The sequence below is a fragment of the Natrix helvetica genome, assembly GCF_964273705.1.
Source record: "Natrix helvetica genome assembly, chromosome: 2".
NCBI lineage: Eukaryota > Metazoa > Chordata > Lepidosauria > Squamata > Natricidae > Natrix > Natrix helvetica.
In genome coordinates, this window is record NC_138552.1 from 205,763,409 (window position 1) to 205,979,335 (window position 215,927).

General features: G+C 39.7%; 1 protein-coding gene and 2 long non-coding RNA genes across 4 annotated transcripts; 1 reads left to right on the forward strand and 2 right to left on the reverse strand.

Annotated features, from left to right (window-relative positions):
• Nucleotides 1-10,476: 10,476 nt before the first annotated feature.
• On the forward strand, nucleotides 10,477-171,969 carry SASH1 (SAM and SH3 domain containing 1). 2 transcript variants are annotated; one of them, XM_081945640.1, is made up of 20 exons: nucleotides 10,477-11,715; nucleotides 41,536-41,664; nucleotides 84,394-84,444; nucleotides 84,550-84,599; nucleotides 106,230-106,270; nucleotides 107,367-107,453; nucleotides 109,174-109,286; nucleotides 110,215-110,316; nucleotides 127,512-127,644; nucleotides 134,566-135,404; nucleotides 139,946-140,017; nucleotides 145,457-145,603; nucleotides 151,376-151,511; nucleotides 152,531-152,700; nucleotides 153,795-154,004; nucleotides 162,498-162,648; nucleotides 163,401-163,514; nucleotides 164,799-165,883; nucleotides 167,127-167,258; nucleotides 168,515-171,969. In XM_081945640.1, the coding sequence occupies exons 1-20, from the start codon at nucleotides 11,605-11,607 to the stop codon at nucleotides 168,764-168,766; spliced, it is 4,125 nt and encodes a 1,374-aa protein (XP_081801766.1). In that variant the 5' UTR covers nucleotides 10,477-11,604; the 3' UTR covers nucleotides 168,767-171,969. The 2 variants fall into 2 exon arrangements, with proteins under 2 accessions (XP_081801766.1, XP_081801767.1); XM_081945641.1 differs by having other exon boundaries at nucleotides 10,715-11,715; nucleotides 134,566-134,909.
• Nucleotides 149,797-164,759, reverse strand: LOC309388411. Its single transcript, XR_014174776.1, has 3 exons — nucleotides 164,333-164,759; nucleotides 162,545-162,632; nucleotides 149,797-150,057 (listed from the first exon to the last, which is right to left on the reverse strand). It is a non-coding gene; the product is annotated as an uncharacterized lncRNA (long non-coding RNA).
• On the reverse strand, nucleotides 165,389-202,601 carry LOC309388409. Its single transcript, XR_014174774.1, has 3 exons — nucleotides 202,501-202,601; nucleotides 165,622-165,792; nucleotides 165,389-165,521 (listed from the first exon to the last, which is right to left on the reverse strand). It is a non-coding gene; the product is annotated as an uncharacterized lncRNA (long non-coding RNA).
• Nucleotides 202,602-215,927: the final 13,326 nt, after the last annotated feature.

Here is a 215,927-nt window from a genome sequence, read left to right on the forward strand (position 1 = left end):
CCAAAGATCACGGGTTCTGATCTTGGGGGGGGGGGTTTACATCCCTGTAACCCTTTGCTTCAGGGTGTGGCAACTGGATGGAGCTGAGTATTTACTGTCTGGATGCCCTTCCTGATACCTACGTGGTGTTCACAGCATATATTTTCTCTTTGGACCCTGATAGAGAAATATCTGTTGCTACCTAGGATTGAATTCTCAACCTTCCAAGTGGGAGGTGAATGTCTTCACCTCTAGGCCACTGCCCAGCTCATTTGGGAAATATTTACAAGTAAATCAATTCAAGCAGAAGTAACAGGCACTAGGGAGAGATGAAAAAAGATAGCATAATGAAGGATGTCAGTATAAACACCTTGCCAGTAGATTTTATGACTTTGATTCACTCATAACTACTTCATATTTGTCAGTAACAATGTGATCGTCATGGGGCTGCCTTTGTAGCGCATCAGAAGCTTGAGCAGGTACAAAATGCATGGGTTGTAAATAGTGTCAGCTTTTTGACACATGTAACACCACTCCTATGGAGGACTGCATTGGTTACCAGTATGTTTCCTGGTACAATTCAGAGTGCTGGTTGTTACCTTTAAAACCTTTCATGGCTTAGGACAGGTTACCCAAGAGATCATCTGCTTCCAGTTATTTCTCCTGCCAGGCAGAATGGTCATATTCTAGTCCCATCAGCCAAGGAACAGCAGCTGGTGGGGAACAGGAAGCATGTCTTTTCTTTTATAATACGTGCCCTCTGGAATACCATCACTCCTGAGATTAGGATGGTCCTGACCCTTCTGGCTTTTCAAAAGGCCTTGAAAATCTGCACCAGCAGTCTTGAGTGTTGGAAGGGCCCCGTTTCCTAGTTAAATTGACACTGACAGATGGTAATACATATCTCTTGACTACTATTTTTATTTAATTTATTTTTGTAAGGAACTTTAACTATTTTTATGATTGTTCACCACCCATTGGTTTGAAACGGATGGCTATACAAGTTGGTTGGTTGATTGGATGGATGGATGATAGAAAGATAGATAGATAATGGATGGACAGACAGACAGATGATAGAACAACTGTGAGCACATGAATGTTCCCATGTTATGCCAACATCTACTTGACCAATCTAAAACAATACTTTCTCAGATCTTACCTGCTAGAAACCCTTTCTTCACTTGAAATTCATTGATTATATTTTCATCATAATTGGGGGAAAATGGCAGCTGGCGGTCAGTAGAAGTAAAAACAAGAAGCTATCCAAATTCTTAGGAACAAAATAATCATCATAATTGTTGGAGTTATCTTTATCAGTTGACAGTTCACATTCTGTTGAGCCTTAACAGCTTTTATTCCACATTTAACCTAGTTTCAACCCAACTATAGAACAAGTTCATTTCCTTTATATTACAGTGATATAACTCAATAGACACATAAACACTATGTTCTTCAGAAAATTAACAGTAGAGTCAAATCAGTTCCTTTAAAAACAGAACATCAAATTAGAGCAACAGAACACCACTGTTTATCCCATACACCTAACAACTCAAGCTATTCAATCACATTATTAATTAGCTACAAGCTATAGTGTATAATGAGTAGCAGGACTACATTTGCACATGGACAACCATCCAATCTAAAGCAGATTCTCACCACCACTAGAGACAACAGAAGAGTGATGCATTGAATCCTAATTTATATTCCAGAGGGCCACTAGACCTAAAAATAATCCAGATTTATTTGCTCCCACATATACACTAGCAGCAGTATCACAGCTCCCAGCAACATCATTTAGAAAATTAGAGGCACCTTCAGATATTGTTTCTCTAATGTGATATATGGTGTCATCTGACAGCAATGGTCTGCTGTAGGATAAGTAGGACAGACTTTGCACAAAAGAATTAATGGGCCCAAGCTTGACATCAGAACTCAAAACAAGGATGAAGTAATTTTAACATAGCATTTTAACTTCCCAGGATGCTCCATTACGGATCTCAAAGAAGCTGCTTTGGAACAAAGAAATTTTATCAGCATAACAGAGAAAGAGACTGCTGAATTTCTATTAAAAGAGTCAGAGTCAGTGATGGTGAACATTTTTGGCATCGAGTGCCCAAACAGAAATACACATGCATGTGCATGCACATGCCGGAGCCCAGGAAACCCGAAGACCAGCTGGCCGGTGCAATTATGCACGCTGGCCAACTGGTCTTTGGGTTTCTGGCACATTCATGCGCGCCAGCCAGCTGGTTTTCACATGTGCCAGAACACTGAAACTCAAAGACCAGCTGGCTGGTGCACTCGTGCCTGTTGTTTGGCTGGTTTTGGGCCCTTATAGGGCTGTTTTCAGGCCGTTGTGGGGGGAATTTTCAGGCTGTTTTCCAAAAAACGGCCTGTTTTTTTGGCCCATTTTCAGGTTGTTTTTGGTTTGGAAAATGCGCGCTGGAAACCAGAAGAGCAGCTGGCGACTGCACATGCCCACAGAAAGGGCTTTGCATGCCACCTCTGGCATGCGTGCCATAGGGTCACCCTCATGGTTCTAAGCCATCTCAGAATGATTCAACACATGATTTTTAACACACTAAATTGTTAATTGATATGGTCCATGTCGTCTCTCTCATTTATAACCTGCATCTGTATAAGTACCCTTCGTTTGATCTACTCACTTTATCCTATTTTTAATTCTACATCAATTTAAGTAATCCAAGCTCCAGATGAAGTGAGCTGTAGCTCAATAGAACTTATACTGCAACTTAACATTTTTACTCTTACTGTGATTTTTACTTCTAGGTCTACCATTCCATTGTAAATAGTTTTCTTTTTGTCTCCATTATATTTACTTTTAGGCTTAACAAGGCTATGTGTAAATTCCTTATCCTTCACATGTTAGTACTGACAGTTCCGGAGATTTGTTAAGTTTAAGCATTTGCTGGATATTATCCTACAAATTATGCGAAAATGTACTGAGAAAGATAGAAAACAGTTTTATATGTGATTAGGAAATATTTTTCAAGATTTTGGCTTATTTTATTAAGAAGGAATAAAATATGCACAAGTGGCAAAGTCATTATAGCTCTGGTCCTCTGAGATTACATTTAATTATGGCTCTAGATACTGGAAATAAACACTTCAGGTATTTGGTTCATAAAATTGCCGAATAATAATAGGAAAGGTTTATAAATGTCGCTGCAGCATAATTAAGGTATTCTCAGAACTGCACAGGACATGATGCTATTGCTGGGAACACTGGTGAAAAGTGAAAAGGATATGAGCTTTTCCTTTTCCGTTTGACTCAGGAAAAATAATAATACAGGGCTAAAAATCTATGCTTTAAAAAAGAATACCCCCCTCCCTTAAGTTGGGTTTGACTCCCGGTACCCTAAACTGTGTAATTTTTCAGGATATAATATAGACTTCATTTTTACTTCTCAGTCTACCATACAGCCTTGATATTCCATGGAGAAATCCCATTCAAGTATTAACTGGACTTGACTCTGTTCAACAATCTGCACAGACAAGGTCAACCAGGTGCCAACAGCTGCTGAATCAGAAATCTAGATTTAAAATTGGCTACAATCACTAAGATGACTATATCTTTCCTCTGTGTGTTCAGATTTGGCACACTTACATTTTCCTTTCTGAAGGTGGGGGATGCTGGTTTTTCATCCATGTGAAAAAAGAGAGTTAATTTCTTTCAGTACAACTGCATTAATGATTCTTGATAAACCTTTCTATTTCTTTATTGATTTTTCTAGATCAGGGGTGTCACTTGCGGCTCGCAGGGTGGATGCATCATGCAGGGGCCACACCCATGCCCAGTTTAGTGAAGGGGGGGAATTCTCGCTACATCATGTGACGCCGCCATAATGACATGTGTTTGACACCCCTGTTCTAAATTTTGAGTTGGTGTTGAAGGTTTACCAAAAGAGGCATATTACAGAATTACAGAGTAAGTAGCTCACTTATGTCGATAAAGTCTACATAGTGTTTTTTTTTAATGGAAACAAAAAGCAGATCCTAGTTTCATAATTGTTTACATGAATATTAGTTTAATACTGTAGCGTCCACAGAATGGTAGGGCTCCCTGGCATTGCCTCAAGAAGTAGGCAGATGAAAATGGAATGGGTAATACCAACCTGAAACAGTCGTATTTGTCCCTGTTTATCTCGACCTATTGTTAGATGCAAGTGAAATGGGAAATGACTCTGATCGGACTAAGCAGATACAAATTCAATAAAATAAATAAGGGCAGCAAAATACTCTGGAGAACTATGTGTCAATCTTAATCTCTGAGGAGCCTTTCAAATTGGCCAGTTGCAGGTAAAGGGCAGCTGCCTGGCCCCACTTAATCCTGCTGATTGATAGGACTGGGACCTGAGCACCATTGATATTCTCTCTGCATAGCATCCTACATCAGCTACATACCTTTTGTGTAAGTAACTGTGTTAATAATTAATACATCCCAAACAGTTAAGAATTTTGTGGCCCTTTAAAATATAATGCATTATGCCATAAGCTTTTCTACTACATTCCACTTCGTCAGATGCATAAGTGCAATCTCGCGGGAACAAGGTCAGGAGAAATGAAATGTAGAAAGAGAATGACCACAGAACACACCTTGGATGGTTGAGAGTCTTAACATTACTACTTTGAGAATCTGATTAACTTAAGTAGTATGATAAGAATAGATTGTTTCTATCTAATTCACAAGATAATAGAATTCAGCTAATTGATGAATTCTACCTCAGCTATTGCCTTGTGTTGTGTTTTTTGAAATGAAATCAGCCTTTGTAATAGTTCTCCTCAACTGGGCACCTTAAACTCATTCACAGGCTTAAGAGTTCTCTTAGTTTGGGGAGAGGTGACATCTCAGATTTGTGGCCATTTGTTCTTTTTCATTGAGGCTTGCCTTAAGAAAAGTAAAATGGGGCATTGCTCAACAGGGAAAAGCAATGGAGTAATAGAATAACAGAGTTGAAAGGGTCCTTAGAGGTCTGCTAGTCCAACCCCCTGTTCAAGCAGGAAATCCTATCCATTTCAGACAAATGGTTGCCCAATCTCTTCTTAAAAACCTCCAGCGTTAGAGCACTTACCACCTCTGGAGGCAAATCGTTCCACTCATCAATTGTTTTAACTGTCGGGAAATTTCTCCTTAATTCTAGGCATGTATGAAGTCTTGCTACGTTTCATTTTTTTGACATCATCATAGTTTCTCTTAATTATCAAAATGTCACTTTGCACTCATCTGGGCTCTATGAATTTTGTCTATAAAGATCAAAATAATCTTCCATCAATTTCGAAACGTATTTCAAACAGAAACCGAATACACACACACAAACACACACACACACGTTGTATACATTGTATACATTCCAAAATTATAAACTTTTCATATTGTTCTGTTTTAAATACGCCGATGAAGATTATAATGCATTTGTACGTTTTAATAGTACTATTTTAAAACCTGTATTAATCATACTGAAATCCTCAATTATATTATTTATCCTATGGAATAAATGAATGTAAAACTAATAATGGATACCATATTTCTGAATTAAATACAATTAAAGGAGGATATGTTTATCCTATATTAACAGAGATACAGTATGTTATTTAGGTTTAATATCATTTCTTTGTGTTCCTTGTTCCTGACAGTAAATATTTTTATAACATGTAGATGACATTACATTCTTTTTTTTATTTGTAAAAATCAGTGCTTGAATGCACAAAATATAGGTCTAATTGGAGGCACTTCCTTTTATATAGTTATTTAACATTATTTGCCTCAAAATTATAAGACTGGGCAGCTTGGAACAGTAAAAGATGTCTTCAAAAACCCCAACTGTAAAGTTCTAGCAATATCATTAACTATTGTTAACTAATATATTAATACCACTTTATAATGCCTTGGTAAGGCCTCACTTGGAATACTGCATTCAGTTCTGGTCGCCACGATGTAAAAAAGATGTGGAGACTCTAGAAAGAGTGCAGAGAAGAGCAACAAAGATGATTAGGGGACTGGAGACTAAAACATATGAAGAACGGTTGCAGGAACTGGGTATGTTTAGCTTAAGAGAAAGAAGGACTAGGGGAGACATGATAGCATTGTTCCAATATCTCAGGGGTTGCCACAAAGAAGAGGGAGTCAAATTATTTTCCAAGGCACCTGAGGGTAGAACAAGAAGCAATGGGTGGAAATTAATCAAGGAGAAAAGCAACTTAGAACTGAGGAGAAACTTCCTGACAGTTAGAACAATTAATCAGTGGAACAGCTTGCCTCCAGAAGTTGTGAATGCCCCAACACTGGAAGTCTTTAAGAAGATGTTGGATAGCTATTTGTCTGAAACGGTATTGGGTTTCCTGCCTAGGCAGGGGGTTGGACTAGAAGACCTCCAAGGTCCCTTCCAACTCTACTATTGTATTGTATTAATAATTGCCTCCACAACTCAAAATATATTTTTGTGAGCTTGTGAAATAACTGTGTAAGCCTGAGAAAAGGCTTTAAAAAAACAACTGACAAGTAGGAAAGTGTGCCCATACCTCTGTCCACTTTGGACCCAGTTATTACCCACTTCTAATGACCAGCACATAGAATTTTACCTTCGGATGACCAGTGTATCTCGTGCAAGATAACCATGAGTTCACTGAACTAGGTATGACCAGATAGCAGTTGGGCCCCTGGATTGTGAATTAGTTGGAGTTTCTGAGAAGTCTTCGAAGACAACCCAAAAAAATCAGTAATCCAGTTGTGAAATGATGGTAGCACAAGTTATAGTTATGAGAACTTCTTATTCTGTGCACCAGTTGCTGTCCTGTCAATGACCTCCGTCCACTATTTTAGCAGTATCTGAGTGCAAGGGAACTCCGAGATTCCTGCTCTACTGAGGAAATGCAATCCGACAAGAAGTAGAGGTGGAATTATACTGGATTCAGGGGACATGAAAGATAAGCAGCCTGTATCATCCCATCAAAAGCCTAACATTCATCAGGTACCAGATCAAGTTCCTTAAGGATTTTTCAGTTTAATAGCAATGGCAATAGCACTTAGAGTTATATACTGCTTCACAATGCTTTACAGCCCTCTCTAAGAGGTTTATAGAACCAGCATATTGGCCCCCACCCCAACAATCTGGGTCCTCATTTTACCCACTTCCGAAGAATGGAAGGCTGAGTCAAGCTTCAGCCAATGAGATTCGAACTGCCAAACCTCTGGCAGCCAGCAGTCAGCAGAAGTAGCCTGCAGTACTGCGTTCTAACCACTGCGCCACCACGGTTCTATTAATACTCCAGTATGAATTTTAAAATTGTGGATAGAAGTTAAGCTAGAGTTCATTACATATCAGTCATTATCATAGCTGGAAAGTCTGTCCTCCTCCCCCTCTTTTAATTTTTAAACTTGCATATCTCCCTTGCAATTGTCCCCCCGATGTTTTCCTCCTATTGCCCTAGGTTAATTCATTACAACTCTTTCAACCAGGAAGAAGCGATAATTTTTCCAATAGATTTGGGCAAGATGGGAAATCTTTCTTTTAATGACTGTTCATGATAGTTTACAGTTGTTGGGGGTTTTCTTTCTCTACTTCTTCTTCTGGGCATTATGAACATGGAGAAATTGGGAATATTTTACTTCAGTTTTAATTAATGTTCCTTAACTAGGAGGTACTGTAAGAGGAGAACCATGCTGGGATGAACAGTATAAAGTTCCTTGTGGTGTTTTGTATGGGACTGACATGCTTCGGCATGTGGTTGTAGAGTCTTGTGTGATATTTGTCATGTAAGTTGCCAAGTTTGAATGATGTGTGAACTTTGTTGAATTAGCTTGGAAATTGGCCATGGTCATGACCAGATGTGCTGAATTTCAACTGGAAAAAATCAGATTGGGGAAGGCTGATTAAGAAAGCACTGATATAATGGAGACCTCGTATGACCCTATAACCTTCTGCCAGTGGTAAATCATGCTGAATATTGTGTTGTGCAGTTGCATAAGTGCAGCGTTACTGCCTCACCAGATTAGAAGTAGTCTGCACTGGGATAAGGTGCAGTGCAAAAATGCTTTGACTCATACTAATTACTGCATTATTAATGCTTGTTATTTCTTCTGCCTCTGATCTCTCCTTTTCCGCCTCCTGAGCTCACCCCGACAACAGCTTGATTAGTGTATGTTTTTGTGTATAAAATACTCCTTTCTCAAAGCATTGCATTTAATGAAGTGAACTCTGATCTTGTAAAGATTTTATACAGTATAGTAGTAAAATGTTTAGATTTTAACATGCTCCTCCCTCCCCAGAGTGTTTATTGTCTCAGTAACACATTGCGAATTAAGCCATAATTCTAGAACATGATTCTTTAGACATGGTCCTTAGATACTTAGGATTTTTGTGAGAGACATGTAAAATTGGGCTTTTATGCGTCGGCAGTTGGAAATCCTTAATCCTTAAATAGGGATGCTGCCCTTTAATGAAGCAATGGCTAGATTTAATGCTTGTGCTCAGTCAGTGAATAATTGTTGACTTCTCCCTGATGTCTATAATATCATTTATGAATGGCACTACCATGAATATTTATTTATTCTTGCCTTCATGATGTAAGAAATGGATTTCCAAAGCAGCTTCCTTCTAACCAGATGCCTTTCTCGGTTGACATGGCCAATGGGTTATGAAGGCCAATAACTTGATAGGGCATGAATGTGGAAGAAGCTGGTGGAAAATACAGGTAGTCCTCACCTTCGAACCACAATTGAGCCCAAAATTTATGTTGCAAAGTGAAATCTTTGTTAAGTGAATTTTGCCCCATTTTATAACTTTTCTTGCCACATTTGTTAAGTGAATCACTGCAGTTGTTAAATTAGTAACATGCTTGTTAAGTGAATATGGTGTCACCATTGACTTTGCTTCTCAGAAGGTTGCAAAACGGGATCACATGACCCTGGGACACTGCAATTGTCATAAATGTGAGTCAGTTGCCAAGCATCTGAATTTTGATCACGTGACCACGGGCATGCTGTAACAGCCATATATAGGAAAAATGGTCTTAAATCAATTTATTCAGTGCTGTTGTAACTTCAAACGGTCACTAAGTGAACAGTTATAAGTCGAGGACAGCCTGTACTTCATAACCCACATTTTGGCCACAGCAGGACAGCCTTTACAGAAAAGACAGCTGAAGTTCATTGTATTTCTATGCACTTCACTGTATAATTGAAACAGAGAGTTTTGGGTAGCACAACTTTCTAATTCAAGTATGTTTCTTTCAGATTGTTTGTTGGTGGCCTAGTAATTTAAATGTAAATGGCAGCAGTTTAAATAAACACTCATATGTTTTGAATTCTCTTAGGTGAGATTTAAGAGGGGAAGAAGGAACTGTTTGCACCGTTACAGTTTTTTTCCTAAGACATTTAAACATTTAAACAAATTATAACTTCCCTTTTCAAAATAGTATGAGTATTTTTACTTCGTTAAGAAAAATAGTTTTCATAAGCACTGGGGGTTTTGTTTCTATTTGAACTTACCCCTTTCTACTAAAAATCAAAACAAAAAAGTTTGCTACTGTATTAGGTTGCAATTTTATAACTAATTCTTGGCAGTGGCAAATAAACATAGCTAGGATGGTGATATATAACGCTTTTGATTCAATTGCACCATTTCTAAAGGATTTTGTGTGAAGAAGCTATGTTTGGCAAAAGTATTTTTCCCTTCCTTTGAACATTGCGCTGGTGCTTTGTTTATAACTTTTGTCTAGGAAAACAAGGCATCATTGAATTCTTTAGGCACAATGCCCTTGCTGATTATGTTAGGCTGCTCACAAAAGTCCTCTGTAAGTTTTTTAAAATCTTCTTTGAGGTTGTGATCATATGTCCACATGAATTCACCAGCACTTTCTATATTCCCAGGGATAGCCATGGGGAATCTGAATGTGAGGATATCAATCCAGGTAGTAAATACCAGATGGAACAACTAAGATGAGGAAAACTTAGGGCGAAATACATGAGTGCTGTGTTATGGACTATTTCAGAAGCTAGTTTTAGACTTTTTGGATATGGGGAATGTGTCATGGAGGAAAGGTGTGGAGTCTGGATCATCATCTTGGCTGATTCATCTCCTCAACTTATTGAATGATGATAAATTGAATGTGCACAGGGATGTCTTCATGTGCCACCATTCACATATGTGGCCCAGCACAAAAAATTCAGGTATCCCGAGTGTGGTTCTGATCAAATGCCACATATAAAATTGTAAACATACCTGCTGTGTTTTAAGTGTATTAAGATATTCCTGCTGAATCCCTACATAGTTGTGCATGAGAATGCAAGAAATAAGGCATCAGGTCTATTCTGCAGTTTGGAAGCAGCTGAGTTTTTTATTTTATTTTATTTATTTTGTCAAGCATCTATTAGATAACATATATAAGAATAAACATGATTTTGAAATGGATACAAATAAAAAGGAACACTAGGACAGGTTGGTGCGCTTATTCCTTTATTATTTCTTTATTTATTTCCTTATTCCTTTAACAGTACAGGAAACTTGCATTTTGTCTGTGCTCGGTGCAAATGGATTCTTTCCAAAGCGTCAAAGGTTTCCTAAGCAGGAGCAAGGCTCTCCTGCCAGCTGTGCTCTGATGCTGAAACGTGAAAGAGCCCAGAGACATCCTGTGCCAGTGCTGAAGAGAGGGGAACATAGACAAAAGTGTCAAGGCTGGAAGTTTCTAAAGCTTGCATTCACAGACGAGAAAGCAGCCTAGGCAAACTTAGATAAGAAGCTTCCTGGAAAGCAAAGCGAAGGGTGTGTGTGTGCGTGTGTGCACGTCTGAAACTTTGGGAGGTTGGCTTGGCTTCCTAACCATTTAGCGCTCTGAGCGGCGATGGATAAGTCAAGTTGGCGATAACGCGTTTGGAAACTCGGACAATCGGAGCCTTCAGCGGCTCTGCGCTTTCCCCAGGATATTTGTTCGTCTGTCTGGGGCTCATTGCCATGCAAAGGGGCTGACATCAGAGCACCTTTTGTTGCTTAAAAGCTTTCTCCCGGAGAGCGAGAGCGAGCCCGGACTAGGAGTCATGTGGAGTTGGGAGAGTCCATGTGGGGAAAAGGGCAGAGAACCAGAGTTACTTCACCGACAAGTTGAAACCTAACGCCCAGCCGCTTCCCAGTTTCAGCTGGCAGATCCTGGCTACGTTTGTTTCGTCCAGGCTTCTTTTGTGCTCGCCGAAAGAAGGGAAGGCAACCCCGGGGGTGGTGGTTTTCTCCTGAACGCTGGAGCAGAGTTTTCACTCGACACCCCCCCTCCACAGAAAGAAGGTGGTTCGCGCCACGCTCGGCTCTGCCATCCTGTTGCTTGGCCGCGGCAAGTAGGCAAAGTTCGTGCGGGACATGGAGGCGCTCTGGCGCGCCAAGGAGAACTGAGCCCGAGCCCGGCGGCTTCCCACCTTCCCTTGCCCCGCGCTGAGGGAGAGCCAGGCAAGGGACGCGGCGGCATGCTGGAGAGGCTGCCCAGAAAGATACCGGCTAGGGAGGCTGGAGCAGCAGCCAGGCGCGAGGTTTGAGGCTGCGGGGCTCGCCCTCGGCCGGCGCCAGGCTCCCCTCTGCGGGGCTCGCGTGTTGAGCCGCCCTGGCTGAGAGGCAGCGGGCGATGGAGGAGGAAGAGGAGCAAGCCTCGGCTGTCGAGTCCCAGGGGGGCGCCAGCAGCAGCAGCGTCCCCGAAAGTTTCTCCAGGCTTTGGACGGATGTCATGGGCATCTTGGTGAGCGGCTGCTCTACGGAGACGGGAAAGGTGACCGGGATGGTGCGCTGGGGGTGGGGGGTGGACTTGGGCATCCTCTTTCGAAAGGGGACTTTTAGGAACAAAATCTGCCAGTCCCAAGAGTCGCCTTGCTGGCGGAGAAGGGGGGGGGGGTGTTCTAGATCGGGCGCACTGGGATGGATAGGGGGAGGGAAACGTTTGACCAGAAGCGGCACCTCTTGCTTTGCAAGCCGATGTTGCTTCTTGGCCATCCTAAATCCCGCTTGGCTTGCGCAACCCGCTCAGGAAGGTGTCGGGCGGGGTAGGAAATCCTGGCGGTTTTGTTTTGTTTTGTTTGGGGTTCCCGAATTCCCCCCTTTTCTTGTGCTGCAGCGGAAGGGTGGGTGGGTGGGTTTCCAATGTATGGGCTGAATGCGCACACGTTTCAACTTTGCGCCAGCGTTAAAAGGAAAAGTGTGTGTTGGGATTGGTGGTGGTGGGGTTGTTCATAGAGTGATTCATCGGGTCTTCGTAATGCTCTGGATTACGGAGTACGAGGGAAGCTCAACATGTTGCTTTCATGTTGCCGATCTCTTCCTCCCTCCCCTGAGGTTCAATAATTCAATAGCTGCGGTGGATCTGAAATGTTCAGCTACACTATGCATGCCCTGAATTTAATTAGTTTAAGCATTATAGCCACACCAGTTGCAAAGTAGGGGGAGAGCTGACTGATGGAATACTTAACTCTTCAACTTCTAACCACTGAATGGCAAGCTAAGATCAGAGAATGGGGTTGTTGACTTTTGAACACAAATGATATATTTTTGTTCTAAAGCACAGTCAGGTGCTCTGTTCTATGCAGTGCCCATTGTTTATTTTTGTGACCCACCCCCCCTAATGATTGGAGGCAACCAACCCTCAGTTTATTTATTTCAAGATTAACTCAATGCAACAATCAGGAGTCAAGTCTGATGTGAGAGCATCTGATGTATAAGTTTTGAAATAAATTGTTCTAAAGAACCCCAAGCCATTTCTTTTCCTTGCTTTTCTTTTTCTATATTTCTTTGGGGAAATTAAGAAAAAATCAGCAAATTTTAGTATATTAGAATCTGGCAATGTAATTTTTCTTTTAAAATATGTTGTTTGATATGTTTAAATATGCCTATGGCAAGGAAGGGAGCAAGAGATGTAATAGCCTACAGGCTTATCACTTAAACTATGTGATGTTTGTCTAGAAATATCAATTAGTTGCACAGTTATTAATAGCTTTAAGAGCTAATTTCAAAAAGCAATATGTATTAATTGTGTTCTTCTCTCCCCTATGCTGAGTGTCAGTTTAATAGAACTTTTGCTAACACGCATATTTCCTTATCATTTGATACTAGGAAAAGTAGAAAGTGAAAGAAGGAAACCTTTTAATATTAACATCTTTTCAACATTAATTAATATAATGAGCTATGTGCACTAGATTGGAATTTGCTTGCTCCCCCTCCCTTTTAAAAAAAAATTGAAGTAGAGTTTGCTAAGGGCTTCCTTCGAATACAGTATTTTTGGCACATTTCAATAATGTGCAGGATGAGTTAAACTGGGTGAGACAAACTTTAAATTAGGTATCTGAAGAAGGTTATTGTATCAAAAGTCTGCCAACTTTGTAGTACAGTTGCTAAAGTGAGATTGCGACCTATAGCTGGGAATTCAGATTGTAGAATCAATGGTGTGGATAGTACTAGAGTCATAATGAAGGAATAACTGAGTATGCAGGCTGAAATGTTTTAAACTTGAGAAACAAATGGATGCAGTAGTCTTTATGATCCACATCTGTAAGAGCTTCTAGGCTGACAAAAAGAATGCAACAGCAGTCACTCAGTTGCTCTCCCCACTGATGTTACAGATGATTACATCTCTGTCTTCAGAGATATGAGAGTTGGCGAATAACCATGCAGGATGGATTACCTCAGAGCCATGATGGCAAACCTATGGCATGCGTGCCAGAAGTGGCACACAAAGCTATCTCTTCAGGCATGTGAGCCATCACCTGTTGCTCTTCTAGGTTCTGGTGCGACGGCCAGCTGGTGTTCACGCATGTGGGAGCACTAGAAAGCGGAAGAGCACCACCCATTGCACATGCGCGTGCCAGAAAGATGATCTTCCAGTTTCTGGTGCACAGATGCACACTGACCAGCTGGTCTTCACACATACATGCATGCCAGAAACGAAAAGATCAGGTGGCCGGTGTGCATTCATGCACTGGAATCTGGAATATCATCTTCCCAGCATGCGCACTGGGTGGCTGTGCTTCCGGTATACACACGCTCATGCTCCCATTTTGACACTCGGTGCCGAAAAAGTTTGCCAACACTGCCCCAGGGGATAATATGGACTAGGCTGTAGTTGGGAGTGCACACTTTTTCTCAGATTGAGGACTCTGCCAGACGTTGTATGGCATAGCAAGGCTATCCTTCAAAATTGAGAGAACCAACATTCAATTTTGGGAGGAGGCATTAAGGCAGGGGTGTCAAACTCAAGGCCCGTGGGCTGGATCCGGCCTTTGGGATGTTTAAATCTGCCCTGGGGGCCAGTCTGGAATTAACAAAGGACGGTGTCAGTCAAAACGGAGCACCGGCAAAGTGCTGGAGGAGGTGTCCATCTTGTCTTCCCCAACTCCCCCCCACCCCAAGCCTGCCCGCAGAGAACTACAGTGCTGATCCGGCCCTCAAAGAAATTCAGTTTGACTCTCCTGCGTTAAAAGATTAAATGAGCCTTCAGCTCTACAAGGTTGAAGGCAATCATTTTGCCACCCAAAGACCCCAAACCCCTGAAAAAGCGAACGAAAAGGATGTTGCTCAGAGCCCACAAAAGTGGGTGCTTGTGTGTCACATGTATTCCTGCAGTCATGACATCTAGTCTTATGTACCATTAATATCTAGAAACCAAAATTTTCCTTAATATAAACAAGTCAATTGTTGGTGGTAGAATGTTGGCATTATTTGAGCAAATCAGTGTTTCAGACATCAAAAATAATCATTTATTTCATAGGTAGACTGGATTTTTGAAAAACAAAGATACACTATATTGCCAAAAGTATTCACTCTCAACTGCTTCTGATTATCTGGATGGGTGAGTGAATACTTTTGGCAATATAGTGTAGTTTTCAATAGACTTGTATATATTTAATTATGTTTGAAAAACTTCAGAAACAGCCAAAGCTGGGATAGTGTTAACATTAAATTGTTATACTCTTATTGATACTGTCATTTTCTACTTCAGGAATTTTGAGACTGTAAATTTATATGTAGATTCTGATACATATATTACATGAATATGAAAAGGTTTTTTTTTGAAGATATAACATTTGAAAATAAAATGTTGGGGTTTTTTTTATTGACAATTTGACCTGTTCAGCTTCCTTGCAAGACAGAAGTCAAAGTAAACTGCACATATACTCTGGAGTAATGGAATGAGAATCTTAATTGTAAGGCTTGTGATATTAGATAATCAGATTCTTGAAGCCATGCGTTAAAAAAATATCTTATCTCTACAGGAAATCACTGCCAGTAAACAAAAATGGGTTGGGGATATTTCAGAAATCAGAGTTGGAGGAAAAATAAAGTTATACTATTGTTTTTTTTTTTTAGGAAATGATCTCATGCTCTTACTTCAATCTGAATAATGTGTTCCTGCCTTGAAATATTTATTATCAGAATAATTCACTGTCCATATACTTTATTTACTAGTTTCCTTAGAATTTCATAAGAGTAAATTTGTCTCGTGACTTGTTCCACAAGCTTTTTTTATTTAAATAAAATCCTACTAAACTGGATTGTTAGTGGGTCAGATTCTGCCACAACTGGCTTTTCTTCTTTCTAATAATTCTTTTTATTGTGTAATGATAGTAATTGGTCAATTATTCCATTGTGCTGATGAAAGGAGAACCGTATCCAACTCAGACCATAGTTATGATGTGCACTTATCAGAGCTTGATTGAAAAATTTGCTCTGATGCCACTCCTACCACAACTAACAAATACTTCAGGAAATAATTGTATTTGCTGAACTGGAAATGACTATCCTGCCATGTTACTTGTTCTTTCTAATTAACCTCAGGAAACATTTCTACACTATTCACTGCACTACAATATTAGCATGTAAGAGTGGCTTTCCCAGTTCTTAATTAAGGCAACAGTATTCATTGGGTTCAAAACTCCTTTCTCCATAGTGTTACATATGTTCACATGAGTACAACATAAAGTAGGTAGGTACTTTGTTTTATAATACTGTAACTGTTTAGCACTGTTGAAGAAAATTTTATTTTGTCCACAATCTCAGAAGTGTACATTTTAAAGAAGTATTTAGAAGAACACTGTTATGTTAAATGAAGTATTCCAAATAATAAATAATTCAGCAAACCTATCAATTATATCTCATACTCATTGTGCCAAAATGAGTACACATTCCATTCATATACTTCAGTCTAATATTATAATTGAAAACCTTCACTTTTTTCAACATTTGCAATTATAAATGAAATGATACACTATAGAAAAAATTATAGAAAAATAATGTCTGGTTTATTTAAAAATATTAAACACGTAATTTTTAAAAATGAACTATTACATAATATAACAGAATTCAATAAAATGTGGAGGTTCATATACTATTTTGTCACTTTTGGTTATTTGAAAGAAGTTTAGTAATTTTAGGAGGGAACAATATATTTTAACTTTCTTTTTTTATTATTTTCTTGAGGGGAAAATCCCTTTTGATTAAAAACTGGAACAGGATCAAACTATATAGAAGTACTAGACAAAACAAAAATCCCTTTAGCTGTTAAATATTTATAAGCTTACTCAAAATTTATTATAAAAATATATTTAAAATAAAATATTTAGATTTGAACATCTGAAAATACATAATTTTAAAATAATCTGCAAATTTTATATTTTTCCAAATTTTATTTTAAAATTTAAATTCTGTATTGGGGAATGAGGTGTTTGGATATATTATTTTTGTTGTGAATATATTAACCAATTAAAAGTACATTTAAATACATGTTGATGATTGCTAACAATATTTAACCCCAGTTCATCAGTGTAAAGATAAATGACATCATTTTAATGTTTCATTCAAAAGTTTAATCTTGCTAATCAAATTGCCTATTTCAATTAGCAGAATATTTCAGTAATAGAAAGTTAAACATGCAGGTATATCTCAGAGATATTGAGGTTCTGTTCAGACTATCACAATAAAGGAAATATCACAATAAAGCTAGTTATGAATGTTTCAGTTATGTTTGTAACTATACTGTAGTCTCTTTAAGTATGAAAAAGTATTATGTCTAAAAAACAATGTATGTACCTCGATTAAAATACTTTATTGCTAAAAATGCAATTCATCTTCTGAGCATGCAGTGAGTGCTGGTGAAGGATCTTGTAAAAAATGTAATAACTGTGAAGTGCAATAAAGCACAGTATGCCTGTACATTTTTCTTCACATACTGTATGAATGTGTATTTAGTATTTAAGTGCACTTGTTTACAGAATCAAAATAAGAATCAAGTGAGTACAGCAGGTGCAAATATTTGAATGCTCAGTCAGCACTTTGCAATATTTCCTTTGTCAGAAATAACAGCTCCAACTGGTTCCTAGAGTTGGCCAAGACTTTATTTTATTTTGGGAATGTTCACTGTCTTCCTTGCAAAAACATCTTCAGCTTCTGTAGGTTGGAGTTCTCTCCACCAATTTTCAATAATAAACATGTCCGAGGAATGTGAAGGCCATTCCAAAATATTTCCTTTCTGTAGTTCTTCATGCCTGATTTCAAAGTACACTTCTAATCATTGTCATGTTGAAAAATATCAGCCATTCTTCAGCATCAGTTTTTTTCTGATGATATTAGTTTGTAGTAGATGTTAATTGAAACTGGCTGGTTTGCTTGTAGGGTCGTTTTTAGTCCTCCGGAGGCTTCAGGGAAGCCTCCTGAAGGTCCCTAAAGCCTCAGGGGGGGCTGTTTTCGCCCTCCCCAGGCTCCTATAAAGCCTCTGGGCCATTTTTTGCTCATTTGTGGCCCCACCCCCACCCCCAGGAGCACTCTACAAGCCTCCTAAAGGCTATTCATGCCCTTTAAAAAAAAAACGGGCCCATTTTTGTGAAAAATGGGCCGTTTTGGGGAGGTCTGCAGAGTGCAAAAACTTTTATTTTAAATTTGCCTCTTTAAAATCTTGATGCGTCTTAAACTCCGAAAAATACGGTAAGTAATATAGTTAAGTGAATCTGGCTTCCCCATTGATTTTGGTTGCCAGAAGGTCACAAAAGGTGATCCCGGGCCACTTCAACTATCACGAATATGACTCAGTTTTGCTAAGTGTCTGAATTTAGATCACATGCCTACGGGGATGATGCAACAGTTGCAAATGTGAAAAACGGTCATAAGTCATTTTCTTTAGTGTAACTTTGAAGGTCACTAAATGAAACATTGTAACTCAAAGACTACCTTTATTCTTCTAGATATTGACTTGATTTCAGCGGGTGCAGTTATGTCTCTTTCTTAACAATCTTTCCCAAAGTTGAAAGTACTAGTTGGAAATCTAGTTGGAAGTATTTAGATATTTGTAGTTGTCATTTTAAACAACTTTCCCTGCTTTGCAAAAGTAAATTATCTTTATTTTGTAATGTTCAGATAGCTGCTTAGAGGAGGCAGTGGCTATTGAAAGTATTGTTGAATCATAGCTTGAGATGTTAGAGGACACAAATTCAACTGTGGGACTGTCTCCTAATTAATTACAAACCTAATTAGACACTTGTCCTTTTTATGCATTATTAACAACTTTGCAGTAAAAAAAGGTAACACTGAATCCATTGAAATTAATAGTGAAACACCCACATAAAGAGCACATTCAACTTTGTAGAAAGATGTTGTAGTTTATTCACTACTGTTTATTTTGACAATTGATCACAGTTGCCTACATTTTTGCAGGCTACTGTACACATTATAGGAATTGTAAGCGAGGCAGCATTTAGTTAATTGGAACTGCAAAGAAAATTAAATAATTAAGTATGTGCACAAATATATATATATACCTTTGATATATATGAACCTGAGACAGCATTATTGGTATAAATAAAATGGCGCATATATCTTTTCATAATTTTTAAGAAAAAGATTGACTTTTTTAAAATAATGAATTGATGTCAGAATCAACTTCTTTATGGATGTTAACGTAAGATCCTGGAAAATATTTGAATGGTGAAGTTTAAAAAAAAAACCAATAGCATGACCATATTCTCAGAAGAATTAATATTTGTATCAATTAAGCTACCATTTCTTTACCCTTGAATCCAAGACTGAATGCTTTGGAGTAAAAATAAAAGTCACAAACCTTACTAACCATTACTTTGGTGTACTTGAACAGTAAGTAAACAATAGGCCACAAGGGAAAGTAATTTGATTGGAAAGCTTTATGTTTGTGAACATTAAAGCTGCCAAGGCCAGAAACAAAAAACAAGAGACCAGATAGGAGTATTCTCAAAATATGATACAGGTGCCCCTCTTATCCAAGTCTGATAAAGGTCTAGCAAGAAGTTGGTAACCACATAAAAGTGGGAGTAAGAAACGGAGAGGCCAAACTTTGGGGCTGTTGCATTAGAGAAGGTTGGATTGCAAGATTCTTCCGTTACTGATAGTTGACATTATTTGAGCTACTTGTATCTGTTACAAAAACAAATTGTCTATCTACGCCTTTCCTTGATTTACCTGCTGCTAGCTCCCGAGTGCTGGTTGAGTTTGGGGTTTATTGTCTTATATCTTTCAATTAGATTGTAAGTGCAAAATCATCTTTTTTGTAATTAGTGTGTGGTTTTTAGTAGGGAAAATTAACATAAATATTTTGGCATCCAAAGGGTTGTGCTTGGCATTCTATACATACAGGTATAGAAGCTCCTTTTATTCCTAAGAGGTCATTCTTGAAGGCCAGGGATGAGGGGTCTGGATGGGTTTCACCTGTTTTTCCTTCACTTTAGAGCACGGGCGTCAAATTTATGTCGTCACATTGTGATCACATGACGTATCACAACTTTCCCCCCTTTGCTAAAACGGGGGTGGACGTGATGCATCTGGCTGGCCTGCGGGCAGCAAGTTTGACACCCCTACTTTAGAGCTTACAGCATTTGCACTTGTGTTTCTTAGTGTTGTATAAAGATTGCATCTACTTCTGTTCATCCAGTTTTACATTTAGATGCTTGGCTGATCGTCTAAGGCAGGGGTGTCCAAACTTGGGAACTTTAAGACTTGTGGACTTCAACTCCCAGAATTCCCCAGCCAGCCATGCTGGCTGGGGAATTCTGGGAGTTGAAGTCCACAAGTCTTAAAGATCCCAAGTTTGGACACCCCTGGTCTAAGGTGAACCTAACAAGGCTTTCAGGTACAGAAGGGAATGTTTGGTCAGTGAGCACCAAAAATACATTTTATAAAACAAACAAAATTATCTCCTGACATTATTAACTGTTGGCAACAGTTATGCAGATAAGGCATACACACAATGTAGCAAAACTTTGCTGCTTTCAGAGAAATAAATTGCCAACAGTTATTCTGTGGGTCTTGGCATATAGTCATGCCAACCACATGACTACAGAAGCATCTTCAGACAACATTGACTTCCTCTGCTAAGAAACAGAGATGAGCACTGCCCCAGAGCCAGACACATGTGGACGGGGGAATCCTTTGTCCTTTTTTTAATTATTGCTCAGAGGATAATTTATTTTTGTTTGTTTTAAAGAATGTATGTCGTATTGGTCAATGATCAAAATGAAATTTCAGTTCTGGTCAGCCTTGCAGGTGCTTGTATTATTGCCATGTAAACTTTTTTCATTTAAGTTTTCAAAAACTGAAGCTAAAAAGGAGAGAGAGGAGAGAGAAGCATTTTTATGACCTCCTCTGTAACACTTATTTTATGACCTCAAGGCTCTACTAATCTCTTTATAGAAGTAGGCAGCAGAATGAGGTAACTTTTGTACACAGAGGTTTCCTTTAGAGTCATCTTGCATAATAAAAATGCCTTCATCAAATACCTCTCTTGTCACTTAGGCTTAACAATCTCAATCTTTGATAATAGTCTGTTTTATGTTTTCCAATTGCCCCCTTCCCCCAAAAGCTGACTCTGGAATGGGCTATGTACTTAACTGCGTTTTTTTTTTAAAAAAGAACAAAATAGTTGCTTCAAATTGGTTCTAGTTTGGCTGTTAAAAAGAATCACTCTATGGAGAACATAGTTTTATGTATGGCTTAAAATATTTTTCACATATAAATGTTAGAAAAATAATCTGGTTGCTATAAATTTTATGGAAAAAATAAAATTCCAGGTATTAAAAAGTAACATGAAATATAAAGGTTTATTATTTGATAATTCTACAGAATGGTAAAATTCTGTCAGGGGATGGCCAAAAAATTAGCTTCTTTGTGCAACAGTACCAACAGAAAGCTAACACATTTGCAAAGGCGCGCAACTACTCTGCTTTTACTTGTGTAAACTGTTCTAGCATTATCCAGCAACACTGTTGAAACTTTACTAATTTCTCTTTCTTTTTTCTATGTTGATGATCTTACCTATGTAGAAACCTGCTGCCAGAATAATTAAGCTGCATTGCTACCCACTGTTATCACATCCAGCTATTTTCAATTTCTTTTGTACTGAACAGCTTGAAAGCAGAAAGTGCCACTTGAAATTAAGTTGATATCTGGTAGCAACAAATGTCTCCAAAAAAGCAGAATTACATAGTCTTTCTCTGCTAAGCTCTTTCCACTATATCTTCTTTCAACTCAATATATCAAGCACCAAATGCATTCAGATCCCCTTCGTTTTATTATGCTGCAGCCTAATTCTACAGTTATTGACATTCATTTTTTTACCAATAATCTACACTCAGTACCCAATAATGACAAAATGAAAACAGAATTTTAGAAATGTCTGCAAATTTATTAAAAAGAAAAAAAATCTGAGATGTTATATTGGCATAAATATCCAGACCCTTTGCAACTATACTTGAAATTTAGCTCAGATTATTGCTGTTAGGTTTCCACACCTTGATTGTAGTCCACCTTGGTAAATTAAACTGGACGTGATTTGAAAAGGCATTTTATTTTTAATTTTTTAATTTAATTTAATGCTTCTAGACCGCCCCCTCTCCCGAAAGGGACTCGGGGCGGTGTACAGTTCATACAAAATATATCAGATACAATAAAATTAAGTATGTACAATTGACAGTTGACATGGAGGAGGTAAGAATGACATTAAAAGAACTGTACAAAGCAGATTAAAATAAGTTCAAACCCCTAAAAACAAATACAGTGAATTAAAAAACCCCTAAAATAACCAGATATAGTGCGTTTGCCAGGAGGGACAGTTGAATTATGCCAGGCCTGCTAATCGGAACAGGTGGGTCTTCAGTTTTTGCCGGAAGGAGCGGAGGTCAGAAGTGGTTCTAATGTCGGGGGGGAGGTCATTCCAGAGGGTTGGGCCCATCACAGAGAAGGCCCTACTCCTCGGTGTCGCCCGCCGGCATTGTCCAGTGGATGGCACCAGGAGAAGTCCCTCCCTGTGTGAGCGTATTGGCCGCAGGGATGTATGTGGGAGGATGCGATCCCGCAAGTAACTAGGTCCCGTGCCATGGAGCGCTTTAAAGATGGTAATCAGCACCTTGAAACGCACCCGGAAAACCACAGGTAGCCAATGCAGCTCGCGCAGGAGAGGTGTTACGTGGGAGTACCTCGTACTCCCCATCACAGCCCGCGCGGCTGCATTCTGAACTAACTGCAGTCTCCGGGCGCGTCCCAAGGGCAGCCCCATGTAGAGAGCGTTGCAGTAATCCAGGCGGGACGTCACCAGCGCATGAGTGACCGTGCGTAGGGCATCCCGGTCCAGTAGGGGGCGCAATTGGCGCACCAGGCGAACCTGGTGGAACGCCCCCCTTGCCACGGCCGCCACATGGTCATCCATTGACAGCCGGGCATCAAGGAGGACGCCCAAATTGCGCGCCCGTTCCACAGGGGGCAACTGCTCGCCCCCTATGGCCAGCGATGGAATCAGCTGGCTGAATCGAGGTGCCGGTAGCCACAGCCACTCAGTCTTGGAGGGGTTGAGTTTAAGTCTGTTGTCCTCCATCCAGACCCCGACGGCCTCCAAACACCGGGACATTACTTCGACAGCCTCGTTGGGGTGGTTTGGAGTTGAAATATACAGCTGAGTATCATCAGCGTAGAGGTGATACTCAACCCCAAAACCACGGATGATCTCACCCAGCGGCTTTACATATGTGTTGAACAGGAGAGGCGAGAGGACCGACCCCTGTGGCACCCCACAAGTGAGTGGCCTCGGGGTCGACCTCTGTCCCCCTGTCAACACACATTGCCTCCGGTCGGAGAGGTAGGAGCCGAACCACCGCAAAACGGTACCTCCGACTCCCATCCCCTCCAACCGGCGCAATAGGATACCATGGTCGATGGTATCAAAAGCCGCCGAGAGGTCTAATAGGACCAGGATAGAGGAGCAACCTCTATCTCTGGCCCTCCAGAGATCATCAACCAACGCGACCAAGGCTGTCTCTGTGCTGTGCCCAGGTCGGAAGCCGGACTGGCGTGAGTCTAGATACTCGGATTCGTCAAGGTGTCGTGGAAACTGCTGGGCCACCACATTCTCAACAACCTTCGCTAGAAACGGAAGGTTGGAGACTGGACGATAGTTAGCTAGCTCCATTGGGTCGAGTGAGGGCCTCTTAAGTAAGGGCCTCACCACCGCCTCTTTCAAGGCGGTTGGTAAGGATCCCTCACCCAATGAGGCATTCACCAGGCCCAGAAGCCAGCCTCGTGTCACCTCCCAAGATGCCAGTACCAACCAGGAGGGACACGGGTCCATTAAACATGTGGTGGGTCGCAGCCGTCCACGCAACCTATCTAAATCCTCGGGGGCAACAGAATCAAACTCCTCCCAGGATGGTCTCACAAGACTCGCTGTTGGCGGCTCGTCTGGTCCACTGAGTGGGGCCCATCCGCTCCGGATCTGAGCGACTTTGTCCTGCAGATATTCCCCAAATTCCTCTGCTCTGCCCTGTAAAGGTGCCCCCCGCGTCCCCTGTGACAAGAGGGAGCGGGTCACCCTAAACAGGGCAGCAGGGCGGTTATCCGCGGACGCAATAAGGGTGGCACAATATCTACGTTTGGCCGCCCTTAATGCCACCAGGTAGGTCCGCAAGTAGGATCTTACCTGTGTTCGATCAGATTCGGAGCGTGAGGACCTCCACCTGCTCTCTAGACGTCTCCTGTGACGCTTCATCACCCTCAGCTCCTCGGTATACCAAGGAGCCCGGGTGGGTCGCTGCCGCAGGAGAGGTCGCAAAGGCGCAATCCGGTCCAAGGCCCCAGCCGCCGCCCTATTCCAGGCGGCCGCTAGGTCCTCCGACCGAGCGCGGGTCAGGGCTACAGGTAATGGCCCAAGCTCCGTCTGGAACCTATCCGGCTCCATCAGGCGCTTGGGGCGGTACCAGCGTGGACCGTCTGGTCCCGCCTCCTCGCGGTGGGGGGTAGCGCCAGGGAAGTTAAGCCGGAGACATGAGTGATCTGACCATGACAGGGGTGTAACAGTAAAATCCCCTCTACCCAGATCACTCGTCCACTGCTCAGATACAAAGACAAGGTCCAATGTGTGGCCTCCTTCGTGTGTGGGGCCCTGAATTAACTGGGTCAGGCCCATGGCTGTCATGGAAGCCATGAACTCCCGAGCTACCTCAGATGCTGCTCCCGTCGACGGCAGGTTGAAATCTCCCATGACCATGAGCCTGGGGATCTCAACCGCCGTCTCCGAGATCAGCTCGAGGAGCTCGGGCAGGGCTGCTGATGTATAGCGAGGAGCCAAGTATACAATCAGCAAACCCAACTGCCTCCGTGGGCCCCATTTCACACCAAGGGACTCACACCCGGATATCTGAGGAACAGTGAACTCCCTCGGCTCTAGACCTTCCCGTATAACTACCGCCACCCCACCACCCTTACCCAGGGCCCGAGGCTGATGGAATGCACGGAAACCTGGTGGGCACATTTCCACGAGGGGTAAACCACCCTCGTGGCCCAACCAGGTTTCCGTTATCCCTGCAAGGTCTAGCTCCCCCTCAGAGATCAACTCATTAATGAGGGGGGCCTTGTTGGTTACGGACCTTGCATTGCAAAGCATCAGCCGTAGGCCCGGGCTCTGTAGTTCCTGGCCACCTAGGTTGCGGGGGTTGGTGCAGACGACCGGGCATAGCCAACAACCACGGTCTCCCAACCGACCTTGTGATCTTCTCTTGTCCTCGCATCCCCCCCTCCCCGCGACCGTTGTAATCAAACAACCCTCTATTGGAATCTCTTGTTCCCTCTCCCCCCCCGCTCCGCTCACTTCCTTCCCGGACTCACCTGTCCGTCCAGCACTGGCACTGGCGCCTCTCCCGGCCTGGTTATCACACACCCCCTCCCTGGAACCCCTTAATAACAATAAAAAACTTTTGGATAAAAAGCCCCTCAGCCTCCGTTTCTTCCACCTCTCGGGGTTCACAAACCCGTCATCAAGGCAGGCCCTTGAGAGAGCCAAGGGCCATACCTGCGAGAGCGGGGCCTCCCGCAGGCGGAGCAGGTCTAGCCTTGAGTAAATTGATGAAGTATTAAAACCCAATTGGGTAAGGGTGCAGATGGTAAAAATTAATAGTTAATAGCCGGAGGCTGAGATGTTACTGGGGAGCTGGAGGGGAAAATGTTCCAAATATTTCCGGGACGTGAAGGTGAAGCAGGTGGAGATATCATAAAATGAGGTGACAGTCCAAGGTGGATTGAAAATAAATGTAGTACAGATGTGGGTTCCTTAGTAAATGAGGGGTGGCCTTCTAAGCCCAGCTGTTTTTGGTCTTAGTCTGGGCAGTCAGTTGGGCTCATCCATGGCCCTAACACGGGTCTTCAGTGACCTCTAAGGTTCCAGGTCATCCCCAACCATTATTTAGGTCTTCTTCTTTCTACTGGTTCCCCAACATCCTCACCTTGACCCCCCCATCCGGCGTCTCAGTTCTCAGTTCTCTTAACATTTGCAGCAATTTGGGAAAAGCTTCCAAAATTATCAGGATTCTCAAGACACCAGAGCAAGTTCCTAGGAGCATGGGGGCAGCCAGGATATGGCCAGCTGTTATGGGGGAGTCCCTGGCATACACCTCTCTATAGTACCCCACACAGCTGACGATGCATACTGTATCAGAAAAAAAGCCATGAGGTCACAAGAACTGCCCGCTGAGCCCAGAAACAGGATTATTGCAAGGCACAGATCTGGAAAAGGATACAATAAAATTTCTGCTGCACTGGAATGGAACACAGTGGCCTCCATAATTCTCAAATGGAAAAGGTTTGACACAGACAGAATTCTTCCAAGACGTGGTTGCCCACTCAAACTGACCAATCAGGGATGAGGGGCCTTGGTACAAGAAGTGACCAAGAACCTGATGGTCACTCTGACTCAGCTCCAGAGATCCTGTATAGAGATGGACAGAGTTCCAAAAGGACAACCATCACTGCAGCTCTCCACCAATCTGGGCTTTATGGCAGAGTGGCTAGACAGAAACCTTTCCTCAGTGCAAAACACATGAAAGCCTACTTGGAGTTGCAAAAAAGCACCTGAAGGACTCTCAGACTGTGAGCAGCAAGATTCTCTGTACTGATGAAACCAAGATTGAACAATTTGGCCTCAATTCTAAATGTTATGTGTGAAGGAAACAAGGCCCCACTCATCACCTGTCCAATATCATCTCAATAGTGAAGCATGGAGGTGGCAGCATTATGCTGTGAAGCTGTTTTTCATCAGCAGGGACTGGGAGACTGGTCAGGATTGTGGGAGAGCTGAATGGAGCAAAATAAAGGGATATCCTTAATGAAAACCTGTTCCACAGCACTCAGGACCTCAGACTGGGCTGAAGATTCATTTTCCAACATGGCAATAATCCTAAACACAGCCAAGACAATACAGCAGTGGCTTAGGGACAACTCTGTGAATGTCTAGAATGGCCCAGCCAGAGCCCTGATTTGAACCCTACTGAACATCTCTGAAGGGACCTGAAAATGGCTGTCCACTTATGGTCGCCATCCAACTTTACTGGTCCTGAGAGGATTTGTGTTTTCACTTTGCCATTACAGGATACTGAATGTAGATTAAGGAGGAAAAAATGAATTTCAACAAGTGTAGAATCAAGCTGCAGCATAGCAAAATTGACAGAAATGAAGGGGGTCTGAATATTTTCTGAATGCACTGTAGCTTTTATCAGTAATTATGTTTCATATTCAGTAGTATCCAGGTGAAACTCGAAAAATTAGAATATCGTGCAAAAGTTCATTTATTTCAGTAATGCAACTTAAAAGGTGAAACTAATATATGAGATAGACTCATTACATGCAAAGCAAGATAGTTCAAATCGTGATTTGTCATAATTGTGATGATTATGGCTTACAGCTCATGAAAACCCCAAATCCACAATCTCAGAAAATTAGAATATTACATGCAATCAATAAAACAAGGATTGTACATAGAACAATATCGGACCTCTGAAACGTATAAGCATGCATATGTAGTCAGTACTTGGCTGGGGCTCCTTTTGCAGCAATTATGCCTCAATGCGGTGTGGCATGGAAGCTATCAGCCTATGGCACTGCTGAGGTGTTATGGAAGACTAGGATGCTTCAATAGCAGCCTTCAGCTCTTCTGAATTGTTCAGTCTCATGTCTCTCATCTTTCTCTTGGCAATGCCCCATAGATTGTCTATGGGGTTCAGGTCAGGCAAGTTTGCTGGCCAATCAAGCACAGTAATCCCACGGTCATTGAGCCAGGTTTTGGTGCTTTTGGCAGTGTGGGCAGGTGCCAAGTCCTGCTGGAAAATGAAGTCAGCATCCCCATAAAGCTCATCTGCGGAAGGAAGCATGAAGTGCTCCAAAATCTCCTGGTAGACAGCTGTGTTGACCCTGGACTTAATGAAGCACAGTGGGCCAACACCAGCAGGTGACATGGCTCTCCAAATCAACACAGACTGTGGAAACTTCACACTGGACTTCAAGCATCTTGCAGTATGTGCCTCTCCATTCTTCCTCCATACTCTGGATCCTTGGTTTCCAAATGAGATGCAAAAGTTGCTCTCTTCAGAAAAGAGGACTTTGGACCACTGAACAACAGACCAGGTCTGTTTTTCTTTAGCCCAGGTAAGACTCTTCTGATGTTGTTTGTTGTTCAAGAGCGGCTTGACAAGAGGAATACGACATTTGAAGCCCATGTCCAGGATCCGTCTGTGTGTGGTAGCTCTTGATGCACTGAGTCCAGCCTCAGTCCACTCCTTGTAAAAGTCTCCAACACTTTTGAATGGCCTTTTCCTGACAATCCTCTCCAGGCTGCAGTCATCCCTGCTGCTTGTGCACCTTTTTCTTACACACTTTTCCCTTCCACATAACTTTCCATTAATGTGCTTTGATACAGCACTTTGGGAACATCCAACTTCTTTTGCAATTACCTTTTGAGGCTTTCCCTCCTTATGGAGGGTGTCAATGATGGTTTTCTGCACAAATGTCAGGTCAGCAGTCTTTTCCATGTTTGTGATTCCTACTGAATCAGACTGAGAGGCTCATGAACCCTTTGCAGGTGTTATGGCTTAATTAGCTGATTAGAGTGGGATACTTTGAGCCTAGAATATGGCACCTTTTCACAATATTCTAATTTTCTGAGATTGTGGATTTGGGATTTTCATGAGCTGTAAGCCATAATCATCACAATTATGACAAATCATGGCTTGAACTACCTTGCTTTGCATGTAATGAGTCTATCTCATATATTAGTTTCACCTTTTAAGTTGCATTACTGAAATAAATGAACTTTTCCACAATATTCTAATTTTTAGAGTTTCACCTGTATATCTCTGAATAGTAGGAGCTGATAATATCTTTATGCCATTTTCTTTATGCTTTTCTAGAAGTTACTTGGTGCTTGTGGCAATTGTAAATTACTATACAGTAAAGAGCAAAACATGACCGAAAGAGTGTACAATGATTATAGCTTTTTTTTTTACAATACAATACAATAGCAACATTGGAAGGGACCTTGGAGGTCTTCTAGTCCAGTGTTTTTCAACCTTGGCAACTTGAAGATGTCTGGACTTCAACTCCCAGAATTCCCCAGCCAGCGAATGCATTCGCTGGCTGGGGAATTCTGGGAGTTGAAGTCCAGACATCTTCAAGTTGCCAAGGTTGAAAAACACTGTTCTAGTCCAACCCCCTGCCTAGGCAGGAAACCCTATACCATTTCAGACAAATAGCTATCCAACATCTTAAAAACTTCCAGTGTTGGGGCATTCACAACTTCTGGAGGCAAGGCGTTCCACTGATTACTTGTTCTAACTGATTTAAAGACCAGTTGTCTTATGGAGAGCCATTTGAGATTGCCTGTATAAAAAGGAGTACTGGCTATTTAAGTCTCCTTCATTATGCCATCTTTCCTCATGTTTCCCTACCTGTTAATTCTGCTTGAATTGATTTACTTGTAAATATTTCCCAAATGAGCTGGGCAGTGGCCTAGAGGTGAAGTCGCTCACCTCCCACTTGGGAGGTTGAGCGTTCAATCCTAGGCAATGACAGATATTTCTCTATCAGAGTCCAAAGAGAAAATATCTGCTGGGAGCACAGCAGCCAGTAAATGCTCAGCTCCATCCAGTTGCCCCACCCAGAAGCAAAGGTTACAAGGATATAAAAAGTTTCCCCCTCCCCCCCCCAAGATCAGGACCTGTGATCTTTCCTAGCTCTATTACCATCCTCAAGTTCCTTTGCTTATTAATTTATATAGGAGTAGAAAGCTAGAAACATTATAGATGTGAAGCAAAACTTTTGTAATTTTCCAGTTTAAATCTAGAAAAAATCAATCTAAGAAATGTTGGGGGAAAGAAAGCAAAACCAATGTAGTACAATTGAGTACTAAGAATATTTTTAATTCTATTGTGTGCAGCATAGATTACTATGCATGGTGCGGATTGGATTTCTTAGCGTATGTAAACTTATTACTGTACAGACATGAAATGTATCATACGTTCATTCATAACTATATAACATTTATGAAATTTTAATTATACTCATATCTTAATTTAAATTAAAAATGCAAATATACTCAGAATTAATCATAGGTACTTTACACTACTGTTTCTCAATCTCAGTTCTGGGAGTTGAAGTCCTCACATCTTAAAGTTGCTGAGGTTGAAATAGACTAAAGACTAATCAGTTTAGAGACTGAAGTACTTGAGAGTTATTTCCTTGTAAGTAAAACAGGAAAAATGTTTATTCACACTAGTCAACTAATTTGATCTGGGCTAAAGTATAAATCTCAGAATTTATTTATTTTTTCCTTAGAAACAAGTTTGCGGGGTGGGGTAGGGTAAACCCAATCCCTGTAGTAAAACTGAAGTTAGATTCAGATCTTCAAACTTTAAAATATTTAATAAGAGTTTCAGCAAATAAGAGAGTATAGGGAAGGCCACTTATGAAAAAGAGTGTGCTTAACTAAAGAACAAAGAATAACGTTTGTTTCTTGTTGGAGAGATGGGATTTAGTATAACAGTGGAGTAAAGAGGACACAGCTGATTAATTTATTCATGCTAAAGAAAGGATACTAAGAATTGCATGTACAGTATGTGTGTGTGTATATATATACATATATGTATTTGTGTTACAACCCCTGGTATGCCTAAATATGGGAGGAAGGTCACTACTCCCTCTTTCTGTCCTTCGGCTTATCACAGAAGAACATGCAGGCAGAAAACCATATTTTTATTTTTAAAGTTGGCTTTTTTATATTTGTGTTGTATTTGTACTGATAAATAAATAAAGGGAGACTATATATATATATATATATATATATATATATATATATATATATATATATATATATATATATATATATATATATATATATATACACACACACACACACACATACATACATACATACATACATACATGGAAAAGGAGAAACGTGTGAAAAATTGTATGCATACAGCAGAAGGTGGAAAAGTATGGCTATACAATTATTAATTAAATTGTGGCAGATATTACTAAGGTTTGTGAAGAATAAAAATGTCTTTAGTGATGTAATGTATTTTATAAAGGTTGTAATAAACCTAATGTTCCACTGGACAAATATATCAATGCATTCTTGCAGACATCAGAACAAGCTCAATAGTTATATGTGATTGCTGTGCTTTCTGATAAAGGAATTGGAAATTCAAGATTTTCTTTAGTTCTCCTTGGACACGGGGTTTAATATTTCCTGAGAAGTCAGGAAATATAAAGTTGGTAAAAGGGGGCAAATATGTGAATATCAGAGAGAATTGTGGGACGAAGCATGGACATGCTTTAATAAAAGAATGGCTAGAAAGTATGTGGCTCTTGTAGCTGTCGAACGTGGTTAATATATCTTAATTAAGAGAAAGAGTGCTTAGTGATCCTAAAATGGATTGAGCAGTTTTTGTCCTTCTGAAGGCTCATCAATTCCTGAATAGGGTAAAGTCTATGAAATTTTTGAGGATGGGATCAAGAAGAAGAGACACACAAAAAAAGGAAATACAGTTTTGGATCTATCACTGCAGAAGGCATGGAGGTATGCCAGAAGACTGATGAAACAAAGATCAAAGCTTTACTTGTCAAAGAATAAACAGATATCAAAGATCCAGGCCAGCATCTAATCTTTATGACAAGGAGATAGAAAATGTGTCACTAAGTTATTTAAATCCTGTTCTTAAATCTAGATAGGATTAGTTCTAATATTTAGCAAAAAAAGAAGGGGATGCACATAGGTTGGGTACACATGTATGTTAGCTTGATTGGCTAAGATATGTTCAGAACTCACTTGCTCTGAGGCTTCAGGTCAGAGAGCAGAAAAATGCTTGCTTAGATCACGCTATCAGGAATGAGAAATGTTCACAAAAGAATGCAAAACAGTAAGACTTGAAGCTGGTAAAGTGATACTGCTTGACTTTCTTAACAAAGCTTGGCTGAAATTGTTTCTTGTTGTCTTTTAAGTGAGTTAAAAAGTAAGAAAAACTGGAAAACTCTGTGACTGTTTCAATCAAATCTCATGCATGTACCTCATCACAAACAATCACTGTTGGGAAGAAGAAGATCTGAGGAAGGTTACTGCAAGTCAGAGTGTTTCTGAGATTCATGTGCCTTAATTTAATTGTTTGTCTGAATACTCTAAAAACAACTAGGTGTAAGATTTTAACAAGCCAGAATGACAGAAATGGCTAATGAAAGGAAAGAATGATCTTTAAAAAATACATTTCAGATCCTCTCAATAATGAAAAAAAAAATCAAGAATGTCAAAAATATAATAAAACATATTTCACTTTGAACAAATTAGCTTTTAAACATTTGTACTGTAAAGCTAAATATTTTTAGTACAGTCAGGAGCATGAACAATATTTCCAGAATATCATGCTTGGTCCAGATGTGAGTTTATATCTATTTGGGTTAATTTCTTGGATTTGGAGTAGCTATCTTTCTTTTGCTCTGATAGGACTGTTGAATAAACTTGGATATTTGTTGTACGCTTTAATAGATTAAGCATTCTATTTTCATTGTAGGCATACAGTGGCCTTATAAATATCTCAAAACAAATGTTAAGAGTGGGTACCATTAGAAAACAGGACACTTGAATTTTGCTTTGCTACAAACCTTGAAAGATTAAGTATGCAGAACAATTCTAGGAGTCATATTTATATGAATGTACTCATAGTCCAGATTCCAAGCTCTTGAATATAGTTCAAAATGCTGGGTCTGAAATATCATCCCTTTGACATAAATGTAATTGTCCATGTCTGCATTCCAAAAATGAGCCCATATTTGAAATCCTTGCGTTTGTGATAATCTCTTCCGCAGATTGAAGAATTAGTTGCATAAATAAACAATACAGATGTAATTGTAATAAGCATAATAAAAGAATCCACAGTAGGTCCCTCAGCTGTGCTGCAAGTTTCTTTTTTGCCTGCCTTTGCAGTTTGAATGACAGATGTACATACCAGGGCACTAGATTACTGTTTCAGCTGTCAGCCTGACCCTTTTATTGAGGTTCAAAGCCGGCTTCCTGCTTTTACATTGACAATAAAAATCTTTTAACCATCTGCAGCCATCTTTCAGAGTATATTCAACTAGGATCACTATGAAATTGTACAGAACTATTTTAGAAAGGGTTTAGAGAAGAATATTAGCTAACACCAGAATCAGCTAACTTTTAAGAATAAAAGTAGTTTGCATTAAGCCCAATTGAATACTTCCAAAATAGGAATTTTTCTTTTAATTTATTTTAAAAAACCTTCTGTATTATCCTTGAATATCCTTATTTTCAGGCTGGTTGATATATAAGAAACAGAATACAATCAAAATATTAATAGCACTAATTACAGGCAGCATTATAATAAACCTTTTTTTAAAAGGCTGGTGAATCTTCTTGCAAGGTACTAAAAGTAAAAACAATTTCCCAGTTGCTACCTACTTTGCCACAGTGAAAAGAATGAACAGAAGATGCCATCAGCTTCTGACCAACCTGTGATTTCATTTTAAATCTATTTGCAACCCACTATAATTACATATATTCTTTGTAACTGATTGCACTAAGGAGTAGTGTGGTTTATTTGATTTCAGCCTAGTACTGTCTGAACATAACCATTGTGTCTTTTAAACCATGATGTATGGCTTCATATTATTCTGAATCAAGCCAAGTTCAACAACTCATACTTAAATCATGGATTAGTTTGATGCATAATTTAAGAACAGTGGACGTTTATGTATATTTTGCATATGGCCTCTGAATCAAATGGAGGTCTTTATAGTTGCACAGTGTGAAGTTGATCTATTTGATCTAAATATCTGTTTTATATTTTTGTGATGTTTCTTTTAAAAAACATCTTTAAAATTGAAGATGGGTATGTGCTTACAATACAGTCCAAAATATATGAATGCATATCTATTTACAGCTACCCATATACCTTATTCACATCCCCTTTGAAGACCTGTCCAGTGAGCAGTGGTCTCACTGCTTTCTCTTTTCACCCCATGTCTAGTGCCAGATACTGCTGGTGTTCTGCTGCCACTGGCTATGAGAAGTTAGCTTTCTATTATGGTCACAGACCAGAATAAAAATTAAAACATTAAAGTAAAAGAAAGCAGAACGGAACAATGGTGTATTACAATTAATGATGAGATCATTGATGGGTGTGCAAAGCCTGCCTAATTTTACAGACAGTACAGAGGTGGTATTCAACAGCTTCTGACCAGTTCTGGAGAACCGGTAGCGGAAAATTTGAGTAGTTCAGAGAAACGGTAAATACCACCTCTGGCTGGCCCCGCCCCAATCTATTCTCTGCATCCAGAATCCCAGCTGTTCGGGAGGGAATGGAAATTTTGCAGTAACTTTCCCTAGAGTGGGGAGGGAATGGAGATTTTACAGTATCCTTCCCCTGCCATGCCTACCCACCCACGCCCACCAAGCCATTCCACACTCAACAAGCCATGCCCACAGAACCAGTAGTAAAATTTTTTGAATCCCACCTCTGAAACAGTAGCTGTTATTAACAGAATAACAGAGTTGGAAGGGACCTTAGAGGTTTTCTAATTCAACCCCCTGCTGTATTTAGCCACGTTTAAAGAAACCGTATTATACTGATCCAATAGTAACAGCAGTATATAAAAGAAATCAGAATTTCCAAGATATTTTATAAGGTAAGAAATTATAAAACCAGTCGGTGAAATCTTCTAGAGGGTACAATGTTAAGGACATGAGCTGTTGTTTCAATGACCCCTTGTCAACATGCTATGGGAAAATCAGTTACTGATAGGTTTGCGAGAGGGCAGGCCTATTTATCAACAAACTAGATTGTTGAATTCCCTTTGCTATTTCCAGCAATATATTTATGGTCCATTGCAGATATGTACTTAGCAAAGTTTTCAAAAAGAGCTGCTCTGAAGATTGATGTTAAGCTGAGGGTGACCAATGGCATCCAACAGCCTTTTCAAACCCGGTACTTGCTACATGTATTGAGTATTTCCATTGGCTGCAGATGATGAAACTTTAATAGTCACACACATCTAGAGCAGTACCGATTTGTTCGTACTCACTCCCACGCACAATGCTTCTGAACATGCGCAGAAGCTTCTGTACATGCGCAGAAGTGTCCGGGAAGGTGGGCGGAGCCTCTCAACGCCGCCACTACCGGTTCAGCCAAACAGGCAGCAACCCACCTCTGATCTAGAGGTTTCTGAAAGTTGGAAGAGTGGAATAGAATTTGAGTAGGAAGATTGGGATAAAGACCGCCATGTTGCTGGTTTGGGTGATCAGGAAAGATACAGAGCTCTATCATCCGAGGGCTCATAAATGTATTTGTGTGCTTGTCTATCACTTTGTTGACCACAGCAATCCATTTAAAACTTTTAAGTGAGTTAGGGTCACTGTGTAGCATGTTTTTTAGAACCAGCCATTATAACATGGCTTTCAGTTGGCAAGTAGAGTGAGATGTTAAATTCTATTTATTTGAGGAAGCAGACTGTTTTGCTTCATCAAGGAATATTTTGGCACCAATGAGGCAATATGGACATAAACATAGCGCATCCAATAGTTTAAAGACTTGTAATACTGGCAAGAGATAAAGCTTTTGTTAACAGGCTGGTACCCGTAATTGATAAAAACATGAAGCTGTGTGAAGTCCCCAGTACTTAGAAGATGTACATCTATATAATATCTAAATGGGTATGCACAGTTTAAAGCCCACAGGAGTGTGATTGGACTTGGTTTAATTAAATGGACTTGAACATCCTGGTAACTATTACAGTTCAGAATAAAATAGTTATTGTGTGCCTGGCTGAGACAGTGAAAAGCTAATTCCCAGTACTATGGTGATTACATGTGGGGAGTTTCTTGATTCAAGTTAGTTTGTCTTGCTATGAAATGAATGGATGGATGAATAAAAGAATGAAAGAAAGAAAAACCAGATTACAAATGTATAAAAACTCTACAGTGTTCTTGAAATAAGACATAATGCAAGATAGTACAATTGATACTAACATAAGGCCCAGGCAGAAACATACAGTATTGCTTTTCTCTATTTGTACAGCTTCACATCCTCAATTCATCCACCATCTACCAAAACAGTGGGGTATTTGTTTGCCTGAAGGCCTTGCCTTTCATTTTGGGATTATATGTATAACCCCACGTACACCCATACACTATAGGCATAATTCATGATGTGGCATTTCTGCAAAGGCTTAGTTTGCAGACTATTTATAGTGTGATTTTATGCAAATTAAGTGTGCATTTGACTGTCATAAGAGCAATTATGCCAATGTGTGCTCACAAGCCTATATATACTTATGAATTGAACATTTGTGGGTAAATGAACATCTGTCAACTTTTTACTGTCAGAGCTGAAGAAGCTTCTTGGATGAGAAGCGAAACATCTTCAAAGAAAAACCAGAAAGACCAGTTGCCTCTTGAAAAAGGACCTTTGGGTTGGAGAAAATATCCAATGAAAATATTCATCTTCACTTGTAATAAAGCTGTGGCAAAAATCACTGCTCTGAGATTGGGTTCTTGTTGAACCTTGTTGGCCCATAAATTTTACATGTCTAATTATCTTCAAAATCCCTTGGAGGGCCAACTGAAGGTGGCATTTATTAGGGAAGAAGTCTTTAATTGGTTAATTTACCAATCATAACTAATATTTTGAATAATAATTCATGTGTTTGAGATGTTGGGCATATAAATGTAATAAATAAATAAAATACTAATTATATTAAAGTGTTCCTGTCTGGAAACCAGTAATATATTTTTGTATCATACTTAACTCCATTTCCCATAAATATACATATACGCCTATAGAATCTGACTAGAATTTGACTATTATTGTAAAGTTGCCAAAATGTTTATTGAATCACAGTATGAATAAATTGCTGTCGCAATGGGATCAAAGAAAAAAAAATGTAGAAAGAAGTAATTTCCATTCCTAGTCTGATAAGAGTTCTTTCAAACTTGGCTTATTTTAAAATGTTTGTAGCATAGTTTGTGCAGAGTGTATGAAAAAACAATGTCCCTTTGTGTAAGCATCTGCCAATTCATTTGCTATGTAATGAGAACATTCATGCTTCTCTAATTGCTACCATTTTGGCTTGTTTGTTATTTTTTAAGATAGCTTTTCTGACATTATTGACCAGGACTTTGAAAGTGACATTTGAAAGTCTTTGATGCGGTACACAACCAAGAATTAAAAGAAAAAAAAATGTGCTTCAGTGCTTATAGACATGGTTAAAATAATAAAATAATCACAGTATACCTAAAGCCATACTCAGTCTTGCTTAATATTATAGAGACAATTTTTCCATGTAGTTGAAGGCCAGGTTATTAGCAAAACCAGTGAACCTTGAAACTAGAAAAATAAAAATCAAGAGGTACACTGAAGTCATAAAATGAGATATCCTGTAAACATATGAGCATCCTGCACTTTCTGTAATTGGATTTTTTATTTTATGACTTTTTTGTTATTGTTATATGGAAGCTTCACCAAAGTCACATACCACAGAATGAATATGAAGTAAAATTTCAGCCGTAATGAAATGGCTAGTCCACTGGCTGCTTTGTCACGTCCTACAGCAAAGTAAGTAAAGCTTTTTACTTGAGAGTGCATGAGAGTTCAGGCATGGAGAAGCCATTGAATCAATATAAATGATACAAAATAAACTATAAAAGGAAGAGGAACATTTTTCCAACATTTAAACCAGGAAGGGCTGGGTGAAGAGGTTGCCTCGTGGCGAGATGGGTGGCAAACTAATTTAAGAAAACTTATTATTAAATTACCAGTAATTTAATTAATAAATAAATAAAATTCCTTAACAGTTGCAGTGATTCACTTAACTGTGACAAGAAATATAATAAAATGGAGCAAAACTTACTTAACAAATGTCTCGCTTAGCAACTGAAATTTTGGGCTCAATTGTGGCCAAACATCGAGGGCTACTTGTACTTCTTTTTGGTGATCAGAGGAAGTTAGAAAAGTGACAAAATTCTTCATCCTCAACCAGGATTCCTGTTTGCCCCTACTGCATGCACCCTTGAGCAGGAAATATCTAAGGGGCAAGAGATTGGGGAGAGGGTGGGAAAGTCTTATATTCTGAACATCAGATTACTTCAGAAAAATGATGGCAAGTTGGAGGGTTACAGGAATCATTGCCAAGTGAACCTGATTGCTTAGAAAGAACAAGTGAAAAGTGATTACTAAAAAAAGGCAGATGCTTTAAATAGGTAATTCTGTCCTTTGGTCATTTGGCAATCTCCCATGCCAGATGAAAAACTGCTTGAATTTTTAGACAGTCAGCAATATTGGCTAAAAAACCTGGTAGCAGTAATCCTGGCATGACCGGTAAGTGCCAAATTGGAGGAAAAGTAGACCATTATATACCTTTAAGTATATCAGTTATGTTGGACATTATGTTTCTGTTATGACCTGTGATCAAGGGAAAGTGTTTCTGATGATCAACTAATCTCTGCAGCTCTTTAGTAACATGAAGCTTGTGGAATAATTTTGCTGAAGCCAACAGCTATGTCCTTTGTCCTAGCCACGGCACCCAAATAAAATATGTTACATGTTGCATTACTGCATAGTTCTTCATGGCTGCCTCTTCTAATTACATTGAAGTTCTGTAGACAAACTGTTGATGCTTGCAACGGCTTTTCACACAGTAACTCTTATGTCTCAATTAGTAATAGAAATGCCTGTCTTTCTATATTTATCTAGAAATAGTCAGAGCTAAATACGTGAAATATTTCATATACTCAACAATGTCTTTATTTTCTGGGTAGTCTTTTGAAGGACAGGCTTTTTAAATCTACATTTTATTTTCTTTACCTGCTGAAATTTAGGAGGTTAGTGTTTTTATTCTCTTAGTCCAAGCAACAATTGAACTACTGAGGAAATGCTTATAATTAAATTTCCTACAGTGTTATTCATCAGATTGTTGGTAAATTAGAAGAACTGAATTCTGATTGCAAAGTCAGGTTACCACCATTCTGAAGTTCTGAAGTTAATTCTAGAGACACCTGTTAGAAAAGGAAACATCCAGTTCTATAGGCCATTGAGTATTTTTTTGATTGTGGCAAGATAGAAATATGTTTAATAAATAAAAGTCCCCAATAATAGTAGAGTGAGTATTTCTAGGTAGGCTTGGGGGGGGAAATAGAGGATTCTATTACCAATTAGAAAAGAAAAAAAATATCCTCCCCTATAATAGTGTGCAAGATTCAGAATAATGGGTTTAAATTACAGAATATAAATTTTTAAAAAAACTTCCAGAAAGTGAGTGCCATTGGGCAATAAAATTAATTAGCAAGGAATGTTGCAAACTGCACTTTAATAAATGTTTTCAAACAAAAGTCAGACAGATATTTGTCAGAAATAATATAATTTGGATTTCCACTCTGCACATAGGATTCAGTAGTGGGATTGACTTATCTTTGCTACCAGTTTGCAAATGTGAGCACACGCGCCACCTTCTGCACATATGAACTCCCTTCTGCGCATGACTAGAAGGCCGTGCATTACATTGGGGTGGGTGGGCGGAGCCTCCAGCAGCAGCCGCTACTGTTCATGTGAACTGGTAAAAACTGAAAACCACCTCTGATATGAGTGGACTTGGTGGCCTTATTATAGTCCTTTCTGTCCCCAATTCTGAATTCTGGAAAGTTTTTTGCAATCAGGAGAAATATTGTTGCATTTTACCCCTAATGTTTTTTATTTTATTTTATTTTATGCACTTGAAGGGATATCAACAGAGATATTTATATCCATGGAAGAGTAGTATTTTTCTCTTGTTTATTTTAGCTCAATTATCCAAAACCAGGTGTCTTCCAAGTCTGTTGAAAGAATCTTGTTACCATTCTGGATGTAGATTCTGTGTCTGAAATCTCAACACATCTAAAGCACACCAATTTCCTATAGGCTGCCATAGCTCAGCAAAACAATAACACTAGAATTATAAGTATTACTTCAGGCTGATGGTTACCAAAACATATAACGTAGGCAGACTTATCTTCACAAAACAGGAAAGTTAATCTTTGGATGAACATATGTCAGTGAACACTTCAAGGAGGAAATCTTAACAACATAAATTACCTGTCTTCTATTTTAAAAAAAGCTTTCTTATTTCATAAAGCCTTCCCTCTAATTTTACTTTCTTTGCCCCATACCTCTTTCTCCCACAAAAATTACCAGCTATCTTACAATATCAATATTATTTTTGATGTATGTATTGCTTGCTGCTCTCATTCTGTTAAACCTTATTTACTCCATACTAGAATGACAAAACTTTTATAAAACATTATCTGATTCAAAAGCCAGGCTGACTTTGGATGCTGACATAGTAAAAAAAAAGAAAGTTATGTAAATGAACTTAAAACTACAATATTTTGAGCAGAATACCTTTTTTACATAAGGCTTGCATCATTTATTTAATTCAAAGCATTTAACGAATAGTTATTCTATGTTATTATTAACATCAGTTAAAAATAATGCAGCATATTCATCATACTAATGTGCAATAACTAATAAATCTAGCATGGTAACCATTAGATTATTATAATTTGTGTTATTCATTTCATTCACATGAATCATGATGGATGTTTCTGATATTTACACATCATCAGACTTATTCTGTAGGAATTTCATACCAATTTATCATTTAGAGCATGTGTAATTATTTCACCAAAATTTCTGATATATATATATATACTCCACATAAATGGAGTATTCCAGTGCATGAGCCAATCTCATAAAAAATATTGGACAAGTATTGTCCTAAAATGTTATAGATAGTTTACTTTTAATAAATGTTCCATTCTCCCCCTCTTAAAATGTTAGGTTTTTTCTTTATGATTTATTTCCTCTCTGAAGCCAGAAAAAAACACGCTGTGAAAAAGTGTGTAGGAGCTGATAACTTAATGTTAAAGTTTCTTTTATTAGACAATAACTTACTTGGATCAAATGAAATATAACCTATTATTTCTGGAACAGGTCTTTCCCAGTGAAATAACATGAGTGGAATTGCAAGGCAGAGTCTGTTTGCAACCATTTTGAAATTAAGAATATGAATAATGGTAGAAACATATTATTTTGTGAATCCTGTTGACAGTTCCTAAACCACAAACTAAGTCTTATGTACACTTACAAAGTACAATATTTAATATATTGCATTTTATTCCAATTTAGATTTTTCACTTGGCTGAATCATGTTAGTTTAATTAGAAATAAAATTTGGTATATCAATAAGGAGTGATGGTTTTGGTTTTTTTGTATACATGGGATTAACCACAAAAGAAATTCTAATCGTCTTTCAAATTGACATTATTTCGAATGTTTAGAATTGTGTAACCCAAGTGAGCAAGAAAAAAAAAGATTACAAATTGGCAAGAGCATCCTTGATTGTATTAAGTTGCTCCTTGAACAGTTCTGGGAGAGAAGACCAAGCTGCTTTAAGGTGCTGTGTTTCTGTCTCCTGTATGCTCCAAAAATGCTTTTGGAGGCTGAATCTAAAGCATTGCACAGCCTCATTATCTAATAATGTCTTGATAATGTATCTTTTTGACGTTTATAGGAATTTCTTGTATCCTCGCTGCTTTTTGAGCTCTATAGATATTGAAGTGCTGTCTTCATTCTATAACTACATTAATGTCTTTAAATTTGCTGAGAATTATTGAATCCTTACACTCTGTTCCTTCTGTATTTTTCTGCAGGATGGGTCACTGGGCAACATTGATGATCTGGCTCAACAGTATGCAGATTACTATAATACCTGTTTTACCGATGTATGTGAAAGGATGGAAGAACTGCGTAAACGAAGGGTATCTCAAGACCTTGATATGGTAAGATGATGAGGAAGACTACTCATTTGCAAACTAAGAACCATTTTAGGTTTTCAGGAATGTCCCCACAACAACAACCCTATGAGGTGGATTGGGCTGAAAGAGAGTAACTGGCTCAAAGTCACCCAGCCAGTCACGACTAAGACAAGACCAGAAATTATTGAGTTCTAGTCATCTGTTGCAGAGGTCTCTCCTGTATCTAGTAATCTCCCTAAGATAGAGAGGTCATCCTCAATCATCTATAGGCATAGAACACATTCGGTTAGAGCAGGGGTGTCAAACTCAAGGCCCATGGGCCAAATCAGCCCACAGGGGGCTTGGATTTGGCCTGCGGGGCCACCCTGGAAACAGCATCTGAGATAGAAGGTAACATTTCTGCTTGCCAAGATATTATCATAAATAGGCATAGTCTTTGCCCAAAAGAATTCTACATCATCCAGCCAGACATTATCGCTGTGCAGCTACTTGCAACCTTCATTGCTAGGATGAATTTAGTCATTCATCCGGACCAGGAACTAATTCTGCCACCATTCTGCCCCAGACCCTAATCTATATTAGAAAAGGATTGATATAATCTGAACAATAAACTACTGGAATTAAACAGAGGAATTCACAATCTTGGACAGTCTCCTAGTTTCTTTTGGCAGCTCACACTGATATCCAGGCAAATCAAGACTTGTATCAAGCTATCCTTTGAAACTTGAAACAAATCAATCTACAGGGGATTGAAGGTCAGTACACTAGAAATGCTGCTATCTCAGCTTCCCCCCCTCCCCCAACATTAACATCTTCCTATAAAGCTACCATATAGTCCTCCATGCCCTTCTTATATCTCAGTTAGAGGTGTAAGTTAGCTGGAGAAAAGTTCTCAATAAAGTCTAGGTCTCTCTAGGCAAGAATTCTACCTCAGGGATAGCTATAAATATGTCCCACTTAAAAAGGGCCTGGCTCAGAAGATTAAAATTAAATGAAGGCTCCTTTTCTACAGTGGAGATAGGACAGGCCTCTCAAACTGGCAGCCCACCAGCCGGATACGAGCCACACCCACCCCAGCAAAGGCAAAAAACATCCCAATACGGAGCACAATACAATCGGGTTTGACACCCCTGAGATAGGACATCCAGCCCACCAAGGTATTATCAGAAAAAATAATTGGGAACCATGTCAGTATTTGCAATCTATAAACCAGGGTGAAATTCAGCAGGTTCTGGAGAACCGGTAGCGGAATTTTTGACTAATTCGGTGACCCAGCAAATGCCACCTCTAGCTGGCCCCAGAGTCGGATGGGAATGGAGATTTTGCAATATTCTTCCCCCAGGAGCAGGGAGGGAATGGGGATTTTGCAGTATCCTTCCCATGCCACATCCACCAAGCCACGCCCACAGAACCGGTAGTAAAAAAAATTTGAATTTCGCCACTGCTATAAACATATCTCTGCTGCCCTCCCACATTTTCAAAAGTTGTTGTTTCTTTGAGTGATCTGTCTACTTGTCATTCTCAACCATGGGGAAGAGTACTTTTCCCTCTCAGGGCAGTCATCATAAGAATATTTTCTATCCTAGCCTCCAGAATGACCACTTCAGAATGTTCAGCCCTGATATAGAAAAAGGATTTTGGGATAAGTCCATTCTCTAGTCCAGGTGTGGCAGAAAAAATAATAAATTTTGAAGCTTAATTTCGAGTCCATACACAAGTTGAGTGGTACAATTTCAATAGTGATTGTAAGAGCAGAGCAAAGAAGCATCACTAATCAAAACAATAGTAGATCAAGATTGTATGTGTGTGCCTCTATGTTTTCAATTGCTCTCTCAAATAAAGTGCATAGTCTAACTTAATTCTCCTGAATTGAGCAGCTTATTTATTTTGTTGCTCTGAAAGAGAGTGCAGCATTGTTGTGAAACACCATCCGTGTGACAGGCCTTTAACTGTTGCTTGAATGATAGCCTTATTTCTTGTTGGCTTGCTTATACAAATTCACTTTTAGAAATGGACGCTATATGAGATGCAAGATCTGAGCAAGCCTGGCTGGTCTTAGCCATTTTTTTTTTACTTCCAGGGCAAATAGCATTCTTTGTCATCTCCCACAGAACTGAGAAATGGTGCCTATTCTTTTAGGAAGATGCAAAACTAATCTACACATGAAATCTATAGCAAGTTACGGCTCCGATTTCCAGTGATAAAAAACAAAAAGAATATAAGGGACTAAGCCAGAACCCATTATTAAAACAATAACTTTGTATATTTGCACACTAAACTAATATGCTCTTTTAAAAATAGCTCTGAATTAGTTAAAGGGATTTTTTCCTCCATGAAGACAATTCATTTACTTTCTCCAGAGGTAAAGAAAGTCCCAAATTCTCTTGGTAGAGCCATAATTTATACCAAAGCCCTAATTTGTTGAGATCAACAAATAAACAAAAGGCTGACTCTTTCCATTAAAAGAATGTAATTAAAAGCCTACTCACTGGCAGGCTGTTATGTTGTCTAAATAACTAGTTGTAGCATGCAGGGAGACTCCGTCACTATTACAAAATCACTGTAAACCTCACATTAGGGAAACTCCCCTACCCCCAAAGCTTCAGCTCAAAGGTTTATTGATTTTAGTGCAGCAAGCCCCAACTTGGGTGACCCCAAATATGCCAGGGAGAATTGGTAGACTTTCTAGCCAGGGTGGTCAGTTTTGACAGTGGTAGTCCAAACTTTTGAAGAATTCTAGTTTGGGATAAATTGATCTAATTCAGAGATGAAAGACCTCTTTCTGAATCCAGCAGATACAGCAGTTCTATCTTATCTTCCCAACCTGCCACGCAATGGCCACTTTAGATAACACCTCTTACTGATGATGTTATTTGCCTCCTAGGCATGTAAGGCATGTCCTTGCAATTTCTTTGGTGTTAATGTAGCCTATTTTATGGATAGAGAACTCCCTTCAATTTAGCCAGATGGGTTTAATTTGCTTCAGATCATTGTTCAGCTGAGCAGGTGGGAAAAACCTTGTGAGTTGAATTAGTGGACATCAAAGATGGAAAGCAATTAGATCTTTGGACCTTAACAAAGGCAAGCGGGAATGATTGAGAGCTCTTCTTTGCACGGGGAAAGAGTGATTAGAAGAAAAAGATAGCAGGTGCTGGTATACCCACAGTATATTATGTGTCAAGTATTTCAAGCAGTCATTCAACCAGGCTATCATCCCTTCCGGGGTCAGAACAAAATCTGCATAACTCAAAAGTAATATCTTCACTGTTATTTTTATCAGCTTTCCTGAACTTGATTATCTGTGTTTGCTCTACCTAGTCTTGCAGCATGAGGTGGGTGAAACTTTAGCCCCAGTGAAGAAACTTTTCTTCATCATTCTATCTCTCCTGGAGCATGTCCCAGTCTTCTCCCTTACTCTGTATGTATGGATTTAGTACAGAGGTCTCAAACTGGCATCCCGCAGGCCGGATGTATCACATGCAGGCCACGCCCACCCCAGCTCAGCAGAAAAACGTAATATGTCACATGATGGCAACGTGATGCTATGAGTTTGACACTCGTGGTTTAGTACATTTGCATGTGGCCAATTATATTCATTTAATGAAACCCATTTCTTACCTCGACTATTAGATTATCATTGCACAAGAGACATGGTAGCTGGTATGATTCTCCAGTCTGGTCTCTGGGATTTATATTGTGGGTTCTATACCCACGCAGCATCTTGTCCCTAATATCCTAAAGAAAGTTCTTTGGTAATAACTCTGTCTTCCTTCCCCACGTGCATTGTCTAAACATAGGCAGCTTCCAATTTTCTTCACTTCTCTTCTAAAGACTGCAGAAGTAACATTGTTAGGCTTCTTTTGGAGATTATCTTATTGTGACATCTCAGACTTTCTTTGCTTTATTTATTTTATTTATTTATTTTATCAGACTTATTAGTCGCCCCCTCTCCCCACAGGGACTTTGGGGGTTTAGAGACTCATGTGTTGGGTGTGATCATTGAACTGAATGGCCCCAAGAGCCGTATTTGAAAAACAACAACATTGCATAAATTTCCTTTTACCGTCAGACAGCAGTCTCTGTGTTTGATTTGTTTGGGAAAAGAAGGTGGTACAACTCTGCCCCAGTGCCAATGTTTATTAAGCAAGCCTGTTGTAGCAGAGCCACCCATTTTTTTAGCACTTCTGTAAAAGCAATTTCTCAGCTGACTTGCAGCTAAATGAGTACCAAACGTTATTTTATAGTGCTCCATTTGCAAATCCCTAGGTTCCAGTCATACAGAGCCAAGGTACTCATCCATAGCAAAACTTATTTGCAGAGGGAACCAAACTAACACTAATCAAGCTAGTTGATCAGTGTCAAATTTCAAACATATGGTATCCTTTTAGGTTTTGTACAACTGACAATAAAAAGCATTTTTCCTAGTTGCTTTCCTCATCCATTACCTGGCAAGGCTTAGACCACCTGAGCACAACAACTTAAACCTCTTCTGAGAATGTGGGTGCGTGTCAGAGGTGGTATTCAGCAGGTTCTGACCACTTCTGGAGAAACGATAGCAGAATTTTTGAGTAGTTCAAAGAACTGGTAAATCCCACCTCTGACTGGCCCCGCCCCATCTATTCTCTACCTCCCGAGTCCCAGCTGATTGGGAGGAAATGGAGATTTTACAGTATCCTTCCCCTGCCACGCCCACCAAGCCACGCCACGCCCACCAATCCATGCCCACAGAACCGGTACAAAAAATTTTTGAATCCCATCACTGGTGGGTGTATCAGTATGTCATCATAGTTAAAATGTGGAGTGCTACTAAAGAGACACTGGTTCTAGTCCAATCTCAACCACTGAGAACCTTTGGGCCAATCGTTCTCTCTCAATTCAAACTGCCTTGTGTTGTTGCTGTTGTGGGAAAGAAATAGAGAAAGTGCTACCTACACTATTCCTGGAGAAAAGTTGGGGTATGAATCCAGTAAAAAGGTAAGTAAGCAATACATTGCTGCTGTTGCTTCTTTGTTATGAAATGGGGTTGACTTCTGTGAGACTGACTAGCATAACTACCTGCAGAGATAGAGTAGAGTACAGTAGAATAGAATAGAATAGAATAGAATAGAATAGAATAGAATAGAATAGAATTCTTTATTGGCCAAGTGTGATTGAATGCACAAGGAATTTGTCTTCGGTGCATAAGCTCTCAGTGTACATAAAAGATATAATTCATAAATCAGATGGATATGGTATACATTGTGACCCAGGGTCTTCAGTGTTAATTGTTGTTAGATACTTGCCCTAACTACAGTGGTTTCCACCAAGGTCCTCTGTTCCGGTGGGAACAGAGGTTTAATCCTATTGGTCGAAGGGTTTGACAGCTCCCTATAAAAAGGGCTGCTGTCAAACTCAACCTTCGCTGGATTGTTCTCTCTTGTTATACTTAATAAAGAGCTGTTGTTATCGTTAAGCCTGTGTGTGCCTATCCATTACCCAATCTAACAATTGTTTTATCCTTGGGCATTGAGGGTTGTATGTCGAGGTTGTGTGTTACAATTTTGTGCTTTTTTAAACCCTTATTCACTGCCAGAGCATGTGATGGGCAGCCATATAAACCAAATAAATCAAGAAAGCAAGTTTGGCATCATGGAGAGTTCTGCTTTATTTTTGTGTCACTTTCTAATGTTTCTAAACATCAAGCAATCTTAGCAGCAATTCAACACTATCTCTGTCGAATCAAGAAGCATATGAGGGATGAGTAGAGGGTAACAATTTGAAGGGTTAAACATGATTCACAAAGGGTTCACATTTTTCCTCCATACTTAGAGCACCATTGCCCCTTCCTGTTCTTTCCATTGGATGATGAAGAGATATGTGTGGAATATTCTTGAAACCCACTGAGGCTATTCTTTAAATGGCTGATGAACTAAACAGTGAACAGTAACAAAGTTGGAAGGTCCCTTGGAGGTCATCTAGTCCAACCCCATGCTCACACAGGAAACCTGTACTAGGGATTCGAACCGCTGAACTGCCAACCTTTCTGATCAACAAGCTTAGTGACTTAGCCACTGAACCACCTGAAACATTTCAGAACAGTGTACTTAAAACAATGTCAAAGTACTTGCAGCCTCAAAGAGTGCAGGCTGAAGTCCTACAGATACTTGCTCAAACTAAGTTTCACTCAACTCATTTTTAGTTCAGGGGGTTCATTTCCATCTCTTTCTATACCAAGGGTCGGCAAACTTAAACACTCAAAGAGCCATTTGGACCCGTTTCCCACAGAAAAGAAAACACCCGGAGCCACAGAGGTCCTAACCGGAAGCCCCCTGTTCAATTCTGGAGCTGACCGGAAGTTCATTTCCCCCACCATAGAGTCTCCTCCTAGCACGCCATACCTTTTTCTCTACCTGTCATAACCGAAAGCCCTGTCAATTGTGGAGACAACTGGAAAACCCTCCCCTTGCCATAGAGTCTTCTCCTGGCGCACTGTGCTTCTCTCCCCCACTCCACCGGAAGCTCCTCTCAAAATTGTGGCGCCGACTGGTGACGAAGCCACAGCAGAGGGAGGAAAGAGCCACATGCGGCTCCAGAGCTGCAGTTTTCCGACCCCTGTTCTAGACTATACATTGGTCATATGAGTAAAATTTTCTTAATTTTATGGCTGTTCACACAGCAGAAATAGATCAAGGGCCTGTGGAGATCATCAGAATTTACAGTGGGGTGTGCCCCTCTGGATTGGCCCTGGTCTTGCATTTTCAGCGTCTCCAATTTAGTTGATACTCAGAAGTGCTTACCAATAAAGCAGAATATTTGTAGCTCAAGATTGAAATGAGTGGTCCTTGGTGCTTTCTGAGCTTGGTTGTTTTCTTGCAGACACTTCATTACCCAAACTAGATAACACCATCAGTTTGGGTAAGGAAACATCTGCAAGAAAATAACCAAACTCAGAGAGCATCAAGGATCCCTCAGAAGTGTTTACATTTGAAACCATTCATTCATTCATTTAGTTTCAGATTGTCCTGAAATGCTGCCTAGTCTATCCCCCTAGTGTTATCTTCGGTTGATAACTGAAGTTGTTGTGATAAGATTTAAAATAGTTGTATGCAAAAATGGCTTAGCTTCGTCATAGCTTTGTTTATGTGATTTTTATCTACTCTTACATGCTTGCTCATATTTGCTTAATGCAATATATTGTATGTGTTCTATTTTGTAGGAAATTGCAATATTCAGATTTATCTCGCTTCTAAATTTCTAAACAGTCTACATAAATTCCAATTTTAATATTATGCCTGGCCACAAATGCTTAAGATGTGTTATAGCAGCATTGGTCTAAATTTGTGAGGCTGTTCCTTTTGAAAGTAGAATCATATCAGCATTGTTTTAAGTGTATGATACCATTCTTTTAAACATATCTTTAACCTTGTATATCAATGAATGATATCTGTGTTACCGCTGTTTTATGTCTGCTGCTCCATCAATTCAATAGGCCTCATTTCTGAATAGATAAGATTGCTCTTTCAATGTATTGAGCCTCAGATTGTCTTCCAGAGATCAAAGGTTTGGGCTTATTTTCCAGCATAGTTTTACATGGATGTTACCAAATGACACTTCAGCGTTTTCTGTATGTTAAATCTTTGGAATTCTGCAGTCAGTTTATTAGTTAGCTTACTTCACATACATTGCAATAAATGTCTTCTTCCAGATAGAATAGAATAGAATAGAATAGAATAGAATAGAATTCTTTATTGGCCAAGTGTGATTGGACACATAAGGAATTTGTCTTTGGTGCATATACTCTCAGTGTACATAAAGAAAAATAAAATAGAATGCATTCATCAAGAATCATAAGATACAACATGAATTGTATTTAAAATTCAAGTCACCCCCCTTTCCTCTGGTCTTCCTTTTTTGAGATGTTGTTTAATGGAGAGAGGAAATGAATCAAATTTATAATTGATATTTTTTATGCTAGAAGTCAGAGTCAAAATGCCATCTACAGCACTACTTAACATGGACAGGACATGTTTTCAGTTGTAGCTGCATATAATTACATAGATATTTCTGAGTTATATTTCCCATTCTTTTAAAATATAACCAAAACAATAGAAATCCTTTATCTGGTTTGTCCCATTCATGTTGTAATGATATGAATTCTAGAAAAGTGTAATTCACAGTTCTACCTCTCAACAAAAGTAAATAGATGCTGCATAGAATTGTCTTTGTTATACCCTCCTTAAATAAAAAAAAACAGACTAAAGCATCTAGATGCATGGTACATGCATTTTTACTTCAGACTGACTTGAGCTGGGAAATTCTTTTTTTAAAGATGAAGCGTAAATCTACACATTATCAACGTTAGTTTTTGCATAACATGCCACTGAAAATTTGCACTACACTAAGCACAAAGGCAGCACTTCCCCTGAGACCAAGAGTGCATCTGCATGCCAGGAGCAGCTTCCAGACCTTGCAAACGTTGTTGATGCTTTCATTGTTGAAAGAGAGGGCCTCCATTGTGTTCTTGCAAGGTGTGAAGCTCCTTGCCCTGGAATTATCGGGAAAGGGTACATCTGTTTGCAAAACACTGCAGGGTAAGAACAGATGTGCATTCCTGCCATTTCTAGTGAGCAGGGGAAAGCATCCCTCTATATGAAGACAGAGGGTCAGAGAAGGCCTGTCTTAACATACTTACTGCACAATAGGGGGTAAAGAACACATCTCCAGTTTCTATAATGGAATCCCTTTCAATATATACATTTAAAGAAAACTCTGAGAATCTAGCTTTCCTGATTGCAAATGCCAGTAGAAGCTTGGCATATCTCCTTGGAAGGCTTTGCATAGACTTAACCTTAGTCATCATAATGTATATGGATCAAAGAATGCATTCTCTGCCAAAATGTGTAAGTAATCTTGTGGGGCAGACTGTTGTTTTTCAAATTTGGCAAGTTTAAGATGGGTGGACTTCAGCGTCAAGCACATTGGCTGTTGAATTCTGGTTAAAAAAATATATCTTGAGGTTGAAAAAAAACACTGGTTTAGTCTAATGTACTTGACTCCATTCTTCAGCCTCTATTGAATAGGCATATGAATGGGGAGATAGGAGCAATTGATTAAGAAAAGGCACGAAGATCACTGGAAGATCTATGGAAGAACTTGTTTACTTGTACACATCTTCACTTGTCTGTCATAGGCACCTGCACCAAACCAAAATTGCATCAGAGTAACATCACACATGCCATGATATCATGATGCAAATTCCGGCTGTGCATCTGTGAATCCTGGCTGGTGACACAGCCTTATACTTCTTAGGGTTTGCATCATGATGTCATGGCATGTGGGTCACTTGTTCCTTGGCCCCTTTGCTGGCATGTAGGTCACTTGTCCCAGCCCTTTGCTGTCCACCAATAGACATCTGTGGTTTCCACATAACTCATCATCTGACAGAGAAAGAAACAATATATTTTCCTGCCAGAACTGTCACATGAGATATGCTGGTAATATTTCCAATGTGGACATAAGAAAAAAGACTATGGGATACTAGCAGTTATGTAATGTGTCTCTTAATACTATACTGTAATATAATAACCAACAAAATAGCTGCGAGGAACTATTTTATTTTCACTCTTTACTGAAGAAAAAATTGGTATTTTATTTAATTACAATTTATCTATAGGCACAAGCCAAAAAAAACAGTTGTCATTGGATTAGATTAAACCAATGCAGCTTGCCTTGAAATATTATCCTATTTTGTTTTATCAGTATTTCATTTCTCTATTTTTAAATTTCTGCCTTTATGTGTAAATCATTTCATTCATCCATAATGAATACGGATGCTTTGCTTTTTAAACTTACGATAGAAGGGGAATGCGTGCTACTTTTTACATCAATTTTATTAGAAACATATTTTGCTTCTTAGACTGTTGTTTTGACCTATTTTATTTTACCATGGCTCAGAGGGCAAAGCTGTCAAATTCTGATCTGATTTCTTGGCTTTATTGGCAGCATGAAAGAATGCTAGCCAGTGCAACTGGCTGGGAAGATAACTGAGCTTATGACATACAGCCTGCATTTCCTCTTACTTTGCCAGATTAATGGAACCATTTTGAAGCTTATCTTTTGCTACATGGTGGTGTTTTGCTGGCAGCACGTAAAATTTTGACAGCCTCTTGCTTTACCTACAGATAATTCTGCACTGGATTTGGGTCTCTCATAGTAAATGTTGCAGTGATATTTTTATATAAATGGTATCTAGTAATATACATAGAATAGAATTGTTGGAAGGGACCTTGGAGGTCTTCTAGTCCAACCCCCCCGAGCAAGAAAGCCTATACCATTTCAGACAAATGATTGTCCAATCTCTTCTTAAAGACTTCCAGTGTTGGAGCACCCACAACTTCTGGAGGCAAGTTGTTCCACTGATTAATTGTTCATTATATGTTTTAGCCTTCAGTCCAGAGGTAGGTTCCTACCGGTTCGTACTGGTTCAGTTTAACCACTGGTGGTAATTCTGCCTGAGTGGCAGAAACGGCAGTGACCCAGGCTGGTCACACCCACGAACTGGTTCCCCGGTTGCTGCTGCTGTTTACTTTTTACTTTTTTTACCAGATGTGCCTGTGTGCACAGTTCAATGTAAATTGTTCTGCGCATGTGCAAAGCGCGCACAAAGCGAACTGGTAACAATGCCAGTAGGATCCCACCCCTGCTCCAGTCCCCTAATCATCTGTGTTGATGTTCTCTGCACTCTTTTTAGAGTCTCAACATCTTTTTTATATTGTGGCGACTAAAACTGGATACAATATTCCACATGTGGCCTTACCAAGACATTATAAAGGGTACTAACACTTCATATGATCTTGATTCTATCCTTCTGTTAATGCAGCCTACGATTGTGTTGGCCTTTTTTGCAACTGCAGCATACTAATGGTTCACATTTAAGTCATTGTCCATTAGGACTCTAAGATTCTTCTCACAGTTACTACTATTGAGACAGGTACCACCTTTTCTATTCCTGTGCATTTGTTTTTTCTTGCCAATTTTGTTATAACATATAACAGTACGCCTTCATAAATTAAAAAGACCAATAATATTATATAATTATCCTCCCCCCCCATCAAACTCCTTCACGCTTTCTTTTCTGTTTGCTGCTATCTCATGTAACTAATCTTTCTTTACAGACTGAAAGATGTTGAATATATATCAGAATTATCCTTTTAGACATATTTCACTTCATGAGGCTGCACAAAAAGAAATGTCCAGATATGACTGCTTCTAACAGCACATGGATATATTGCTTTAATTTTCAATAGTTTGAATCCAGTGTAAATTCCAATGAGATCTATGGGAGAAGAAGCAAGTCATGACTAAGTTGCTTTTTAGTTGATTCAAACAACACTAGTTTGATGTCTTGGTTAAGGCACTGGGTTAGAAAGCAGGAGGCTGAATTCTAGTCCTACTTTGACATGAAGGCAGCTGGGTGCCCTTGGGCCAGTCACTCTCTCTCTCACCTCTCGGAAGTAGACAATGGCAAAACACTTCTGGAATTTTGCCAAGAAAACTGCAAGGACTAGTCCAGGCAGTTACCAGGAGTCAACAATGACTTGAAAGCGCCAAAAAAAAAGGAGAGGAAAGGAAAAGGAAAGAAAATTACATGTATTATGACACTAAATTATCCAGTTCAAAGGTAACATTTCAGACTAAGAGTCCCACAATTTAGAATTCACTTCTGAGGTAAATTCTTTTGCTTCTTTCTGAAAAAAAAAAGCACTTACGTGCGGTATTCCTTCTGACCCTATGTATATTACAAAATATAGATGAGGACTGAAATGGTTCCATATGAGAATCTCTTATCCATGGAAAGCTATCACATCAGGAAGAAAGAGAGAACCCTTTTCTCTAAATTGTTTTTCACAAGCTCTAGGGCCGTGATGGCGAACCTACAGCACGTGTGCGGAATTGACATGCAGAGCCATCTCTCCATCTTCGTTACAGGCGCACAAAGACTAACTGGCCAGTGCGCATGCGTGTGCCAGAAACCAGGAGCTCAGCTTTTCGGCGCACACATGCACACCGGGGAGCTGCTCTTCCGGTTTGCAGCACTCCCCCACACATGCACCAGGAAGTTGCTCTTCGGGTTTCCAGGGCTGCCCCCATGCGTGCGTGCTCCCATTTCGGCACTCAGTGCTGAAAAGGTTCGCCAACACTGATCTAGGGGTTTTTTTTAGGATTAGGTTGTTGTTTTGGTGTTACGCATGGAGAATATCAATGTTCCTTTCTCTCTCAGCATTTTAAGTATTCTGAAGAAGGCTACACAGTGTGATTTCTATTTGATCGTTAGAACCTAAGTTTTTATTTCTGACAGATACCTGAGGTTCATGAGTGCTTGTTAGGTGATAGCTTCACTCAACTAAGCATATTTTACTTTTTCTATGATAAGCTTGTTAGCTTGAGACTTGGTCTCCACCCCTTACAGTATGCACCTGTTGAAGGACTAATCTGTGAATCAGGATTTTGCAGTTCAAAACTTTGAGTCAGGCACCTCACTATATCCTTTGAAATTTTAAGAAGTAGCGGTATGTCCAGTCATATTTCTTGGCCGATAATTCATTTGACTAAGAAGATATTTTGTATGTATAAGAGGTCCTGTGCTGCTTCTGAGGTCCCTTCGGTGCTCTGGGAAAGATTTCAAGAAAGATACAGAGGACTGAAAAGGAGAAACTATTTTATTTATATATATATATATATATATATATATATATATATATATATATATATATATATATATATATATATATATATATATATATATATATATATATATATATATATATATATATATATATATATATATATATATATATATATATATATATATATATATATATATATATATATATATATATATATATATATATATATATATATATATATATATATATATATATATATATATATATGTGTGTGTATTTTGTATATAACCATATATATATATGGTTTTCTGCCTGGATGGTCTCCTGGAGTGAGCCGAAAGACAGAAAAGGGAAAGCAGTGTGTTCCCTCCCATATTTGGGCATACCAGGGGTTGTGGCACAATAAATACACACACACACACACACACATATGAACAAACGTGATGATACCTCCCGCCTACCAAACATCTGGAAACCAGCCCTAGCCAACAAACGAACACCACCCACCACCCAAGCCGTTACAATACAATATATATAACCAACTCCCCTTCCTGGATGTCTTAGTCTATAAGAAATCCGATGGATCCCTAGGACACACCATCTACCAGAAGAAAACACACACAAACCGCTATTTGCACGCACTCTCACACCACCACCCAGCACAGATCAACTCTGTAACCAAGACACTCATCTCCAGAACAAAACGCTTAGCTGACGAACAACACCTCAAAACCGAACTACACACTCTCACCAACGTACTAACATCCAACGGATTCCGAAGAAACAATATCACTAACCTAATCCAAAAAGAAAACCCCACTAAAATCCAAGACAGTGAACAAGAAAACGGCAAAGCCCTCCTCCCATACATAAAAGGCACCACAGACAGAATCAGCAAGATCCTCCACAAACACAACATCAAAACAGCATTCTACACAAACCGAAAAATATCCACCATCCTGAGAAACCCCAGAGACAAAATAGAGTTAGAAAATCAAGGAGTATATGAAATCCCATGCCCCACCTGCCCCACCACATACATCGGACAAACCAACAGAAGAATAAAGGCACGCATTGAAGAACACAAAAAGTCAGTCAGAAAGGAGGAACCAACTTCTTCCCTGGTCCAACACCTCAAAGCCACAGGACATGATATAGACTTTAAAAAGACCAGAACTATTGCCAAAATTGAACACTTTAACAACAGAATAATCAGAGAAGCTATTGAGATAGAAAAACAACCACACAGCATGAATAAACGAGATGATACCTCCCGCCTACCAGCCATTTGGAAACCCGCCCTCACTGACAAACGAGTCCCTAACACTAAGAATGATACCAGACCCACACTCACGAAAACCACACAGGATGTCACTATCACACATCCACACAAAAAGCAAGCCCAAACCCACACCGATAATGACCACAAACCAGAAGCCCGACCACAAACCAGAAGCCAGACCACAGCTGCATTATTAGCCACTTTAAACCCCTCCAATCCATACATGAAGCAAACTGATGCCCACCACGGAGATGTGGCACGACCACAAACACGAAGCCAAACAACAGTAACGCAGCTAACCAGCTCAAATCCCTCTGCAACTCAGACTAACACAAGCACAACCAGGCCCCCACCCAAACAGAACACGCCCCCATCCAATCAGAGCACAGCCAAACTCCCATCCAATCAGAGCACAGCCAAGCCCCCTACCAATCAGAATACACCTCCACCCAATCAGAATGCAGCCAAGCTCCCACCCAATCAGCACAAACCCCCACTGGCAGTTAAAAAGAGGAACCGGCTGAGATCTCACATTGCTCCTGGAAGCACCAAGCCAGAAGCACCAAGCCGGAAGCAGCAGCCTGAAGATGATGAATGAGACTTCATCGAAACGTCGTGAAGATACTTCCAATTCTACGCGGGAGAAAACCCGAACAACCAAAGACATACATACAAACACCCGCGAAAACCTCAGAAAACAAATATCGTACCTCTACGGGGAGGAAATCCACCATCTGACCAGGACCTATGAAAAACTCGAAGTCCAAAGAGCTTCCATTTTATGTGACCTCACATTCCTACGCAACTGCCGAGATCAAAATTTAACCCCCACATGCTTCCAATTAAAATTCCACTCCAACTCTGCAGCCACCAAACGCATCCTGAAAAGAACAGAAATGGCCCTAATCAGAAATGAACTTCACACAAAAAGATTCCACCTAGACCGAATCAACAAAAATCTCCTTACACTTCACCTCAAACTCAGCAACAAGATCCACCCCACACTTTGGGACAAATCCAAACAACTCGCCACCTGGAGAGCCGAAACACAGACCACCCTCAAGACAGACACACATACCAATAAACTCCGAAGACTAAAGGAACGCCAGAAACAAACCCCTCCCCCCTCACATCCACACATGAAACAAACAGTGCATAACATCTCAGATAAGATCCTCACCAAAGCTGAAACCAATGTCCTTGCCAGAGGATTCAACTTTGCAGCCGCTCCCAAACACATCCCCACTGAAACCATTATATGCGGAATTGAAACCAGCCTGACCAAAATCAACCCCGATGACGCTAACAGAATCAGACTCGAAATCACCAACATCCTCTGCACCAGCAAGCCCCCCAAAAGCAACTTACCCAAAGAGGAACAGACAGCACTACTTAACCTAAAAGAAGACACTAGCATAATAATCCTTCCAGCAGACAAGGGGAACGCCACGGTGGTCATGAACACATCTGACTACCAAACCAAATTAACCAACCTACTCCAAGACTCCACTTACAAACCCCTAAGCACGGATCCCACCACCTACTTAGAAAAAACCACCAGATCCAAAATAAAAGCCTCCCCCATCAGCGAAGAGATCCAGCAAAGACTCATTCCCAGAGAAAAATCATCCAGATGCCCTAAGCTCTATGGTCTCCCCAAGATCCACAAAGAAGGAACCCCACTCAGACCCATAGTCAGCTCCATAGGCTCACCTCTACAAAACCTAGCCAAATTTCTCGCCAAACAACTACAGCCCTATGCAGAATCCATCACCTCACACGTAAAAAACTCATTCCAGTTCATAGAGATCATAAAGAAACAAAACTTACAGCCCAGCGACCTACTCGTGAGCTTCGATGTTGTATCACTCTTCACCCAAGTACCAATCAAAGAAGCCTTGACAGCTATCCAAAACAAATACAACCCCCCCAAACATATCCTAGATCTGACCAACCACTGCCTATCCAACACATACTTCTTCTACAACGGACAAAAATACAAACAAACAGAAGGAGCACCCATGGGATCACCCCTCTCACCTGTCATTGCTAACCTCTACATGGAACACTTTGAAACCCAAGCTCTAGAAAAATCCGATCACAAACCCAAACTCTGGCTCAGATACGTAGACGACACCATCATAATCTGGCCACACGGGAAAGATAAACTGGACAACTTCCTCACACACCTCAACTTCCTCACTACACCCCAAAATACAGTTCACCATGGAAACAGAAGCCAATAACCAACTCCCCTTCCTGGATGTCTTAGTCTATAAGAAATCCGATGGATCCCTAGGACACACCATCTACCAGAAGAAAACACACACAAACCGCTATTTGCACGCACTCTCACACCACCACCCAGCACAGATCAACTCTGTAGCCAAGACACTCATCTCCAGAACAAAACGCTTAGCTGACGAACAACACCTCAAAACCGAACTACACACTCTCACCAATGTACTAACATCCAACGGATTCCGAAGAAACAATATCACTAACCTAATCCAAAAAGAAAACCCCACTAAAATCCAAGACAGTGAACAAGAAAACGGCAAAGCCCTCCTCCCATACATAAAAGGCACCACAGACAGAATCAGCAAGATCCTCCACAAACACAACATCAAAACAGCATTCTACACAAACCGAAAAATATCCACCATCCTGAGAAACCCCAGAGACAAAATAGAGTTAGAAAATCAAGGAGTATATGAAATCCCATGCCCCACCTGCCCCACCACATACATCGGACAAACCAACAGAAGAATAAAGGCACGCATTGAAGAACACAAAAAGTCAGTCAGAAAGGAGGAACCAACTTCTTCCCTGGTCCAACACCTCAAAGCCACAGGACATGATATAGACTTTAAAAAGACCAGAACTATTGCCAAAATTGAACACTTTAACAACAGAATAATCAGAGAAGCTATTGAGATAGAAAAACAACCACACAGCATGAATAAACGAGATGATACCTCCCGCCTACCAGCCATTTGGAAACCCGCCCTCACTGACAAACGAGTCCCTAACACTAAGAATGATACCAGACCCACACTCACGAAAACCACACAGGATGTCACTATCACACATCCACACAAAAAGCAAGCCCAAACCCACACCGATAATGACCACAAACCAGAAGCCCGACCACAAACCAGAAGCCAGACCACAGCTGCATTATTAGCCACTTTAAACCCCTCCAATCCATACATGAAGCAAACTGATGCCCACCACGGAGATGTGGCACGACCACAAACACGAAGCCAAACAACAGTAACGCAGCTAACCAGCTCAAATCCCTCTGCAACTCAGACTAACACAAGCACAACCAGGCCCCCACCCAAACAGAACACGCCCCCATCCAATCAGAGCACAGCCAAACTCCCATCCAATCAGAGCACAGCCAAGCCCCCTACCAATCAGAATACACCTCCACCCAATCAGAATGCAGCCAAGCTCCCACCCAATCAGCACAAACCCCCACTGGCAGTTAAAAAGAGGAACCGGCTGAGATCTCACATTGCTCCTGGAAGCACCAAGCCAGAAGCACCAAGCCGGAAGCAGCAGCCTGAAGATGATGAATGAGACTTCATCGAAACGTCGTGAAGATACTTCCAATTCTACGCGGGAGAAAACCCGAACAACCAAAGACATACATATATATAATAATAATCAGTGTCTTTAATGTGCTGCTGCTGAATTACAGATATCAGGACCTTTTTCATTAAGATTCATATTGTGATTCCAATATGTGATTCCTACCAGTTTCAGAAGATACAAGGTGAAGGATGACTTTGCTAAATAAGAACTAGAAAAGAGTAAATCAGTACATATTTTACAACATTTCTATTTCATCTAGTGCAGTGGTCCTCAACCAGTGGGTCGGGACCCCTTTGGGGGTCGAACAACCCTTTCACAGGGGTCACCTAAGACCATCGGAAAATACATATTTTCGATGGCCTTAGGAACCGAGACACCAATTTTCTGGTTGGGGGTCACCACATGAGGAACTGTATTAAAGGGTTGCGGCATTGGGAAGGTTTTGAGAACCACTGATCTAGTGCCATATAGACAATGGCAGATGGGGAGGAGGAGGAGGAGCTTCCTGGAGGATGGCGGTCAGCCTCTGAGCTCCGTGTTTTTGCGGGGGCTCTTTTGACCTGGGCTGGGTGCTGCTGGCCCGTTGATGAACTGGAGGACCACGAATCTACTCAATGACCACCCTGGCTTATTTCTGGACCCTAGCGGTCCCCCAGGGTGGCCGGACGGCACAGAAAGGCGGAAGAAAGTAAATCGAGCTTGAAACCTGAATTGAGCTGCGAAATGGCGGTCGGCGTTTTGGCGTTTGGCGTTTGGGCGCGTCGGCTTACTCCTGGGGGGATTGCAGGCGTCGTCGGCTGCTGGAGCTGTCGTTTTGACTCTAACACTTCGATCTATCTGGCTGGCGTTTGCGGGCGTTTTTACAAGCCACGACAGCTACGACAGCCTGAGGCAAGACCAACGACGCCTTGAGCGGTTAGTGACGGGGGATACGATGGCGCCCCATATGAGAGGTGGTGGAGGGAGATGTTGGTGGCAGAGGCGGCCCGGAAGACCACCGGGGGGCGTTAAACATCAATCCCCCCGACTCGTTGGACTCGCTGGACCCGCCGGTTGCCCCGAGCCTTCTAGAAGCCCAGTGGACATCGTGGGAGGTTGGGGCTGGGCACGAAACATCCATTATGAATCATCTGAGTCACCGGGGATGTTGGATCTGCGGAGGGCATCGGAATGAATAATAGAGGCCTTCTGAAATGGCTCGGTGGCGACGCTGGCGCTTGAAAGATGCACGGTGAGCCGCTGACACCACCCCCTCCCCATCAGGGCTTGTCGTATAGTCTGAGAATTTTTACTATCAGGGGCTTGGAAGAACTACGGGGAACTATTTGAATTCCCCCCCCCCCTGTCGCTATGAATCACCTTCTCACCCCCTATGGACTTTGAAGAACTGCCTAACTTATGGACTTTGAAGAACTTCCTAACCCTATGGTGGGCCTATTTATTTTTAGCTACTTCTACCGATTTCTTTCCCCTTCTTTTCTTATTTTGTGATCTTAGCTGCCGTTCGCTATGATTTCTACGGGTAGACTTATTTAACATCTCAGCACCCAGAATCCTTCTGTAGCCCGGCGTATTTACTATCTACTATTTGTCATGTATGCGAGGTCTGACCTTATTTTACTGCGAGAATCCCCCCTTTCGCAGTTATGTCCTCCTGCCCTTTCTAGGACCCACCTCGAGGACGGGTTTATTAACCCAGAGAGGTGGAGGAAGCGCACATTGAGGGGTTTTTTAATAAAATCTTTTTTAAAAATTGTAAGGGGTTCTAGGGGTGGGGGGGGGGAACCGGTTAGGAGGGATGGTAGAGCCAGGCACTTAGGTGTGGTCGAAAGAGGAGGGAGCGGAGTGGGGGAGGAGAGGGAAGATAGCATTCCTGTTCAGGGCTCCTTAATACCAACAGTCGTAGGGAGGGGCAGGTGTGAGGACAACTTAAGAGCACGTAGTCGGTTGGGAGACCGGGGCTTTTGGTCATTCCCGGTCGTTTGTACCAACCCCTGCATACTAGGTGGTCAGGACCTACAGACCCAAGGCCTGAGACTGCTGTTATGCAATGCGAGGTCCGTTGTCAATAAGGCCCCCCTCATCCACGATCTAATTTTGGAGGGGGAGCCGGACCTCGCCGGAATAACCGAGACCTGGTTGGGCCACGAGGGAGGTCTACCCCTTGTGGAAATGTGCCCACCAGGTTATCGAGCATTTCACCAGCCTCGGGCCCAGGGAAGGGGCGGTGGGGTAGCTGTGATTATCCGGGAAGATTTAGAGCCGAGAGAGTTCACTGTGCCGCAGACATCCGGGTGTGAGTCCCTCGTCGTGAGATGGGGCCCAGGGAGGCAGTTGGGCCTGCTGATAGTATACCTGGCTCCTCGCTATACTTCAGCGGCCCTGCCCGAACTCCTTGAGCTGATCTCATCGGTGGCGGTTGAGACCCCCAAACTTTTAGTGATGGGGGATTTTAATCTGCCGTCGATGGGAGAAGCGTCTGAGGGGGTTCGGGAGTTCATGGCTTCCATGACAGCCATGGACCTGACCCAGTTAATTCAGGGCCCTACTCACGAGGGAGGCCACACCCTGGACCTTGTTTTTGTCTCTGGCCAGTGGACGAGTGATCTGGGAATAGGGGATCTAGACACTATTCCCCTGTCATGGTCGGATCACTCACTTCTCCGGCTGGACTTCCCTGGTGCTACCCCCCGCCGCGAGGAGGCGGAACTGGAAGGTATTAGATGGTTCCGCCCCAAGCGCCTGATGGAACCGGATAGGTTCCAGACGGAACTTGGGCCACCTACTGTAGACCTGACCCGCCCCCGAGTGGAGGACCTGGTAGACGCATGGAATAGTGCGACTACCGGGGCCCTAGACCGGGTGGCGCCTTTGCGGCCTCTCTTGCGGCGACGAACCACCCTGGCACCTTGGTTTACCGAGGAGCTAAGGGTGATGAAACGCCACAAGAGACGCCTAGAGAGTCGTTGGAGATCCTCCCGTTCCGAATTTGACCGAGCACAGGTACGAGCATATTTGAAGACGTACCTTGTGGCATTAAGAGCGGCCAAACGTCAACATTGTGCCGCTCTTATTGCGTCTGCAGATAACCGCCCTGCTGCCCTATTTCGGGTGACCCGTTCCCTCTTGTTTGAGAGACCACGGGAAGCCCCATTACAGGGCAGAGCAGAGGAGTTTGGGAATTTCTACAGGACAAAGTCGCTCAAATCCGGATGGGATGGACCCCTTTCAGTGATTCAGTAGAGACGCCCGTTGCGAGTCTTGAGGGACCGCTTTGGGAGGAGTTTGACTCGGTTGCCATCGAGGATTTGGACAGGTTGCGTGGACGTCTGCGACCTACCACATGTTTATTGGACCCGTGTCCCTCCTGGCTTGTACTGGCATCCTGGGAGGTTACGCGCGACTGGCTCCTGGGCCTGGTGAACGCCTCGTTGGGTGAGGGTTCTCTACCGGCCGCCTTGAAAGAGGCGGTGGTGAGGCCCCTGCTCAAGAAGCCTTCCCTGGACCCAACGGACCTAGTCAATTATCGTCCAGTCTCCAACCTTCCTTTTTTAGCGAAGGTTGTAGAGAGTGTGGTAGCACAGCAGTTCCCACGTCACCTGGAGGAAAATGATTATCTAGACCCGCGCCAGTCCGGCTTCCGACCCGGGCACAGCACAGAGACGGCCTTGGTCGCATTGGTTGATGATCTCTGGAGGGCCAGAGATAGGGGTTGTTCCTCTATCCTGGTCCTATTAGACCTCTCGGCGGCGTTCGATACCATCGACCATGGTATCCTGTTGCACCGGCTAGAGGGGCTGGGAGTCAGGGGCACCGTCTTACGGTGGTTTGGCTCCTACCTCTCTGATCGGACGCAACGTGTGTTGACAGGGGAGCAGAGTTCGACCCGGAGGCCACTCACATGTGGAGTGCCACAGGGATCGGTACTCTCGCCTCTCCTGTTCAACACATATATGAAACCGCTGGGCGAGATCATCCGTGGCTTTGGGGTGGGATATCATCTGTATGCTGATGATACTCAGCTATACATCTCCACCCCGAACCACCCCAATGAGGCCGTCGAAATGATGTCCCGGTGTCTGGAGGCCGTACGGGTCTGGATGGATGGCAACCGACTAAAACTCAACCCTTCCAAGACGGAGTGGCTGTGGCTTCCGGCCTCCCGGTTCAACCAGGTGTTTCCATCTCTGGCCATCGGGGGCGTCCAACTAGCCCCCATGGAACAGGTGCGCAATTTGGGCGTCCTCCTGGATGCCCGGCTGTCCATGGATAACCATGTAACAGCCGTGGCAAGGGGGGCGTTCCATCAGGTCCGCCTGATGCGCCAATTGCGCCCCTTATTGGACCGGGATGCCCTACGCACAGTCACCCATGCGCTAGTGACGTCTCGCCTGGATTACTGCAATGCTCTCTACATGGGGCTTCCCTTGAGATGCACTCGGAGACTACAGTTGGTCCAGAACGCGGCCGCGCGGGTGATTATGGGGAGGACTAGGTACTCCCCTGTAACACCTCTCCTGCGCGAGCTGCACTGGCTTCCTGTGGTCTACCGAGTGCGTTTCAAGGTTTTGATCATGATCTTTAAAGCGCTTCATGGCACAGGGCCTAGTTATATGCAGGATCGCATCCTGCCCCACACATCCCTACGACCAATTCGCTCACACAGAGAGGGACTTCTCCGGGTGCCGTCCGCCAAACAGTGCCGGGGGGCGACACCCAGGAGCAGAGCCTTCTCTGTGGTGGGCCCAGCCCTGTGGAATGACCTCCCCCGTGACATCAGGATTACTTCCGATCTCCGCTCCTTCCGTGTACAGCTGAAGACCCACCTCTTTCAATTATCTGGCCTGGCTCAATCGTAATTATTCTTATTCCTCCTAACTGTTTTTAAATTGTATTTTAAACGTTAAATCTTAATTTTATATCGGGTTTTTACAATTGGGGTATTTTAATGCGGGTCTTTTAACTGTCTATATGATGTAAATTGTTTACCTCCTCCGAGTCCGTGTTTGTGTATCTGTATGTATGTTCTGTATGTACGCCTATGTGTTTTATATATTTTCTGTGTTTTACATGCCCCATTGTACGCCGCCCCGAGTCCTACTTGGAAAGGGAGCGGCTAATAAATTCAAACTTATTATTATTATTATTATTAGATGTAAATTGGAATTAAATTACACAGTAACTTGAAATTATTACATTTATTTTAAATGGTTTACCTTAAAGCAGTCCCCTTTTAAGCAGTTTCCAAATGATTTGTATTATTCTGTAGTTAGAGCTCACTTTATATTTGAGATGCCAATGAATTTAGAAAAAAACCACAGAACTTTGGCAATATTGTTAGAGAGTCGCCCTCCACAACAGCTTTGAAAATAGCTATAAAATAAGATTCTCTGTTTTATGTAAGGCATAAAATACGTTGAGATATAGCGAGGTCATACATTCAGTTTTTGAGACAGCTGAAAAAAACATCTGTTTAACACTTTGGGTGCACACACTCTTTTTTTCTCTACTCTACTGTACAAGGGTTTTGGGCTTAATGCATAGCTTCTTTTTTGATGGGGAGATTGGAAATAATGATGCCAAACCATTTTGCAACTAGTTATGTAATGTTCTAAGCTACTGGAATACTCTTATCTTTATTTGGGCTATTGCCATTTCTAAAAGCAGATTTGGTGCATTTTATTCTCTTGTGCAGAAAATGGCTTATTTGTTCTGTGACATTGCTGCCTCTGAAGTTCTTCTCTTCCTTTTTTTCGAGCATTCCAGTGTGACTTTTGCATCTGGTTTAGAAGCAGATGGCTTCAAGATAATTTAATTTGTCTTCCTCTCAACTCTCCCCATGCCCTGGGGATAATCAATTAACAGCCACTAAAATAGTAATTTTCAGCCCAACCTTTCAAAGACTGTATCATTAACAAGCTAGCCCAGAATTCTGGAATCATGGCATTTACTTTTTATTTTATTTATTTTTTCTGAATTTTGCCCAATAGATGTCAAAGCTCTAAGGCCTCTAACTTAAAAGTATGGTCACTTTAATTAAATAGGCTTGCTTCCAAGTAGATATGCTCTTGACTGCATTTTTATGTCTTTATTCTAAACACTTTTCTCTAAAGTAGGATAATCTTCAACAAAATTAATGGAATCTATGTCCAAATAACTTTTTTATGTTCACTTGGAATCGCAAGCTTTTGAGACTTAGCAGGTTAAGAAAGTTATTTATTAATTTTAGGAAAAATATGTTAAATATTGAAGTAGTACTTTTCAGTTTAAAAAAATCAATAAATAGTTTTTTAGGGGTATGTTAAGGCAGCGATGCTATTCAGCCAGTTCTGACAGGTTCTGGAGAACCGGTACTGGAAATTTTGAGTAGTTCGGAGAACCAGCAAATAGGCTGGCCCCGCCCCTGCTGCCTCCCAGCTGATCTTCTTTTGTTGCCCTGAACAGGAGAACGGAGAATGGAAAGGAGGGTAGTGGGGTGGGGAGGGAATGGGGATTTTGCAGTATCCTTCCCCTGCCACGCCCACAGAACCCATAGTAAAAAAATTTGAATCCCACCACTGCATTAAGGCATTCGTCATTGTTCACAAAAAAGAGTGAAAAGGAATGCAGAACTGATTTTTAACATTAGACCTATCTATGTACTGTGGTATGTGCTGCATTCTTGAAGAAGAATGCCCATAACAAGCCAAAGGAGTAGAATGCCTCCAAAGAAGTAGAAGAAAGAAGGGAAGTAATCAGAGTTGGGAAACAGAGAAGGAAGGAGAATGGAGAAGATATGGAGAGTAGGAAAGCAGAAAATGACAACTGAAGTGGTTCATGGGAAAGAAAAAAGTGATCAGGGGACAAATAATCAAAGAGAAAAACAGAGAAACAATGACCCTGATAGAAGAGAATACTTGTAGCTCAGGAATGAACTGTGGGATCTCTCTGAGCACTGATGATGTTACCCACTTTAATAATGAAATGTATGCAACAAAACCACCAAGCTCAGAGAACACCAAGGACCCCACAAATAATTCCTCTTCCAAGGGATCTACTACAACCAGAATACAGATTCATTGATGATTTGGAAACTTGCATTCAAGTTAAAAGCACCAAGCTGCTTCCCGGTTAAAAGGATTAACCGGTGACATCACCATTGTCTTGGGGACTGCACTGTATGTTGTATGTGTATTGGGGCTTGCATAACAACCTATAGAAAATAATTCATTATAAAGCTAAATGTCATGTCCACAAATTGTACATACAATATATCACAGAAGTGAGTACACATTTTGTAAATATTTAAGTATATCTTGCCGGCAGTTTAGACATTAGTGGCTGTGTGTGCCATTATTTTGAGAGGACAGCGTATTTCCAGTGTTATACAAGCTGTATACGCACTACTTTATCTTGTAGTCAAGTGTCATTTCTTCAGTGTTGTCACATGAAAAGATATTACAAAATGTGAGGGAGTGTATTCAGTTTTATGATATGCTGTATATTTTCAAACACACACATACGTATACAATGGGACACTTCCTTCAACTGTAATGGCAATCATTCCCAGCCATTTTCCAAATCTAACAATGTTTTTTTTTTAATTGAATTATCTTTTAATTTCTCATGAATTATATTTCAAGAGCTAATGTATACTCTTTTTTTAAAAAAACATTGTTTTACTGTATTTTTATAAAACACAAGTGGTACAACATCTTTGGTACAGTGATATTTATAGAACTTTGACTAGAGATAATTAACAATGATGATTTAGATAACTTAAACCTTTAAAGATAAAGAAAAAAAAGAGTTTTTGTCAATATTAATGAAGTTTTCTATCATGTTAATGTTGGTAAGCATAGGTTTACTGAAATTTTGCACACAAGTCTAATATGCACAATGGCACAAAATAAAGCTGGATGGTCAAGAGGGAATTTTTTCCCTTCGTTTTATTACTGATGTCTAGATTAGCATTCATGAAAGCATGCTGACAGTGAGCAAGCTAAGTATATAACAAATGCTTTGTCAGAAGAAAAATGATGGGTTGCTAAAGTACTACTTTAAGGGATTTCTCTGTTTCACTTTTTACTTGCAACACTGGTGTTAATTTGCTCTGAAAATTAAAGACCCCCACACAAATGTATGTTTGTAACTGAAACGGAGCAGTGGGGCATCCATTACCTTACTCAGCAAGGGACAGACAGATTGCCTCTATCTAGTATTTGCTGACTGCTAGTTTCAAAAAGTTATTATCATGCATTCCTGCTTTCATTATCACCCAATTTACGGTATTGGAATATCCATTTGTATTATCTGTCAGTAACCCATGTCTGTATTTGGGAAAATATGGGTCTTTATTAAAAACGTCTGTCTTTAGTTCAACTGAGCCTTTTTGACCCTTTCTTTTTCATAAAGGCACATAAAGACAGAATTCTTTATATTGTAAGTGGTTTGGATATAGCCCTCAGCCAACTTAATGTGAAGTTGATGACGTAAAATCTCTTTGCTAATTCATCAGGCTTTTCCCTCTGTCAATCCATATTTTATCATGTCTCTGCCTATCTTTAACAGAAGGAGGAGGGAGGAAATTTAGAAGGGTTTGTTGCTATTGCTTTAAAAACACAGCAGCCAGGACAGATGGATATCTATTGTTAGGCATTGGTCTGATCATTTTGGGGATTCAATGGGCTCTTCTTCTCAACATAATGCAGAGATCGTTTTCCAAGAGAAAAGACAGTGACTCATGACTGATCACAATTGTGTCATCTTTGGACCACTATTTTGGAAGTAGGTAAGCGAATATATACACCTTACCTAGGACTGTATTTTATTCTGCTGTAAAATCAGAATGAAATGCAAAGTTTAGTATCATGCTATACAGGCAGTCCTCGACTTATGTGTACAATTGAGCCCGGAATTTATGTTGCTAAGTGAGAAATTTGTTAAGTGAGTTTTGCCCCATTTTACGGCTTTTCTTGCCACATTTGCCAAGTGAATCACTGCAGTGGTTAAGTTAGTAACATGGTTGTTAAGTGAATCTGGACTTTAGTTGTCAGAAGGTCGCAACCCAGGATCACTGCAACCATCCTAAAAGTGAGTCAATTATCAAGCATCCAAATGTAAATCACATTACCGTGGGATGATACAAAGGCCATGAGTATGAAAAATGATTATAAGTCACTTTTTCAGTGCCGTTATAACGTCACTAAATGGGTAGTCACTAAATGAACTCTTGTAAATCGAGGACTACCTGTATTTTTCAGCAAGTGATGTCATATAAGAGGAATACTGGTCAGCTTTGGTGACAAGTTTTGTACATACATATTAACAGGCATGGTGATTCCTATTAATTCTGATGGATTTGACCATAGCCTGCCTTCCTCCACACAAGAGAATGATAAAGTAGGACCACGACTGGATCAGTTGGTGATGATGACTTAACAAGCACTGTGTCCTTCTATCTTGAATAGATCTACTTCAAAAGAATTTAAGCATTGCCTTTATACATTGGGCTAAAAAACGATCAATACAACATTTTATCAATCAGCAAGTAAACTAGATGTCCCCTGCAGGCAAAGTAGATGTCCCCTGGCAGTTCAAAAACTAGATTTGATGCACCTGTCATTTTTCTCTTTATCCATTTTTTCCCAGAGATAGAACGTTGTATTGCTTTAGTATTGATTTAGTACAGAGAGAGGATCGTGTGGGATTGTGAATTATATGCCACAGTTTTAGTAGTATTATAGAAGCTAATTATATTTCTCTTTTTTTAAAAAAAAAATTGAATAAACATTAAAAACATTTCTCAAATCCGCCATGGAAACTCTGCTGGATTATTTTCTCTTGACTCATTAAGGACATAGATTTAAAACAAGATGTTTTAGGACACCTTGAGACCCTATAACTGGAAAGCATTCTTGCCAAGTTGGGAGTCTTCAGAAAAGTTATTAGTTATTTTGATCATCTTAATCCCTTGTTATTGATTTATAATTTTTAAAATATATTGTCAGAGAATAAATATTCACAAGATTAAATATTTTTTATTTTGTTTTTCTAGTTACTTTGGCATGTTGCATTATTCATGCTGTGAATATTGCAGAGCAGAGAGTTTTAAGAGATTAACGTATGTTTAAGTTCCTAGACTTGTTGAAGAACTTGAGCAGTGATGGCAAACCTTTTTTGTCTGCCATGCCAAAAGTGAGGGAAGCATGGGGTTGTGCACCAGCGTGCCACATCCATAATGCTATGCATGCACGCTCCCCAGCGCGCGCGCATGCGTGCAATCAGCAAACTTCCCCCGCTTTTGTTGTGGTTTTTTTCATCTTCCCCAGGTTCCAGAGGCTTTCTAGGAGCTGGGGAGGGAGAAAACAGGCTCCACTCCACTTCTGGATGCCCTCCAGAGACCCCAGGAACTTCCCTGAAACCTACAGAGGGCAAAAAATGGACCTATGGACAAACCGGAAGTCACCATTCCTGAATGTCCGGGTTCCCCGTAGGGCCGATTTTCAACCTCTGGAGCCTTCAGAGGCCTTTAGGAGGCTTCCTATGTGCAAATCGGAAGTCCATTCCTGAACTTCTGATTCCTGAACTTCCAGTTTGCCCATAGAGCCGGTTTTTCGCACTTTGGAGGCTTCAGGGAAGCCTCCGGAAGGCGAAAAATGACCTCAAAAGAAGGCCAAAGTCAGCTGGCCAGCAACAGGACAACGCCTCGCATGCCCTGACAAATGGCTCCGCCTGCCACCTGTGGCACACGTGCCATAGGTTCACCATCACAGAACTTGAGCATCTGCTATTGGAGAAGGCCAAAAATGTTGAGGAAGAACAAAATATGACCAGTTGATACCAACTTTCTTAAATATAAAGTTTTTCATGAGTTTTTTTTTTAATACAAGGCTTAACAAAGACTGGTTGCTTTTCTGTTTTCTTGTAGATGACTTAAAAAACCCTTAATATGAAGGGTTTGTGAATGCTGTGACTTTATCAAACAACACAGTACTAAGCTGGATGTAGAATTTGTGTGCCCTTTCACATATCTGCTTTTATCCAGTGGCTAGCTATATTAAGCCTTTGTTGTTTTGCTTAATGCCTTCCACTGCTAACAGTGTATTCAATAGACCAAGAATAAAATTGAAAAATAGTAGGCTGTATCTGATATCAAAAGATATGGCTTATCCTGAAATAAAGCAACTTCATTTTATATTAAGTTTTTGAATCAGTACAGTATTTAGAACAGATAAGTAGAACAACCAGCTATCTTTTTTGTTTTGTTTTCATCTCACCTTGTATAGACAGAGGAAAATAAACATAGCTAATGCTGAACCAAAGATATTGCCATTATTAATTGGTTCAAAATATCAATGGAACACAAATGTATGTATTTGTATGATTATGGAATAGTCCATAATGAAAAATAAAAAAGGACATGATATATATCTGTCATACTTTCATAGTAAAGCACCATCCCATATTTCTACAACCTGATTTGGTTTGCAAATTGAAAATGTCTTTAGAAAAAAATAACTTACTTTTTGCTCCTTCCCATTTATTTATTTGGCTGCCTTGACCTGCTTTAGTTTTAAAAGCACTCTGATTGCAATCAATGCCATTCTTTAGATTCAATTTATCTTCCTTGGAAAGAGTTGCAGAAGTAAAGCCTTTAAAATTATTTTAGTTCTAGTACTTCATTATTCATTAATATGCAAAACAGCTACATGAATGCTTTGCAGGGCCTATTGACATGAGCAAAGCAACCATCCCCAAAGAGCTGAATCAGGCAAACCCTCCACAAGACTCAGCATAACTAGGTGCCTTCATGGGGCTGCCCATGAAATGAAGGAGCTGCAAATGTCCATGCCAACAGAGATACTCTGGGGAAGTCCTCCAAGCAGTCGGGCTGCCAGAGAACGTGCTTGGTTCACCACCTCAAGGAGTGAGGAACTTTATTTCTGTGCACAAGTGGTCCTTCAGATGCTTTGGGCAAACCTATTGACTCATAAGGTACTAGTAACTCATCAGCTGATAGAGGGTGTTTTTAAGGGGTATCAAACTCAAGGCCCGTGGACTGAATCTGGCCTGCAGAATGCTTAGATTTGGCCCGCAGGGCTGCTCTGGAAACAGTTAAGGGCTGGCCCATTTTCTCTGCCAACGAAAATAGAGCTTTATTTTCAATCATCACAAACTCCTGCAGCCCTCTACCAGCAAAAATGGAGCTGAGGGGGAGCACACAATGGGCTGCAGGAGGCCGTCATGGTAAAAAATGGAGCTGGGGGGGGCTGTGCGCGTTTTCACTGGCAGAGGGCTGCAGGAGGCTGTCGTAGCCAAAAATGGATGTTGAGCTGGCCATGCCAACCCTGCCACGTCCACCCAGTCTCCCAAGGTCAAACACAACCCTGATGCAGCTTTCAATGAAATCGAGTTTGACACCTCCGCTCTAAGACAATTCCAAGCAAAGAGACTGTGGATTATCTCCTCGTAAATGGTAGCCATAAAAGAAAACAGATGTGATTAATTCTCAAAAGGAATGCCTGGACAATTTCCTATTGGCAAGTCACAGATGACCAGGAATAAATAAATACGCATATATGCATTCACATGTACACGCCCCCCCCTCCCGATCTTTAGCTCTCAGGAAGTGGAGAAAGTTTACACAGTATGTATAAATGTGTTCCAATAGTATCTTTCTGCATTCAGGACATCTTATGTATGGATAAGACTACAGGCCTGAATTTCACATGGATGTTGTCGTAGCAAGGAGAGAAAGAATGGCAGTTGGTCACTGTATTTCACTGTTTCCAGGAACTTGTTCTCCCTGATTTCTGCCCTAATCCGGCTAGGGAACGGGAACAGCAGTGGCACCGGTTGGACGTCCGACAGACCCTGCATATTTACTTGAAGCGGACGGCCTCCTTCCGGAGGTCAGAGGACTCTTCCTATCCTTCCAACCTTTGTCTCTGGGTAAGAGGGTAATGCCTTCCACCATTAGCTGGTGGATCCATTTAGCCATCTCCCTAGCATACGAATCCCAGAGGTTGCTGGTGCCGGCCGGCATCACGGCACATTCAAGGAGCGCTGCCACCTCGGCGGCTTGGGCCTCCCAGGCCCCGATAGATGACATTTGCAGAGCGGCTACATGGGCATCCCCATCGCCGTTTATCTGACATTACAGGTTGGACGCGTTCGCATTGGCTGATGCAGCGTTTGGACACGGTGCTACAGCAGATTATTGCCGAGCATGAGTTCCCCGCCCATGGGACTTAGCCTTGGTAGGTCCCATCCACTGGAGACTCCTGTCCCTCGCTCCGGAAAATGGCAGTTGGTCTTACCTCAACTGCTATTTTCGGGGCTCGGACAGGAGGCTCCAGTTCCAGCCCTAGGTAGTAGGATAGCTGGGGTGGTGGGAGTTCTCCTTTGTGCCTTGTTTTCAGGTCTGGGGGGAGCTCACTTTGATGAACTGGAGAAGAAAGGTTGGAGCACGGAGGCGTGTCTTCAGCTTCATCCCAGTCTCGTGGCCAAATGGGCATGACAATACCATCCACTGGAGCCTCCTGTCCCTCGCTCAGGAAAAGGAAAAATGAAAAATGGAGAGAAAAGGTCACTTGGGGGGAGAAGGAAAGTGAATTCACTACCAAGTATTTCTTCTCCCTTGTATTCTTATTATTAGAATCATAACCGCAGGGCTAACCAAACACCCTAAAGCTGTTAAAATTAGAACTAACACAACAGAACTATTCCCAGAACTAAAGTAAAATATTCTAAATATCTGTATCTCACTTGGGCTTTCTGTTTCAACAAAAACACAATGTACAAGTTCTCATATACGCCATCTGAGTTGATAGAAAGCATTAGCCAAAAGAATAAAATGTTAACCACTGCTGGTTAAACTGAATATGTGCAAGAAAAGCAGCTCTGTTAACTAACAAGCAGGCAAGGCCATGTAGTTGTTGCAATGCCACCAGAGAGTTTTAGAGAATGAGTAATTAACTAGAGATAACAACACCACATATTTTGGTCTCCAGACAACAGCCCCACTGTCTGAATTCTGTACAAAGATTTCAAGGATTTATCCGATAGGCTTGTAGCAAATGAATTACAAGAACTCATTCTCAGAAGTTTAAACCCCAGATTATCATGTTTTGTTACAGTGGTTTCACAATCTGGCAGTAACTCAAGTCTGAAGAAAGAATGGGAGGGAGGGAAGACTAATAACAGGATAGCCTAGATATTAAGGCTTGTTAAGCAAAGACTAATTCACGTTGAATGCATCTTCGGTGACGTAACATGGTAACAATAAATACATTGGTTCAGAATAATTTCAGATGGGGATATGAAATGTAAAGTCATGGCATGAGCTTCTCTAGACCATCATGGTGAAATCTGAATGTTATAGTGCAGTGATGGCTAACCTTTTTGTCGTTGCATACCGAAAGCGTGCACGCATGCACCTATAATGCAATGCATGCACCCCCTCCATATGTCCTGCCTCGTGCATGCATGCACAACCCCACATATGCGTGTGCCATCCCCGCATGCTCCACACGCACATGCATCTCTTGCATGCAGCCTGCACATGTGCCGCAGAGACCTGAAAACCAGCTGGCCGATGGGAGATGCACGTGCATGTGCAGTGGAGCTGTGCTGGGGCGGCAGCTCGCATGCCCGCAGTGCAGGATCACTGTGCCACCATCATGGTTATAGTGAGAGATGTTAATGTTGGGCACTATCTAATAAAATGAAATTCAATGTTGAAAAGTGTAAGGTTCTACATTTAGGCAACAAAAACAAAATGCACAGGTACAGTATAGGTGGTACCTTGCTCAACAGTAGTAACTGTGAAAGAGATCTTGGAGTCCTAGTGGACAACCATTTAAATATGAGCCAGCAGTGTGCAGCAGCTGCCAAAAAAGCCAACACAATTCTAGACTGCATCAACAGAGGGATAGAATCAAGATCACATGAAGTGTTAATACCACTTTATAATGCCTTGGTAAGTCCACACTTGGAATACCGCATTCAGTTTTGGTCGCCACGATGTAGAAAAGATGTGGAAACTCTAGAAAGAGTGCAGAGAAGAGCAACAAAGATGATTAGGGGACTGGAGACTAAAACATATGAAGAACGGTTGCAGGAACTGGGTATGTCTAGTTTAATAGAAAGAAGGATTAGCGGAGACATGATAGCAGTGTTCCAATATCTCAGGGGTTGCCACAAAGAAGAGGGAGTCAAACTATTCTCCAAGGCACCTGTGGACAGAACAAGAAGCAATGGGTGGAAACTAATCAAGGAGAGAAGCAACTTAGAACTGAGGAGAAATTTCCTGACAGTTAGAACAATTAATCAGTGGAACAGCTTGCCTCCAGAAGTTCCCAAAAGTCCAGAAGTCTTTAAGAAGATGATAGCCACTTTGTCTGAAGCAGTATAGGGTTTCCTGCCTAGGCAGGGGGTTGGACTAGAAGACCTCCAAGGTCCCTTCCAACTCTGCTATTGTATTGTATAGAGAATTGTTGATCAAACTATTCCGATATTCTCCTTCTGTTCTGAGATTTCCTCTGCATGAAGATTACGTCTTTTATTTTTGCTGTTATTTCTGACATTTCAAATCTGTCTTTAGTTATTTTCTTGCTCCATGACATAAATTTCAAGACCTCTTTCTGGTTTTCAAGACCTCACCGTTGATTCCATTGTGGCCCGTCATTGAACCAGAAGCAGGGAGATACAAATTCAAATCCATTCACAGCTTTGGGTCGTTCTCTTTTTGCCCAACCTTCCACACAGGTTGGTTGTTGTGAGGAAAAATTAGAGGGGGGGAGAGTTATACATGTTGCCCTGAACGCCGAGAAGAAATAAAATGAACGAAACAATGAGCATTGTAAAAATTCACAGCACCACCCAGTTATTTAGATTACACTATCTGGTCCTGTAGCTCCATGGAGTCTACGATTTCATCCTAGACAAAACTGTGACTTTAATGACCAAGTAGTCCCAACCATGAATATCTTGCTTCTAGAAGGTTCAGCATGAGAAGAATCTGCCACAAAGACAGCCTCTGGATTTGATAGAAACTCAGTGCAAAACTCGATTTCAGATTTTTCTTTTTTTTATGCAAACAAGTTGTAAAAGCAAGTATGTTATTTTCAGTTTCCAGAGAGTTAGTAAAGTTCTGATAAAAGAAACCAAGGTTGGTCTCTCCCATTTTTAATGCTATTCCAAACTGTAGTGAAGTTGAACTTTTTTCTCTCTAATAATATTATAGTTTATGTATTTGACTTAATCTATTTGCTCTAGTTCTACCTCCTATCTACCCGACCCTAATTTTGAGTTAAAGCTTACCATTCGGTCAGCAATACTCTTCCTGGTAGTTGCCTATCCTCAGGGTGATAAAATCCTTGATTTTTTTTCTTCATACTTGATCCTTGGAGGATCAGCTGCTCAGGGTAGATCCTATCCTTTGGTATGTCCCTTCCTCAGATTCTGTCCTCAATTCTCTTCTTTAATAATTTTCTCCAGATTTACCCTGGAAATAATACGCCTTCAGCTATGTAAATAATGTGCAATCCAACTCAAGGACATTGAGTTGAACATAATGAAGAATTGTTCTTTATTAAAACCATAAATCTGTGATGGAGAGCATGGGCTAGGTCTGTGATGGCGAATCTATGGCACACATGCCAGAGGTGGCACACAGCGTCCTCTCTGTGGGCACGCAGCACCCTCACCTCAGTTCAGCACTGCCATGCAGTTGTGTTCACCTCCCGCCAACCAGCTGGTCTTTGGGTCTCTTCCGTGCATGCGTACGGGGCAGGGCACATGGGGGGGGGGGGCAAGAGTGCAAGTGCAGGGAGCTAGGAGCCCACACACTCATTGCATTATGGGGGTTTGGGCACGCATGCTTATATCCGCGTGCACTTTGAGCACCCCGAAAAGGTTAGCCATTACTGGGCTAGGTCCATCTTTCTTGCTAGCCATGTCTACCCTCCATTCTTTCTAGAGTTCCTCTGAAATTTAAGGCTCCCATTTTCAATGCCAGCCCAGCATCCTCATCCCTGCCTTCCCTTTCCTTTAAGAATTTTTCCCTTGAGAAACTAAAACATGCTGTAGTATTTATCAACAAAATCAAAAACCTTTATTTGGGTTTCGGTCCACATAGATGGACAACTAGCAAAAAGTACTGACTAAATGCAGACTTTTATCCTGTAAGTAATAATCCCCCTTTTTATACCAACATTGGCTTTTTCTTTAGAGGGATGTTCATTTGTACTTTTTTTCCCCACAGCATAGCACCTCAGGAGTGTGACTCTGTAATTGTGGTTTAGGAAACCATAGGTTACTATCATGGCTTCAAAGGCAAATTGAGGACTTCGTTGCACTAGGCACATACTTACATTTTTGTCAGCAGCAGATAAATGCAGTACTTTTGCAATGCATCAGAGAGTCTTCAAACCCTTCTTTGCTTTCTTCTTTATCCAAGAAACTAAAAGTCTATTATAATAAGAGCAGGTATGTTGACTAGACTGGCCAACTCCCCTTGAGAAAGTAAACTTTTCCAGTAGCATTCAGGAAACTAGGTATAGTGTATATAAGTCAATTGCAACAGAACGCAATTAACGTTGCTAATTTCTGGGCCAGATCTGTTTAATCTGTATATGTTTTAGTCTTGTATTTTATATTTTAAATTTTATGTCATATCATATGCCTTGTTTTAATTGTGGAGCTTCTTTGCAATTGTAGAGCCACCTACAAAAGACAACATGATCAATGTAAATTCAGTAGGAAGGTACATCAAGTTATATATGATGGCTATTCTGGGCCAAATGGAATTCTTGAATCACAATCATGGAATATATGAGCTTTAGTAAAATCCTTTGCAAGAAGCCCTTTTATTTTAAAAGTAAGAGAAAAGGGTATGAAAATTTTTTCCTTCTAAGTTTTATTATGGATTGTTGATTTCATTGTTATGCAATCCGCTACATGAGTCAAAAAGCACATCCAAAATTTTCCTCCAAGCCCACATTGTAACAATTGAGCCATATTATATTTGCAGGCATGTCTTTGTTTTTGACAGTACAGTTTATTTTCAGAAAGAGGCCCCACTCCAGCAGCTGGATGGAAAGTTTATCCAGCTGTGAAAATATCTAATTGCATGTTTGGAAGAAATTTGTTCTTTTCATTTGTACCTGCAGGCATGCTTTTAGAAATGAGTTTGTCATTTTTGCACTGCTGTTAGTGCTAAATTTTATAAGCATTGTTTTTATATCATGCTGCATGTTATGGTATTCTTAAGTCTGTTGATATGAATTTATACCGTAAGGTGATATAATTTCTCTTTCTCTTATTTCATACCACAGGGCAGAATAGAGTCTAGTATAGAGAGCTCAGAAATTTGTGCTCTCCAAAAATCTGAGTGTCACAGAGAAAAGTTAATACTTCTGCTTTATTTATTATTTAGTACGGAATTTATTTTAGCACAGGTATGAAAGAAAAAGAAATATATATAATTTTTTAAAAAGAGATGAAATATGTCATCCAAAGCAAAAGAGATCAGTATAAAGTTATGAAATAGAAACAATGCTGAAAGAATAATATTAGAAATATAGCAAAGTACAAATAAAATGCATAACTCAGCTTATCATCTCGTTTCTGTCTTTCTTTGTTTGGCTTGGGAAGTGTTGGAACTGTCAGATAATGAAAATCAGGATAGTTTAATGCCAGAATGTAAGTTTAACAAAACCTTAATATGGGAAGTACAGCTTTGTAGTCCTTAAAATACACCTAAATGACAATTCACTACTTACTGCCCATGGTGGTTAAAAGTATTCCAGTTTTAGTTCAATAATCTTTGTTAAGATGAAATAAATCTTCATTTAGTATAATTGACCGTGAGGTCAGATTTAACATCAGTTGCAGTTTTTATATTAGACAGTATTTTCTTGGCTTATATAGTTACTAGACTTGTCAGCCCACAAAATGCAGTAATGACTGCAGAATCCTAGGGTCCATGTGCTGTATTGTTCATTTTTATTTCATTCTTTGACGTCATTTCAGAGGTGAAGTGAAGAGATTCATGTCTTGCTTGATTGTGTAACTGAAATCTGCTGGATTTGTTAGCTTTCTTTAGCTGTGTGGTTTTGATAACAGTTTTCATTGCAAGACTGGCCTATTCCAGTATGTGCTTTTAATTGAGTGTCATTGGGAAGCATTACTTACATCATTGATTTCACTGTTTGGCATAATTTGTTTTACCTGATTCGGAAAATCATGTTTCAATCTGTTGTTTGTCAAAAAGTTGGATATATAATTTCTGTACTTCATAAAGTGAGAAAATTATATACCGGTAATTCCTTGACAAAGTGATGGAACTTAGATGTTTTGCATTAAGAAAAATAGTCGTCCATATGCAAATTGCTTGCATTTGAATAGTGGGGTTTTGTTTGCTTTTTAAATGAAATGTCTATTAGAAAATTCAGCTCTAACTAATTCTCCATAATTCTTCCTCCTTCTCCTCATTTATGCTGCATTCAGTGTAAAATGTTTTCATTTAGATACAACATATAAACTCCAGTGCTTATATGTAAAGGTAATGAAGCAGAAAATTTCCCATGTCGTACTATGAGGGCTGAAAAGGACAGCTTAGGCTAGTGCAGACAAACTTAAAATACATGCTCTAGTAATTGGAACTATTGGAAAATCTCTGTTTTTGTTTGTGAATTTTATAATATGGCTTCAAATTGTACGAATTATAAGCATTGTGCAACATTTCTCATATAAGCTAATGTTCATTTTAAATAAATGGTTATATGTTGTAAGGATGATTTTTCATAGAGATGTGTTATTGTTTACAAATTCTAGTTTTTTAAAAAATAACTATACTGATTTTAATCAGTTTTTAATTTAAAAACCTGTCATAGTTCCAATTTAATTTTGTAAGTAGTCTAGAAGGATATAGTGATCAACTGGATGGAAGGACAAAGAAAGGTCTAAAAGAAGGGGCACATTATTATCCCTATCTAGATTCTGACAGAGGTAATCCGCTAGAACAATCAGTGTTGTCTCTGTCACATACCATAAGCTGAATCATAACTAACAAGGGTCCAAATAAATTGCCTCTTTCAAAGCACACCATAGCTGCATCCTGACTGCTGTCTCAATAAAATTTTCTAAAGGTTACACTGGGCAGTCGTTGTCAAAAAAAATAACCAGTGCTTCTTGAGAACGATCTGCAACATAGCTAGTTTCAGGATTGCTGGCCCTGTGTCCTTTGAAACCTAGGCACTAACAATGACTTACTAGCAAACTGCTGTACAAAGTATAGTGGCCAGGTGGGAAATCTACCTGATGTTAAATCTGGAAAAGAGAAGTTTCACTAAAGAAGGCCATTGATACAATAAAGTAGGTGAGGTTAGAGTACTTTACCTCTATTATTATGATGTTGTAGGCCCAAATCTTGAGGTGATACTTGTGTTGGCAAATCGTACTTTTGATTTTCCTCCACTGTCTTCTCAAGTGTTTCTTATATTTTATTTATTAGTTATTTGAATTTAAAGAATATACAGATGGATTTTAGAAGGTGCTTCTAATTTGTCTGCTGGAGCTCTTTAATAAACCAAGGAACCACGTGAAATGAGCGCGCATGAGCCTACGTCGTTTCCTATTGATAGTGACTGACTAACCAGGCATGCCTAACAGCTCCCCGAAAACTTCTTAAATACCCCCTGGAATCTATTGGGGTTCCTGAGTTGCCTGGGATATCACCTGATAGGCTTTCTCACCCCACTCTAATTCACCTCGACAGGGAACTTATCACATCATGACAAAAGGATAAGGGACATCTCCCCTCAGAGATGAAAATGAAATGAGATGCCAAGGCAGTGGTCACTTTAGAGACCATGAACATCTTACTTCTGCCAAAACTTTACACCTGTGTTCTATGAAGATTTAAAAAATTCGACACTAGGATTAGTGATTAGAATTAGAAAAAAACTAAAGATTACTATTAAAGAACAAAGAATGGATAAAAATATTTTGCTTATTGGATATATTGAAGGATATTTTTTAACAATGGACCCAGAAGCTAATTTTAATAGTATCTGCCTCTATAGATATTCAATGTGTTATGGAAGAGGAACAAGTTCTGCTTGACAAGATTGAGACTGAGTTGAAAATGAATTAAAAAATGACAGGCTACAAAAATAATGTGGGAAAAGATGTTATGCTGGTCATACAAAAGAAACTGGCTGGTGTATTAATAATTAAAAGGTGTATTTAAACAACAAACCAAGATAATGACAAGGATAACTTTTCTATATTGGATTTGCAAAACAGGCATCTTAAAGTTTAAAGAATTTTTTGAGAAGAAAAAATGAAATAAAATTCTGGGACATTCTTAAAGTATTAAAGATCAAAACTGTTAAAAGTAAAAGGAATATAAAGTTGGTTTATTTGTTCAAGGTTAAAATAGATACATTGCTATCTCTGGTCATCCTTATTGGATTTGTTGGTATCAGATCTGAAATGATGATGTTTTATGAAGTTTTGTTTATAGATAAAAAATGGGATATGGGGGAAATGATCATATTTTAAGAGAAGGTAAGAAGTTATTTCAATTATCATACTTATTGGGATGAAGGTGAGAAATTACTTATTTATATATTACTTTTTTCTTTTATATATTTTTATTTTTCGTTCTTTTCTATTTCTCTTATTTCCCCCATTTTTACATCTTCTACTTTTTATTCTTTCAGGTTTTTTGTATTAGTTTTTATTCTTGTTGTAATGATACATCTTAATAAAATTACTATTTAAAAAACAATTTTGAAGCACTTTTGACAATAGCTTAAATTTCAACATAATGTCTGCCATATTCACTGAAGCAAATTCAAAGTTAAGGTAACTCTTTAACCCAGAGGAAGAGAGCATTCCATGCTACTTTTATGAAGGTAAATGTTCCCCTTGCATATATGTGCTAGTGGTTCCCAACTCAAAGCCCAAGAGCCAGCACTGTTCAAAGACGTGTCCGTGGCCATGTGGCCAGCATGACCAAATCCTGAAGGCGCATAGAACACTGTTACTTCCCTTCAAAGTGGTCCCTATTTTTCTACTTGAATTTTTACGTGCTTTCGAACTGCTAGGTTGGCAGAAGCTGGGACAAGTAATGGGAGCTCACTATGTTATGCAGCGCTAGGGATTCGAACCGCCGAACTGCCAACCTTTCTGATCAAAAGCTCAGCGTCTTAGCCACTGAGCCACCGTGTCTCTTTTATGAAGTTTACACATTGTCTAATACACATAGTCTACCAGAGCGTTTCATTATCATTCAGAAATTACAAATCATGTGTTACATGTATAGCCATCACTTGTAAGCAAGGGCAAAAGCAAACATTTAGTAAGCAAAATAGTGTCTCTCTCGGGTATTTGTATTATTTACCAACCAGTGCCCCCTCTCCCTTTCTCCCTCTTTTTCTTCCCCCCCCCCCTCTCTCTCTCTCAAATCCCAATGCTTACTTTTTGCAAAGAACACTGTGGCTTTTTACTTGCGAGGACAAGAGAAGTTTCTCAGGCTGTAAACAAGAGAAAGAGAGACAGAGCAGAATCTGGATTTTGTTAGCACAGGATGCAGCTGGTCTTTCCCTAAGAGGGTTTGAGGAGGAGGGAAGAATCTGTTCTACCTTCCCTTCACAATAATATCCGCTGTGCATAGTAAATCTTGTTTATAGTCAGTTTAGGTAATCCAAGTATCTCCTTTAAAAAGATAAAAGGTAATGTGAATTAATATAGATCATATCTAAGGTAAGAGCTGCTCTAGCACAACCCTGCCTTTTTAAAGTTCTGATTAAATTCAACAAAGCCAAACATTTGCTACCCAGAAGCCAGCAAGAAAAATTACTCTTCGTGCCCAGCAGGATTTGCTTTCTCACGGTGTGTGGATTGAGTTGCAATGTCTGGTAAAATGTCGCCTCTCTTTTATTTCCTTGACACTCAGTAGAAACCTAAATGAACCGGATTCTGCAGAATTGCAGAGCTGTCCGGTTCCTTTTCTGCCTGCTTTATGTCATTGGAGGTGGGATGACGGGAGACAAAAGAAGAACCTTAGTAATGTTCCCATTGCTTTTCCAGCTGGATAGTTAGCTTGGTTCAATGAAGAAAGGGGAAGTTGCATACATCTGCTTTCTATGGAACTTTGCTTTGGCAAGAAAAGGAAGACACTCTAACTTAATTGTTGCTAATGTTTTCATTACTTTGACTGCTTCATGTAGACTTTTTCTACTCAGAAGAAAAACATCACCAAACTTCATATTCATAAGTTGTTTTGTTTCCATCTCTCCAAATCATTAAAGCTAATTACAAATTTCAGAGGAATGTGCATTTGTTTCCTTCATGGAAGGAAAAGGCACAGCACAAGCCAATAGGGAAATTATAAACTTCTTGGACTGAATTAAGCTTGGGACTGTGTGTAGGTTGAAAATGTTCTGATGCTACAGGTCATATATAGTTGTCTATCTTCATCTCCTTTCTAGTCTCTCCTTGAACTAATTATGGTTTTGCAGTCCATTCACAAATCTTGTTTTTTAAAAAACATTTGTTTGAAAAGTACTTACATGTTTGAGCTGGTCAATTAATACAATAAAATATTACTATTACTATTACTATTACTACTACTACTACTACTACTACTACTACTACTACTACTACTACTACTTACAGGTAATTCTTGACTTACAACCACAATGGAGGCCAGAATTTTGGTCATAATTTTGATTGTAAGTCAAGACACCATGCAACCATATTCCCAATTTATGACCACTTTACAGTCATGTGGCTGTTAATTACAAAGGACAAAAAAGATACTTACAATCCATCCTCAAAGTTATGACTGCTGCACACAAAGACGCCTGAAGACACATGATTGCATTTTGGACTTTAGCAACCAGTCATCATTTAGGACTGGTTGCTGTGTCTCATGGTACTGTGACCACAATTAGCAGAAAATGGCAAAAAATATCTATTGGATATGCTGGATTTGCTTAACAGCCACGGGACTGTAAAGTGGTCAGAAATTGGGAATGTGGTTGCATGGTGTCTTGACTTACAACCAAAATTATGACCAAAATTATGGCCTCCATTTTGGTTGTAAGTCAAGAATTACCTGTAAGTAGTAGTAGTAGTAGTAGTAGTTGTTGTTGTTGTAGTAGTAGTAGCAATTTTTGTCCTTTGTAATTTTGAACAGTTGTTAAGTGCCAGCCAGGTTATAAGTCAGTCTTTGTATATACACTCAGATCAAAGCCTCTTCCACTGTTTGTAACCAATTCTTCATTATCAGTTAATTGGGGCTTTAGGTGAGGATGTCCGCCCGTTTGTTACTGCTATATTTTGAATTATATTTCCCTGTCTGCTTGCTATAATTTTATGTATCTTGATCATGTCTCCATTCAGTCACATTTGTTTTTTGAGGTAAAGAATCTTCAGTGTTGTGTCTCAAAGAACATGTGTTCAAGCCCCCAGGTCATTTTAGTTATAATCTTTAATGTGTTTTTTTCCATTTCTGTTATATCCTTCTTAAGATGTGGCAGCCAGAACTATACACAGTTTTCCACATCTGGAGAAGTAGACTTAGAAGGCGATGCAGATGTTAACAGGATTGTTTATTTCTTCACTTCTGCTCATTACTTTTGTTCCCGCAAAACTGTGCAGTATACTGAGCCATCTAGTGTTCCCACCATGGATTGCATAAAAAACAAAAAAGTAAGGGAAATGTTATGACAAGAGTTTAACAGTGCTTCCAAAATAACATATCACTGCTAGTGCTTTCTCATCCAATGAAATGACTGCTTTCTGTAATCCAAGATATATGGAGATGTTTTTGTGAGATATGATGGCTAAAAGATTGAATCAAAAAGATTCAGGTTCAAGTTCAGCCCTGAAAGTTCAGAGACAATTTTGAGCCAATCCCCCTACCTCTCCCCAGCCAACATCACAAGGTTGTTTTTGAACAGATGTTGGAGAAGTTATACTATGCATGTCACTGAAACTCAAATAAATAAAATGAAATTGTGAATTTACTTTCATATCACACCAGGGTGTTCTAGCCAGTTTCTGGAAGCATCTGAACTGAGATAGTTTGATGGTCTCTTCATTCCTGTCCTATTTTGTTCTTCTTTTTGCTGTCTTGCTACTTTGCTTGTCAACACTGCCAAGCTTGTGTGTTTCACTAACTTGACATCTGTTCTGTTTCAGGAGAAACCTGATGCCAGCTCCACATCCCTACAGCTGCAATCCCAGATTGAAGTAAGCACAATGGATTCAATTCTTTATTTTTGTTCCTGCATCAATCAGATAATAAAGCTTTTGGTTGTTCAGCCTCAACTCAAAGCAATGAATCTTCTCTTCCAGGAATCCCTTGGCTTTAGCAGTGTAGCATCCACACCAGAAATAGAAAGAAAGTAAGTAGGCATTTATACTTCTGCTTTACATTTACTAATTCATATCAAAGGGTTTTACTTCTAGGTGACCACATCACAAGATTCAATAAGCGGCAGCTTTTTCTTTCTCTGCCACCGGTGTGTATTCCCCCGATTTCACACAAGTTATAATTTCTGTTATTACAAAATAGTGTCTGCTCAAATAACAAGACTGATAGAATGAAAAGTTATTGATTTTGCACTACACAAAGAATAATGTAACTTCTCCGGTGGGTAAAATAGTGTAGGAAACTAGCAGCTTGGGTCCCTTTGACCTGCTTCGGAGTTTTGTAGATCTAAATTTCATCGTTTCAAAAATAATTGCAAGAAGGTGGGCAGATGGGGATATGATTTCGCCTATTGCCATAGGAAGTATTGTACCAGACATCTACCCAAGAGCATATCATTTGAAAAAGGGAAGTCATTCCAAAGTCCCCAAGGGTTACAGGCATGTGAAATCCAAACTGAAATTTAAGTGGACAAAGGAGGTAAATGAGTAAGCTGATCTTCTCAGAAATGTGTCCTCCATTGTGTCAAATGTGACACCAAATGCAACTCCAGGATGGGTGTGTGTGTGCAATGGCTATCATTATTCCGGAACCTCTAATGACTTTTAGGGGTACTACCCCAAAGATAGCCAGATATGACATGTTCTTCGTGAAGTTGGGTCTCAAGGATCTTGCTGTTTTCCTACCTTTCTCCCCATGGGGTGTCAGTGGCCCTGCCCAAATGCCCGGACTTCATGGCAGAGTTGACAGTGAAGTTTCCAAGCTTATAGTTCTGGAGGACTCCAACCTGGGAGTCCTCTCTGGGCCTGGAATTTTAGATTGTCTGGGAGTTTATGGAACCATGGTAACAGCTTATTAATGGCCCAACTTGCAGAAGGGATCATGCATAAGATCTGCTGTTTGGCTTGGGACAGTAGCAAGGTGATCTGGGGTTAGGGGATCTCAGTCCTTTGACATGGACAGATCATTCCCTCTTGGTCCTGGAGCTTCCTCTGGCTTCCCCCCCACTGCAGGGAGTTTGGGCATTTTGAATTAGTCCATGGCAGGTGGATCCGAGTATAACTTGAGCTTGCTCTGGTGCTTTTGATTCAGCTTTGTTGCAGCTTGGAATGAGCATGTGACAAGGGGTTGGTATTGGATTGCCTCTTTGTGGACACTTTGGTTGTAGATCCCATAGGGACCCTTGACCTATGGACCAGGCTCTTGGAAATGAAATGACACAAGGCACACAGTGCTGCTGGTGCAAGAAAATCATGCACAGGTACCAGCCTGCAATAGGATTTACTTTGTGACACTTAAGAGCAGAAGAGCATGCTGACTTTTCTGCTTTTATTGTGTATGCAGATGGTGGCCAGTAATCCTATTTTGGATAATCAGGGTCTTCCTGGGTATAGTAAGGGATAGGTGAACCCTTGTGTGGTTACTGTGAGCATTATTCTAGGTATCCATCAAATAAAGTTGCTTCACTTTGGAATATGAGTCTGGCTGGGCAGATCCAGTGAAAGTGACTGAGACATGTTTATCTGGGTAGAGTTTGAACTGGTCAATCCTCAAGAAGTGGACCAGGACCTTAATGTTGTGAGCTCTGCCACCTCCCGGTTGATTAAGTCCTCCAGGGAATTGGCATGTGGTTGGGTCCAAGCAGCAGTAAATGCCTTCTTGCTAGAGGAAGTAGTTCCACCATTCTTGCCCCTTCCTCAAGAGACCATCTATGCTTTTTGATACCTTATGTCCAGTCGCCAAACTTTTTTTAAAAAAAACAAATTTTTTATTGGTTTTAAGAAAAATAATCAGGAAAAGGGATGGTGGGTAAAGTTACAAATTTTGACAATTACATTATGCAGGAAATGCCCCCCCCCCCATTCTCATAACTTTCATTTATTAATACATTAAATTGTTGCTACTTAATAGTATTTTGTCAGCATATAACCTTTTATCTTCAAATAATTTCAATCATTTTATATCAAACAGATTTTCTAGTTCATTTTTGTGATCTGAGTTTTCTCGATGTTGCCTCTTCTCCCCCCTCCAGCAGGGCTCCCGCACCTCCCGTGTCCTGTATGTCCCGTGTAGTGTCATCAAGTTTATCTAGGAGGACTTTGTTTTTTTCCATGAAGGCCTCAGCCTCCATAGTTGTGTTGATTCTAACTCTCGTGTCCTCCCAGATTATTAGCATACCTTCTGGCATAAGCCATCTGAACCACACCCCTTTCTGGTATAATTTCTTCGCTAGAAGCGAATAATTTTTTCTTTTATCTCTAACTTTCTTTGGGAATTGTTTCAGAATGGCTATTTCTCTATCCTTGTATTTTAATGCTTGCCCCCTTTGTGCACTCAGAATCTCATCTCTTGTAGTCTTTCTGAGAAATTTAATAAAGCACTGAGAGAGGCCATCTGGGTTTCAGGATCTTCAATTTTCTGATGATAGCCAATTATGTATTCCTATCCCATGCAAGGCAAATGATGCTGTTCAGGTGCTAGATCAGCACCCTGGTGGCTATAGGGAGAAATCAGCTGTGACTCATCCCTAACAAGATGGACTGCTGATGGGAGTTTGGCTCTGAGAGTCAAGAGAGTAGACATCTCTGGCTCTGGATGGGGTTACCTCCCCTTCTACAGATTTGGTGTGCAAATTGGGGTCTTTTTAGACTCGTGGCTCTTCCTGGTGGCCAAGGGGGCTTTTCAACAAATCTGCTTTATACCAGTTGCATCCATTCCTGGGTCAAGAGGCCTTCCTCATGGTCACCCATGCCTTAGTCACCTCCTTCTTTGGATTACTACAATAGGCTCTATGTGGGCATTGTCTTGAAGACCATCTGGAACTTGTAACTGGCCCAGAATAGAGTGGCATGCACAGTTCTACCCCATGGTTCACCCAAGCAACACCACTATTGTTTGACCTGCACTGGCTTCCAATTGTTTTCAAGGTGCTGGTAATCAACTTTTAATGGCCCAGGGCCAGGTTACCTGTAGGACTGCCTCTCCCTGAGGGTATCTGGCAATAGAAATTCATATAACTGCTTGTAATAGCAACAGTCCCACAATTCATTTCACTTTTTTTCCTTCTTATATACTGTGTGGGATTCTTTTATGCTTTTCATCTAATATAAGAAATATTCTTTTGATAACCAGGTTCAATACAGCTAGAAAGTTAAGTTCTAAAGAAAACAGAATGCAGAGAGACTTTAGCTTCCAGAGTTTTAAAGCAAGATGAAAGTTAAAATGGCTCAAACATTTCTTTGTGAACATAGTATCTTAATTTTCTTTAGCATTACTTATTGCCTTATAATTCAATGCACACTCTTCAAGTGGTGCTTTACTTTAATATTATATTCAGAGGTTCAGCAGTGATAAAGTTAGCAAGTATTAGAGAGAAGACCTTCTCACGGATAACTTTACCAATAAAATTTCCTCTTAAGCCAAAAATTATTCATTTGTCACTCAGTGTTGCAAATGGTTATAATCACTCACCAGTGAGATGGCAGAATGTTCTGGTTCCTTTATGTATTTCTGCTCTCTGGCTTTCTACTGAGATTTTGTACCATTTCCTGCTGGTATATTTAATAATAATAAATAATAAATTTGAATTTATTAGCCGCTCCCTTTCCAGACAGGACTCGGGGCGGCGTACAATAAAACATATAAAACATAAAACATATGTACAAACACATAAACATACACATATACAAAGACATACATGCACGGAGGAGGTAACAAATTACATCACATTTAGACAGTTAAAAATCACCATTAAAATACCCCATTAGTAATAACACAATTTAAAAATTTAAAAAATTTAAAAGGACTGTCAGGAGGAATAAGAAAAAATTTACGGTTGAGCCAGGCCAGATAATTGAAAGAGGTGGGTCTTCAGCTGTACACGGAAGGAGCGGAGATCGGAAATAATCCTGATGTCACGGGGGAGGTCATTCCACAGGGCTGGGCCCATCACAGAGAAGGCTCTGCTCCTGGGTGTCGCCCCCCAACACTGTTTAGCGGACGGCACCCGAAGAAGTCCCTCTCTGTGTGAGCGGATTGGTCATAGGGATGTATGGGGCAGGATGCGATCCTGCATGTAACTAGGTCCTGTGCCATGAAGCGCTTTAAAGATCATAATCAAAACCTTGAAACGCACTCGGTAAACTACAGGAAGCCAGTGCAGCTCGCGCAGGAGAGGTGTTACAGGGGAGTATCTAGTCCTCCCCATAATCACCTGCGCGGCCGCGTTCTGGACCAACTGCAGTCTCCGAGTGCATCTCAGGGGAAGCCCCATGTAGAGAGCATTGCAGTAGTCCAGGCGAGACGTCACTAGCGCATGGGTGACTGTGCGTAGGGCCTCCCGGTCCAATAAGGGGCGCAATTGGCACATCAGGCGAACCTGATGGAACGCCCCCCTTGCCACAGCTGTTACATGGTCATCCATGGACAGCCGGGCATCCAGGAGGACACCCAAATTGCGCACCCATTCCATGGGGGCCAGTTGCTCGCCCCCAATGGCCAGAGATGGAAGCAACTGGTTGAACCGGGAGGCCGGAAGCCACAGCCACTCCGTCTTGGAAGGGTTGAGTTTTAGTCGGTTGCCATCCATCCAGACCCGTACGGCCTCCAAACACCGGGACATCATTTCAACGGCCTCGTTGGGGTGGTTCGGGGTGGAAATGTATAGCTGAGTATCATCAGCATACAGATGATATCCCACCCCAAAACCACGGATGATCTCACCCAGCGGTTTCATGTATGTGTTGAACAGGAGAGGCGAGAGCACCGACCCCTGTGGCACCCCACATGTGAGGGGGCTCCGGGTCGATCTCTGCTCCCCTGCCAACACATGTTGCGTCCGGCCAGAGAGGTAGGAGCCAAACCACCGTAAAACGGTGCCCCTGACTCCCAGCCCCTCTAGCCGGTGCAACAGGATACCATGGTCGATGGTATCGAACGCCGCCGAGAGATCTAATAGGACCAGGATAGAGGAACAACCCCTATCTCTGGCCCTCCAGAGATCATCAACCAACACGACCAAGGCCGTCTCCGTGCTGTGCCCGGGTCAGAAGCCGGACTGGCGCGGGTCTAGATAATCATTCTCCTCCAGGTGACGTGGGAACTGTTGTGCCACCACACTCTCTACAACCTTCGCTAAAAAAGGAAGGTTGGAGACTGGACGATAATTGACTAGATCCGTTGGGTCCAGGGAAGGCTTCTTGAGCAGGGGCCTCACAACCGCCTCTTTCAAGGCGGCCGGCAGAAACCCCTCACCCAACGAAGCGTTCACTAGGCCCAGGAGCCAATCGCGCGTAACCTCCCAGGATGCCAGTACAAGCCAGGAGGGACACGGGTCCAATAAACATGTGGTAGGTCGCAGACGTCCACGCAACCTGTCCAAATCCTCGATGGCAACCGAGTCAAACTCCTCCCAGAGCGGTCCCTCAAGACTCGCCTCGGGCATCTCAACTGGACCACTGAAAGGGGCCCATCCCATCCGGATTTGAGCGACTTTGTCCTGTAGATATTTCCCAAACTCCTCTGCTCTGCCCTGTAAAGGGGCTTCCCGCGGTCTCTCAAACAAGAGGGAGCGAGTCACCCGAAACAGGGCGGCAGGGCGGTTATCTGCGGACGCAATAGGAGCAGCGCAATGTTGACGTTTGGCCGCTCTTAATGCCACAAGGTACGTCCTCAAATAGGCTCGTGCCTGTGCTCGGTCAAATTCGGAGCGGGAGGATCTCCAACGACTCTCTAGGCGTCTCTTGTGGCGTTTCATCACCTTTAGCTCCTCGGTAAACCAAGGGGCCAGGGTGGTTCATCGCCGCAGGAGAGGCCGCAAAGGCGCCACCCGGTCTAGGGCCCCGGTAGTCGTACTATTCCATGCGTCTACCAGGTCCTCCACTCGGGGGCGGGTCAGGTCCATTTGAAATTGTACTTTATTTTAACTGGTTTATTTAAAATAGCTTACAATTAACCAGTTTGATAGGGAACTGCACTGTTACCTTTAAAAGTATATAGTGCAACAAGGATATTTACCGTATTTTTCGGAGTATAAGATGCACTTTTTTCTTCAAAAAAGAGGCTGAAAATCTGGGTGCGTCTTATACACTGAATGCAGCATTTTTTTGCCTCCTGAAACCCCACCCCTTCACCAAAATGGCTGTGCAGAGCTTGTAGGAGGCTTTCAGAGTGCTCCTGGGGGCTGAGGAGGGCAGAGGTGAGCAAAAAACAGGCCGCTTTTTGCTCAATTTTGCCTCCCCCCCCCACATCCTCCAGGATCACTCTATAAGCCACCTAAAGGCTGTGCATGCATTTTTCTTGACAAAAAAACGGGCTGTTTTTTGCTCATTTTTGGGAGGGCCCACCCCCCAGGAACACTCTGCAAGCCTCCTAAAGACTATTCGTGCCTTTTTTTTTTTAAAGGGCCATTTTTGGGATGTTTGCAGAGTGCAAAAACTTTCTTTATTTGCCTCTTTAAAATCTCCAGTGTGTCTTATACTCTGAAAAATATGGTAATTGTTACCCCAAAAATAAAGGGTTGCCATAAAAATATTTATGAGGGCATACATGAAAATTAGATGTATCCTTTTTCCTTCATGTGAATGGTTTTCTAGAAGTGGATGCTTTGTTGATAACTAGATTCACCTTCTTATAGGTGAAATTGAATCTGAGCAGTCAGCCATTTGCAAGTGCAGGATGTCATCAGTAACAGCAGGTAAAGCCACCAGCAAACACACTGTCAAAAACTAGCTTTCCGAGTTTCTCCTGTCATAAATAAAATTTTCTAGGGACTGTTGAATCACCTGAGAAGAACTCAAATACCTTGCCAGGTAACACAGTCAATCTTTAAATGAGATTTTAGGTGTCATGCATGCCATTCTTATTTGTATTAAGCAAATCTAAAGTAATGAAGTCCATTAAAATTTTAGTCTTTGACTCAAGACTCAACCTCTGGCTCATTCTCCTAATCTCTTAACTGAAGGCCACATTGTATAAAAATTAATAATTAGTATTCACACTCCTTCCTAAGACGTCATGTCACTAATTAAAACTTAAGAAAATATGGATGAGTTATGTGAACTGTATAAAGAGCCTCGTGACACATACAAGCTGATCAGGTTTAAATATTCCCTGTCACACAGGAAAAGAAAATTGTGATCGGATTTTAGCAATCAAAGGGCACAGGATGAAGTCTAGTAACATTTCTTTGTATCCTGGTTTGCAATAACTCTTCCAAGCATGTTTTAGTCAAACAAAGGCATGGCCAGGATTGATTGGTACTCAGTTGGGAAAAAGGTGAACAGGTAGAAAAATGATGGAGAAATGTGGGGATAGGGATGGGGAAAGTTTTCATATCTCTTTCCTTCTTTGCACTTATGATCAGCTAAAACATTAGAAGCATTCACCCTGCATTTGGGTCTTATTACTTTACTAAAAAAAATATTAGGATTATGGAAAGCTCTCATTTAGCTTGAATACACTTAAGCATACCATGTTTAGAACTTTATAACATCTTCACTTTTTACCTTCATGTATTAAGTGGTTTCTGTTATTACAGAGTGTGTATCGCAAGCACAGCATGTATCTAAGCAATAATAAGCATAAGGTATTATATCTTGGAGCAGTATTAATCACAGAACATCAAATAATGTATAAACTATAGGAATCAAGAATTAAGGATGGAGTAAAGCCAACAGCCACTGAACTGTTTATTTTGGTCCTTACAAGAGAGACTTGCCGTGTGTAGCATTTTGATTTAAAATGCTTTTATTCCCATTGTATTAATAAATTATATGAAATTTGAAAGAGGTGATTTAGCAAAAAATACCAGAGACATCTGTATGATATTTTTGTTGGTTAAAAAATTATGTTTCTTTTATATGTTTGAAATCATGTCACTGTAGCAGGGAATTTTAACAGCTGTTCTACTAAATTCTTCAAGGTTAGAGTAAATCTAATGAGAAGTATGAGTTTTCAGACACTGGAAAGGAAAAAGTCTCTTCCAAAGGTTTAAAGTTTTCATTGCAGCGCTTAAAAGCATAGCTAATTCTGGATCAACAGTATAATTTTCAGAATGTCTTGAAAGCGAAGGGTGTATTGCATGCTGTGGCTTATAACAGGTTAGTGTATTGGGACCTTGGCATTGAATTGAATGTAGAGATTCAGGTATACCCTGTCAGTTTGTTTCACAGACCTTAAATATTTCATTTGTAGTGAGATGGTTAAATAGAGTTTGAAGCGCTGGTTATTTGAAACCCATGTGTGTTTGTCCATGGTGGTAGCCAAAATGAAAATATATATATAATAAAAATCTCCGCACTTTCCTGTGCTCTGAAAATAGACACTGCCATACCTTGTGGTTACAGGTAGCAACTCTATGCACCCGTTTCAAAATAAGGGCTCTGCCCTGTTAAGAGTAGCTGACATCTGTTCAAAGTCTGTGAGAATTGAGTTGGTGGTTTGGACCAAATTTCCCTTAGGCAAATACCTCAAAATCTACCATAACATTTGGTGTTAGACTAAAGGAAATCGTAACTGCCAACTGTAAAGTGTTGCTAAAAGGCATACCAACTAAACTGGCTTGGACAGTGGAACATTCAAAGCTGGAGAAAATTAGATCACTTGTATGACATGCAATATATGAATGCACCCTATTCCTATAGCAACTATCCCTTCAATAAATGAAGTACAGGTAGTCCTCGACTTACAACAGTTCATTTAGTGACCATTCAAATTTTCAAAGGCACTGAAAAATGTGACTTAAGATCTTTGTAGCATGATCCCCATGATATGTGATCAAAATTCAGATGCTTGGCAACTGGTTCATACGTAACGACTCCTGCTGTGTCCCAAGGTTGTACGGTCACCTTTTACAATCTTGACAAACAAAATCAATTGGGAAGCCAGATTCACTTAGCAACCATGTTACTAACTTAACAGCTGCAGTGATTCATTTAACAACTGTGTTAAGAAAGGTTGTAAAAATGGGGCAAAGTTCACTTAACAAATATCTCGCTTAGCAACAAAAATTTGGGGCTCAATTGTGGTCGTAAGTCGAGGGTTACCTGTACGTACCTTCATCATTTTTGTGTGCGTATCCTTTTCAAATGGATGCAACAGTTTGATAGGGGTAGGGTGGCTATGTGTTTTGGAAGAAAACTGGAGAACTTTCTCAACGGGGTGTCAGGAATAAATAAATGCTGCTTATGCCTACTAAGCATAAAGTTTCAGATGTCTAGGTACTCCTTTGACTACTTGGACTCAGTGGCAGCTGTCCTGAAATTGTTTACTCAGCCATAAAGGGAGAGGTCTAGTGAGCATGTTTTGGCAGGAAAGCAGATCAAAGAAAATCAAGCCTCCTCCTGCATCCTGTGTTTCATCCTGTTTCTCAGGACGCAGAATTCTATTTCCAGGGATATGCCACTATTGAAGAGGAAAATATTGCTTATATTATCAGAACCATTGTTTGTTTTAATCTTCCTAAAACAAGGCAGTATCCCATATTAAAGTTAAAAACGCAGCTTTGGTTGACATAGTCTCTCTTTTCTGAATGTAAAGATATATAGTATACAGATTGTCTTCATCCCTTTATTGATCCAATTTTTCATGATGGGTGTGAAACTAGATCTTCTTAAAATTAAAATAAGCCGATGCTAAACCCAAACATTTCCATCCTTAACCATAGGATAAGCATTGTTCTTGTACTAAAGTCCTACTACCGAATGCATTCTAAATGAGTAGACACCAACGTTACTTTGCAACAGGAAGTGGTCATTTTGGCTAAGGATGGCTTATTTTTCAAATGTCAGCATGTAATGTTTTTGACATATTTTTCATTTCAGGCCAAAGGACTGCCTCTAGTACCTCAGAATTTTTCACAATGAAAGTTTTAGAAGTGTAAAATCTCTATCGAGAGATGTACGGTTGTTTCTGGTGTTATGTTTCTATGATTAATTCAGTAGCCAGTTAAATTCTCATATCACTTCCAAGTTCATTATAGGAGAAGTTGGTATTAATGATATAGCAGAATCAGCACAGTTGCTAATTTAAATGTACTGAAAACAGGATATACTGTATGTCAGTAACTTAGCATTAATTGAATTTATTGACTTAGCTGTGCATTTTTAAGATTGTGTTGGGCAGCTATAGAAATTGAATAAATGAATATAAATGTACACACTGGTTGTAATGTATTGTGCCCTTGACCTATCACATTCTTTTGTTCTTCTGTTACAATCACCTTTTCAGTGAAAATAGTGGACCTGCAGCTGGAAAGGAAAATCAGTACCATCACGGTTTACATGAGAGTGAATTAGTTTTGGCTTGTAACCAACTGTAGATCTCAGTCTATATTTCTACCACATGTTGCTATTTAAAAAGCACTTGTGTCATTCATTTTTTTTAAATAAATGTAAACATAAAATGTAGCTTACCAGCACTCTGAGTTATACTGCTACCCCAGTAATTTAAATTATTTCAGCCAGTTCTCAAAGGCACTAAATTAATTGGCATTTTAATACGAGTTGATCTATAAATGGGAAAGCTACTGTGTTGATAACTACAAAGCAGAAGATGGCAAATAAAAATCAAGAAAGAAAGGAAACTATAGATGAAAATGGTCTTTTAATTAACGTTGGGAACGAACGCTTCTGCCTAGTTTTGAAAGAGAGAGAGAGAGAGAGAGAAAGCAAAAGCAACAGACTCTTACTAAGCATAAATTTTACTCCACAACAAAGTGATGAGTGAAAGAAGAATTGTGAGGACTGAAAAGAAATAAAGCGTTCTGGTGGTGGAGGCTAGAATTTTTTTTTCTGGCCAAATTGTTTGTGTTGTGTGCAGACAATTTCCTTGATAGAAGTGGGTCAGGAAACTCCCACAATAACATTCACAGGGGAAGTGAAAAGGCAGCCAAAAAGTGCTTGTGACATGTGATGAGCCAGACCAATGTCCCTCTGAGCAGCTGAAGGAATATTTCTTCCTGGCAATTGTTCTCAAAGAAATGAAGGCCTCTTTTCAAAAGAATGTGGAGCTTGTCGTAACAACTTGATGCTGTTTGTTGTGCATGGCGATGTGCTGTGAATTTCATACCACATCTTCTAAGCCACATCTTCTTCCCCTTATTTTTCTAGGCTTTTAGTATTTTAAGTAGGTTGAAAGATTTATCATTGATGGTGTATTATTGTTGTTGTTTTAAAGAGGGCAAAAAAAGAGGTCTATACCAAGTTGGATAATCTGTCAAGTTCCAGAGAGGCATAATAATAATAACAAATAAGGAGACTTGGCTTTCATCAGCATTAAAATTAGTAGGTGTGTAGAAGTGCATGGGGTTTACAAGTTATGGTATATTAAAAGGATAGGGATCCAGGAATAAGAGTCTAATGCAGCGATGGCGAACCTTTTTTGGCTCGCGTGCCACAAGTGGGGGGAGCGCAGGGGGGTCATGTGCAGGTGTGCCGCACCCATAATGCAATGCACGACCCCCCAGTGCGCATGTCGCACAACAGGCGCAGAACCCCCCCCCATTTTTACATGCTTTTTTCACCCTCCCCAGGCTCCAGAGGCTTTATAGGAGCCTGGGGAGGGCAAAAAGAGCCTCCCCCGCCCTGCAGGAGGCCCTCCGGAGGCTTCAGGGACTGTCCGGAGGCTTCCCTGAAGCCTTCGGAATGCTTAAAATGACCCTCCGAGCAAAGAAGAAGTGACTTCCGGTTTGCTCGGAGGGTCGTTTTAAGCGTTCTGAAGGCTTCAGGGACGGTCCGGAGGCTTCCCTGACACCTTCGGAGTGTTTAAAACGACCCTCCGAGCAAACCGGAAGTGACTTCTGGTTTGCTCAGAGGGTCGTTTTAAGCGTTCCGACGGCTTCAGGGACCGTCCGAGGCTTCCCTGATGCCTTCGGAGCGCTCAAAACGACCCTCCGAGCAAACTGGAAGTGACTTCTGGTTTGCTCGGAGGGTCATTTTGAGCGCTCCGAAGGCTTCAGGGAAGCCTCCGGATGGTCCTGAGGGCCTCCGGGGGGTGGGGGAGGCTCTTTTCGCCCTCCCCGGGGTCCTATAAAGCCTCTGGAGCCTAGGGAGGGCGAAAAAATGGCTTTTAAAAACAGTGAACTCAGCTGGCCAGCGCGTGCCCTGACAAATGGCTCCACATGCCACCTGTGGCATACGTGCCATAGGTTCGCCATCACTTGTCTAATGCATTGACAATCCTGCCATCCTCCACTAAGAAATCGTCAGCAGATATAGCTTTTATGCTTTGTAGTTGGGATTATCACTTGATACTATTTATGTGTGAATACATTTACAAGAGATCTGTTAGAAAAATTAGGGACAGCCAAGAGATGGTTCCTGTTTCCATTTATATATATATATTTTAAACCCACAACAATTAGTGCTCCGATCTTCAAGCAAGGCTGGGAAGAGATTCCCAAGCATTATTTTAGAACAATAGAGACAGGAACAGAGTGATACCTTTCTCCTAGAGGAAGAGGGTCTCTTCCTGCAAATTGCTATGTTTTCTCCAAACTGCTGCCTGTAAGACATGAAAGTCATTGGGTCATAGTTTAAGCTTTGTCCAGCGTTGGAACAAAGACCAAAGCATAAAATAAGAAGTAGGCATGCAAAAAAAAAAAAAACCTTTAAAACAAAAGAACAGCCAGATGGCTGCTGTTGTTGTTTTCCCTCTTTCTTTCTTCTGCCTTTTAGATAATCTTGACCAAGAATAAACTCAGCAATATCATATTTCATGAAACCAGGTTCATTAGATGAAGAAAATGCTGGAAAACATCACCTGAAGCAGAATGTTTGAACAGGGCAGGATAGAGCTTAGCTAGGAAGGATAATACAGTACAACACGAAATCTGAAATCCAGTCTTTTCCTGAAACTACTGCAAAATGTAATAGGGCGGCTAGATAACGTTGAAGAGGGTCATAAAGATTACCGGTAGTGATGAAAAAATTCTATGCATTTTATGATAGGCCCTATGCATAGGACCTTAATTTTGGAGGCTCACACCTGCATGGGTTCAACTTCCAAAAATATCTGATGGGAAGGCACAAAGACACTAACTCCTCTCCTGCCCATAATTTTCTGCAGTTAGCAGATATGAGTTAATGTAGAAAAAAAATCTTTGGACTGTCCTGATGAATGAGTTTGTTCCATATTTCATGCATTAGGTCTTTTTTAAACTGTTCAGATAAGCCTGTTTAATTCCAACCTATCATTTGTTAGTCCTGAGGCTGAACAGTTGTTGTATGTTTATACTACCATCTCTGGCTTGCGATCTACTGACTCTACAATGGGATGTAATTTCTGTTTGTAGATTTTCTGATTGCAACTTTTACAACATACTGTATATCATATCCGAACATCACTTCTTCCTTCATTTTTATAATAGATGGATCCATTTACTTTTTTTTATTTAGCCCTGAGAGGTTTTTATAAATAAATGGCATCTCTCACCAGATGCAACTGCCTATAAGGTATTATTTTATTCCTTTGTTTACACAACTGGTTCCTAGTTGTATATTCCCATGCTGATGGGATGTCTAATCATGCAGCTTTTTTTTTGCTCTTAAAATGACTTGGCCTCCTGGTCTGTTATGAGATATTTTCCTTTATTCTCTTGCAGGTAATCTAATTCATGGAACCCATGATAGATAATACCAGATATGTTGCTTTGCTGTTGTTACTATAACTTTCTATGGTTCAAGTGCTTGTAGACAACATCTCTCCAGCAAGAATCGGAGTCCATGTAGTTTTCTTAGCCATGTGGCAGTTATGGTTTCAGTGATTCTAAATTTTGTGGTCTTTTTTATGGGCCTAGTAGTTCAGTACTTCTGCATTAGACATAGGCCAACAACATACATTAAGGCAGAGGGAAATGCCACAATAAGCATTGTCTAATCTTTTACACCAGAGGTAAGATAGATGTCTAATCTCCTGGCAATGCCTTCCTTTCTTTCTTGAAAAAGAACTCACAGGGTAGTAGCTGCTTAATAGTCCTATACAGACATTAATGTTGGGACATGAAAGATCACAATCTGCATTTCATATATCATCTTGCCATATCAATTTCAGCTCTATGCTTTAAATAAGACTTCTTAACTTACATTTATTTTTATTTCATTTTTTTTTTTGGAATTCTATAATGTAGTGAATGAAAGATGGAGATTTTGTCAGTCTTTTGTTAAATCAGAGGTTGAAATTTTATTTTTCATTGGTTTTGGAGCAATGATGTGGATTCTTTCTAATGTTACAGTCTTCAATATTTCCTTTATCTCATTTTTGGCCCATCCTGTGCTATCATTTTTTGAACCACAATTTATTGTTCTTTTTCTGTTCATTTACTGTGAGCTGAAGATTTGTGATTTCCTTTCCCATTTTTCATATGTTGGCTTGAAGGAGATTGTTCCTTTTTCTTGGAGGAAATTACCATTCTGTTTCTGCATCCTGCCTCAGTAAAGGAACTTTTCCAGTGCTTGAGTAGAATGGAATTTAAACAAGATCCCATATTTATTCTTGGAAAAATGTTGGATGCAATAAAACCAACAGAAGATAACAACTTTTAACCAATGACCAGGGAGTAGTGAAAGAATAGACACTCTGTGAGGGTAGAGTCTAGAATATCAGAATCTAGGAGGTTTTTTTAATGACTACTGTGCTTCCTCCAGTCATCTACATGTAAAATCTTGTTGATTTTGCAAGTCACAGAGAGGTTCTGGTCTAACTTCTGCGGACCCTGCTGTAAAGTAGTGCAGTTAACATTGCTATGTCCGTATTGCCTGTAATGGGAGAAATAAGGCAAAACAAGAGCAATGGCACGTTTGTTACTGCTGAGATGACGTTGACCCCAGAGCCATTGCTATGGAGACATGACAAGATAGTTGAATGGGGCTTCTCTGTTTTCCATCTTTCTCACATAGATGCTAGCAGAGACATGCAAATCTCTATAGGAACCTTAAAGACTCATTTTCCACATAATGTCTTTCATCTGTGAGTAAATTATCTTGTCTACACACAGAAGAGTATCATCACAGTAGGTTAGTTACTGGGCATTGTATAATGAAGGGAGATAAACAAAATGCTGTCAAGGGAAGGTAGCAAGGGGCTTTTGTACCGAGGTGTTTGTGGGGCCCCAGATGTAAGATGCTGAAACAGGCCACACTATTGTTTACAATTGGCTTGCCAGCAGTGAATGGGATAGGAATGCAGAATATAATTAATGCTTAATTCTTAATTACTGTAGGTACCTGTGTGTTTCTCTTCAGATATATTTTATACTATGTCTGCATTTGTTATTTATAAATAATTATACATTTATTTTAAAATGAATTTGGATAATCTCTTATGTAATTCTTGTTTTATTGGGTAATTTTTTGTCATATACTGCGTGTTCTGTATTTTATGTGCATTTGATAGAACAGATCAGAGGTGGGTCGCTCCCAGTTTGGCCTAGTTCAGGCAAACTGATAGTAGCGGCAGTGGCTCTGCCTACTCGCCCGGATGCTTCTGCGCATTTGCAGAAACTTCTGCACGTGCACAGAAGCGTTGTGCAAGCAAGCATGAGCAAATCAGTAGTAAACCTGTTAGGAACCCACCACTGGAATAGATATACTGTTTCTAGAGATGGGTCTATATCAGGGGTATCAAACTGATGGCCCAAAGGTTGGATGTGTCACGTGAAGGCCACGCCCACCCCAGCTCCACGAATGGGGAAAACGTTGGAAAATGTCAAATGACAGCAACATGACACTGCAAGTTTGACGCCCATGATCTATATTATCAGTTAGAAAAAAACAAGAATTTGTGGCACCTTAGGGCTTCGTTCTTGATATATAATTTTTGTATGAACTATATACAATCAACTGCTCCAGACACATGTGTTTTGTTCTGCATAAATAGAGTTGTCATGAATACAATTGTCAAAAATTTTGCTGATTTTTAAGCAATGGTATTCATGTCCTACTATGTTTGATTGTGTGTGTGTGTGTGTGTTGTATTTGTACTGATAAATAAATAAAGGGAGACTAGTATAGATCTATTTAGAGCTAATTAGCTCTCATCAGCTAGCCATACCCTTACTGGGATTTGAACCTGGGCTGTATTATATATTTATATATTATATATTATATATATTATAAATATATAATACAGCCCAGGTTCAAATCCCAGTAAGGGTATGGCTAGCTGATGAGAGCTAATTAGCTCAAAATAGATCTATACTAGTCTTCCTTTATTTATTTATCAGTACAAATACAACACAAATATAAAAAGGCAACATTAAAAATAAAAATATGGTTTTCTGCCTGCATGGTCTTCTGTGATGAGCCGAAGGACAGAAAGAGGGAGTAGTGACCTTCCTCCCATATTTAGGCATACCAGGGGTTGTAACACACACACACACACACACACACACACACACACACACACACACACACACATATATATATATATATATATATATATATATATATATACACACATACATATACACACACACACACACACACACACACACACACATATATATATATATATATATATATATATATATATATATATATATATATATATATATATATATATAGTTTGATAGTAAACAGATCTTCTTTCACAAAAATCTATATTGACTATCTTTTTTTTCCGTCTCCTGAGGCAAGCCACTGTCTGTAAGTCCTTTTACTGTGTGCCTTGGAGGGCATTTCATTTGAAAGCTGGCTAATGAAGCTGTATATAAGAGTACAACAAAACCAAAGGGCCAAAGCTATGGTGTAATGGCATTTGACTGCTTTTCAGACATAACAGCATCAGAACTACTGCCAAGAGTGACTGCATCATTAAGTTTCAGAGCGAGTTAGCCTATGAATGGAAGAACACAAATTATGTCCCATATACATTCATGAAGAAGATGCAGGTTCCACACAGAACAGTATAATTGTCAAATCAAACAAGAAGGCCATTCTTGGGGACCATAATTTTTTCTCTCTCATGTATTTAAGGAGTTGAGTTCCCAGCTCAGCTGAGCTCGGAAACAAGATCCTTACTTTATGGGATGCAGAGTTGAAGTCTGCTTTTTTCCCGTCCTCTTAACACCAAATATTTCCTAATATAATTGTCAAAGTGCTGTAAATAATTTCTTTGGTAGTCCACCAGTTAGAACATTGTCATAGAACTATATATTCTCTATGATGATTCAGAATTGCTCTGGAATTCAAGAGAGCAATTCTTCACTAGTCATTTTTTGTTGTTGTTGTTCAAATTTTTATTAGTTTAAAAAAAATTTACAAGGAAAAGGGGTTATAGGGTTATAAAACATTTTTACAGCTACATCGTGCGGGGGGGGGGGAGAAGCCCCCCCAGGCCTTGCAACTTTTACAAACAAAAATAGAAAAATATCAACATTTACTTCACTAGTCATTAAAGCAGGTGCTTCCAAATGAATCTGAAAAAAATATATACTGTAGGTATTTTAAGGAACTGGCTCATTTAAAGCAATTCTTAAAATGGCAGCATCTTTTTTTTCAAGCTCACATAGAATACGGAAAAGAGATATGGCATCTTTAATTTATAGTAGTGTGTGCTGCATATTTCAGGTTGAGAGACATGCTTGGCTTTCAGCTAGCGTGCCTGGAAGCTAACCTTGAAAAACTAAAAATTTTAAACTAAATTTAGGGGTGATATTAAATTAGATCTAATGTATAATTAAGTAAAATATAATTTAATTTATTTTATTCATTAGATTTATATCTTGCTTTTTTCTCCAGAAGCTCAAGGTGATAAGAGATAAATAATATTTTCTCTTCCAATTTTCTCTCACAACCGCAAACCTGTGAGATGACTGGCTCAAAGTCACATACCGTAGTCCGCTTTCATGACTGAGTCTCTTCCTGGACCTAATCTAATGCAATCAATATGCTTATCCTCCATGCATTTGATTCTGTCTGCTTTCTCTCATGGTAAAATGATAATTTGGCAGCATTTCTGAGGTTGCTTTCTGAAGACTTTGGGGACTTCTAATTTTATACCCTTGAACTTTGTGCATAACTTCATTGTGAAATAATCCCTTTCTCTCCTGCTTTTCTTTAAAGTTAAAACACCTTCAAAAGTCCATGTGTTGAAATGGAAGGCAGAAAGGAAAAATAACTTGAATACTTGAGACAGGGAGAAAAAGCCTTTATTAAGATTTTGAGTCCAGAAGATGTGGGATTGTCTGTGAACTTTTCCAGGCTTTTTTCCCCCCAGAGCTCAAAAGGACAACTCGCTATTCTTTGAAATGTATTTATGAATAAATTTTGAGATACATGTATTATATTTTTTCACTCTTAGTAATACAAACAAACAAGCCAACCAAAACATTATAATTCTTGGGAATGGTTCACATATTCTTTTTCATAATAATAAAACATCGCTGCATTTATAAATTGTGCGAATAGTCTTACGCTATTCTTTGTGAGCATGTTTTTTATTTGGCATCTTTCTCTTGCCTATGGTGCAATTTTTACAGTTGTTTATATAGTCATACCTGCATAACTGGAGAAGCTGGGCATTGTGATTTTTATGTGTTTGAAAAAGACACACCACTTCTAAGAAAAAGAGAAGCAGAGTATTTGTGAGTGACTGAAGTCTGTTTCCTTGTCAAGAATAAAAGGAGAAACTCCATGAGATACACTTACATGAAAGTGCAAAATAAAGGCAGAGACATGTTGACATGAGATAATCTTGCAGATAAGGATAAGAAATTAAACACTACAAAGACTACAAAAATACCTCTCTAGATCTTATGTCGTTTTCTGTTTTACTAAAGAGTCTATATCAAGAACTGGCAAGCTTTTCCAAATGTGTTTAGACATATTTATAAATAAATGAAGAAAGGGCTAATCTGCTTTGCAAACTGCATTGTTGCCAGTCTGCAGATTAACAGAATAGCAGATTTGGAAGGCATGTGGGGGTCTTCTAGTCAAACCCCCACTTCAGGCAGGAAACCCTATACCATTTCTGACAAATGATTGTCCAACCTCTTCTTTAAAATTTCCAGTGTTGGAGCATTCACAACTTCTGGAGGCAAGTCATTCCACTGATTAATTGTTCTAACTGTTCTGTCAGATAATTAGTTCTACGTTGCTTCTGTCCTTCATTAGTTTCCATCTATTGCTTCTTGTCCTGCCTTAAGATGTTTTGGAGAATAGGTGGACTCCCATTCTTTGTGGCAACCCCTTAGATATTGGAACATTGCTATCATGTCACCCTTAGTCCTTCTTTTCATTAAACTAGACATACCCAGTTTCTGCAACTGTTCTTCATATGTTTTAGCTTCAAGTCCTCTAACCATCTTTGTTGCTCTTCTCTGCACTCTTTCTAGACTCACAAAATATCTTTTTGTTGCTTCTGGATCCAGTTCAAGGAGTTGGTTTGGACCTTCAAAACTCTTAATAGCTTAGGGTCAGGTCATCTGTGGGATTGCTTCTCCCCAATTACATCTGTCTGCCTCATCAGGTCAAACAGCGAAGACATGTTGTAGGTCTTGTGTACATTTCATCCCAAGAGATGTGACTTCTCTGCCACAGACCTTGCCTTATAGAATCTTCTCTGACCCAAAGCAAGATTATCTCCAACACTCTCAACATCCCACAAGTCTTTCAAGACCTGAATATGATATCAGACTTGGGCGTTCCAGGATATCCTCCTCTCCTATTTTATGTGCCTTTTTAATAGTTTTTAACTGTGGTTGTTTAATGTATTTATTGTTTCACTTTAATTAAGTGCTGTACACCACCCAGAGTCATTTTTGTATGAGATGGGTGGCTAAACTAATAAGATAAATAAATAAAAACTCTCTTGAGGTGGGTGTGTCTATATGCACATACACACACATATACTACTATCCTTCATACACATATTCAAATTCAAAAGCCAAATGCTTCCATTCATTTCAGCTGCTCATAAAAAGGATCTTGCTTTAAAGCAGCTGAAGAAGCTGGAAGCCAAAGCATTTTGCTCCTCAGCTTTTATCTTTTTTTTTTTTTGCTAGTTGCTCTACTAAAAATATTAAGTGATTAAGTGCATTCTTCTAGGTTCCTGTACAAACTTGACTGAAACACTGCTTGGTGGTTTAGAAATTGTTATTAGATCTATGCTTCAAAAGAGAAAGAGAGAGGGAAAGAAAAATCTTCTGTATTTCTTGAGTCCTTTTGAAAAATCAGATCCTTGGCTGCTGGTGCTGTGAATCTAACCAAGCTATCAATTTTCTTTTTGCAAACTGTTGTCCTGAATGTAAACTGCATCTGTCAGGAAACTAGCAATGGCCTTCTTCCAGTATGCACCTGGTGCACACCCTGATCTGGAATTGGTGTGTCAATTGGCTGCCCGGCTGGTGCTGATTAAATTTCTAATCAGGCTAAAGAAAGATGATTTGCCATGTCCAGGCACTGCAGTTACTGCCTCTGCTTGGATGAATTTACTGAATCAGAATTTAACTTCTTGCTATCGTTTTCCCTTTCATGATGTCCCCTACAAATTGATGATTATGTTTTTCATGCTTATAAACAGTTGGCCTCTAATCATTTGGATCATTGACAGGGATTGTGACAGGTCTAAAACAAAGCACAATTTAATTTCTTCTTGGAGCTTTTCAGAGGTGATTAAAGACTGCGCACTGCCCTCCACTGCTAATTTTAGAAATTGCACACCAGGATGGTTTGCAAACTCAAAACCATAGGTCAAAGTATAATACAGCTTCTGTGTGTATTTGAGGTGAAAACATCTTGTTTTCCAGAAATATGACAATTGCTATCCAGTCTGTTTGCTTTTGATCATAAAAAGCAAAATCTGAAACAATAGAACAAATGCAGTGCTGCTTTGGAATGAAGACAGGATCCTGTAATCTGTGTGGAATGTTTTCTGTTTGATTTATGTACATAGTTTTTCTATACAACAGATCATTACTTGTGGGAAAATTAAGTTTGCTTATGAATTTCAATTTAAATATGGGTAGCCAAATAATGGCAGGGCATCTTTCTGAACTATTTATCACCTATCAAATACTGTATCTATCAGAATATGATATGGGAAATGTTGTTGTCTCTTTAATAAAGGCAAATTAAGCACAGAAGAGACAGAAACAAACAGAAGAACTTTGTCAGGCAGCTAAAAGATTCAGCTGGGGAACCATCTGATTTATCTCTTAGGTAAACTACTCAGTGGATAGCTGGAAATGTAGATGGTCCCACAAGATTTGTGTATTGGAACTACATGTGTAAAATGGTGTTTTCCTAAGAAGATTTCTGTCTGTGTCTTGTGGCAGACAGTGGAGGAAGGGGGAAGAGCTAAAGACTTCCTTCAGTCCATTTCTCCTTTTGACCTCACAACTTTAACATTTTTGTCCTCCATAACATATTTTTCTGCATCGGTCACAAGAAGATCATTTGAAAGCATTCTCAGTGGAGCTGAGTTCATGCCATTGTATGAGCATGGAGCTGAGATGCTGTTTCTTTCTCCTGGCTTGATAGAAGAAGAAAAAAGAGGGGGAAGGGATATGCTATTCCACAAATATTAATTAATTATAAGCCACCCAGCTTTCTTGGAGCAGCTGATGTTTGCCGCAATTTGCATTGTCTCTTTCTCTTTTGTGTTTTAGGTTCTCTCTTCATAAGTCAAGTTCTGAAGAAAGTGCAGTTGGTCAGTATGCTTCCTCTTTTTTGTGGGGGGTGGAAGGGGCTCTGTTTTGAAACAGCCGTAACCAAATGTATGCGAATTCATGATTCTCAAAACAATAAATTCATTTGTTCTTCTATTTACACTTTTGTTTCTGAAAGAACTTTTGCCTCCAAAATCCGCTTTAAGCTTTTAAAAGTTACAACGGCACTGAAAGAGGGACTTACGACCATTTTTCTCACTTAACAACTGTTGCAGCATCCTCAGGGTCACATGATCACAATTCAGATGCTTAGCACAACTGGTTCATATTTACGACAGTTGCGCAGTCCCACGTGATCACATTTTAATGACCTTCTGACAAGCAAAGTCAGTGGAGAAGCAGAGACTCAGTTAACAACTGTGTTACTAACTTAACTGTGGCAAGAAAGATCATAAAATAGGACACAACTCACTTAGCAATTGTCTCTCTTAGCAACAAAAATTTTGGGCTCAACTGTGGTCATAAGACAAGAACTGCCTGAGGTGTTTCCTTATGTGCGTTATCAATTATGTTGAGTCGTACTAAACCCAGAAGAATAGGACATTGTTTTTATTTAATTGTTGACCATATTCTGATTTTCCTTAAATCATGGGTGCCAGTTGTTCTTTTCCATACCCTTGGCTTTTTCCTTCCCTTCCTCCTTTTCTTTCCTTTTCTTTTTTAGCAAATGTCTCCCCTGCTTGAAACTAAATATTCTGCAGCCTTTGGGTTTCCTTTTAACACTATTTTTGCTTTAATAAAGAAAATCAGAAAGTGGACCTTAATCACATGCTGGCCACCACCAGTTTGTAAATGAAATTTCAAAATAGTAAACAGAAAGCAGGATATATTGTGGACTTTTAATCTAAATTTTAATTAATGGTTCAAAACCATTTGCAAAAATGACTGCAGAGATGTAGCTTCATTAAAAAGAAGCCCTATATGTTACTTGTTTATTAAAAATATTTTAATAGCTTTCCTTATTCAAATATAATAAATATTTATGACAGCTCATTTAAAACTGATATTGTTTTTGGAACTGAATGATGATAGTGGTTTTCTTTTCTTATTTAAAATCTTTTAAATTATATACTTTAGGTAAAGTAGATTGGAAAAAGAAGAATAAATACTTCTGGCAAAACTTCCGAAAGAATCAGAAGGGACTAATGAGACAGTCTTCAAAAGGTAAAAAATTTAATGAAGTTCTTCTTTTTTTTCATTATTAAATTGGGAAAGACGTTTTATATAGCTATTGGGCCTTAAGCAGAATTTATGTACTCAGCTTTAATCTTTATCAAGGATGCTCATAATTACTTTATAATGCTCTGTGTTCAGTGAGTTCCAAAGTATTAGAAAACTGGGTTATGTATTGTACTGTCACTTATTAACCCTGAGCAAAGCTTCAGGTGTTTTTTTAATCCCGTAGAACAATTATATGCTAAAGTACCATGAGATAAAGCTCTTTTTTAATGTCATTATGCTACTATTCACAAGTTGGGTCTCTTGGGGAAGAAAAAGTTCTTTAGCACCCTCCCATTGGAAGGGTCAGCTTAATCAGGGAGTGTCTGAACTTAGGTCAACCTCACAAAATTCATGGTTAGAATAGAATAGAATAACAGAGTTGGAAGGGACCTTGGAGGTCTTCTAGTCCAACCCCCTGCTTAGGCAGGGAACCATACACTACTTCAGACAAATGGTTATCCAACATGTTAAAAACTTCCAGTGTTGGAGCATTCACAACTTATGGAGGCAAGTTGTTCCACTGATTAATTATTCTGTCAGGAAATTTCTCCTTAGTTCTAAGTTGCTTCTCTCCTTGATTAGTTTCCACCCATTGCTTCTTGCCCTGCCCTCAGGTGCTTTGGAGAATAGCTTGACTCCCTCTTCCTTGTGTCTCCCCAAGTCCTTTTCATTAAACTAGACATACCCAGTTCCTGCATCCTTTCTTCTACTTCCATTATGCAGAGACTGTCCTAGAGACCTCCCCAGGGTAGGATCAGGGCAACTGACAAAATGTGCATTATGACTTTAAAAAGCAAGTCTTGATTTATATAGTTGCAAACAAATATGAAAAACCAGTGTTTTTGTTGTCACATCACAATATTTTGTTATTTTTGTTCATCATCTCAGTTTATAGTGGCTTCAGCTTTGATAATTCTGTATTGATTTTATTATTTTAATGAACCAATGGCATCTTAGGTGACTTTGTCTGTATCTCATAGATAAAAACATATTTGCACTTTTAGGAAACATACAATTTTATGATAAAATAAAGTAGTCCATCCTCTCTTCCATATGGCTGCCTTCAAAAATATAAATTGGGTAACCCTTGATCTATTTTATTAAAACATGCTTTGGTTTAGCAGCTATGGATTAAATAGCTCCAATTTTACAAAATTTACATCTTTTATACAAGATATTAATCACTAGATGTTAGAATCTAAGATGCTAAATCTATTAGCGTTGTAAAGTTGATAAAATTGTCATAATGTCAAGCAACCCAGACAATTTGCATAGTTTCCATATTCAGATTCGGCAAAAAAATTGCATACTGAGCAAAGTGATGTCATAACATGATATTAACATAATAGCCTCAATAATTCTCTGAATGTCACGTCAACATCATTATTTTCCCGATTTGTTGTAAATCATATGCACATCAAATGAAGCATTCCATACAGAGGAGTTAAAAATAGCAATTTCCTATCTCCTATCTCATTCTGAAATGTTAAGATCATTCTAGTTTTCAAAACTTAAATAAAAATGTTGAAATGTGAATAAGTGGGGAACTAAGTAGCACAATTAAACATGGCAAATTCACTGGGAAAATCATGCCTTATTGTGCTTGGTATTTCTTTTGTATTGAAATACTATTTATTCTTTCATCTTTCCTATTTATCTCCAGGGGAAGATGTTGGTTATGTGGCAAGTGAAATCACAATGAGTGACGAGGAGCGGATCCAGTTAATGATGATGGTCAAGGAGAAGATGATTACTATTGAGGAAGCTCTTGCAAGGGTACATAATGCAAATACATTATATATGCTAGGGACAAAAGATAGGCCTGATTACATCAGTGAATCACAGAATCTTGTGCCTAGCACCCATAATTATGAGAATCAAACAAATACAGAGAGTTTCCAAATAGCTGATTTTGTGGATCAGATAGACATTTCTGTCCTTTTCAAGCAGGAACAGAATCCTGAATGAAAATATTTCTAAGGTAAAAGTCTTAATGTAAAAAAAAACCCCAAACCCTGGAAACATTTATTCTATTCTATATATATATTATCTTCACAATGGATGAAATTTTAGACAAGACTATTTTCAGCTGGGCAATAATACAGTATATAACTACAATTCCTATTCATATAAAATTAGTTCTCCTTTGAGGATCAAGTTTCAAAATTGGTTTGTGTGTGGATACGTGCACTGTGTGTGTGTGTGTGTGTGTGTGTGTGTGTGTGTGTGCGTGTGTGTTTGGATTTGTCTTTTTTTTTGTCCAAAAATTATCATTTTTTCAAAATAGTCTAAACAACAAAGATTCTATTGTACAGTAGGTTAAATATATATATATACATACTTGAATAATATTTGCATTTGACAAGTATATAAAATTGTAACTATTGTTGTAATGATATATCATATGTCTTTTCTTGTATTTTTACTTTTTTTATAGAGCACTTATTATATATTTTTCCTTTTTGGCAATATCATTTGTATGTTCTGCTCTTTTTTCTTTTGTAATTAATTAATAAGCAATATCAATAGTTAAATAAATACAAATCTAAAGAACAAACGTATTTTCACAATTGCTTTGCACTGATACTAACAGAGCTTTAATTTCTCTAATAATTATTTGCTTATAAAAATATTAAAATACATAAATATACTTTTAGCAAGTGAGAAAATTGAGAGATTGCTCTTTGTTTTATTTTCATTTCAGCTTAAGGAATATGAAGCTCAACATCGGCAATCAGGAAACATGGATGCATCTGAATGGTCTGATAATCCTTATCCAACATTTGATGTTTCTTCCAATTGCAATGTAAGTCTGTATCAATCTAAGTCTGTACCAAGTTCATGGTTACTCTAGAATTTAAAAACCTACAGTAGCTGAATGTCATTAGAGGAACAGAAAATAAAAACACCTTCAAATTGCAGGTAGTCCTTGACTTACAACCATCCTTTACTGACCATTTGAAGGTATGACAGACCTCCAAAAAGGTACGACCAAGATTTGAAGGTCCAATGGCCTCCCCCATGCAGTCACACAAATGTATATTGTGCATTTGGCAACTGGCCTACAGAGTCAATTATAGGGGAGATGGCAGCATGAAAATTTAATAAATGAATTTATGGTAATTGCAGCATCCCATGGTCATATAGCTGGAATTTTGTTTAAGGATCATTTCATTCACTTAATGACTGCTGCATTCACTTAATAACCACCAGAAAAAAAATTGAGTCAGTCATGTGGATGTATTGAATTATGATGTTCATGACATACAATGGAAATTCCAGTTGTAAGTCAAGTGCTACTTATAGAAATATAAAAGATAAACACCACTAGGATTGGATGTTGGGGTGGGTTTTTTTTAACTTCAGAGAAGTTTAGGGTAGAACTTGACATGAGCAAAAGCTAGCCAGGTCTTATCTCAATTTCCAAAGGAGTTAGGTAATTGTACTTATTTCTAAAGGCTGTCAAATATTTTTTTCAGGCTTTTCATTTTAATTCCAAGGAGCCTTTTTTTATTTTACTTCTAGCACTTCTTGAAAGAAAGGTCACCATAAAAGTAGTAAAAGTCTTATTTTACCATTTCTAAAATATAATAATGAGAGCTATTTCTGCAAAGCGGCTTTGTAGCTGCTGGACATATTCACATATGAGCACTTGAAAAGAAAAGAAAAGAAAGTTGCTGTCAAAACATACCGAAAGGATTTAATTAATACTGAACTTGCTTTTTCCTCTTCAACTTCTGTTATTTACAGTTTTTCTTGCAAATTGAAATGTTTGGTCTCTGACTGAGCTTAAAAAGAGCTAGCAAGGGAGAGGCACCCATCATCCCTAGATCTGCAGTAAGGCTGGTCTCTGTTACTACTATATTCTTAATTATATGCTCCATTTAGATCAGTTCATCTCTGACCTTCTAGAACATGCTAAACTGGCAACTGCATTGGATTCAGAGAGATTTATTTCAGTATTCTGATAGCTCCGTGTCCGGTTTATAGTTTAGGGAACTTTTCCACAGGTTTCCTGGTATGTGTTCTCTAAGAAGTGGTGGTGTGTCAGGGTCTAATTCAGACTGACTTTTCATAAATATTTTGTTATACTTACTTTGAGTTTACTCCTAGTGCTAATGATTAATTTAGTCATGGTAAGGTTCAATAAGCTACAATTGATTACGTTTGTACAAATTAAGCTATGGCTTAATAGCCATAGTTTATAATCATAATGATTAGGTTTACTCAACATATCAAGACAAAATAAAGCATATTACCTTATGACTTAGCATAAATCATAAACCCAGTTCTGTTTTTCAAGGATATACTTTTCAGATCATAATTTGAAGGAATTTAAAAACCATAATTCATCTCTAATGACCTATTGACCTACTTTATTTCCAGAAGTCTGTGAATCTAGTCTACTGCTCCAGAAATCAATGTCCATAACTAAAGATTTAATTCTATGTTTCATAAAGAGGCATGAAAAACAAATTAAAATTGTAGGAGTTTCCCAAATCTCTTTTAACAATGTGATCTGAAAGCAAAATATCCAATTCAAAATATGTTGATTCAGCAATAAACCCTTAAATGACTCTTCAGTACAGCAGCCAAGCAGACAGCACAAGTACTTTCACTCCACCCAATACTTTGTCACTATCCTGTCAATAGCAGACAGATAAATGAACAAAAAAACTCTCAAGTTCATCTATAGGTGAAAGGGACGCCACATTTCAAAGTTCTAAAATCTTTCTTGAACCCAAAGAATGTTATGACAGGAAATATTCCACTTTATTTCAGAGACTGTCAATCCACCTTATCAGTAAAGGTGGAGTTGGTGTTCTAATTATAATGAATAGTAATTGTTAGATACTAGCTTCAGTTATAGTGGTTTCCACCAAGGTCCTCTGTTCCGGCGGGAACAGAGATTTAATCTCATTGGTCGAAGGGTCTGACAGCTCCCTATAAAAGGGCTGCTGTCAGACTCAACCTTCGCTGGATTGTACATATAAAGAACTGTTGTTGCCTTTAGCCTGAGTGTGCCTTTCCATTACCCGATCTAACAGTAATATAGCCCTGTCAGTGTGTGGTGACATGTTATGAGTAACAAGAAAACAAGTCTCTCTGAGAAAAGTATCCTATCTAACCCAGAAAAAATATTCCACACAGATGAGATGAGGGGGAGGAGAAACGTAGAAGGAAAGATTGCAATGCTAATGTTAATGATGTAATATGTTGTCATTTTTACTTTTCAGTGGTTCTTTCTGCTGGTGCCTTGTGAAACTTATAATAAGATCATAAGTTATTAATCAAGTAATATCTGCAAATATAAATATAAATAAATAACAGAGGGAGGGAAAAACATTACTAATACGTAACATTATCAAAGGCAGTTTGGAGTCAACATGTGATAATTCTTCTAAAAGACAATAAATATGTATCTCTCTGGATTCAATTTATATATAGATTTATTTATCACTATACATAATTTTGTCTTAGTGAAATAGATGGCCTTAAGGCAGTTTAAAAAATTGCTACTACTATTAGCTTCAGTGTTAAAATGCATCTTTTTTAAAATCTCACTGTCAGTGCCAAAAAGTAATGTATTATTCCTCCCTCTTATTGCCACCTTTTAAATATATTTTCAGTAAATTAATACAAGATGGTTTCCAGTTATCCTTAACTTCTTAGCTACATTTGTTCTTTCATTTTTCTCTTTCTGTCTCTCCCCATGTTACAATACAATAGCAGAGTTGGAAGGGACCTTGGAGGTCTTCTAGTCCAATCCCCTACAGTCTCAAAAATCTCTTCATTGGGGAACGTGAGAGTAGTAAAGGCAGCGTGGTAGGATTAAGTGTCTAAGTAGTACATAAAATCTAAATGATATAAGAATTAAGTACGTATTCAATAAGAAATATATTCTGTCTTTATATTGGGGATGGGCGGAGGGAGAAAATCTAATTCTTTGCTCCATTCCTCAAAGAAAATTTTTTACTTGTATAGTATTTGAATACCTTTTCCCACATCTGTGATTAAAGGAATCAACATAATAGAAGCCTTCAAGCCTTCCAGATGTGCTGGATCACAAATCCAATCATTTGCTCAGCCAGGGCAACGGAGAATTAGATTAGAGAAGGCTGAATAATGACAGATACATTCTTCTCCTCAGAAAGGGCTTATGAAAAGCTTTAAGATGGTTGAGAGTGCAATTCACTGGATAGCTCGCATTAGGCAGTGCAACTCAGGAAGCTCCTTATGATAGAGCAAAGTTATGGCCAATATCCAAAGCAATCCTGCACGAACCAAATGCCCCTCTGTCAGTGCATTTTGCTGTCATGCTCGATTCTGTGCCATCAAATGAAAATAGGATAATAGATCCTTGCCAGTGAGATTTAAATGGAATTGGAAGTTAATAATATGTTCAAACTACATCTGGGCAGCTACAGCTTAATTGAGCTCCAGATCCAGGGGCACTGGACAGAACAATAGAGCTTCATTAACACTGTTTTTCCACTGTCTTGCCCTGTAGTTCCTTTCTCATTCTCTACGTGTGACAACTTTCAAATTCTCATTTTATATTCAGTGGGAAAATCAAGGCTTAACAAGTTGAAACAGCCAGCAGGGGATGCTGTAGAAGTAATGAATTTCTTGGACCTCTGTCTCATCTCACAGGAACATACGTACAAATCAAGATTAAAACTCTCCTCATTTTCAAATATGTAGATTTCATAGTTCCATAGGGAGAAAAAAAAATACAGTTTTCAATATTTCCAAACCTGGTACTTTCTAATTTTCTTATGCTGTCTGGAGTTGATGGGAATTATAGTCCAAGCTATTGAAAAACCATCAGGGTAGGCAACATGATATGGAGAATTTTCAATGAGGCCAGGCATGTGTTATTTCTTTTTTGTTACTTCTTAGGGTAATTTCATTCTGTAACTTAATAAAACTATTTTTTTAAAAAAGAAACGAAAGGATGGCTGTATTATACAACTTGTAAAAGAGTTTTAACTTTATGATTTTAAATATTGATCAGTCAAATATACATACAGTATTTGTGTGGTAATCCTACAATGTATTTACCCCATGTGGCATGTAAATATGAAATGATTAAATAGTTCTGATGAAATTGGTTTAACAGTTAATTCTACAATAGTTTGTTCAAAAGGGGAACTAGATTTCTATGACAGAACTCTATAATGTCTCTCTCTGTGTGTAGATGTATGCATACTTTGTGTATGTGTGTGTGCATATGTACATCCCAAAATCAAGAAGGAACTTATTTACTAAATGCTTTTAAAAAGTGACTGGAGCCAATCTTTTGAAACATATTTCAGCAACTACTCCATTATTGAATCAAGCCCTCAATTGAAATTATAATAATTTTCCCGTCATGAATACCTGAAAGAAAATCCCTATTCATCTTATCACTTGATTACTAGTTAATATTCAGTATGCTTCTTGCTAAAGTGGCCATTGGAGCATGCTTGTTCATTAGATGCCCCATAGGCTGGTACCCAGTAGAGAATTGTTGCAAATTGATTGAAGAAACTTGTTACTACTTAAATGCTAGATGGATACAGGGTTGGACTATGCTGAATTTTCCATGTTCCATTTGACGTGAGTGTTCTCGCATTTCTCCAAGATCCTGGAAAGTTGATAAAATTTAACAAGATAACCATAGTTGGATTTATTTTGTCAGTTACATAATTTCAAGCTCAAATACTGTAAAACTAATAAATACATCTTATTACATTTTGGAAATGTATGAGCTACTCATTGGTTCAGATAGCATTTTGTTTTTAAGTTCTTAGCAAATATATCTAATTTAAAGGAACACAACTCAAGATCTCCACGAAGCTAATAGATGTAAAGATGTTTAGTTTAGTTTTCCGTACTTGTTTCTTAAAATGTGATATAGTGACCTACAGCCCCAAAAAACCTAAATTCAAATCCATTCTCAACTGTGGAAGACAACTGAATGATCTTGGACCCAGCCTCCATATATGGGTTAAATTGGAATAAGAAGCATCCACCACCTTGAATTCTTGGAAGAAAGATGAGATATAAAAGCTAACAAAATAAATAAACTGAAGTTAGAATTCAGTTGTCTGAAATTACCACTCTGACAAAAGCATGACAAATAAAACAAACCAGGAAAGACTAGCCTTAAAAAGAGCAATAGAGGGTAGTGTGGTGTTTTCCAACCTTGGTAGGTTCCAAGTGGTTCCAGGTTTTGCATCAATGACCGTGATGGCTGTGAGGTACGGATTTCCAATGAAGATCTCACAGGCCTATTATCCAAGAAAATCACTTTTCAAATGCCTACCATTCTAGTTTCTTAGAATTGTTAAACATAAGCTTTTTAGGGGTTACATCAAAGCAAAGATAATTAAACTGAAAAGAAATGCAGAAAGATAGGACATTTTAAAAATAATTGTATTACAATAAAATTGCATGTTTTAAGCTAGCATTCTCTTATTTAGGTCCTTCCAGATGTTTGGGGTTACAACAGCTCCCTTCGTCCCTAACCATTGATCATCCTGGTGGAGGCTAATAGGAATAGTCATTGGGAACATCTGGGGGGGGGGGGGAAAGTCTTGTTTCTGGGGGGGAAACCCTCTTAACCCAATAAAACCAGGACAAAATTGTTAGTCATTCTTTGAGTAACGCTCAGGTCTGTCTGTGTATCCATCTTTCTGTGAGAGCTTTCGGTTCCTTGGCATTTCAGACTCCTTTTGCAGAGGTGCAATAGTGTTTTATGGGTTGCTCTTCCCCGCCCATTTTTCATTCACTGAAATTCCACTGACAATTATTAAGAAACTGAGGGGTCAGAAAGTGTCAGTAAACCTCTGGTGCAAGAAAGCTGGCATTGTTTCTCTTCCTGCCTTTGTGGTGAATAGATTTAGTTATACTCAGTAACTTCTTCCTCTCTCCCGGAGACAGAGGATTATATGGTAGAAAGCAGCCAATGGGTTGTGTTTCTTTATTCCTTTTCCCCATTTTCTTCCTATGGGAAATGGCCATTAGTAAAATGAATGCTCTATCAAGTTATGTGGCTCCCAAACCCAGTCACTTTGTCAGAGGGTGAAGTCCAATATTATTCACTTAAGTAAACTGTAGATAAGCCTAAAATTTAGAGTTAAGCAGCTGAGAAGAGAAGCCCTCAAGGGAGAATTATTCAGAACAGAGTATTAGACTTCTTAAATGCCAAGGCTGGTAAGTCATCGAGCCTGTCACAGAATATTCAAAGGATGTATTTCCCTTGTTGCAAAAGGAAAAAAGAACAGGAAGGGCTCCTCTCTGTGGCTATATATGTCATAAGCCGGCATGCTGAGTCTTTCTGATCCTTTCCTTTCCCTTACTTGATGTCTTTTTTAAAGATATGTGCCTTGCTCTGTCAGCCGTATTTTTACCATTTGATTAAAATTTAATTTTCTAGCTGCTTTTCTCAACAAGATGCTGGGATTTTGAAGGGTCCCTCCCCTTTAAGTGTGTTTGTTTTTACAAACCAATTATCTAAGCAAGTAACTAAAAGGCCTGGTCAAAAAATATATTGGGGGAAGATGAATACTGTAGTTAATTAAATAAGAGACAGCAATGCCTCTTTAAAATGGACTAGCAAATCCTTCGGGTTTTTTTTTTCAAATTTAGCTTGGAAATCTAGCATGGCTAGTACAGAATATGTTGTATATGGCTCTGGAACAATTGTCTGTTTAAATCCCTCTGGAATAATTTGAATCCAATACTTAGAGACGGTTGCTTTTCTACAGGCAAGAACAACCAAGCCTAGATCTAGATAAGTAGGCAAATAGATGATTAAAAACGTAAAGGTAAAAGTTCCCCTTGCACATATGTGCTAATCGTTCCTGACTCTAGGGGGAGGTGCTCATCTCCATTTCAAAGCCGAAGAGCCAGTGCTGTCCAAAGACATCTCCATGGTCATGTGGCCGGCATGACTAAACACCGAAGGTGCACAGAACGCTGTTATCTCCCCACCAAGGGGGTCCCTATTTTTCTACTTCCATTTTTTTTCTCATTTATATCACATCTCCTCCCCACCGACCCAAGAAAAATTACATCTTTATAATAAAGTCTAACCAAAAGGTTGCTAGTAGAGTTTATAAGTGCCCAAGAAAAATTACATCTTTATAATAAAATCTAAACAAAAATATATTAGTGGAGTTGATAAATCTTTTGCCCAGGTCCCAATTTACAGTTTATATCCAAATTATTTTTACTAATTGAGATTATTAATTTATTATTATTATTATTATTATTATTATTATTATTATTATTATTATTATTATTATTATCATCATCATCATCATCATCATCATCATCATGAATTATTAATTAACAAATTTTTTTTTAAGAAAACATTCTAAAAGTGTCTAAGAAATCCTACTTATTAATCACCAAAAGTTAACTAAGTTTTGAGTTATCAACCTTCATCATCAGCCTGTGTCTTTCCAGGAACAAAACTGTCTTATCTCTTTAGCCAGTTGTTGTGTCAATTCTCTTATAAACTTCTTTATAAAGTTTTTTAAAACTTCTCTCCGCACTTTTTTGCTTGAAAGATCTCTCATATAGTCTTGTTGCCCTTGAATTAGTATTAAAATTGGCATGTCTTTAATTATCCAATGTCTTGACCGGGGGGGGGGGGGGTAGAGCTCCAGATCTTCAAGTATGTAATAATAATCAAATTCACTTTTCCATGTTCCCTCCTTTCCACTTTCATTGTTAGGTGCTCCATTATTAGGTTCATCTGTTATCTTGTCTTTATCTTCTATATCTTCACTCTCTCCTTTAATTTTTGAGGCTCCAGTCCCTTCATCTTTTGTTGACCCAGACAATAATCTATCTAGCTTCTTATCAAACCTCTCAAATCCTTCCAATATCTTTAAAATTCCATCCAAAAAATCCTTGTAGCTTAGGGTTTCTTCATCTGTATATGAATGCATATTTCCCAGAAAAAAAGAAAAAGTTTGAAATCCACTGCCACTCTCACCTTCAATATCTCTTTTATGTATAATTTTTTTTGTTTTAAAATTGCTTAAACATAAAATCCTTTTAATTTTTTCAAGAAGAAAAAAGAAATGAGGGTTCTATCTATTCTTTTCTTTCCCTTCCCTTGTCCAAAATATTCCACAAGGACACCTGCAAAAAAAACAGTTCGTGTCCTTGAGCCATTATCAGTTTCTACAGACGAGCTGCAAACCCTCTAGTTACAATGTCAACAAACTCAGAGAAAATAAAGCAAAGGATACTTTGTTTCAAAAGGAGAAAAAGAATCAACGGCGGTCTCGGACTATCGAGACCACACGTTGTGTCGTCGTGACGTCTGGCTCGTTCTCCCCTTTCTACTTGCATTTTGACGTGCTTTTGAACTGCTAAGTTGGCAGAAGCTAGGACAAGTAACAGGAGCTCACTCCATTAGGCGGCACTAGGGATTCAAACCGCTGAACTGCGGACCTTTCTGATTGACAAGCTGAGCGTCTTAGCCACTGAGCCACCGCGTCCCTATGAATAAATGATTACATTCTCCAAATATGTTAGGTCTGCTTCTACCCTCATTTTAACCAAGCTACTTGGTGGCTGAGAAATCCAGGAACTGCAGCTCCAACACAGCTAGAGGGTATGTTACAACAGTTCATTTAGTGACTGTTCAATGTTACAACGGCACTGAAAAAAGTGACTTATGAACATTTTTCACATAGCATTCCCATCGCATTTGGATGCTTGACAACCAGTTCATATTTATGAAAGTTGCAGTGGCCTGGGGTCATAAGATCCCCTTTTGCAATCTTCTGACAAAGTCACTGGAGAAACCAGATTCATTTAACAACTGTGTAACTAACTTAATTACTGCAGTATTTCACTTAACAAATGTGGCAAGAAAAGTCATAAAATGGGACGTACTCATTTAACACATTTCTCATTTAACAACATAAATTTTGGGCTGAATTGTGGCCGTAAGTTGAGGACTACCTGTACAATGCTGTTTCTTGGTGAAAACATTGAACCAGCTTATTTAAAGGTTAGTTAGAATTGAGAAAAAAATGTAAGTTTGTACATGCAATACAGTGGTGGGAAACGACCGGTACACCCCAGTACAGGCGTACCAGTGCCTGCTGGGAGCACCAGGTACCGTTCCGGTATGGTGCTCTGGAGGACCCACCTGCCCGCCCACGCTCCTTACTTGTATTTGAGCTGTTTTGGGCTTCGGTGCATGGAGTGTATGGCACCTGCGCGACACTCCACCGAGCAGCTGGAGCATCGCGGGCGGCAAGTACACATACGTGGGCTCTCTGTATGTGTGTGCAGGCTGCGCACATTCATGTGGTGGACACCTGGCCCCATTGCACCGAACCAGTTGCAACAGAATCTGGAACCCACCACTGATGCAATACCACAGAGATTTGGGTTATTACAGAGCCAGCTACTTTGTTATAGAACTGTGGTGGCGAATCTTTTCAGCACCAAATACCCAAACCGGAATGTCAACTGGTGTTTGGATTTCTGGCGTTCCAGCTCATGCAAAGACCAGCTAGCCAGCATGCATGCACACCCCAGAAACCAGAAGAGCAACTGATGATAGTGCGCATGCCCACAGGATGCGATTGGTTCACCATCACGGCTATAGAATGTCCAGCTAACTGAAAAGTGGGTACCTTCAGACTGATGATACTATGGATTAGCTGACCCCACTGTCAGCTAAACGTTTTAGCAAACGGTTTATGGTAATCTACAGTTTCCAATCTGCTGGTCTGAACAGTTTGGGACCAACATTAGCAGAATTGTTCTTCCAGGCCTTGTCTTGACATCAACAGTTTTGTGTAACTTCCATTTCTTAACAATGCTTGCCAGAAGAACCAATGTACATTGAAAGTAGATGGAACTCTAGTACCAGCCTTAGAGGGTCAAAGTATTCGTTGATCTGTAGAATTGTAAGCCTGACGGGAGAACGAACCAGACATTGCGACGACACAACGTGCGGTCTCGATAGTCCGAGACTGCCGTTGATTCTTTTACCAGCTGCACGGTCCATATGGACCTAAACCGTCCCGAAGAGACAGTGACAGGGAGACAAATCCTTGCTGGTCTCAGGGACACCGCAAAGTCCCTGATTGACCCAAGGGAAGTTCTCCAAGCCGGCCGTAAACAGACAGCCCCCAGGCTGACAAAGTCAGAGACGGCTCTGGAAAGAAGGCAATGAAAGTGAGTCCAGCTGGTGAGATTTTTTCTTTGAGAATGATTTCCCAAAGAAATTTCTTTAAAGATAAATTAGTCCTTTAAGCAAAAGAATAAGCGGCGAAATATATCTTTATTGGACTGCCTTAGAAAGTTTTTTTTTCCTTTTCTATGTAACAGTGTTTTGTGGATTGAAGTTATTGGAATGCTTTCCGTTTCTCCTCTAAAGTGAATGAATTGATTTTTTTTTCTTTTATTCTGTGCTACCTTTATTTTTTGGTTGATCTAAAAAAATTTTTTACTTCAATAATCCTTCCTCTTACTATTTATTAAATTTTATTAAAGACACTGAGAGATGTTTGCTTTCCTTAAGTTTGATATGAATAAGAGAAAGTTGAATCTGCCATTCAGAAGCCAAAACTTGGTTTTTTTCTTTTTTTTAAAACAAAGTATCCTTTGCTCTATTTTCTCTGATTCTGTTGACGTTGTAACTAGACGGTTTGCAGCTTGTCTGTAGAGACTGATAATCACTCAAGGACACGGACTGTTCTCTTGCAGGTGTCCTTGTGGAATATTTTGGACAAGGGAAGGGAAAGGAAAGAAAAGATAGAGCCCTCACTTTTTTGAAAAAATTAAAAGGATCTTCTGTTTAAGCAAATTCGAAACAAAATATTTTTATACATAAAAGAGACATTGAAAGCGAGAGTGGCAGTGGATTCTAAACTTTTTCTTCTCTTCTGGGAAATATGTATTTATATTCAGATGAAGAAACCCTAAGTTACCAGGATTTTTTGGATGGAATTCTAAAGATATTGGAAGGATTTGAGAGATTTGATAAGAAGTTGGATAGATTATTGTCTGGCTCAATAAAAGATGAAGGGACTGGAGCCTCAAAAATTAAAGAAGAGAGTGAAGATATAGAAGATAAAGACAAGATAACAGATGAACCTAATAATGGAGCACCTAAGAGTGAAAGTGGAAAGGAGGGAACATGGAAAAGTGAATCTGATTATTATTATATACTTGATGATATGGAGCACTACCCCTCCTGTCAAGATGATGATGGAATTAAGAAGAGAAACAGCTTTAGAAAGACATCTGATAATCAAAGACATGTTAATTTTAATACCAGTTAAAGGGCAACAAGACTGTATGAGAGATGTTTCAAGCAAAAAAGTGCGGAGAGAAGTTTTTAAAAACTTTATAAAGAAGTTCATAAGAGAATTGACGCAACAACTGGCTAAAGAGATAAGATTGTTTTGTTACTGGAAAGACACAGGCTGATAATGAAGGTTGATAACTTAAAATTTAGTTAACCTTTGGTGATTAATAAGTAGGATTTTCTAGACACTTTTAGAATGTTTTCTTTAAAATGTTTATTCGTTAATTAATAATTCATTATGATAATAATAATGGAATAATAATCTCAATTAAAAAAATAATTTGGATATAAACTGTAAATTGGGACCTGGGGAAAAGATTTATCAATTTTACTAATACATTTTTGTTTAGATTTTGTCATAAAGATGTAATTTCTCTTGGGTCGGAGGGGAGGAGATGTGATATAAATGGCAAAAAAAATATTCTTTTTTCTTTAGATAACTATAATAATAAGGAAATGTTAATGGATAATGTTTAATGATTTTTACATGTCTTGGCATTCGTAAAAGCAATCAGATATAAGCCTTAAATAGTGAGTTGGGAAAAAAAAGGGAATATGCTATAAAAGGGTAATTATTGGAGGTTTATAGGAATAGCTAATGAATGCCAGTAGGTGGTTGTGTCTTTAAATACAAATGATTCTAGCTAAAAGCATGTTTAAATAATTATAGCTAAATGAGAATGATGGTATATTGATGGCAAAATACATAAAGATTTTCGATTTTAAAATGTAAATTAAAAATATGAAGGATGTATAGTAACGCACGAAATTTATTTGTAACCAATCTTGCTTTCTACAAGATGTAATGAAGAATGTTTTTGGTGTGTTTTTGTTTAATTAAAACAATAAAAAAATCCCCCCCGCCCCCCCCCCCCAAAAAAAAGAATTGTAAGCCTGACAAGTTGGCCACTTTTTGGAATCTGTGAACAACTGTATATGAAGAGCAAGACTCCATATATAAAGATTAGATAGTTTTTGTTTACTTAGCAATTGAGTGAATTGTACCATTTAAGTCAGGATGCCAAACATATGCATGAAACTGTATCTCTAGATAAATGCATATGTAATAAAACATGTGCATATTATTACATATATTTTCTTTATCAAGATCCCTATTTCTTGTAACTAATCACATAGTTCTGAAATGAAAAATTAGCTTTGATACAGATAGGAAATAAGGTTAAGCTAGCTCAACACCACTGAGTTAAACAGTAATTTGATAAGTTAATTAGTCATTTCTTGGATGTACTTTTTTATTGGCATATTTAGAAAGCAGATCATGACTGAAGAAGCAATAAATGTAGTCGGATGAAGAAATATAAATCAGCTCGTTAAAACGTGAATTTCAGGAGTTGTTTCTTTAGATACAGTAAATACATACTTCCCCAAATCATACTGTGTTTCCCCAAAAATAAGACAAGGTCTTATTTTCTTTTGACCCCTGAAATAAGCGCTTGGTCTTATTTTCAGGGAGATCTTATTATTTTTAAGGTGCAAGAGGCAGCGAGCATGGTCACCTCATGGCTGCTGCTGTGTTGCAATTTTGGGGGAGGGCTTATTTTTGAGGGAGGTCTTATCATGCGCTCAAAAGCCCGATTGGGCTTATTATCCCAGGAGGTCTTATTTTAAGGGAAACAGGGTATGAATTAGCTTGGCTTGAGATAGAGAATTCAATGGGAGTCAGAGCTTGCAGAGAACATTGAAAACTGTCCAACTTTTCCGAAGATCATATTAGCAACTGAGACAGTTTCCTGACTTCTAATTCTACTTCGTTAATGTAGAAGCACAAAGAACAAACTTGAACATTGGGCACTATCTAATAAAATGAAATTCAGTGGTGAAAAAAGTAAGGTTCTACATTTAGGCAAGAAAAACAAAATGCACGGGTACAGTATAGCTGGTACCTTGCTCAGTAGTAGTAACTGTGAGAGGGATCTTGGAATTCTAGTGGACAACCATTTAAATATGAGCCAGCAGTGTGCAGCAGCTGCCAAAAAAGCCAACACAGTTCTAGGCTGCATAAACAGACAGATAGAATCAAGATCCCATGAAGTATTAATACCACTTTATAATGCCTTGGTAAGGCCACACTTGGAATACTGCATTCAGTTTTGGTCGCCACGATGTAGAAAAGATGTGGAGACTCTAGAAAGAGTGCAGAGAAGAGCAACAAAGATGATTAGGGGACTGGAGACTAAAACATGAAGAACGGTTGCAGGAACTGGATATGTCTAGTTTAATGAAAAGAAGGACTAGGGAAGACATGATAGCAGTGTTCCAATATCTCAGGGGTTGCCACAAAGAAGAGGGAGTCAAACTATTCTCCAAACCTCCAAATAACCCAGGTTTGGAAGCTTTGGACCACCTGACAAAAGTTTCGTTTCAGTTTATAGTTGGAGAACTTCATAACTGCCAATGCTGTTGATCTGGTTCCCCTGTGCTTTTTCATGCAGCATTGACCCACTTTTTGCTGGTATTAGAACATCACATGCACTTGTTCCAAAAGAAGCTGGGAAAAATAGTCCGCCTTCCTGCTTTTGCCAAAAGTGAGCCCTGTTGGCCTTGCACTATTTTGCTGGCGGCTGAATAGCACGCTATCTCTTTAAAGCCAAGATAATTTTCTGAACTAGCTTGGTCAATTTGTTATGGTTTAAAACTGTGGAGCCAGCTGTCTGCAATCTGATGTAATGTTGCCATGGAAACTAGAAATGAAACACTTAAGCATTCACTACAGAATTTCTGCATCCAACATTAGCCAAAATAATTAAGACTTGAGCCATTAGGGGCTTTTGAATGAAAGGGGTGGGGGCTTACAGTGTGGTTGAAAACCAAGCTGTTCCTGTTTACAGTATTGCAGTTCCATGTGTTTTCTTCTTTGAAACATGCAAAGAAATTGCTTTGCAGAATGAGGGTTATACATGATGTGGGGCCCTCTTTTTTTTTTTTGGCACAGAGTTACTGGCTATGTCGAAACATTTTCAGGCAGAAAGCTGCATGCCTGTAGATGCAAACGACTCAAAGTTGTTGAATTGGAAGCATTCTGACCTCTGAGTGGGATAGCCAAAGTGCCACATGCTGTAAAATGTTCCCTTTTGGTATTAACATGCAAATGTCTTTTTGTGTAGGGAATTACTTAACGTAGGGCCAGTTCATACTTTTCCTGGAATGGATGCGTACTCAATCCAACAGCATCTTGAAGAGCATTTTTCCTCTGAAAATGCTTACACGTATCCAAGGGCAAAAGAGAAAGAGTGCATCCGTAGGGATTTTTAAAATGTCCTATTTTATTTTAGAGTCCAAGCAGGACAATATGGCTGCATTTATATTTGCACATAAAGCTATATTGTTTGAACAATGGCCCAAAGCACTGTAGAGTGAAACAGAGACACCCGGATCACGAGGAGTAATCATTTGATCCAACTGTGCCCTGGTCAGATTCCACTAGAAGTTATGTGTCCCGTTCTGGGCACCACAGTTCAAAAATGACGATGGCAAAAGTCCAAGATCATTGAAGAACTGTGGACCAAGTCCTAGGCACCCTTAGAAGGGGTGGTAGATAGCAATTGATTTGATTTGCCCCATGTGGGGCAAAAAAAAGAGAGAGAGATGTGGTGGCTAAGACGCAGAGCTTTCGATCAGAAAGGTTGGCAGTTCGGCTGTTCGAATCCCTAGCTCTGCATAACATAGTGAGCTCCAGTTACTTGTCCCAGCTTCTGCCAACCTAGCAGTTCGAAAGCATGTAAAAAATGCAAGTAGTAAAATAGGAACCACCTTTGGTGGGAAGGTAACAGTGTTCCGTGCGCCTTCAGCATTTAGTCATGCCGGCCACATCATCACGGAGACGTCTTCTGACAGCGCTGGCTCTTCAGCTTTGAAACTGAGATGAGCACCGCCCCTTAGAGTCGAGAATGACTAGCACATATGTGCGAGGGGAACCTTTACCTTATGTGGTTACTGTGATAGATAGGTAAAGGTAAAGGTTTCATGTGTGAAACATACTTTCATGTGTGACTCTAGTGGTGCTCCATTTCTTAGCCAAGGAAGCCAGTGTTATCCGAAGACACTTTCATGGTCATCTGGCCTGCATGACTGTACAACATGGTGAATGGAATACTGTTCCCTTCCCACCAAAGTGGTGCCTATTTTTCTACTCACATTTGTATGCTTTCAAACTGCTCAGTTGGCAGGAGCTGGGATGAACTAACAGGAACTTGCCCTATCATGCAGTGCTCAGGTCTCAAACCTGGGCTGTCAAACTCAGCGTCTTTAACCGCTTAGCCATCGCGTCCTCAGCTTGATACATATGGACATGATATGCATTTGCTGTTAAATAAAGCTTATTTCGTCCGACTTAAAACACAGATAGACAGCAAGGCCCAATTTCAACCTGGAAACTTAAATGACCCAAAGTTCACCCACAGGAAGTTGCTCTTGGGGTTCTGAGCTGGGAGTCTGGAACGGGGATGAATTGGTCAGGGCTGTGTATGAAAGCAAAGGCCGAAAGAGAGTCTTTGGAGAGCTCCAGCTGGAATCTTCTCCGCTCCTTGGAATGCAAGCCTTGTACAGTGGCAGTTCTGTACTGTAAAAGCCAAGAGTTAAGTCTCCCTCTTCTTTTTTTCCCCCTTTCTTTATTTTGGTCTCCCCCTTTCTACTTTCGCACACAGAAATTCTAAATGGGGCCAAACAGAGGAAGTAGCATATTGAGCGCTGGGTCTGGCTTGAAAATGAGAGCTCTGATTTGGTTCACAAGGAATGGATTGTTTCAGCCTGTGGTGTCACTGCTGCTGGAGAGGGAGGATTCTTTATGTCTCTGTAATGCTGGATACTTGAGGGAAAACAGCTGGAACGGAGCAGGAAGCATCAGATGTGAGACCAAATGGGAAGCTGGGGAATATGGGCTAAACTAAGAGCCTTGCAAAGGTCAGAGTTTTCCTTTGGTTGGTTCTTGAGGAATGCTCGGTTTTTATTAACAGCCAGTCTTGAGAATCTTTAGAATGAGAAGCCCGGGATGGGGATAAGAGGGGAAAAAATTACAATTAAATACATTGGAGTGGAGAGGATTAGCCTTCCTCTTCGTTTTCCTCCCCTTCCCTCTCTCCCTTCCCACCTCCTCATTTTTTGCTGCTGTTGCTGTTTATGATTTTCCTTGTTAAGGCTGGAAAAAGAGGAGTCAATGAGAGTGTTTCAGTTCAGGGCAGAAAAGCAGTTTATAACCAGGCTTTTCAATGTGGAAGGTTCGCCAGGCCAGGAAGACCACTGCCTGACCCAAACCACAGGAGCTTAACTAACAGAGCTCAGAGAGTGCTAGGGAACTGTCCTGCCTGGGCTATGTGGGAAAGCAACGTGGAGATTGCTGTTATTGCACAATGTGCAGCGGCAGAGAGGACGAAGAGGGCTGGAACACGTTTTGGTGCCTGAGAGTTTACTTTGTGCTAATTTAGAAGTAAAAATGGTACGTTCCATTCCTTTTAAAGTACTGTGTTTGTGTGTGGGAGAGGGGGACAGAGAGGGAGGGAGAAGAAATTGTGAATATTCAGGATGACAGATGAACTGTTTCAAGTTTCAAGGTTTGCCTTGTTTTAGGACTCTGGAAAAAGGGACGCTTCTCTGCCTTGAGCTGTGCCACAATTCCTCCACTAACATTTCCTTTTGCTTCTTGCTAGTCAAGAGAACCATCAGAGGATGAATCAGAAGAATCAGTGAAGTTCAAGAGACTGCATAAGTTGGTCAACTCAACTCGCAGAGTGAGAAAGAAATTAATTCGAGTGGAAGAAATTAAAAAACCCAGCACTGAAGGTAAGAATTAGGAGCTTTAACAAGATGATGTGTTGGGTAGCGGTTAGAATGGCGTGGTGGAAAAGAGAGGGTGGGTGTGCCATCCCTTTGGAAAAGGGTATGAGAAATTTGCCAGAGGAAAAGAAGAAACATTTGGTCGCCCTCTGAATTGATGTTTTTTTAATGCACTCTGCTCAAATTGATCAGCTGGATCAGAATAGCTCTTTGCATTATCGGTCTAAGTTTATGGCTGTACTGTATTGTCCGCAGGTTTCTAGGTACTGTTACCTACCGTGGGGTTTATTTTGTGGCTGGGTAGTCTGTCTTCTTTTATTGCAACGTAATTTATTGGGGATAGTCTCAAGTGAAAAGGCTATAGAGAGGCTGTTGGTGGTGGATGGACTGTACCATCCATCCTTTCACCACCTTCCCCCTCTCCCATCCTACAAAAATCTGCAGTCCCAAAGTGGATTTTTGGGGAGTGCATCTGGGGAAGAAAGCTCTATCAGCCAAACAGTATTCCTCCTGAAACTGGACAGACACGGGACAGTCCCAAGAAAAGGGGCTCCCTGATCCATAACCTTGACTACCAAATTCATTAGAATTCTTAGCTCTGCATTTGTCAGTATAGTAGGAGAATCTGCATACTGAGTATACACACTTTTCCAAGAAGTGACTAATGTGACATGAGGTTTTCATTAATGAAATGTAATAGCGAACACTAGATTAAGAGTTTGCGGGGAGCAGAGTACTGGTAGGAGAAAAAGATACATTGCCTTTCTAGTTTTAAAAAATGCTTTTTTTAAAAAAATAAAAGCCTCTGTCACTTTGCTTCATTCTTGCTTTTTTCCCCCTGCAAGTTCTGAAGCCAAGAAATGTCACTCGTAAATGAGCTGTGTTCTTCGGGGTGGGTGGGTGAGGGATGAAAAACTGTAAAAGAACATGCAAGTGGGGTTTATCCCATAGGGTTAGAAAGCGAGTCAGTTTCTCATGGGATGCTGAAACATCTGCCTGACCGAAACCACACCCTTCAAGTTTGGCAAATGGTTCTTTCAGCAGGAATGATGAGCTTGTCAGAAAATAGACATGTATCACTTGAATAGAAGTCAAAGAATGCCACAATTGATTCCATGGCTGAGAGAGAGTTTAACCCTTTAAAGTAAAATATAGTGAGTTGCACTTTTATAGCATTTATTTGGATTTGATTTTAAAAATAAAATGACAAATCGACATTAAATATTATTCCACAGCAATAACTAATTAAGGGATGTACACTTAAATTCAGGAGAGGAAAAGAGAGGCCTGATAGAGATGTGATTTTTTTTTGGTGATAAGAAAAATATCTAAGGAAAATATCTAAGGACCTTCTCTGGGTTCTTGAAATCCAAGGCAAAGAAAGCTTGTTCCATTCTCAGTTTCTCCAGGGGTAGGCCTCAACATATGACCGTAATTGAATCTAAAATTTCTGTTGCAAAGTGAAATCTTTGTTAAGTGAGTTTTGCCCCATTTTACCAACTTTTCTTGCCACAGTTGTTAAGTGAATCACTGCAGTTGGTAAGTTAGCAACACAGTTGTTAAGTGAAACTGGTTTCCCCATTGACTTTGTCAGAAGGTTGCAAAAGGTGATCCCATCATCCCTGGACATTGTAACCGTCATAAATATGAGTCAGTTGCCAAACATCTGAATTTTGGTCATGGGTCTGCTGCTATGGTTGTAAGTGTGAAAAATGGTCATAAGTCACTTTTTTCAGTAATGTAACTTTGAACGATCACTAAATGAACACCTATGAACTTTTACTAAAACCATATTTATTTATTTATTTATTTGTGTATGTGTGTGTGTCAGGGACGTGCGGTCATTGGAGGCAGGGGAGGCAGAGCCTCCCCTCTCATCATGAAATAATAATATATAAAATAATAATATCCACGAGGGAGTTTCATATATATAAGAGGAAGAGGAGCTCAGGCGGGCAGAAGGAAGCGCTTTAGTCAGCGGGGTGTGGGGGAGAGGAGAGAATGCTCAGGCATTCTCCCCTCCTCTCCCCGGACACCTCGCTGACTAAAGCACTTCCTTTCGCCCGCCTGAGCTCTTCCGTGGGCGAAAGAAAGTGCTTTAGTCAGTGGGGTATAGGGGGAGAGGAGAGAATGCTCAGGCATTCTCCCCTCCTCTCCCCTGACACCCCGCTGACTAAAGCGCTTCCTTTCACCCGCATGAGCTCTTCCGCGGGTGAAAGAAAGCGCTTTAGTCAGTGGGGTGTCGGGGGAGAGGAGAGAATGCTCAGGCATTCTCCCCTCCTCTCCCCCAACACCTCGCTGACTAAAGCGCTTCCTTTCGCCCGCCTGAGCTCTTCCACGGGCGAAAGAAAGTGCTTTAGTCAGTGGGGTGTCGGGGGAGAGGAGGAGAGATTCTATCCTCTCCCCTGACACCCCACTGACTAAAGCGCTTTCTTTCGCCCACGGCACAGCTCAGGCAGGTGGACGCTCAGAGCCCCTGGAGCCCGTGCTCCCTCACAGCTCCTGTCGTCCCGTCTGGCAGGCGCCACCCGCCCGGGAAGCAGCTGAGCTGGGAAGTCCCTGCCAGCAGTTTGGCTTCCAGAGCGGGCGGTGCGGGCGCCGGTGGGCTCCTCTGGGCTCCCGCCTTCCCAGAGCGCGTCCCTGTTTTTGCAGAAAGCAAAAGAATGGAGAAGAAACGGGGAAGCTTCGGGTGGGAAATGAGGCCATGGAAGAGAGTTTTGCCCTTTGCTGGTGAACATGGATCGGTCTTGCGCCCATCCTGGAGAGATCCCACCCTGGGCTGGCTTTCAGAGACGTGAAAGGCTCTTTCCTCAGGCGGGCATCTTTTCCAATGAAATAGATCGAGACAGGAAGATCATTTTATTACATTTGAACGTTTTGACTAAAACGGATTCTCTCATTCAAGGAGGGAACCCAAAGACCATCTTTCCGTCCCTTTTATCAAAGAAAATGCCATTGGACAGGGCAAAAATAACTCCTCCTTTGCCCTGGAAATCAGCTACATGGAATTAAACACTATAATCCAACTTCTGCGTGTGTGTGTGTGTTTGTGTGTTTGAGAAGGGGGAGGGGGGAGAGAGGGAGGAAGAAGGGGAGGGAAAAGAAAAAGAAAAAGAAAGAAGAAAACTTATTTAAATAAGTTTAAAGCTGTTGCTTTAAATCGGAACTGAGCATGCTTGACTGTGGAATTCTGGGAGTTGAAGTCCACAAATCTAAAAAAATTGCTGCCTCACTAGCCATAAACTTCACCGCACGTCACTGGTGTGTGTGTGCGCGTGTGTGTTTTCGTAGATTTTCACAGATGTAGATATGCTGGTCTTGTTGTATTCAGATCTTTTCCCGTGTAAGATTGAGAGTATCTTGGCGATGTGTCGATGAGGTCCCACTCGCCATCTTCAGGCTAGTGCCTTTGGCTTCGTGCTTGTGCAAGCAAAGCGTGATCGGAGCTGCCGTCTTTCTATAAATATTGATGGGTGGGTGTGGAGTGCTGGCTTTGTTGCTATAACTGGGTTGGTTGGCTGTGTTGTTACATCTTGATTAGTTGATGGAGTTGATGTATGCAGATTAGTTGACTGTTTCATAACATCCTGTGAGGCTGAGGTATAGGTGTGTGCCCATTAGTCTTTTGTGTTGTAACGATCTGGATAATGGGTTGTATGATGACATCCTGAGCTCTAGTCTAGTGATATCCTGAGTCCTGTGCTGTAACATCCTGGGAGATTGGCTGCGTTGTAACATCCTGAGCCTTTGCGTTGTAACTTCCTGAGTTCTATGATGTAATGTCCTGAGCAGATGGCTGTGATGTGACATCCCGGGCTTTGATTTGGCTCCGAGTTTGCGGTCTGGCCATGTGTTCATGGCGTGTGTCAGTTTGCTTTGTGTGGGGGTCAGAGGGGAGTGCAGCAGTTGGTGATGCTGCCGTGGTTTGGCTTCTGGATGGTGGTTGCATTTCGTCTATAGGATGGGTTTGTGTTTGAGTCTGGAGAGGGTAATTGGTGGTGGCATCCTGTGTTGTTCTGGGTCCAGTGTCGGTTTTTGTGGCTAGGACTCATTTGTTGACTAGGGCTGGTTTCCAGATGTCTGGTAGGCGGGAGGTATCGTCACGTTTATTCATGTTGTGGGGGTGTTTCTCTATTTCGATGGCTTCCATAATTATTCTCTTATTGGAGATTAATCTGGTTCCTTCAAAATCAATTTCATGTCCTGTTGCTTTAAGGTGAAAACATACATACATGTGTGTGTGTTGTATTTGTGCTGATAAATAAATAAAGGGAGACTATCATCTTATTATCAGCACAAATACAACACAAATATAAAAAGGCAACATTAAAAATATGGTTTTCTGCCTGGATGGTCTCCTGCAGTGAGCCGATAGACAGAAAGGGGGAGTAGTGAGTTCCGTCCCATATTTGGGCATACCAGGGGTTGTAACACACTATATAGACACACTATATTTGTAGTAAGGGTTGGATATGACCTCTAACTCAAAACATTTTTTATAGCTGAGACCAATGCCCTTTTGGTCATTTGCTATGGTGATACATCGCCTTATTATTTTGATGACTGCATTGCAAGTCAAAAGGGGGCATTTCAGCCTTCGTCAGCTTCAAAATCTGATTGGATCTGTTTTGATTGGAGCCAGTTGTAGGGACCACATAGCCCCTATGTTTAACTTCACCAGTTGCCAGTTTGTCTTCAAGCACAAGGCAGAATGCGTTTGGGACCAGATTACTAGAACACAACATCTGCCATTTTCTCTTCTGCCCAAACCTCCAATGCCATAACTGTTCCTACATTCTGGCCTTCCTTTTTTGGAGAAGTCCTCATGTCTCTGATGCAGTGGTGAAATTAATTTTTTTTTTACTGCCGGTTCTGTGGGCATGGCTTGGTGGGCGTGGGAAAAAATACTGCAATATCCCCATTCCCTCTCCATTCCAGGGGAAGGATACTGCAAAATCTCAATTCCCACCCCACTCTGGGGGCAACCAGAGGTGGTATTTGTCGGTTCTCTGAACTACTCAAAAGTTCCTATACCAGTTCTCCAGAACCTGCCTGAATTTCACCACTGCTCTGATGCCATTAGGCAAAGATGTTTCCATAGTAAATTCTATTCCTTTCAGCTTTTCACTGTTGGGTTTGTTTTATATTCTTAGGATTGAAATTCAATCACTTTAAATTAGGTTAGTTTATTTTCTGCAGAGTTTTAAGTCTGCGTTGTAATGTTAATATGTGACTGTTAATTTTTAGTATAGTTAATCTTTTAGTTATCTGTTCTTCCAGCCAACATTTGAAGAATGTTTGTGTTTCTTTTTTTCTCATACAATGAGTTGTAGCTCTTGCTATTCTGTAAATATGTAGACATTTCTTGCTGTGACCTTTCTAAGTACAACATTAGCCTTTTTAGAGTTGATAAAACCCAGTGCACATTTTCCTTTCCAGGATTTTACTTGAGAGTGCACAAAACACTGAGTGAACCTATTGCAAGATTTGAGTTTAATGAAAACATTTGAAACATTCAAGTTAAAAGTTAAAGATTCAATGTATTTTGTTGGATTCTTTCCCTTCTGTATCTTGTCCCTACTGTCAAAGTAGATAAATATATCATAACATGGTATGGAGTTTCCCTCTCTACTAATAAGCAGGAAGAGGAGGAAAGGAATTTTTAAAAATATAGCTCTCCAAATAGAGTATTTCTATTCATACATGACTTTCACTATATTCAGCTTGACTAAAGGTAGAGAGAGAGAGGATGGATTATGATACCTATTCATTTTCCCTATCCTCCATGTAATCATAGATACACAAGTTTGCTTTCCTACTTTCACCCTTTCTTACTTAAAATAGCACGCTCTGTATGAAAACTCCCCCAAACAGTAATTCTGTCCACTGTTTTGCAAAATGATTGCACACAAACGTCACAGGCAATAAATTTACAATTGATGACACTATGTTAAGCCCAAACTACCTATTTCTAATTTTAAATTCACTTCTTTGGCATCGTTCACAGTTGTAGAAACAAAACAGGCTATGTCCAGAGCTACTGCTGCCTGCTGCTGGGAGCTCCTTCTGACATTCTTTTAAATATATGAAAACTGACAGACTATTCACTGCATTCCCTTTTCATTCATAAAACTCAGTCTTCTCTATCTGGTTTGCCTTTGATCTTCCTATCTATTTGTCATTTTACTTTATTAACTACATATAAATAGTTGAATTTGTTCTTGAACAGTACATTCTATTCCTTTCAGCTTTTTACTATCGTTTGGGGGGGTTTTTTGGGAGGGGGGAGATTGAAATTTATTTTAAGTTAGGTTAATTATTTTCAGCAGAGAGTTGGCCTTTTCCAAAAACCATCTAATACTGTTGAGAGACATACATCAGTGTGCCGGCATTGCGTCTATTTGCGTCTGTTTTATTCCTTGATGGTGTCCAGATTCTTCTGTTCTTCCAACTGCGGTTGGTCCTCTACCTACAACAGTTCATTTAGTGACCATTCAAAGTTACAACAACAGCACTGAAAAATGTGACGGTTATAATGTCCAGGGTCATGTGATCACCTTTGGTCAATGGGAACGCCGGACTCATTTAATAACCCTGTTTTTAGTAACACGGTTACGGCACTTGACAATTGCAGTGATTCACTTAACAACTGTGGCAAGAAAGGTTATAAAATGGAGCAGAGCTCACTTAACGACTGTCTTGCTTAGCAACGAAAATTTCACACTCACTTATGGTTGTAAGTCAAGGACTATCTGAATTAACTTATCGCCACGTGTATTTGGTTGAACAAGACTAAGAAGTCGTCTCTTTGAGATATACTTCTCTCCTCCTCCCTCCACTCTCTCCCTCCCTCCCTTCCCCCCTTCTGTCTTTTGTCATTACCGCTTTAGCTAGTGAGAACTAATATCGTGGCATATTCCTTTTCAGGTGTGGATGATCACTCCTTTGACACTCCCACAGGACCAGATGGAAGACCAGCACTTTACTCTGGAATTCACAAGAAACAATTCGCTTTGGATAATTCCTCTGAAAAACAGCCAGATCATGAAAGTGATTCACTGACCTTCTCTCCTTCATCCAGCAGCCTGGACACTTGGGGTACAAACAAGAAATTGCTTAAGACCTTCAGTAAATCTGATAGTCGTGGCCTTATAAAACCACCCAAAAAACTTGGGACATTCTTTTCTTATCCAGAAGAGGATAAAATACCCAAAGTTTGCCGTTCTTTAACGGATGGAGAAATGAAGAACCTTGGCGCTCTCAGTCATGGGGTAAGTAAAGAAAGCATTTGCTTTTATGACAGCAGGTGCAAGCATCATGTCCTGGTATCTTTGGAGGAAATCCAGAGTGTCAAGAAGCAGATCCGGTTAAAAAAGGCAGATCCTAATTATTCATGTTCTAGAGCTTTTCTCTGTCAGCGTCCTGCTAGGAAAGGTGTATCGCCTTCCATCTGCGATCTGCAGCTGCTTCATCACAAACCTAAGAGGCTAGGAAGAGGTGGGAGCTGTGGCTTCTCAAACAGAAGGCTTCGAGGGTGCAATTCAGTCAGCGAGTTCAATATCACATATGTGGTGGAAAGAAGCCTGTACAGTCACCTCAACCTATCGCATCTGGTGCGGCCCGTGACTGACAGAACCTTGAGCAAAAGTGAAGAACAGGAGTTGAGGCGGTGCCTACTGGAGGAAGAGGCGGCGGCAAAGAGGAAGTGGGCTTCCACAGTCGATCGCTGTACAAAAAGGGTTCTTTTGAGAATCCACCAAAAGTCTGTGAGTTTTACACCAGAGGTGGCCACAAGCTCCCATGAGGTTGCAGTCAGCATTGCTTGGGGTTCCCCCCCCCCCCCCAATCATGATGTTTGAAAGGCTTACCATTTCATTGCCTTTCTCTTCTCCTCTCTCCCCTCAACCTTCTTCTAATTATTGGCCAATTTGATATTCTAATAAATATTGAGACGTACTATTCTCGTTCCTTGTTCCTAAACTGACAACATTTTAAGGGAAAACCCTTGCCTTTTAGAATACAAGAAGTATGTTTTCAGATAGAAAATGGCTTTTATGTTCCATATTTGCTTGAATCAACAATATTAAGAAGAAATAAACAAACATATAACTAAATACATGGAGAGAACCAGTTTGTATAGTGGTGAAGGCACCAGGCTAAAAAGTGGGAGACTGTGAGTTCAAGTCCCATCTTAGCCATGAAAACCAGCCGGGTGACCCTGGGCCAATCCTTCTCTTTCAACCCAATTCACCTCACAGGATTGTTGTTCTGGGGAAAATAAGAGGAGGAAATGGAAATTCAGGTTTACCACCCTGAGTTATTTATAAAAATAAGCTTTTTAGGCCAAATATTTCCAAATATTCCATATGTTTGTTTTTTCTGTGCTTACTCCCATATTTCTCCTCTGATCAGAGCAGCCCACCTTAAGCCTCTGCCAGTGTCTTCGCTCCTTAACAAATTCTGATTTCCTCAAGCCCATTAGAAAGATTCGCAGCAAGACAATTGCACCAGAGAAGAAAAGGTGGGAGGGATCATTTCCATTGCTTTTCTTGGCACAGTTGCAAAGCTGCAAGCCCACCAACCAGCTCATTATGCTGCAGATAACAATATCCAGGGAAAGCAATTCCCGTGCATTGCGATTTCAGCATAACTGTGGGTTTCCCAGCTGCCAAACTAGTAGTGGTGATGAGTGGGTGATGTGGAGAAATCATATTTCTGTGTACTCTGCATCATTAACTCCTTTAAATGTTGTGATTCATGCAGGGGTGGAAGAAGAGGAGGGACTCAGATTTTAATCTCATTTTATTCTTTATCTCTGTATGCTGACTAGGAGTGGTGAGGGAGAAGTAAGGTGTATGTCAGAGGTGGTATTCAGGTTCTGACCAGTTCTGAAGAACCGGTAGCGGAAATTTTGAGTAGTTCAGAAAACTAGTAAATACCACCTCTGACTGACTCCGCCCCCATCTATTCTCTGCCTCCTGAGTCCCAGCTGATCAGGAGGAAATGGGGATTTTGCAGTATCCTTCCCCTGCTACGCCAACCAGGCCATGCCACGCCCACTAAGCCACACCCACAGAACTGGTAGTAAAAAAAATTAATCCCACCACTGATATGTGTGTAAAAGAGAGCAAGGAAAGCACTGAACTGAGGAGAAAATCGATATATAAATGAAAATGATACACATAAAGAAGAAGAGATAGAGGGGGGAAAGGGGATCCTACCTATTTTTTTTGAGTGAGGATGCAACCATCATCCCATTGTGTAGCTATTAATAACTTCCTTCTGAGAAAATACATTTCTCAGTGGTTATTAAAAAAAGAAAAGATTGCCACTCTTAATTTTCATCAGGCAAAGATCTGCACAGTGATTAGGATTTCAGTCCATAATTGCTCAGTAAAGTGAAACATTTAATTCCCAGCTCAGATATAGGAAATTAAGGATGAGAGCCAGGGATCTAAAGCCATCTGGGAAGTTCATAGCTGGATTGTATTTTTGAACCAAGGTCTTGGGTTGAGGCAATCATGACTATACGTTCCAAGAAACGTAAGGGGGAAAAAATGATTCTGACAGACAAAATCTCATTTTTGCTAACTTGTAAACTATGCTGCGGTTGGCTGGTAGCCACTGTAAGGCTGTTTCTTTTTCTAGGATAATTTATCATCCAATGCTTCGTATATTAGTGCATCTGCCCTACTTTGTAACATATTTTATTAAAATAATTTCTTTGACAAAGATGGTATGTAGAGAATATTTCAGATGGTGAAATAACACTTTCACTTGACTACACATGATATGCTTGTATACGAGGCAATAACATACTCTTTAAAAAATACATTTTGTCCTGCAAATTATTGGATTGTAAGTCTGTTACTGTTATTTCCTGCGTATTACCAATATTGGTAGCAGGATTAGAACATCCTTATATGATATGACATAGGCTACATATGTCATAGGACATAGGGAGTCTATTCTAGGTGTGTTGGGAATTCTGGAGTTGAAGTCCACAGATCTTAAAGTTGCCACATTTGAACACTCCTGCTATAACTTGTGTCTATCAGCTAGGAAGATACTAGATAAACTGTAGGTGCCAGGTCTTTTCTGTTGTGGCACCCAGATTGTTGAATCTCCCCCACTACCAGCTACCCTTGTCACTGTTGAGTTTCCAGAGGTCCCTCAAGATCTGGTTATGCCAGCAGGGCTGGGGTCCCCAGGAATGGGTGAACTAGTGAGGTGCTCCGTTATTGTTAGCATCCCTTTGTTTATTACTCTTTGTTTTAATTTGGTTTTTCATACTTTTAAATGGATTTATTAACTCCTTTTAGCTCTGTTGTGCAATGTCCAGAACTGCTTGCTTGTGAGTGGGGTAGCTATATAAATTGGTCTAATAAATAAAATAAAATAATAACTAGGATGTGTTGGATTGCATCATTGGAGAAAAGGCTATATCTCTTCCTATTTTTATATGAAAACTTGGATTAAGCCCTCTTTTACAAAGAGCAGATGCTTTATACCCTGCTTGTGAATTTTAGGCACTATTCTACACTGTCTTCCTCTGAGATCATAATTCATGTTTACTGCAACCTCAGGAGCTTTGGCGTCCCTTGTCAATAGGACTGATTACTTGTGTTGCTTTTACATATGTTTTGGGCATTTACATTTATTTTAGTGGCCAAAGGCATGCCTAGAACTTTTAAAGTACGTGCATGATCATTTCATTTAAGAATCTACAGTCTCTTCATCTACAGTTTTTATTTAGCATGTTTTTGTGAAGTAGTTGGAAGTAATGAACTATATGTCCAAATAGCAATCATACAATACAGCTGCTTGAAATATATATACATATATATATATATATATATATATATATATATATATATATATATATATATATATATATATATATATATATATATATATATATATAGTGTGTGTGTGTGTGTGTGTGTGTGTGTGTGGCATATTGCCAAAAAGCAACTTTTAACTGAGAAGGATTTTTGTGTGTGTTTGTATGATTCCATATACCATCCATGCCAACTCTGAATTCTGCTGTCATACATACTCACTGCCTGCCTTCATGTTCATACACAAATACATGAAGACCCACAAATGTAATCCTTGTTTGATATTAAAAGATGATATAAACTTCCTGAGATAACTTTTTAAAATTGTTACAGCATTCCTTTGCTGGTAACCTTCTTGTTAAATGGATGTTTTCAGGGAAAAAATACAATGACATGCTCACCAGCAAAGGCTTGTGTTGATGAGGATAAAAACACACTTCATATGGATTGTCTAGTAAAGCTTATAATTGGCTTTTAGTGATGTATTAATTGGTAGCAGATTTAATAATGAGATATTACATATATAGCATTTATTATTTACAAAGTATATGATGAAGGATAATGATCATGTCCCCATTTGCTGCTGCTGTTGTTTTTCGATAAGATGAAGAAAAACAGAGAGAATAAGGTTGAAGGACAAGATGTAAATGCATAGATCAAAACATCGAAATAGACAGCCAATTTATTTCTGGAAAAGGCAGACATCTGTATTGTAAAACTGAAAGGGGACCAGGCAGTTCTATTGAGCTCCAAAGGCTACTGTCTTTTCAATAATGAACACTTTACATATGAGGGTCCTTATTAAGCACCAAGTAAATATGCTTTCACTTGGCTGTTTTTTTCAGCTTTGAAAAGAAAATTAGTGTCATTACGCTGACCTGTTTAGGCAAGCAGAACTATTGTATTCAATGTCAGTTTTTGCTTGAGATGTTTCTCTAAGAACAACTCACTTCTCTAATCACTTCCGCAAGATTATGTCACTGCACATATCACCTACTGTATTCTCTCTTGTAGTAGTACAAAAACTGCTTTGTTCCAAACAGGCCTTGGTTACAGATATGGAGTCTCTGAAAATGGAAATTGTTGTTTGTTCAGAGATTGAAGATGTCATTATTGACTGAATCAACCAATTGAGAAGATGCTTAAAGTTTCAAAGCCTTTGTCTATTTGTCTATGATAAAGTGGAACATTTTGCTGTTGTTAATATTCTCTACCCAAATGACTCACTTAGGAAATAGTTTTAAAACTCCTTTATTGAAGATCCTGATCTCAGTATGAAGCAATAAAATAATTAGTAAAAGTCCAGGAAGGGAACATGATGCATGAACATAATCCAAAACATTTTTTCATGCTTGCTGCTGTTATTTGTACAATTGAGACATTTCTGTAGTGTCTTCTCTACCCGAGAAAACAATTGACAACATGCTGATTTTTTGGTAAAATGTTATAAATTTGCCTTATTTCAGAGAACCTGCAGCTTTGGTGGTTTTGATTTGGCAAATCGCTCACTGCACATTGGAAACAGTCCAGATCAAATTGTGAGTATGACATTCAGTCATAAGATACATTCATAGATACAGCCAAAATGGTGGTGTTTGTAATGTGTTTCAAAATTAAAATGCAGTGGGATTTGCTATAAAAGTAGCTATGAGGATAGCAACAGTTTTCAATTACAATAGATGGAGCTGCTGCTTCATACAATACTTTTAAATTGCATTTCAAAAAACATCATTTTCCAACAATGACAAATACTTTTATGATTGATTGCCGTCAAGTTGGTATTGACTCATAGTGACTCATAGATTTTCTCCGTAAAAATCTGTCCCGAACCTGATTCGTTCAGGTCTTCCAATGATACACCCATCACCATTGTAAATAAATTAATCTACCCTGCTGCTGGTCATCTTTTTTTCCTTCCGCCTTGCCCAGCATTATAGTTTTTTCCAGAATGATAGGGTTTCCTTAATATGCCTAAGTAGGTTGAATTGGACCTCGTCATTTGTGTCTTGGGTGAGTTGATTTATTTGATGATCTGTTTGTTTTATTGGTTGTTGTTGGTGGGGTCTCCTCCAACTTCAAAGTTTAAAAATGAAAATACTCTTTCTATTCTGTTTCTTGAAGTTTTGCTTCCATAGGGTATCACAGGAAATACCATGGTTTGCACTAGTTTGATCTTTGTAGGTATAGCCACATCACGGCATAATAATTGTGTTGTTATGATGCTCTCTGACTACATCAATAATTTGTTGATACTAGGGAAAATTATTAGCACTAAAATGGATGTCCAAAAGTATCTCTCCAAATATGAAATGCTTATTATTCTGCAAACACTAATGTCAGACAATGCTCTGTGTAATTCTGAACCACATTTTGTACTTTGAAGTATTTAAATTGGGTGTGGCCAGCCTGTGGGCCACATGCAGTCCTGGACAACTGGTAATGAAGCCCCACAAGATCATAAACATTTAACATTATAACATGCATTTATATGCATTAACTATATTTTATATATGGCCCAAAACGATTCCTCTTCACAGTGTGGCCCAGACAAACCCAAAAGTTGGATATAGATGTTTTAAATTATGATCTTTAATTTTTTTAATATTCAAGAGGATGTGTAACAGAATGTCATAAAATTTTGAGAGTGATAAGGACTGTACTGCTAGAAAGCAGTAGAAGATTATTCAATCTTTGAAATTCCAAAGGAATAAAAATTTAGTTCAGAGGAAGCTTGTCAGTCCGTTTGTCAAACAAGAAATCAAGAAATCTTATTTTTCTGAAGGTTCTCATTTGCTAGATATTATTTTCTACATATGATAATTATAACATGAGGACAGGTAAAATGGCGTGTTTCCTAGGCAATTAGAAAGCAGTAGATTTTTTCCACAAGAACAGTTAGATAGCTAGTAAAAGCCAACTGTTCCAACCATATTTGCCCTGGTTTTATTGGCCAGTCAGAATATTTAGCTAAACTAAGAGTATCAGATGAGTGAAAATCATCCTCCCCATCAAGTTATTCTATCCACTGAATAAAGTATATTTTATTCAAATATGATATTTCAGAAAATATATAGTTCTTCTTCCCACATTCCAGCTGCAAACAAAGCTGAGAAAGGCAGGGATGAAAGATAAAGAAAATGTGGGGATGTAAGGAGCATAGCTCCATCCTGTATCCATTTTTGTGCTGCTTTTGTTTAGAATAGAATAGAATAGAATAGAATAGAATAGAATAGAATAGAATAGAATAGAATTCTTTATTGGCTAAGTGTGATTGGACACACAAGGAATTTGTCTTTGGTGCATATACTCTCAATGTACACAAAGAAAAATAAAATAGAATATATTCATCAAGAATCATAAGATACAACACTTAATGATAGTCATAGGTTACTAATAAGCAATCAAATCATACTAGGAAACAAATAAAACAATATAAATTGTAAAGATACAAGCAACATGGTTATAGTCATAAGTGGGAAGAGATAGGTACTAGGAAGAATAAGAAGAATTGGAATACAGTCTTAGTAGATAATTTGACAGTATTGTGGGAATTAGTTGTTTAACAGAGTGATGGTATTTGGGTAAAAACTGTCCTTGTATCTTGTTCTGGTGTGCAGTGCCCTATAGAGTCGTTTTGAGGGTAGAAGTTGAAATAATTTCTGTCCAGGATGTGAGGGGTCTGTAGATATTTTCACAGCATTTAACATATGTTTGGGAAGGATATCACATTGAGAAAATGTTCACTAGTGAATTGAGTTGTTTACAAGTTGTTTGATAGATAATAGATAAGACTGAGCCAAGAATTCTCTTTTGAGAACTTCCAATTTAAAATGTTGGGCTCTATTTTATTGCCCTGAATCATCTTATAGATCACCCTTTTCCTTAGGGTTGCCAATCTGACTATAGGGATCTGGCAGTGTGACTAAGCAGCTAAGATCATCATGTTTAGTCCTTAAAGGACTACGCATATCACTAGTCCTGTGTGATGAACAGGAATGGAGAAATTAAACATTTCCTGGCTGTGGGCCAGTTTTATGTTATTGAGTATTTATCTATTTCAACCCAAAATAATTGCAGTTCACACATAAAAATCAAAGCAGCTTTTTAAAATTCAGAGCCATTAATTTGTGTTGCCGAAATTAGAAATGCTCAACCAACAAATAATATGAGAAACTTGCATTTCAAGAGCATTATTTGCATTTCTTGTAGACTGCCATAATAGAAAGTTATGTCTAAAAACCTTTCTTTTTGATTTTCTGCCAATGAATTGCTTATTCAAATGAACTGTGGATAGGAGAAGAGACAGGATTTAGACAGATGGAAAGAGCAGGAAAAAAACAAAGGAAGGAATGTTATTTATATAATGCATATATATGTTCTCTCTGCCATGTGACACATAAATTCACCTGGAAGAGTGCAAGGGAGAATGTAGATCAAGAAAAGAAAATTGTGGAAAGCAATGCTTTTCTGATCTAATTTGGGGATTCTCTGGGTGCTTTGAATTTAAAAAGCGGGATGGGGAGTTGATCTCATCCTTTCATCTCTAAGTATTGCTGCCTTTTGTGCTGAATGGCAACTCATCCATGTGACTTTGTGGTGTTCACAGAATCATATTTTGAGAAATGGTTATTGATGCATAATTTCACTCTGATACATTAATACAGTATTCCTTTAACATTAGGCAAGTCTTTCTCATGAATGACTGTGATGTTCTTTTGCTTGGTTTTTTTTTGGAACTAAGTTTTTTTCCCCTTTCATTTTTTTCGCTGCATTTGTGTATCTAGATTGGTTTTCCCTGCTCCAGGAGCCAATTTCGTGGTTTTGTTGAGCATTTGGGGATTTAGTAGGGCAGGCAAGGGAGGATTGAAATTAATCTGTGATTCCGTTACTAAAACACATCCTTCTCCTGTCCAAGTGAATCCAAACCATCGAGTTCCTGAATTGCCACAGAGTGATCTCTGTATAGATGGGAAATGGATGTCTCTGAAAACATCTGGACTGAATCCCTGGCCAAATGGAAAGTCTCGGGGGGGGGGGGAACACAGCTGCAGGAGGATAGATCTCTAGAACACATGGATACGAAGGAAGACTTGGCAGTTCAGCAGGTTCTTGCCAGAGTTTGGAGCTCCCCTGTCCTATTTATTCTATCGATCCTTGTTTTTACTTTCATCTCTCTATTTAGGAATCTTTCTCTCTCAATCCATACTGGAACATAAAGCCATTTTATGAAACTGTTCTGAAATGGATTCCAGAAGTGCAAAGTGAAGCATTTCTTCAGACAGCTCATTATTATTATTATTTTGGAAACCCCTATCAGTGATATGAATGGAAAATTCACCAAAAGTATATTCCAGGGTGATAGGCCTTTCCATTTTCATGCCATGTGAACTTCCAAAGGCATCTACATTTTGACAATATGGGACTGGGTCTGGCCTAGTTTGCACCTGATTTTAACATTAATCTAAAACAGTTCTGGTTGCCTTCCACCCTAATTTTTCCCAGCATTCTTGACCATTCTCCTCTTCACTTATTGCTTTTGAGTGTCATGTAACCTTAACTACATTAGATGTTCTTTTTTCCTATTCAGTACACATAACTTTACTTGATGGGGATATTATCACAAAATAACCCAGAAAGACAGATTATCTTATCCCAAAACCAATATTATGCTTCCCTTGGCAATCTTTGACATTGCACTTGAGTGTCATGTGACTAGATTAACATGGCTGTGTGTGAAAATGTGTGTGAGGTTAGGCATGGTCAGTTCAATCTATATAGAATTTAGGCAGGCATTACACAATTAACCTTATAAACAAGTGTTCATCTCAGCCAAAAACCAAGAGTATTCCAAAAATTGATCTTAATGTGCAAGTGACAGATACAAGATGTGAGCTGCATTTCAAATAGCTTTTCATAACTTCCAAAATATTTAAAGAGAAAGGACCAGAAAAAAGGAAAGTTAGCTGAAGAACAATATATACTGAGCAATACTGATGTAAATGAGTTTCATACAAGGAGCTTATGAGGGGGTACAACTGTAATGTTTCTCTCCAGGAGCTGGCAGAGACATAGCTAATGGAAAACAATTGGATTATGCCACTTACGTTACTAAATTAAAATGCAATGCATGCAGGAATTATGTTATTTAGCATTCTGCCTATGAGTTATAACATTAAAATCGATATAGATGGCTAAGTTGAATATATTGGCTGTGTGGTGACATTTGTCCCACTTTGTATATAGTGGGTTATTCTGGCTCAATGCCCATCAGAATTGTTATACTACATGGTATGAACAATTACTCACAATGACATTTTAAGTGATGGCTTAAGAATTGGAAGACAAGCATCATAGGTACTAACTGCCCTTTCTTCCATTATTTATCCCCCTGAGAAGAATTTCAAGGAAAACATTGCAAATATTGTCAAAGGGAAATCCACCCAGTCCACCAGGATGGGAAGGCAGAGCATGTTATTACTCTTATTGATTAGAAATGTACATCTGATGGGACCATTAAGAAGGGCCTTCTTGGTGGTAGCTCCTTCTTTATGGAACATCATTCTCCCTGAGCTCCAGTTGGCCCCCCATCCTGTTCCTGTTCTGAAAGACCTTAAAAATGTGATTTTTGCCAGCAGGCCTAGGGACCATGAATGGAGATGGAGCTGCTTCAGGTGGCTGATTTGATTATATTGTTGCTGCCATGCCGAATGGGCTGTGTTTCTCTGTCGGTGATATTTTTAATGGGTTTTTATTATATGGTGGATTTTTTTTAAAAAAATGTTGTAAGCCACCTGGAGTGACCTATCTGTAAGTTAGTCAACTATATAAATATTGTTTAATAAATAAGTAAATAAATAATATGTTTTGGGAATCTGCAATTTGAATAATCTTTGTAAGGTATGCCGAGTGTGAGAATGGCCACAGAAGGATAAAGCCGGGAAGCTGCTCTTTGTTTCAACTTCCCTTTCTTTTGACAGGGAAAGGATGGTGATTTTGTCTACAAAGAGGTGATCAAATCCCCTTCGACTTCCCGCATATCTCTGGGTAAGAAGGTGAAATCTGTAAAAGAAACCATGAAGAAAAGAATGTCTAAAAAATACAGCAGCAGCAACTTGTCAGAGCAGGTATGCCTGTTTGTTTGTTCTTGTTTGTTTGAAAATGAAATCACTTCTCGAGCCTCTTTTGAGACCTCATGAAAAGGTACAACAGCATTTATTTGAGAAAACTCCCCAGGGGTGTCATGTACTAAACCAATTCCGAGGCCTTTCAAAACTAGTTACCGTGAAAAGAGCCTCAATAAAATCATAAAAAGGAAGGTTAGATTGAGTTAAGCCAGTAAAATGTATGATTTCATTTGATATGCGGCGGTAGTTCCCGTGTTATAAAGAACGGCTGAGTTTATATATACCCTGAGCAAGTCTCTAATGTTGTCAAAACACAAGCAACATCTAAATCGAGGGTCTCTAACCTTTTTGAGTTAGTGGCAACACTTGGATACTTTAAAAAAAAGAGCAGGAGGGGTATTTTCTCCAAATGGTTCCCAAGCGGACTCTGGTCAGTTTCAAAACACCTATTTACCAGAAGCCAAACCCCTCACTGGACTGCACTTTATTTTATAAATCCCTTGGGGCCTGCTGGACACCTTTAGTTTGTGCTTTCCTCTATAACATGTTAGTTCCCATTGATTTTTTCCCCAATAAAAGATAGAAACATGGATTACAAAGAACTTACCAATGCCAAGAAATATGGCTGAGGAACATAAAAGGGAGGGGGGGGGAGCTCCAGGATCCAAAACATAGCACCATGACCAACAAGCATTCCAAAGGAAAAGCTTGAAAATCCTTGGAAATATAACTTTGCACTTACTTGATTAAATTTATTTTGTCCCAGTGACCAGAAAAAAGTTATTCTCATTTTAAGGAAAGTAGCAGAAACATTGATCAGTAACATACTTTCTCATTATTTAGATGTTGAATATAATAGCAGTTTAGAACATACGATCTGCAGTAACTAAAGAGATATTAACATATAAATGTTTAAAAGTACCCATTAAGAAATATAAAACTAATGGATAATACAAGGAACATTAAGCTGGATATCTTGTCCAGAAAAATCTTGCATTGTATCTTTTATATGATTTCATCATCTTTTAATTGATTTGAGGAAAATTCCATTCTGTAGTATAAAATATCTGTAACTGCATCATGCTTATTAGTTCTTATTACAAATACTCATTCCATGAATTTTAGTTCATTGAAAATGAAAAGTACTTTTTTATAGTTCCCTAACATTTTAGGATAGGAAGGCAGTTTATATGAAAAATACATAGCTGTATGCAGCAGTGGGTTTCACATTTTCTTGCCATCGGTTTGCCGCATGCCTGCTTTGCGGGTGCACGTGCCCCTTCCACCCACATGCCCGGCCTTCCATGTATGCGCTTTGCTCACATGCCTTCTACACATGCACCCAGCCTCAGAAACATGCCTAAATAGGACAGCATAGAGCCAAGGCGGGTGGGCGGGCCCACCAACGATTTCCGCTACCAGTTTGGACGAACTGGTCCGAACTGGCTGAACACCACCTCTGATTGTATGTATGAATCAAAATAAGAAACAGATAGTCATAAACTACGTAAACATTCTGCCCTGTTAGGAATGATATGTCAACATCTGAATAGAGAGATCATTAAATTTGATCATGGAAAGCAACCTGCAGCTTTGATATCTGTGCAATATGAAGGCCTTCGTGAACTTATCTGAGTAGCCCATCATGGGTCAAAAAGGAATTCGGCAACTTTTTAAATGAGCCTAGTATGCTGAACGAAAAAAACAAACACATTTTTCCTTTACAATGCTCTCAATTCTGTTATTACACAGATCTATGATGATCGTTGATTCCTTTCAAACTCCTCTTTCAATTTTCCCTGTCTGAAATCAAATCGTTTTTCCAAGCTTGTTGCTTTTGGCAAATTTCATTCAATTTAGTTTGGGAGGCTGTCAAAGCAGCCAACACTTTTTATTGTTATTTTTTCATCAGTCTTTCCACTTCAACTACAGTATAAACATAACAAGTCATTGGCATCAGCTCGGAGAGCAGTTAATATTGACAAAATATCGCCCTCTAGAGCCCTGTCAAATAATCCAGTTGCTATAGTAGGCCATTATATTTTGCCTGAATATAATGCATATTATATTCAGTAGTAGTAGAATACTGATCTTTGATCAGCAATCTTAGCAATCTTAACGTGTTTGTGTTCTCTGAGATACCTTTATATTGCCAAGCTAAATTCAGTCCCTCACTCTTTATCTGTAATGATATGGGACAGATTTCAAGGCAGAAAGGCTCCCTGGAGGTACAATAGACTTTCATTGGAAATTTGGATCTGTAAGTTGCTGCAAACAAACAAACAAAAATCAATCGTTTGTGGCTCTATACAGGAACAAGGCAGTCCTCATATCCATCCTGAAGTCCTTTGTTGTATAGCAGACCATCACAGTAATACCAGACTTCCAGCAGAAAAAAATGACAAATGGCCTAGCTGGATTCTGACATTGACTACTGTCCCAATATAGCAGGGGTGGGTTCCTGCCTGTTCTAACCTCTTCTATAGAAAAGGTTCCACAAATCTACAGTGCCGTTTAGAACCAGTTCCAGCTCCCTCCCCCGCCCGTCCGCACATCATCAAGATGAAGAGCGAGAGGAGGAATTCTGGGAGTTGAAGTCCACAAGTCTTAAAGCTGTCAAGTTTGAACACCCCTCAGGGTTTTTTTCTAAAGGGCTAGGGGTGCAAGGGTCTTGTAACCCGACAGCTTTAAGACTTGCACACTTCAATGCCAGAGTTCCTGAGCCAACATTTTGGTTGCTAAGCAAGAGCGTAGTTAAGTGACTTTCACCACATTTTACAAGTTGGCCATACCCACCCAGTCACATGACTGGCAAGCCACTCCCACTCAGTCACATGGCTGGCAAGCCACTCCCACCCGGTCACATGGCTGGCAAGCCACTCCCAAAAAGCAGGCCAAACCTACAGAAGAGGTTCTAAAAAAAATTGAAGCCTACCACTGCAATATAGCAAAATGTTTGCAAAGAAATCTTTCTTCTGTTATAGACGTCCTGATTCCTGCCCAGATTGTTAATTTTAGTCAAAGAAAAACAAATGTGACAATCCCAAGTATTATACAGGTAGTCCTCAATTTATGACCACAATTGAGCCCAAAATTTCTAAGCAAGACAGTTGTCAAGAGAGTTTTGCCTAATTTTATGACCTTTGCCACAGTCATTAAGTGAATCACTGCTGTTAAATTAGTAACACGGTGGTTAAATTAATCTGGCTTCCCCATTGACTTTGTCTGTCAGAAGATCACACAACTTGATCGCATTTACCCTGGGACACTGCAACCATCATAAATACAAGTCAGTTGCTAAGCTTCTGAATTTTGATCACATGACCATGGGAATGCTGCAAGTCATAAATTTGAAAGACAGTCATAAGTAACCTTTTCAGTCATGTTGTAACTTCAAACAGTCACTAAATGAACTGTTGTAAGTTGAGGACTATCTGTATATCAGAAGGAAGTGCGATTCCTAACAGCGTATTTATGTTATCCATTTTTTAACTTTCTAAATCTCAGCCTTTCAGAGAAAGTGAACAATTCTTCATATCTTTTAGCAAAGCAGAACTTATTATAAAAATGCAATTAGCTATGTGCGCATACTAAAATAGAATACCTTGTTCTATATCCAAAGCCAGTCTGAAAAATGGAATGCTTTAAAATGTTGATTTTATTTTAAGCGTAAGAACATAACCCAAAGTGCTGTCATTAGGAAGCATGATCTGCTCTAAGACTATCATAGCAACTGCTCATAATCCACTCAAATAGATAGTTTGAGATGAAGATGTTTGTCACGTTTAAAAACTCCCCTCAAGATTATACAGTAAGAAAAACAACCATGTTTCTAGGGCGTTATTTGGCTGGCAAAATTGATTTTTAATCCCCTCCTTTCCAAGCCTCCCAAATCTGCAGAAAATTGACCTCCTGAAGCAACTTTCAGAAGTCCGTGCAAAGATCATAGGTAGCCATAGGAAGGAGAAATCCTATCAAAAGAGAAATTCATACATACAGTATATTGGATATAGCCTATAATATAGATAGAAAACAACAAAGTCCCTGTTCCTCCCCAGAGCTTCGGCTTTGTAGACGATCTTACCATTTCAGAATTGGGAAAGAAGCAATACTATAACAACACTGGTTTTATGGCTCGGTCCAACAATTTGACTTCTGTAAGATTCCCCCTGACCAATACGTCTCTAGTACGAATAGGTCTACCAAATTAATGGAGCAAAATTATTTAGAATATAAGAAAGATAGATTTTCGGAAAAACAGAAGTCACTTTGTAACTAAAGGTTTTGTGGCTTTGGTTTTCTCTGGAGACTTTCTTGATTTGTGGGAAGATTTCCTGATGACTCTGCAGTACACAAATAATAGGCTTCATCAGATGGTTTGTGATTGCATGTCAGTGGAATAGCCAGCAATTCTTGATATCAGCAGGTTTCTTTAATTCTTTGCTGCGGGTATTCTAGAATAGTTTACAACATTATTGTTAGCACCTTCTGTCAAAGAAATGCTTTTTCAAATGCACATGCACCCCCACATCCATACACTAAGTACTCTTCTAAGTGCAGATTGGTTCAGAAATGACTGTTCACATACTTTTGGATCTATTTTGGTATCTAAATGAATAAATGAAGATGGAAAATGCACATTATTTTCCATGTAAAGGAATTTTTGTTGGTTTAGCATTTTCAAAAGCAAATTGCGGTACTAGACTAGTAGATGCATTCATTCCACCACAATAACACTTTTGATTATTTACTCCAAATAATACTTTCTTTACTTCATCAACCATTCAGTTAACATTGTATAACATTGTATCATTGTTAGCAAATGTTAAATGAAATGCCCGATTCCAGGGTTTATAAGGCGGGACAGTTCTAGAAAATGTAATGCAATTGCATAACAAAAGAAATGGATGCTAGATTCATTTAAGTTTAATTAATGGCATGGTTTGATTAGGAATAAGTTAAAAATTGCTTTTGTATTTATATATTTTACCTACATTTGTAAAGAATATATGTAATGCAGTAAGACTTACTTGCACGTAAATCTGCATAGCATTACATTGGGTAACATAAATAGTATGTAAAGAAAACATACTCCAACTCTTATTAGTTATATCTTAAGAATAGAACTTTAAACGAGTTCAAAATTCTATTGTAAAACATTTGTTTCATACTAAAAAAAAATCTGAACGGATAAAATACATTAAATGAAATATTCTCCAAAGGACTGAAAATAGTCTTAGACTAGCAAACACTTCAGATTTAAAAGAAAAATCTAGATTAAATCCTAGATCTCTCTCTATCTTAAAGCAATAGATTAGACAACACACTTTAGAAATGTGGGAATCTCAAGCGCAAAATAGAACACAATTCTGAATTGTTCAAATTGCTGAACACATTGACTTGTTAGATTCACTTATCACAAGATAACTTTGTGTAGATATGCAAAACCTGCGTGCAAATTAGGAAGAGTTTTCCTTCAGCTATAGGAAAATACCTGGGTTTAGGTTCTCTTCAGACACTGTTTTCTGTGTGAACCTTATCCTGATATTCTCATGATTCAGGAACACTGCTGTCTTGTCATTTACTGTTTCTTTTTAGCTTACAAGGGGTAAAAAAAAAGAAATGATAAATAATTGCTGCTTTTTGCATCATAGTTGACGCCAGATCCATAGCAATGAATTCTAATAGGGTACAGCAGAATTTGAAAACCACACAAACCATATTTGAGTACATGGGAAATTTAATATCAATGGTGAGGTTTTTGTCTTTCAGGAACCCAATCTGGATGTAAGGCCAGAGTCTCTTCAGGCACCACAGCCAGATACCGATACTTTGGATAAACCAAAGTTGAAAGCTGGTGGTTCAGTAGAAAGTTTGCGGAGTTCCCTCAGTGGCCAAAGCTCCATGAGTAAGTAATGTATATAAAGTCAGCTATGCTCAATTTAGATGTAAAAATCTCAACCTAAGGAAACATGGCCTAGATCAGATGCTAATACTTTATTCATATTCGCTACCTTCATCCATTCTTTTTTGCCCCATGCTTACCTGCATCTATTGTGGGTATTAATTATTTCAAGTTTTTTTTAAGTGCTTTGCCATTGCCTCCTTCCTAGGGCTGAGGGAAAGTGATTGGCCCAAGGTTACCCAGCTGGCTTTCTGCTTAAGAGGGGACTAGAACTCATTGTCTCCCATCTTTTAGCCTAGTGGCTTTAGCACTGAACCAAATTGACTATCTGTTAATCGTCTTAAGTAGAGAGAAAAGAAGATATCTTTTGCAAGCTGAATCTGAACCTTCAAATCTGAACTGAACTTGAGCCAAGCATCACAGATAGTAGGGATTATTATCAGAGGGGTTTTTGTGGCTCTTCATATAGGAAGTAGTAGAGGGCTCAGTTGAAGACTAAGTTGCATTAAGGCTTGGGGAGAAGCAAAAGTTGTGCTAAGGCAAGAGCAGCCATGCCACGTAGATTTGTAAACCACCCAGAGTCACTTAGGTGAGGTAGGTGATGTAGAAATTTGATAAATAAATACATTTAAACAAACAAATACATAAATATCTGGGGAGCTAATCAGATTGGTATCAAATCAGATGGTAAAAATGCCATTAAAGAAGCAAGAAGGCTATAGGATCTATTGTAAAATTGCTGTTCTAATCATACCTAGATTGGTGGTGTTATACTAGTGTCAGAGGAATATTCCTGACATCTTAAGGCAGGGCTGTCAAACTCCCAGCCTGCGGGCTGGATGCGTCACACCCTGGCTATGCCATGCCCAGTTTAGCAAAGGGGAGGAAAGTTCCAATACATCACATAATGCCGACGTGACAATGTGAGTTTGACACCCCTGTCTTAGGGTATTACACATGTTTGGATCTGCTTGTTGTCTTTTGCAATTCCTCTCCTTTTGCCTTTTTTTCTGTACAAATAGGTGGGCAGACGGTAAGCACAACTGACTCTTCGACCAGCAATAGAGAGAGTGTCAAGTCTGAAGATGGTGATGATGAGGAGCTTGCGTACCGAGGGCCTTTCTGTGGTCGTGCCAGGGTTCACACTGATTTTACCCCCAGTCCTTATGATACGGATTCTCTTAAACTCAAGGTACTTTTCATGAACTAACCAACAAATTTGAATTAAGGGATATTGTTTACAAAGGTACTGAATGTTTTCCAAATGTTCCATAGTTGGACCTATGATTTCGTAGAAAGGGCTACCTAGTCAAACCTCCTTGATGCACTAGTTTCTCATTTTTACAAATGTTGAACAATAGCTTTAAAATCATTAACTGACTATTTTTAAAATGGTTAAGGAATTACTTTGTTGTAATGTAACATTTGTGTATGCATTTATTTATTTCTTCACGTGGTTTGATATGGCTGCCCATTTGCCTAATAAAACCCTTTAGTGGTTAATGAAAATTTAAAAATATAGAATAAATACAATATAACAGTGCATATCTAGACCAACTACAACACAAGGTGGCCACCATACACCAACATTATGGGTTCAATTACTCTCTTGACTACCACCACCCCAATGTTCAGGAAAACAGCCAGGTCTTCAGTGCTTTCTTAAAGATGGGCAGTATCAGGTTTAAGCAAGCCTTGGATTGTATGGTGTTCCAGAATACAGGTGCAGCTACGGAAAATCCACATATGCTGGATCCGATTAGATGCAATCCCTAAGTGATGGGCCCTTGAACATATCCATCCCACCTGACATAATGGGACATGTTCAAACAATGAGAGTAAGGCAGTCACTCAAATACATTCATAGTGTCCTACCCACACACACCTTTTTCTGGATAATTGATTATATAACATTTCATTCAAATTGGAAAAGTCATCCCAAGTATTTAAAAAGCAGGAATACGAGTGTGGATCAAAACGTGAGCCAATAGTGACAGGTGATTTTTTTTGTTCCATTTATACCTTTGACCAAAAATAATTCTGATACAAATTGGTCCCATGTAAATACCTAGTCATGAAGACTCATGCCGATGATAATTTTTTTAAAAAATCTATATTATAGGTATGTTTTTTAAAAAAAAAACAGAGATGTTGTGTGCTCAGAATTAAAATGCTGCAGAATTAAAAAGTGAAGTCTCTTTTTAAAGAAAGAGATGTAAAGAAAAAAATTGAGCCCTCCTTTTATTTGCCTAGTTTCATATTTGTATTTTCTTTTTGCCACTACAGAAGGGTGATATTATTGATATAATTAGCAAGCCTCCCATGGGTACCTGGATGGGTCTTCTGAACAATAAAGTTGGTACTTTCAAATTCATCTATGTGGATGTGTTGAATGAAGAGGAAGAAAAGCCTAAAAGGCCCACAAGGAGGCGCCGAAAAGGAAGATTACAGCAACCCAAATCTGTTGAGGATCTCCTTGATCGCATCAATTTAAAGGTCAATTTCCATTTTCCTCCTATTTCATGGGTCTTATAAGAAAGGCTTGTTGGCTCTCTATGTAAGTAAGGATGCTTATCCTTCAGTAGTTATCAGCTTCAGGTACATAACAAAGGATTATCCTTTGGAATTGTTGGAATTTTGGCTCAAAATATCCAGAGGAAATTTACTCACTCCTACGTGTGAGCATTGCAGGATTCCATATAACAAGCAGGAAGTCAAGGTTAAATTTAATTCTCTGCAAATCATCTGCATTTCTAAAATTCTTTCTGCTTTCAAAATGTGAGAAAAATTAAGAGCAACAAAATGTGGAATTTCTACAGTCCCTTGGAATAGAAGTTGTTAAGTCTAGAGTTCCTTTATTTATGCAAGTGGGGTAATATATTTGTTTGTTTATCATTTAATGTAATCCCTCTCTCACCAAAACCACTCTGGGTGGCACACAACAACCATGTTCTAATTTGAATTGCCTTCTCATTGCTGAATGTAATTCACAGAGGAATGTGAAAATAGATTATAAATCTGAAGTGATAGAAATGGGATCTATGTTTATCTTTATGTAATGCTTCTTTGTCAACATTTATATTTTTGGGTTTAAAAATAAAGTAGTCATCCTTAGAGAAACTTTACAATAAATAACTATTTGAGCTAATGAATTTTCAGTTAATTAGGTCTTGAACCCTTTGCTTTAAATGATACACAAATATTCTTTGGCCTTAGGAATGGAAGTTTTTAACATGTAACTTGATAGAAAAATTATCTACTTTTTATGAGTTAATTTATACAGCATTCAGACACAATAATATTGATAAAGAATACTATATCATAACATATTAAGACAGTAAATTGAACCTACTGTATTTTTCGGAGTATAAGATGCATCTTTTTCCCTCAAAAAAGAGGCTGAAAATCTGGATGCGTCTTATACACTGAATACAGCATTTTTTGCTGACCGCGCATAGCCTTTAGGAGGCTTACAGAGTGCTCCTGGGGGCTTGGGAGGGCAGAAATGAGGGGGAAATGGGCTCAATTTTTTGCTCAATTGTGCCACTCCCCGCCCCCAGGAGCACTCTATAAGCCTCCTAAAGGCTATGCATTCCTATTTTTGACCAAAAACGAGCCCGTTTTTGCAAAAAATGGAGCCATTTTTTGCTCGTTCACCCCCCCCCCCAGGAGCACCCTACAAGCGTACCTAAAGACTATTCATGCCCTTTTTTAAAAAACTGGCCATTTTTGGGAAGTCTGCAGAGTGCAAAAACTTTTTTTTTTAATTTGCCTCTTCAAAATCTTGGTGTGTCTTATACTCCAGTGTGTCTTATACTCTGAAAAATACTGTATCTTAAATGAATGGCCATTGTGTTCAATTCATGTTTCCTGCAAACTTCTTCTTGAGCTCATTCATTGAAAGGGAGCTGAGCACCCCTACATATAGTTCAGTGATGGCGAACCTATGGCACGTGTGCCACAGATGGCACGCAGAGCCATTTGTTAGGGCACGCGAGGCACTGCCCTGTCAGCTGGCCAGCGCGTATGCGCGTGCTGGCCAGCTGAGTTCACCCTTTTTTAAAGTCATTTTTCGCCCTCCCCAGGCTCCAGAGGCTTTATAGGAGCCCGGGGAGGGCAAAAACAGCCTCCGCCCCCCACGGACGCCCTCCGGAGGCGTCAGGGAAGTCACTTCCGGTTTGCTCGGAAGATCGTTTTGAGCGCTCCGAAGGTGTCAGGGAAGCCTCCGGACGGTCTCTGAAGCCTTCGGAGTGCTTAAAACGACCCTCCAAGAAAACCGGAAGTGACTTCTGGTTTGCTTGGAGGGTCGTTTTGAGCGCTCCGAAGGCGTCAGGGAAGCCTCCGGACAGTCCCTGAAGCCTTCGGAGCGCTCAAAATGACCCTCTGAGCAAACCAGAAGTCACTTCCGATTTGCTCAGAGGATCGTTTTGATTGCTCCGAAGGCTTCAGGGACTGTCTGGAGGCATCCCTGACGCCTCTGGAGGTGTCCGGGGGGGTGGAGGAGGCTTTTTTCGCCCTCCCCAGGCTCCTATAAAGCCTCTGGAGCCTGGGGAGGGCAAAAAAAGCATGTAAAAATGGGGGGAAGCGCCTGTAGTGCGCGCATGCGCACTGGGGTCACGCATTGCATTATGGGTGCAGCACACCCGCACACACACACACCCCGCGCTCCCCCCACTTATGGCACGCGAGCCAAAAAAGGTTCGCCATCACTGATATAGTTGATTCAACTTTGTAATGGGTAGAAATAATAACCTTGAGGAACCGGAAGAAGAGCTTTAACCAAGACCACAGTCAATTGAAAGAAATCTGAATCCAGGCCAAACTTGTTAACTGAGTAAGCACCTGAAACAAGACCCTACTTACATCTCAAGAGGTTAAAGGGAGCGAAGAGATAAGATTTTGTTATTGTAATTTTCTAATAAAATTAGTATAACATGTGACTTCAGTCTCCTAGTCTGGTTTACCTTAGTGGGATGATACACCATGAAATACGGTTGTTTGATTGTCTCCCCCACCCCCAAGGAAAATGCTTTCTTGTAAATTAGATCTCAGAATCTGCTTTTATGAAAATTAATATATTGTTCCTAAATCCTGGGATGATTTTTAAAAAAGGTTTGGACCTTTTTCTCTGTAACAATCTTTTAGTAATATAACCCCCGTTTTTTCCCCCTAGTCTTCTCAATATTAAACATTTTGAGTGTATTTAATCTTTCACCATACAACTTAGGTTTCAGGATAGCCTCTTGCTACCCTCACTTGTCTTCTCAAACCTGTTCCAGTTCATCTGAATCATTCTTAACACATAATGCTTTCCCATGAATATTTTACTTGAAGTAACGTCTGGTCAACACAATAGAACTATTAGTTTTGCTGCTGCTTCCCCCAAACTGCATTTCCCTTTTTTGGAGTCACGTCATATTTCTGACTCGATTTCCCAGTTTGCAGTCAACTACTACTGCCTATTTTGAGCTTCAGTTTCCATTACATAAAATCCTACTTGCTTCTGAGTTCAGTAAAATCTACATGTTGGACTATAAATTATCTAGAAATTCCCTTGAACTCTAGTAAGTTTTCCCCCTTTGTGTTCTACTATGACAGCGATGGCGAACCTTTTTTGGCTCGCGTGCCATAAGTGGGGGGAGCACAGGGGGGTCATGTGCGGGTGTGCTGCACCCATAATGCAATGCGCGACCCTACAGGCGCTTCCCCCCATTTTTGCATGCTTTTTTCGCCCTCTCCAGGCTCCAGAGGCTTTATAGGAGCCTGGGAAGGGCGAAAAAAGCGTCCTCTGCCCCCCCCCCCCCGACACTGTCCGGAGGCTTCCCTGACGCCTTCGGAGCGCTCAAAACGACCCTCCAAGCAAACCAGAAGTCACTTCCGGTTTTCTCGGAGGGTCGTTTTGAGCGCTCCGAAGGCTTCAGGGACCGTCCGGAGGCTTCCCTGATGCCTTCGGAGCGCTCAAAACGACCCTCTGAACAAACCGGAAGTGACTTCCCTGACGCCTCAGGAGGACGTCCAGGGGGGCGGGGCGGGGGATGCTGTTTTCTCCCTCCCCGGGCTCCTATAAAGCCTCTGGAGCCTGGGGAGGGCGAAAAATGGCTTTAAAAGGGGGAGAACTCAGCTGGCCAGCACGCGCATGCACGCTGGCCAGCTGACAGGGCAGTGCCTCGCGTGCCCTGAGAAATGGCTCCACGTGCCACCTGTGGCACGCGTGCCATAGGTTCGCCATCACTGTACTAAGACGTCTGCATTAGCTAGCAAGAAAGATAAAAGACAGATTATCTTCTTGTACCCTTCTTTGATATTTATTGATTTATTTAGATTTATTGTCTGCCCACTGAACTCTATCAAAGCTCTTGGAAAAATAAGTCACAAAGATCCTGAAAGAGCTATCTTTGACACAATTTGTCTCCCAACACTTATTAAAGTAGTTTAAACCTCCCAATACTATGACTTCATGTCTCTTTCAAAGACAGTATCTATCCTCACAGTTAGGAAGGCAATGGTATTTTATTTATGTTATATTTTTACTCACATGCTCTCACATGAACATGTTTAACTCCTCTTCTATTGCTTTTGTTCCTTTTGTACTGTTGTGTATGGTACCTATCATGGAAGTCAACCCACCCAGTCTACATTATACATATTAAATCATATTTGCCTTCCTGTACCAAAGGTTCAAACTGATCTTCTTTATTTCCTATCTTCTAATCATTAATTTAGAGTGGTTTAATAGCCTATGTGAAAAAGTATTCCTCTTCCTTTTCAGAGTGCAGAAAACTTGATCTGAAGCTTTACTTAAGGGTTTTACTTGTCAACTCCCAGTGGATTTGGTTTAAAGCTCTCCCCAATAAGGTTCAATATATTTCAGCCAAATTGCAATCCTTTTCTTACCAAACCTTGAGGTGCAACATATTTCATGCCAGCAGTTGATTCTCTAGAGAATGCAATCATAGCCCTAGAAATTATTTGAATAGCCAGTGATCCATTTCCAGTATTCTTGTTTTCCTCCTCAGTCTCCCTCATTACCTAACACTGAAATTATTGATTCCAGATAATTAAGCCTGGATTCAACTCTTATGGATTTTATTTAATAAACATTTTAAAATTTGTTTTGCTTCATGCTTATTATCAGATGGAGTTTACAAACTTATTTCTTTTTATCCTTTTCCTGCTCTGCTATTAAAGTGGAGTAACTTTTTAAAAGCAAGCTGATTTTAGATGATTGAATTCTCAATTCCACAGCAGGAATAATGTGCCCAATTTAGTGGATAATATTGCCTGTGGTTAAATCTCTACAGATGTTCTGTGATCACATATTGTGTTTTCTGAGTATATAGTATCCTTGTTATTTTATATTGTCAATAATTCCATTTGTTTTCTCTCCTAAATTGCTTGATAAGCTATTTGTCACAGTTTTGTTTACAGAATTAGTTATCGATGCATAGTTTTTAATTTACTTTTCTAGAAAGATTTATTATACCTCCTTTGCTTTTGTTTTGTTTAAGTTCTGTTTGACGTTAAGACTCTGAAAGAGCTAGGAATAAATTAAGCTATTCAATGAATAATTCCGTCTGCTCAGCAAGGATGGATAGATGCACTGGGTCTCAGATTTTTTCTATAATCAAGTGTGGCTCTTCCAAACATCATTAAAATGGAATCACAGCTAAAATTTTGACTGTAAAGAAAGGCAGACAATAATAATTAATTAATTAATTAATAATAATAATAATAATAATAATAATAATAATAATAATAATTTTATTTGATTAGCCGCAACCCTCTCCCGAAGGACTCGGGGCGGCGTACAATCAAAACGGATAAAAATACACATAAGACAAACATATATACAAAAAGAACAGAGACATATACATATGTGCATGGAGGAGAGTTGACTTATAAGTGAAAGACAATTAAAAATACAATTTAAAATCCCCTTAAATAAAATTACTAAATTAAAAAACCCATCAGGAGCGTTACGAAGTTATGGTTGAGCCAGGCCAGCTATTTGGAAAAGGTGGGTCTTGAGCTTGACACAGAAGGAGCGGAGGTCAGTAGTGGTCCTAATATCCGGGGGGAGGTCATTCCACAGGGCTGGGCCCGCCACAGAGAAGGCTCTGCTCCTAGGCGCCGCCCCATGGCACTGTCTGGTGGACGGCACCTGGAGAAGTCCCTCTCTGTGCGAGCGGATGGGTCGTAGGGATGTATGGGGCAGAATACGATCCCGCAGGTAACTAGGTCCTGAGCCATGGAGCGCTAAACAAAACAAAGGTTTACAGGAGAGTGAAAGCAAGAATTCAGAAGATATTAAAACATTATAGCCATTGGGAAGGCTGCAAGGATCAAATGTCTAAGGAAAGGAGATGGTAGGCCTTTTGAAAAGAGAATTCCAACATCAATGAGACAGTAATCCAACTGTGGAGCAGTGAAGAAAGAGCAAACTTTTTGAGAAGCTGTTACCTGTCTCCCCAAAGCCCTCTTACATTTTTTTTTATTGCCAGTAAAGCTACTTGAATAGAAGAGAGCAATTGCTAACAGCTGGGCTTCTGGCAAGAAAGATGTTTTTTATTACAGCAGCTGTCTAAAATAAATCCATAGTCTCCATTCTGGGCTATAATATGTGCAACTATCTCACTCTAGAGGTATCTCAGCAATCTTGCCCTAACTAAAACACACTCAGGTGGAACATGCCCAGGCTACCATCATTTTTTCTTCCCCTCATTATCATCCTTGAAAGGTAATTCTTCATAAAAGATAGACTACTCTTCGTATGCAACGAATGTCTCTTCATTCCTTCTTATAGATTTTATTCAGTCAAAAGTTAAAACGAGGAGGAAATGCAAAGATATTTTTTTATATTTCAAATAAATAGGAGCACATTATGCATGATGTTTATATAAAATATATGCTGTATTTCTTTTTGACCTGATTGGATAGGTTTTCAAACTTTCATTTGTTTTTTAGAAAGATCAAGACTAGCTGCAGCCATCTCTGCATGCAGTATTTGCATGTAACTAAAGCCTGTGTGATGATGCCTGCTTACAATGAAGGAAGAGTTAATGTATTTGTGCGGTCAAGTTGATGTTGACTCTTAGCAATCACATAAAGGTAGTCCCCAGCCTATGGCCAGTCTCTTAGCAATCATTTATGTCACACTCTGGAAAAGTTACTTATGGCCCAGAGTCAATGTTCCAATGGACACCATCCCCGAAGTCGCATAAACACATGTTGAGTGCTCGATAACTGGCCACCATTTATGGCAACGTTCTGTACTTACATGACCATCATTTACTATGTTTTTGCCTGAAACCAGTATTAATTCTGATTTCTAGCAGGAAAGCTGAATAATGGGTTCACTTAACAATCTTGGGGCAGTTGTTTTACAACTGAGGCATTCACTTAATGACCACAAAAGATGCAGTTGCATGGTGACCTGCTTATTAACCATCTTTAATTGCAGGCTCAGTTATAGTTCTAAGCTGAGAACTACCTGTAGATAGATTTTTCTCCATAAGAATTCATCTCCAACTTGATCCTTCAGATCTTCCAATAGTGTACACATCACCACTGTAACTCAGTCCATTTATCTTCCTCCTGGATGTCCTCTTCTTCTCTTTTGAGATCTGTTTCTTGACTGCTGGTCTTTCAATTATTGTTAGTTTGTCTTAAAAAGGAGAAGCTATCCGCCACTTCAATATTTTTACTGTCAGTTCTAATGCTGGTTGCTGTACTAGTTGCCATTAGCTTGGTCTTTATTGTTAATCTTAGTTCCATTTTGTAACTCTTCTCCTTGATTTTCCCGACTAGACTTTATTTGCATTTTCAGTTATCAGAGGGTCATCAGTATAGCACATTATTGATGTTTTTTTCCCTGCAATTTTAAAACCACATTTCTCTTGCCATTTTAAAACCACACTCATCTTCATTCAGTATGAATAAATAATATAGTAAGTCTATCATTAAGTACTATTTTTTAAAATGAAAGGGCTTATGGAATAGTAGGCATTTCCTGGAAAAAGTGTGTGGCAACCTGCAAAAATGCTGGGTAGGCTAGTGCCAGTGATAAAGAAACTTGATAACTAAGTAAGTTGCATTAATTGAATCAGAACTTCCAGATAATACTGTGACAAGGGAAATACTAAGACTAACATTCTTTGGTACAAATGCTTCTGGTTAAGCTTCAATTCAGGAATTGAAAGTGCTGCCTCAGAGAAAGGCAAAATACATATAAAAGCTTTTTCTTGGTGTGCAGCAAGATATATATTTTAAATATTGCAAGCACCAGTGTATGGCACAAAATGGTTATATTTTTGATAAATTTAGAACCGAAGAGGAAGGAGTGGAGCAGGATAGAGGGGGGAGGGCGGGGAAAATAAAGGGTGAAGACTGCAAGAATATTCACATCAGGGATTCATGATTGGGGGAGGGCATAGATGGAAGAAATATTTGTATTCATGATACTAGTTGCCATTGGTTTTTTTAAAAAAAATATTACTTCAGAAAGCCAGGAAAGGCTGTGACCTGAGTTTATATCAAGTTGGAATCACACAGTCTCCATTATATCTTGAGTGAAGGACTCAAGGAGTTAACAGATTAACTTCTTAGTCACTTCACCCCATGTGTATTCTTTCATCAAATGGACTACCTGCCAATGTGGGCACATCAGTGAGGGAAAATTTCACATTGGCACTGAAGTGTGTGACAACTGAGTTGCAGAGGAAGTTTTATAGGGAATACAGAACATAAAATCCACTGCAGTCAGAAGAAAGTGGAAATCTGTTCTGCTTGAGAAAGAAATAAAAGGAAAGACTATGGATATGTTTACCTGTATTACTGCATATTGTTTTTAAAGCATCTAAAATGGTATGACTCAAAATGTTCCTTGTATACTTACAAATCAGTTATAATATAGCAGTCATAATATTCCACCAATTAGAAACAACCTTGTGAAATATATAGCATTGAAAGTAGCATCTCTCTTTGACACAGGAGCACATGCCAACCTTTCTGTTCAATGGCTATGAAGACTTAGATACCTTTAAGCTCCTGGAGGAAGAAGATTTGGACGAGCTCAACATTCGCGATCCAGAGCACCGAGCTGTTCTCTTGACCGCAGTGGAGCTCCTGCAAGAATATGACAGTGAGATAGACCTTCTCCTTTTTCAGTGCCCAGCTAAGGATCTGTTACCTACTTTGGAGTTTGGAGAGTCTAACTGTGAACCCCAAAGGTCTTGAAAATCATGGCTTGCAGGGAGCTAGAGAGAATATAGAATAATCATATAATTGTTATAAGAAATAAATGTCACTGTGCACTGGGAAATTTACATGGAATGTAAGGTGCCTCGTAACTAGAGAAACTGTAAAGATCACCCAAGAAAAAGCCCTTAGAGATGGTTCTCTGACCTAAGTATATTTCTAGGCTGGAAAAGAATTCCCGGTTGTCCCCATTACCACCTGCAAATATGTTGTGCCTAGTTTTTCAATTTAATTTGCATTGATAAGAGTTATGTAGCAGTGGTATGAGCAGAAGCCCCTTATCCATAGGAAGCACAGAGGAGGAGGATTCATTTTCCAGCCTCCTGAATGCTTTGTTTCAGGGTGGAAAGATTGAGGAATTCTCTGAAATAGTTTTTTGAAGACCTTGAATGTTAAATTTCCAAACATGCCCTGGCTATATTACAAAAAACTGCTTAACGATGGTACCTAACATTTCTTAGTTTTCTCTCTCCTTTCTCACTGGCTTCTGAAGTATTTTTAAGCAAGTATCTCTAGCATTTCTTTAAAACCTAAGTTGTTTTGAGGGTTGCTTGATATAAAAGAGAAACTGAAAAGAGTTTTCAATCAATGTAAATGCCACTTTCTTAGTTTTGCCTTTATTGTTCTTTACTCAAGGTAACAGTGATCAGTCGGGTTCTCAGGAGAAACTCCTCGTAGATGGCCAAGACCTCAGTGGATGTTCTCCCAGGGATTCAGGCTGCTACGAAAGCAGTGAAAACCTGGAGAATGGTAACCTCAGCTGTGCTCATTTGAATTGCATGGCTAATTCATTAGCTTCTAAAGGAACATCAGATTCTGTTTCCAGGAACAGCGCTTATAGAATTTCTTTTAGTGGCGACTTGGGCACTGCTTTCATTGTCTAACAAAACAATTGTTGCAGACCTAATTAGTGGAGACACACTCATTCTGGGGTTTGCACACTTTTCCAAGGTTCTCTGAACAGACTATGTCCCTGCAGTATCTATAGAGCACTCAATTTTTCAGCTTTGTTTTTGGTAGTTGCTTTTTTAATATTCATGTAGCATAAAGGACTCCACCTCTTTCCAGCATGCAAGCTGTGTTGAATGAAGTTGCTTCACTAGTACAAAAGCATAACGAGGAAGTGCTTCAGATCAAGATTTAACTCATCTGTTTACAATAGATTGAGGAAATTATTCAGAGGCTGGGGGAGAGAGACTGTTTTCTAGCAAATAGCTTCTTTACTTGGTATGCACGTGGCATCCTTGGCTCAAAGGGTTGTGTTGCTGAGCTCCTACTGGAGCCTTTTATGTAAACTGCAGCATGTCAAGTAGGATGAAGCACTGACAGCCTGCAAAGTGAGAAGCACCTGCTGTGCACTATCCCAGTGATCACAGCTTCTTTCAGCCTTTGTAAATGGAACGCATCTCTTTCTGAAGAACAGGCTTCAGCACAAGAAGTGGATGGCATAATATAGAGAAGCAAACATTCTAGGTTTACCTAAAATCATGTTAGCGCCTAATATTTGCCAGGGATCTGTTTGAATCAGAACGTCACAGTATTATATAGAAAGTGTTAACAGAGCTTACCATTCAAGATTACAAGGGGCATTTCAGTGATGTGTTTCAGGGTATTTTTTGCCATTTCCTCCTTTTCTACTGTCCAAATAAATACATTTATTGCACCCATTCATGTAGCTTTAGAATGATTGAGCAGAAGCTATATCAACTGCAGGAGTCTTGTTTCACTTGCCTGTGCGTCCAGGTCTCTAACTCTGAAGAACCTGAGGAAATCATTTCTGTTGGGAAATGTCAAATGAACTAGGGGAAGAAAGATTAACCTGCCCATTTTCAATTGTTCCAAATGTTATTTAAAACTTAAAACTTAGACGAACTTCAACTGAACGGGTCACATATTCCTCAGAATTTTTTTTCTCTACCTATACAACAAATATAAACAATAAAGTGTGGGTATCCCGGGGGCAAGGAGGAAGCAGATGCTGATTTCTTTCAAAGATCTACTTCTTTTTCTAAACTTTATTTCATTTTGTTTCAGCTAAAATACGACAGCCTTGTCTCCTGCCCTCAAAATTAGCCAGTGAATATCATTTGAAAGATTTCCACCGAAACCCACTGGTGAATTTTCCAAGTCTACCCTTAAGTAAATCAACGGAAGCTTATCAGAAAGAAAAGAAAACCCAGTTCAGCTGTGTGCATCCAGTCTTAAAAAACCGTCTCAAGCTGCCAGCAGCTATGGATCTCAAGAAGAAAGGTAGAAGTTTGCCAGTTGGTGTCTGCCGAAGTTGGGAAGTTTTAGAAAGAGCACCAAATATGCCAATGTGGCCAAGATCCCATTCTCTCGGAGACCTTCATGGAAATATTGGCACTGGTAGTATAAAATCAGTGGATACTTTACCTCCGGATTCATCAAAAAAACCAACTGAGTCTGAAGGCAGTGGGCAGACGATAAAACTGTCAATGGCTAATCAAAGAAAAGAGGTTGTTGATGCCCTTAAGGGGAAGAGAAAGGAACTCCACTTGTCAGCAACCATGCCTTCTACAAGAATGTTCCCTCAGCGTTTGCCCGAGAACTGTGATGCTCGGACATCTTCTCTGTCCCATGGTATGACCTGGACTCCTTTTGAAAGTTGTAAAAAAAGCACCCATGATCTTGGAAGAGCTAATACTTTGATCTCCAAAGAAAATGTGGAAACTGATCAGAAGGACATGAGTGAAGCAAAAATGCTACCCAAAATGTCTTCACAGCCACCGCCAGTCCCTGCAAAAAAAAACAGAGAACGCATTTCTAATGGACACTGTCATCTCCCCTCAACTCTTTCTTGTTCAGATGTACCGTCTTTGCCAGCAAAAAAAGTTACCCTTCAGGGCTCCTCCAGTTCCCATGAACTGACTGCATGCAGAACATTCCCTGATCAGGAACCCAAAAGTCCTTCCAGCATAAGGCCTCCTTGGCTGTCCGACCTTCCAGAAACAGCTAGTGTCCAGCAACATGTGTTAAAACTCGATCCTTCTTCAGTGAGGAAGACATCCTGTAATAGAGGACTGGATCTTGAAATGTTGATAGAAAATAAGCTGCAGTCTGAAGATATTGATCTTACAGAGGAGCCCTATTCTGATAAGGTAGCCGAAAATTTAAATTTTGCTAATGTTCATTCTTTGGAATACCTTTTCAATTCTTTTCACCTTTAGAATGTCTTGTATCATACCCCAAATGCATCCATGTATTTTAGTACTCATAAGTAGATATTCTCTGTTCCAGGAGTGAATATAGTAAGCCATTTGGCGGATCCATACACTATACTAAACAATTTTCACTGTTCTGCTAAAAGATTTTCATTTTGAATATTAGTAATTATCAAGGTGAGAACTACTGTATGTCAAAAATGTAACAAGTTGCAAATCCGAACTCTTATGTAGTTTTCATGTAATGAATATAATCTGTATGGCAGCACATAATGGCCTACCAATAAAGGCCACTATTTATATATAAATATATAAATATAGCCTTTATCAAAGCAACAAATCATATTCACTTGCATATTGTTTGGAACAGACTCAATGAAGCAAAGTTAATGACATCTCTTTTTTGGTGTCTTCAAATCAGCTTTGACCCCTAGTTACTACCAGGACAAGTCCCTGCTGTTTCCTCTGCAAAATTGCATAAGTGTTTTGCCCTCGCCTGCTTCATAAGGCTGAGAAACAATGATTGCCTCAAGGTCGCCCAACTGGTTCTGTGCCTATGGTGGGACTAGAACTCTCCCAGTTTATAATTTGATGCCTTAACTACTACACCAAATTGGCTATACAGGGACATCTTAGATCCATCAATCTTAATGATAAAGTTAAGTGTATAGTGAAGTCTGCTTGCTTTGATTTTGTTTGTGGAGACCCTTTACACCAATGTTCTCGTCAAGACCAGCATCTCACAATATCACGCCTTTCAAATGTTTTGAATGTAACACTCATAACACCCGTTTGCATGGAAATTATGAGAAATACACTTGGAGAGTAATAGTTTACGGCAGTGGTTTTTAAGGCTTCTTAAGGAACACCCCAAAGGTGCTTTTCAAAAAGCAACTGTGTTTTCTTGGTTTTTCTTTGAAAACATTTTGCTTTACATCCAGGAAGCTTCTTCAGTTCTGAAAGATCTGAAAAACCAAGTCCAGCTGACTTTTGAAAAACATCTTTGGGACAACCATGACCATCATAAATATAGATGTGCAATATATGGAAAAGATAGTCACCAAGTTAAACTTCTTATAATTTCTTAAGGAACTATTACTTAATATCAGAAGGAACACTTTTGTTAAATAGAATTTTGCTTATTTCATTATAACTTGAATTGTCATCTGGACATTTGCAGCATGGCCGTTGCGGGATTCCTGAACCTTTGGTGCAAAGATATGCTGAAGATTTAGATCACTCTGAAAAGGATGTTGCTACAAACCTGGACCAAGTACGAGTGAAGCAGCTGAGAAAGCAGCACCGCATGGCCGTAAGTCAGCATTAAATCTCATGAAATCATTGTCTCTACTCCTCAGTCTGACTGTGGTGCTCCTCGACAAAATAGCCATCACATTGTGTCTGAATGTCCATCAAGAGCTAACACCGGCCCAATATCTGATTTTTTTTCAATATAGACCACCCTGTCCTTGAATGGCTGGGTGGACTGGATATTAATATTTGAACTACTGTAAGTCCATGCATTTGCCAATAGGCTAAATAAAATAAATATTAAATCCCCTGTGGCAAGTTCAAGGGCCTGCGATAAAAGCAAAGAAAAACCTTAAGTCCCTTTGATATTTTGCCACTTTGAATTGCAGATTGGGGAAACCTTGAACAGGTTGAATATTTTAAAAAATGCTGCTTATCTTTTCATTTTTTTAAAAAACAACAACCCTGCTCATATAAAATTAGCCGATTTTGTCTTTTTGACAGTGGTGACAACCTTCAACCTCTGCAGTACTAGTGAAGGACTGAGAGAAAGTTACTGGCAGCTGTGTCATTTTCCTTGATAGATGGTGGAATCTTTGCTTACATGCTACCTATCAGTCTCCTCTACCAACACTGTGTAACCAGCACAGAAATTGTTCCCAATGTATCACTGGCATCCTTGCGTTTAAAGACTTCTTGATGTTTTCTCTTATTTAACTTGCTGCTTCCGCAGGAACTGTTAGAAGCTGATGGCAAGAAGCAGATAACTATTTAGAGTAGAATTCCAGATGACTCTTTACTAAGAGTCATGGTAGCGCAGTGGTTAGAATGCACTAATGTAGGCTAATTCTGCTGACTGCCAGCAATTCGATTCTCACCAGCTCAGGGTTGACTCAGCCTTCCATCCTTCCAAGATCGGTAAAATGAGGACCCAGATTGTTAGGGACAATATACTGACTCTGTAAACTGCTTTGAGAGGGCTGCAAAGCATTATGAAATGGTATATAAGCTTAACTGTTATTGCTACTATAAGTGTACAAGAATTTGGATGCATTATTTAGTTTAAGGAACGCATCACAAATAACTCTGGAAAAAAATATTCAAAGACTAATTAATGTAGTGCTCTAACTATGCCATTTCCCCACAAGAAAAACTGACATATGTTCTCACATTCGCTGATATGAAGATAATATGTATTCAGATTGAATTCAATAATCCCAGCAGCTTCTTTATACATGGAACAAATTGATGTTGCTTTTTCTTCAAATTAGAGAAAAGGCCAAACAACAGCTTGAATTGTTTTTTCTTTTGTTACAGATTCCAAGTGGTGGCCTCACTGAAATTTGCCGAAAACCTGTATCACCTGGAAATATCTCTTCCATAACTGATTGGCTAGTTTCTGTTGGCCTCCCAATGTACTCAGTCTCTCTCAGAGCTGCAGGAATCAATGACTTAAGTAAAGTGCCTTCTCTCTCACAAACGTCACTTCATCAGGCTGGCATCACTGAAGAGAGGCATATAAGCAAGCTTTTAGCAGCAGCGAGACTTCTGAATCCAGAGACAATTTAACCCATTCTGGAATATAGTATTTTTTTTCTGTTGGAAAACCTATCATTTCTTTTAAAAGCAATTTCATTATTAATTGCCCCAGAAAAAGCTTTGGGAACAGGCAAATCGGGTCCTGGAGAAGGCTGAAGTTTCATCCCTCTTCATATAAAACTGTAGTATCAGTTGTCCACAACAGGGAAGTATTTTTATTCAAAGAAAAGTCACAAGCAATAGTTTTCGTTTGCTAAGGAGTCTTAGCCTTGCTTTTGGCCATTACAAAAAAAGTTCTACATTCTTGAAAAGTCAACAACAAACATCTTCAGTTTTTGGGAAAAGGGGGTAGCAAATTGTAGATCTCTAGATACTTTGGTTCTATTCAAAGGCTAAAGCATAGCTAACCATTAAGGATTTTTAATTCAAATTTATATATCCTACTGAGGTAAAATGTAATCACAACAATGTATTAAAGATTAGTTCTGTTTCTATAATAGAGGTTCCTTCCACATCCTTTTCATTTCAGCAATTTATATAAAAATATATATTAATAAAGCTCTACTTTCCCAATATAGTTTCCTAGAAGGTCAGAGTTGAGGAACACATATCTTTAGAATTTCCCCATAAACAGAAGATGAGGCATGGACCAACAGGTGAGGGCCACAGATTTCCATCTGACAGTAGCTAGGCCAGAGTTCTGAATTTTATATCTTTTAGCTGATCTTCATTGCAACTTACCAATTTTTTAAAATCTCATTTCTTTAGAATAAAAGTTCTATTTAGTAGCCAGTTTTAATTTGCCTTAAAATGCTTTTGAGCAGTTTACTTACCAGCCTTCAGATTTACAAGATCTTTCATTGTTGCAGTTTTAATTTACCAAAAGCTTATTTTAAAGATTTCCTATATCTCACAACATCTCCTTGTGTAAAGTTGCTGTTTTTGAAATTGCAGACTTTAGTTCTCAGGCTAACAAGATGTTTATAACTGTTAATGTTTGCTGGCATTACTAAAAGGCTGAAAGATATTTTGCCTTTTGTATGTACATAGATATATATATAAATATGATAAAATGCTTTTCCATGTTAATTGCAGTTTTGTGTATTGTGATGCATTGTCGTTCGGTTTGCTGCAGCTTTGACTTGGTATCCTGACCATATCAATGGGACATGGGTTGTTCCGTCTGCCCCAAAGAAAACCTAATTGGCTGAATAAGCAAAATATCACTCATCATCCAGAGAATCAGAAAAATAATTCTACTTCAGAGAGATTTTGGGGGTAGAGGGAACTCTCAAGCTATAGTTCCTGTAAGAGTAGCTAAACATGTCTGTTATTAGATATTGAAATGTTTACTACAATGGGTTGCTGGAGCAAACTGGTTTTTTTTTTCTTTGTGGTACCATGTTCTTGTTTACTAAAACTATTAAACTATACAATGTAAAATCTCTTCCTTGTTTCTGTGAATATAGATAAATTTTATTTTTGTACATGATCGGGCATATTATATACCAAATAAGTTTGACACTTCGATTGTCCAGTAGTACCTACTAACTACTAATTAGCTATAATAATAAAGGCTTTTCAGGATAAGTAATGCCCCAATAGTTTGAAGATGTAATGGACTCAGTCTAAGCCTGGGAACATGAAGCTTGATTTCAGATAGTTTCTCATCACCTCTTTGTGCCTCCCATTGCATTACCTCTACAAACAGAAAATATTTTACAACTTCAAAAAATGCAATATTCAGCTAAGAACATTTCTGCAAAGCATAATTCTGCCTTTCCAAGAACTCTTTCTCACCAGGTATCTTTCTCTTACAGACTTTAATGTATCAGGTATTTGTGGAGTTTTACTAAAAAAAAAAAAAACAACCCTCCAACCTTCACTATTTTATTAGATTATTCTGACAAGCACAAAAGTGATTAAAGATTTCTACTCATTAAAGGGAAAAAAGGCGTGTGGTGAACATTTCTTCTCATGTACAAATTTATTACTTTTTAATTAAATTAATGGGTGACTATATATGCAGAGAGATGTGCTCCGCATGTAGATTGTGTGGTTATAAGCTTGTAAGATTAGCTGGAATTCTCATTTATTTGTAATATACTGTAGAAGTTGATTTTCTAAAAAAGATATTACCACAAACGGTTTAGATCCAGTGGAAGATGGAAGACAGCCACAGTAAACTGTCAGGGTATAAATAATGCCATTAAGGTTTCACATTTACAGAATTACAGAATGAGAAAAATAAATAAATATTTTATACATCTCAAGAAGTATATTCATTAGGAAGGATACAAATTGTTAAACTGAGAACAGAAGTGCACAAATGGTTCTGCTGGTTCTATATACTTTTTAAAAATAATTTTAATGTGTTGTTTATTCTTTTGTTTCACATACACACAATCCTTATGCCTAGAGATTACATAGTATTAAACTAACGTAACTGCTGACCATTTCCCCGGTATTCATATTGATTCTGAAAAAGTGTTAAATCATTTAGTATTTCCATGTTGCAGAGAAAGTCTAGGTGATATAGAAGAACCCCCTAGGTTAGAAGCTGTTAACATTAAGCTAGACTCTTGTATTGATATTCTACGGACAGGTAGGACCATGTTAATATAATAGAGGATGGTTTTTAACCAGCAGTTTATCAAAGAGGCAGCAATACATGCGTCACGGTCCTCCTGAGAATTGTTCTAATTATAAGTTTGCCTTTGGGTGCAAGTGGCAATGCTGTAAATAAAAATATCAGAGCACAACTCCTCATTAATCTTATTTATGCAAACTGTAGTGCAGCAATAAAGGTCAGTTCACCAAGTCATAGCTGTACATATGTATTGTATTATTTTTAAGCCACATATTTTGTCCATACTAAACCCCTAAATGCAATTTATTTGGGAATAAAAAAAAAATAAGCAAGTTATGTAACAACTAACAAAAGTTGCACTTTCTGTATATTTAAATAACTTATTTTTCTTCCATTTACTGTTCTTAAATAATGTAAGTAGATGTAATATACCAGCATTGATATGTTCTTGCAATATGCTTCCATTGCAGCAAGTTGTGTAAAGAGAAAAAAAAATGGGGGAAAAAAATCTTAGAGATGTGTAAAGATTACCGTGTTGTTTTACATCAAGAAAAGAAGCAACAGAATGACTTATCTCTGTGTGAAAACAGTTCTACAATTATGTACTGTTGTTCAAAGGAAAATAAAATTCATGTTGATATATTATCATTTTAACATTGTTTTACACGCTGCAATAAAAATGAAAACAATAAGGCAAAAGAAGACTAGAATTTTGCAGAAGTGTTAAATTTCAAAGAGCTTTCAAATGTTGGAAAAGTGTCTTCCTTAGCAATCTGGTACTGCCACACTATACCACTGAAAGGTTCAGCCAACAGATATTCATTTTTTCTCTTTTACATAGCATTAAATATAACGGCTAGCAAATATTCTATATTTAATTTAAAAAATACAATGAAAAAGTACATTTTACACCATGTATATGAAGTATAAAAAGTAACAGTAACATTCCATTCCATGAAATTACCCTAATGATAGTACCTAGGATAAAAATATATATTTCAATTTTCAGTACTGAAGGCTGTTACGAAAATTTACCAAGATACAATACAATATATAGTGGAAAAACTGGGCCACTATTAACAATTATCTAGGATCATACTAATTTATACACTGCTCAGATTGAACGTTATCAACTGCCATTTTTGCTATCAGTTTGAAAATTTCCCTGGACTGTTTATCTTATTTATAATATGATTTCCAATGAAGTAAGACATGACAGTAAAACTGGAATATAAAGATAACATATAGTGAATTTCAAGGAAATGTTTTTTAAAAATTAAAGTTCAAGGAACTTTATGAAGCAAAGCCTTCAAGGTAGCCCTCCATCGCTAAATGGTTGCCCTGTTCAGTAACCAAAGTTTCAGTGACATTGTAAAAATAACTTTACAACCAGTCCTCATAATTTACAACTGTTGTGGTGTCCCCTCAGTCATGATTGAAATTCAACGTTTTGCAACTGGTGAGCATTTGCTATCATCACAGCATCCCACAATCACATGATTGACATTTGTCAATCATAGGAAGCGTCTGATAATTAATGGAGAATCTGCTAGTAAAAATTGCAAATTGCAATCACATGCTACTTTAAAGGTGGCTGATTCTCTTAATGATTCTGGAACTGACATCATTAGTCCGTTGTGGTTTTGTGTTTGTGTTTTTCTTAATATCAGTCGCTTAATGATCAGTCGCTTAATGATGAAGTTTTTGCCAGCCTCAATTGTGGTCATTTAGTGAGGACCACCTGTAGTATGCTGTAGAAGATAAGATGGGGATTACCATCTATCTGGTAGGATGTTCCATTGTTAAAGAACAGACTCTTACAAAAACCCCACTTTCAGCCAAAAAAACCTGTCTTTCAGATTTAGGTAACTGTCAAGCAGCCACTTCTCAACTTTATCAATCATAAAAGAAAGGAAGAAATCAGCAGAAATTGTAAGCACCCTTCCTTTGCAAAGTTAGTTTGCCATCCATCTTCACCCCTGACTCAGCAGTTTATTCCTGCAAGAGGGCAACTTTCCAGCAAATGGAAAGAGGGCATTCCCTGCAGGCATTGTTATACTTATGATACAGCCATCGGCTGTATTTAAGCTACTTTTCAGTAACAAAATAGAAATAAAGAACAGCATTCTTTCCTATATTCTTTTAACAAGGAACAGTTTGTCTTCTGAAGAGGCTGCAGCAGAGGTAATTTTGGAGTCTTGTCAAAAATGAAAGTATTTTCTGTTCCTTCTGGGATGGCATGAGCCTGATAAAATTTAAGCAAAATTACTAATGTGGATTTACAAGCATATATACAGAAGTAAGGAAATTGCTTCCAGAAACCATCTACACATATTCTGGTTATATGTTCTAACATAGTGGTGTCAAACGAGTGGATCGTGGGCTGGATGTATCATGTGCAGGCCACGCTCATCCCCTGCTCTGTGGAGGGGGGGGAGAAAGGTCGCGAAATGTCTCGTGACAGCAACGTGACGCTGCGAGTTTGACACCTGTGTTCTAACAGAAGTGATGATCTTGGATCCTTTCCAGCAACTTTGATATAAACCAGATAATCATCATGAACATCAGCATTTTTTTTTTGATAATGTGGAATCTATGCAATAGTTACTGAACCAGAAATTGCTATGCAAAAGTAAATTCAGATTTTTAGAGATGGCAAAATATTAATGCCGTAATCTTCTTAGCAGCTGTTTGGTTTCCAGACTGCCCCGTTCCCAATCTATTCCAAAGTTAAAACAATCCACTGGCTACAAAGTGAACCAAGATGTGACAAAGTTGAATGAAATATGGATTTTCTTTGGAAAAGAATATCCCTAGGGAATATTTCACAGCAAACGGTTCTTTCAGACTATTTTTAAAATATTATTGCTTAATAAAATGGCAAATCTTGTTTTGTGGAAATTATAAAATTGCAGTGGGTTGAACATGAAACAAATAAGATAGCCATCAGCCTATTCATTATATGAGACAAGCAGTGATATAAGTTCTGTAAATTGAAACAAGACGACTTGTGGGAACTAATAGTCTTACAGAAACACCCCAGGGCACTGACCAGATTTCTGTTCAATTTGATTTTGGCTTAAACATTCTTTTAATTGAAAATGAATTAAAACAAGAAACTGGCTTGCTGCAGTCACAGCCACCAGCATCATTTTTAAAAAATACTTCTGAACCCCATATATGCCTCATAGGCATTATTTAAAAATAAAATTAAAAAGTGAGAGAGCATAAAAATAACTCTCATGTATAAATAAATTAATAAAACAACAAGTGCCTAGAGCAAAGCCTTCGAAAATTTGCTCACATATGCGGTACAAATAAATGGGTTTATTATGAAAAGTTGGGAAGATGAAAAGATGGCGCCATTAAAGTCTAAAGGGAACAGTGAGGTGTAACATCTTGAGATTGCTTTTGACTGTTTTATGAACACGGTACCATTGCATTCGTAGGCCCTGAAACAAGGCCCTTACTTTGGTACCAAGAGAATGTCTATCATACCTTATTTTTCTTCATTAGTGACCTAAAGGTACCTACTTACCCTCTCATTTTTGATCCATGCTTACTAGTCATCTATATACTACTAAAACTCTCATTATGACTTTTAACTGGGTGAAACAGTGCATCATAGGGCAATGGGTTTTGAACCAAGATACCTCAAATGGGCTAACTTACATAATGTGTCCAAAATCAAGCACTCCTGAAGAGCCAGGGAATCTGGCTCTTTCAGTGCCACTGGCTGCTGCTGCATATGGTTTTCATGTGATTTTCATTTTTAATATTCCATGATGGGTTTCCCAACTAGTCTCTCAATCTCTCATCCCCTCCCCCAGGCAACAGCAGCCATTTGCCTAAGGGGAGGGGAGGGGGGAGGGAAGGAAGGAAGGAAATAAAGACTTCCAATGTTCCTTGCCATAGTCCCACAAGAAACCTCAATGGTGAAGCCAGTAGGAAGTCACTGTTCCTTGCCCACACTTGGTCATTCTGTTTCTCTGTTTAAGTAAGGAAATATCTCTGAAACTTTGCCCCAACTGGTAATGGGTTGTCTAATGGTATATACTATCCTGACAGACTGGGATTATTTAAATTCTGTGTTCAGCATGACCTTAGTTGACGATTATGAAAAAGTACCTGCTGATATGGTTTCATCCAATGAAAAGATCACCCAGATAATTCTTAGCTGGATTTAATGAACGTTAAGGACAAGTAAATTAATTGCACTAAGAGCCAATGAATAATGACATCTAAATGCACCACAAATTAGCTAAGGGCTGGTGCAGAACGAAAATAGTATCTATTTAATTCCTAGAAAGAGCAAAGAAAGGAGAATAAAAGTGTAACTTGAGAAGAAAGAAATCTTGATTGCTATCAAAATCAGAAGCCACAGACAAATTTTTAGGCTTGACAGATGAAGTCTTAACAGAGCAAGATGGGTCAAGATCCCAAGAAGAGGAAGCACAATCTCTGGGAGAGCAATCATGAGAAAGGGACATTTAGAACTGAGCTTGTGAACAAGCATAGATAGCTGCTTTACTAGAAATATGACTTAATTCCACTTTTCTTTAGTCAGTGAATTCAGCTGGGAAGAAATAACAATGTTGTTATATGGGGGAGGGATATGGCAGAAAGTTCCAGACATTCAGGGAGTGAACTCTGAGTAGTTTTTTTAAGTTTATAGTGCCATTCTCCCAAGCAATTTAAATTAACTAAATTAGCATTCACTGGGAATGTGAACGGTGAAACTCCAAGGGAATGATGTACACCCGGCAACCTCTTTCAACTGGACATTTGTGCATGGTCATTTTCTGGTTGGTTATGTCCTTTCAACTTCTCTTCTCCACCAATTCTCTTGGGTTAGTATCACTCTTGTCCTCAAGTCTCAGTTATTATCTGGATTCAAAAGTTAAGCAAGGCCAGACTTGTCTATGGAGATTCTCAGTCATTCAGGTCATGGTTGTCCCAAAGGTGGTTTTTCAAGAGGCAACTGGACTTTCGTGGTTTTCTTTGAACACCACGACTGAACTCTGACTGAAGCGTCTGGGATGGGAAACGTCTTCAAAGAAAAACAAGAAAGTCCAGTTGCCTCTTGAAAAACCACCTTTGGGACAGGGTCAGACTTATTAGCATTTAGATTTTAGCCACTAGACAATCTCAAGAGTGTTGGCTAGAAGGAGAAAGCATTGGCAGAACCACTTCTATTCTGTTGTGGAGGAAACAGCACGGCCACCAGGACTCAAGTTAAAATTGAGGGGATCTTTGCCAGTTTATCTTTACTTTTCCAAACAGCTTTAAAGTTGCTTGTATGTCTTTTCCAATTAAACTGTCAATTTAATAAGGTTATAATTTTATTCTCTTTGGTGCCAGACAAATAATATTTTACTCTCCCAGACCTCAGAATGTTAACTTTTAATGATCCTGTTTAATTAAACTTGTTTCTGCTGTTTTATGACTGTTTTAAATATTTTAATTAGTTTTTGTTTTATTATGTTATGTTGCAGCTTTTAATTTAGTTTATTGTGATTCTAAGCCATGCTGAGAAAATATTTGTTTCCGAGAGCAGCATGTACATGTTCAAATAAAAAATTCAGCACCCTATTCCAAATAGCTTCCTAAATTAAATAAGTTAAGGTAGGACCTGCAGCATAATATCACTCGACTATATTGCTTACTGCAGCTCCTGTTGCCATTATAACCCAAGGCTATGCAGGAAGAGGCAGCAGTGTCAGATAAGGAGGGCAGTCAGAGATGTACAGACACTGTGGGGAGAGCCTCAGATGGGCACTAGGGAAAATGGGAGTCAATGGGGGCCACAGATGGTCTGGGGAGGCGATGGGAGGGAAGAGCAGAGTAGAGCTGCAGGCAGGAAGGCAAAGGGTACTAAGGCATATGGGATCCCTGGGATCTCATAGTCCATAGTGCAGTGACCCCAACCTTTTGGGCACCAAGGACTGGTTCTGTGAAGAGAGGTCTTTCTGTGGACTGAAGGGGTTTTGCTTGCTGCCTGCATCTTGCAGATGGGGCTTGTTTGCGTGGTCCAATTTCTGGATTTGCCTGGTGCCAATCCACGGACCAGGGGTTGGGGATCCCTTCTGTAGTGGACTTCTCAGGAAAAACAGCAGTGGAAGCAACATACTGGGGCAATTTGCAACCTTTCCTGTTGGTTTCCTCATTGACGTTGCTTGTGGGAAGTCCATAGATATGGTCACAAAGGGTGGTCCCCTGAAGTGGCTCTCTGCAATGTTGTAATCGCAAACCCAGGCACACGAGTGCCTGGATTGTGATCACATGATCACAGGAACAATGCAAAGCCAGAACATAGAGGACCAATAAGTCCACCATAACTTTGAATCATCACTGAATAAGTGGGGATAAGCAAAGACTACTTGTAGGTTTTTGTAAGCTCATCTGAGACAGTGAACTGCAGTCCACAAAAGCTTTTAATAAAATTCATTAGTTGGAAAAGATGCTAGCAAACTCTTTTTTTGCCACCAAAAACTAACACGGCTTTCTTCCTACAACCACCTTGCTGCCAAAATCTACATGATAATTAAAGTTTTCAGAAAGAGACTCCCAATTCTCCTTCTCCCAAGTTCGATACCATCTAAGACAGGGGTGTCAAACTGATGGCCCGCAGCTCAGATGCATCATGTGCAGGCCATGCCCACCCCCGACTCTGCAAAGTCCCACGTGATGCAATCGAGTTTGACACCCATGATCTAAGGAATGCTGTTTACATGTCACAGAAAGTTATAGCCAGAAGTAATTGCAGAATCCTTTTTCTATTACTAGAGAACTATATACTTCTGTAAGTAAATTCTGATAGCTCAAAGCACTTCAAAATCATTATTTTTATCATCCTTTCAGTAGGCCAATTAAATTTGCCCAGTTTGGATTAAAGTCCCATTTCTACCCTTACAACTATCTCAAAACTTACTCAGACCATTAAAAGACTGGTGCCAAAACTGTATGTATTATGTTCCCTATTTTCTGAAGGTTTTTTTAAGCACTATTTTGCAATGTAATTCATAGGAACTTGTGTGAAGCTATGACATTTATGCAAATGACATTTTAACTTCCTGTCCATTTGTACTTCACTGATCTTAACTTTAGAATTTCTATTACATTCATTTACCATAAGACCAATAGGAGGATTGTTTTATGTGGCAAAGCTAGGGAATTGATATCGATGTAACAATTATCCAAAAAGTTTATGATCTTTAAATCGGAACATCTGCTAGTGCCCCATCGTAAGCTCACACCACACTAACATACAGACTAAAGGTTTCTAAAAATAATGCCGAGACATACTCCAAGCTTTACACCAACCATTGAGAGTTTTCTTAAATGAACTGTATAAAATGAAAATTCACTTAAGTTAAAGTGAAACTCAAGGACACCCCTGAGTCGTTTTTATCTTGCTGCCTGAAAGCAAACAAGCAGCTGTGGTGTAGTATACAGGAAGAAAAGCCATTTTCTAGTTTCCACAGTAAGCTCCTATCCAAGTGTGTACTGCCATCTACTGATCAGAGAAATCCCAATTTAATAAATAACAAAATTTATTTTGCCTTGAACTAAAGGCTACAAAATGCCAATACCATGTTGCAATTAAAGTAATGAAGTGATTAAAATGAAGTGAACTTTTTAAGTTCATTTAAATACTTACAATCAGGCTGGGCAAAGCATTCTGGAAGATGTAGGAAGAGCAGGAATGTAAAGATGAAAAAAACACAGATTGCTCTTGCAATGCGGAGATAGATTAGACAAATGTTTATCGTCAAAATGTTTCATGATATATCAAAAGAAGCATAAAAGTATGAGTTCTTCCCATTGGTAATTATAAAATTATTTGACTCTTTGTCCAGTGATACACAAGCAGAAGAAAAGCAAAGACATTCAGTTTTGTATTGGCAAAGGTAAAAAATAATTTTAAGATATTTAATAACAATAGAGTTAAAAAAAGGAACCAGGATCTAATGCCTCATGGTAGCAAAATCCTTTTTCCTTTGTACCACTACATGTAGTCCTCAATTTACTATTGGTTACTTAGTAACCATTCAATGATCGACCCAAAAAAGGGACTTGCGACCCAAATTTGGAATTCCATCAGTAAAGCTCCTTCTATGGTCACTTGATAACTTCAAGCACCCAGCAGCTCAGACATGTTTACAACCATTTGCAGCATCCTGTGGTGACACTACTGTGTTTAACGATGTTTTTGCTAAAAACTGGCACTTAATTCAATTTCAGCAAAATTGTGCCCAAAGCAAACCATTGGTGCAGTTCTTGACTATGGTGTTTGTTCAATGACTGCCACAAAAAATGACATAAAATCGGGTCAGTCACATGACATGACATGGACAGTTCCATTACGATTGCATGTTCAGGACTAGACCAGTGATGGCGAACCTTTTTTGGCTCGCGTGCCACAAGTGGGGGGAGCGTGGGGGGTCATGTGCAGGCGTGCTACACCCATAATGCAACGCGCGATCCCCCAGTGCGCATGCGCACACAACGCGCCCCCCCCATTTTTACATGCTTTTTTCGCCCTCCCCAGGCTCCAGAGGCTTTATAGGAGCCTGGGGAGGGCGAAAAGAGCCTCCCCCGCCCCCCCGGAGGCCCTCCGGAGGCTTCAGTGACTTCCGGGTTGCTCGGAGGGTGGTTTTAAGCACTCCGAAGGCATCAGGGAAGCCTTCGGACGGTCCCTGAAGCCTTCGGAACGCTTAAAACGACCCTCCAAGCAAACCGGAAGTGACTTCCGGTTTACTCGGAGGGTCGTTTTAAGCGCTCTGAAGGCGTCAGGGAAGCCTCCGGACGGTCCCTGAAGCCTTCGGAACGCATAAAACGACCCTCCGAGCAACCCGGAAGTCACTTCCGGTTTGCTTGGAGGGTGGTTTAAGCATTCCGAAGGCTTCAGGGAAGCCTCCGGACGCTCCCTGAAGCCTCCGGGGGGGCGGGGGGGCTCATTTCGCCCTCCCCAGGCTCCTATAAAGCCTCTGGAGCCTGGGGAAGGCGAAAAATAGCTTTTAAAAAGGTGAACTAAGCTGGCCAGCTGACAGGGCAGCGCCTCGCGTGCCCTGACAAATGGCTCCGCGTGCCACTTGTGGCACGTGTGCCATAGGTTCGCCATCACTGATGTAGACAATGTATTTCTTGTTGAGTTAGTTCATTTATTTGTGTTTTCGACAAAACAGTTGTTACTCTGGACAAAGACAGCACGAGATCCACTTTGCTTAGAATATGAACATAAGGCACATGTCTTATGTTAGCAGAGATTAAGCGAAAAGCCATAAGCAATTTGTTTGGAAACTAATACAATAGTTACAAAAGGAGTCATGACAGAAGACTGAAAGGAAACATTTGTCAATTATACAATAATCTGAAACCTGGTTTAGTCTTTCTATATTCGAACAAGCAGGAAACTCATATGAAGGGTTCTTAGAAATTTTGATTGCTATGCTCGATTTCTTTTCTTTCTATCTTAAAGCCAAAATAACTTATTTAATTTCATCTTGTTACATGAGCATATCTTCAGCACCTACCTTGGCTGATCTTGAAAAAGCTAAGGATTGATTCTAATTAATTCTTGGGAATTCTTGAGAAGGGATAGCAGTATGAAATTCCCAGGTTGTGTCAGGAATTTTGGAAAAGAAAAAAAAAAAAACCTCCGTAGAAGGAACTAGCAAAAAATTGTCATTGTCAAGAAAACTAAATGGATATACAGTACCATGAAATTACCAGGAACGGAGTTTGACTCAAGGAATACTTTACCTTTAAGGTAAAGGTAAAGGTTCCCCTCACACATATGTGGTAGTCGTTCCCGACTCTAGGGGGCGGTGCTCACCTCCATTTCAAAGCCAGTGCTGTCCGAAGACGTCTCCATGGTCATGTGGTTGGCATGACTCAACGCCGAAGGCGCACGGAACACTGTTACCTTCCCACCAAAGGTAGCCCCTATTTTTCTATTTGCATTTTTACGTGCTTTCGAACTGCTAGGTTGGCAGAAGCTGGGACAAGTAACGGGAGGTCACTCCATTACGCGGCACTAGGGATTCAAACTGCCGAACTGCTGACCTTTTTGATCAACAAGCTGAGCGTCTTAGCCACTGAGTCACTACGTCCTTTTAAATTTTAAACTGTAAACTTTACTTTTACAGAAACACAGAAGGACTAAATTTTTTGCTTAATAAATAAAATAGACTTTGTGGATTTGGGAGAGGGCTGGTTTGGTCCTTCCCTTTCTGAAGATAATAAAAATAAAGTATGCATAGGGAAACATCCCCCCCTCCCACGCAATAGCACTACAGTTATAAGGTTCTAGTTCAGCCTTCTTCCAACTCATGGCCTTCAGACATGTAGGCTTCAACTCCTAGAATGCTGAAATCCATTAACCTGGAAGGCTCTTAAATCAAGAAAAGCTGCTTTAGTTAACATTATTTTTCAACTGCAGTTATCTTTCATAATAGGGTCTTCATCTCCTTAAGCAATTCCATAATGCCTATAGAAAACTTTCTTCAGCTTCCCCCCCTTATAAAAGTAACTTGCAGTGGCATCTTCTTCTAGGAACACCCAACAAGTAAAATGACAATATTTGTATAAAGCACCGCAGTGAATAACGAAATCCCTGAGAATTTTATACTGCTAGTTGTTACAAACTATAGGAGGTGGAGTTCATCTCCATTTCGAGGCTATGAGCTAGCGCTGTCTGAAGATGTTTCTGCAATCATGTGACCATCATGACACTGCAGAGTGCTGTTTCCTCACCACTGAAGTGCTACCTTTTTATCTATTCACGTTTGCATGAATTCCAACTTCTAGGTGAGCAGGAGCTAGGTGAAGACGGGTGCTCACCCCGTATCACAACGCGTGGGTCTCAAACCTGGACTCTCAGTTTACCAGCTGACAAGCCCAGCGCCTTAACTGCTGAGCCATCACACCCACCTACCTCAATGAAGACCTGCCATAAAATCACCAAAGGCAAAAATGCTTTCCTCTGAAGAAAAATAAGATAAAAAATAGGAGATTCTGTAGTAAGACATAAAGATACGTTCCTATTAAGTATTTATTGTAAAATTGTATTCCCTTATATAAGCACATTTGTTTTAAGGCCAAACCGCTAGTTTACTCCTTTTAAAGTTCCACAATTTTTAGCATTTTCCATTTTTCACTTTTAATACAAATTGCTAGCAATACCCCTTGAGATTGTTTCTAATTCTTTATGCTCAGTTGCCTCTTGCTCAATCATTTCCCCCACTAACTATCAGACATTACTACTATCAAATTCACATTCTGATGTCCTGTTTTTAAAATCTGCTGATTTTGAAGTTTGAAAGCTTTGCCACAAAGCTTTGCAGCTGGGCTTATTGTCACTAGTTTGCAGTCCCTGTAACCAAGTGATTCAACTCCTGAAGATTTCACAGACACATTCATGACATTTCTTGACAATACAGAAGTGGTTTCCATTGCTCTTCTCCAGACTATTTTGCCTCAACTTCCTAGTCTTGGCTACAGTTCTGATATTCCCTGATCGCCCCTATCCAAGCTTGCTTTAGTTTTCAAACCCATATAATTTTAGTCAGGCACTGCCACCTGCTGAGTTGCATTAGACTATCTGAAGGTAGCACCTTTACTGTGAATATTTTATTAAGAGGCATGAGCTTGAAGTGAGCTCCAGCCCACATCAAGTGTATATCTTTTAATAAAAATTGCTAGTTGGAAAAGATACTACCAGAATCCTAAATTTTGCTGTTAACCCGAATGTACTGATTATAGTATAAGTTATGAGTAGAGGTATTGAAAGCAGAAAATTGGGATTATCTTGCAATCTTCATTTCAAGATTTCTGAAGAAATGAGATTAGGGAATTTACCATTATTGAATTGAGGTTCTAAAAAGTGTATATTTTAAGAGTTTCATCCCAAATTACTCTGGCTGCTATATTATTTAAATCCCTTAAATGTACAACTTCTAAAGAAGATAGAAAACAGTCATAAAATATTTGTATGCCTTTTAAATGGACCTGCTCATGCATCTTGCAAAATGATTTTTTTTCTATTCCAAAATCCAGCTAGCAATGCCTTCCCAGGATGCTCCACTCTGTTATACCTTCCCTCTAGTTTTATCTTTACTCCTGATAAAGAATTAAGTAGTCTTCTGTGTCCATTGTGCATGCTTGGCTTTATCTGGGCTGCTTTTGGTGGAGGGGGGATCTTTTTTTTAAATACGTTTTTTTTTCATATTTCTGCAAAGAGGAAATTGCACAAGACTGCAGTGGCAATCTATGCACATTCAGCTGTAGAGCATAACCTCCTGTTCAGCGCAGAAACTGAAATGAAACCATCCTGAACAGATACCTCTCTAGCCTGCAATGAAGTGGAGTCAATGAATTCCACTGTCAAACTACGGTATTCTCATTCTTAGAAAAAAAAAAATTCCTCACTTAGAGCAAAATACATACCTTTGGGTATATAAGAAGTGGCATGTGACTATCATATTAGTAGTTCATAAGGAAGATGCTGCTTTTGGCTATATGAGAATTGGCATTTGGAAAACTGAGTATTAATACTGTTATGAGCATATACCAATTTACTAGTATTCCTGTGCTTGAGTCCAAAGCCCACTCCATTAGCGGATAATTGTTAAAAGTCAAAATTCAATGCAGAAAGGGGTAGATTTTCATATGTTTTGCATTTAAACTTATTTTTCACTAGCTATAAAAGCCTTAAGAGAAGAATATATGCAAAGAAGGAAGAAGATGTGGTAGAAGTCATACGTGAATTAGCTTCAAAGGTGGTATTCTATTTGGCCCGGTTTGCCCGAACCAGTAGTGGAAATCATGGGTGACCCCATCCAGCTGCTCTGGCTCTATGGCATCCAATTTAGGCTCTTTTTTTCACCGAAAGCACATGCGCGGAAGGCTGTGTGTATGCGTGGAGGCACTCACACTCACATTTGCGAACCGGAAGGGAAGGGAAGTGAATACCACCCTGATTAGCTTGTTTAACAAGCAAAAAGCTACAGAAGAGCAATGGTAAATCATTTGTTTTCAGACTATACAGAGTTGAAGTCCTAAACATGCCAAATAATAGAGGAAAGTAAAATCAACAAACTGGAAGTTGAAAGCAAAGCAAATCTTATATTGTTGCCTTTCATGCATAGTGTGCTACATTACCAATGAGGTTTAAAGCACCCTCCATTGATGGGCAGATTGCAAGGATATAACTTTTTAGGATGGCTGCACTTTTCATGCATAAAATTTGAAGCCCACGGATTTCAGGTTCAAGCTTTGAAATGCACAGCTTGGCAGATAACACTAGAATTTATTTCCTCTGCCTGTGGAAGCTGCCAACATTTCAATTCTTTATTTCTCAACAGGACGTTTGTTATAAATAACAGATATAAAATAAATCATCACTATATTATATTTCTAATCCATGTTTTCCATAATCTATTATTTTTGTTGCAAAAGTGATAAATTACTACTATCTCCTTCAGCCAGCCAGGATTATCTCCTTCAGTATAGTTATTTTGTCATGATTGCCCAATTATACAATTGATTCAAATAATTTTGATTAAACTTTCAGCCAAGATTGTGGAGTTACTTCTAGTATAAAATACAGTAGAATCAATTCCTATCTTTTTCATCTTTATGTCACCAAAGCCAATAATTTGGGAAACATATTAACCATGCTGTGGACATGGGAAGAAACAGTAACAAACTATTAATGAAGGTAATCAAAGAAAAGTTGATGTGCCATAATATATAAACTTTCATAAATGTTAGCTAAAATTATTAATATAATTGTAATTAAAATGATAGAACAAAGCTATGAGAAATAATTTACATAATTTAATATGATATAATAATGTATATTATACATATAGCCACATACATGCAATATTCTTTTAAATTATACATGATGTACAAAAGCATCTTTTCTCCCTACATGTTGCATTTCAAAAAAATGCATTTAAAGAGAGAGGCTTTGCATGTTATGCAGTTTCAATATTAAATAATTTAAAAATGAAATGAAGGTACGCATAATTGTGGAAATGATTGATCAAATGTGATGCTTTTGTTGAATAAGCATTTGGTTAAAGTACATTTACATGTGTTCTTTACCTCCATACATTGTACATAATATATACTTTACTTATAATTTAAATCCATGCTTGGATCTTATTACATTAATAGGTTACCAGGTTATCAGATTTCTAGATTTCCTAGCTCAGTTTTCACTGGCAAAGCACTCAGCCCACCACAGGCGCCCTCGACACAAGTGACGTTGAGCTGGCCACACCCATCTGGCCACAGCCCTCCAGCCTCCCAAAGTCAAACACAACCCTGATGCGGTCCTCAGTAAAATCCAGTTTGACACTCGTGATCTTATTAGCCTCAAATATAGTGCATAAGAGTTTTAGTTTGGTGTAGCCTAGAAACCAGGAGAATGTGAATAAAATAAGCACCTTGGCTGCAATTCCCAAACTTTTGGAGCCCCATCGGTCAATTGCAAAAGGCAAAACCTTTCCAACCAGGGTGCCTATTTTTATAGACTACCAATTGTTTCTACCAAAAAAGATGCAGTTTAACTTCACCTAGTGTTGACCATGTCTTAGTCTTCCTTGCCCTTTACTCCACCATTTCTTCTGTTATTACAAGTCCTTTTTTAATTTCTTCTCCACCTCCTTTATCCAAGTTCCATTTTATTGTATTTCTTTGGGTTGTGTCATAGATACACCCAGAATTCTACTGTTTCTTCTTTGTCAGATGTTCATTAGTTCACTGCAATCTTTTCACAGATGGATTGGTAGAAATATTTCTGGTTTGACTGACATTGGAGATTCTGTCATGTGCAATTAATTTTCTTGCAGCAGCTTACTTCCTATAAACCTTTATGGTATCGTTAGCACAGGGGTGGGTTCCTACTGGTGTTGGTACCAGCTCGCTTTGCACATGCACCAGACACGCATGCATGGTTCAGTGTAAATTGTTCTGCACATGGGCGAAGACCACAAAAAACAAATAAAAAACATGCGGGCAACGGCAGTAGAGACCAGGGAACCGGTTCAGGGGTGTGGTCAGCCTGGGTTACTCTTGGTTCTGCGACCCAAATTCCCACTACTGGTTAGCCTGAACCAGTGCAAACCGGTAGAAACCCACTGCTGCTTTAGCCCCATAGAACAACAACTGCTTGTCCCTGATCCCTCCACCTCGTAAGTGAAGAAAAATGCCAAATCCAGTCTAAAATCTGGCTGCCTGTGCAACCAACTATAATGATACAATACATTTAGTATTATTAAATAATATTTTCCCAGGTCCATGTGAAGAATTTATATGGACAAATATACCAACATTTAGCTAACTATACAACCAATTATAATAATATATGTGGCACATGGAAGTCTCCAAAAACAACAGAACATCACTGGTTGCCACTTATCATTCACAGCTCAAGCTAATCAGATACAATCTTAGCAAGCTACAACCCATACTAGAAAAGGACACCATACATTCTGAAACAGACCCAAATTTGGGTCTCTATTGGATGCTACCATGGGAATCAGACTCTGCAGCAAACCTCAGTGTTTTACTTTGCTCCCACATTTACACCAATAGCACCATCAAAGGCCCCAACAACTTCACACATTTAGATTGATTTCACATGCTTGTTCTTCAATGTAATATATGCAATCATCTGCTAGCAATATTCCTTTGAATTCTGCATTGGACAAACCAGTCAGACTTTGTGCAAAAGAATTAGTGAATACAGGTCAGATATCAGGACTCAAAAGAAGAATGAAGTTCTATCACAGCATTTTAATTTCCCAGCATACTCAATTGCAGGTTTCCAAGTTGTCATTTAAAGACAAGAAAATAAAGCAACACTGTACAGCGAAACACTATGAAATTCATACATATCAAAATGTTTCAGGCTATCTCCCAAGATTTTAATGATGACAATAGATTTTAAACACATTGCACTTGCCAGTTGATTAGGTATTTTTTCACTTCCAAGGTTCACTGTAAAACACAATATGTTTTGTCTTTGCTATTTTAATTTTAGTGTCGTATACTAGGGATGTCAAACTTGTGTCGTCATGGCGGTGTCATGTGATATAACACAACTTTTCCCCCTTTGCTCAACAAGGTGTGGGCATGGCCAGCACATGACGCATCCGGCCCACAGGCTGCAAGTTTGACGGCCCTGTCGTATCCTGTACCTTGTTACCCATTACAGCAAATACTCTGTCAAGGACCTTGGAGTACTCATCTCAAAAGATTTAAGTGCCAGAGCTCACTGTAACACCATTGCCAAAAAGGCATTAAGAGTTGTCAACCTAATCTTGCAAAGCTTCTTCTCTGGTAATATCGTATTGCAAACTAGGGCATACAAACCTTTGCTAGACCAATTCTCGAATACAGCTCGTCTGCCTGGAATCCGCACTGTATATCGGATATTAATACAATTGAGAGGGTCCAGAGGTATTTCACGATAAAAGTACTGGACTCCTCTACTCACAACAGAATACCCTATGCCACCAAGTTTGAAATTTTGGGCTTGGAAAACCTAGAGCTACGCCAACTACGCTCTGACCTAAAGTATGACTTCAGCAACAGAGTGGTCAATGCCTGGAATGCACTACCTGACTCTGTTGTTACATCTCCAAACCCCCATAATTTTAGCCTAAGGCTGTCTACCGTTGACTTCACCCTATTCCTAAGAGGTCTTTAAGGGGCATGCACAAGCGCAACAGTGCCTAACATCCCTGTCCTACTGTCTCCATTTATTCGTACCCATTTACTGTATTCATATGTACATTTATGCTTTAACCTGTTATCTTTTACATGTTTGACAACCTAAATAAAATAAATTAAAACAATTCAGACTCTCATGGCATCAGCTGCATACATAAGTCCACATACAGTACTGATTCACTTTTAATGTCACCATAAACATTTCTTATCCACCTAAAGAACCAATGGGCTATCACTAATTCTTGTCTTGTTCCGTTTAATGTTGACCTTTTCACTAAGCATTCCATCAGATACTATTCTCAATAACCAACTTCATACAGTATTTACATAAAGCATTCTATAATTCAAGCCAATTCATTTTACCATATGCTCACACTAAATCAACAAAGATATCTTTCTCATACATTTCTCCCTGAATAGTTCAAGATTAAAAATCTAATATATGTATCTCTTGTACTTCATAAAGCTGCACTGAAGTTCCTCTGTTTTGTTCAATTTCATTTCTCACACATTTTCAGTCAGAATATGGTCAAATCTCTTCCCAGGTAATTCAACATCATATTCACCCTACAGATTTTTTGGTTCACTCTTGCTACTTATCCCTTTGTATATGGAAACAATAATGGCATTTCCCCAATCATCAGGTTTAGATGCAATCTTAATAAGTCATACAGCCCCTCCATAAACAATCCTCTCCATATTTTAACATATTCTCCAGATACATAATTTACAACTGCAACACTACATTTGTCAGTATTTATTGCGAGGACTTCTGCTCCTTCATTTTTCTCCTTAAACAACATTTATGCACTTGCTGAAAATCAGTCTTTTACATTTCATTATCATTCTCATACAAATCTCTAAAATATCCTTACTAGCATCCCCTCATCGCAGTTTCACCCCAAATATGTGGTCACTTTTATGTTTAATTCTACTTACTTTAACTCTGAACCTACCCCTACATAGTATGGCGTTGTTGTAAATTCATGTTTCCTGAAAAAACTTTCTTTTTAGAAGATTGGCTCGTCTTCCTCAAGATTTGTGGGCTTGAAAACTACTCATCCTGCCAGTGAAACTAGCTATTTCCAATCACAAATCAAATTTTACACTATAACATAAGTTAGACAGGAATATAAGCATTCATACAACTGCCACAGGGAACATAGCTAGCCTTTCAGATTCTGGCTATATCGGCCTATCATGTTAGTCAGCAGGAAATGTTCTTTTGCTATGCTGTAAAATTCTTTGAAGATGCCAGTGACCACAGAAAGATGAAAATCAGCCAAAACTAAACAGCTGAAATGCAAGTTTCTAAAATGGCAATTCATAACCGACAGGATTGGCTTTCTTCAGGATTCATTCATAGCTTTCCTTGATGTAAAACATCCTGTCTACTAAACAATGATCTGGAGGCAATGTTATTACTCATGCTAACCTGATCGCCCTATTTCCAATATCAGTAAGCTCTTGAAACAAAAACTATTAGAATAAAATAAGGTTTCTCATAAATGCTTCAGAATAACAGCCAATGTCTAGCGATGTAATTTATATTGTTGCATGAGCGAAAAATTTTAGAGGGATATTGAAAGAAATGTATAACATGTTCTATACCTGGTAGTTCTCAAAAGATTTCTGAAAAATAAAGTTACTACTGAAGGGTCTTAAAAAGTTTAGAAGTTGTAAAATAAGAAAGGCTAAAACACACCCACCAGGACCACCATTAAAAATATAAATACATCAATTCCTAAATTTTATTTAAAATGTATATAGTAAATGTAGACCAAAAATCCTATGAAGCCATCAAATTACATAGGATTTTAGCATTTCCCAGGGCCTCAAAATAACATTGTCAATATTTCACAAGAGCTGACTTACTGGTCTCATAAGATTTCAAGGGTTTTAAAGCAGAAAAGCAAAAAAAAAAAAAAACTAATTCAAAGATAGATCTTTGCTTCTTTTTTAAAAAAAAGAAAAATAATAATCCAGTTAACAATTATATTAATAGTGAGATTCCTAAAAGATCTATATTATGAAGCATCAATTCAAAATAACAACTGCCCAGAGTTGGTTAATAAATGGGCTGCTATATAAATGTGAATGAATGAATGAATGAATGAATGAATGAATGAATGAATGAATGAATGAATGAATGAATGAATGAGCGAGCATTCTTGGGCCAAAGAGTTTGCGATATTATTCAAATGGTTTGCTTTTGAATGCATGTTTTGTTTTTCTTCAAAAAGAATACTATGTTGTAAACCAGTCTGGAAGCCCAGCCTGGGAAAAACGTTCCTGCAGTAGTCCAATAAGAGATCTAATCCTACAAAAAGCTGGGAGAAATTAATTTTAAAACTACCAAGGAACGTCGACTGGCGGGGGCCAGGAGGTATGCCTTCCCGGCGCCTGTCCTGTGAAACATTCTTTCTTTGGAAATCAGGATGGCCCTTGTTAGCCTCACATACGGCTCTAAAGACCTGGCTGAGCCATGGCCCCAGTTCTAAAATGTTTTGGACCCCATTACCTGGTAGCACTATTAATTTTTATGTCAATTATTATGATAATTCTCAGTTGCCCTGTATATATAATTTGTAACTATTTTTGTCTTTTTATGGTTTTAATTGTGATTTTGTTCACTGCCCAGAATCAATTGGATGGAGATGGGTGGCTACAGTAATCAATTAAATGCATAAATAAATAGACAGATGATAGACAGAGATAGAGAGAGAAAGAGAAAAAGACGGACAGACATACTGATTTGGCCATAAACAAAAAATATATAGTATAGTAAGCTCATTGCCACAAAGTCTGCTGATATGTAATCCGGTGGGAACGATGGCCTTCACATTTTAAAAAGAAAGTACATGAAAAATGTAATAGCTTATAAGCTCACCATACCATATCAGCCCTGTGAATACAGTAACGGGCAGCAATATAGGAGTTTTAATGAAATATCTGATTGGGATTTCCAGGCTTGAAAATAATATATATTAGATGCTGGTAAAAACAACATATTATTCCTTGCTTGTATGTTTCTACAGATCAGAAATATAATGGAAAGATTTTTCAACTTTGTTTTTCCAGAGTTTTAATAAGCACCAGCTGTTCTCCAAAATTCCAGTTACATCTCCAGAATTCCTCTACATCGCTGTCAACATTGTTCAGTACTTAAACTTTCCTTCCTGCCAAAACCAACTCTGTGCTAACTTATCCCGGACTTGATTATTGCCTTATTGAGTATCTTATGTTTTAGACTTAAAGGAAAGTAAAATTTCTCTCCTGCCATCACTTAGTTCCAGTCAGTGCAAACATTTATCCACATGAGCAATATCAACAAATGCTAGTATATTCGCATATATGTGGATTTAAGACATTATTTATTACTTCAGTCAAGGGCTCCAGAAAACTCAACAACAGGCAGAAACTAATGTTCTGAATGATACAAATCACTTTCATGCCCTCTCAAAAATGTCTTGTTGTAGGAATCAAATGGAGGAAAATCCCAATCTAAGCTACCTCATGCTCAAAGAAAAGGTGGAATGCTACCTCATATGAAATACTACTGATGTTGACATGATAATGCAGCTTGCCAGTGAAAAGTTAAGATACTGGCAAAGATCAGAGCATTCCTTTTAATTATGTTAATTTATTTTTCTCTCAAAAACAGCAGTAAATATGTCTTTCCAACTTGAAAGTTGTGTAAGGGAGGGAAAGTAGCCACCAATATCTATAGAAAGGATAAGAAGCTCTATCACTTTCTACATACATAAAGTGTCAAAACACCTACAGCAAGCTTGGGATTTTTATTTAACTTATCTCCCTCACAGAGTGACTCTGGATAGTCTCTAAAAATGACAAATAAAAATAAATAAAATTCAACCATTTTTGTTTTGTTTTCCCAGATGCCGTTGAAATTAAAATGACAACTTCTACTGAACATTTCTGTTTCACAATTCTTATTCTTACAAGATAGAACAGTAGCTTCTCATAGTGTTGTATTTTAAGCCAGGAGAGATCACAAAGATAGTCTAGTTGCCACTGTGGAAGAATTAACCAACTCTTTGTCGTGATCCAGGGTGTAGGATTCTTACACTTGTAGCTACTCTTAGGATTCAATCTGCCCTGTAAGACCTGGTCAACCTCAACAGAATAAGGACTCAACATGGCAGGCACTACTCACCTCCATAAATGTGGAAAGCTCTCCTCTTCCAATTGGCTGTGGTGCTACAAAGCAGACAGTGTGACATATTGTGAAACACTACCCTCTAAGCCAGGGGTGTCCAAACTTGGGAACTTTAAAGTTCCCAAGTTTGGACACCCCTGCTCTAAGCACATGCAATATCAAGGAAACTCAAGACTTTCTGTATTCAACTCCATCACATATTGCCTATATAAACAGTTCAACCTTTGAATTTGTAAATTCATTTGCAAATAGATATAAAATAGTTCTATATTTTCTCATTGAGAATGTAATCGTGATGGGCTTTTTAACATTTTTTTCATACCCTAAATAAATAATAAATAAAGCAGTAGCTACCTGCAATATATGTATAAAGCATGCCCTTGCTGTATACAATCAAACTCCATAAACATTTGACATGGCTGGCTAGTCTTTTCCACAGGCACCACAAGTGTCATAGAAAGAACAGAAACCAAACTCTGAGTCTCACTTCTCCCATCCTCTACTATTATCTGCACATTGGCTCTGCATTCTAGGAGATGTTTGAAGAGATATAAAAACTGCACTGTGCTTCCAGTGCATAAAAATTGCATTTTCCGGCCTACAATTCCGACATGCTTGCAAAAATGCTGCTCACTAGTTAAATATAGTTCTTTCTTATTCTTCTGAGACATGAATGTTCTCAACACACATCCAATTCCCTATTTAGGCATCTTCTAATTAGCCATTAGCCTATTCACCAATTAGGCAATTTATTTCCTTAAAACAAAAGAAAATGAAATTAAGATTCGGTTTAGTTCAGAAGGGTTTTCCGTAGGCACAAGTCATGAATATCTTTTGAAAAGTAATAAGTAGGAGAGCAGCAATATTAGAAATTTTATGTGTTTGTGGGAGGAGAAAAAGTCTCGGCTGGAAAGTATTTCAGTAGCATCAGTGAAAGCAGTTTTATTTTTCTACAGCGCTTCTCAATTATACCAGATGGTCAACAGTGACTTTTCATTCAAGAACATTTTGTTTAGCTATGGAAAAAGAAAAAGTCTGTAAATAAATTGAGAAATGAAATACTACAAAAAGCATGGCAGTAAAATTGCCAAGTATACTTAAGCTAGATACACAATATATTTCATTTTGTTGTGTTGTCCAAAATAAATCAGCTGCAGACACAACACTATGCAAACAATATTTTCTTTAACCAAAAATACAATTAGACTATTTCAAAACATTAACCACGGGCACAATTGTATGGAATTATTTCTTTGCAAGTCCCACTCCCCCTAAAAGGGGGGGGCTGGGGTCCAAGCCAACCTTTAATAAAATCAGACAAGTTACTGTTTGGATGAGAGGGTTCATATCTGGTTTAAACTTTGTTAACATTTCTTCCATTACACTTTGAAAAATTTGTGGAAACAACCACATTGCTGAGGGTAATAATCTTTTAGCAAAAGCAAGGGGGCTTCCATTTAGTTTAATGCAAGAGAGTACAAAAGTAAAGAACCTGTTAAGCTATGTATGTGTGAGGATGGTAAAATACCATTTTACACACACAAATTATGAATTCTAAATGGTGAATGGATTTTGTCTGATGCATTCAAAGTTCAGAGCTGTAAGCCAAGGTCTGATAACCTGAAGATCCACAGTATGCAAACAAATGTGATCTCTTCTAATAGACCCTTCAATAAATATTTCACAAAGAAATTTCAACTTAACAGAAAGTAAAAATAGCCAAAACACACAGATAAGGAAATCCTGGCATCATAATAATAATAATAATAATAATAATAATAATAATAATAATAATAATAATAATAATAATAATAATAATAATAATAATAATAATAATAATAATAATAATAAATATTTATTTCTTAGCCGCACCCTCTCCCGAAGGACTCGGGGCGGCGTACAACAAAACATAGGAAATAAATATATCGACATACATATAACAAAACATATACCAAGACATATACACGACATATACAAGGAGGAGGTGAACTGATAGATAAAAACAAGTAAAAACACAATGTTTAAAAACCCCTAAATAAATTGAATGCAATTAAAATACCCCAAATAAAAAAACCCGTCAGGAGCGATATAGTTGGATCAAAGTTGAGCCAGGCCAGCAACTTGAAAAAGGTGGGTCTTGAGCTTTACACAAAAGGAGCGGAGGTCAGAGGTATTCCTAATATCCGGAGGGAGGTCATTCCACAGGGCTGGGCCCGCCACAGAGAAGGCTCTACTCCTAGGCGCCGCCCCTTGACACTGTCTGGTGGACGGCACCTGGAGGAGGCCCTCTCTGTGCGAGCGGATTGGTCGCAGGGATGTATGGGGCAGAATACGATCCCGCAAGTAACTAGGTCCTGAGCCATGGAGCGCTTTAAAGATTGTTATCAAAACCTTGAAACGCACCCGATAGACCACAGGAAGCCAGTGCAGCTCGCGCAGGAACGGTGTCACATGGGAGTACCTAGTACTCCCCATAATTACCCGCGCGGCTGCGTTCTGGACCAACTGTAGCCTCCGGGTGCATTTCAAGGAGGTGCATTTCAATGATGAATGGCCTTACTATTATACATTAGCCAAATAGACTATTTGTACCCCCTGAACATCTTCAGTAACACAGAGACTACACAACAATGGATTATATACTTGTAACTGCAGTGGCTTGTTAAGCCTCTGGCAATGACAACCTATATTCCATGTTAAGGGGCATTTCTAAAGCACTGGTAAGTTTGTTTGAGCTTATGGATCATCAGCTATAAGATCATAGGCAAAGCTTATCCACATTCAGAAATGGGAAAAACTGAGCCATATGGAATTCCAAGACAAAGGAAGTACTCTAACAACAGAAGAACATTAGGGGAAAATCAGAAGAGAATCTGATGCAGATATTAGGATAATACCATGTTCATCTTAAAGATTAATCAAAGTTTGCTGCAGGCATTGCAGATATTCATTTTTCATTATTAAAACATAAGGTTAACAAGCATCTGTGTTTGTGCATAATATGCATCTGCTATTTCGTAACAATAACAGAATACACTTAATAACAAATTTTACCAGGAAGAACAAAATGATACCCAGCAGATATATCTGCTGCCTTAAGTTCTACCTTTTATTTCATAATCTTCCAATCTTCCCAATAGTCTCCACTTTTTGGTGTATCATTTCATCTACTCTGTTTCTATTTCTCACATTTTTTTCTGTGCTTCTATTATTTTAGTTAATATATTTTCGAATATCTTCAGCACTTACAACATGCATCCTGATCTTAAAATATGCACGGTATATTCTATCAGCAGAATATGTTCCTGCAAATTGTATATATTTGTGCTGTATAGTGGCAAAGGATTTAAATTGGAACTTCCAACCTCTTATATTGCTGTCTCTTATAGCCTCCCTCTGCCAGGTATATTTTATACAGATTTTGGCACAACAATTTCCCTGCCTTCATAATTTTTTTATTTGTATATGACTCTTTCAATGTTGTATATTTTTCTAGGCAAGAATAAACCTGTCAGGAGTTCTCGGCACAATCCCATTCAGCAATGGTATGCCAGTTTCCATGCTTGACCTATTTTTACATTTGCAAAATCCAAACCAGCCAGCTAAAATGTTTGACTGAACTAGTACCATCAATATGTAGATTTCTCTTCTTCAAATGATGCTTTGCAAATCCATTCAAATGTCAGATATGCCATGAAATTGATCAATATTTCCTTTACAAGTTTTAAAATATATGCAGTATATTATACACTATTTCTAAATTGGCTCTTTGTTTATCATTTTCAGACACCAAACTGTTCTTCTATTGCCAAGCCACTAAATATTTTAGATGTATTTACCAGTTTGGATAATTGGTTCAACAAAAATAAATGAAATATACAAACGTACATACAGAAGCCCCATATTATGAACAGAGCAATAGAGAGGGAAATAGAATATTCTTCATATCATTAAGATCCTTGTACACAGGTTACAGGCTTCTTTCCTTAATTTTACTGGAAAAACCAAAAGCACGTACAAAGGAATGCATGCGCAGAGCTGATGTCTCAATTTATTTAAACAAAAAACTCTATGAAGAAAAGCACGACCATAATTTCTCCAGGAATGTGATCCACATGCCTTCAAGAGATTAGCTGGATTAGAGATTTACAATATGATTCTATACCTGTCTATTAATTTTACTGGAAAACAAAAACCATTAAGTTCAATGGTGTGTGTGTGTGTGTGTGTGTGTGTATTTGTTTTCATAGATTTTCACGACGTATTCGGGTCTATATATATATGCCTGATTAACTTAGAACTTTTGTGTACACACACACACACACACACACACACACACACACACACACACATGCCTGGTTAACTTATGCCTGTACGGTGAAATACAGTCTTATACATTTGATGCTAACAATTTGGGTTGTAAGGTATTCCTAATGTAGGGCTGCGAATGAGAAGTCACAGCTGCACAGGTACCTTTCTCTTTCACAAGGCGTTGGGATCCTTAGTACCCCTCCTCCAGATGAGCTCACAGAATGGGCTGATATCAGTTAGGATAAAGAAGTTGAAGGTACAAAGATACCACGCCTCATAGGTTTGATCAGCAAAACTCAGCATCTTGCATTGGGATCTGGCAGTCAAGGATCAACGCCAAAGTGTCACGCCAGGGGTGGGCTGCTACGTGTTTGCCCGGGTTCAGGAGAACCTGTAGCTATCGTGTTTCCCCGAAAATAAGACAGGGTCTTATTTTCTTTTGACCCCTGAAATAAGCACTTGGCCTTATTTTTGGGGAGGTATTATTATTTTTGGGGTGCAGGAGGCGGCAAGGGTGGTCACCTCAGGGCTCCTGCTGTATTGCAATATTTTCAGGGAGGGCTTATTTTCGGGGGAGGGCTTATTTTGGTGCACACGCTCAAAAACCCGATTGGGCTCATTATCCAGGGAATTCTTATTTTCGGGGAAACAGGATAACGTTATGACAGGTTTGGAGAATCTCCAAGTCCCGCCCCTGGCTGCCCCTCCCACTCACCAGCCCCAACCCTTTGGCCTCTGCCTCCCAGCAATTTACCTCTTTGCAGCAAATAGGGGCTTGTAGAGGCTTCAATAAGCTATAGAAGTGATGGTGAACTTTTGGCTCGTGTGCCAAAAGTGAGGGGAGCGTAGGGGAGTCATGCACAGGTGTGCCACACCCATAATGCAATGTGCACGATGCCAGCACACATGCGTGCTGGACCAGCGCTCCCCTCCCCGTCCTCCCCTCCCCATGCTTTTTTTGCCCTCCTCAGGCTCCAGAGGCTTTATCGGAGCCCGGAGAGGGCAAAAACAGCCACCCCGCCCCGTCTCCCCGGAGGCCCTCCTGAGGCTTCAGGAACTTGCCTGAAGCCTCCAGAGCGCAAAAAAACCAACCCTATGGGAAAACTGGAAGTTCGGCAATGGACTTCCAGTTTGCTTGTAGGGCTGTTTTTCGTCGCCCAGAGCCTTTAGGGGCCTTCAGGAGGCGTCCCTGAAGGCTCCGGAGGATGAAAAACAGCTCCACTGTGACTTCCAGTTTGCTCATAGGGTCGGTTTTTGCCCTCCAGAGCCTTCAGGAAAGCTTCCTGAAGGCCCCTGAAGGCTCCGGAGGCCTAAAACCGGTTCTTCAAGGAAGCCTCCGGAGGTGAATAATGGCCTCAAAAGAAGGGAGAAATCAGCTGGCCAGCACGTGCAACACCTCGCGTGCCCTGACAAATGGCTCCGCGTAGGTTCGCCATCAGCTATAGCAATCCCTGCAGCCTGAAACAGCTGATGATTGGGAGAAATTGAAAGTGAAACTTGCTGTTTGCTCCAGGAGACAAATTGCTGGGAGGCAAAGGCAGATTTTTTTTTCTTGTGCTAATCAGGCTGTTTGCTGCAAGGAGGTAAGACAACAACTATAAATGCCTATAGAATGTTCAAATTATTAGACTTATTTTTGAAAGACTGCTTTATTATTCTAGACAACTTAACAAAATGAAGAAGCTTTTTAAAATAAATGCTTGATCTGAAGAGGCCCCAGTGCTATTGTTTTAAAAAGTGATATTCTTTTAAATAGCAGAGAATAACTATACTTCTAGAAAGCACATCAATTTTAACATCATCTGAACAAATATAGTCTGAAATATAACACTACAAACAGTGTATATTGTCTGTACTGTTTGCTGTTTGCTGCAAAGAGGCAAATTGCTGGGAGACAGAGGCAGATATTTTCCTCTTGTTTTCCTCCCCAAAAGCTAGGTGCATCTTATATTTTGGAGCCTCTTATACTCCGAAAAATGCAGTAAATGCAATCAGTGCATGAGTCAAAGTTATGTTTTCATACAATTGCAGCTATTAATCTTCTTATGAGGTTGCAAACCTTTGTTGCTATGAACAAACCTGTCCATAACTCCATCCTAGAAGGTCAAGAAAAGGCAGAAAAGGGATAGTCTCTGGTGTATGGGTTACACAAATGGCACTCCAGAAACTAATCCTTCCCTGCCTTCTCCCACCATTTTTCCCCACCTTCCACTCTACTGTTCACAGATCTGCTCAGATACAGGTAGTTCTCAACGTGCAACCACAAAAGAGCCCAATGTTTCTGTTGTTAAGCAAGAAATTTGCTCTATTGGGTTTTGCTCTATTTTACGACCTCTCATGCCACAGTTGTTATGTGAATCACTGCAGCTGTTATGTTAGTAACATGGTTGTTAAGTGAATCCAGCTTTCCCATTCACTCTGCTTGTCAGAAGGTTGCAAAAGGGGATCACATGACTCTGAGACAATACAACTGTCATAAATATGAGTCAGTTGCCAAGCGTCTGAATTTTGATCACAAGACCATGGGGATGCTGCACCAGTTGTAAATTTGAAAAACGGTCATAGGTTTTTCAATGCCATTGTAACTTCAAACAGTACCTAAACAAACTGTTATAAGTTGAGGACTACCAGTACTGTAAGGTAAGAAATGAACTGTATATGTTTTTATGTTTGTTGGATTTGCAAACAAAACAGACTTACAAACAGCATCTCGGAACATAAAGCATTTGTAAATAGAGCCCTGTCTGTCCTGGTGTTTCTCCCAGCCTGCTCTATTTCTTCTTGTTTAAAAAAAAAAGAACACTATTTTTGTTGGCTAAAACCAGTAGCCCCAAAGATACTAATACAGTGCAAACACATGTTCCTCATTTTCTCTTGTTGAAAAATAATTTCATGCACTGAATGATAGATACTTTCAGTTTAAAAACTTTCTCAAGATAATGTTACATGGATAAATTTGGGGTTGAACAGCAAACACAGCACAGTTTTTTACTATCGCCTTTTTAATTTCTTGGCACTTGTTATTTTCCTGCTCAGAGCAATTTTTGTCACTGTTTGGTTAATTCCCTATGTTTCTAGTTTGAACAGAATGAACTTCATCAAACCATGTAATAAAGAACTATGGGACATGTAATCTATCCTTTTGACTCTGGATAGTTGGATGCTATATTAAACTATAAAAAGTTTATGAAGTATATATTAAACTACAATACACACACACACACTCATTAAAATGTTTAAATGAGAAGATTAAAAACTAACACCAACTAGTATGAACCGAAAAGTGCAAGAAAACTATGGTTGAAGAAAAATGATAGAAAAAAAGGTACAAAGAAATGGCTTTTGATACTCTTCACAGCAATTCTAAGTACTGCTGCTATAATAAATTTAAAAGGAAAAGAACAAGGGCTTCAAAAATCTCATTTTTGGAGTCAAAATGACATGTTAATATTTGACTGCCTCAATAGTTGCATTCCTTGTTTTAGCTCAGGGATTTCTAAACTTGGCAACTACAAGTCTAAAAGTTGCCAAGTTTAGAGACTTCTGATTTAACAGAATAATAAAGTTAGAAGGGACTTTGAGGTCTCCTAGTCCAACCCCTTGCTCAAGCAGGAAATCCTATACTATTCCAGACAGATGGTTGTCCAATCTCTTCTTTAAAACCTCCAGCTTTGGAACACCAACAATTGGAGAATAAGTTGATCCTCTCTTCTTTGTTGCAGCCCCTTATATATTAGAATACTATCATGACACCCCCAGTCCTTCTTTTCATTAATCTAGATCAGTGTTTCTCAAACTTGGCGACTTTAAGTCCTGTGGACTTCAACTCCCAGAATTCCCCAGCCAGCTATGCTGGCTGGGGGATTCTGGGAGTTGAAGTCCACAGGACTTAAAGTCGCCAAGTTTGAGAAACACTGATCTAGATATACCCAATTCCAGCAATTCTTATGCATATGTTTTAGCCTCCAGTCCCGTAATCATCCTTGTTGCTCTTCTCTGCACTCTTTCTAGACATTCAACATCCTTTTTGGCAACCAAAACTGGATGCAATATTCCAGATGTGGATCATACCAAGGCATTAAAAAGTAGTATTAACACTTCCCATGATCTTGATTCTATTCGTATTAATGCAGCCTAGGACTGTATTGGTATTTTGGCATCTACAGCACGCTGCTGGCCCATATTTATGTGATTATCCACTAGCTTAATGGCCAGTTCAACAAAAACTACATGAAGATTGTAAAAAATCATACACTTAAGCTAAAAGAATGCTATTTCCATCTTGAATTTCTTATACTTTTACTCAGCCTTTCATTCAGGGGCTCAAGCCTCTGTACATGGTGCTCCCACTCCCTATTTTTCCCACCGCAACCCTGTGAGGTAGGTTGGGTTTAAGAGTAGAGAAGTTGACCCAAAGTAAATTTCCATAGGTGAATGGGAACTCCTTCAGCTCCCTGTGGTGCCAGCCCAACACTTTAACCACTACCCACACTGCATAAAATGATTTTGTGTGTATGTGCTTGTGTGTGATTTCATATATTTCAAAAGTACTTTCACTGAAAATTGGTCAGATGGCTTGAGTCTTAGCACTGAGTAGTGGGAACTCAGAAATAGCTCTCTGCCCCATGTTTTCAACTGATTATATTCTTATACCCAGTATTTGGAATTTGATACCCAGACAATGTAGATGGATTACTGTATTTGTCGGGGTATAAGATGGACCTTTTTCTCTCAAAAAAGAGGCTGAAAATCTGGGTGCGTTTTATACACTGAATACAGCATTTTTTGCCTCCCGAAACCTCATCCTCTTCACCAAAATGGCCGTACATAACCTTTAGGAGCCTTGTAGAGTGCTCCTGGGACATGGGAAGGGGCGTTTTTTGCTCAATTTTGCCTCCACAGCCCCCAAGAGCATTCTATAAGCCTCCTAAAGGTTATGCATGCTCTTTTTATGACAAAAAATGAGCCTGTTTTCACGAAAAATGGGCCACTTTTTTCTCATTTTCGCCGCCCCAAGAGCACTCTACAAGCCTCCTAAAGCTATTCATGCCCTTTTTTTGAAAAAAAAAAAAAAACGGGCCGTTTTTGGGAGGTCTGCAGAGTGCAAAAACTTTTTTTTTAATTTGCTTCTTCAAAACCTTGGTACGTCTTATACTCCTGTGCATCCTATACTCTGAAAATACGGTATCTGTCCTTACTATCATCAAAAAAACTGATATTGCAGCACCGAAAAGATAAACGTATGGCCTTATTTAATCAATGGATTGAGGACCTGATTACACTTGCCACCAATGAGCGGGTTGCCTATAGGCACAGACTTACATGTAGATAAATATAATGAGATAGGGCCTTCTTTATAAAAAAAATAGTTATATAAATATAATTATATACTTATACAAAGGTATCAGAAATATATATTTTTTCTATTGCATTTTATTTTATTTTAAGAAATTTGTGTTTTTATTTTTGCATTTTGTTGTTTCTTTTTCCTTACATTTTTTTTTTTTAAAAATCTTTGTTATAATATAAAAAGGATGCCAAAGAAAACTTTGTTCTCAGACTAACTGCTTACATTGGTGTCATAGCTCAAGTAATTTGCCAACCACTAGGCTGGGCAGGCACTAAAGATATTCAGTGGTTACACCCTCCAACAATGACACAAAGGCTTGTGTGTGATTTCAGATATTTCAAAAGCACTTTCACTGAAATTTGGTCAACCCAAAGCAATAAAAACATCTTTTAGCCACTGTATACCGTAGCAAAAAGGAAAGATTTTAACCTATAGACGTTTTTTCATTCGATCCAAGGCTACACAAACGTATTATTAGGCCTTTTCTCTCCCTGAGTATCCTACCTCCAAAATATTTGGCTTGTGTACAGATTAGAATACATCACTTTCTAATATTTCAGGCCAGTTTCTTACTGATGTCTCACCCAATTTCCTCATGGAAGTTTCTTCTCTGTTTTCCCTCCTTTGCTCAGTCTGGCCTTTCTCATTCCTCTGAAAGAATAACCCTCTTTTTGCAGGAAGATGCAGTGGCTGTTGGGAAATGTAGTCTTATTATATAGGCTATGCAAAGCACCAGACCTTTAAGGATCAGTCACCAGTGAATGATTAGAAGCATTATAGCAGGGGTGTCCAAACTTGAGAACTTTAAGACTTGTGAACTTCAACTCCCAGAATTCCCCAGCCAGCATGGCTGGCTGGGGAATTCTGGGAGTTGAAGTCCACAAGTCTTAAAGTTCCCAAGTTTGGACACCCCTGCATTATAGTATTAATCCTAGTTCTTTATTCTAAAAACAGGAAAAAATGATAAAAGTCATATTTATTTTTCACTGGATAAATTACTGATGGATTACAACACTCCTCTGAAAGCTCCCTCCTCTGAATTTAAAGTGGAATATTCCAAAAGGAATAATAGAGAGTAAATGCAAGAATTGTTCATATATAATTATGAAAGGAAAGCACTTGGTCTTCCTATGGGCAAACTCAGTATAATTATTGTGGAAACTTTTTGTATGTCAAGTTCAGCTATCAAGAATGTATGTGAAATTTTCTGCAGTAATTATTGAGCAAATAAAGTGGATAAAAAGCATTATCAATTATGTACTCATGGGCACTATTACACTGGTTCCAATTTAGTTTAAGATACAAAGCAAAGTACATTTACTCAGGGGTACATCTCACTTGAAAACATGGGACATTTCTTAGTAGACATACTCCAGGTGTGGAAATTGTTAGATATTCACTCTATCTGCTATGATTTCCACCAAGGTCCTCTGTTCAGGCGGGAACAGATATTGAATCCTATTGGTTAAGAGGTCTGACAGCTCCCTATAAAAGGGCTGCTGTCAGACCAAGCAGTTGCTGGATTGTACAGACTATTCTATCGTTAATAAAGAGCTGTTGTTGCCATAAGCCTGTCTCTGCCTTCTCAATACCCAATCTAACAGAAATGATTTGTTTCTTATTTTACATGCTTAAATCTGGATGAATTGGTCTGTTTTTCTCCCTCTTTCGTACCATATTGTGGGAAGCCACCCCCTCCTAGAAGAATGAAATATTTTGAGGAATATTAAAAAGACATAATATTTCAAATATTTCCCAGAGGGAGAAATGGAGAAACAAGTTTTTTAGAGAAAGCAACCCCCATCTTTTCTTAATAGCCTTGGGAGATATTTTGTGCCCATTAAGAAAGACTAGGCCAACCTAGCTATAAAAAAAAGTCTCTCTGCTCCAGGATGATGTGATTACCCTTCAGGACATAATAGGATTAACCCACTGCCATTTAGCAGAAAACATAGAGCTCACTACATTGCACAATCTCCTAAGGATATTTCAGAACACAAGCATTCATTGGATCATCTCAAAGCAGATCAAACTTCAACCAAACTTTGCCTATAGAGCCAGCTATGACTCCTACACAGTGACGTGCGGTGAGGTTTATGGCTGGTGAGCCCGACCGGATAAGTTTCTCTTCTCAGAAATGTCAGAAAGGGACAGGTAGGCTGCCACAGCTCCACTGAGAAGACATTTCTGAGAAGAGAAACTTCTCCTTTCTCCTCCTCCCCCCCCCACTCCCTTCTAGCCCTGATTTATTTTATTTATTTATTTATTATTCACACTTATAGACCGCCCCCTCTCCCGGAGAGGACTCGGGGCGGTGTACAGTCACTAAAATACATTATAAAATACATACATAAACAATTAAATTAATACTGGTGAAGGAGGTTATGAGACTGTAATCGAATAATAAATATAATACGTTAAAAGCCTATAAAACCCTTAAAACCCAATTAAAATAAATAAATCCCGGGAGGTAAAACTAAGACAGTGCCAGGCCAGCTGATTGAAATAGGTGAGTCTTTAACTTTTGCCGGAAGGAGCGGAGGTCGGTGGTGGTTCGAATGTCTGGGGGGAGGTCATTCCAGAGGGTTGGGCCCATCACAGAGAAGGATCTACTCCTAGGTGTCGCCCGCTGGCATTGCCTAGCAGACGGCACCAGGAGGAGCCCCTCCCTGTGTGAGCGGATAGGTCGCAGGGACGTGTGTGGTAGGATGCGATCCTGCAGATAACTAGGTCCTCTGCCATGGAGCGCTTTAAAGATGGTAATCAATACCTTGAAACGCACCCGAAAGGCTACAGGTAGCCAGTGCAGCTCGCGCAGGAGAGGTGTTACGTGGGAGTAACGAGTACTTCCCATAATAACCCGCGCGGCTGCGTTCTGAACTAGCTGCAGTCTCCGGATGCGTCCCAAGGGAAGCCCCATGTAGAGGGCATTGCAGTAGTCCAGGCGAGACGTCACCAGCGCATGAGTGACCGTGCGCAGGGCACTCCGGTCCAGTAGGGGGCGCAATTGGCGCACCAGGCGAACCTGGTGGAATGCCCCCCTTGCCACGGCTGTCACATGGTCCTCCATTGACAGCCGGGCATCAAGGAGGACACCCAAATTGCGCGCCCGCTCCACAGGGGACAACTGTTCGCCCCCTATGGCCAGCGATGGAGTCAGCTGGCTGAACCGAGGTGCCGGCAACCACAGCCATTCGGTCTTGGAGGGGTTGAGTTTGAGTCTGTTGTCCCCCATCCAGAGCCCGACGGCCTCCAAACACCGGGACATCACTTCGACAGCCTCGTTGGGGTGGTTTGGGGTTGAAATATACAGCTGAGTATCATCAGCGTAGAGGTGGTATTCAACCCCAAAACCACGGATGATCTCACCCAGCGGCTTCACATATGCGTTGAACAGGAGAGGCGAGAGGACCGACCCCTGTGGCACCCCACAAGTGAGTGGCCTCAGGGACGACCTCTGTCCCCCTGTCAACACACATTGCTTCCGGTCAGAGAGGTAGGAGCCGAACCACCGCAAAACGGTGCCTCCGACTCCCATCCCCTCCAACCGGCGCAATAGGATACCATGGTCGATGGTATCAAAAGCCGCCGAGAGGTCTAATAGGACCAGGATAGAGGAGCAACCCCTATCTCTGGCCCTCCAGAGATCATCGACCAACGCGACCAAGGCTGTCTCGGTGCTGTGCCCGGGTCGGAAGCCGGACTGGCGTGGGTCTAGATAATCGGATTCGTCTAGGTGTCGCGGGAGCTGCTGCGCCACCACATTCTCAACAACCTTCGCCACGAAGGGAAGGTTGGAGACTGGACGATAGTTAGCTAGCTCCATTGGGTCGAGTGAAGGCCTCTTGAGCAAGGGTCTCACCACCGCCTCTTTCAAGGCGGTTGGTAAGTAACCCTCACCCAATGACGCGCTCACCAGGCCCAGGAGCCAGCCTCGTGTCACCTCCCAGGCTGCCAGTACCAGCCAGGAGGGGCACGGGTCCGTTAAACAAGTGGTGGGTCGCAGCCGTCCACGCAACCTGTCCAAATCCTCGGGGGCAACAGAGTCAAACTCCTCCCAGAGTGGTCTCTCAAGACTCGCTGTTGGCGGCTCGTCTGGTCCACTGACGGAGGTCCACCCGCTCCGGATCTGATCGATTTTGTCCTGAAGATATTCCCCAAACTCCTCTGCTCTACCCTGTAAGGGTGTCTCCCGCACCCTCTGCGATAGAAGGGAGCGAGTCACCCTAAACAGGGCGGCAGGGCGGTTATCCGCGGACGCAATAAGAGCAGCACAATGTCTACGTTTGGCCGCTCTTATTGCCACAAGGTAAGTCCGCAAATAGGCTCTTACCTGTGTTCGGTCAGATTCGGAGCGTGAGGACCTCCACCTGCTCTCTAGACGTCTCCTGTGGCGCTTCATCACCCTAAGCTCCTCAGTAAACCAAGGAGCCCGGGTGGGTCGATGCCGCAGGAGAGGTCGCAAAGGCGCAACCTGGTCCAAGGCCCCAGTCGTCGCCCTATTCCAGGCGGTCACTAGGTCCTCGGAGCGGGAGCGGGACAAGGCTACAGGAATTGGCCCAAGCTCCGTCTGGAATCTGTCAGATTCCATCAGGTGCCTGGGGCGGTACCAGTTTATAGGGTCTGGTTCCGCCTCCTCGCGGTGGGGGATAGCGCCAGGGAAGTCCAGCCGGAGGGATGAGTGGTCTGACCATGACAGGGGCGTGATGACTAAGTCCCCTATTCCCAGATCACTCGTCCACTGTTCAGATACAAAAATGAGGTCCAGTGTGTGGCCCCCTTCGTGAGTGGGGCCCTGCACTAATTGGGTCAGGTCCATGGCCGTCATGGAAGCCATGAACTCCCGAGCCGCCTCGGAAGCCGCTCCCATTGACGGCAAGTTGAAGTCCCCCATGACCAAGAGTCTGGGAGTCTCAACTGCCGTCGCAGAGATTAGCTCGAGGAGCTCGGGCAGGGCTGCTGATGCATAGCGAGGAGCCAAGTATACAATCAGCAAGCCCCACTGCCTCCCTGGGCCCCAGTTCACACCAAGGGACTCACACCCGGGTATCTGAGGAACAGTGAACTCCCTCGGCTCTAAACATTCCCGCATAACCACCGCCACCCCTCCACCCTTACCCAGGGCCCGAGGCTGATGATGTTACCTAGGCATTTTTTGCATCAGGCGAGCCCGGGATCCTTGCAAGGGGAATGGATCACATGTGCAGGAGGCTTCTCAGCACCAGGCTCAGATCAGCGCAGCCGCAGTCCCCTTCCCCTGCACACATGGTCCCATTTCCCTCCTTCCTGAGCCAACATGAAGGGGACCGCGACTGCGCTGATCTGAGGCTGGTGCTGAGGAGCCTCCTGCACACATGGTCCCATTCCCCTTGCAAGGATCCTGGGCTCGCCCGATGCAAAAAATGGCGAGATCGGCGCACTTGGGGCTGCTGCTGTGATGTCCAGGGAGGCTAAAGCAAGCCGCGCACCTCTCCCAGCCACTTTTGCGGCTTCCCAGAGTATTTTTTTTTTAATTTTCATGATGAGAGCGGTGAGGCTCTGCCTCCCCTGACTGCACGTCACTGCTCCTACATGGCCCCATGGGAGTCTGACAACAACCAATAGAATACATGTTCTTGCAGGAACAGAACAGAAAGTTAAAGTGCAAAGCCCAAGAGAAGGTATAACCCCACACATACTCCATGTAGTCAGCTGCCCAGAACCCATGCGGCTCTGCTCAGGGGTGGGTTGCTGCCAGCGTTGCTGTTGGTTCACTTCGTAAGCGCATGCAGAGTTGACTGTAAATTGTTTTGTGCATGCACAGAACATGAAAAAATTACTAAAAACCATGCTGGCAACAGCAGCGGTGACTGGGGAACCGGTTCGGGGCATGGCCAGCTGCCAGGCCAAAATACCACTACCGGTTTGCCCGAAACAGTGTGAACCGGTAGCAATTCACCTCTGGTTCTGCTTCATCATTAAACCCACTTTCCAATCAGCTTCCAGCCTCCATTTTGTCTCCAGTGCCTTTGTCTTGGCTTGGAGCTGAACCAAATGGATATTTATTCCCACAATATGTATGCCTTTTTTTTTAATCAGGGAAGTATGAGAGGAAAAAATTAAAGGAAATGAGAGGTTTGAAATCAACTAACTTGGAACAATTTATACACAAAACAGAATGTTAAATGCTATGTAACACAAAGCTTGAGAGGAAGAAGAAAACAATTATATATAATTTGTCAATCACTTTTCTTCAGCTATAAGTACACCTGCAAATTTTCTTACAGAACATTTGGATTTTAGATGAAAAATAAAAATCAGCCCAAGTTTTGTTCAGTGAACCATTTTATCTGTTTTAACTATGGTATATATAAAGTTTTTATCACCTAAATAAAAAAAATATGAAGCAGAAGATGAATATTATAAGCTGCTTATGTAATAACCAATATGATTGGTCTGAAAAGTAATAGATGCCAATTTCTTTCAAATCATTTCCTTCCACAGAAATGACATGAAATGTAAAATAAATTATCTAGTTATCATCAGATGTCAGCCTCTTTAAATGACATAATCTTGGTTTTTAACCAATCAGTTCTTTTCTGCAGAGTAGTACATTCTGCTGATTAAGATGTCAGCATAAAGCACAGCTTCTCATTTTAATTCTCACTGAGCAGCTTCTACAATGGTGAAATGTCTTAATTAAGTGGCATGGGGAAACCCCACAAAATTGTAAATAAAATGTTCCATATTATTATTTTTAAATGCCTTAGGATAGTTCTGCCAAAGGGATTGTGAAATATGCTACCAACTTTCTTAAGCCAATTTAAGAGAAGGAAATTATCACAAAACAATTTTAGGCATGCCTACTCATATATTTATTTTCATTCTTCAGGTGCTAAATATGATTTATTCCTAACTGGAAATGCATACAATTTTGTTAAAAAACTAAATAACTTTCAGAAAGGGGTAGAACAATGCCTTGATTATTATATATATATTTTTCCTATTTATAGGAAAGCTAGATCTCTTTTACAGATTCTTGAAAATTAAGTTACAACGTAAGATTATGGAAGGAACTTGAATGCATAGGAATCTCTGTCATTTAAGTACATATTAATTGGTACTCTGCTGTGTTTCATCAATTGATAAGAAACATTTCTTCTTCTTATTATAATTATATACTTTATTCATTAAACATGAAACTCAGCCAACTGAACATTCAAAAATGCATTACAAATACCAGTGACTGGTGCTAACGGTTGAGATCATTGCCAGCGTCCTAGGTATCAACCTAGTACCTTCTTAAAATATAAGATGTTCCAAGTAGCGCAGTTTTTTGCAATTCCGCTGATGTTATTGTAGGAAGCTGCAATTTGTTAATGTATCTTGTAAAATTCTTGGACATGGTGCCAAGTGCCCCGATGACAATGGGTATCACTGTTACATGCTTCATCCATAGTCATCTAGTTTCGATGGCCAGGTTGCAATATTTCATTTTTTCCAGTTCTTTTTCTTCTGACTCTGGCATCTCCAGGAACAGCGATATCAATAAACTGTACACTTCGGTCCTCTACAATTGTTGTTGTTGTTGTTGTTGTTGTTGTTGTTGTTGTTATTCAATTGTATCACAGTGGCCAGTTGTTTCGCCGGATTTGGCATTCATTACTAGTCGGGCCACACCCAGGGGCTTAGGACGTCGCAACGTATTTTCATAATATACGTGCAGATCCAAGCAGTGCAGCTTTTTGCATTTGACTGATGGTGATTTTGTCAAGTTTTAACTGTTTTAAATGTAATTCCAGTGCTTTTGAAATAGCTTCTAGTCTGCCAATTACCACTGGAATTACCACTGCTGGTTTGTGCCATAATCGTTGAATTTCAATTTTTAGGTCCTGGTATTTCGCGATTTTTTCATGTTTCTTCTCGTCGACCCTACTATCACCTGGTATTGCGATGTCTATGATTGTAACCTTATTTTTCTCAACCAGTGTGATGTCTGGTGTGTTATGCGCCAGTATTTTGTCCATTTGTATACGAAAATCCCATAGGATCTTGACCATCTGATTTTTGGTGACTTTTTCAGGCTTATGTTCCATCAGTTTGTTGTTGTTTTAATATTATAATTTTGGCACAAATTCCAGTGGATCATTTGTGCTACTGAATTGTGCAGCAATTTATAATCAGTCTGCCTGATTTTTTTACAGCAGCTGAGTATGTGGTCAACAGTTTCATTAACTTCTTTGCAGAGTCTGCATTTATTTATTTATTTGTTTGTTTATTTACTGCGCTTCTAGACTGCCCCCTCTCCCAAAAGGGACTTGGGGCGGTGTACAGTCCATACAAAAAATACATCATAATATAATTAAATAGCTGAACAATTAGAGTTAAATAGGTAGAGTTAAATATGGAGGAGGTTAAAAAGAAAGTTAAAAAGAACTGTACAGCTGAGTAAAGTATGTATAAATATAATTTTAAAACCCTTAAAAATATCACACAAATTAAATTTTAAAAGCAATACCCCTAAAATAACCAGTTAAAAATATGTCTACCAGGAGGTTACAGTTATAATTATGCCAGGCCTGCTAATTGGAACAGGTGAGTCTTCAATTTTTGTCGGAAGGAGCGGAAGTCAGTGGTGGTTCTAATGTCGGGGGGGAGGTCATTCCAGAGGGTTGGGCCCATCACAGAGAAGGCCCTACTCCTTGGTGTCACCCGTTGGCATTGCCTAGTGGACGGCACCAGGAGAAGCCCCTCCCTGTGAGAGCGAATTGGCCGCAGGGATATGTGTGGGAGGATGTGATCCCGCAAGTAAGGGATCCTGTGCCATGGAGCGCTTTAAAGATGGTAGTCAAAACCTTGAAACGCACCCGAAAAACCACAGGCAGCCAGTGCAGCTCGCGCAGGAGAGGTGTTACGTGGGAGTACCTAGTACTCCCCATCACAGCCCGCGCGGCTGCGTTCTGGACTAGCTGCAGTCTTCGGGCGCGTCCCAAGGGCAGCCCCATGTAGAGAGCGTTGCAGTAGTCCAGGCGAGACGTCACCAGTGCATGAGTGACCGTGCGCAGGGCATCCCGGTCCAGTAGGGGGCGCAATTGGCGCACCAGGCGAACCTGGTGGAACGCCCCCCTTGCCACGGCTGCCACATGGTCATCCATTGACAGCCGGGCATCTAGGAGGACGCCCAAATTGCGCGCCCATTCCACAGGGGGCAATTGTTCGCCCCCTATGGCCAGCGATGGAATCAACTGGCTGAACCGAGGTGCCGGTAGCCACAGCCACTCAGTCTTGGAGGGGTTGAGTTTGAGTCTGTTGTCCCCCATCCAGACCCCGACGGCTTCCAAGCATCAGGACATCACTTCGACAGCCTCATTGGGGTGGTTTGGGGTTGAAATGTACAGCTGGGTATCATCAGCGTACAGATGATACTCAACCCCAAAACAACAGATGATCTCCCCCAGTGGCTTCACATATGCGTTGAACAGGAGAGGCGAGAGGACCGACCCCTGTGGCACCCCACAAGTGAGTGGCCTCAGGGTCGACCTCTGCCCCCCTGTCAACACACATTGCGTCCGGTCGGAGAGGTAGGAGCCGAACCACCGCAAAATGGTGCCTCCGACTCCCATCCCCTCCAGCCGGCGCAATAGGATACCATGGTCGATGGTATCAAAAGCCGCTGAGAGGTCTAATAGGACCAGGATAGAGGAACAACCTCTATCTCTGGCCCTCCAGAGATCATCAACCAACGCGACCAAGGCTGTCTCCGTGCTGGGCCCGGGTCGGAAGCCGGACTGGCGTGGGTCTAGATATTCGGATTCGTCAAGGTGTCGTGGAAATTGCTGCGCCACCACATTCTCAACAACCTTCGCTAGAAAGGGAAGGTTGGAGACTGGACGATAATTAGCTAGCTCTGTTGGGTCGAGTGAAGGCCTCTTAAGTAAGGGCCTCACCACCGCCTCTTTCAAGGCAGTTGGTAAGGATCCCTCACCCAATGAGGCGTTCACCAGGCCCAGAAGCCAGCCTCGTGTCACCTCCCAGGTTGCCAGTACCAGCCAGGAGGGACATGGGTCCATTGAACATGTGGTGGGTCACAGCCGTCCACGCAATCTGTCCAAATCCTCGGGGGCAATAGAATCAAACTCCTCCCAGAATGTTCTCACAAGACTCACTGTTGGCGGCTCGTCCGGTCCACTGGTCCGATCCATTTGGCATCATCAGAGGTTTTTTCGATTTTGGCCTTAATGGCATTTGTTCGGATAGCTTGTTCTTGCGCAGCCAGGATTAGTGACTCTGTTTCTTTCTTTAATGTACCTGTTGTTAATCATAACCAAGTTTTTTCACTGTCTACTTTATCTTTTATTTTTTCCAGAAATTGACCATGCAGTGCTTTGTTCTGCCAACTCTCCTTTCTTGATTTTATCACATCTTTTCTGTATTCTTGTTTCATCTGTTGGGCCTTCGGTAGATTTTTGTTCTTTACTTCAGTTAATAGATGTTCTTGACTTTCTTTTAAATAATCAGCCAGTGCATGTTTTTCTTCTTCAACTATTTGCTTCACTTGTAATAATCCTCTGCTACCTGATTTTTGGGGCAGGTATAATCTATCAGTGTCACCGCGTGGATGTAAACTGTAGTGTATTGTCATTAGTTTCCTGTTTTTTTGGTCCAAAATGTCCAAATCAGCTTGTGTCCAGTTAACAATACCAGCTGTGTATCTTATAACTGGTATTGCCCAAGTATTTATGGCCTTGATTGTATTTCCACCATTTAATTTAGATTTCAAAATTTTCCTAACGCTGTTGGTGTACTCTCTCCTGACAATAGTTTTTACTTCTCCATGTTTGATGTTATCCAACTGCAGAATGTCTAACTATGTATAGGCTTCATTTTCATTGCATTTAATTAGTTTGCCATTGGGCATTTCAATTCCCTCACATGCAGTGATTTTGCCCCTTTTATGGATACAGTGGCACATTTTTCCATGCCAAACTGCATTGAAATATCGGTGCTGAATACTCGGACTGTGTTTGTCAGTGATTAGATTTCTATTTCTGACTTACCATAGAGTTTCAAATCATCCATATATAATAAATACGAAATTTTTTCAGCTTCTTTGGCTGTTTGGTAGCCTAATTTCATTTTTTTAAAGATTACTGATAGCGGGATCATCGCGATGATGAAGAGAAGAGGGAAAAGTGAATCACCCTGGAAAATTCCTCGCTTGATATTGACCATTCCGTAGTTCTCATTCCCTACTGCCAACTCAGTTCTCCATTGTTTCATCGCCTTTTCAGTGAAGGATGTAATATTTTTGCTAATGCCAGTTGTTTCTAAGCATTTTATGATCCAACTATGTGGCAATGAGTCGAATGCCTTTTTATAATCAATCCAGACCATATTCAAGTTCGTTTTTCTTTTCTTACAATTTTCTAATATCATTTTATCAATCAGGAGCTGATCTTTTGTACCCCTGCTCCTTCTTTTATTGCCTTTTTGCTCTACTGGCAAGATGTTGTTTGTTTCCAAATAATCTATAATATTATCTGCAATAATGCCTGTGAGTAATTTGAAAGTTGTTGCCAAGCATGTTATTGGTCTGTAGTTTTCAGGTATTGTTCCTTTAGTTGCATCTTTCTGAATCAAGTATGTTTTTCCAGTTGTCAACCTTTCATCAATTTGACCATTTTGTAAAATTTCATTCAGTTGCCTGACCAATATTGCATGTAAACTGGACAGATATTTGAGCCAGAAACCATGTAATTGGTCATTTCCAGGTGATGTTCAATTCTTTACTTTTTTTACTCGATTTTTGACCATCTCAGTTGTTATTTCTAATGCATTTGTTTGTTACCAATGCTTTTCTCAAAGTCATGTATCCACTTTGCTTCCTTATTGTAGTCCTTTGCATTCTCCCACAAACCTTTCCAGAATTCAGCTGTGGTCTGCTTTTCTGGTTTTTCACTTTTGGTGTCACCATTTACATTAAGACTTTGATAAAAATGCCAGTGGTCTGATCGATATTGTTGATTTTGTTTGTATTGGATGATTCGTGCCTCATATTTCTCAATTTTTCTAGCTGTTGCTGTTATCTGCTGTTTTAAAATGTCTACAGCTTCATTGATGTTTCTTGTATCCAATCTATATGTTCTGATCAGCTGATCTATGATTTTGCTGTTTTAAAGCTTTTGCTCATGCATGTTCTTTAAATTGCTAGCATTATTATTATTATTATTATTATTATTATTATTATTATTATTATTATTATTATTATTATGTTAATCTTTGGTGAGATTCACAGCCTTTGGGGCTGGTTGGTAGCTCAACAGCTTGAGTCCTAACCAAGGACCTAGGAACTGGTAAGGTAATGTGGGAGGATATAAATTGTTCCAAGTAGGGTGGATTATTATTAGTATTAGTATTAGTATTTGTACTTTCTCTAAAGGTGACAGGGCTATAACCAAGAAATGATCTTGGGATACCTCTTTAAATATATGTACGGTATGTTTCCATATTGTTGTTTGTTCTATACATATAACAGTATATCTATAGAACAGTATAACCGTTAGCTATGCTAATGCTAAATCATATTAAACTGTATATTTTTAAGTTCTTATTTGTGGTCTGTCTGCATAGTTCAGCACACTCAGTGTTGCTTGACTGTTTTATTTGCAGCATTTTCCTATTTATACTCTCCTAGTCTAAACTGGATGGAATGGTTTTATAAAGGAAATCCTTTGGCTTGAAAGGGAATGGCATTCTCCCAAAGGATTTTTTTTTTCATTTTACCAAGATCCCCTGTCTAGTGCACTAACATGATTACAATTTGAGATTTTTTTTGAAAAAAAATAGAACTCATATACAAAATAGAACTCGTTTTCGAAAAATGTTACTACTACTACTAATAATAATAACTTTTATTTCTAGACCGCACCCTTTCCTAGGCAGGACTCGGGGCAGTGTACAGTCATGTTAAAACCATATTCAAATACATAGACATGAACATAGACATAGACATAGACGTGGACGTAGACGGAGGAGGTAAAAAATATACTGTACAATTCTTAGTTAAAATACAAATATTAAAATTCCCTTAAAAATTCCCCAATAAAATGTTTCCCAGGAGGTGGAAGATGGAACTGTCAATCAGCTAAGCCAGCTAGTCGGAACAGGTGAGTCTTGAGCTTCTGTCGGAAGGAGCGGAGGTCATTGGTAATTCTAATATCGGGAGGGAGGTCATTCCAGAGGGTTGGGCCTCACAGAGAAGGCTCTACTCCTAGGCGTCACCCGCTGGCACTGCTTGGCGGATGGCACCTGGAGGAGTCCCTCCCTGTGAGAGCGGATAGGTCGTAGGGATGTATGAGGTGAGATGCGGTCCCGCAGGTAACTAGGTCCCATGCCATGCAGCGCTTTGAAGATAGTAACCAACACCTTGAAACGCACCCGAAAAACCACAGGCAGCCAGTGCAGCTCGTGCAGGAATGGTGTTATGTGGGAGTATCTTGATCCTCCCATGATAACCCGCGCGGCCACATTCTGAACTAGCTGCAGTCTTCGGGTGCATCTCAAGGGGAGCCCCATGTAGAGAGCATTACAGTAGTCCAGGCGAGACGTCACCAGCGCATGAGTGACTGTGCGTAGGGCGTCCCGATCCAATAGGGGGCGCAATTGACGCACCAGGCAAACCTGGTGGAACGCCCCCCTCGCCACGGCTGTCAGATGGTCATCCATCGACAGCCGGGCATCAAGGAGGATGCCCAGATTGCGCGCCCGTTCCACGGGGGGCAATAATTCGCCCCCTATGGCCAATGATGGCGTCAACTGGTTAAATCGGGGCGCCGGTAGCCACAGCCACTCAGTCTTGGAAGGGTTGAGTTTAAGTCTGTTGTCCCCCATCCAGACCCGCACGGCTTCCAAACACCGGGACAACATTTCAACGGCCTCGTTGGGGTGGTTTGGGGTGGAAATTTACAGCTGTGTATCATCAGCGTACAGATGGTATCCAACCCCAAAACCACAGATGATCTCACCCAGCGGC

What these genes read in the sequence shown, in the direction of transcription:
- SASH1 (XM_081945640.1), top strand. Translation starts at nt 11,605, where the DNA reads ATGGAGGAGGAAGAGGAGCAAGCCTCGGCTGTCGAGTCCCAGGGGGGC. An exon ending in CGGATTCTCTTAAACTCAAG is followed by an intron (nt 152,701 to 153,794) that starts GTACTTTTCATG and finishes TTGCCACTACAG; the next exon opens with AAGGGTGATATTATTGATAT. An exon ending in TTGATCGCATCAATTTAAAG is followed by an intron (nt 154,005 to 162,497) that starts GTCAATTTCCAT and finishes TCTTTGACACAG; the next exon opens with GAGCACATGCCAACCTTTCT.